The sequence below is a fragment of the Anabrus simplex genome, chromosome 1 (assembly GCF_040414725.1).
Source record: "Anabrus simplex isolate iqAnaSimp1 chromosome 1, ASM4041472v1, whole genome shotgun sequence".
Classification (NCBI taxonomy): domain Eukaryota; kingdom Metazoa; phylum Arthropoda; class Insecta; order Orthoptera; family Tettigoniidae; genus Anabrus; species Anabrus simplex.
Genome location: NC_090265.1, coordinates 983,396,380 through 983,677,120, shown reverse-complemented (window position 1 = coordinate 983,677,120; position 280,741 = coordinate 983,396,380). Strand labels below are relative to the sequence as shown.

General features: G+C 38.5%; 1 protein-coding gene, 1 non-coding gene and 1 pseudogene across 3 annotated transcripts; 1 reads left to right on the top strand and 2 right to left on the bottom strand.

The window, feature by feature from the left end:
- Window positions 1-44,313: 44,313 nt before the first annotated feature.
- Window positions 44,314-46,534, bottom strand: LOC136875384 (dolichyl-diphosphooligosaccharide--protein glycosyltransferase subunit 1 pseudogene; annotated as a pseudogene).
- A 196-nt stretch (window positions 46,535-46,730) lies between these two features.
- Window positions 46,731-266,495, top strand: EMC1 (ER membrane protein complex subunit 1). Of its 2 annotated transcripts, XM_067148925.2 has the most exons (16): window positions 46,731-46,931; window positions 48,148-48,263; window positions 49,724-49,907; window positions 65,153-65,311; window positions 87,432-87,762; window positions 117,909-118,107; window positions 128,293-128,409; window positions 131,873-131,890; window positions 157,037-157,212; window positions 178,402-178,572; window positions 187,950-188,243; window positions 212,858-213,053; window positions 219,252-219,449; window positions 219,609-219,734; window positions 234,454-234,687; window positions 265,722-266,495. In XM_067148925.2, the coding sequence occupies exons 1-16, from the start codon at window positions 46,795-46,797 to the stop codon at window positions 265,880-265,882; spliced, it is 2,817 nt and encodes a 938-aa protein (XP_067005026.2). In that variant the 5' UTR covers window positions 46,731-46,794; the 3' UTR covers window positions 265,883-266,495. The 2 variants fall into 2 exon arrangements, with proteins under 2 accessions (XP_067005026.2, XP_067005032.2); XM_067148931.2 differs by lacking the exon at window positions 131,873-131,890.
- On the bottom strand, window positions 151,094-151,167 carry TRNAL-CAA (transfer RNA leucine (anticodon CAA)). The gene has a single exon. It is a non-coding gene; the product is annotated as a tRNA-Leu (tRNA).
- Window positions 266,496-280,741: the final 14,246 nt, after the last annotated feature.

The following is a 280,741-nucleotide window of genomic DNA, read 5'->3' as shown; positions in this document are numbered from 1 at the left end:
ATCGTCGCCATAAGACCTATCTGTGTCGGTGCGACGTAAAGCAAATAGCAAACAAATTTATTTATTTATTTATTTATTTATTTATTTATTTATTTATTTATTTCAATTTACCACACATGAACTTTTCAATAAAATACCGTATGTATCATAGCAGTAGACGCAATTGTAGTGCCTGGTAAGTGTAGCTTGCTAAGTACAGTAGATATATTACGAGAATGCTATACACATTTCTACTACCTTTCAAGAACGAAATCAACATCCTGTCGAATGGAGATGTATTAACCTTTCTTTCTTTCTTCCTTTCTTTCTTTTTCTTTCTTAATCCGTTTACCCTCTATGATTGGTCTATCCCTCGGACTCAGCAAGGGATCTCACCTTTACTGCCTCATGGGCAGTGTCCTGGAGCGTGAGACTTTGGGTCGGGGTGATACAACTGGGAAGAGGACCAGTACATCACACAGGTGTCCTCATCTGCTATTGGAAGGGATAGACAAGGAAGAGGGAAGGAAGCAGCCGCAGCCTTAAGTTAGGTACCATCCTGGCATTTGCATGGAGGAGAAGTGGGAAATCACAGAAAACTACTTCGAGGATGGCTGAAGAGGGAATCGAACCCCTCTCTACTCAGTTGATCTCCCGAGGCTGAGTGGACCCCGTTCCAGCCCTCGTACCATTTTTTCAAATTTCGTAGCAGAGCCGGGAATTGAATCCGGCCCTCCGGGGGTGGTAGCTAATCACACTAACCACTACATCACAGAGGCGGACCTCTTTTTTTTTACAATTTATTTTACGTCTCACCGACACAGGTCTTATGGAAGTAAGTGGGAAGGAAGCGGCCGTGGCCCCAATTAAGGTACAACTCCAGCATTTGGCTGGTTTGAAAATGGGAAACCACGGACAACCATCTTCAGGGCTGCCGACAGTGGGGTTCGAACCCACTATCTCCCGGATGCAAGCTCACAACTGCGCAAGATAGGAACTTGAAAGGGAATAATACATAATGGGATAAATACAATGTCAGAGTCAGAAGAGGGAGCAACCAGTTTTTTCTCAGCCGCGACGAGCGCGTTTCTGCCTCCCAGTCTCATTCGGAGCGCGGGCTTCAACTGAGATCGTTGAGGCGAGAGCCTATTCTTTGGAGACGGCATTATGAGAAAAATATGAAGACTGACCTTGTCTCCTCTTTCTGTTGCTCCCTCTTCTCACTCTGACCTATTGTACGTTTTATTTTATTACACCCGGGCTGAGTGGCTCAGACGGTTGAGGAGCTGGCCTTATTACCCCAACTTGGCAGGTTCGATACTCAAGCCTCGTGTCGGTAGATTTACTGGCACGTAAAAGAACTCCTGCGGGACAAAGTTCCGGCACCTCGGCGTCTTCGAAAACCGTAAAAGCAGTTAGTGGCCCGTAAAACTATTATTATTATTATTATTATTATTATTATTATTATTGTACCGGGCGGTACACCTCTACACCGTTTATTTAAAAGTTGCGCCAGTTGAAACTCCTCTTCTGGAGGAAGGTTGAACTTTATCTATTCTATTAATTCTCTACTTTCTCAGAAGATGTCACCACGTGGAAAATTTTGAGTTTTTGAACTGTGTCACTTTTGATGTGTTTTTGTTTCGCTTGAAGTAAGAAGTGTGAACTTTCTCTTCTAGAGGACACTACTGAAGATCAACAATAGTGCGACCTAGTGCGGAGTCAAAGAACTATTTTGTTGGAGAAATTTTTATTTCAAGAGTTTGTTCTCTGTTAAATTTCCTTCTGTCATTGTTTAAGTTGGCTGTATACCCCTCTTTTTCCCCTTAGTTTGGATCTAGCCAATCCCGAATTTCTTTAATTAAATTTCCACCAATAATGTGTTTCTTTTTCCTCTATGTAGGGGTTTCTTTTCCCGAACCAATAAAGATTTTGTGGGAGGGTGTTTTCTTTCCCCTAACGCCTAGAATCTTCCGCGAGAGGATATAAACTGCTGATTTTGGGGTCTCCGGGCCACTTCTGTTCCATCTTTCAGTGTATTAAGTACATAGCAGGAGGCGGGAAGCGCCTCTTTCTTCTTCAGCCGTTCAACACCAGGTAATGGCCTATTAATAACTTCTTTTCTTGCTAGGTCGGCAGTTTAACACTCGCGGCGGGTTCGAAGCATTTCCATCATGTAACCTTTTCCTAAAATGTAATCACTCTTTTCATCTTTTTCTTGTAAAGCTACATATTGGGATAGAGAGTGCTAACCCTCTCGAGCTCCCACTCACATTTGTTTTGAGGTGAACTTATTTTCTCAAACTATTCTTCGTTTATGTAATGTAAAGTGTTCTTCTCTAAGTCACCTCTGTAGTATGGGATTAGCCCTTGCGTTAGTGGCCCAGAGCCAGATTAGGTTTTAAAAACAAGGTGTATTAGGAGTGCAAGTTCGCCTCCTCTCAAATTGTTATTTTAGAGGTCATGTAATCAACCTTCTTTTCATGTAATAGACCTCCGTAGTTTGGGTATTTTACCCCTGTAAATACGTCCTTAGAGGACAGCTTGAAGGTAGAGTTTGGTGCGGCCTTGTGATAGGCTTACAATTTTGAGAGCGGATCGCTCTTTGAAATTTGTTTCTGTATGCCTCGTGCAGGCTTTATGTGTAATGTTTGGAGCCAGTGCTCCTGGGCATGAATGGGGTTTTCTGCCCCTTGGCTAAAATTTTTTTTGGAGTAAGGCGGGGCTGATTGCCCAAGAGTTATGAAGTAAGGGCACTGAGCCCGAACCCAGTAATATTGTACCTACATTTTTGCTACTCTGTACCTGTTATGATTGTTATCTCTTGTTTTTGAAAAGAAAATATAACCTAGTTAAATTTTAAATTAATTTTACCTTGCACGTTAATTTCGTAGCTTGAAACCCATTCACACCCGCACCTTCTTTCACCTCTACCTACCACGGATATATCCGTAACAATTATTATTATTATTATTATTACATTTTCCTATATTTCTATAACTTACATTATTACGTGTTTAAAATACGATTGCACTCAGCGATGTTTGGAACTACTCCTTGTTTACGCCCTGTACTCTGCCACCCGGCTCTGTTGCCAGGTATGGAAACGCGCAAAATCTATTACTGCTCAGTTACAGTAGTCAGTGTCCGGCTCCATGGCTAAATGGTTAGCATGCTGGCCTTTGGTCACAGGGGACTCCGATTCGATTCTCGGCAGGGCGGGGAGTTTAACCATCATGGTTAATTTCGCTGGCACGGGGGCTGGATGTGTTAATATGTGTTGTCTTCACCATCGTGTCATCCTCATCACGACGTGCAGGTCGCCTATGGATGTCAAATCGAAAGACCTGCACCCAGCGAGCCGAACCTGTCCTCGGACACTCCTGGCACTAAAAGCCGTACGCCATTTCATTTTACTGTAGTCAGTCGGTCAATCCTGGATGACACAGTGGTTCTTTTCATTCTGACTGAACGTTCAACTCATATCCCACCTTGAATTCGCTCTATTCGTTTTGCATCTGTAATACTCCTAAACTCTTGTATAAAATCCATCTTGTCCTGTCTGTAATACGAGCCTTATATAGTACATTTGATCTACCAACGCGCTCGCTACTCGCCCCAGTGTTTTATCCACTGCAAAACACTAGCACCACCTCACCCAAGTGCAATTCATTGTATTTTGAATAATGCTGTTATTTAAGTTTACTGCGTTCTTCTCTCGATTCAGTAGACATGAGAGGGAATCCTGCAGCCAACCTTTGATTCTTGTGTACAAATTAATTGCCTTTGGTTGTGGTACCATACACAACCATTAACCCGACTCAAGGGAGATAGGGCCACCTTCCCTATTCTCCACTTGAGTAACTCCTGCCTGGCGCATCAACGTTGCGGGGGTGGGCAACTTCTACTCCAGTAGGCCGGTGTAAAAGGATGGCTAAGTTCAGGTGGCGACCCAGTCCCACAGGGTATAACGTGGAACCCATGCCCAGAGTTGCGGGTGAAGACCTTAACGGCGGATCCAGCAGAGAAGGAGACCTTCGGAATGGTGGAAAAGGCGGATGAGGCAACCCATCCTCATTGGGGTTAATTAGTCGAGGACGTAAGAAGGGCTAGACGGGACTCCTTAGTCGTGGTGAAGACAACCTGTCTAGGAATAGGATACTCCAAAATCAATATCCCCAGCCAGTGGATAGGGTTGAGCGTGGGGTTAACGGCCTTACCTTGTAAAAAAAGCATTGTTCAAAAGACTTCTACGAGAAACCGGACGGAAATCAAAGACGACAAAAGCTTAGGAAATGGACACGAGTAAGGAAAGCGGATATAAACATGGCGACATGAAATGAAAGAACAATATTGAGACCAGGAAAATGTAAGAAATTGTAAATAAAACAAAAAGATTTGGATACGACTTAGTAGCGGTTCAGGAAATAAGATGGAAAGGGCAAGGATGTATTGAAAAGAAAGATTATAACCTGTATTACATTGGGCAGAAAGAAAGAACAGGACAGTTCTGTACGGGATTTATAGTACATGGGAAATTGAAGAGGAGTGTAATAGGATTTGAACCGAACTCAGATAGAATATGTAAGCTTCGGATTAAGGGGAAGTTTAGGAATATACCGGTAACTGTTATATCAGCACATGCACCAATTGAAGATGCGGATGAGGAAAGGAAGGCACAATTTTATGATGAGTTAGTACAAACCGTTGAAGACGGACCAAGATATGACATGATTATTATTTTAGGAGATTTTAATGCCAAAGTGGAAAAGGAAGAGTGTATGAGACCAATAGCCGGGAAATATGCACTACATGAAGAATCAAATGAGAATGGTTTTCACTTGGGACAGTTTGCAACAACGAGTGGGCTTATAATTAAAAGCACCTGCTTTGATCATAAGAAAATACATAAAGGAACGTGGAAGATGCCAAGAAGCACAGTGGTAAATCAAATAGATCGTGTACTAGTGACGACGAGGCATGCAGCATCCATTATTGACGTAAGGACATGCAGAGGGCCAAACTGTGATTCTGATCATTATTTAGTAAAAGCAATAGTGAGACAAAAATTGGCAACAGGACAGAGGAAACAGCCTACGGAAAGAAGGAATGGAATTTGGAAAAACTACAATAACCAGGAGGAAAACAAGAATTCCAGTCAAAAATGAATAATACTTTACATACGATTGGACAAGTATCTGGAATAGAGGAAAGGTGGGCAAAAGTTCAAAGGTGCATACAAAATGCGGCACAAGAAACAGTGGGAACAGCTAAAGAGAAAAGAAATATTTGGTTTGATATGGAGTGTGAGGAGGCGATTGGAAAGAAGAATGCAGCAAGAGCAAAAATGTTACAGAGAGATACAAGGTCAAATAGGGAGAATTATGAGAAATGCAGACGTGAAGCTAATACCTTCTGTAAGAAGAAAAGAGAGATGATTAAGAAGAAACTAGAAAGTATAGAGACACAAAGGTTACAGAAGAGAACAAAGGAATTCTATAATGAAAATTATTTCAGGAAGGGGTATAAGCCAATATTGAATGGCTGTAAGAATAAAGAAGATAAGTTATTACAGAATGAAGAGGAAATAAGTGAAAGACGGACCTAATACTTCCGAGAGCACCTTAACAAGGAAAGAGAAGATGGGGAATAAAGTGAAAGGCATATGGAGCAGAGTGGGCCAGAACAATGGATAAATGCCCCCACACTGAAAGATGTAGAAAATGCTATTGCAAAATTAAATAACCATAAAGCAGGAGGAGAAGACGGAATAGCAAATGAACTGATTAAAAATAGTAGCAAAGAAATGCTACGAGAGATATGTGAACTGATTATATTAATATTTGGGAGGAAGAACGGATACCTGATGAGTGGAATACAGGGATAATTTTCCCAATATATAAGAAGGGAAATAAATACGAATGCACTAATTATAAGAGAACTACATTACTGAATATCATCTATAAAGTATTTTCAAATATCCTATTACAATATTTGACTTCATATGCTGAAGAAAGATTGGATAAAGTATAGTGTGGCTTCAGACGAAGTAGGAGCACAGTAGATCAAATATTCGTGGTACGTCAAACAATGGAAAAATGCTATGAACATAATATAAATCTACATATTGTACCATTATATCTGACTGCGAGAATGGATATTTAACGCCGTAAAAATTTTGCAGTAGGACGCCGCTTGTGAGGGCGTGATGCTATATAGAGAGCGGGAAGCGAGAAGGTGATTTCCCGAGGCAAGGCGTGGTCATGTGTGACGAAGAAAGAATATGTGAGGAAGAGAGAAAGAGAGATGGGATTTTGTCTGGGGGAGAGACCTACCATCTTAACAGAGATTTTTAGCGGGAGCAGACAGGCCCACCACATTACGGAAATTGGGTCGTAATTCCCGTAATTGAAGGTTTCTCAGGTAAATAAAAAGATGGAAATGATTGCTAGAATTTTACGAAGCTGTAGATACCTCTAGGTTTATTAACATATGATTAGATCAATAAATATGTACCAAGCAGAACCACCGTGGGAAGCTCTGTAGTGGCCACATTCCAGACTCAAGTTGTTTCTCGGGACTTTCCCTGGCGTCCTTTGGTGTGTTGCCTCATATAAAACCTGAGTGATATGGGGGGAGATCATCCAGTTGACTATCATATTGCTGCCGGCACGCGTCGCACGTCTGCCTAGATTGCGCCAGAAACCCTTTGTTCAGAACAAAGACAGTGTGTCAGTGTGTAATTATTACAGTGCGATAACTTTGATCCAGTGGATAGGAGACTTACGGAGTTACAGGTGGTGGATTTGTAAGTGGCGCGATGTTCAGATACCTATCAATGAGATCGCGTGTGCTTAATGGTATCAGTAACAATAGAAAGCCGTACTTGTAGACTCGGATAAATAGCGGTAGGGGCGAAGCTCCCGAGGTGCCGAGGAAGTGTGGACAATAGGCTAAGGAGGTCTATATTTATCCTCTGATAGACTGTTGAATCCAAGTTAAGCGGGCATAAAAACACAATAACCGAGTGGATAGTCTATAGAGCAGAAAATAGTTTATGGCACAGTGCACAAGTTAGCGAGTATGCAGTTATACGAGAATGGAGGACGAGGAGTGTGTATTGCAAAGTGTTAGCGCTGTGTGCTAGTTCAACCTAAATAAATGTCCAGAATGTGGCGTTGTGTTTAAAGTGAATATTTCATTGTAGTAAGAAGTCGAGATATTCCGAGGGGAGTGAGGTACAAGGACTTCAGAACGTGGCTTCGAAGACGCTACCTTGAACGAGGCATCCCTCAAGAAGAAGACAGCACCATGGGCCAGCGGGGCAGGAAGACCGGACTCCAAGAAACGACCCTGGCTGAGACCTCTACCATGATGGGCTAAATCATGCTAGCCTACCCGGAGGGAGAGAGGAGAGATCAAATGAGATAAGTGGACCATGAATTATTAGACATATGGTAGAGTTAAGGTGTCACGCAGAGATAGTAGAATTAAACGTGTAAATGTTAATATAGGATTTGATTGTGGCCCATCAGGTTGCGTATTAAGATTGTTTTGATATAACTAAGGGTAAGAGTAGTTAGATTTGTTTTGTTTTTTGTATCTTTGTGTAAAGCAGACAACGAGGTAATATTTGTTATCGCGGCGAGAGGTAGTGTGCCTAGTGGTACATATTTGTTTGAGTACGATAGACCGGATATTTTCCTTTGGGTCGGTCGTGAAATACATTTTACTTGTAGGATCAGGATCACTATGTGTAATTCCCATTATATTCCAGGGGAAGGGCAGACATACCTGCGTAATGTAAGGTATGCATGCTGATGGTATTTATTTAGTTAAGTGGCTCTATTTACGTGCCTTAGACGGGCGTAAACTATAGCGGAGGCGCAGGTTTTAACGCTATTCGACTCTGTGCTACTCTGTCAAACGTTGGGTTTGAACCTCTGGCCCCCAGGTTACTGTTGACACGCCGCATATTGACGGTGATGGTTTGAGGTGATAATATGGTAGAACATGTTATGTGATTTAACTGCGACCCGTGTGGGTGATTAAATGAAGTCTGGTGCGTATGTGAGATGTGTTTTTCCTCACTTATTTTGTGGCCATTTGCTGCTATGTGTAGAAGCTTGAAAGTCCCTTTGTGAAAGAATGTAGGGTAAGACGTCTAGCGGCAGTTTGTTTACAAGTTTTGTTTTGATGTGGGAGAGGGCTCCAGACCCGACTGCAGGTCAATGTTCGCCTGCTCCGTATTGGGGTGAGCTCGGCCATTTTTAAATCGCTCTGGAGGTCGGTCATTCTCCTTTGGCAGGGAGTCTTTTGCAAACACAGTGCGTCATTTATTTTTATCCATTTTACCTCGTATTCCTTTCTTGTTTGATTCGCATTCTTAGGGTTGTGTATTCTACTAATGTGATCTTGGCACTATGCTACTGTTATGATTGCCCTGTTGACACAAGGTTCTGCCTGGTGGACGTGGGTTCACGTCCGTGTAAATAGGAAATTGAGGGCGCTAGAATAGATATCTGAGTTTATTTTATGACTTATTGTGCTGCTAATTTTTGTGTATATAAATATCCCGGTATGGAAGGAAACTTTCATAATAGCGATAATCTCTGCGGGTATCCTTGATTCTACCATTATATCATTTTATGTCGGAGGCATAGGGATGTGGTCTCCATGTGGGGACACATCCGTTCTTTCCTGGTTCACAGATCGACAAACTTCAGCATTACGTCATCATCCAGATTGTATTTTCTTTGTTTTCCTTTTAATTTGTAGATGTGAGCCTTTGGCGCACTTATTTTGGCACTACAGGTGCAATCCTTGTAATTAACTTGTGTTGTGAATACAAACTTATGCTCAAAATTCTGATCCCAGAGAAAGTGTTCCTCATTTCGTAGTTTAATGTAGTATATGAGTTCCCCATGATCCTCTCGTCATAAGAACCCAATTATCGACCATTTCTGCCGACTGCAGCTGAGCTGGTGCCCGTATGCAAGAACAGAAGAGCAGGTAGGTATCATCCTGCAGTATTAATGTGCCCCGTAGGGTACAATATGTTGTTTGTAGATTTTAGACAAGCATTTGACAGTATATACAAGGATAAGCTATATGAATATATGGAGACAATAGGAATACCACAGAAACTGATTAGGATGTTCAGAATCACTTTAAGAGAAGTAAGGGCAAAGGTGATGGTGGATGGAAGAATTGGAAATGAGTTTGCTCTTAATACAGGAGTCAGACAAGGTGATGCACTCTCAGCTACTTTGTTTAATCTGGCAATTAACCAAGTCCTTGAAAAAATAATGGATGCCGGAAATATTGTATATGAATCTAAACAAATTTGTGCGTTTGCAGATGATGTAGTCTTAATGGCCAGGAATGATAGATATTTGAAGGAAATGTTTCTTGAAATGGAAGAAGCAGGAAAACGGATGGGATTGGAGGTGAATGACAGTAAATCCAAGTATATGCATGTGACCCTTATAGAGGGCAGAAGAAGTCAAGATAATCTGACAATAAATGGGCATAATTTTGAAAATGTACGAAGTTTTGAGTATTTGGGAACCATGTTGACAAACAATAATAGAATTAAGTGAGGAGATACATCGTGGAATAATAGCTGGAAACAGGGTCTATTATGCAAATATTACATTATTTAACTCTTGTCTATTGTCTAAACCTACAAAATTCAAAATATATAAGACCCTTATTAGACCTGTAGTGACATATGGCTCAGAAGCCTGGAACCTTTTAGTTGATGACGCAAATAAATTAAGAATATTCGAAAGAAAGATTATTGGACGAATATATGGCCCAATTAAAGACCAGAATGGTTGGAGGATAAGTACGAATGCTGAAATACAGAACATATTAGACCAGGAGGATATAGGTACATTTATTAAGGCACAGAGACTGCGATGGCTTGGCCATGTGGAAAGAATGGAGGAAGATCGAATGCCAAGAAAAGTAGTTAAATCCCGAGTAGATAAAGGACGGCGACAAGGAAGGCTCCGTAATAGATGGAGCGATGAAGTTGAAGCCGACTTGAGAGGGTAATGAACATCCGCCCATGGAGACCAGCCGCTCAGGATCGAAGTAGATGGCGGACTATCACAGAAGAGGCCAAGGCTCACACAAGGCTGTAGCGCCGGATGAATAAGTAAGTAAGTAAGTACAAATTGATTTTTTTGGAACAACTGAAATAAACAAATGAGAGAAAGTAGGATACAAAGTGTCTATTGGGATAGTTTTGTTAATTCTTAATAGATTTTATTCTATTAATCATATGACGTTATCCACAATGACAAAGCTTTCAATTTTAGAAGAACAATAAGTATTATAGAGCATGTATAACTAAATTTAAACTTAGAACAATTTAGATGAGACGGCGATACAGAAATTACATTTAAAACTGCAACAAATCCATTAAATTTCACTTGTAAACTCTAATACATCTGGATTTTCCATTAGCTATCCAAATGGTTCCTAAGGATAGGTAGGCTGCTTACAAATCCTTCCGCAACGTACAAACACACCTGATGTCTCAGACCGAACATCCTATATAAATTGCCGGGCTGAGTGGCTCAGACGGTTAAGGCGCTGGCCTTCTAACCCCAACTTGGCAGGTTCGATCCTGGCTCAGTCCGGTGGTATTTGAAGGTGCTCAAATACGACAGCCTCGTGTCGATAGATTTACTGGCACGTAAAAGAACTCCTGCGGGACTAAATTCCGGCACCTCGGCGTCTCCGAAGACCGTAAAAGTAGTCAGCGGGACGTAAAGCAAATAACATTAACATTATCCTATATAAATTGATAAATCTAAAGGTGACTGTGCCTGTAGCACTAATCATTAAACGCACCTCTTTAACAGATGTTAAGTTATACTTTTCTCGGTGTAAATTTAAACTCAAAGGGTCCCTCTCAAGTAATCCCAACTAAACTAAATTATCTCTAGGTGTATATTGAAACGCCAGCTACTTGGTTTAGAGGTAGCGTGCCTACCTCTCATGCGGAGGCCGTTTTCCTATTTCCGGCCAGTCCAGAGAGGACTGAGGGCTAGAACTGGGTTCACTCATTCTGTTGAGACCAACCGAGGAGCTGTATCATATGAAAGGCAGCGGACCTGGTCAAAATGCAAAGCGTTACAGCTGAAGATATCGTCATCCTGACCATTTGGAACTTCCGTATCTGAGGCCTTCTAGTTGAGCAGCAGTCATCTTGGCAGGCCCAGACGATTATGAGCTGCTGTGCCACTGCATAATGTTTGTTTTCAATATACAAACCAGTAACACGAACAGGCAAAACCAAACCAAGAGGCCTTCACCAGTAACGCCAGTATTTTATAATCTGATTACTGATTACGTTCATTTCTTTTTTCTCAACAAGCTGAAGAAAGCCTAGTGTTAAAATATAGAATGACACGCCTAAATAGCTGTTACTCGCAATAATCAGGTTTGCTGATGCCACAATTATACAGGGTGGTCGGAAACAATGTGAACCTGGTATACGAGCGTTCGAGAGTTTGCCCCCACTGATAAATAATTTGAAAAAAATATTCGATATCTCGCGCCGTTGTCACTTTTCCAGCTGCTGAATTTATCCAATCCGATCACTTTACGGGCGAATTCAAGTGGGCTTTGCGAGGCGGTGTTACTAAATCTGCACATGGCGCAAGACCGACTTGTAATGGAAATGTATTAGTTGTAATATGGTACAGTTACCAACTCCAGTTATATAAGCTCACCGGACAAAAAATTAGTCACTAGTGTGTACGCACAGATGGATCGCTAAGCCTGTACAGACGACGCAAACCGCACGCACACTGCCTCTACGTGAGCACAAGGCAATAGCGATGTTGAGAAAAGTGCTTATAATGTAACGTTAACACAATTTAACACAAATGCTCCAATTTATTTACATAAAACAAGTTTACAATTCACTGCACTGACCAAGAGATACATTGTACGCCATGATCTACACCACAACCAAAGATTACACAAACAAGATAAACAGTGTTGTGTCACTTGTAATGTTCATAGATATGCCAGTAAGATATGACACGGCAGTCCATGGAATAAATGTGGTTCCGTAACATCCTCCCACCTTGCAATTATTATTTTCAATTGCAAAATACTCCGTACCACAACTGAAACAAAAACACATAACACAATAAATAAATGAACACAAAAGCAAGGTCACATCAAGAGTATTCACAAATCAAGTCTTGATGGCACTTTAATTCTCCGCCCCCCTTTTGACAATTTGAATTCTTCATGTGGAGGCTTTGTCTCAGGCGAAGTGATAGTCACAGTTTCAGGCTGCTTCCACTCCTCTGGAGTTGTGTGCACCTCCAATGGGTAGAGACGCTGGAGTGGTCTGATCAGCTCTCCCTCAGATGTCTTCAGTTTGGCTACTCTTGCTACTTCATCCTTCCCTGGATACACTTCCACGACGACCGCGAGGGGCCAGTTGATACGTTTTGTGGAATCTGCTCCTATCAATACCACATCTCCCACCTTGATGCTGTTGGTCTTCCTCTGGCCGTGGTGAACTAGGAGCGCCAAGTGTTCATTCCTGAATCTTTGTCGTAGGTCCTCACGTAGTTTCTGGAGGTACCTACATCGTTTAACATAGTCAACCTTGTCAACTGCATCCAAATCTGGAGTCTCATTTGTAGCAATACCCTGCAGAAATGTTGCTGGTGTCAAAGGCTTTAGTTCAGACGAATGGTCCGCAATGTATGTAAGTGGTCTAGAGTTGATCGTCGCCTCGCAATCACACAACACAGTATATAACTCTTCATAGTACACAGAGGCTCGTCCCAAGATTCGACGCAGTAGTTCTTTCACAGTTCTGATTAGTCTCTCCCACCATCCTCCCCACCAGGCTGCTGTAGGTGGGATAAATTTCCAAGTAATCTTTCTCACAGCCGAGTGGGTGACAATTTCATCCCAATCCAACGCTTTCAGGGCATTATTAAGTCCTATGAAATTGGTCCCGTTGTCTGAGTACAGCACAGAAATTCTTCCACGCCGGGCAATGAATCTTCTTAACGCCAGAATGAAAGCATCAGTTGTCAAAGACTGCACCAGCTCCAGATGTATCGCACGATACACCGCACAAGTAAATAATACAACCCACGCCTTTTCTCCAGACTTTAGGTACAGCGGTCCAGCATAATCCACTCCCGAGACCTCGAAAGCTGCTGTTGAGCCCACTCTATCCTTGGGCAAAGGAGCAAAAGCTGGTGCTGTAGGACTAGCCTTGTACCTTTTACATTTGACACATCTTGCAATAACTCTTTTTGCCACTTTCCTAACTCCAAGAATCCAGAATCTTTCCCTGAGTCTAGCTAACAGCGTCAGTAGCCCTGCATGCTGTGACCGATGATGTTCGTCCCAAACCAATCTGGTCACGATGGCATGGTTTGACGGCAACAAGACGGGTTTCGTGAATGCTTCACTTTCTTCCCCAAAGGTAAGTTTTGTTTCAACCCTCAGAACTCCCATTTCGTCCTTGAATACCCTGACTTTCTTCTCAAGTTCCTGCTCGTGATCTCGAAAGCATTCCTGCTGCACAACTCTCAACAAGGTGTTCTCGGCTTGTTGCATTTCTTCACCAGTGAGTTCACCTCTTCTTGCTTGTTTTGCCTTAGTAAGGTTGCGGAAGAATCTGATGATCCAACCAATCATTCTGACTATCTTGACATAACTTGAGAAATACAAGAGACGCGAGCAAAAGTCAGGTGAACTACACGCCACACTCGATATAACTGTCTTCCGTTTCTCAATATTGACTTCGTCTTCAGGTGCGGCAATTTCATAAAAAGGCCACTGCTCTGGATTATCCTTTAGCCACCGTGGTCCTTCCCACCATTTGCTCTCAAAGAGTGCCTTTGGACTGCATCCCCTTGATGGAAGATCTGCTGCGTTCAGAGTCCCCGGTAGGTGGCGCCAATCCTCAGTATTGGTGTACTGTCGTATTTCATGACAACGGTTACCCACGAATGTACTCCAGTTGTCCGCCCGCTTTATCCAAGTCAAGGCTACTGACGAGTCGCTCCAAAAGAATGTTCTGCACCGTTGTAGTCCCAATGCCTCTTTCACTTGGGTAGAAATTCTGGTACCAATGACTGCTGCCAACAGTTCCAAACGTGGTATAGTGACATGTTTGACAGGAGCAATCCTCGCCTTAGCCTGGACCAACTGGACCGATACCTCTGCGCCTCTCCTTGCCCTTAAGAATACACAAGCTGCATAAGCAAGTTTGCTCGCATCACAAAATACATGAAGACTGATATCTTCCGCTCCCCAGTCCACTTGTACCATTCTCCTTGGAAGGCGACATCTAGCTAACCATTGCATCTGCTCCACCCAGTTCTTGAATTTACTTGTAATGCTATCCGGAAGCTCTTCATCCCATCGAAATTTGTGTTTCCATGTTTCTTGCAGCATCAGCTTTGGTAGTAAGGTAGACGGACATGTGAAGCCAATTGGGTCGAAAACACGCTGAGCCACAGACAACAGATTCCTCTTGGTAACTCGACAAGTGGTCATCGCAATGGTTTTGACATCACAGAGAAGCTCATCTGTAGTGACATCCCATAAGAGACCCAGGACTGGAACAACTCCATCTTGCATAGCAGCTCTGTCTTCTTGATGAACGGGGCTGCTGATCCATCCGCGAAGATCAAATTGTGCTGTAGACATCAGTGCAGTAGCTTCCCTCACAAATTTCTGCAACTGTTCTTCATTGGCTACACTGGTAACACAGTTGTCCACGTAGAAAGAGTCTCTGAATCGCTCTGCAGTACTATTCAGTTCCTCAGGCGCATGTCTCAAGTGATGTGATATAGTCGCACCCAGTAGAAATGGACTAGACGACACTCCAAAGACAACTCTGCAGTGCCTGAGGATTGCCACCTCTTTGTTACGACAGTCCTTCCACCAAAGAAATCTTAAAAAATCCTTGTCACCTTGGGCTAGCTTGATTTGTAAAAATGCCTTTCTGATATCAGCTGTCACTCCAATAGCATGTTTTCTGAATTGTATCAACAGCTTGGGTATTAATTCCACCAAATTGGGCCCTTTTTCCAGACAGCTGTTAAGTGAGTTGCCTCTTTTATCTTGGGCTGAGGCATCGAACACAGGCCTAATTTTGGTGGTCATACTAGATTCCTTTATTACTGGCTGGTGAGGGAGGTAGTGACCATCATTCTTGCTGGCAGAGGGTATCATTTCCACTATGCCCTCCCGCAGCCATTCACGAAAGATTTCATCATACTCTTCCAACTTGCCAATGGTTTCTAGTCTTTTGCTTACACTCAACAATCTCTTCTCCGCTAGATCGTAGTTGTCCCTCAGCTGCGGGTGCCCCTCTTTCCAGGGAAGGCAAACCTCGTATCTTCCTTCTTGGTCAACTTTCACTGTCTTCTCGAAGAATTCAAGTGTCTCTGCTTCTAGAACTTCTTTGGTTTTGACATCTGCCGGGTCACTAATGCCTATGGCTTCCAGACGCCACAAATCAGCTACATTAAAACCTGCCATACTAAAGAGGTCAGTTACTGTATTGCAGTTGCTGAATATTCTACGCTGCCCCATCACCGTCCAGCCCAGCTTAGTTTCGAGAGCAACCATCGTGTCATCTAAAACTAATCTGCAGCCTGTTAGCAGTTGCCCCATTACGTCTGCCCCAAGTAATATCTTTACCTCAGGAACATTATAGCCTACATCTGATAAGATTATGTTGTGGTTTCGAAGCACTGGGTAATACCGCTGTGTCTCAAGCCGGGGTACAAAATCACAAATTTTCTGTTGGTCCAACATAGGAATGGTGCACTCAAATTTGTCATCTAAACTTCTAAGAGTAACTTCATAAATACCATGCACTTCTCGCCCTGTCTCTACTCCACCAAACAGATTATGTATTAACGTCTCTTCCCCTATCTTCTTCAGCCCAAGCTTGTGAACACTGTCCTTCGTGATGTATGATCTTTGAGATCCCGAGTCTAGTAACACTCTTGCCAACTTAACAACCTTGTCCACCGACACTTTAACTACCAAAGTTTGCAACAATGTCTGACCCTTTTGATGAGACAGTAAGTTCTCTGTTCTACCTGGTTCGTTTCCTTTCTCAACTGAACTTTTCTTGCTGCTATCGACTGGAATTATATCCTTTAAACCCTTGCACATAATAGTGTGATGCCCCTTGCAACAAATCAAGCACTTGAGCACAACTTTGCACTTTTTTGCACTATGGCCCACCTTGAGGCAATGGAAACATGCTCCTTTCTTTTTCAAAACTTCTTGTTTTTTCTCTGTAGTGAGACCTCTAGCTTTAAAACAGTCCTGAGACATGTGGTTCCCTTTATCGCACCAAATACATGCCCTATCACCCCTTTTCTCTTCACTCGAGAAAATTACTGCTGCTGTCGGTAGCTTTTCTTTGTTGTTTTGCGATGCACTCCCACAGCCACCTAGGAAATTAGAACGAGCCAGAAGGAGACGTTCTTCACTTTCTACCTCTTGTCTCAAAAATCTCAAAAGTGTCTCGAGATAATTAGATTGGTCACCCTTCTTACATGCCTGCGACATACGAGACCGCTCCCATGCTTTCAAAATGTCATCTGGTAGTGCTGATTCTACAAGCGGGCAGAGCATTGCCGCATATTTATCGCTAGTAACCCCTAGTGACTCTAGTGCCCTTAACTGGGTCTCCAGTTTATCAAAAAGACTCCGTAGACTTATATCGTTTAGCATGCTACTCTTTTGAAGTACTAATTGCAAGAGTTCACGAACGTAAATCTCAATCAGAAGTTCATCTCTTGCAAACCTCGATTTTAATTGCTCTATAGCTTTCTGATAATTTGAAGCTGAGGGTGGGAAACTTTCCACGAGTTCTCTAGCTGACGTCCCGGGTACAGTAGCCTGGCAAAGGTATTGGAATTTATCCTCTTCCTCGATTTCATCATCCTCATGTATCTTTCTGAACTGCCCCCAGAAGGCTATCCAGTTGCGCACATCTCCATCGAACTGTTTAAGTTCTAATTTCGGCAATCTTAAATTTCTTTTACTCCTGGATTTACTAGAACTAGTACTAGCAATACTATTTGCCCCATTGTCACTGAGTGTGTCATCATGCAAAAAATTCTCATACCTGGTCTTTAAGGTTAACCACCTTTCGCGGTATCCCTCCATGATTTCGTATTCGGCAGCGATCTCTTCTTCTTCTTCGTGCTCTCCGGCGTACCAAACATCACGAATTTTTTCATCGAGCACGAATAATCGTTCAGCTTTGTCCTCGAAGATCTTGAATCCTGCGGAGACCTCTTCTCTTGTGGGTTGTTCTGCATTTAACTTCTGTTCAAAGTCATTGCCAGCACGTGTAAACAATCGGCGCAATTGTGTTCGTTCACTTTTCAATTTCGTGATTTCTGCCATATTTACGCGGAAACTAGTCCTGTCACGGTCGCCAGATGTTGAGAAAAGTGCTTATAATGTAACGTTAACACAATTTAACACAAATGCTCCAATTTATTTACATAAAACAAGTTTACAATTCACTGCACTGACCAAGAGATACATTGTACGCCATGATCTACACCACAACCAAAGATTACACAAACAAGATAAACAGTGTTGTGTCACTTGTAATGTTCATAGATATGCCAGTAAGATATGACACGGCAGTCCATGGAATAAATGTGGTTCCGTAACAAGCGATCAATGAGACATTGGTGTTTCAAGCGGACAGTGTACGTCAACATGGGTGAATGTAAGGATGCGACAGAGTGGCAAAAAGGAGCAATCGTGTTTGGCCGTGCCCATGTCCAAACGGTGTGTGAAGTTGCTGGATTTGTTGGTGTTTCGCAGCGGATTGTTCAACGTGTCTACAAGCAGAGGTGTACAACACGTGGCCACGAAACACGACGTCAGAATTGTGGTCGGAAAAAGATCCTGACTGAGAGGAACCGGAGACGCTTTTGACGGTTTGTGAATCAAAATCGCTTCCAAACCCGACAGAAATGGCTGCAGTCAGTGAATGAAGCTCCATCCTAACCTGTTAGCGAGAGAACATTGCGACGGGAACTGAATGCAATGAACATTTGGAGTCGGTCATCTCGCAAGAGGCCATTGCTGACACTGGCACATAAAGCTGCGCGTCTTTAATGGGTTAGAAATCATCGAACGTGGGCAGTAGTTGACTGGCGGGACGTAATGTAGTTGACGAATCACGCATGTCGCTGAATGCACCAAAGGACAAATGAAGCATTTCAGGACAGGTTCAAACCGGAGGTGAGTGTTATGTTTGGTGGGGGGGTGTTTTTCGTATCGTGGATTGGACCCGCTCACTGAGGTGACCACTAACATGAACCAGTGTGTTTATTTAAATATTCTCGATCATTTGATGAAAACACACACAGGCCTAAAACCAACACAGGCTTAATCCTTTGAAACAGTAGATAGGATACATTTAACTTCTTACCAAATTAATAATAATAATTGTACCGGGCGGTACACCTCTACACCGTTTATTTAAAAGTTGCGCCAGTTGAAACTCCTCTTCTGGAGGAAGGTTGAACTTTATCTACTCTATTAATTCTCTACTTTCTCAGAAGATGTCACCACGTGGAAAATTTTGAGTTTTTGAACTGTGTCACTTTTGATGTGTTTTTGTTTAGCTTGAAGTAAGAAGTGTGAACTTTCTCTTCTAGAGGACACTACTGAAGATCAACAATAGTGCAACCTAGTGCGGAGTCAAAGAACTATTTTGTTGAAGAAATGTTTATTTCAAATGTTTGTTCTTTGCTAAATTTCTTTCTGTTATTGTTTAAGTTGGCTGTATACCCCTCTCTTTCCTCTTGTTTTGCACGTAGCCAATCCCGAATTTCTTAAATTAATTTCTATCCAATCAGATGTATCTTCCCCCAACTTGAATCGATTGCGGGGTCCTAGCCAATTAAATAATTGTGGGCGGGTGTTTTCATTCCCCTAACGCCTAGAACCTTCCACGAGAGGTTATAAACTGCTGATTTTTGGGTCTCCGTGCCACTTCTGTTCCATCTTTCAGTGCATTAAGTACATCGCAGGAGGCGGGTAGCGCCTCTTTCTTCTGCAGCGGTCAACAATAAGGTAATGGCCGATTAATAAATTCTTTCTTTTCTTGCTCAGCAGTTTAACTCTCGGGGCGGGTGCGAAGCGTTTTACCATGTAACCTTTTCCTAAAATGTAACTACTCTTTTCTTCGATTCTCTTGTAAAGCTACATTCTGGGATAGAGAGTGCTAACCCTCTCGAGCTCCCACTCATATTGTTTTGAGGTGAACTTATTTTTCTCAACCTATTCTTCGATAATGTAAAACAAATTGTTCTTTTCTAAGTCACCTCTATAGTATGGGATTAGCCCTTGCATCAGTGGCCTAAGAGCCAAAGTTGGTCTTAAAATCAAAGCGTATTAGGAGTGCAAGTTCGCCTCCTCTCAAATTGTTTTAGAGGTCATTTAATTAACCTGCTTTTCATTTAATAGACCTCAGTAGATTGGGTATTTTACCCCTGTGTTTATGTCCGTTGACGGACAACTTGAAGGTGGAGTTTGGTGTGGCCTGGGAAAGGCTTAAATGAAAGAGCGAGCGGCTCTTTTGGAAACGGAGTGTTGTGTGCCTCGAGGAGGCTTTGCTGTGTAATTTGGAGCAAGTGCTCCAGGGTTTGATTGGGGTCTTCTGCCCCTTTGTTAAAATTTGTATATCGGAAAGTTGGGCTAGTTGCTCAAAAATTGTGAACTCAGGGCTCGAAGCCCAAACTCTGTAACCCCTGCAATTGTACATTTCAAATTGTGTTTCGGCTACTAAGTACCTGTTCTTTGTTATTACTTAATATTGAAAAGAAAATATAACCTTGTTAAATTTTACGTTAACTTTGATTCCGTAGTTTGAGACCCGTTCACGCCCGCACCTTCTTACACCTCTACCTACCATCAAAACGCGGTAACAATAATAATAATAATAATAATAATAATAATAATAATAATAATAATAATAATAATAATAATAATAATAATAATAATAATAATAATAATAATAATAATAATTGATACGGGAATTTCGTGGAACACGGAGGAGTAAGAAGGTGCCAGAGTGAATGGGTGGACAAGGAAATTTTGAAATTTCATTTCTTTCATTCCCTTTGTTTTTAACTTTAAAATTTGATATATAAAAGATTTGGAACAAAGAACAGTTAAATAGGATAACAATGAGCTCATCAGCTCTGAAAACAACAGCGGACTATAAGTCTAAAAATCAGGTACAGAAACTAGAGAGAATTAACCACACGATAATATACAGGGACTGAGCATTATAGTTCTGAACAGGTACACTATTTTACAAGAGCATTTTATAAGAGTTGGAGTGAGAGTTTCCATTGACTTTTCCTCCTCCTTTTCCCTGCGCGAGATCTCAATCTCCTCCTGTTTTTTGCGATGCAGGTCCATCAGTTCGTTGGTGGACAGTTCCTGGCAATGTTCTTCCACCAGCTTTCGAATGTCCACGTCATTCATCTCCAGCCCCATAGTCTTCCATAAGGACACAATTTCTTCGACAATCGGCGGCTCATTTTCACCAACAATCCCCTCAAAGTCACCTCCAAGAACACATTCAAGCCATAGCTTTCCACAAGCGGAAGTAAGAGTTCTCTTGGCGACTCCATCCCAGGCTTTATCGATGATCTTTAAACAGTTCACGATGGAGAAATGTTTCTCCCAGACTCTCAGATGGTCTCTGCTCTCCTTCGGTCTCTTTCCACAAGCGGAAGTAAGAGTTCTCTTGGCGACTCCATCCCAGGCTTTATCGATGATCTTTAAGCAGTTCACGATGGAGAAATGTTTCTCCCAGACTCTCAGATGGTCTCTGCTCTCCTTCGGTCTCTTTAAAGCATCGCTGAAGCAGGTACTTGAAGTTCGAAATGACTTGCTGATCCACAGGCTGGAGTAGTGTTGGAAGGAACTTCATCTTAACGAACTTGAATTCCTTAAGTCGTCCTCAAGGCCTGAGCAGGAGCATTGTCTATAACCAGCAAGACTTTCAGCGGCAGATTATTTTCTGAAAGGTATTTCTCCACTAAAGGACCAAAGACCTCGTGCATCCATTCAACAAATGCAGAGGGGAGGGGAAAACCTAGGCACACGTGATGCTCGTATTGTGGATAGAGCTCTGCATTTGGAAGAAAACAACCGCTCGAGCATTGCACAGTTCCTGCCGCTGCTCGACGGCTGGGAAAAGCCCACGCTGCGATAAGGCTGTGGCCGTCTAATGGACCATGTGGCCGGCCGTCCTTCACCTCTCGGTGATCAGTGGAACGGTCGAGCACTGCCGGGCGCTCGAGCGTAATCATAATACCGGTCGGTGACAGTAAAACCGCCGCGCGCTCAACAGTGCGGATTCGCATTAGAAATCGTGTGTAAAACCAGTTGGTGACTGGGCTTGAGCAGTGCAGACAGCGTTATAGATCAACCAGGTACAAGTCGTAAACGCTGCATTCAAGAAACGAAGAGAAGTATTCTGGAGAGAATTAGGAGCGGCTCGTTAGTCCTGAAGAAGAAAGATATGTCGGAAGAGGAGGCGAAGGGTGAAGCTTGGAAATCGTTTGCACTTATAGTGGATCCTGTCACGCAGGCTTCTTCTGGGTTCGTGCAGTGTGCCACATGTGATACTGTACTTTCTTACCAGCCAAGCACAACAGGTATAATTTGGCGCTGCAAAAGTGACTGAGGATCAGAATTCCACCGAACACGTGCAGTACCAAGCAGCATAAAGAAAGTTGGTATTGATAAGTTGGTCGATATGAGTGGAATAGATTTGCTACCGTTAAATACTTGTAGTAAGATTGGCTTCAAGAATTATTCGCAGGAGCTCATCAATGTTGGCGCTACTTATGGCAAAGTCAATAATAGAAGATATTCTTCCGCACCCTACCACTGTATCACAGCATATTAAAGAAAAGGCCGAAAAAATACGAGCGACAATGGTGCCCAAATATTTGGGATGGGTTTCGCAGCTTAAATATTCCGCAATGCGTTTTGATGTAATGTTTGCGATATATATAGGAATTCACTGGAAATATGGCTTTTTAGTAATCAGTAATCCTAAGTTTTATACATATTTAAAGGTGACAGGAATGTATTACGGATGTTTTGTTCATTTTTAGAACCCATTCAAGCAAACAGTGAGCAAGTTCTTCCCATGAAAAAGTCCAAGGTGGACTGGAGTTCGGATGAGGACTACGAAGATGGACACACAAATACTACTAATGATCTCGACAGGTACCTTTCGCTCTCCAAATTCGACTGTAGCTGTGCCGAATGACACATTTTGAAGTGGTGGAAAACGCATGCGGAGTTATTTCCAAGGCTGTCGGTAGTAGCCAGAAGAGTTCTCTGCATTTCTGCCACTAGTGCTGCCAGCGAGAGAAATTTTAGCCAGGCCGGTCACCTGCTGTCCAGCAAAAGATCGTGCTTGGAATCAGACAAGGTAGATGATCTCTTATTGATCTATCACAATTTCGTAAGTATTCTGAACATACCACGTAATCACAAGAAAGGAAACATTCCTCAAACGCTATGAATGTATGATTCTACTTTCATTTACTTCTCAGGAATAAGTGCAAACCGCCAGCTGGAGTAGTAGCTCCAGGAACACAAATGAATCCTGTGCATCAGGCAGCACCAATGACGAAAAACGAATTGTATAGTTATGATTCACATATAAATTTATGTACAGGTCATAATTTGTTTATAAATTAACGCTTGTAAAAAGAAAATTGATGCGTATTTGTTTAAAAACAATCGTGCATTTCTTCTTGATCTTGCATTTGATATTAGTACAGTGTATATGTGGCCAAGTCTGGAGATAGGCTACACATAGCCCACTATTAGTGTGTCCCCGTTTATCTAGCGAACGGAACAAAATACTATATGAAGATATTACAGTTCATAACGTTACAATTACTGGAATACATGATCACCTCAAAGACGAAAATCCAATAGTCCGCAACATATTAACACACTTCAGATGTAACATATGCAATTGTAATATTTAGGTTATAGAACTGATAGTAAAAAACGAAAGACATTTTTAAAAGAAATAGGTGAGGATTGATGTAAAGTAGTGGCCTATGATCTCGAGTCCGGCGAAGCGCAGCTCGCTGGCTGGCTAGCACTGAGTCCGCCGGTTACTGGCGACCGACCGAGCGTTTGGCGCGCTCGGCCAGTCGCTGATGATCGGTAGCCCGCAACCGGCTGCACAGGACGCTCGGCCGCATACTCCCGAGAGCCAGAGAGGCGAGCGGTACTCGCCGGTAAAAATCAGAGATAATGCAGACCTCTAATTGTGGAACCTCACTCGCTTATCAAGTTACAATTTATTTAAAATGTTTGCTCGTCTTGCAAAACACTCGTAGACCAAGTTACTCGAATTCCGAGGTTTCACTGTACAATTACAATTTAAACACAGGCAATGAGTGCCCATTCTAAATGGCCTTACTGAATAAAAAAAAAAAAAAGGAAAGGTTTAACATGACCGGCCATGATCGAAAGGCTAGGAGGTGAAACACTTACACTCTTTTTAGAAAATCTCTTAAAACCCTAATTACGCTTATGGCCTGAAGTTGCAGAGGCTAAGCTTATTCAACTAAGGGGATGACTAATCATGAAATATTAAATGCCAAAAATGTTTTAAGAATTTAGAGGTTTAGAAAATTTTAGTCCCCCTATACAAAGTTGAATGGGAACCAATAGAGGGTGATCACTTTTTGTTCCCTTAGTTTACATATTTCCCAACAGGAATTTGAACAGAGTCCTCAGACTTGCCAAAAATCTAAATTTAAACAATTGAATTAGAACTTTACATAATATGAAAGGTTTGAAACCTTCCCCTCAAGTTATCTGCCAGAGCTATCACATGTTAAGAAGTTTCTGCCATTAACTTGATTTGTCCTTCTGAATGTCAACCTGGGGCCCCTGCCTCCAAATAACAGGCCCCACTCACTAAACCGGAGCAATGAAGATGGCAGTACAGCCTTAAAGCACCCAGCTTTTATAGCATTTTGAGGGGAAGTTTCCAGAACTCTTTACAGATAGGCTGGATGCGTGTACAAACCCTCAATTTTAATTGGCTAGAGAATATATTCCAAAAATTCCTGATGGGTTAGTAATTAAGGAATAAGGAAGCAGTAGGAGTGTTGATAACTTTAATACATGAACAAAACAATCTTCAAAAATTAAGGTTAATTAACTTTGAAAATTGGAATTCCCTTAGGCCGATGGTAAAGACTTCTAACAGTTGCAACCCCAAGTAACTTGCATCATATTAGTTCAAGTTCAATTATGTAGATGGCCTTATATAAGGTGCATAGTTTAACATGACGGAGAAGGTGTAGTCCCATTACAACAACAACAACAACAACAACAATAACAACAATAATAATAATAATAATAATAACATACATCTTCATTATAGACTGTTACGTCTTCTTTCAACATTCAGCCTGCAAGCCTCTTTGAATTAACTAAATGCCTCCACATTCCTTTATTTGTAAGTCTGTCTATGCCATCATTTACTTCGATACGGTACCTATTATCTTTAAATCATTAGAAACCGAGTCTAACCATTGTTACCTTGGTCTCCCTCTTCTTCACTCACCCTCCATAGCTGATTTCATAACTCTCCCAGGTAATCTATTCTCTGTTCGCTTCAAAGTAATAATAATAATAATAATAATAATAATAATAATAATAATAATAATAATAATAATAATAATAATAATAATAATAATAATGTTTTACATATTCTTGCAAAGTTAGAGATGTACTCCCTTTCTTACACTTAACCAGTTTTAACCTAGAACACTGTTAATAAAAGCTATTGATGACAATAAAATGAAAACAATATTAACTATAATAACAATAATAGAAGTACCAGTAATAAAAAAATTACATACATCATCAAATCATATCATCTATATGATACACGTCATACATACAGTACATTAAAAATATATAAATATTGACTGCTATATATATACTACTTAAGGGAAAGTTTAAAAAATACATACATTTCTACAATATACCAAGATATCACCTGCAATTGAGAGGTGATGAGAAAGATTAGTAATAAGACAAAGAAGAAGATCTGTGAAAGAAGAGGGAAATAATGATGAAGAGGGGGGTAGGAGGTGTTTTCAGGTCAAAACTTGATGATTCATGCATGTTTACCTAGTATTTCAACACAAGCATGTTTAAAAACTGAGCTACTGGACATGCTTCTGATGTCAACTGGAAAAGAGATTCCACTGTCGGGCTATGGTAAGGGTGAATGATTTTGTGTAGATTGTTGTTCTGTGTACAGGAAGGGATAAACACATGGTGCTGCAGGATCAGGTATTTTTGTTATGGTCTGTGGAGAGGAGTTTGATGCGATCACAGAGATAGGCTGGTTGAGAGGTTTTAAGAATTTTATGCAAAAAGCAGAGAGTATGAAGTGTGCATCATTCTTGCAGGTGAAGCCACCCAAGCCGTATGTACGATGGTGAGACATGGTCAGCGTAACTAAGTACACAGATAATCTTACACAAGCATTCTGAGCACACTGTAATTTCCTTCCCCATTCTACTCCTAGGTTGTTGTAAACTACATCAAAATAATCAAAATGAGGTGATGCGAGTGATTCAACAAGAATTTTTCTTAGTTTCAAAAAGGAAAGTAAACTTGAATTTACAGAGACAGTATACGTTCTATATATTTTTCTACACACAGATATAGTATGGGCAGGAAAGGATAGATGTTCATCAAGTATTATACCAAGATTTCTTATGTTTTGGCTGTAACTTATGGACAACTGTGGTAACTCTGTTCGATTGAGTTTGCAAAGCAATTTTGGGTAATCAATAATTATTGCCTGGGATTTTGATGAGTTTAATTTTAATCCATGAATTTTGGCCCATATATCTCTAATCATCAACTCTTCATTCAGGTGAAGTGTTCCAGAGTGTAGGTTTTCGGGCTTACTGTGTGTGTATCTGTAAGTCATCTGGATATAAGTGGTATTTACAGTGTTTTAACCTGAAAGCTACACCATTTATATCGAAAGAGAAAAATAGGGGGCCCAGGACAAATCCTTGTTGTATTCGCACATCAACTGTATGCCAATTTGAATATTCATTGTTGTTATTAAGTATACACTGCTGGCGGCCAGTAAGATAGGAACTGATCCATTGGAGTGCACTTCGTGGAGAAATTTATACTTTAATTTGGATATAAGAGTGTCTCTGTCAAGTGTCGAAAGCTTTACTAAAGTCCAATAATGCTAGAACTGTCACTTATTTGTTGTCCATAGCTTGCCTTATGTCATCAGTCACATGTGTTAATTCACTTCAAGTGCTGTGTCTTAGTCTAAAGCCGGACTGGTGGATGTCGAGGAGATTGTGTTGAGTAAGATAGTTGGTAATCTGTTTGTGAACTATGAATTCTAAAACTTTTGACAACGTACATAAGATGCTCATCGGCCAATAGTCACTGACATCCTTTGCTAGTCTTATTTTCAGATGCGGGTGAACTATGACCGTTTTCCATCTGGATAAGTCCCCTGTTGCAGTGAATAATTAAAGATTTCACCAATGGATAAATGATGTGATGGAAAATTTTCATGAGCATTTTGTGGCCTATGTTATCTACGCCTCTAGCCTTGGTCTTGATGTATTTTATTGAGCCAATCACTTCTTGCAGTGTGACATGACTGACGTAAAATTTATCCTTGTCCAGAAATGACGTATTATTTCATGTATTAATTATTTTCTCTTTCACAACCAGATTAATTCCCGTTGGCAAGATGAAATGGTCATTTATTTCATCTGGGCTTACATTTAGTTCTTTGTTAGATTTCTGGTTATTGATGGCAAAATATTTCAAAGATTTCCACATCGTCGCAGGGCATCCATCAGGTCTAATCAAGTTAAGGGCGTAATGTAGTCTAGCGCTTCAAATTTTAGAGGTTGTTTTATTACGTAGTGTTCTATAAGTCTGGTGGTTCACTTCCGTTGGGTAGTGTTTGTATCGCCTATGAACAGTGTCTCACTTAGCCATTAGATGGTGAATTTTGTCATCTATCCATGCTTTAGAAGCCCTGGAACCCTTTCCCGTATGCACTGGGGCTTGCCGAACGTAGAGTTGCGTTACTACGTCATTAAATGTTGAAACCATTTCCTGTACATTATTGGCACGATTTATCTCCATCTACAGCTCGGAAAGAGCATCTTCTCTAATTTGTCTGAGGTCTCTGGATGATCAAATTTTTGTCATTTGTTTCAGGCTTTATAATTGGTAAGGATAGGTAGATTATGTCATGTCCAGATAGTCCCGGGGCTGATGTTTGTCCATGTTGCAGACCTTTTGCTGAATTGTTTGTTATTATTATATCAAGGAAAGTGTGACTGCAATTAGTGTGGTGGGTTGGTCCGAGGGGTAAAATTGTCATGTTGTACGCTTCAAAAGTATTACAAAACTGTCGAGTAGAAGCTGCAGTACTGTCTAACAAATTTGTGGTCGGTAGATGCAGAGTGAGTTGTTGTCCCATATGCTCTGTACTCTGACCGGCCAACCGAGCAGAGGAAAGTTGGCAACGGCTCTACTGTGGCTCTACACCTCTGGGGGCACAGTGCCGGACTTCACGCCTGGTCCCACCTGTCGGCTGTTCTGAGAATGATTTTCCATGGGTTTTCCATTCTCCTGCACTAAGGCAAATGACGGGACAGTTCGTAATATAGACCACGGCCACCTACCCCTTCACCTTCTTCGCACATCTCCTTCACCGTAACAAATCTCCCGGCCTGAGAGACGGCATCACCGTCTAAGAGGCCCGCCTCCCCCTTCAGGGGAGGAATGAAAACGTTTAGTAATTAGTAGTAGTAGTAGTAACAAATTTGTGTCGAGGTCTCCCATTATAATGTGTTCATAGTCTGGCGGAAGGTTTAGTATTTCATTCTGAACGTTGGTCAAATACCCTACTTTGGAGGCTTGTATACTACTCCTAGCAAGCATTTCACATCATTATCTCCACAAATAAAAACTATGGATTATGTTCATTCTATGAAGGTGAATGGCTAATTACTTGAGGGTTGAGGTCTCTGGTAACATAAGCAGCTCCTGATGATGATGCTTGTTGTTTAAAGGGGCCTAATATCTAAGGTCATCGGCTACCCCACCCACTGCCTTTATCCTCGCGGTCATTTTGTAGAAGGACGTATGATGTTGCAGAAGCTGAGCTGGAATATTTGCTGATCAACCACGTTTCTGGTGTGAACTGGTGCGAAGAAAACAGGTCATGCATTTCATCCATGCACGTTTGGGACAGTAAAGACTACACATTACAGTGACAAACATTAAGTGCTCTTGGAAATTATTTCACAGTTTCCTTCAAGATAGTAGTGGCTGAAAGAGGATCTGGGTTTGCTCTAGCAGCTATGTGTGTGAAGGAAGCGGTTAACAGAATAATGGGGTAAGGGGATGGATGTAAAGGAATCTTATTGCTTCTTTTATCAAGGTGTTTTTAAAACTTGTCCACTCTCCACTTATGTAGGCAGTTGTCCTCTTTCCAATCTGTTGTAGTTCCCACACCTTAATCTTAAGTAATTTCCTGGTTATCTTTGGTACATTAATGTCTTTCAGATCTGCTACTAATAAGTGGTGATCACTGTTGAGGTTCTCACTTGGATTCACCTCGACATCAGTCACAAGTCTACTTCTTTATCTCTAACTTGCTATTACCCATGACTTTGCTTGCCAGGGTTTCGTAAGTTGATAAAAATGAATTGTTCCTCGGTACTGCACTAAGACATTATCTGAAAATCCGTAAAGTATAAAAACTCTCCAAAAAATTGCATTTCATTTACGCCAGAACCTCTTTGTAAACCACGTTTGTGGCATTGCCTTTTGAGGCTAAGGTGACCAAGCTACTGGCAGAGCTAAATCTGGAACATGCAACATGGACCTCTACATGTGACAAACAGTCAAAAAAAGGGATTTCTTTATTTCTAAAGGAGATTACAAATATCAATTTTCATGCCTGTAACATGTTAATTTTATGAGATATACTGTAGATATACTAATTTTAAAAACTGCCCCACTCCTTGGCTGAGAGTTAATCATTGAGGCCTTCAGTTCACAGAGTTCCGGTTTCAATTCCGGGCTGGGTCAGATATTTTAATCGCGTGTGATTAATTCTTCTGGCTCGAGGACAGGTTGTTTGTGTTTGTCCCAACACTCTCCTCTTCATATTTACTCAACACACCACATTACCAACCACAACAGGAATACGCAATAGTAATTACATCCCTACACAAGAGCATCCAGTCGTAGAACAGCATCCAATCCACATGTGCGACACAGTTCGCACCCGTGACCCCACAGGTGTGGGAAAACTGGTAGAAGAGAAGAAGATAATCATTTTAAAATATCACCTGCTTTTTAAAATGTTTTCACCCCCTTAAGTGTATTTTCCAGAAAAAGTGCATTCATTTATTTTTAGAAGAGATTCCAAGTACGGCCTACCAATTTTAACGTCTGTAACATCTTCCATTTCTGAAATATATATATCCTCATATAGAGAATTCAACTCTTTCCTCACATCTTTTCAACCCTCACCCCTTAAGTGGATTTTCTGAAAAGAAAAAAAAAATTGTGTTCTTTTATTTTAAAGGAGATTCCGAGTACCAAATTTTATGCCTGTAACATGTTAGATTTTTGTGATATATTGTACATAATCTCCCTGCTGTAAGCATACTGGAACTGATGTTGCCATGGTTATGGCAGTTCATTTCTTTATCCGATTCTTATTGGAGGGGTAGTGTGGTGCCAATATCTCAATAACGGTTGGTTTTAGAGCCCATAGGGCTTACCGAGTTTTGTTCTTTGCGTCAAGGGGCTTAAAATGAGCTGTCTCTCGTCCTTGTACGACAAATTCGATATTTCGCCTGTATTAGCCTAGTCCTCCCCACGTCATGCCCCCGCCCCCCTCGAATTGTTTTGAAAATAAAATATAGCCTATAGCACTCAGGAATAATGTATCTTTCTATTAGTGGAAGAATTTTTAGAATCAGTCCAGTAGTTCCTGAGATTAGCTATTACATACAAACAAACTTTACCTCTTTATATATTAATGTAGATGACAATGACTGTTTTGCTCTGTCCATCCTAGCTATATCTGGTAATCTTGTGACTGTCTCTTTTGTTGAACCAACTGTTTTTACTACCAAAATATTTCTTATGCAGAAGTCTAGGAAATGTTCCCCTTCTAAATTCCTTCTCCCATGGCCGTGTGGTCCCATCACCTTCTCATAGTCATTCCTGTCTGTCCCAAGCTGTGCGTTGAGGTTCCCAATGATGACTACTCTCTCTTCACTGATGGTCTCTTCTAGGTCTTCCAGAAACTTGATTTTTTTTTTTTTTTTTTCCATCTTGACTGCAACCCATCTGAGGGGCATACACTTCCCTAGGTGAACTGTTGCCTTTTTAATACTCTCATTGATGTACTGGATCTCTGTAATACCATCTAACTCTTTTGCCAGTATCTATCCTACTCCATTTCTCTACTCTCTGTTGCTATGATTCCAGTAGAGCATGCAGTTCTTCCTCAACTCTTTCTTCCCTTTACCTTTCAATTTAGTTTCACTCAGTCCTAGGATTGATGATACCCTCTCTCCATGGTGTCCACTAACTCTTCACATTTTCCAGTCAAACTCAGAACATTGATTGTTCCTGTTTGAGTGTGTTTCCTCCAGGGATGTTGCACAATTTCTAGGCCTGGCCTATCATCAGGCTGTAAGCCATCATACCTGACATCGGCCTGTGGGTGCTGTTATCTGCTCCAAGTACTTTGTTTGCAGCTAAGGCTTGTATAAGTGTTGAAAGCAATTATTGCAATTAGGTACTCTTTAACTGACTTGCTAGACCTAATGTTAGAAAATATTTTCTGTCAGAGTTATCTCCCTTAGCCTTTAGCAGTCCCCTGCCACATCTGCAAGACATTTCCTACACAAGTACAATCAAATATGCATTTAAAGATTGTTCATACTGATGTGATGGGATGGATATGAGTATTTTGTAACATTTACTAATGATTTTACCCATTTTGTTGTAGTTTATCTTTTAAAACACAAAATAATATGAAGCTCATTAAAAAGTTTACAATTGTTACATGTCACTTCTCCAGTCAATTGTTAAAATTAGAGCTGAATATGGAGGGAAATATATTAGTAACAATATGAGGAACTTTTGCTATAGCAAGGAAATATAACACACTGTTCTTTTCAATCCTCAAATGAATCCAGTAGCGGCAATTGGGAATTAGAAGTAGGGGGGCACAAAAATTTATAAATAATAAAAAGTACCTGAGTCTGAGGGAGACAGCAGCAGTGGAGGGGTTACAACATCAAAATTTAATAAAAATAGGTTACAAAATTGTAAGTTTTTGATTCTCTCTGAGTGAATTTTTATAGAGACATAAAGGTTGACAGTGTACCAAGTGCAGTAATAATAGCTTTTTGACATACTGATTCAATACTATACAATAAAACTTTCACCAAAGGAACAATAATTACATGTGTCACAATTAAATAGAAGTATGGCATGATTAAACAATTAAAAATTCATTTAGTATTTGACTACACAATAACAAAGTAACAGATACTAGATAGAACTGCACAGACACATTGACTGAATGGGATGTCAGATTGACGAAAGCGCGCGGCAAGCGAGTGAATCATACCTGTATCCATGATCTTGGCAAAACCATACCCCTGCTACCCTTTGTTACAGCACATGCTACACATTGTTGTGTGTGTCTCCACTACTTGCTGTGAAGCTGTACAAATCGGTTAGCCACGACAAACGACAATTTGTACGTATTTCTGCTAAGTATTTTTCTTAATAATTAAAGAAATTAAAGGAAAGAATTAACTGAAAAGACAACAGGGTTTGTACTAATTGCTTTTTTAAAATTAATTCCTAGTTTCAGGCAGCTAAAATGAATCCTATACCAGAAAGATTGAACAGAACATTTTTTAATCTGACCTGCCTAAAGAAATGTGGAGAGAGGCAATTTATTGTTCAACCTATTTAACAAATAGAAGCCCAACTGCATTCTGTAACAAAACCCCTAGTGAACACTGGGGAGGTAGCAAGGTCAATTTTTCTTAGAAGTTTTGGTAGTATTGCTTTGAAGCACGTACCTAAATAATTAAGAAAGGAATTAGATCCATAAATTGAAAAGCTTATTATGGTAGGCTATACTCCAGGTGGAAGTTGGCGATAATGGGATGCTAAAAATAGGGAAGTAGTTTTAAGCCGCAATGTGAACTTTGGTGAAAAAACACTTATGTTCATTAAAAACAGAACACCTTTAAAGATTAGAGAGAGGAAGTTCATATTCACAGGACATGTTCATTAGTATGTTCTGCAGAAACGATTAGCATTTCAGTCACCTAGCTTCAGCATGTGTCCTGTTGCCTAACAGGCACTGGGTCCTCCATAGGCGCTGATAACTTGTTCAATACGCGAATGGTGTCCTGGGGTATAGCCATCCACGCTGCATTAGCCTGGTTCCAAAGTTCATCTTTGGTGGTTGGCATTGTGTCACAGGGAAACAGTCGGACATCCTGTAACAACAAGAAGGCACGTGTTTGTGCAGCAAGATGTGGTCACGCATTGTTCTGCTGAAATGTGGCGTCTGGAGTGTTGTGCAGAAAGGGTATGGCTACGGGTCGCAGGATGTCATTCACGTAGGTCAAACTGGTCACAGTGCCTTGGACACGCACCAACTGTGATTTGTGGTTGTACCCAATAGCACCCCACACCATAAGGCCTTGAGATGACGCTGTAAATCTTGTGCGAATGCAGTCGATGTGATGCCTCTCACCCCGTCTGCGGCGAATCAAAATGCGGCCACCATTTTCAAACAAACAGAACCTAGATTCATCCGAAAACACTACCTGCTGTCATTCCTGTCCCCAGTGACGTTGTTCCATACACCATTGCAGTCTAGTAAGATTATGCACATTAGTCAAAGTTAGCCGGAGAAATGGACAAAGCACTGGTAACCCAGACCGTAATAAACGGCAACAGACTGTCACTCCTGATAGTGTATGATGTGTTATATTGTTCCACTGTTGCGCCAGAGCCGAGGACGACACAGATCTGTCCTGCAATAAAATTTGGATTAACGCAAGTGTAATAGACTAATATAACTTGAAAACAATATTCTTTAACCCATGGGTAAATAATGCAAGTATCGAGCTCAAATCATTATTATTTTTATGATTATTATTATGACTTGTGATGTATGGCTATGAAGTGTTTACATCCATTTATTAGAATTAATATTATTTACAGACAATTGTATTATTTGTGAGGTTATGTCATGAAACATGTGCTGTATATATATTAATATGAATTTATTTAATGTAAAAACACATCATTAATAGTACATAATTTATTATTACCTGTATATATGATGTAGAATCCACACCAATATTGTGCAACACACTGTAATACCTACAATAATGTATCTTCGACACTAGATACATGTAGAAAGTTCCTTACATTATAACTAGGCTATTAGGCACTCTAAAATTTATGAGAAAATATGTGGTGTAATATCCTTCTAGAAGCCTGGCGAGGCAATATACATAAAGAGACAGTCTCGATGGTGGAGGGGAGTTATTGTTTAACAGGAGTTGTTTTGATGAGATTTATGTAGAAGTCGTGCTAGCGAGTGTTTGAAGTATGTGAATTGGTTTTGTTGAGTTGGTAGTTGACATGCATTTGCTGCAGTCTCTCCTTATTCTTTCGTAGTAGTGTTTTGTTTCATGATGGCAGTTCATTAGTGCATGTGTGTAGAGGATGTAAATAGAATTTGTGTAATAATTTGTAAATAAACTAGTGTACGCAACTGACAGTATTTTGTGTGCGTCCTTGCGGTCTGGGTGGTGCAATCAGACCATCTCATCATGTTTTACGGCCTTCTGCGAACCTTTCTGTACACGCCCATTGCACTGCGGACAAACTTCGTCCCACATGAGCAGCAATTTCCCGGATGGATGCATCACGTTCTCTCATACCAATAATGAGTGCTCTTTCAAACTCACTCATTTGACAATACGGTTCTCCCATATATTTGCTCAAGTCACACTGATCCATTACCTTCGCTTTATAGTGACAAGAGTCTCAGGCACATTTTAACAGTTGGTGGTGGTGCGCCGAGATATCGATGTGGACCTTGAACCTGAGGGCCAACATGGTTCAAATGCTAATCATTTCTTCAAAACATTCTAATGCATATATCCTGTGAATATGAACTTCCTATCTCTAGTCTTTTAAGATGTTCTGGTTTTTATGAACATGAGTGTAAATTAGGGATTAAGAGTATAGTGCATGTATCGGTCCAATCAAAAGATGATATTATATCCCAAGAAGTTGCAGGTGAATCAATTGAAAGAAAAAGGGCCTCAAGAGATACTATGCAAGGCAGAGATGAAAATGAAGAAAATACAAAAGCTAGGAGAGAGCTAGGTAACCAAGCAAGTAGTCTGGATCAAACTAAAGAAAAGTTAGACGATTATATTACAGATAAAAGTTAAGAAGAGGAAGAAGAGATGTTATTTGTATTACTAGGTCAATCCAAAACAGATATTCCTTCAAGTTATAACAACGTTAAATTTTGCAGAGAGTGTCTCACATACTGCCTAAATACACACTACACTACCAGCCACCACAAAAGCACTGTTCATCCCTCCACACAGGGTTGGCATCAGGAAGTACATGCAGCCATAAAATAGAGCCAAACCCACATGTGCATCCCAAAATTGTGCCCATTTTATATCAACTGAATTTTAGGCTGAATTTGTTGTGTTGACAACAAACATAAGTAATTTCTCGTTTCTATATCAGCAATGAGCTCATGTGCTGCTGCCACGTTATGAGTAAGCAGAGTATATTTAAGCAATAAACATCCTGGTTTAGTCATCCAAAATAGGTATTAGAAAGGATAAATTAAACACCAAATATAAGCACTGTCAAAATTTGTATAAAATCCTATTAATTACTTCTTCTTCTGTTTTTTCTACACCATGATGGGGTCATGGATGTTATGCTAAGTTGAAAGTTCCTGCTTGCTGGAAGCCAAACATAAAACTCAACAAGGAAGTTTTTATGTTTTGTGATATTCATGAATGGATTCAGCAGACAGAAATTGGTTTTCCCTCTTACTACCAGCACTATGAGAGGGGAAGAGTGATAAAGTTCTCAGACAATGGGTGCCATTTCAATGTCGTGATGATTGCCATGAAATGCAATCTTCATAACTATGACGGGAAGAAAAGAAGAGAGACCAATATTTGTATATTAGTAAAATGGCGAATAAGAGAGATGAAGAGATTAGCAACACATCATACGGAGTTGCTAAAATAATCAAAGCTGAAACCCAGATGCTTTAATGGCATAATGGGTAAACAAAGAAGATGAAATTTATCCACCTGGGAAGACAATATCTTCAATATTTACTTACCTGGGAAGGCAATGTCTTCAGTTGCCTTAACAATGAATATTTCAATATACTTGACACATCAGAGTCTGCCTAATGGCCACGATCGTTAAGGTGCCAAGTGTATAAGGTGTGACATTGTAATAGATCAGTTTGAGTCCTGTTGGTAGAAGAAAGTGTTATGTGCCAGTCTCGTGGTAGTCCCTTTCGGTACTTCCAGGAAGGGGCTAGTGACCCACAAGAACCTGGGATCTCCCAGCCAGCTTGTAGGGTGGGGCCGGCCTTTCCATGTATTGTTCTCGTCGGCTGGCCTACCTGCGAGTTTCATGGAGATTCAATGGGAATGTTCTGCCTCTAGTCACCTCGCAAAAATTCTGACTGAAATCACCCAAGCTATAAAAAAAGAGGCTAGCTGCAGGGGTGGACGGGCTGGACTGCCTGCTATGCCATAAGGAAGAGCAATTTGTAAACAGACAGTAATTAGTAAGTGTGGCCATTCGTAGCTGATTAGAACTGTGTGTGTGCATTTATTGGGTCATCCGGAAAGAAATTACAGTAATGAAACAACAGATTTTTATCTGTAACAAAGTGTTAGAATACACCCCATTTATGATACATCATTGTAATCAGTGTGAATCAGCAGACCAGGTACTGCAGGTTTCGACCACCATCGGGAACATTCTAGAACATTGGTATATAGTGAATGCACACTCATATAAATCATCTTTTCATCTTGTGTTAGTTACAGCATGCCAATTGAGACCAGGGGCCACACGAAAATGGAAGCTCAGTTACATGTGCTCTTCGATATGATGATAAAGAAGATGGAAGAAAATCAAAAGAAGATGGAAAAGATGGAAGATTATCAAGGGAGATGAAAGACGGGCAAAAGACGACAGAAGGATGCCAGAAAATAACGATGGAGAAATTGGAAGAAGGCTATGAGAAGATGGAAGAAAGCCAGGAGAAGATAGTTGAAAGTCAGAACAGGATGACAAAGGAAATAAAGGATGGTCAGAAGGAGTTGGAAGACGATGACCAAGAGAAAACAGAAGATGGTCAGAAGGAAATGGAAGATGTCCATAAGATGATGAAAGACGACCGAAAGAAAACTGAAGATGACCAGACTAAGAAGGAGGATGGCCAGAAGTCTGAAGACCACCAGGAGAAGATGGAAGATGGCCAGAAAAGGACAGAAGACAGCCAGGACATGGTGGAAGATGGACAGAAGATGCTGGAAGGCGGCCGAAAGAAGACTGAAGATAACCATAATAAGATGGAAAATGGCCAAAAGACATTGAAAGACCAACAGGAGATGACAGAAGATGGCCAGGAGAAGATCGATGATAACCGGAAGGTGACAGAGGACGGCCAGAAAAGGATGAGTGACAGACAGAGAAAGGTTGTCTGCATGAGACAAAGCATGTTCTGCACGTTGACGCACTGTTCCGAAGACCTTTTCCAGAAGACTGCAAGTTCTGCTCCAGGAGGGAGGCCAAGCACGAAGTTCTCTGCCAAGAAGGAAACTGGAGCCGTGACGCCTGGATGGAAACGCAGAAGGATGGGGATCGTCACCTTCCCCAGGTTTACCAGTTTGTAGTGCACGAGGCCACAGGATCTACTCCAGCAAGGACACCATCTGAAAGAGAATGAATGAATGAATACTGATCTGCATTTAGGGCAGTCGCCCAGGTGGCAGATTCCCTATCTGTTGCTTTCCTAGCCTTTTCCTAAACGATTTCAAAGAAATTGGAAATTTATTAAACGTCTCCCTTGGTAAGTTATTCCAATCCCTAACTCCCCTTCCTATAAATGAATATTTGCCCCAGTTTGTCCTCTTGAATTCCTACTTTATCTTCATATTGTGATCTTTCCTACTTTTACAAACGCCACTCAAACTTACTCGTCTACTAATGTCCTTCCACGCTCTCTCTCCGCTGACAGCTCGGAACATACCACTTATTACAAGTGATGAAAATCATTTTTCGTCTGTATTGAAAGTTTCATAAACTGTATATAGGATAATATTTTTGTTTATTTATGTATTGAATAGGTGGAAATAAACAAAAATATTATCCTATATACAGTTTACATACCACTTAGTCGAGCAGCTCTTCTTCTTTCTCTCAGTTCTTCCCAACCCAAACTTTGCAACATTTTTGTAACGCTACTCTTTTGTCGGAAATCACCCAGAACAAATCGAGCTGCTTTTCTTTGGATTTTTTCCAGTTCTTCAATCAGGTAATCCTGGTGAGGGTCCCATACACTGGAACCATACTCTAGTTGGGGGTCTTACCAGAGATTTATATGCCCTCTCCTTTACATCCTTACTACAACCCCTGAACACCCTCATAACCATGTGCAGAGATCTGTACCCTTTATTTACAATCCCATTTATATGATTACCCCAGTGAAGATCTTTCCTTATATTAACACCCAGATACCTACAATGATCCCCAAAAGGAACTTTCACCCTATCAACGCAGTAATTAAAAGTGAGAGGACTTTTCCTATTTTTGAAACTCACAACCTGACTTTTAACCCCATTTATCAACATACCATTGCCTGCTGTCCATCTCACAACATTTTCGTGGTCACGTTGCAGTTGCTCACAATCTTGTAACTTATTTCTCACTCTATAGAGAATAACATCATCCGCAAAAAGCCTTACCTTCGATTCCACTTCTTTACATATATCATTTATATATATAAGAAAACATAAAGGTCCGATAATACTGCCTTGAGGAATTCCCCTCTTAATTATTACAGGGTCAGATAAAGCTTCACCTACTCTCATTCTCTGAGATCTATGTATTCTCTAGAAATATAGCAACCCATTCGGTCACTCTTTTGTCTAGTCCAATTGCACTCATTTTTGCCAGTAGTCTCCCATGATCCACCCTATCAAATGCTTTAGACAGGTCAGTCGCGATACAGTCCATTTGACCTCCAGAATCCAAGATATCTGCTATATCTTGCTGGAATCCTACAAGTTGAGCTTCAGTGGAATAACCTTTCCTAAAACCGAACTGTCTTCTATCGAACCAGTTATTAATTTCACAAACATGCCTAATATAATCAGAAAGGATGCCTTCCCAAAGTTTACATACAATTCATGTCAAACTTACTGGCCTGTAATTTTCAGCTTTATGTCTATCACCCTTTCCTTTATACACAGGGGCTACTATAGCAACTCTCCATTCATCTGGTATAGCTCCTCCAACCAAACAATAACCAAATAAGTACTTCAGATATGGTACTATATCCAAACCCATTGTCTTTAGTATATCCCCAGAAATCTAATCAATTCCAGCCGCTTTTCTAGTATTCAACTTTTGTATCTTACTGTAAATGTCATTGTTATCATATGTAAATTTTATTACTTCTTTGGCCTTAGTCTCCTCCTCGTCTCGACATTATCCTTGTAACCAACAATCTTTACATACTGCTGACTGAATACTTCGGCCTTTTGAAGATCCTCACATACACACTCCCCCTGTTCATTAATTATTCCTGGAATTTCCTTCTTGGAACCTGTTTCTGCCTTAAAATACCTACACATACCCTTCCATTTTTCACTAAAATTTGTATGACTGCCAATTATGCTTGCCATCATTTTATCCTTAGCTGCCTTCTTTGCTAGATTCAATTTCCTAGTAAGTTCCTTCAATTTCTCCTTACTTCCACAGCCATTTCTAACTCTATTTCTTTCCAGTCTGCACCTCCTTCTCAGTCTCTTTATTTCACTATTATAATAAGGTGGGTCTTTACCATTCCTTACCACCCTTAAAGGTACAAACCTGCTTTCGTATTCCTCAACAATTTCTTTAAACCCATCCCAGAGTCTGTTTACATTTTTATTTACAGTTTTCCACCAATCATAGTTACTTTTTAGGACTGCCTCATGCCTGCTTTATCAGCCATATGGTACTGCCTAATAGTCCTACTTTTAAGACCTTCCTTTCTATTGCATTTATTTTTAACTTCCACAAAAACAGCTTCATGATCACTAATACCATCTATTACTTCAGTTTCCCTATAGAGCTCATCTGGTTGTATCAGCACCACATCCAGGATATTTTTCTCTCTGGTTGGTTCCATCACTTGCTGAATGAGCTGTCCTTCCCATATTAACTTATTTGCCATTTGTTGGTCATGCTTCCTGTCATTCGCATTTCCTTCCCAATTGACACCTGGCAAATTCAGATCTCCCGCTACAATCACATTTCTTTCCATGTCGTTTCCCACATAGCTGACTATCCTATGAAATAATTCCGAATCCGCGTCAGTGCTACCCTTTCCCGAACTGTACACTCCAAATATATCAAGTTGCCTATTATCTTTAGAAATGAGCCTTACACCTAGAATTTCATGTGTCTCATCTTTAACTTTTTCGTAGCTTACAAATTCTTCTTTCACCAGAATGAACACTCCCCCTCCCACCTTTCCTATCCTATCTCTATGATACACACTCCAGTGCCGTGAGAAAATTTCTGCATCCATTATATAATTTCTCAGCCATGATTCAACTCCTATTACAATATCTGGTAAATATATATCTATTAAATTACTTAATTCTATTCCTTTCTTTACAATACTTCTACAGTTCAACACTAACAATTTTATGTCATCCCTACTTGATTTCCAGTTCCCTGTTCCCTTATCACCGCTCCCTAGGCCATCCCATTTCCCTGAATGTACCTCCCTATTACCCTTCCAAACAAATTTCCTAACTTATATGTACCACTGCGGTTTAAATGAAGGCCATCTGAGCGCAGATCCCTATCTCCTACCCACCCATTAGTATCTAGAAATTTCACTCCCAGTTTCCCACATACCCACTCCATAGTCTCATTTAAATCCCCAATCACCCTTCAGTAGTATCCCTCCTACACAGTATTCCACTAATAACAATCTCCACTTTCTTAAACTTCACCCGTGCTGCATTTACTAGATCCCATACATCTCCAACTATGTTGGTACTTATATCAGCTTGCCTTACGTTGTTGGTACCAACGTAAAACACTACCACTTTCTCCTTCCCCTCCTCCCTCTCTTCTACTTTCCTCAATATCTGCCTCAACCTAATTCCTGGATAACATTCTACCCTGGTTCCCTTTCCGCCATACACTTTCCCCACGTGTCTAATGATGGAATCCCCCATGACCAGAGCCTCAAACCTACCCACCTCATTTGATCCCCTCCCCTCCTGGTCAGCCCTGTCTTTCCTGATAGCTGCAGAAGCTACTTCCTCCTCCTTCCCATGACCCTGTTCCACCTGTCTTTTCCTATCCTCTACTGTACATTTCCCTTTCCTACCTTTTCCCTTCCTCCTACTTCCACACATCTCACCAACTGTACCCTGTCCCTCATCTTCCCTCTGTTGTTCTACCTGGAGTGACTCGTACCGATTTCGCACAGACACCTGACCTGAATTCTGATCCTGAATAGAGCCCTTAGCCTGCAATCTCCTTCCCCTTAGAACATTAGACCACCTGTCTTCTACAACTCCCCCCTTTCCTTCCCCTCCCTCTTGTACACCTACTGTAACCTGTACATTGTTTGAGGTAGTCCTATCTTCCTTGTCATCTGTGGAGTCGAACCAACGAACAGTCATCGTGTGTCGAGTGGCCCTTAGCCCTGTGTTCAGAGCTGCAACTTCCGGTGGATTTAGGGTTCGGTCAGCCTGAGGACCATCCTGCGCTGACCGATAGGTACTACCTCGATCTGACAAGGAGACCGGAGGATGTGGGCACCACTATCAAGAAGAGTTTGAACATAGAGAGTGACCGGGTGAAGGTGCGCCATGACCAACGAGCGGACACCATGAGAAATCACAAGGGCCACCCAGGATGGCTATATAATTCCGTAAGGAATAAATGCTAGTCTTTCAAGCTCCAGAGGATGTGGAAAAGTCTTTAGCACATTCTGAGAGGAATAAATGATGTCAGCTACTGAGTACGACGGAGGCCAAGGTGCAGGATGAAGGTGGTACATCTAGACCGAGAGGCGCCATACCGAAGAACAGCTGAGAAGATAACTGATCGGAACGATCAGCTCTCGAAGGGAAGCAATGTTACATGCCAGCCCCTTTCAGTACTTCCGGGAAGGGGCTAGTGACTCACACGACCTGGGATCTTCCATCCGGATTGTAGGGTGGGGCCATATGGAACAGCAATTTGTAAACAGACAGTAAATACTAAGTGCAGCCATACGTAGCTGATTAGAATTGTGTGTGTGCGCATTTATTGGGTCATCCTGAAATAAATTAGTTTAATGTAACAAAAGTTTCACCATCCGAATGTTGGCTAGCAGGGTAGGAAAGGTGGTAGAATGCAATTTCAAATCACTAGATTGTGTGCCAAAAGCCTGGACTCAATTTCAAACCTTTCCTCAGTGCTCATATTGAGTGAGGGCAGATGACGCTGTTGATGGTGATTCGTCCATTGGACAGGGATTTTCAACTTTGAGCAGGTCCCATTGCGTTATTCAACAGGAGTAGGTTATGTGCAGACACCAGGATTCACCCTCCCCCTACATCATCATCATTGTCATCTTACACCCAAATGTGCAGGTCGCCCATGGGTGTTGAGTAGAAGAATCTGCATCAGGTGAGCTGAATATGTCCTTGACACTCCCGGCACTAAAAACCATTTGCTAAATAAATAAATGAGAAACATCAGCAACCTATACATAAAACAACAGTGTCCAACCTGGATAAAGAGCATATATGAAAGACTCTGTAATTTAATTACAAAATTTATTCACTCACTCAATCAATTAATCATTAGTGATCTGCATTTAGGGCTATCACCCAGGTGGCAGATTACCTACCAATTGCTTACCTAGCTTTTTCTTAAATATTTTCAAAGAACTTGGAAATTTACTGAACATTTTCCTTGATAATTTATTCCAATCCCTTACTACTTGTCCTATAAATGAATATTTGCCCCAATTCGTCCTCTTGAATTCCAACTTTATCTTTATACTATGATCTTTCCTACTTTTAAAACCTCCAATCAAGCTTATTCGTCTACTTATGTCATTTCATGCCAACTCTCTACTGACAGCTCAAAACATGCCACATAGTCGAACATCTCTTCACCTTAGTCCCAAGTCTTCCCAGCCCAAAGTTTGCAACATTCTCATAACACTACCCCTTTGTTGGAAATCACTCTGAATAAACCGTGCTGCTTTCCTTTAAATTTCTTCCAGTTCTCGTACCAAATAGTTATCATGAGAATCCCATACAATGGAGCCATATTCTAACTACAGTCTTACCAGAGACCTAAAAGCCCTCTCTTTTACATCCTTACAACAACCCCTAAACACTCTCATAACCATGTAAAGAAATCTGCAACCTTTCTTAACAATCTCATTAATGATTTCCTCAATGAAGGTTATTCCTTATATTTAACACCTAGGTACTTACAGTGTTTCCCATGAGGTACCATCACTCCATCAACACAATAATTAAAAATGAGAGGACTTTTCCTCTTGGTGAAACTTACAACTTAATGTTTTTTAAATCCCATTTACATTCATACCATTGTCTGTTGTCCATCTCACAACATTGTTTAAGTCTCCCTGCAGTCGCTTACAACTCTGCAACTTATTTACTATTCTATACAGTATAACATCATTTGCAAATAGCCTTTTCTCTGATTTCAGTTCTTAACTCATGTCATTATATATATATATATATATATATAAGAAAACATCAAGGTTCAATAATACTGCCCTTCGCGATCCCACTCTTAACCACTACGGGATTAGATAACGCTTCACCTACTCTAATTCTCTGAGTTCTATTTTCTATCAATCAATCAATAGTGATCTGCATTTAGGACAGTCACCCAGGTGGCAGATTCTAGAAATGTAGTCACCCATTAAACTACTCTCTTGCCTAGTCCAATAGCCATAACTTTTGTCAGTAATCTTGCTTGATCTACCCTACCAAAAGCCTTGGACAGGACAATAGCAATATTGTTCATTTGACTTCCTGAATCTAAAATCTGCTATAATTTGCTGGGATCCTACAAAGTGAGCTTCACTGGAATAACCATTCCTAAATCTGAACTGCCTTCTATGAAACCAGTTAGTAATTTTGCAAATGTGTCTAAATCAGAAAAAATGCTTTCCCAGAGTTTACAAACAACACATGTCAAGCTGACTGGCCAATAATCATCGGATTTATGTTTGTCACCTTTTCCATTGTACACTGAGGCTGCTATTGCAACTCTCTATTCATTGGTATCTCACTATTTAATTCCTCATTAACAGACATGATGACTACCGGTATATTTTTTCAGATCATCCTACTTTAATATATGCCTACAAAAGGATTTTTATTCTTTTCTGAGAAGTCTCATATACTACAATAGGAGACACAGGTCTTCGCTTACATTTAAGGATGATTGGTTGAATGGCTTTCGAGATCAAGACAGGCAGGGTCAATCTTGGCTCATTCTGGTGGTGTTTGAAGCTACTCAAATATTCCAGGTTCATTTCAGTAGATTACAGGGATGTAAAAGAATTCCTATGGGATGAAATTTCCAGTATCTCAGAAAAATTATAATATTTAAGAAGTTAGTATCTGTTCCAGTAATATGATAATGAATATGAGGAAGTTAGAGGATTTTCAGACAGGTTTTTGTATCACAATTGAAAACTGCACTACACATTATTACAATGAAATATTTGTTCTTTCTAACCTATCTATGAATAACAAGTTACATTGTTTATGTGATCATTATTAATTTCAATCATATAGGCTTATAAATATCCTGATAAACATATAGGAAGATCATAAATCAGCCAATATTAGTAATAAAACCTAATAATAAAACAGAGAAGGCCTTTATTTACAGAATACTGCCATCATAAATAGTTCACAATAATGTATGTGTTCAAGAAGCCTTATTCTCTGACATTTTCTCCTCATACAACTGCTGTCTGTTGCCCTAGCTACTCTAACTTCATTCTACTGAAAAGACTTCATGATGATGTTCATTTTCTCAGAGTATTCTTCTTTCTTCCTGTTGATTTGATTCTCATACTCCACAAACTGCTGGCGCACAACTTTTCCAGATACTAGTCTGTCAATACACAGATTGTGATGCTGAGCATAAAGTTCTCTCAGTTGCTTATCAGCTTTTTGTAATTCATGGATTTTTTCTGCAATTTCAGGAGATTCACTTTTTATTTTGCTTATCAAATCACCAATATGTGCAGTTATTGCTCTATATTCTTGGTTTTTACTTTTAATGGCAATCTGGAATTGAGAGATGTTTCTTTCAAGCTTTAATTTTGTTAGAAGTTCATCATAGCTTTGATAGAACAGTGCTCGTTTGTTTTGATGGTGCAGTAACTTTTCACAATAACCAGCAATTCTTGTACGACTCTCTCCAGCCTCATCCCTGGTAATGGAGAAATCAAGTCGTACATAGACAATGACTGCTAAAAGGATAAGAAACAAAGTAATTATAAGAAGCAATGGCTCCTGCAACATAAGAAGTTGGGAAAAACAGTACTGCAATTTAAAATCTTGTATATGGTTCTCAACAAGATTATGTTTTCCCAATACAATGGTAGGTCTTCCTTTTACGTCCAAGTATGTATAATGTAATGAATTTGGTAAACGCTCCACATGATAGGGAGGTATAAATTTGATGCTGTGAACACCTTCTGGCAATATTATTTTAGTAGTCATTTTGTCAATGACCATGTCATCAAAGACATGATCAAGGAGACGCATCTTCAGAAGGTAACTGTCCCCTGCATTAAATAAGAATTCATAACTTGGTAAATTATATCCAATCACATAGCAAATTTTCCAACCTCCAAATAATGGAAATCGAGGGCGGAGCTCAAGTTCTACAGAATCTCTGCGTATCTTCAAATTGGATGTGGAAATATTGCCGATTTCATCACGGTAATATGCATCTGTAGCACTAGCTGGGAGAATTGTTTTGAAAGACTTAATGCTGGATACACCAGTATAAGCTTCTCTTTGATACTCGTACCGGGAGAATGGGCCCTTTAGAACAGCACCAGTATGTTGGACATGTACAGTTTCCTCAACTGCAACATTTCCCCAATGTGACACTTCAATTACACGCTCCAGGTTGGTAACTGTAAGGAACGGAGAATTATTTTGATAATGAATTACCATTTTGTTAGTAGAATATGGAGATATGTTTTCATAAGGGCCATATGTAATAGTTCTGCCATTCAGAAAAACAGGCTTCAGTTTTGTGTAGCTTTCAATGTCCTTTGAGCCCAGATTTACAGTTGTAGTTTGACTCATTGCATGGTATGGGCTGTAAAAATAATGATTTCCTTTGTACATCATCAATTGCCCCTCCTCCTGTGTAATGACGGCTGGATGTGGGAAAAGTATATGAGTGAAAATACATTCCACAACCACAACTGTAAGTTTTCGAGGATGAAGAGGTTCTTTCAACTCGATGAGCATTGCTGAGTGTTCCTTAAATTCACGGACTGAAAACTTCAACGTAGTCTTGGATGCATCACCCGACCGGCTATGAAAATATGCAAGATTACTTTTGCCATGATCCAATGCATAAATAAAATAGGGTACAGCAGAATTCCCTGTGTTTTTCACCGTAATAACACACGAAATTTTGACTAACTGGGAGGAAACATCAATGGTTCGATCAATGTTTTTAATTATAAATGCCTTCGTGCTAAATGTAAAAAGAACAAGAACATAGAATAACGAACTTCTTAGTCTTATATCCATGTTCGTAAAAAAATTCGACTGGCTAATTAATTACCAACAAAAAATACAAACGATGAACACTGCACTGCACTGTCTCACACAACGCTTTTCTTACACGTCAGCAGAGAAAATGCGTATATTAATAATACAACTTGACGCAATACAGAATCAGCATCACAGCATCTCAAACAGATATTAACATGCAAAGAGAATGTTAACATGGATTTAAGTTGTTCATTGATCCATCCAAGTGTTATTCTAGTTGAAAGTTCCTGTTCATTGGTAGCCAAACATAAAACACATCAAAGAAGTTTTTGTTTTGGGATATCCTTGGGATGTTCACACTCGTAAGGAATGTTTGTTCTATGGCGAATCGTATTCAATATAATACAGCTTCTTTGAATCATAGAGTATGCATAACTCATATTGTCTTGTGTAGTGTATGCATATGTCTCGTGCTCAATCATTTTGAAAAGAAAAAAAAGTGATCATGTGTTTTATTCAGTTAAAACGTAGTAATGACAGTATATTCTCGTATACGTATTTTATACCATTTATATGCGTATTTTTAGTATTTTTTCAATTTTCTCTGTGTTTATATGAAGATCAGATAGGGAAATTTGATTGGTAATTGACAGTCCTAACCTAGAATATGTGGTTGATGTAATGTGCAAGATATATCTGTCAGCCGGCAGATGTAAATCATGATTAAGAATTTTAATTACATTTGTCTTGTGTGGGCAGAGATAGTGACTATATACCTGTAATGTGTTTGTGTATTAGTCTACTAAGGTTAAGTTTGCTAGAGTTACTTTTATTATTCCTTAAAAAGAGGTTTGTGCTCGTTAGAAAATCATTTGAAATAGGAGATTTGCACTAGACACACTGTAATATTTAAATTTTGTTGTGTCCTCCCTGTTTATTAGATATATTCACTTAACTGCCATGATCTGGCAAATTTATTTTTGAAAAAAATGTTATACTGTTGAATCTTTTCATACATCAAAACTTCAACTATATTATGAGATATACTGAGTGTAAACCTTTCCCACTGAGGTAATATTCAAAGTCCAAAAGTTCTTACTTCAAGGAACTTGTTATTGAATGAATTTGTTGGAGGAAGAACATGAATATCGAAGCCATTTCTGGACATAATTGACATCCTCCTTGCCTAATTGAAATGAAATGAAATTTATTTCTCTGAAATCTTACTATTAACATTAAAAAAGACTGTATTTTTTGGAACATCCTAACTTTTCATTGCTAATACTAATCTTCCTACCCGTCATGCTAAGTTGCATATCCTACCATGAAATGATACAGCAGATAGAAGTTTGTTTTCCCTCTTACTACTAGCACTATGAGAGGGGAAGGTTGATGAAGCTCTCAGACAATGAGTACCGGTTGAGTGTTGTGATGTTTGCTGAGTAATGCAATCATCAAAAGTATTGACGGTGGCTTCTTGTGAAATAAATAGTTGGCTTCCTTTTAGTGCAAGGCCTGAGGGGTGTGGCTTCATTTAGATTTTTACCACCATTGAACTGTTTGTAGTATATATGCTGAGTGAAGGAAGGTATAAACGGGGTAGACTTCATTCACGTGTGTGCGTATGTGTGTCTTAAATGTCACTGTTGGTTGAGATGGGTAGCTTCTGCTGAATGGCAGTGGCGCCCAGTGTTTGAGAGTTTTACGTGCCTTATTTTCATTGCAGAGCAGTTTATATACTTCTTGTGTCTTGTAATAACTGTTAAACTATTAAATGAAGCGTGTAAATACAGGGCATCAGAACGATATTGGAATGTTTAGTAATCTGCCAATATATTTTGTAATTATTTTCTTCTAGGAGACAAACTTATGTTGGTAAAGTGAAGTTTGCAGAATTTGATGCCATTTCACCGATCAAGAAAGTATTTGTTGCTACAGAAGAAAATGTAATTGCAGCTTTGAATTTAAAAAGTGGTATGTAATATGTACTAGGCCTACCTAATTATTTTAAGCTATTTTCTGTCTTTGTATAAGTGTGCACCTATAAATTAAAATTTATAATCTTGGAATGCATTTGATGGTTCTAACTTATCAGTTGTAATCACATCAGTGTCATTGTGATTGATACTTATCTGCAGAATATGACAGAAAAACTATGATAATATAAGTGATAAATCCAGGAAGAATGTTCAGGTAGTGTGAACACTGAAGTTGTAAGAAATAAAATGTTCCAATTATGCTATGCTAATGAGTAAATTTGAGGATGTCAAATAGAGGGCTGCTAATGTAGCCATACGTTATGTAGGGAATGGAGACTACTTGATAGGAGTGTGGAAGCATGCTAGACTTAAGTCAACAATTGAGTTCACACCATTTCAGGAACTTCTTGACATTCGCTGTGATGTGCTTGTTCCATTTGCATATTGAATAGTATAGGCCTACATTGAATTAAAGTGGAACATTTTATAGTTATTTGTACCTACCCATGAAGTGACAGTTATACGATGTATAAAGAAAATTATTTGCTGAACTGAACCTCATCTTTCCAGCTTTGCCAGCAAATATACTTTAGATTATAGAGATTTCAACAGATTTGGTATTTAAAATCTGATGGATATAAACGTTACTCTTTGGTTATCTCTTTTTCCCTCTCCTGATCTTATCCAGCTTCCTCTTTATCCAATACTTCCCATATCAAGACAGAAGAGAGAGAGAGAGAGAGAGAGAGAGGAAGAGCTCGTCAGAACAAAGATGATGGACAAGAAATAGAGCAAGTGTTGGAAGAAACTGAATTTGTCTTCTTCCTTGCCCTTCTTTTCTCTTACTCGTGTTAATCCTCTGTGTTTTCCTGTCCTCCCTATTTTCCTTACTTTAGGTGTATATTATAGCACTTTTCTTTTGCTATATATCATTCACCAATAATTTTCATGTAACCTAATTAAAAAGCCAGAGCAAAATGTAGCTTTCACCAAAATCTGTTCATTTATGGCTTTATGGAAGCTGCTTAGATATGGTTAGTGCTGAATTATGACATTCAGAGCCTGACTAGCGTGTTTGGATGTTGTGAAAGCTGCTACTTTAGGGCCAGTCATGCTGCAGTAGTACTTTATGACCCACTAAGGAAGGCAGTGGCAAACTGCCTCATTCCTCATCATGCTGTATACACCTCATTACAGTATTGCTGTTGGATTTTGTGGTTTCCCTATTTCTGCATGATCTTTGATGGTGCTATTTGAGGATTCACTCAGCAGCATCTGGACTGAAGACATAACAGACTAATTAACCTCTGTTATTTGTTCCTAATGTTTTATTATCCTGCATCAGGAAACCAGGAATATGTTAATATTATAAAATTAATGAATTTAGGAGTTTAGTTTCTTGATTTACTTGATATTCCTGCATGTAAATATATTTTGTGAACTCACCTGTTACAGGTCACATTCTCTGGAGGCAAGTTCTTGAGAAAGACAAACAAGGTGTGGTACATTACATGACTATAAACTCGGATGTGTTGATTACTGTGTCAGGAGAGAATCCCACTGTTGTACGGCATTGGGATTTGAGTGGCGGGTTTTTGACAGACGAGTGGACACTTCCAATACAGCCTAGTGCTGTGAGGTAAGATGTGTGAAATTATTTCAAATACATTGTAGACTCAGTTTTGGACTTTACTAAATTTGTTACAGGCAGTGTCGACCAGTGACAATTTAACTGGTGGTGCTGACAACACTAATAATAATAATCATGGAACTAAATTTTACCAATTGGCTCACGTACCTGTCAACTTACATTCAGGAGATAGTGGATTTGAACCCCACCGTTGGCAGCCCTGAGGATGGTTTTCTGTGGTTTCCCATTTTTGCACCAGGAAAATACTGGGTCTGTACTGTAATTAAGGGCACAATCACTTCCTTCCCACTCCTGGCCCTTTCCTATCCCATCATCACCATAATACCTATCTGTATCAGTGCAATATAAAGAAATGAAAATGAAAACCTACAACCTGTTTTCCATTGAATGACCGGGTCAGGGATAGAATGAATGAAGCGCCCATCTTGCAGCGAGGATAGCAATTGTGCCGGCTGCTGAAGCCTGTCACACTCCTCTGGGGCAATGATTAATGACTGACAGGTGAAATGAAATTATAGTGGAGAGTGTTGCTGGAATGAAAGATGACAGGGAGTACCCAGAGAAAAACCTGTCCTTCCTCTGCTTTGTCCAGCACAAATCCCACATGGAGTGACCGGGATTTGAACCATGAAACCCAGTGGTGAGAGACCGATGCACTGCCGTCTGAGCCACAGAGGCTACTTGCAACATAAAGCAAATTGTAAAAAACAGTAATTGGTAGAACAGGACCTAGGTTACTGTTTGTCTGTTTTCTTGTTTAGCATTTATTGCTTCATTTTGTGAAGCTGAGTGTGATTTCAGTATGGGTTTCACCCTAACACTATTTTAAGTATAACAGTCAATTTCCATAAGGCCAGCTAAAATTGAAATGTTAAATCACGTTAAATAGATATGTAACGAGTCGTAACACATAGTACACTCCACAGCTATTTGAATTAAAACAGAATTGTCAATACAACAATATTGACTTAATCCAAACATGTGTCAGAGAATGATTTTCCAGGCGAGAAGCTGATCCCTCATCACACACTATGCACCCCTATCGTAGCACAACCCCAGTACCCCATATTGGGGTAGTTTCGTGATGTAGTTCACCATTACATCTCCTCAATTTTGTCTTAAGAAAATCAATGTGAAAATTACAAATAGTGCATTTTGACTGATATTCTGCTACTCAAGCGCACTATAACTTTGTGTTAAAGAATCAGCCTGTTCCATGTAATTTTCATTCTTTTGTTCCCAGAAACCTGTTTAGCTTTCTGTATACTTCCAAAGTTCTACTTTCACCAAGAGTCATTGCTGCAAGTTTTTTAGATTGTAGAATCACTCAAATCTGAAGCCCTGACAAAATTCCACATCACAGTTTTGCTTCAGATAACTTGCAAAATATTGTGTGGTCAGTTGTAGAGTCTCATTGTCCAGATATTTTGTAAACTTTGTAATGATAAATGAACTTTTGTTATGGAGTGGGGTTACAAACTTTTCTCTGTGGATGTGAGGAGTGCTGGCCACCCTTTCATAGTGTAAGGCTGTCTTCCCTGCTATCCCATAGATAGGGGAAGCAGGAATATTATGTGGAGCCACTTTGAAGCCCTAGGAGTAAATTGTACATCTTAACATAGCCACATGTCTCGCTTTGTAGCATTCATAGTTAAAATTTTTCGAGAGCAACTTGACATTTTCATCTCTAAGATGACCAGAATGAGCTGCTGGGATGTTCCCATTGTGCACACAAGGAGACTTGCAGCTGAGCTATCTAGCTGAGCTATTTGGCGGAGAGAAGAAACCTTCACTCTGTTTCGCTTGTTCACAACATTCTCCGTACAGACACACCAAGTTATCTGAGAATGGATCTTAAATACTTGTCATCTTCAAACAGTATACCTACAAGGTCAGAAACCTCTTCCCTGCTGAGCTTCCCAATTTACCGCACGACCGGGTACGGCAACTCATTCATACCTGCAACCATACGCTCTTGGAATTCCCTTCCGGCTGTAATTAGAGACATACATAGTAGAAATGTATTTAAAAAAACATGTTATAAATGGTACATAGACTTAAGAAATTAGTATTTAATATTTTTTTTTAAAGTGACTCTCAGAAATTTTCCTTTTGTTTATAACTATTATTTAAGTTTAATTTTATAATTAATTATATGTAACTAGAAATCCTAATACTCTGTAGTTTGTACAATGTAGTACATATGAGATGGTTTGGCATAACAGCAGGCTTCATAGCCTGAGCCACGCGACAAGTCAATAAATAAATAAATAAATAAAAGGTTACTGCTAGGCTGGCTCATGAAGAATGTCTGTGGCATCAAAGTGATTAGCAACATTACCTGTTAGGGACCCAAATCTGTCGGAATTGGATATAACCTATTCATTTCAACAAAGCCTTCTTACAACCTTAACATGATCCTCATAAAAGGTGTGACCAGCATGACAGAAAATAATCAACCTTTAAGTGCAGTATAAAAGTTTGTAGGTAATGTAAAAACCTCTCACCTTTTGATGATGAGCTAAAAATAAAAAAAAATTAACTTGAATTAATAACCACCAAAATATTTAGCAAATTTTACAAAGCAGGGGGAGGGGGATTTGTACTTGTCTTCCACTCCTGGTGATGGTACTACTTACCACAGGAGAGGATATTTCTGCACTGGACTGACTCTGTTGTTTTGGAAACACATTGGGCCGATTGCAGAAATGGCATTTAGACGATGTCTACGGTTAAACAATGCCTAAGTATGGCTGCCGCATTGCAGAGACGTTATTTATCACTTAGACACTGTCTAAAACCGATGTTCAACCGGTCATGTTTAAACACTGCCGAGAGCACTGTTTGACCTCAAATGACAGGAGTAAATCACAATCAGAGGTTATGTACCGTGAAATACATAATTTGTATTATCATGTTGAGACGATTCCGGGAAGAAAGGTTAGTCCGACGGCCTCTCTGTGGGTCGCCCGCTGCTAAATCGCAGCAATTCGTTTGACATGCACGGGGAGATAATCATAAAATAAGGTTTCGCTTTACGAGAGACTTGTTTCTTGAGACTGACAAAGTGACAGTCCGGTAACTGTCAACTTGAATAAATTCTTGGCAATCGATATATTTTATTATATACATGGGGTAATTTCCATGGAATTATAGGTCACTTTGACTACATACATATCACAATTACTTGTCCCGATCGTCTGAGGGCTGTCACATACATCAACCAGGAGAGATTCACTTATATTTACTGCCAAGGAAACATACATAATAGTGAAAACTAAAAAGTAGGTTGTATGGGATTTTTATATATATATAATCGCATAGGTTTTCAGCAACTATCAGATGGGAAAAGGCAAGTGGTGGTGATAATCGTTTAAAGAGGACTGGGGAAGAAGAGCCGTGGCCATAATAACAGCCCTAGTATTTGCCTGGTGTAAAAATAGGGAAACTATGGAAAACAATCTTCACGGCTGCCGATGATGCGTTTCGAATCTACGATCTCCAGAATGCAAGCTACATCTTTATGGCCCGTACAACACACTCGGTTACACAGTACTATTGCTTCACCTTCTCTTCGTCAAAGCTACTGTATTTATGAGTAAATTACACTCACTGTAATAATGAAAGCGTAAGCTACACTTCCCCGTACGGTGGCGTGTCGCTTTAGTGTCGATAATATTATAAGATTTAATTTGCATCCAAAGCGATACTCTTATCTGTAGGCAAGCCAATCTCGGCTATATTTGAGTAATGTGTAGGAAGACGAACAGCTGACTGGCGTTCGGCGTGCGCACTGACGAATTTCATTGGTTGCGACAAGCAAAGAGTTGCATGAAAGATACTTCTGTCTCCATTTTCAAACCAAAATTGAAACTTTAAGGGATGTCGAGTTAAATATCGACAGAAAATTGTTTATGCAATGGAAGATCGTGAATGATTTAGACGTTGTTTAGGTAGACGATGTCTAAGGCTTAAAACTAGTCATCGTTTCTGCAATCGGCCCATTCTTTTCTCCCGCCAGCTCTATTGGATGTACATGTTGGACGGGTTTAGGGAACTAAACAAAGGATGTCTTCGCTTGGACAACCCTGATTACTCCATCTTTTCCAGGATGGAATGCAGTCACTCTTGTTAGAGGCCGGTCAAACCTCCAGTTATCATCACTGCTAACAATGACATTGCCTACCTTGAGATCACTATATGGTGAATTTTTGCCTTTGGGGTGCTGTAGAAGTTGCCCTGGATACTCCACTCGGAGAATCTTCTCAGTTCATCTCACAGTTGTTTCTGGTATTGGAATCTTCTAGATAATTTAACTCTGTGTGATCCAAGTCGGTATCCTAGCCGCTGGATTATCCTGCAAAAGCATGGATGGGGTCAGAAGTAGAAAGTCTTCATAATCTCCAGATGCATATATGTTATTGGTCTGGAATTGGTAATGGACTCAGAGTTGGCTAATGCAGTAATCTTCATACATCAATACAGCTCTCCCTAACATCTTAGGAGTTTCTGAATCATCTCCACTAACCTCTCCCAAAACCCACCCCACCGTGCAGTAACTAAATTTCCATGCAGTTTGCATAGAAGAGACCTCAGCTTGCAGTTCCCCCTGCTGTATCAGCCCTCTGAATAGTATTATCTCTGGCAGATTTATACTATAATCAGAGACCCAAATGTTCTTATCTTTAATTTCACCCATCCACGGGCCATATTTTAACCTTGGGAATTTCTCCACAGATCATGTTTTGACCCAGAACTTCTACAGTCTGTGTATATGAACTGTGGCATCTCTGGAGTGAAATCTCTCTGGTGATTCATTCCCAGACAACCCATGCACCATCCTTTCTGTTTTGAGAGCGATATACCCCATTTCTAGCGCTTTCCCCTGCAACAAATAAGACATCTGTGAACCATTACCAGATCATGTACTGTTCTTTCCGTCCCTTTATGTCTCGACTTCATGCTAATGGCCTGCAGCAGGACTTTGAAACTAGCTGTTTGTGCATAGAGTGATATAACCCACTTTGCTTTCATTATGCTTAGTTTCATCCTTATTTCTTTTGTTCACTTTTAATCTAGGACACACAATTATTTCATGTTTACCACTACACACTGGACATCACAGTTTTGTGGTACATTTATTTGCTCTGTGGTCCACCTATAAATATGCAAAACACTTATCAGCCAAATTCTTGATCTTGTCCTCTAAATTCAGTTCTTGGGCAAGGTGCCACTCTTTGCTTTCATGGTGTCTCTTACAAAAAAATACAACCTAAAATCTTTCCTTCACACTTGCTTGAGTACAGAACACTAGCGGTGGCTAACTGATCTTTTTTGGATTCTTGGAAACGGTTTGTTCATGCTTCTTGCTGGTCGAAAATCAGCTTGAGTAAAAGTTATTCTCTCTTAACTTTCAACCTCCCTTCAGGAAAACAAGCAGTGTGTCTAATTTATCACCATGCTTACTTACTTGGTCATTTGCTGCATTTGATGAGTTCCTCCTCCACTCCCACAGAACTTCCTCTGGCAGGCATGATTCAACAAGTGGAAATGGACTCCATTACTTTCATTTTTGCTTCTAAGGAACTGGAAAAGACACTAGAGTTTAATAGAGAGGCTATCACGGATCTCACTAACAAAATTAAGGATAAAGGTGATCCACCAGCTGAAAGTAAACATGTAGAGTAAATTTAACCATCTTGAACAATGCAACAAGAGGAACAGTATTAGAATTTTCAGCGTCTCAGAGTGTGACAATGAAAATTTTATGAATTATTACTACATGTGTGTAAAATAGTGGGCTCAGCTGTTAGCCTCAGGGACAGTAACAGATGTCACCAAGTCGGGCTGCGATCTGCTGGCAAATAACTGCTGATAATCATTGAGTTTACCACCTTGTGGTAGGCAGCAGGTATTTAGGAGTAAACTCAAACTGAAAGGATTTTAGACCATGATAAGGGAAAATCTCACAAGTGCGAGTTTGGCCATCCTGAAGACCAGCTGCCCAATGTGTGGATGGAATCAGGAGACATTATTATAAAAATGACTGATGGAATGAAGATCTGGGTTGATTAAGGTTACGGCAGCTTCCTTCCCATTCCTAGGCCTTTCCTATCCCATCGTCGCCATAAGACCTCTGTGTTGGTACGACTTAAAAAAATCTTGGTTAAAATCTCTGTGATCTTATAATAAACTCTTCAGGAATTAGTTTAAATAGTAATCAAGAAATACATTCCCAATATTATCTGAAAGTAGAAAGTAGTTGCATGTCGTACCTCTTGTGTGGGTGATAAATTTTCTTTCTAGCAAATTGTCAGTGCATATGATAGACTGCAATCCTTCTGACCATTACCTTTCATTTCCTGTCCCCAGTCTGAACCTTCAGTTTCTCCTTCTCTTGCCCATCAACAAGTCAACACTGTAGCTCCTCAGGTCATAAACAAACACAACAGTGGCCTTCATGTATGTCACTTAAATGCTCAGAGTTTGATATTGCAAACTTGAATAGATGAATTTAACGTGATACCGTATTCACCTCTCTTGTCATTCAGTCTGATCCTTGTGAATGAAAGCTGGTTTAAAACTAAACACAAGGCAAATAACCTCAGCTGGCTACTGCCTTCTTAGAAATGACAGGGTTAGTAAGGGGGTAAGAGAGGTCTGTGATTTGGTTTCTACTCACCTAAAACAGGAAGTTATCTGCTGTTCATCTCAAGAGTACAAACGTAAGCCAGAATACATGCTCCTTGAGATATGTCTTTCCTCTGAAGTGCCTAGTAGGAGTAGTGTAGATACCACCAAAAGCAGGGTGACTGACGGACCTTATGCGACTTATTCTGATCTAGAAAGACATTAATAATGGGTGAATTCAGCACAAAGTTATTAGATGACAGCTCGTCCGAAACCACTCATCTGTTAAATACATTTCAGACATACAACATGACAATCCTTCCTCTATCTCCCACCCACCATACAAAAAGTTCCCACACACTCATGGACTTAACAGTCAAATAAATTACCCAGACAGAGTACTACAGCACGGACAAACCTCAGCCCCAGGACTGTCAGGCCATGATATTATATTCATGACTTTCACCAGTAAGACCCCCAAGCAAAAATCAAAACTCCTGACATACAGGGACTACAGCCACATTGACAGTAAAACACTCCTTGAAGATGCCTTCTCAGTGTCCAATGCCATGAATGCCATGATATGAAATAACAAGAAAATCTAACACCTGAGAAACTTCATTATTAAGTATCCACATTAACGCTATCTAAATTTGAGAACTTTCCACATTTCAGTTCACATAATTTATTATGTTGTCATGGCAGCACAAATACCAATAGTTTGACTTGGTTGTAAGTGGAGATAGCAGTATCTAAATTGAAAAACAAGTGAACTGGATCACATTAATTTGTTGAGATGATCAAAGCACTCGGAGAGGTTGGACAACAGTGGATGTACAGAGTACTGAACAAAATTTCAAAAGAGAATGTAATACGCAATGACTGGAAGCAAGGAGTCTTCATACCATTGCTGAAAAGAGGTGATAGCAAGAAATGTACCAACTACTCTGTCACATGGCCTCGAAATCTATGAATCCATCTCTGAGAGCAGGGTTAGAAAATTTGTTGAACCTACACTTGAGGAGGAACAACATGGATTTAGACTGCATTTTTGCCACCAGAATGTTCTATGAGAAGTATTGGGAGAAAGGTAAAGCACATATAACTGTTTTTCACGACAGTGAGAAGCATATGACCACGTACTGCGCAGGCATATATGGAAATGTTAGAAACTTAAGAAAGTGTCCGATGACATCATAGCACAAATACAACGATTATATGATGAAACAAAGAGTTGTGTCCAGGTCCGGGATGGACGGTCAGGTTGGTTTCGAAACGAAGAGTGGATTCCGGTAAGGAAGTTGTCTTTCACCACTCTTCTTCATAATCATAAATGGATGAAATTTTAAAAGCAGTTAAAAGAAAGAATCCAGCAACTAATGCCCTGGTTTTTGCTGTTGATGTAATAATAATAATAATAATAAATTTTATTGCAGCCAGTGGCCATACAGATGCAAGATCATGTTACAAGAGGTAATTATTACATACTATCCACTTTATTCCGTATTGATATTGTAATTAACTAGTGAAAAAGGTTCCACCTGATTGATACATTCCTTCTTTATTATTTAGCCTTCGGCTAAATTTTTGTCATTAAAACTTACAGTACATGTTTCAGTTGCTTAGCAATCATCAGCTGTTTCACATAATGCTTAGGTAAAAAATAGCATAAAACAATTCCATAATTAAGATTAAAAATTATGTTAGTAAGGAACAATTAGGTGGTGGTGGTGGGGGGGCAGTTGTTAGTTAAAGATTAAAAAATTATACAAATTAAAAAACTATTTTTTGAATTAAAAAGTCTTTGGTTTCATTCTATGTCACTGCACTGGTTATTTATTAAATTTGACGTTTTTAGCATGATGCCCTTGCAAACTTGTCTTGGTTGTATAATGTTCCTTCTTTTGCTAGACCTTTCTTGTTTGTATCTCGTTACTGTCCGGTGGAGAAGATTATGTTTATTGTTGGTCGAATTATTCAGGTGTCTTTAAGTTGGATAGTTTGAAGTACGACCCCTATCCAATTGTTCGGTTATACAAATTCTATTCGGAAATCGTTAAGTTGGGATATTTGGTGTGTGACCTGTAATCCTGTCCAATTTGTTCTTGTTCCGATGTTTACGAGTTTGAATCTATCTCTGCCGCCCTCGACCTTGTGTAGTAGCGCTAGTAGTGTAAGTGAAGAGATTTTTTTGTTTAGGTTCTTCCATATCACCTCTAATCGTAGGTCATAATTGGTGCGATCTTCAGGCGGAATATGGTCATCGCTGTTTCCAAAGATAGTTTTCTCAGATTTTTTAATACTATTTGCTACCATCCTGGCTGTTGAGGCGTGTTCTCTGATGTGTAGGTCGTATGTGTCCCCTCGGCTTTGCAGCGTGATTGCTAGGTATTTGAAGTTTGATACGTTAAACATTGGATTTCCTGTATACAGGATGTAGTCGTTCGCTGTCAGTCTTCCATCCCTTCTAAATGTCATTTTCCCTGTTTTCTTCTCATTTAGATTCAAGTCTCTTTTTTTGGCCCACGCTACGAGTTTGTTGAAGGCTTCTTGGGCATTTTGAAGTTCTTGGGATACAATAACCATGTCATCTGCGTAGGTGTACATGTTGACATTTTCTGTTGCTATTTCTTCTGGTACCGCTGCAATGGCTATTAAGAAGAGCAGTGGGCTCAAAGGGTCACCTTGAAGGACACCGTTCATTTGTTCTATCATCTCTGTTCTTGAGACTCTGTCGTCTATTTCTATTTGGTTTTTGGATAGAATGCTTTGTATGAGTTTGGTTTCTTAATTTCTTCTGCTCTTATTATCATTTGCGTGTTTAGAAGGTTGAATGACTTAGTGTAATCTATGAAGATGGCATGCAGTTTTCCTGTTGGGTGTTCTAGAGCTGTTTCGATGTCATCTTGGTATGCATTTCACTGCCTGAATCGTCAATTTCCCTTTTACAAAGCCAAACTGTTGTTCCGGTATAGTGTGTTCCATCATGTCTTAATCTCTCGGTAAGTAGGCTTGTAGATATTTTTAGAGCTGTGCACTCCAAGGCTATCTCCCTGTAGGAGTTCGGGTCCCTCGTGTCTCTTTTGCCCTTATAAAGCACCTTGACTGTTACTAATCTCCATTTGTTTGGTATGTTGCCTTGCCTCGGGCATTTGTTGAAGAGCTCTGCCGAGGTGTCTGCGAGAGCATGCGCGGTTTCCTTTAGATGCTCGAAAACGGTACCGTCTAGGCTGCATGCTTTGTTGTTCTTTGAGTTTGCGATTTGCCTCTATACTTCTCCAGAGAAAGGACGGGATTCCTCTACTTCTTCCTCCCCGCTTGGGATTTCTGGGTGTGTTTCTTTGGCCTGGAGTACTTCTTTAAGTTGTTCCTCCCACGTGTTAATTGGGAGGTATCTTGGGAAATAAGGCTGCTTTGGTGAGGCCACTTTGTACCATTTCTCCTCTGCTTGTCCAGTAAGTTTTTTCTCATCTTCCGCCGTATATATCTCTTTGTGTTTTTCCAATGTATGTTCGTATGCTCTCCTGGTGTTGTTGTACTCCCTAAGGTCTTTGTGCGTTTTTGTTTGTCTTGCCTTGTGGCGGACTGTGATTTCGGTTCTCCTTGCTGTGCAGCACTCCTTTTTGAACCATGGCTTGGCTTTTCTGTTTCTATTCTTTCTTGACTATTGCCTGTTTTATATGTCCTTCGATCGTGTCTAGTGCTTCGTTTATTTTCCCTTTTCCTTCAATGTTCTTCTTGTGTTTAGTTTGTCCTTGTCGATTTCCCTTCATGGTTTGTTTGTTTTCTAGAGGTGTTACTTTCTTGTGGCTCTTTTACATACAGTACATGACGGTGCATATCAGTATATGTTTCCTCTCTGAGATGTCTCTTCTCATCTCCTGGTGGGTCTTGTTGCTGTTTGTGAACATGAGGTCGACTGTACTAGCCCCATTTGTTCTGAGATATGTGTATTCTTCCCCTTTGTTTACCAGAGTTAGTCCTTTTTCTGTGTAGCCGCTGATTACAGTTCTTGCTTTCTGTGTGGGAGTGTCCATTCTGCAGTTTAGGTCTCCCATTATTATCTGTCTTGTTCGTCTTGATTAAAGCCTGGTTGAATCCCCTCTTGGATTTCTTCTACCTTGTATTCTGACTGGAAGAAGGTATTTAGTACTGTGCATGTGTTTGTTTTTACTAGTAGTATGTTTTTAGTGTTTTGCAATATCTCGAACAGTGCTAACCTTGATTTTATTAGCATTGTTATTCCAGGCCTGCCAACCGCAAAATCTCTCTCTAAGATACATAAAACCGGGCGAGTTGGCCGTGCGCGTAGAGGCTGTGAGCTTGCATCCAGAAGATAGTGGGTTCGAATCCCACTGTCGCCAGCCCTGAAGATGAATTTCCGTGGTTTCCCATTTTCACACCAGGCAAATGCTGGGGCTGTACCTTAATTAAGGCCACGGCCGCTTCCTTCCAACTCCCAGGTCTTTCCTATCCCATCGTCACCATAAGACCTATCTGTGTCGGTGCGACGTAAAGCCCCTAGCAAAAAAATAATAATTATAAGACTAATGTCCCCATTCAACCAATTATTAATTACAGACCCAGCCCATTTCACAAATTAGCACAATTCATTCAGAAATTTCTAAAGAATAATTACAAATTTTTATCGAATAAGTCTGTAAAATACACCATAGAACTAATTGAGAAATTAAATAACTTTAAAAAAATTCAACCACACCATTCTCTACACTCTTTTGATATTGTCAAATTGTACACCACCAAGCGGAGCCGAGCGGAACAACAAAGAAGGTGACCGAGAGACAAAAGAACCTAGTACTGTACCTACCACTGCCTATCGAAGAAGAGTGGAACAACGGAGGCGACCCAGAGAAATTCAGTAACAGAGCAGCACGAAACCGCCCATCACACACAAATGATGTCACAAAAGAGAGCATTATAGGGAAGGTAAATGAACAGATATAAAATTTACTTGAAGACGTAAAAAAAAAAAAAAAATGATAAAAGAGGAGCTCAAAATAATGGGGCAAACCTCACTACAGCGAATGGAACACACAACAGATGAGACAAGCGATAGCAACAAGGGCAAAACATGTCCCAATTTAAGTGTCATGCTTAAGTTATAAACATTCACACGAATATATTGTATTGAATAGGTTGACCACTTCAATAAACTTCCAATTCCTAGGCCTTTCCTCTTGTCGCCATAAGACATATCTGTGTCGGTGCGACGTAAAGCAAAAAAAAAAAATCAAGACTTCAGCTTTACAATGTGCTAAGCGGGAAAACGTCTTGAGGTTTCACTGTATATACTTCTTCATGATCTCTCAGCATTCCTCTTTTGGTTAATAAATTGTATGCCAGTTTCCATTATCTCACTACATGCATTCGTTCTAATACAGTAAAAGATCCACCAATTCAATACACTATTCATTCAGATGAAAGTTATTACCTGCAAGCATAAACTAGTACATGTTTCGTCCACTTTGTGGACATCTTTATCCAAATACCATCAGTACTAAACCATTTATACTGAATTATTAAAAGAGAACAATGGAATTTAAATCCATGGGGAAACTAGTACATGACTCATTAAAATCTAAAATGAAATACCAAATTAAAATATGAATAGAAAGTGCATTTTTCAAGTCATAAGAAATCACACATTTTACTGGCAAGCTGATCACTGATGTCGCATTTTAACAAGGCTGCTGACCAGCCTGAGAACTTCCAACAGAGCCAGCAGAGATCCTCACACATTCTATGTGTTACATGCGGTTGTCATTAGCAAGATCTGAATATTTAAAAGGTTCATTGGTTCCCCGTTCAGTATTCTCACCAGAAATTTTCATCAGCCGGGTGGCAGGAATGAGTAGCCGGATGGGGAATACTACTTATAAAATATGATAAAATTTCAATGTATTCCCTTCAAGGTATGAACAGTAATATTGGGCAGGTAAATATTAACTGCAAGACTGAACTACAGTATTTTACTGTTATAATGACAAATGAGACTTAACAGAGTATTTTGAACTTCTAGTGTTCTATTGCTATTTCATAATCATGTAATTCCAGGGCTTACCACTCGGTTGCTGTGGAGGGTGGTGGTCGTGGTGGTGATTATTGTTTTAAAAGGATGCACAACGAGGCAACGATCCTCTATTAACATTAATCAGAGTGAAAAAATGGAAGAGGTTCGACACTTCGAAAAATGAAGGTTATGGCCACAGAAAGACCTGCGTGCATTGACCTGCGTGATGTATGGCTTATAGGCAGCCGCTCGACCATGAAATCCAAGTTTTCTCACCTCCCGCCAAACTGTCATAGTGCTTGGAGTGGATTCTGATGCAGTTTGGAATTCCTGTGTGATGGTCTGGATAGATGCCTGCCTATTACACTTGACGACCCTCGTCAAGTGTCGGCGGTCTCTGTCAGTCAACAGACGAGGTCGTCCTATACGCTTTCGTGCTGTACGTGTCCCTTCACATTTCCACTTCACTATCACATCAGAAACAGTAGACCTAGGGATGTTTAGGAGTGTGGAAATCTCGCGTATAAACTTCTGACACAAGTGACACCCAATCACCCGACCACGTTCGAAGTCCATGAGTTCCGCGGTGCACCCCATTCTGCTCTCTCCCTATGTCGAATGACTACTGAGGTCGCTGCTATAGAGTACCTGGCAGTAGATGGCAGGACAATGCACCTAAGATGAAAAACGTATGTTTTGGGAGTGTCCGGATACTTTTGATCACATAGTGTGTGTGTGATGTTTTAAGACTTGATAGATGCACTTTTTATTGATATTTTAATTTGGTGTTTCATTCTAGATTTTAATGAGTCATGTACTAGTTTCCCCATGATTTTAATTTCATTGTTCTCTTTCAATAATTTGGTGTGAATGGTTTAGTGCTGATGGTAATTAGATGTACTAGTATTTGTTGTCAGGTAATAACTTATATCTGAATAAGTAGTGTATTGAATTGATAGATCTTTTACATTTGTATATGTTAAGTGACGTTAATACAGAGCCAACATGAGACTTTGAATATGTAACTAATACGGTCGGTAAAACATTGTTCCTTGGTGTTATTCAATAGGTTTGCCATGGTTCATTAATCACTCTGAAATTTAAAAACTGTCTTAATAACAAGAAGAAATGTCACATTGCATGTACAGCTGTAGGCATTTTCCTCAGACCACTGAAAAATGGTTATGTGGCAACCAGTACAGAGTGTGCACAAAGTCTGTATACCCCTATTCATTATTCATTTATTTCCATTGTCAGATATCCATTGTTATCGACTTCAATTGTTGGCAGCAGTTGATGCCAAAATATTAGAAGAATGACTGATGCAAGTGATTATACGATTGAGGAACATTTGCTGGCCGCTGTGTGGATTCACGAGTGTAAAATTAGTGGCAAATGAATTTAAAATGTGAGGGGTGATTTCGTTGCACGGTTTGTGATAGCAGCACCGAGAAAGAAGACGTTGTTAGCATGGGAAAAGAAAGCCTTTTTTAGTGGGCAGTGTTTGTGATGCGCCCAGAAATGGAAGACCATCCACCAGACTTGAACTTTGTGCTGACATGGAAAAATCTATTGAACAATCTCCGGTCAAATCCATATGGAAACATGCGTCAGAGTTGGGGGTACCGGAATCAACTGTGGAGATTCAGCTGTGCAGAGATTATGGAGGGACACATACAGATATTTTAGATTCCTAAGATGTAAGGTGTAAGTAGAATTAAGTAATGAGTATATGTACTTATTTATTTCATGTCAGAGTGTTGAAAAAACTTAAAATATAAATAAGGTATTACATACAAACGAAACAAAGTACATCTTAAGTATATGTACTTTTATATCATGTCAGTTTGAGTTTAGTTTAATTTAATTTAATATAGGGGTATACGGACTTAGTGCGCACCTTGTATAATTACATCTAGATGATTCATAGCTAACAAGGTTTATGTTAGCTGTGAGCCTGCTTTCGAGAGATAGTGGGTTAGAATCTCACCATTGGCAACAATGAAGATGATTTTCTGTGGTTTCATATTTTCACCAGGCAAATGCTTGCTTGTACCTTAATTAAAGCCACGACCGCTACCTGCCCGATCCTAGCCTTTCCCCATCTTTGCGTCGCCTGAAACCTTTGATGTGTTGGGTGACTCTAAACCACTGACAAAGGTTTATGTGCTTTGTTTGACCAGGAGACAAAATAATAGGCTGGCTTGCTTTATTTTCTGACAGAAGTTGAATAAAGAATTCTGTAAGTGATTTAATACAGTCTTTCAAGTACTGGTATAGTGAGAATTTGGAAGCTTTCTAGTTGGTCATGAAGCATATTTTATTTCATTTCTTATGTAATTCCTTGCTTATGTTCTAAATTATAAATTACTTAACCGGTGAGATTCTTTTAGTACCAAGACATAATGTTTTTTAAAAAATTAAAAAACTCATTGTCTCTGGATTAGAAATCTATGTGACTGCTAAATTTGGAGAATATTTAGTATTGCATCTTGGTAACATTATTAAGGATAGCATGTATTAATAGTTTGTACTAACTAGCTGCAACTGTACTATTAATTTTCTGTTCCAGATCAAATAATGCCAAATGGTTTATATCAGATCAGAAGCAGTTGGTGCAGGTTTTGTATGATACTCCTCCTTACATTACTGTAACTTCATTCAATATAACATCTGGCTCCAAACTGTCAGTGAAGAAGATCACCTCACCAGTGAGTGCCACTGAATCACAGTAAGTTTCCAGCATTGTTAATTTAGATTTCTTTGTAATACCATATAAGTGAACAGCCAAGTCAATATGATGTACAGAATATACTTCATAATCATACATTCTTTAATGTCCTTTTCTTTTTTCAGATTAACCCTTTCCTACCCACATTTTCACTCTGCTTATCCCCAAGTTTCAACCTGTTATTTAGGAAAAATTGAAACAGAGCACATTGTTTCAGAAAAGGTTAGATATAATAAAAACTATTGATCACAATGTATTCACATTTTCAGTAATATTAGAAAACTTACCATCACATCCATTTCTCTATTCGTAGAGTCATGAGGTTGTTGGTTCAAACCTCCACCCCCTACTGGTGATACCTCGACACAGAGGTAGGCTGTATTCGTCACATTCTCATGTTGTCTGAATTCCTCTAAACCAATAATTACGTGATTCTGGAAGTGGAATGATGCCCATGTATTTCAGCTTTTATTTCCTCTGAGCAAGTGTCTTCCCATTCTGTATCTACTTTACCGGAATGTGCCAGTTTGAGTGCTGCATTAATATGTGTGCAATTGACTATGTCACTGAATAGTTGGTCTCCTCCGAACATATGTAAAAAGTAATCCATTTCTCGTAATACTCTTTCAAAATTATGGACAGGTTTAACATCATCCATATAATAATTTGGAGTAACGAAACAAAATGTTAGTGGTACCTGAAATGCTGCGGCATTGCTATCAGGTCCGATTTCTCGATATCCATTTTCAATTACCATATAATCCCGAATACCACCTACACTTTTCCCCCCAAAAATATTGGTTCTAAATCTTGGTTGCGGGTTGTATTCAAGCCGTTCATTCTCATAGATATTTACTACGTTTACATGGAGTATTGAAATAGATTTGAATACGGTTACCGTACTCAATATACCACATGTAAATGGGCATTCAGGTCTTATTGTGTTTTAGTTGCATTCTAGAAAACAACAAAACAACTGTTACGGTGGCATGTAAACGCTAAATGTAAGGTAATGAAATATGGTAAATCAAAGAATATGGGTAAATATGTGGTAAGTATGAAAGCCGCTGTTGCGGATGCTCGATCGTCATTTGTGTCACAAGTGTTGTTGGCATGCTGGGTGCGCGAATAGCTGATCTCGCGGGATATCGTACTTTGCGAGAGTCAAGACTGTTGGTTACAGAAGTCTACCTCGCTCACATTCGAGTTCCATATCTGTCCCGTGAAAGTGCTGTCTCGAAAGTAAGCGATGGATTCAAAACGGCGTCTGTTGTTATTTACTGTGCGTGACAAACTTAAAGTTGTGAGCGAAGCTGAAATATATGGAAATTGTGCCGTTGGCAGAAAGTACGATATTGATGAATCGTGTATTCATGATTGGCGGAAGAAGAAGGAAAAACTTTTGAAAAGTAACAGCAATCGCAGAGCGTTCCGCGAGCGGAGTGCAGTGTTTCCGGAAATTGAAGAGCAACTCCACAAATTTGTGATAGAAAAACGTGAGTTAGGATATGGTGTTTCTAGTGAAATGTGTCAATTGAAAGCACTAGAGATCTCGAAAGAACTCAAAACACAGGGTTTTACCGCAAGCCGCGGATGGATCAAAAACTTTTATCAGAGAAAGGGACTGTGCATCGGAGACGTACATCTATTTCATGTCTCCCTGCGGCGTATAAAGAAAAATTAACGGCCTTTCAGTGTCACATTATTCATTTCAAAATTCTTATTTGCTGTCACAAGTTGGGAATGCTGACCAGACTCCTGTCTATTTTGAAATGCCGTTGGAAAATAGTGGATACGAAGGATTCTAAAAGTGTAACCATCAGAACAGGTGGTAACGAAAAGCAACGATGCATGGTAATGTTGTGCATATTAGTGGATGGAACCAAACTCCCTACATATGTGGTTCTGAAAAGGAAAACACTTTCGAGAGGAAACTTGCCGTCCCACTGGATGGACAGAGCGTTAGTTGAGGACTGGGTGAAGTGAGTTTGGCAACGTCGCCCGGGAGCTTTGTTACAAAAACGAAACATGCTTGTATTGGACAGTTACAGAGGACATACAACTGACGCCGTAAAATATATGAGGAAAGGAAAAACCGATCTTGCGATAATTCCCGGAGGACTCACTTCTATTCTACAGCCGTTGGATGTGTGCGTGAACCGGCCTTTCAAAACTGCGATGAAACAGTTGTACACCAAATGGATGTCTGATGGTGATCACGCGTTAACACCAACCAGACGAGTGAAGAGGCCTGAAGTGGGACTAATATGCAGCTGGATCAAGACCGCATGGGTGCGAATTCCCAACGATCTAGTGTCCAAAAGCTTTAAGAAATGTGGAATTTCAAATTCAGTGGACAGTAGTGAGGACGACTATTTGTGGAAAGATGTCAGCGACAAAAGTTCCTATGATACAGATGTTGATTCCCATAGGGAACTTAAAATATTTGTCCTGAATGAGTAAATTTATAATACCAATTTTTAATTTTTTTTCCATATTTTGCCGTCCCAAATTAGGGTGCGGGTGGTATTCGGGATTATACGGTATATCACTGTTATCACTAAAATTATCTTCATTAATATATTATTCATGCACTAAAAATTCACCTCCACCCCTCCACAATGATTCTGTGTCTCTTTCTTCGCCTATATTCAGCTCAGTTTCGATATCCACAGTATTCAATACCGCCATGTTTACGAACGAAACAGCTGGTCCACGCTCACAAAGTTCAAGACCGTTGCCTAGGCAACATCAAGACAGATTATTGCTCTTCTTTTATTTCCTAAGCATTGTAGATTGTACTGTGTGTTCATAAATGTGTTATAAACACTCGACTGCCGAAAAAGAATTCAAAACTATCTCATAGATTGCAGACGTGTACAGATAATGCAGCCAGGCGCTTTCAGGTGCTAAGGAACAGAAGACAAAGCGAGCAGTCTGGCACTAAGGGCGGGAAAGAGTTAACTGAAATAGTCCCACTAGGGCTACCAGAATCATGAGAAATAATTTATTTACAGTGACACTCTCGCTACACTGAAAAAAGAGGAGATAATATGATCTGCTTTATCAATATTATACATAAAAAACAGTGTGATTGTCATAGTTAGTAGCCAATTTAGACCGCTATAGACCATTAATATGATCAAGTTCTAATAACTTAATTTAGTTCTAATCATTTACGTACTCTGTCTCAGCTTTGGTATTGGAGTTAGGCCAACCTAAGAAGTGTTCGTAGAGTTGAGCTTTTGTGCATTTCGGTGATCTTTCCTGTGTATGTAATGTTACTCACCAAATCACAGGCTTAAATGTCACATCTTCAAGTACTCAATGCCTTCTAAATTGTGTATCTACCCTGACATGCTGACCTCTCTCATTGATACTTCATTTCCATTGCACCTTGGGAATAAGACCAGAAAATCAACTTTAAGCCTATCTCCTTTTAACATGTATATATCGATCAGGAAAGGAAATATGCTGTATAATGTATGAGCTGTGGATAATTTTCCGTGATGTCATAATTCATTCTCATCCTGTTCCATGATTTTTGTGGGAGCATAAAAAGAAAGATTTGTGTGAGATTAATAAGCTGGTAGTGAACATAAATAAAGCAAATATTGTTGTGCACCACATTAATTTACATGTACATAACAAGTAAATGAATTCAAGAATCTTTTCTCTTCACCGAGCAAGTGGCTGTGTGGTTAGGTCACGTAGCTATCGGCTTGCATTCAGGAGATAGTGGGTTCGAACCCCACTGTCCGCAACCGTGAAGATGGTTTTTCATGGTATCCCATTTTCACACCAGGCAAATGCTGGGGCTGTACCATAATTAAGGCCACAGGCATTTCCTTGCCACTCCTAGCCCTTTCCTATCCCATCTTCGCCATAAGAGCTATCTGTAATGGTGCGACGTAAAGCAGATTACAAGATATTAGAATCATTCCGTATTGACGGTTTTCACTTTACAAAGGTGAAAAAATGAGTGTATCCTTCTAATGCAATACATCATATATTCCATCATTAGACAGAGTAATCAAATTCAAACCTGTTTTGGCTCGTTTGAGCCATCTTCAGTGAAAGGGGGGGGGGGGGGGGGGGGGGTTGAAATAATTTACATAATACAAGCTAAAAAATGCCAAAAAAAAACATAATGAAGGAACAAATGAAAAACAAGAGAGCCTAGATGGAAACAAAATTAACACAATATACAATATTTAATCATCATGTGGAGCGAAAAACAATTCACTGCGACAAAATTCAGTGAAGCAGGGATTAATACAAAACATAATTGAAAATAAAAACTGTGTTAACCTAAGGAGAAAAGAAATGAAAACAAATGATACAGATGGAAATGAACAGTAAGTGCACATAGTGAGGTTGCGGACCTCTTAGTTTACAAAATATTGGTTTTGTAACAATTCAAAACAGGATGAAATCACTGTCGAAAATTCCGGCAGAAAATCTATCTTTGTAGAAACCCATTGCATCGAATTGGCTAGGAGGGGAGCGGGAGCGAAAAAGTTTGAGAAACCAAGCCTGACATAACGTGCACCTAGTTTATTTCTCAAACACAGAACACCATCTAAGCCTACCAAACTCCTGTTCAGCAGTGCCTGCTACTATGAACTAATTCCATCTTTCTTTTGATGAGAAGTTCTTCTGTACAAACAGAAGAAGTGTATGTTCAGATGTAAAGTCTTAAGGCGACACTCCAGGGATAAAAATATATTTTTACGTAATGCATGGGTTTTCACAAAACTTTGTAGGAATGTCACCTGCATAAAAGTAGAGATATCACAAACATTTCTTTCATATACAATTAATGGTTTTTCCAAAATAATTTGTTTTCGAAATTAATTCCATTTTTCCCCCAAATTTAATTAACATGTTAATGAACATTCGTAATTAAGTAGATAATACTTCTTTTAAGAGCACTACATGTAGATTTTTCTGTACATAATTTATAAAAGGAGATACATCGTACTATAGTTCGTGTAATTTTTACGTTTTAAAATTTTGGACTTAAAAATTCCTACTACTTGAAAAAATTCTGCAATCAGAAATAACATACGCAGGTTTCTTGATATAGCTATGATACATATACCATACAAATTTTGTTACATTTGGCAGAACGAATTCAAGAATTTCTCTTGATACTCTTTCGAAATTACGGACAGGTTCAGTATCGTCCATATAATAATTCGGAGTAACGAAACAAAATGGGAAATTTTTAATTCCATTTTTTAATGAAATTTAATTAACATGTTAATGTACATTCGTAATTAAGTAGATAATACTTCTTTAAAAGCACTACGTATCATAGTACAAAATTTTAGAATGGTAGAAAAATGGAATTTAAATGTAAAATTACAATTGGCAAACAAAGCATTATTACAGTGATAAATTGTGAATTCAGTGGAATAACTCCGTGACAAGAAAAAAGAAACTCAATCCTTTCAATTTCAGTTACAAAAAAAGTCACCAAAATGACCAGAATATCGATTTTTTATCTCCTTTCTCCAGATGTGAGAATGCTACTAGGAATTGTAGTATTGTCAGCATTGCTAATTACTTGACTGAAAATTTCATCTTCCATTCATTTGTTATGTGTTTCATAAAGAATTTGTTGTTTATGTAAATTTTAATTTCTTTTAAGGCATGATTTTATACTTGTCATAGTTTTGTCATAGTTTTTAGATTTTATTCTTGCTATTTAGAAAATGGTAGAATAACTCACAAAGATGAACTGTTAGAATTTATTAGAAACTTCTACATATCACTATACAGTAAAACTGTAGAAAATCTTGCAATGCCTAACCTTGATACAACTTCACGTGTCCCAGATGTGCTACCTTTTGAAGTCGAAAAGGGTATTGATAATATGAGAAAGGAAAGAGGTGCTGGAAGCGATGGACTATGGACTATTCTGAAATTTGCGCGTGAAGTAACTATAACCTACTTCGCTTCTTTTCTACAATAAGAATTCAGTCCCTAAATCTTTGAACAAAGCAAAGATCATCCTGTTACAGAAGAAAGGAAATTATCCACGATCATAAGAATTACCATCCTATCAGCCTATTGGCTGTCCTATATGAAAAAAGTGTTTACCAGGGTCCTGACAAATAGAATCAGCCCAGCGCTCGACTCAGCCCATCCTATTGAACAAGCGGGAATTCCACTGCAGTTTTGGCACCATTGACCACATACTTGCTCTTCAAGAAGTAATTTGTTGAACGAATGAATACCAGGTTCCCCTCTGTTTAGCATTTATTGACTTTGAAAAGGCATTTGCTTCAGTCAGTCATATATCCATCCTACAGGCATTAGCTGAAGATGAAGTAGAATCAGCCTCTATCAATGTACAAAACATCTTCAGCCTTTTTTTTCAGCAAAACAACCAAAATTTTCTCATTGAGCGAGTTGTAAAACAAGGTGATCCCATCTCACCAAAGCTCTTCTCTGCAGTTTTAGAAATGGCAATGTCAGTGTCAAAAATTCAATGGAAAGATTGACAAATCAGAATTGAAAATGGCTGAACCGCTTGAGGTTTGTGGATGACATTGTGTTGTTGGCTAATGATAAAGAACGCCAATCACAAGTAAGAGATCTTGTCCTAGTCTGTCAATGACTAGGCCTAAAAATGACCTTGTCCAAGACACAAACCATGCAATAAATGGATTGCTACAGGAGACACTATTGTAGAAGGTAACATTCTTGAAAATGTCAGTGAATACATTTATTTTGGTCAGTTAATATGATAGGAGATGTAAGACCCAAAATCTTCCTAAGAATTAAATTAGGATGGCAGGCATTTGAGAGATATTCTGACATACCAGTAAATCTGTAGAAACAAATTCATGACTAGTGTATTCTTCCTGTTTTGACCTATGGCTATGAGGCGTGGACAGTGAATGAATTTATCAAATGGAAATTAAGGACAGCCGCGAGAGGCACGGAAAGGTTCATGTTGGGATTTACAAGAAAGGATAGAAAGAGAGATAGATATATAGATAAAAGCCTTTATTTTCTGTGGCGAAGTTAGGGCTTTTGGCCTTTTCTTACACTTAACCACACACATATAATTATTTGTTAATACAATGACACTGATTAACTTAAAATACTAAGAACTACAAATAACACTGATTTTTAAGACAAAAATATGAAAATATACACACAAAGATGAAAGAAGGAAAAAGGAACTGCCTACATAATACAGATTTGAAAAAAATACTTGTTTCATTACACAACAAAAGAAATACGAACGTAAAAATACTAGTAAGCTTAATAAAAATTTTAAATGAAATTCAACTAATTGTATCCTTTCAATACTACATCTAAGTTAAATACAGTTACTACTAGCTATGTTTAGGCTACTTCTACTTTGTAAATATAGTACAGATGTTTTTAATTTAATTTAAATTATCATACTAACCCAATATTTTATTTTAATATACAATAATCTCATATCATTTTTACACACAATCACTCGTTCCACTCATACAGGTACCTTGCTGGAAGCACTTAACGAGGAACTGCTGGTAAGAGTTTTAAATATACTTTTTGATGCAGCATCCTTGATGTCTTTGGGAAGAGCATTCCACCATATAAGAGCAGTCATACATAACACTATCCTCCACCACAATAACACGCAGTTACCTACACATGGCAGATATCGCCCACCCTCATCAGAGGGTCTGCCTTCCAAGGGCTGCATCCGGCTAGAAATAGCCACACGAAATTAAGAGCAGTCATAGAGGTTAGTGACTCATCAACAGTGTGCTCACCTTGAAATGACAGTAGGCAGGGGATGTAGCCCAAAGAAAGTACAATAGATAAACCAAGATTGTTCTTGAATGGAGCTCAAGAGACAGAGACCAAAACGAAGGCCACCAGATGGTTGGGATATGGACATCCAAAAGATCGCCGGATAAACTGGCAAAACAATGCTCGAGATTGCTGTGTATGGAAAAGACTACTAAACACTTATCTGAGTTGCAGACTTCAAGAGGAGACATCATTCACTGATAGAACTGGCTGATTGTGATGGTGATTTAGTATTACAGTAATACTGTTATAACGGGTGGTGGTGATTATTGTTTTAAGAGAAAGTAAAAGAACACAATAACCACCACCACACCCATAGTTTTATCATGCAGTAGAGATTATTCTGTCACATTACCTTGTAGATGAAAATCTTATTTTAAAAATAGGATGCACCGTTTATTCCTTAAAAGATTTATTTTGTTGTTTAGCCATAAATATCTTCTAAAGTCCTACATCATTTAATTTTTGTATGAATTTCGGAAGATTGGTAAGTCTTTCATACCTCAATTGTCAATGTCGGTAGTCAGTCAATGGACAACTAAATATTTTAGTAACTTTGGGGCTAAAAACATTAAAGAATGGTTAAAGTTCGAACTTCTTTCATTATTCATTAACTCGATTAATTCAGATTATTTTATGGCATATTTTGAAACCCTTGTCTGTAATGATTTAGTAGTGAAAGGGTCATCTTCATCCTCATCATCATCATCATCCTCCAACCCCAGTTTCCTGGTTGTAGTTTCCAAGCACATGCCACTTCTTCCTATCTTCGTCCATTTTGTTGTTTTTTGGACATCTTCCTACGTCAATCTCTTTTCCTCCACCTCTGATTTCACGTAATTGTCCAATGTTTCTGTGGTCTTTTTCTCTCCTCTTTGAGGTCGAAATATTTCCTGGCAGTTCTTTCATTGTCCATTTTCATTACGTGTCCAAACCACCAAAGTCTATGTTTCGTAATAACACTGGCAATAGGAACCTTGGTTACTCTTGGAGAAAGTATTAAATTGCATTCAGTAAAACTTACATCATCCAATGAACAAATCTACTTCATTTCTGAGCTTGTCTCTTCTAGTCTTGATTCATAGTTCTGATAAATCTCATTTCTGTTGCTTGAATTCTGCTGAAGTCTTTGTGTAGTAAAGTACATGTCTCCAAACCAGAGATGAGAACTGGTACAAAATTGGTGTGATATATAGTTATTTTGGCTTTCTGGAGTATTTTGATGTCCCAGAGTAGGTTCTTGACATAATTGTAAAAGTTAGATGCTCTTGGGTCCTGTTAAGTATTTTCTGCTTGACTGTGTTGTCTTTTGAGATTATACTTCCGAGGTACTTGAAGTGGGAAGCTGTTTCAAATTTGATTCTCTCTGTATAGGTTTAAATTTGTTTCTCTTTTGTTTTTGGTCATTTTTATAGGCTTTGTTTCGCTCAGTTTCAATTTAAATTCTTTAAACTTGTTTCAAATAGTCATTTTCTCCTGAACTTCTGTTTCTCCCCATATCAACAAATCAGCAGCATATGCCTACATGTTTGGTTTCTGTCCATTTCCTTGATAAACCATCAAGGCATTCCCAGATCTTATACCGAGGAACACTGTTATAGACCTTTTTAGTGTTCAAAAATACCATCACAAGGTTCTTTCCATGTTCTCAGTGTCTTTCTGTTGGTATTCTTTCTGCAAAAGTGAGATCCATCTTTCCTGAAGCCATGTCATTCTTCTGATAAAAATTCTGCTATCTTCCCAAGTATCATTTCCATTATCTCCTTTAACTTAACAACTTCAGATTGAGTAATAGCAGAGTGATGCCCTTAGAGTTTCTGCGTTTCCGTTTGTTTCCCTCTTTAAACAATGGGATGATGGCTTCTTTTGTCTAATTGTCTAGGATCTTTTCCTCATTCTGAGAGCATTCTGCATATCCAGTTTAGGCCTGGTGTTCCAGCTGCTTTCATCATGTAGTTTAGCTCCTCATTACCTGGAGACTTCCCATTTCACAAGCTCTTCAGTGGTGTCTACACTTCCAGCCATGTTTAAGGGTGTTGAACTTTGTGGTCTGCATCTATGCTGCAGTTGGTGGTACTGCTGTTAACCTCTCCATATAATAACATGTTGAAATATTTCTGCATTTCTCCTCATGATTCATTCTCATCATTATCGTCATCATCATCATTTCCTATTATCCAGCTGTAGCCGGGTAGGGAAAAATATGGTTCCTTTCTACTTTCTTTTGTCTTTCCACTACTCCTCCTACAACACTATGTCCCAGTCCAGGTTTCTTTCTCTAATACTGTGTTGAATTGTGTCCTTCCATTTCAGTCGTGGTCATCCGCGACCTCTCCTTCCTTGCATTTGCATTTCCATCACTTTTTTTGGCATTCTTTCATCACTCATTCGCTTTATGTGCCCAAACCATCTGAGTTGGCTCGTCTATTCTATCATTCATTTTTTCCACTCCAATTTCTTCCCAGATTTTATCATTCCTTATTTTGTTTCTTCTACTTTTCTGTATCATACTCCTCAAGAAATTCCTTCTTCTGTTCTTAGTAAATTACCTTCTGTTTCCAGTGCATGAATGTTTCCATTGATGCAAGTGTAATGGACTAGAATAACTTGGAAACAATTCTCTAACCCATGGGTAAATATGAAAATATTGAGCTGGATTATTATTATTATTATTATTATTATTATTATTATTATTATTATTATTATTATTATTATTATTATTATTATTATTATTATTATTATTATTATGTACGTAGTTATGTACGGACTTTATTTGGTATAAATCGTGGTTGTAACAAACGTGAGGTTATGTCATGACACGTCTGCTGTATGTATATTGATGTGGGTTTATTTAATGTAAGAAAATGTAATTAATAGTATATAATTTATTATTTCCTGTAAATATGATGTGTAAATCCAGTGTAATGTTGTGCAACACATTGTAATAGTCCAGAACAACGCATCTTGTCACTAGAGTTGTATAGAAAATTCCATTCGTTGTAAATAGGTTATTGGAGACTAGAAATTACTAGAAAACATGTTGTACCATACTTTTCTAGAAGCCTGACCAGGCAATGTATATAAAGAGGCAGCCATGGGAGTTAGAATATAGTTGTTAGCAAGACTTGTAGTGGAAGTTGTTGTTTTACAGACATGTTTTCCAGTATCACTTGCATTCTGTTCTGATTTCCACTTACACTCTTATCCACTACCGAAAACACTAGTTAACAAATTTAAACTTTTTTTTTTTTTTTTTTTTGGCATCTGGTTTGTAAATGGGTGGATTTACCTAATTTTGGGGTGCTGAATACACTGGTAAAATCAGTTTTTCTCTATGACGTCATATTTCCTAGATATACAGCAGAATAAAAAACAGTAATAGCAAAAATTGACACAATTAAGTCAAACAAAAATACACATTCAGAACGTTTGAAATCAATACTGTTTTGTATGTATATATGGGCATGATGCCAATAAAAGGTCCAAATTATTTCAGAAGATATTTTCACCTTTAATCGTCTTTGGTTTTTGAAAAATGCGACGACGGAGCTCTTCTTTTGTTTGCCGTTTCATCACTCTCCCTAACAAGACCCCAGCAGTAGTCACCCATCATCGAAGGGTTCCAATGGCCTTGGTAACGGTGTTCCGTGCTAAGAATGTCTTGGTGAAAGCGTTCACCATGCTCATCACTTATGGCTCCCAAATTTTCCGGGAAGATATCAAGGTGAGAATGTAAAAAGTGAATTTTAAGTGACATTCTACACCCCATGTTCTTATAGTTGTCCAACAGATCATTCACAATGGTAACATAGTTTTTGTCTTTCCTGTTACCCAAAAAGCCCTTCACAATTGCTTTAAAAGAAGACCAAGCAGCTAATTGGATATCTGTGAGTTTGGTATCAAAGGTTGGGTCTTTCAGCAATTTTCTTATTTGTGGTCCAACAAATATACCCTCTTTCAGCTTTGCCTCACTTAATTTGGGAAACTTTTCTTTTAAGTGATTGAATGCCTCACCTTCTTTATCCAGAGCTTTTACAAAGTTCTTGATAAGGCCCAACTTGATATGAAGGGGAGGCAAAATTATTTTATCGGGCTCAACCAATGGGGTATTGTTCACTTTTACGTTTCCAGGAACATATGACTTCTTTATAGGCCATTCTTTGACTGTATAGTGGTTCTTGGTGTCACGGCTGTCCCAAAGGCACAAAAAGCAGCAGTATTTCGTGAATCCAGCCTGTAAACCTGTAAGGAGTGCAACAACTTTTAAATCACGGCAAAGCTGCCATTCATGATCCTTATATTTGATTGCCTCTAGCAGCAAAACCATGGCTTCATAAGTTTCTTTCATGTCTACTGCGTAAGCCTAAGGTACGGATGGAAATGCATTGCCATTATACAGTAGTACTGCTTTCAAGCTGGTTTTACTGGAGTCAATAAATAGTTGCCACTCCTGTGGATTATGTTGTACACCTAGCTGCATCATCAGACCAATGACATCTCTACATACACACATTGAATTCTGCATATCGAAATATTGAGTGAAGGAAGCACCTCTTGATCTGAAACAGGAAATTTTTGTCCCTGGAGCTAGAAGGTTCCGTTGCTGCAGTCTCGACCCCAAGAGTTCAGCTTGCTGTTTCGAAAGTTTTAGATCGCGAACCAGATCGTTCAATTCCTCTTGATTAAAGAGCTGAGGTGAAGTGTCATGATATTGAGGGCAGTACTGTTCTATATGTTCAGTAGTTTCTGATTCACTTGACATGGTGTCTGGTTCCATGGCTTTCAAGTTACAGACAGGAACAGGCAACCCCTCATCATGGGGCACAGGCAAATGCACTGAAGATACCTTTGGATACTTTATTTTATGTCTAGTTTTGCGTGAATGTCCCGAATTATTTGTATGACAGAAGTAACAGTCTGAATAATGGTCTTTAGGCTCACACCACACCATCGGAACAGCGAATGGCATGGCTCGGCGTTTTCCTTTCAACCACTCGGTTAAGGTTGTAGTACAGGTTATGCAGGCAATATGAGGTGCTAAATTTTTATCTTGATCACCAACAGGACAATCAAAATACAATTTATATGCCTTCTGAACCAAATCAGTGATTGGTTTTCTTAGGGCTTTTGGAGTGAATTTCCCACACACATAACAAAAGTTGTCGGGGTGGTTTAGACAGCAACGAGATATACTAGTTGCCATTTTTCTTAGTGTAAGTTTTAAACACAAAAAGTTTGCACTATCTTTCACAGGAAACACTCACTGAGGATCTCTTTCACACCAACCATTTACAGTAAAACCTCGTTAATTCGAAGTCGTTGGGACTCAAAAATCCGACTTCGAATTACATGATTTCGAATTAACCGCCAATTCGCAATTCAGAAGTACCAACCCTTGCCGTGTTACGAAATATTCTAAGGCCCATTACTGCCTGCATTTAACCTTGATTCACAGTTTATACCTTTGAAATGCCATGAAAAAAGAACTATTTCCAAAATGTATCAAAAAAAGTGCATTTACAGTATTCAAATAGCGCACTTGCATATCTCACTGGCAAATATAACCTCACGCAACAAAAGAAAAAAAAAAAAGCACGATTCAAAGACTAGAAGTCTATGCTGGCTCCCATGTGCAAGTGCTTTATTCATTGGAGTACTATACTGTATGCATTTTAGATGCCTTGTATTTACACAGAAAGTACCCGATGCCCTTAAAATCAAACTTTCCTATGACTCTATCCTTGTACGATTTCCCGCCATGGCACTTCTCCCGTACTTCAGAAATGTAAACACTTGCCTCGTCACAAAGTATTCTAAGACCCATTAATACATGCAATCACCTCGATTCACAGTTTAAACCTTTCCAATGCCATGAAAAAACTATTTCCGAAATGTATCCAACAAGGTGCATTTACAATGTTCAAATAATGCACTTGGGTAAATCACTGACGAACATAACCTCACGCAACGAAAGAAAAAAAAATCACACAATTCAAAGAAGAGGATAAATTATGCTGGTTCCCCTGGCAAATGCATTATTTTTTGGATATCTGTACTGTTTGCATTTTTAGATGCTTTGTACTGGGATGGAAAGTGCCCGACGCCCTAAAAACATTGTAGCTTATCGTACTTTTCTATGGCGAGGGGATAAAGCTTCTCGCTTCCATATGCATTGCAATTGCAACGCACTACAATGACCCCATCCCCGACCCTTGTATGATTCCCCGGCTGGCACTTTCTCCTTTAAAACCATAAGACCGTTAGGGCTCGCATTAAAATAAAGCAATGCAGTTTCATCGGCAATGACAGTATTGTTCGGTGCCTACGAATTTATTATATGAGCCGCGCTTTTTCGTCAACTGTCGGCATCGCCAGTGTTCGCGCATTCTGTTTTCCCACACACTGCCTGTTGCGTGATATTACGGCGTTCCTTAAAGGGTTGAATACGAAAGAATTCCGATTTCATTCTACTTGGCAATCATGAAGCGCACTGTAGACCCACCGAAGTGAGTGTAAGTGCGGAAAGCTTCCCCTCCATGTTCCGGAACACACGTTCTATCATGACGCGGATAAATTTCGAGTTGAAATTACTCTGTAACATACTATTGTTTTAAAATGTAAAAGCAGTTTCAAATTAAAAGTCTGAATTTCGGCAATTTCGAACATTGTACTTCGAATTACGAATTATCCGTATTTCGAATTTAACAATTTAAATAACATGCAAAACTGTATCTCATGTTTCTGGGAACGAGAGCTTCTGCGATTTACGTGGGATTTTGAATTAACCGATTTCGAATTATCGAGGTTCTACTGTACTGACGATTTGTAGATCTAGCTCTCCTCTGCAAAGAAGAAACAATTAGACATCAAAACAGAAGAACAGCAAAAAGCGAAATACTGAATACAAAAATTAAGAAAACCTCAAAAATGGTACGTGCTAGAACATTTTGAAAGGTATATTCGGATTCTACACACCAAAATACATACTAGTTGATGTATCACATTCCAGATGCAAAATGGCTGTTGACTAGTAAAATTATTTTCAAGTCCTATCCACGGTCACCACTGTTGTAACCACAAAGACGCACACAGGAGATGCTGTCAGTTGTGTTCACTGTTTTATTTACAAATTATATACATATTATACACACACAAACTAATAAACTGCCATCTTGAACATGTTGTATCATACTTTTCTAGAAGCCTGGCCAGGCAATGTATATAAAGAGGCAGCCATGGGAGTTAGAATATAGTTGTTAGCGAGACTTGTAGTGGAAGTTGTTAGCCGAGTGTTGAACCCATGTTGTGATTCTATCGTGTTGGTAATCGGTTGACATGCTAACGGAGCAGTCTTCTTCTACAACTACTTCTGCTTCGTAGCATTGTTTTGTTCAAGATGGCAGTTTATTAGTTTGTGTGTGTATAATATGTATATAATTTATAAATAAAACAGTGAACACAATTGACAGCATCTCCTGTGTGCGTCTTTGTGGTTACAACAGTGGTGACCGTGGATAGGGCTTGAGAATAATTTTCGGTAGTGGATAAGAGTGTAAGTGGAAATCAGAACAGAATGCAAGTGATACTGGAAAATATGTCTGTAAAACAACTTAGAATAACTCTCAAAGAGAGATCTTCCGATGAACGGCAGTAAGAAATCATTGAAGACACGGCTACGGGAAGTCCTCATTGAAAATGGCGAAGATCCTGAAAAGTTTTTTATTGAGGTGGACAAAACACCGGACTCATCGTCGGAAGAGGAGGTAAATATAGCAAAAATGTGTTCCAGCTTAATGAGCATGATACAGGCAGTCAATGACGAGATCTCATTCGTTAATTCCCAAGTTAATTCCACCTTACCAAATTTTGAAACCAAATGACAAAATCTCAGATGTTGATTCACGAGTTAATTCTACCTTAACAGAAAAGATTTCCGAACAGATTTCGAAGGTAGATGACAAGATTTCTGAAGCTAATGGAGTTCTGACCAGACAAATATCTCAAGTGTACATGCAGGTGTACAAAGTAGAACAGTGCCTAGAATCGAAAGTTTCAACCGTAGATGAAAAAATTTTGCAGATCAATTCCCAAATCAGTGACGTCACTAATCAAGTAACACAGCAGATATCGGACATCAGGTCAAAACTGGGACAGGTTGAGCAGATCGATAGTAGGGTAAACCAGCTGGAAGGGGATATCTTGAACCTCAAGAAGGAGGTAGAAATCCAGGTTTCCGGCATAAAACCACAGTTTGAGGGGTGAATTTCTACTGTCGAGGGATATTTTGGAAGCTGTACCTCTGCAATTGAGGGAAATTTTGGGAACCATACTTCTGCCATTGAAGGAAGGTTAGAAAATCGGATTTCAACCATCAAGGGAGATGTGCAGAATAAGAGAGAGAGAGCATCCTTCACACGGTAGAAGAAAGATTAACTCGAACAGGTCCTATCACCACACCTTCAACCCCCCTCAAACCTAACTGGCAATACAGGACACCCAGACCCGAAGGTGATTATAGAGAGCTTTCCGGAATTCCACGGGCGACTGGAAGAGAATTCGACTAGCTTCATCGAGGGATCGGCCAGTCTACTAGGAAGGACTAATCTACCGGAGGACATCTTTGTTCAACTCTTCACACCACAGTTAAAGGCGCAAGTCGCAACTTGAAGGGCTTAAACTTAAGCTGGACTGATTTCAAGAAGGAATTCCTTGCAAGGTTTAATTCCAAAGGGGTGAAAAGCTCTGTGAAAAGGAAGGTACTGACTGGTGCACAACCTAACGGCATGAGAGCTAGCGCGTTCATCCAGCAGAAGTACCGGCTCTTCAAGCGGCTGCATCCTGAAGGAAGCAAGAATGAGATCTTACCAGACATCGTAGAGCTAATCCATGATAAGATTAGACCCCTAGTGAAGGTATGGCAACCAAGATCCTTTGATGATCTGCATAGAGTCAACGTCCAGCTGGAAGAACACAAGAGTAAAGCTACGGAAGGGACCAGCTTGGTTAGGAAATGCTACCAGTGTGGAAGAACAGGACACCTGAAGAGCAAATGCCCTACTTTGGCATCGGAAAAACTAGGTCCGTCCCATTCTGGATCGGGGGGGGGGACCGAGAACAGGAATGCGCTTCAAGACCCGACAGACAAGCAGCCCTGAACAAGTAGGAAAAGGATTGGTCAGATTGTGAGCAGAACAGGCCAGCCTCACCCAGCTGTCATCTTGAGGATAGGTAACAAGAATTTTTCAGCCATGCTTGACAGCCAAGCAAACCACTCATTGTAAATGGGACTCCTGCCAAATTACTACTGCCTATGAAGTCTCACCATCTCGGAAGGGTAGTGGGAGCAGCGGACAGGGTAACCTACTCCATCCATCCCCCTTTGGGTGGGGGCGGTAGAATAACACCCACAGTATCCCCTGCCTGTCGTAAGAGGCAACTAAAAGGGGCCCCAGGGGCTCTGAAGTATGGAGCGTGGGTTGGCGACCACGGGGCCCTTAGCCGAGTCCTGGCATTGCTTCCACTTACTTGTGCCAGGCTCCTCACTTTCATCTATCCTATCCGACCTCCCTTGGTCAACTCTTCTTCTTTTCAGACCCCGACAGTATTTTGTACGGAGGCCTAGGGAGTCTTTCATTTTCATGCCCTTCATGGCTCTTGTCTTCCTTTGGTGGATATCTTCATTTTTCGAAGTGTCGAACCCCTTCCATGTCTTCTCTTCGATTAGTGTTATATAGAGGATGGTTGCCCAGTTGTACTTCCCCTTAAAACAATAATCACCACGACCTATTCCATCCAAGGACAGACTAACCTAACCGCTAAATGCATGCACCTGCCTATTGTAATTAACGTTGCAGTGATTCAGAACCTGACATATTAGGTCATGACTTTCTGGTAGAATACAAGGTGGTCCTAGACTGTGAAGCTCATGAAGTTTTTTGAAAAAGACAGACGTCTGAGGGTCACCTGGAACGATGGAAATCTCCGGACTCGCAAAGATGTGGAAGTCGACGTAGACCTGGGAGATATCCAGTTAACGCATCTTCAACCCCGCCGAGACACACCTTAAAAGGACTTTTCAGAAGTCATTACCAATAAAATAGGCTGGGCTACCACTGTAACACACACATTGAATGCAGCATTTCCTCACCCATCAAGTAATGTCCATATCCAATCAACCCAGATAAGTGCAACTTCGTCATTCAGAAGATTCAAGAGATTGAAGGGCAAGGTCTAATCGAATCCTCTACATCCTCTTGGGCTTCACTTATCGTCCACCGAAAAAGAAGAATGAGGAGTATCGACTGTGTGTGTACTTCCGCAAGTTGAACGAGAAGACCATTAGTGATGTCTACCCTATGCCTGACCTGAAAGACTCACTGAAACAAGTAAGTGGATCTAGGATTTTCAGACACTGGATCTCAACTCCAGATACTGGCAAGTGGAGGTCGAGGAAATTTCTAGGTCACTGACCGCCTTCATGACACCGAGAGGGTTGTACCAGTTTTTATAGTAATGCCTTTTGGACTGAAGAATGCTCCTGCAACCTTCATGCGACTGATGGATAAGGTATTGTCAGGATATGTTGGAGATTTCTGCCAAGTGTATCTCGACGACATCTTAATCCACAGCAAGAATTTTCAAGAACACCATGTGCGTCTGAAGAAAGTGCTGGAACGACTGACAATTCATGGACTGACCTGCCAACTGGACAAGTGCTACTTCACCCAGCCACACGTAGAATATCTTGACACATGTCCTAACATCTGAAGGTTTAGAAACGCAACCGGAGAAGAATCGAGCTATTGAAGAAGCTTAATGCCCACAAAGCATGGGTCAAATACGTCAGTTCCTTGGCTTGTGTGGATTGTATAGCGTGCCACTCTTTGAAGAGAAAGCAATAACACTCACTGATCTACTCCATAACAACCATCTGTTCCGATGGAGTAGCAAGGAAGAGGCAGCATTCCAAGGCATTCAGGCTGTGATATGCAACGCTCCCGGGCTGGCCCATCCTGACCCTCAATGGAAGATTTGCCTGCAGACGGACACCAGCGACTACGGCCTGGGAGCAGTGTTATTCCAGGAGAGGAGTGACGGCGGAAGGGACATAATCAAGTATGCCAGCAGAAAGCTATCTCCCACCGAACAACGCTACTGCACTGCCAAGAAGGAACCCTTAGCCGTGGTTTGGGGCGTGGGCAAATTCAGAGGCTACTTGGAGGGAAGGAAGTTCCAGCTGTACACCGATAACACAGTTGTAAAATGGTTGAAATCAGTCTCTGGCTCAAAATATAAACTGATGCGATGGCCTCTGTTAGTCGCAGAATTTGATTTTGATGTGTGTCACGTCCCAGGGCCGACAAACATAGGAGCAGACAGTTCATCTAGGCACCCGGTGATGGAACCTGAGGTTAGGAGCACCATTGTCGAGAGGGAGTTTCCACAAAAACACCAGAGCGAACCCAATGAACCTGTTCTTATGACCATCAAGAAGGAACTTGATCTGGGAGTAATCAAGCAATGGCAAGAACAAGACAAGCCCTGTAGGACCATGACGCAGTGGATTAGGAAACAGAACACCGATAGTCGACTCGTCCCGAGGTAATTCAAGATGTGCTTCAAGAACTTCCGGGTTGATGGAGGATTCTTAATGTACAGATCGCACCTCTGTGACACACTTGCAGTAGTGGTGATCCCTAGACAGCACCCAACAGTCATTCTCGAGAAGTTTCACGACAGCACTGAAGCCGGACATCCAGGAGGCAAAGAGACATATCAGTCTATCCGATGAAGATTCTTCTGGGTCAACATGCGGAAAGACATCCTGGGCTATGTGGAGGGTGGCTACATCTGCGCCTGCACCAAGGCCAGCAATAAGAAGGCAGATTGCAGTCAACGAGGAAGACTGCCGCAACGCCATTGGAAGGTCATTGCCCTGGACTTGATGGGTCCTTACCCTAGAACACCAAAGGGTAAAACAGGACTCCAACTAATCACCGACCTCTTCGCAAGAGAGTTTGAAACCTTTCCGATACCAGAACCTACGACGGGACTCATCACCAGTCTTCTGCAGGATGAGGTATTCATCCGCTACGGTTATCCACGGTGCATTCTGTCAGATAACGGGAGTCAGTTCACGTCAAGGGAGTGACAGCAAATGATGACTGAATGGGATGTGGAGCACTGGATCACCCCTATCTACAACCCAAGGGGCAGTCCAACGGAACGACAGAACCATGAGATAAAAGGCATGCTACGGGTCCACCTAATAGACAAGGAACATCAACTGTGGGACTGTCAGATATCGCAATCACTCTTTGCCCTGCGACTGCGCATCAACCGTGTCACTGGCTATTCCCCAGTGGAGCTGTTCCTTGGTTGACAGCTATTCGGTACCGAGGATTGGGAGATTCATCCACTACCCACTTCTGGTTAAGATGATGCAGCAGTTTCCCTAGCAGAGTGGCAGCATAAGCAGCAGCAGCAGGACATCAAGGAAAAGCAAGCTTTGGCCGAGAAGAGATCCCTTACTCAGGTCAAGGCTCAAGACGTCAAAGAGACCCCGATCTTCCTACCAGGCCAACAAGTTCTGCGAAGTAACCACCCAGTCTGTAATAAGATTAGAGGGTTTCACGCAGGTCTCGCACCTAAGTGGGTTGGTCCCATCGAGGTTGATAAGCAGCTGGGCCATGGTGTCTACTTACTAAAAACCAACCCTCCTGTCAAGGTCCACGCATGGAAATTGCAGCAAGCCACCCAACCGCTGCGCATACAGAGTAAGCCTGGTACTGCCATGGGTCCACCTGGATGGGAGGCTACTAATGACACTACAATCTGGTCATGAGGAGGAGAAAGCATCGACTACCGCCGACGAAGAGGCTAGTAGCGAGGCAACACTGAGCCCCAACATGGCACAATTTGGTCAAGAGTAGGAGAGCGCATTCAGCGACGTTGTGGAAGAGAGAAGATATAATCTACGACCAAGGCAATTCAACAAGTGTGATAGACTGTTGAAATTGTTTGAAGTTGGAGGGGGGATATTGATACAAGTGTAATGGACTAGTGTAACTTGGAAACAATTCTCTAACCCAAGGGTACTAATGAAAATATCAAGCTTGATTATTATTATTATTATTATTATTATTATTATTATTATTATTATTATTTACATAGTTATGTACGGACTTTATTTAGTATAAATCACTGTTGTAACAAAACGTGAGGTTATGTCACGACACGTCTGCTGTGCGTATATTAATATGAGTTTATTTAATGTAAGAACGCATAATTACCGAGCTCGATAGCTGCAGTCGCTTAAGTGCGGCCAGTATTCAGTATTCGGGAGATAGTAGGTTCGAACCCCACTGTCGGCAGCCCTGAAAATGGTTTTCCGTGGTTTCCCATTTTCACACCAGGCAAATGCTGGGGCTGTACCTTAATTAAGGCCACGGCCGCTTCCTTCCCACTCCTAGCCCTTTCCTGTCCCATCGTCGCCATAAGACCTACCCGTGTCTGTGCAACGTAAAGCAAAAAAAAAAAAAAGAACGCATAATTAATCATATATAATTTATTTTTACCTGTAAATATGATGTATAAATCCAATGTAATGTTGTGCAACTTACTGTAATAGTCCAGAACAACGTATCTTGTCACTAGAGTTGTATAGAAAATTCCATTCATTGTAAATAGGTTATTGTAGAGACTAGAAATTACGAGAAAACATGTTGTATCTTACTTCTCTAGAAGTCTGGCCAGGCAATTTATATAAAGTGGCAGCCTTGGGAGTTAGAATAGAGTTGTTAGTGACACTTGTAGTGGAAGTCATTAGCTGAGTGTGTGAACCCATGTTGTGATTCTGTCGTGTTGGTTATCGGTTGACATGCTAACAGAGCAGTCTTCTTCTACAACTACTTCTGCTTCGTAGCAGTGTTTTGTTCAAGATGGCAGTTTATTAGTTTGTGTGTAATATGTATATAATTTGTAAATAAAACAGTGTACACAATTGACAGCATCTCCTCTGTGCATCTTTGTGGTTACAACACCATATTCACTCGTTTTATTCCTTATTACTTTCCTTTAGTTTTTTCTTTCCTTGACAGTCTTCCTGTGTCATTGTAGTAAACTCATACCATCACTATACCATGAAAATAACAGATTTTGGGGTCAGAAGTGTTATTTTTCTTATCCAAATCTATATCCTCAGTAACAGTATTGTATTGTTAATCAGTTATATCTTTCGCTTATTGTGAATTTCCTTTTCGTTACAATTGAGACTGTTTTAATCTTGATTTTCCAGGTGTGTTTTGAGCGCTCCGTTCTTTGCTTGCTTGGCTACTCTTGGAGAAAGTATTACATTACATTCAGTAAAACTTGCATCATCCAATGAACAGTTCCAGAGCAAGTCATTAACTGCTCTTCTAGGAGGAGGCAGAGCATACCTTGAATCAATCGATGGTTCACAGCCACTGGTGGCTGTGCGAGTTACTGGAGCAAGTGGCAAGCACATTTTCCTTTTACATGAGTCTGGTCCAGAACCACTGCCATATCAGGTTCCAGCTGATGCAAAGCTGTTACAGAGTACTTACGAGAAGACTGATATTCTGCTTCAGATAGAGCATAAAGATGAGGTAGTAACCCATGCTATACTTAATTTTAAATCTTACCATTGACTTTCATATGGAATTTGATATTTAGTTACCTGTTCCATGTCTTAAAAGGCACAGTAAAATTTAATTATGTAGGCTCAGGTATGAAAGTTAACAGAAGCAAAATATATAATAGATTAGAAAACAGATGTAGAGAGGCAACTTAATGCATAAACATAGAGTTCACATAGAAGTAACACATGTACTCTATCCTCATATGCTTACATGGTAAGTTGCTGTTTTACATTTCATTCATATACATACTGTATATACGCAAATAATCTGTGCATATTTTTTTCTGGAATTTAGCTTGGAAGAGCTTTGATGCACATATTAATTGAAGTAAGGCTGGTACTGCTGCACCTCAATGGATTCCACAATAGCGTTGTCCGGCCTTGTTCTGTGTGGTGTCAGTAGTATGTTAGGAGTGAAGTGTGAACCCTGTATTACGTTTGGTTACAAATTCTTGTAATTACTCATTCACAGCTAAAGAAAAGCTTAGGGTTATTGAAGATGCAAAGAACATTTGAAATTGCACAGCAGGAATAAAGTACGGTGTCAGAGAAAGTTGTACTCGCGAAAAAACAAAACGTTACTTCAAAAGGCGAATCATAATTGCCGGGTATTTCAAACAATACATTTCTATACAGCTAATTCCAGACAAGCACACACATTACAACACATAGGCGAAACTAGCTAATTACAAATATCATAAGATAAGCAAACTGCATGACAATTCTGATTGAAGAGGTTGGCAACCCAACAGCAATTGAAGATTGTCATGTATTTCCTAAAAGAAATTTATATTTTGTTCAGTTCTTGAGTACATCATTATATATGAACAGGGTTTGTGGTTTATAGCATTTAAAAATCTGAGATTAAGCGTTTTGATTTTTAAATTTAGCATTCTGTGTCATCTATACTTCTCAAATTTAACATTTTGTACCAAATTGGTTAAAAATAAGCATAATTTGCAAAATTGCACACACAACAGTTGAGAGTGAAATCTTCCTGTTTAACCACATGTTGCTCATCATGCAGTTTTGAAAACACTATGGAAAATAAGACAAACATCAGCACAAGACTGCAAGAAGTATTAATGCACACATGAATATGCATATTTACAAACACAATTTCAAAGTGAATAATACTATTCTGAATGTATTCATTTATCAAAGTACAACAGACCTACAAGGAAGAGGAATTTCAATGATTGAAGTACAACATGTCAATTGTTTGAATGGTGTAGTCTTTCATTCAAGACTGCCTATCAGTTACAATCATGTTGTACTTGCTAAAAGCTCTCTACATTGACACTGTTTGTATGGCCCCAAATGCACTGCAGTGTTGCTGAGACAAAGGTAGGAATCTTTAACCTAAGTGTCATTAACATTTTTTGAAGAGTGTCAGTGGGTTTTTTTTTTTTTTCTTTTCTTTTCCATTTTAATGTTCTGCAGCATCAGTTGGTGATACGCCTCGCAGTCCTCGACAAAGTGATCAACAGTGATACTTCTAAAAAATGGCAGCTTATGCTACAAAGACACAAATGATTTTTGTTCCAGAGCACTGTTTAGCCCTGTGACTGCAGGATTAAATAAATTGCATACTTCGTTGAAAAACATGTTAGTATCCCTGACACTTATGTGCTTAGAGAGCTTAGTTATGTATTTAAGTATACCCTGCTTAAATTCTACCTTTCCTCTTTCTTTGTATTGTTTCTGCGATTCTCCAGCAGGCCACTTTTTTCAAAGGAAACCGTCTGTCAGCACAACTTTTCAATTCTCCATAGATAGTGGAAATATCATCCCACAACTTGTGAGCATATAGGTAGGATGATCCCTCCAGTACTGTGAATGCTGCATTAATTTTCACAGATATCTGTGAAATCAATTTTATCTTCAACTTCCTGTAATGGAGAAAAGCCATCTTAAGTTTTGAAACCAAATTGTTCAACTGTGACAGTTCCTTGAGAATACCCCCACAAGATGCAACTTACGTGTAAAGCACTGTAAGTGAAGAAGATGGTCTCCAATTATCATCTGTAATGCCTGGGAACATGTACCCTTGTATCTGGCAGAGTCTGACACTAAACCTAGCACATTTTCATTATCATTATTATAGTCTTTGAGAGCATCTACAATTGCTCGGTGGGCCGAACCTTGGATGTTAAGCCCCTTTAAACAACAAGCATCATCATGATGGCGCGGCTGCATGTTGTCCCGTTGGCATCATCCAAAAAGGAACAGCTTGCCAAATAAACTTGTTGTTCTGCAGTTGACGTGATCGTCCTAAATAGAACAGCAAAGACACATCTGCCTCGGTTGTCAAATGTCTCGTCTGCGATTACTGCAATGGGCTTCCTGTCCAATGCAGCATTCACCTCTGCCCTTGCTGAATCTCTGCAACGTGGAACATAATCTCTGCTAAGGGACCTTGGAGCAGATCTCCTGATCTTGGGACGTACCTGTCGGGCCAATAAAATGTCGTTAAACATGCTGATAATAATAATTATTAAGTTTACAGGTAAGCACAAATACTTAAACATTTGGTGTACTGCTGGCCTAGCGAATCCCTGAATGAGTTTTGAAGCTTTTCCCTATAAACTTCCACTTATGTACATGAAAACAAGCAGTTATTTTACTCCTTAATGGTCTACTAAATTGTAACATTTTAAAATAACGTCCATCCACATTTGTTTGTTTATTGGTCAAATATTTTAATAATCTAACCTACAGTTCCACGTGAAGTTGTCATATTAGGAAACGTGCATCCGCGTGGGTTTTGGTCGAAAGTTTCAGAGATCTAACCTAAAATTCAACAAGGCCGTATAGCAATTATAATACTTCAAAACAACCATCATCATGGGTTATTTGGGGTGGGGGTAGGGGAAGGGGGTATATAGGCTACTTTCTGAATGTTTTACAGTAAGTTAGGCTATACTACTGAAGATGCTGTAAATGTATTTTAAACACAAATAACGCCCAAAAGTATATCTGAAATCGGCACTTACTTTTCAATGTAGTCTTGGAAAGCAGAATGGTCCAGCTTGTGGATGGGAATATTAGTCTGCAGGCATGTCTTCACAGTATCCTCAACGAATGTCTGTTTCTCGGTTTTTGCTCATTTTGCCTTTCTGTCCATTTCTGCTATTGTGGCTTGCTGCTGGACGCCACGCTCTTCACTTGCTGGTTGGGAAAAAAATTGCTCCCTTAGTAGCACGTGGTTTCTGCTCTTGCAGTGTTTATCCAAAACATCTTTCTTCTTCCATTCAAGTCTTTGGTTGCAAAGTCGGCGCTTCTACAGTATATATCTGTGTCGCTTACATCAAATATTCCGATTTGTAACTCTCGGCATGTTGTTTGTCACTTCGCTTCTACCCATGGCTACCAGACAATAAATCACTACCTACTTGAAAACAAAACTGCTGCTCAATACCTATGTCAAGAATAACTGACTATGATCAGGGGTGAGCACAAAGTGAATGAACACGTATGCTTGAAAGGGTATTAAGCTGTTTGATTGGTTGTTCTTTGCACTGCTGTTTGGTCATTGAAAGATATTCCTCACATTAAAAGATCTAAGGCGCCGTAATAATCTTTTCCTCTGAAATAGATAACATACCATATTTACTCGTGTATTAGACCTCTCACATTTTAGACCCCCCTGGCTTTTTGGTACAAAGAAAATGAAAAAAAATAAATCTCACATACAAGACCCCCTAATGTAATTCATCAGAGAACAACAACAATTCCGCTTCGAAGCGGGTACAAGCCTTGCTGCAGCTCTGATGACATCACACAAATTTGTGAATAGTTTCGTATGTACGACCTGCGCAATGAAATCGCACATCAAAGTTATGCGGTACATCTGTGTTTCGTAGTTACGAAATGTCGCCTCCTCAGCATAGGCCTACTGCAGCTGTCATGACGTCGTACAAATAGGTGAATATTTTCGTGTCCAACCTGCTTATTTAACGTACGCATCAATCATGCTATGGGTCTGTTTTTTTAGTTAAGAATGTCTGCCAGTGTGCTGTTTAGCACAATTAACTGCCGTTCTTGGGGGCCTGAGTTCGATTCCCGGTACCATACTGCCAGAGATTTAAGAATGGCAGGAAGGTTGATAAGCGGTAAAAATGGTACATGCAGCTCCCCTCCATTGGGGGCTGCACTACCTCAGGATGAGGAAACGAGTTTACTTTAGTTAAGAAATATTTATAGTTGTTGCTATTAATATAGCAGGCGAGATCATTAACAAAGTGATCGTTTAATATCTTGTAACGCGTGCCAATATAGCTAACATAATTTTTGGAGAGAAGTAGGTTTAAAACACAATAAACCAATCATAACGATTGTTTTACTTGCCAACGTACCTAACTAGTAATAATATTGATATTACGTCTACACTGACTACTTTTACAGTTTTCGGTGACGCCAAACAGAACATACTATCCATTAATAAAAAATATATTGAGACAATAATCGTGCGAAATTAAACATTATGATAATAAAACGCATTACCACCACTCCTGTAGATATCCATAAATGCAACAAGCTTTCCTGTTATTTATTTTTATTTTTTCCGTCATGGAACATCAACACTATCCGGTCACATAGTAACATACCTAACCTAAAAAATGCGCTCTCATCTCAAATACAGTTGTTTAGGTAAATCGTGATGTGATAAATGTAGAGAACTAGCATGAAATGTACTTAGAAATAAAGGTCTGGCTTTCAATAGCTGCAGTTATCCAAAAAATGCTTCCAGTCACTATGTATTACATTCGAAAGTACAACTCATAACATACGCTAGTTATCAGCGGGTGGGTTAGCATGCTCTTTACAGCCTGGCTTTATTCAGAAGGGGTGGCTTCTGCTACACATACACCAACTGGGAATAACTGCGACCATCTCCAGAAACTATTTGCGAATAGATTCTTGCTCTATAGTTGGGAACGAAACTTTAAAGTTTCAAAAAGACTGGATCTTGAATACTCTCGATTGCCGTGAAGATGACGTCATTTGGAATAACAACATGCCGGTAGCAGGGAAGTTGGCGGCACAAGATGATACAGTACTTAAAATTAAATCACTGAACAGGTTTACTGTGTGGTAGGCCTGTTGCTTCACTGACAGACAGAAATGACCGCGATTACGTTCTTTTCTCTACGGAGTCAAGTTGAAGTTAGACGAATCTATGTAGCAAGTTTTTACGACTGGATGCCCTTCCTGGCGTCAACCTCATCATAGAAGTTAATGAGATGAAATGAATGTTATAAGAGTAACCAAATCTCGCTATATTTATTTTATATGTAAGCCTAAAAGTCATGTGTTCACCATTTATTTTAGTTCCGTTTGGGTCTGCTATGGACCATGTGGTTCTTATCTCTAGCACTTTCTTCTTAGACAAGTACTCCTTCATTCTTGCACTGTGAACGTCTTTCCGCTCCTGAGTCCATTTCACATCACCTCCCGAACGGACTGTTTTTTCTGTTAGTGACTGGAGAGAGTTTGATGTTCTGATCAATGTTCTGTACCTATTCCTGTCATAGATTTCAGTGGGAGCAATGTCCAATTGTTGAAGGTCTTTTCTGACAAGTCTTGCCCAGTTGACATTAGTCATTTTCCCTTTAGAAATGGTGTGATGATGCTTGTTGTTTAAAGGGGCCTATTGTCTAAGGTCATCGGCCCAGAGATGGTGTGGAAGATTCTGGAGGTTAGCCTCTGATTGTCCATTCTCATGAGGTGACTGTAGTTCAATCTCCTCTTCCTCATAGATGTTGTTATGCTCTCTAATTGTTGGCACAGTTCATTGTTGTGCCTGATTCTGTACTTGTCTTCTTCTTTAATAGGGCCCATGATTTTTCTCAGGATCTTCCTTTTATTCAGTTCCAGTTTTCCGAGTTCTTACCGTGTTTAGCCATTCCGAGTCATATAGCACTGACAGTCTCACTACAGTACTGTAATGCCTGATTTTGAGGTTAAGGGAGAGGGTTTTGGATTTGTATTTAAAGTTAAAATCTTCATCACTGATCCATATTGAAATAATAATTACAATGCTAAAAAGAGAAAGATGTTCCACCTATTCAATACAATAATATTGTTGCACAAATTAATGTAGCAACATGTTTAATATGTTATGGGACCGGTTTCGACATATATCCATGTCATCATCAGGCGATACAAAAATGGCAAGAAGTCAACACACAAAAAACATAAAAGGTAATTGTAACACTTATGACACTTTTTTGAATTATTAATAGAAGTTCATGTAGCACTTTTAAGTGAAGATAGAAGTAGTTTAGTGGAAAGCGGTGCAGGTACTGGTTGAACTGTGTATCCTCCCCTCTCTTGAGCACTCTTGCTACGATGCAGTAGAGAGAGACAGAGTCACTCTTCCAGAGTGTTGAACTGGGACTAGATAAGAAAACCTAGAATCTTGTGAAAGCAACTCTTACCAACATTACTGCCAGAATCAAATTCAGAGGGGAACTGTCTCAGAGCTTTGAGATTAGAACAGGTGTTAGATAAGGGGTGGCCTAGCAAGAGTGCTCAAGAGAGTGTCATAAGTGTTACGATTACCCTTTGTGTTTTTTGTGTGTTGACTTCTTGCCATTTTTGTATGGGCTGATGATGACATGAATATATGTTGAAACTGGTCGCATAACATATTAAACATGTTGCTACATTAATTTGTGCAATAATATTATTGTATTGAATTCTCTTTTTAGCATTGTAATTTTGGATTTGTACATACTGTACTCTTACATAAGTGGTAGGCGCTTTCCACTGGATGCCAGGAGTGTTAAGTAATCTGCAAATTCTAAACAGTTGACTGTTATAGTTGAGGACAAAACATGACGACCTCAGTTCCTAGAAGCGAGCTGCAAGCCAGCTGTAAATCCCACCCTGCACCCTGCTGAGTTAATGAGCTCTAAGTGATCCTTGTTTGTTTTGGAGAGGCTGCCAAACCACTTTCTTCCTCACTCTCTGTAGCATTTACCCTTTCTTCGTGTAGAGTGCAGTAGCCGATTTGGCATCTATGGCTACAGCAGAGGTAGTAAATCCTATTAGTCGCTAATAGACACCGAGCTGCCGCTGGAAAGTAGTGGTGTGAGGCGAGGTCGTTATGATTTGCCCCCAACTATAACTTGTCTTTCTTGTAGCCTATTCTCAATCTAGAGCCATCCTGTAGCATTTTTGTCCACTCACGTTTGACTTTTTCGAGTAGACAGTTGAAGAGTTTTGGAGATAGGCCACACCTCGTCTAACACCTGTTCTGATCTCAAAGCTCTGGGACAGTCCCCTCTGAATTTGATTCTGGCAGTAATGTTGGTAAGAGTTGCTTTCACAAGATTCTAGGTTTTCTTATCTAGTCCCAGTTGTGGAGGGGGGAAAGAGAGTCCGACTTAGTAACATTCTGAGGTTCAAAATACAGTTTCTCCGTGGGTTCCTTTGAATTTAGAAGGTCGTTGAAATACTCTGCTAGAACTGTGGTGCACTCTTCATCATTCAATTTCAGCTTTCCATCAGCTCCCCGATGGTGAAGTGTAGGGGCTGAGTAGGGTTTTATTTAAGATTTAAAAGTTTGTGAGGAGTCTCTAGTGTTGGTTCTTTGGAAATCCCTCTCTGCTTGGTCAAAGATATCTTTATTGTACTGCCTCTTGGTGTTTCTGATAATTTTAGTAGCAGTTTTCCTAGCTTCTAAGAAGTTTTTATTGTTATCCAGACTTTTGTTGTGGTTCCATTTTAGCCATGCTTGCTTTCTCTCTTCTGTTGCTTTGTCATAAGTAGGTGTCCACCATGGTTGGTTGTTCTTTCTGACCGCCGGGATGGTGGTTGTCGTTGCATCTATTAGTGCCTTCTGTAGTTGGGGCCAATCATTTTTGTCTTCGTTTTTAGCCAGGGTCTCGGTGAAGTTATTGTTATCATTCAGCTTGGCTTCCTTCCTGTTCCTTCTACTGTTGGCTACATGGTCCAGTTGGAATTCCCTGAGCATTGGGTTAGGGCATCTCCAAGTCATGGCATTCCTAGAAAGGCGTTTGAAAGCTGTAGATTTGAGGATTAAGTTGTAATTTCTGCACAGGTCAATCAGCCTTTCTCCATTCCTGTTGGTCCTCTTGTGGGCTGGGTATTCTCCAATTATGTTCTTGAATTTTCTGTCTATGCCAGTGTGGGCGTTAAAGTTTGCCATTAAAATAGTTATGTGGTGCTTTGGGATCCAGTCCATTGTCTCTCTCTAAAAGGATTCCACATTTTCAATATCTTTCCTGTTGGTGTCATTAGTAGGTGCATGGAAGTTAATAACAGTGCATGCTTTGGTGAGAGTTTTTAAAGTTATAGTGGACGTTCTTCCATTTGGAGATGAAAAGGAGATGATGGAGTTGATCATTTTGTTGCTGGCTATGAAGCCTGTCCCCAAATGAGGCACATTCTTCATCACTATTTCACCTAGTTGCCTTTTATAGATCTGATAGCCTTGTGATTCTATCACTTCTTGATTGAGGAATCTGGTCTCTTGTACAGCTGTTACCAGGATGTTGTGTTCAGTTGAAACATCTAGTGTATGTTTTAGTTTTCCTATCTCTAGGGGGGGAGTTGATGTTGATGGTCGCCAAGAATTTAAAACTTTTCTTTGTCTTACATGAAGATGCAAACTCCCCAGAATCCAAAGGCTTGCTTGCCCCATCAAAACTGGGGGTGGATTTTATACCACCTGGATAGTTTTTCTGTTGGTTGTTTTCTTCATGTTGCAAGAGTTAAGAAAAAAGTTTAGGGTGGTTACCTGCAGGTAACAAATTAACTGTCAAGGTTGTAAGCCTTGAAGTCCCCAGCACTGATCGGTTCACCGACCCAGCTTCCCGCTGGGATTGGTACCCAACCTTCCACTGAATCCAATATTTTCATGTTGCAGGTGACTGGCAACAACGCATTTCACTCCCATTTGCCAGAGTCATAATGACTCCTCCCAGGTTGATTTCCAGGACCTGTGTTCACCGTTTATTCTTTTTAAATTTAGAAATACTGCCTTCCAACAAAAATAGACAGTAAAATTCAGAATACATTCATAACTTTGTTAAAGAATATTGTTGAATGTTTACGTGTACAATTAATAGCTCTTTATTGCCTAGAAGTCATGTGTTCACTGCACAAAATTTGAAGTTATCGCATATTGAACCCCCTTACATTTTTTTGGCTGTAAATGTGGAAAAAAGGGGTCTAATATGTGAGTAAATACGGTATATTTTATTTTTAAGAAAATTGCATTGTTTTTAAAAAGATACATGTTTATTCAGCATAAAACAGAGAATTTTGCATCTGATTCGCATAAATTGTATAATTTTGCATTTTGAACCAATTTTGCATTTTAATGCTAATTCAGAATTAAAAACCACTCATAGGGGTCATATAAGGTAAGGAATGTGCACTGACAAAGTTTCAACATAGTTTGGATTTATTGCAAATGCTAAAAAACACAAACTCTACATATGATCAATTTCAAATAAAAATCAAATTATAGCCATTTTTCATTTTTTAAAAATTCTCTCCTAAAATTAGGGTGCACGGATTATTCGTGTATATACAGTATTTAAAGTAAATTACACCACCATGCTGAGCTTATATTTTGTAACTTAACAGTGCCTCAAAATTTCCTTCAAAAATCTCTGCTGCTAGGTCACGGAATTCCCTCCCATCCAACATTAGGGATGAGACTTCCCTTAATAAATTTAAGGTGGATGCCAAGTGTACTTGCTTGATTCATCAAACTGACTTGTGGAATGGCCAGTGTGTGAATGTGTGAGTGAATGGTCAATTATTGTACTTAGATTATAAGCATGTATTATAATTTGTTTCAGAGCTATTAATAATGATCACATATTATTGTATTTAGATTATAATTACTTATCAGGGTTAGTTTTAGAGTTATTGTAAATTGTCAGATTTCATTTTACTTATACAGTACAGTAGAAGTCCGCTGTAGCGATTACGGCATATGAGAACCCCGTTATAACGTTGGTTTTTGTCTGTCCCTTCAAAATTTTTATATTAAACTTTGCTATCCTTCAGTTACAGTGAGAGGCCTGTCATTGGCGCACTCCTTATTACGAGTGATTAAGCGAGCACGATTTTTTCTGTTACCGATATTTATGCACCCAACCATTCAGGATAAATATATGCCTTTCTCATTTTTGGATTTTTGTTCAGCTGAAACCAGGCAGTGAGTTGTGTACTTTTTAATAAACTGCGCCCATTATAATGCTTGTGAAACATTGTCGGAATGAAGAAATACATTTTGTTGATCTGGTAAATGGACAGGTAACCTGGCAACAATGTGGGACTGTTCGTGCATGTTGTAATCAAAATTTCTGTATGGAGCCTCACGTGGACCAACATATCTAGCATTCAAGTATGTAGAAACTTCGTCATAGTGTAGTATTGCATCATTTGGCGTGATTTTCAAGTTTGTGCAATCTTGCCCCTTATAAACATATTTATGTATCTATTTGATGTAGTGTACGCTTCCTCAAATTTCTGCATTAATATGGGCCTGAAATTACATCAATAGAAATAGATTGTATGGAACAGTGAAGCAATTGTCGATTTCAATATTGGTGCTTTGTACACGTTTGGTGTTGTTCTTGCATTCTGTCACTTGCAGTAAAGTGGATAGCTGTTTAGTTTCTGGACATAATCTTTTGGAAAATCCTTCTTACATCTTTCATGCAAATTGAACTGGGATTCAGGTGGCCGCAGGGTTCATGTACCATCCATGTCTTTATTAAGTTGTACAATGTGGTATTGTGAGGATCTGGTATATCTGCAGAAACTGTCTTACCAATATCAGAGATTTTTCTTAATTTACAACTATCTCGAATTCAAATCAGTAAGTGTATATGAGGTAAACCTCACTTCTGGAACTCAACTGTATATAAGAAAGTTTGAACTTCAGCAAAAATTTGCTTTTGATTAATTAAATGTAAGAGTTCCTTATTTTAGCTTGAAAAATGCAAACATTGGTCTATTGTTTGCATTTTCATAAGGGTGAATGCTAGTAGTAATTTCTGGCCATGTTGGGTTGAAGGTAAAAGTAATGAGGAGGTCTGGTTTACCAAATTTTCTCACAATTGCCGTTGCATCCTGATAATTTTGCAACATATTTTGTGGACTGCCAATGAAGGTAGAGTGCAAAATAACAATATGACCAGCTCTTAATCTTTCATTCTCAGTTCCAACATGTAAAGCATCAGCAAGACCGACTTAAGTATCATCTCCTTCTATTCGACAATAATAGTAAACTCTCAGTTGTTGAGTAAGTTCACCAGCATTTAGTAAAGAGGTGAAATTTCCTGCAGAAGGACAACCTTGAATCGACAGTCTGTACAGAATATATTCACACAGTGTCATATTTTGTTTAACGTTCATCTTGCGATTCCTTCTTGTTGGTAGTGAAATATGCCACCCTGTTTCTCCGCAAGGCCAGATTAAAACGTAGTTAAGGGATCACAGTGCATATTGTCAACATCAATTTCTTTTAAAATTCCCTGATTAGAAAATACCGCTTTATGGCAGTGTGAAGCCGAACCAATTTCATTTGTTTCAAAAATGCCATATTTACTCGCATATTAGATCCCTTTTCCCCCCACTTTTACAGCCAAGAAAGTAAAGGGGCTGGGGTCCAACATGCGGTAACTTCAAAATTTGTGCAGTGAACACATGACTTCTAGGCTATAAAGTGCTATAAATTATACATGTAAACATTCTACCCTGTTCTTTAACAAATCTATGAATGCATTTGAGTTATACTGGCTATTTTCGTTGAAAGGCAGTATTTCTAAATGTAAAATGTCAATAAATGGTGAACACAAATTTTAGACCTATATATAAAGTAAATATAATCCGTTTCAGTTACTCATATCACATCATTCGTTTAATCTCATTAATTCCTCTGATGCGGTCAACATCAGGAAGGGCATATGGTCATAAAAACTCGCTACGAAATTTCATCTTGCTTCATACTCTACCCCATAGAGAAAAGGGTTAAGGTTATCGTATTATATTATGCAATATTGATACAAAATAACTCAATGGCCAGTCATTTATCTCTTGTCAGTTTAGCAGCAGGCCTACCGCTCAGTAAACCTGATCACTGCTTTCATTTTAATTGTCTTACGCTGCTAACTTCCCTGCTACCGGCGTGTCGTAATTCCACATGACGTTTTCTTCACTGCCATCTTGTCAGCCATGCACTGCAATCGAGACCGAGAGCATTCGAGGTCCTGTCTGTTTGAACCTTTTTAAAGTAGTTTAATTTCCGACTATAGAGTCCAAACTGTGTGAAGCTATTCCAAAATAGTTTCTGGAGATGGTCTCTGATATTCCCAGCTGGTGTATATGTAGCAGAAGCCACTCCTCCTGAATAAAGCCATGTTGTTGAAAGCGTGCCAAACCAAGAGCTGATAACTAACGTATGTTACGAGTTGTATTTTCGAACGTAATACATAGTGACTGGAGGCATTCTTTTGATAACTGCAGCTGTTGAAATCCAGATCCTTATTTTTAAGTATATTTCATGCTTGTTCTCTACATTTATCAGATCAGGATTTACCTAGACAGCTGTAAATGAGATAAAAGAGACCGCGTTGTTTAGGTTAGGTATGGTATCACCCAGATAGTGCCAAAAGTTCTACAATGGAAAGAAAAATAAATAACAGGAAAGTTTGCTACATTTATGAATATCTACATGTGTGGCGGTAATGGGTTTTATTATCATAATGTTTAATTTCGTACGTTCGTTATCTCCTGTTTTTTCATAATATTTAATTTCGTACATTCGTTATCTCCTGTTTTTTTTTTTTTTTTTGCTAACGCATACCCTAGTGCGTTTTGTTTGGCGTCTCTGAAAATCGTTGAAAGTAAGTGGGGGCATAAATAATCAGTAACATTTGGTAGGTACGTTGGCGAGTAAAACAATTGTGATTGGATGGTTTTTATCATGTTTTAAACCTACTTCTCTCCCAAAAACCCTATATTGGCCTGAGTTACGAGATATTAAATGATCACTTTGTTAATGATCTCACCTGCCTATCTTAATAGGCCTACCAACAACCGTGAATATTTCTTAACTAAAGTAAACTCATTTCCTCATCCTGTGGTGGTGCAGCTCTTTTTTAGACAGGCCCCCCCAGTGGAAGGGAGTTGCATGTACCATTTTTACCCCAAATCAGCCTTCCTGCCGTTCGTAAATCTCTGGCAATACGGTACTGGAAATCGAACTCAGGTTCCCGAGAATGGCAGCTACAGTAATTGTGCTAACCATTACGTTGGAGGAGATTCTTAACTACAAAACACGGGCATATATACATGACTGATGTGTGCTTGCAATGCGCGGGTCGGACACGAAACTATTCACCTATTTGTGTGATGTCATCAGAGCTGCAGTAGGGCTACGCTACTGAGGCAGACATTTCTTAACTACGAAACCCAGAGGTACTGCATGACTTTGACGCGTGTTTTCATTGCGTGGAATGTATGGACAAAACTATTCACAAATTTGTGTGATGTTATCAGAGCTGCATAAGGCTTCTAGCCACTTTGAAGCGTAATCGTTCTTCTCTGACAAATTGTGTTGGGGGTCTCGTATACAAGATTAATTTTTTTTCCCTTTCTTTCGTCTCGAAAAGCCAAGGGGTGTCTATTACGCGAGGGGGTCTAATACACAAGTAAATACGGTAGCTGTAATCTTTGAGCAGGGTGGAATTTTTGTAACGTCTAGGATCTTCTTGGGGTTCATGTAAAATCTTATAAAAAATCTTAATGGTTGACGTATTTCTCTTAAAGCCAATTCATTTTCTACATATATTTTGGAATGCACTGTCTTATATAATTGATAATTGAATGTAGGGGTTATGTGTTGCAAAATACTTCATTTAAAATATGAAGTGTGCCCTTCCTGATGCAAGAATTTGCTGGATTTGATTAGCTTCTGAAAGTCTGATATGTACAACTGACCGTAACAAATGCTGTTTATAGTTTTGGAATATAAGAAAGCAATCTGATGATGAACATTTCCAGAAATTTGAGAACAGTAGCGCAGTAACATGGGCACCGAATGAAACGAAGGATGTAGAATTGTTGTATTGCCAAATATTTTTTCTAAAATTCATTTAGATATCATCTCCAGTGAATGATTGTTTCAGCTGGTCAAGTATTTTATATTCCGGCAGATCAATTTTACCATTACAACAGCAAAGGCCAAAATAACCAAGTGTAGTTTTCTCACCAGAGAAATACAATGCTGAACAATGTTTACATTAATTTGTCTATGACCCAACACTGTATGGCATAATATCTGAAATTGTTTCTGAAATGGCAGATCTATATTGTATTTTAAAAGTGTCTTAATCTTTTCTACGATTCCTCATCATTTTGCATCTATTTTGCGTCCGTATGGCCGTTCACTGTTCTTTTTCATCGAACTGGTTTTATTTACGGTAGCACTGCTCTCCAAATTAATTTTGTATTTAACACTATAGTGTCCTGCATTAAGGGTGCTGCTAAACAATAAATGGCAAATAATATTTCCATTTCCATAATCAACAGCATGGTTAGTCTCATCATGTACTCTAAACAAATAATCAATTAACAATTGGTTTATACAATGAAGTTCAACATGACCTGTGTATTCACCGTCCAGAGATATGAGACTTTCATTCTCGCATTGGTTTTTTGAGGGGAGGACGATGAGACTGATCGCCAGTAATAAAATCCTTATTATCCCAGTCGGAAACAATTTTTGCAACAGTGTGCAAACGCAGCTTACGATGATCTTCGTTTTGATATAAACTACTTAACTGCTCTAAATAAGCTCTTTCCATCACCTAGTATAGGTACATTCCTTTGGGTTTCCATTACAGTAAATTAGGTGGACAGTGTTTGTGTCAGAGAAATGAGAGGGAAGAGACCAGTAGAAAGTCCGATGTCAAATGAGAAGATGTAGAGGAACAGAAACTCTACTCTGACAGAAAGAAATGGCGAGCGCTTGTACACCACACCCTGTAAACTGGAGCTGGAATATGATCCATCACCTAGTATAGGTACAGTCCTTCAGGTTTCCATGACAGTAAATTAGGTGGACAGTGTTTGTGACAGAGAAGTGAGAGTGAAGAGACCAGTAGGAAGTCCATTGTCAAAATGAATTTTTGTGTAGTCAACGTGAAATACTCTCCACAAACCACGAGTCCACGACTGACAACTCATTTATATAGGCCTCAGCAAGAAGACGTCATACTAGGCGACGCATGCGTGTGTCCTTTAGAATTCATGTCATGTGGGTGACGGTGCACCAGCAGGTGGGCAAGCGGATTATCAAATCAGAATGCTACAATTTTCTTTAATAATATAAAAATATCCGGCAGTAAATCTTTATGCTTCTAAGGACACTCTGTAAATCTACAGGCCAAGAGCTTTCGGCAGGATGCTTTACGATGGCAATCGGTTCAGCCGTTCTCTCAAAATCGATGTAACAGAAATCAGCCTAGTGTTTTGATTCATGACTGAGAAATGATACAGTGAATGCAGAAATTTTCCCAGGGAACTGGAATGTTTATCATAGGGACAGGATAGGAGTGGTAGGAAGGGGAGCATTCGTTCTGGTGAAAGAAGAATTTGTAAGCTACGAAAAAGATATCAAACATGAAATTCTAGGCATAAAGTTCATCTCTAATGATAATAGGCAACTTGATGTTTTTGGAGTGTACAGACCTGAAAAGAGTGACGCAGATGCTGATTTGGAATTATTTGACGAGATAATCAGCTATTTGGGAAACGATATGAAAAGGAATGTGATTGTAGTGGGTGATCTCAATTTACCAAATGTCAATTGGGAACATAATGCGAACAACAGGAAGCATGACCAGCAGATAGCAAATAGGTTAATCTGGGAAGGACAGCTGATTCAGAAAGTGATGGAACCACCTATAGGGAAGAATATTCTGGATATGGTGTTGGTAAAACCAGATGAGCTCTATAGATAAATTTAAGTAATACCTAGATGGTATTAGTGATCACAAAGCTGTTTTTGTGATAGTTAAAAATAAATATGATAGAAAGGAAGGTCATAGAAGTAGGACTATTAGCAGTACCATATGGCTGATAAGACAGGCATGAGGGAGTTCTTTAAAAGTAATTATAATCTGTGGAAAACAGTAAATTAAAATGTAAACAGACTGTGGAATGGGTTTAAAGCAATTGTTCAAGAATGTGAAAAGAGGTATGTACCTTTAAAGGTGGTATAGAATGGTAAAGAACTGCTGTATTATAACAGAGAAGTAACGAGACTTAAAAGGAGGTGCAGGTTGGGAAAGAAATAGAAACAGGTGTAGAAGTAAGGAGAAATTGAAGGGACTCACTGCGAAATCGAATCTAGCGAAGAAATCGGCTAAGGATAACACGATGACAAGCATAATTGGAAGTCATACAAATTTTCATGAAAAATGAAGTGTGTGTATAGATGCTTTAAGGCAGAAACCGGTCCCAAGAAGGACAGTCCAGGAATAATTAATGAACAAGGGGAGTGTGTGTGCAATGATCTACAGAAGGCCACAGCATTCAATCAGCAGTATTTAATGATTGTTGGTTACAAGGATAATATTCAGATAGAGAAGGTGACTATTACTAATGAAGTATTGAAATGTACCTACAATAACATTTACAATAAGATACAAAAGTTGATAACTAGAAAAGCAGCTGGAATTAATAAGATTTCTGGGGATATACTACAACAGGTTTGGATATAATACCCTATCTGAAGTACTTATTTGATTACTGTTTGCATACAGGCACTATACTAAATTAATGAAGAGTTGCTATAGTAGCCCTGCGTATGAAGGAAAGAGTGATAAACATAAAGTTAAAAATTACAGGCCATTCAGTTTGACATGTGTTACATGTAAGCTTTGGGAAAGTATTATATCTGATGATATTAGATATGTTTGCAAACCTAATAAACTGGTTCGATAGAAGGCAGTTAGGGTTTAGGAAGGGTTATTCCACCGAAGCTTAACTTAGATGATTCCAGCAAGATATAGCAGATATTTTAAATTTGGGAGGTCAAATGGACTGTATCGCAATTGACCTATCTAAGGCACTTGATAGGGTAGATCATAGGAGGTTACTGCCAAAAAGAAGTACAATTGGTTTAGACAAAAGACTGACTGAATGGGTGGCTACGTTTCTGAAAAATTTAACTTGGAGAATTAGAGTAGGTGAAGCATTCTGATCCTGTAATCATTAAGAGGGGAATTCTTCAAGGCAGTATTACTGGTGCTTTATGTTTTGTGATACATATAAATTATATGAGTAAAGAACTGGAATCAGAAATAAGGCTTTTGTTTTGCATATGATATGCTGTATAGAGTATAGAGTGCTGTGGCCTCATTTAGTTTTTTACTTCTTATCTTTAAATCATTAGAAACTGAGTCCAACCATCGTCGTCTTGGCCTACCTCTACTTCTCTTACCCTCCATAACAGTGTTGTGAGATGGACAGCATGCGATGGTATGATGATTAACGAGGTTAAAAGGCAGGTTGTGAGTTTCACTAATAGAAAAAATCCTCTCAGTTTTAATTACTGTGTTGATGTGGTGAAAGTTCCTTATAAGGATCACTGTAAGTACCTAGATGTTGCTATTGTATAACAAAATATCTTCATTGGGGTAATCACATACACAGGATTGTAAATAAAGGGTACATATCTCTGCACAAGGTTATGGAGGTATTTAGGGATTTTAGTAAGGATGTAAAGGAAAGGGCATATAGGTAAGTTCCTGTTAAGATCCAAAGTAGAGTGTCATTCCAGTGTATAGGCCCCTCACCAGGTTTACTTGATTCGAGAACTGGTAAAAATCCAAAGGAAAGCAGCTCGATTTGTTCTGGGCGATTTCGGACACAGTACATTTAAAAAAATATTATTCTTGTATAACTGTTTGGCTCTTCAGTTTGCCGAAACTGTCTTAGACTAAATATATTCATAAACAAATTGAAAGGCAGATCATACGGTAACAGTATTACACCGGCAAAATAAATAGCTTAATTAAAATAGAATGGCATGTTTCATTCTTGAAAGAACATCATCAGATTTAGAAATAAAAATTTGTTTATACAGATACATACATACATTATCGTTATAGACTGTTATGCCTTTCAGCGTTCAGTCTGCAAGCCTCTGTGAATTTACTAAATGTTGCCACAATTCTCTATTTGTAACTAGTGCTGTGGCCTCATTTAGTTTTATACCTCTTATCTTTAAATCATTAGAAACTGAGTCCAACCATCGTCGTCTTGGCCTACCTCTACTTCTCTTACCCTCCATAACAGAGTCCATTATTCTCCTAGGTAACCTATCCTCCGCCATTCGTCTCACATGACCCCACCACCGAAGCCGGTTTATGCGTACAGCTTCATCCATCGAGTTCATTCCTAAATTAGCCTTTAGCTCCTTATTCCGAGTACCCTGCTGCCATTTATCCCACCTGTATGTACCAGCAATCATTCTTGCTACTTTCATGTCTGTTACTTCTAATTTATGAATAAGATATCCTGAGTCCACCCAGCTTTCGCTCCCTTAAAGCAAAGTTGATCTGAAAACAGAATGTTGTAAAGATAGTTTCGTCTGGGAGCTGACTTCCTTCTTACAGAATACTGTTGATCACAGCTGCGAGCTCACTTCATTAGCTTTACTACACCTTGATTCAATCTCGCTATATTACCATCCTGGGAGAACACACAACCTAAATACTTGAAATTATCGACCTGTTCTAGCTCTGTATTGCCAATCTGACATTCAGTTCTGTTGAATTTCTTACCTACTGACATCAGTTTAGTCTTCAAAAGGCTAATTTTCATACCATACTCATTAAACCTATTTTCAAGTTCCAAGATATTAGACTGCTGGCTTTCGGCACAATGTGCCATTAAGACCAAGTCGTCAGCATAGGCCAGACTGCTCATTACATTTCCACCTAACTGAATCCCTACCTGCCATTTTATACCTTTCAGCAGATGATCCATGTAAACTACGAACAGCAAAGGTGAAAGATTACAGCCTTGTCTAATCCCTGAACCAAGAACTCATTCTACCATCAGTAATCACTGAAGCCCAATTATAAACATAAATCCCCAATATGGCGAACATCTTTTCCCTCGGTACCCTGTCATATGCTTTCTCTAGATCTACGAAACATGAACACAGCTGCCTATTCCTCTCGTAGCATTTTTCAGTTACCTGGCGCATACTGAAAATCTGATCCTGACAGCCTCTCTGTGGTCAAAAACCACACCAGTTTTCATCAAACTTTCTGTCAACCACTGATCGCACCCTTCCTTCCAAGATGCCAGTGAATACTTTGCCTGGTATACTAATCAATGAGATACCTCGGTAGTTCTTGCATCATTCCTGTTCCCTTGCTTATAGATAGGTGCAATTACTGCTTTTGTCCAATCTCAAGGTACCTTACCAACACTCCATGCTAATCTTACTACTCTATGAAGCCATTTCATCCTTGCCTTCCCACTATACTTCACCATTTCAGGTCTAATTTCATCTATTCGTGCTGCTTTATGACAATGGAGTTTATTTACCATCCTTTCCACTTCTTCAAGCGTAATTTCATCAACGTCATTTTCCTCCTCCCCATGAGCTTGGCTGTTCGCAACACCACCAGGAAGATTTCCTTTTATGTTGAGAAGATGATCAAAATATTCCCTCCACCTCTCCAGTGATTCCCTGGGAATGAGTTCATCTGAATTACATGTAATAAATATCATTTTTGGTCCGTATTGATGATATTGATATTGATGATATTTGATTGAAATAACTTACTGTTATTATTTCAATCATCTGAATTACTCAAAACACTGTTCATTTCCTTTTTTCCTCCCTTCCTAAGGATTCTTTATTACTCTCCAGAAAGGTTTCCCCTCTGCTTGACCTAGCCTTTCCCGGTTATTACCAAAATCTTCCCACGACTTATTTATGGATTCAACAACCATTTGTTTTGCTCTGTTTCTTTCATCTACGCACAAATCTCTGTATGCCTCGGCCCTTGTTTGGAGCCATTTGTGATAAGCCTTCTTGTTACGTTTACAAGCTGCTCTCACTTCATCATTCCACCAAGATGTTCACCTTTTCCCATCTTTACACACAGTTGTTCCTAGGCATTCCGTTGCTGTTTCTACTACAGCATCCCTGTATTCCACCCTTTCAGTATCTGTATCCTGAACCTGCTTACTATCTACTGGTCCAAACTTCTCAATAATCATATCTATGTACTTCTGTCTAATTTACTCGTCCTGGAGATTTTCTACCCTTATTCGTTTGTAGATAGATTTTACTTTCTCTACCCTAGGGCTAGAGATACTTAGTTCACTATAGATTAGATAGTGGTCTGTATCATCGAAAAATCCTTGGAAAACTCGTACATTCCTAAAAGATTTCCTGAATTTGAAGTCGGGGAAGATATAGTCGATTATGGATCTGGTACCCCTAGCTCCCATAGCCTTATGCTTGAAGAATGTATTTGTAACTGCTAAACTCATACTAGCACAGAAGTCCAGCAAACGCTTCCCATTCCCATTAGCTTCCATATCTTCCCCACATTTACAAATCACCCTTTCGTATCCTTCAGTTCTGTTTCCAACTCTCGCATTGAAATCGCCCATTAGCACTATTCCATCCTTACTGTTGACCCTGACCACTATGTCACTCAATGCTTCATAAAACTTGTCAACTTCATCCTCATCTGCACCCTCACATGGTGAATACACTGAGACAATTCTCCTCCTAATTCCTCCAACCAACAAATCTACCCACATCATTCGCTCATTTACGTGCGTAACAGAAACTATGTTGCGTGCAATGGTATTCCTGATAAACAGCCCTACCCCATACTCTGCCCTTCCCTTTCTAACACCCATCAAGTACACTTCATAATTTCCTGTCTCCTCCTCGTTATCTCCCCTTACCTGAATATCACTTACTCCTAGCACATCCAGATGCATCCTCTTTGCTGATTCAGCCAGTTCTACTTTCTTTCTTCCATAAGCCCCATTAATATTGATAGCTCCCCATCGAATTCCATTTCATTCACCAAGTTGTTTCCAAGGAATCCCTCGCCTGTCAAATGGGAGTGGGACTCCGTTACTCCCATAGGTCCAAGGCTTGCTTCAAATGTTCTGAGCTCGGTAAATTCATAAAGCAGGATGCTACCCTATTTGTACATAGTCCAAGTGAGGATCTCTCCTCTAACGGGTTATGGACCAGCGGTAGATTGTATAGTCCTGGCTGCCTGAGCACAAGAAGGGCCATGACTCAGAATATGTCCGAGATGCCCACTCCCATTCCATAACAACTGGTATACCGCCATTCCATAACAACTGGTATACCGACTCACAGGACCACTTACTAGGCCACTCAGCCGTTGTCCAGAGTTCACAAACTAGGACATGGCTACAGTAACCCACATGAACCAAGGCTCTTTGTTTATTTCTGTTTAAATACTTAGGAACTTGAAATCTGGAGCTGATCATTCCTAAGAATGTTGGCATTATGTACTCCAGAATTATCATGCATGATTACTGCCTTTTCTCTAAGTTGCCTCGTGAGGAATCACACATGGTACCATCAAGTGGTTACGGATCCTTTGGTAATGATGAGATCATTTTTCTTGTCAAGACTTTTGCCTCTCCACGCTATAACAGATACAGCTTCATAAGCAGCGATAGATTGTACAGTTGTTGAATGAAATCACTCCCTTCGTCTTCTTCAGACGTCCATCTAAACAATATCATGCGAAACTGAATTCATCCCGAGAACAGCACAGGACACCAGTGCAGATGATCTGCCCAGAAGCTGCTATAGGGCCACCTGTAGTGCTCCTGTTGTAACTTGGCAGTTTTTAGATCTTGTAGACACACAAAACAATCCTTCCCTTTGGGTTGTTTTCCTCTGGCAGCCTGTGCAGGGTACCTGCCAATACTTCCAGTCTCTTGGAAATGCTCCCACACAGACCAGATCATATTCTGAGTAACCCCCAGCATTCTGGCAATGTATCACTGCTGCTGGTTCATCACCAAGCCTTGGTGCTCGATGTTGGGCGATGATGAAACAGACCAATGGATCTCAGTCAGTGCTTTAATCTGGAGCTCAGTTTATCGCTGCGCTGCTCGCTGCTATCCTCGCCACATTGATGGTCTCAAACATGTTTGTTTTTTGAGCCAGGCACATCGCCAGATCTCCTATAACTTGGACTGTGATTGGTTCTTTCAAGGTCATCTGCTCTCCCACTCTTCCTCTCTTCGCACTCAATACAGATATTTTGTGATCAGTTGTTATCTGAACCTGTCTTTGAATTAAATGCTATTTGGAACCAGCGGCATGTGGATCATCATAAGAGGTTCAAATCGGATAAATGGAGTGGCGAGATGATGGGCGGCCAATAGACCTCGTTCTCCATTCTATGGTGTTTAAAAGTGAATGTTTCTATTTGTTTTTATTTTATTGTTAACTACTCTTTTATTCTGTTGAAACTATACCACAGCATCGACAAATGACCCACATTGGACTACAGCCATATGGGACCAAACACCATGTTGGTGGAAGGTATGGGACCTTTTTGGTCAAGATTCAAATGCCACCTCATCTGGGAAAAAAAGAAAGAGAATCCAAACTGGTGGGTGAACAAATGCCCTTCGGACCGGATGAGGATCGACCGCACATCCCTCCATTCCTGTAACACAACATCCAGCCTCCCAGGGCCGCAGTGCATTTGTGGCATAAATAAATAAGTTCCGAGACTAACTGATAGGCATAACAGAATGGAGGAAACTAGGATGCATTTAACAACGGCAAATGATAATAGCAGCAGAAATTTTTTGTTTAACAAATACAATTCCTCTTGTTAAAACACACACATCAAATATAACCTTGAATAATACAAATGCTGTTCATGTCGTACGAATTAAACAAACAAAATTGGAGGTATAACTCGGTTCCATTTAAAATTCCACATTCGATTGATCGTTCTTTTGTTTCTGGACCCTGTGATAAGAACACCGATTCTTTGACCACTAATTTGAAATATACCCTAATACATGTATTTGTTTGTAAATGCGATGATTTATCATTAACGTATTTCTTCTATATTGGAAGAAAACAAATTACACTCCTGACTTCTGGAGACAACACTGAGTGGTCGCCTAATGGACTAATAAAATCTTAAAATAACGCCAAATAGTACAACACACATGGTCACGAGAACCAGATGTTGGGTCCGGCATCGAACCCACATCGCACTGAACCAAAAGAAACCAAGCCACGGGGCAGAACCCGCTCTCGAAGTCTGACATACACGCACACGAATAAAATAACTATCAAAGAACACCGTACAATGAAATATAGGCACACAATACACAAATCCTCTGAAAAACATTAAATAAACAAAAGAAGATGAATGGCTGTGTTTCATGGGAGATTTGTGTGTGATGAAAATCCTGGGTTTGTAGCGTTCCAGTAAAACATAATCCCCTACCTAATTGAATATAATGTAGTTGGGAAAATACAAATGCAAATTTATTTTGTGAACAGCAGGGTATCGTTACTTTTTATAACAAGGTTTGACATATTTATTCTGCTCTGCAGAGCAGTCCTTGGTCAAGGAGCGATCCCTCCTTCAAACATAAATCACTTGACATTGGGTCCCGCCTCATCTCAAAAGACCAGCAACCCCTCTCTTTAAATAACACAAATCTACTTTAAAAGCAAAGCATTCTGCAGCCTCGGAAAAATATTGTGGTAAATCACAATTTCAGTCACAATTAAATACATTCATATATATGTACTCTGCACATATGCCTATCTTGTATCAAGTCAAACCTCTATTTATCCTTATATTTCCTCAGAATTTAATCATGAATGACCTGGGTTGACAACTTACTGAACACACAGAACTTACACGCAACACATCAAATAGATTATTAACGTGGCCGTTATTTTCAGTCTATAGAAATATTATCCTCTTCAGAAAAGGAAAATCCCTATCTAAGTTGGGAGGAGATGTAGTCGAGCCCCAGTCATGTCAAACATCACACAGAATAATCCAGCCAATTCTCTATACTATGATCATGCAAATTTTCTTTGAAACCAAAGTGTATTGCTATCCCATCGATTAACACATCAGCAAAGGCATATAGATGGCTCTGTCGTGATGCATTATGGTTATTAAGTAATGTCCCAAATATAAAGAAAAGAGAAAAGAAAAAATATATATAACCCGTTGGAAATCGTGAGACCAAATAACACTTTATCCTTATTTCTAAAACACACTAAATCTTTAGGTTATCTTAATCTTTAATCCATGCTCATGCTCATGCATTACTCTCACTTTGAATTATATATACTTTATCCTACTCCAAAGTTTCCTTCCCCATCTAAATTATCTTTACTCAAGAAATACATTGACCGACTCAAAGTTGCTCCCTAGTTTCAAAACAAACTCATTTTTATTTTTACAAGCCTATCCTTCGTTATTTACATATTTACAAGAAAATTAAACCCCACATTTACAATACTACATAATATTTCAAATCATTGTACTAATCGCCATGTTGGGATGTCCATGGTTCGAGCCTCAAAGAGGCCCCTGGTGGATGTTTACACCTGCATGATATTGGCACAGATTACTGGTTCGAAGTATCCTCTTACGATCACCGTCTGCACCTCCATGGTCTCGAGTTTGAATCCATTGGAACTGGCTAGTACAAACGACGTTCCATTAACCACGTCTTCCTTCGACGCTGTTTATAAAAATCACCTTTACAGTGAAATCTATTTATATTTTCTCCGACACTGTTTATAAAAATTAACTTTCTCTCTCAGCACTGTTTATTGAGAGCTAGCTACCTCGCGTCTTAATATCGCAATACTCAGTCTCCACTGTATTATGTCGTAACAATCGTCCTATAACCGCTTGAATTTTCGCATCATTTCCACATCACTGGGATTTTTACACTTGTACGTAACCAGCATGCGTACCACTTATATATTTAGCACAAAATTGTTTCTTCTACTGTGTTACAACACAATTCTATTTTCACTCCCGCACAAAGGAAATTTTAGGCATAGATATCAAGGATAATTTAATAAAAAACCACCTATTCAGTGCTTTCCACGTTTAATGTGGTTATTATCTACATGATTTTATGTAGACTTATTTGGTCAGGTACATGTTTCACCCATTATTTTGGGCATCTTCAGCCTGTAAACAACCTTTAGGTCCCAAACCTTGACCTAAAGGTTGTTTGCGACGCAGTTTGACTAACTCTGAATCTTTATAACCCTTTATAATTTTGTCAGAGGTCTAAAATGCTCAAGTATGATTTACCGATCGTTCACTTAGTAAGTAATGCAATTATCTCGAAATATCCAGTCTCAAACCAAGTTAACAAGTTGGCACTCGTATTTCGGCCATTTTTAGTGGGCGGGGTTATTAGAATTTGTCTTCCTTCCTCATTCTTTTCTTAGCTAGCATTCTCTCTCCAGGGATTTTTGAAGCTACGAAGTGCTTGAGTCGGCGCCACCAAGTCGAGGCTCTTGCACAATCTGACGCAACCTAACTTCCATACGGACAAAGAAAGCTAGAAAATGCCTCAATTCCCTCAGTCAGTTACCGATACAATTACATATATTACTGATACGGGTATACTATTGACTGTGTTTATCTATCTTTGTGTATTTTAAAATTTGAATTAAATATATGATTTTACTATGTCAGTGCCTCATTCAGTTTTATTACATTTTACTCTTTTTAATTTTAGAGGAAAATAAGGCATTGCGAATTAGATCTGCTGATTATTTTAAATTCATAATAGTTTTCCTCACCATTATAATTTTTCTAATCCTATCAATCAATACTGATCTGCATTTACATAGTTGCCCAGGTGGCAGATTCCCTATCTGTTGTTTTCCTAGCCTTTCCTTAAATTATTTCAAAGAAATAGGAAATTTATTGAACATCTTCCTTGGTAAGTTATTCCAATCCATTTTGTTTCATCTCGTATCATCGGGGGCCGATGACCTAGATGTTAGCCGATCATCAAACTATGGAATGAAGTGGCGAAAGAATGCGGAACGATTGTCAACTTTTTAAAATTTTTATTCTCGCTATTTAGAAAACCTCTTATCATTACAAGCATGAGATTTATATGAAGTACCTCGTGTTTCGTGAAAAGTTCGACAGTTATTTTTGTAAACTGTAAATACATTCTGTTCAGGAGGCCTAACTAAAGTCAAAATGAGGTACTCCATAACACCTTGTTTTACATTATTCAAAAGTACACTATTAAATTACAAAATAAAACATTTGCAACTTCATTCTTCAATCTATTGCCACAGTAGAAAAGCTCTGAAAACTCCAGGTCAGGCATTTTACACTTTTTATTACACATTCAGTACACCAAATTATTGTATGATACACGCGCCAACAAAACTGTGACTCATTAAAAAAATCCCTGAATTTATTCCACACCCCAAAAGCTTCACCTGGAGCTGCATTGTTCCTCTTTGACGGGGTAGCTCCTGGAAGTACGTCTTCATAGTCTTAAATGTTTAGCCCCTCTATATCTATAATCACATTATGCAAAATACAAACAGCCTTAACTATCAGATCTGCTGTTTTGAATTTTTTACTACAATTGAGAGCATCCAGCAGCGTGATCGCAGGACTGCTGGAGGGTGAAAGCTCCATGGTGAGCAGCCTGGTTATTGCCAGCAGCGAGGTGCAAGAGTGAGCATCCATGTGCCAGCAGCGAAGCTGCAGCATAAACGTACCCTAATGCACAAGTGACTTTAATAGCAACTGCTTCCCCCATTACCTACTTCAGTCCACACGATCAGACCAACCTTCGCACACAAATTTTGAATTGAGGCACTCATACCTTCAACTGACATGAACTTATCCCAAATTTCAGTATGGTAGGGGAGCCCTCTTTTCATGTAAACAGGACATGTTCTTGCCATAATAGTCCAACCCCAATCCCACTATGTATTCTTTCAATGTAGTTAAGAATATCTAAAGATGTGACCAGGTTTCTTTTGAGCAGTGTACAGTACTTTCAGCTGATCATGTTGGAGAGTGTGTGTGTTGTTTTTTTTTCCTCTCTCTTAAATGTCTAGGCTCTTGGATACAAGTCCATTGGCCATGATGATGATTATTTTTTGATCATTTTTTTGTGTGCACCTATTTTGGTCAAGGAGTTAGTTACTCCTTGTCTCAGAAGGAAAGTCATTTTGTGTGTGTGGCAGGGGGCTGGGGGTGGTAGTGATCGCATGTTATATAGTGTGTCATGATGAGAATGCAGTAGAGAGAGGGTGAAGCCCAGTGCCAGCGCATAACCTACTCCTGTTAAATAACACCAAGGGATCAGCTCAAGGCTTCACATCCCGATCCAACGGATGAATTACCATCAAGAACGTCATAAGCCCTAACTCTGTATGAGCACTGTAGAGAGCATTGGAATTGGACCTAGGCTTTTGGTACATATTCTAGTGATTATGAATTGCATACCATCACCTCTCCCACGTTGCCAGCCAACATTCTGATAGCGAAATTATTTCCACCAACGGGACTCGAACCCGTTTCACCACAGTTGCAGATCATAAAGACTTGACACCTTAATGATCGTGGCCTCTAGGCAGGTTAATCATATTGATCAATTTTTGCCCCTGTTTTAGCAGATAATTTTTCCTCCTTTCTTTCTTTGTTGATGAAAGCTAGATGCTTTTATTTTTGTCCTCATTCCATTCATTTTCAAGGGAGAACAGGGAAGAGAGCCTTCCAAGTGTACTGTAGTGGTATTACGTATTCTTATAATCTATTAACTTTATTTTCTATATTGGTGATTCGAATGATCACAAATATAAAGATAGGAACTTTCCACTTAATCAATACTATTGTTTATTATAAGGTACTTAAAATAAGCCTCCGTGGCTCAGACGGCTGCATGTCGGCCTCTCACCTATGGGTTCGCTGGTTCAAATCCTGGTCACTCCATGTGAGATTTGTGCTGGACAAAGTGGAGGTGGGACAGGCTTTTCTCCAGGTACTCTGGTTTTTCCTGTCATTTTTCATTCCAGCAACACACTCCATTATCATTTCATCTGTCAGTCATTAATCATTGCCCCAGAGAAGTGCGACAGGCCTCGGCAGCTGGCACAATTCCTATCCTCGCCGCAAGATAGGGGCTTCGTTCATTCCATTCCTGACCTGGTCAATGACTGGGAAACAGGTTGTAGGTTTTCATTCATTCATTTTTACATTGCAGTACCAGTTTCAACCCTACGTGTGGCTAATCTTCAGTTTGCTGAAGAACTTTAATCTTATTAAAAACAACATATAATATTAAAACACTACTTATACTAATTATAAATGACTAATGCTAAATTACAATGATGTGTTGTGGTATTAAAATATGCTTGAAAGAGTAGTTTGAAAGTCTAAAATGTTCACCAGTTCATTGTAATGTCACTGATCTTTATGTTTATTCATATACTCATTCATTTGATTGCAGTGTTACATTGTTGATACCCTTATTTTAAATTCTAAAACGTCTTAATGCTAAGTTAAAAGGTACTGTGTTTTGTAAAACCTGCGTCAGTGGAAAGTTTGGTAATGAACTGTCATACGTTTTGATAAGCTTGTACAATGAGACATGCGCGAGTCACGTGTTTTGAACAATAAATTTAAAATCATCTTATGGGTTGCTCAGGGTCAAGTTGTTTGGGTTTGATGTCCCATTAACTAAAGTGCGAATGTTCCCCTCTTCATAACTGCGATCTGTTGGACTGTGTCAGATTATCTAGGTAGAAGAAGGGAAAGGGTTTTACTGTTAGAGAATGTCTGTGGAGCATGTTATAAAATGTTGAATGTGCGTGTTACTTACTTGCTGTCTTGGCCTAACATTTGTGTGCTTGTCAGGAGCACGCCGAACACTGCTTCAAGTACGATAGACTGTTGCAGACTTGGAGGGGAGAGGTGGTGGGGCAAGGGAGAGGGCTTGGGGAAGGGTCGGAGTAGGAGGGGGCGTGTTCTGCGGAGACTCGGTTGTATGTTCTTGTTTCCGTTTATTGACTCTCTTTAAGTAAATGTTTTTTAAGTGAGGGATGGTGGCATTGAAAAGGATGTTTGTTTTTTTCTATTATTTCGTTAAGATTAAAATTTGGATCGGCATACTGATCCATATTGATATAGAATTTTTCCAATTCCTCCAATTCCTGTCCCATCATTGCCATAAGACCTATCTTTGTTGGTACGACATAACGCAAATAGCAAAAAAAAAAAAAATTAAAGTTCATAAATCCTGATGTAATTATTGTATTACACAATGTAAACTTCTTACTACTCATGAGTATTCTGTCGTATTATATCACACTCATTAAATTACATGAAATTTTGCTATTCATATTTGCTTTTGGTACATAGTCCTATTTAATAGTATTCTTCTGTGATATGAAAATCAAATAAAATGAACCTAAACCAGCCTACATTAAATGAAAACTGCCCTGAAGACGTTCGCACGCATAAAAGGTTAAACACATAATAATGTGCACACATATCTCCGAGGATCTACCTTATCGACGAATTAATGAATGATATGATGAATGAATGACATGAAATAACAAGGACACAAGATCATACTCAAGAAATAAAATAAATGAATCTCATAACATCTAACCTACAAAGCAAACTATAACTTACTTCAATAATTACTATGATTAGGTTATAATCAAATAAAAGGTAAATATCCTGTATTCTTCCTGTTTTGTTAGGTCATAATTCTTGTAGGGGAAGGCTTTGATGACTGTGTTTCCCTGAATCCACCTACTCAGGCCTAAAGATTTACTGTTTGATTATTACAGTTAAATATATGGAAAAAAATATTATATATGAGATTTGAATGTTGTAATACCTGAGTATATTTTTGCTATAATTTTGAAATGTTTAATGTAGAATTTTAGAATCACAATTCTCTTTTCTCCTGTTTCCAGTGGAATATGTAATTATATGTATTGTTTCATAGACCTTGGAAGTAGTCACATTAGAGGCTGGGGAGCAGTCAACTGATGTCATCGGAAAAGTAAAGTATCCTCTAACAGCATCATCTCTGGCCAGTGTAGATATAGCAAAAGCTGTCTGCTCTCCTAGGAAAGATAAAGGAATTGGCTGTAGAATTTTGCTGTCAAGTGAAGACCATGCTGTAGCCGTGTTGCATTTTCCAGGTATAACTTCCTCACTTGTAATTTTTTAGTGTTGTACATTATTAGATACCATAGTAAATAAAAACTTTAAAATCAAGCACTCTTTGTTTGAAGAAGCTAATTCCAGACCTCTTATATCTATACTGGAAATTTAAAATTGATTTTTTTCTTTTGGTAGTGACAAAATCTGTATAATGAAACTTTCATAACAGTGCTAGTGGTATTTATGCTACAGATATAAAATTGAAGTCTAAACACAGAATCAGTGAAGTGGCAGTGAGAAAACAATCCTCCTACACTGTCAGCATCATACCCGGCTGGCCTAGTCAGTACAGTAGTTTGTGCGAAAGGAATATAGTGGGATAAGGAAACACGTCGACACTACACATTTGGCTGTTGGTCTTTAGGCGGGGAACATGTCAAAATGTGAAAATAAAACATGTTTCATTCATAAAATAAAAAGCTGCATACTGGTTTTTATAACAATGGTGTGAGTGAAGTCTGGTGCTTCACACCATAGTTTTGAAATGTGTTGTGCAGTTCCGTGTTAAGCACGAGATTATGTGGGACCCTCAGAGCTATCTTAACTCGCCTGCTTTCTTCTTGAGGCTAGCTGAGACTAGGCTCAACCCATTCCTAGGCGACGTTATGCACAACCATTTTTCACAGATTTCATGTACATGACTTTCCATGCTATAGTTATTCATATATTATTCTTTCTTTCTTTCTTTCTTTGTTGTGCCCAATTAAAGAGCGTGTTTGAACTTGTTAGCTGGCCTGATGGTTTCCCCTTCTTTTTTCTTCTTCTCATCTTCCTCCTCTCAAAATCTCTTCATGAATTTGCTCTGGTTTTTCCATTCTTCTGTCTACTGCTTTCCAGTAGTGTTTTTAACTTTTTCTATAAATGTGTGATTTACAACCAGAATTCCAAAGACTTTCCATTTTTTTATGCCATTGTCTGTAGTGTTCGTTTCTTGTAAATAGTGCTCAATTTCTTCTAACCAATCGATTTTGACATCTTCAAAATGATTATAGTTAAGTCTTTTAGTAAATCTATTAGAGGTCCCATGCTGCTCCACAGCATTCGTAATAAATAGGTCAGGCAGCTCATCATATGCCTGTCGTCATATTTTTTCTTCCTGCCCATTTCATTTATTTCAGTTATTTTCAATGGTTTTATGAACATTTAATAATTTATCCATTCACACCCTCATGTTGTCTGTTTGGTAAAAATCTATTTATATATTTGCTTTTTTATCCTGCAGTTCTTGATGTAAAGCTTGGTATTGTGTCGTATAAGGCAATGGTATTTTCAATCGCAGTTCTTCTATATAGAATGGTTGTCTTGTAAGCTTATAGGTTAGTCTCAAAGGAGCATTTTTTTTTTTTTGCCAGACAGAGAACTTGTTTAAGATACTTGGCCTTCACTATTTCTAATGCAGCATCAAAGAAGTTAAGCACCCAGAAGGAGTGGTCCAATATTATCCCATTTTGTTACACATTCATACCATTGATGTGTGTGTAAATGATTAGATGTACAAGGATCTGTGATGTGTAGAATGCCCACCAGAGTGCATTTGTTATAGCACTGTCCTCTTGTTACCAGTCAACCACTGTGAGTAAGACAGTTAAGCAATACGTGCAGAGAGGACTACGTTCTACTCGTGATGCCTCGCAGATGCGTTGCACCCGTACAGTCGGTGTCATGGAGCTCTGCAGTCAAGGTCTTGCTCAGGTTCTTCTTACTACAAGAATTTATTGGGCTAATTGTATGCCTCAGCTAGCTAGGGTGTCTGAATGCCAGTTAAATGCCATTACGTATATCATCGTATCAGTTGACATCTGAAAATTATGATAAAATCAAATTGCTTCAAGAAACCTATGGGGCAACAGCTTACCAGATTGTGAATTTGATTTATCAAGTCATACCATCGAGTTTCATACTATGATGAATTTTATGCTTGACGTTATACTATTTGATATACCATATGGCCGCGTGTAATTATAATTGTCGTTTCTAGATTGTTTAGGCTTGAAATATTAATGTCATCTTATATACTGTATATGTTGATTGACACAATATCATTATATACTATCATGGATGATTCAGCTTATCTAAATTACGTTGAACCACAACTGAGTTATTCTGGATAGTAGTGTATTTATTCAAATAAAATCCCTAAATTATGCCTAGACGAAACCAAAGAGTTAAAATTAAGACAAAATATCTGCACATGAAACAATATAATTGAACTCAATTACTAATTTGAACCTATCACAATGTAATGCAGTGACTATCAGTTTTAATGACTTATCGAATTTTGATTGTTCTATTTATACGACACTGGTTCACAATTGATCATTATATAATTCGTTTCTTTCAATTACCATTAATGCAATGTGCCATCTTAATTAATGTTCACCAAGCTCAATAGCTGCAGTCGCTTAAGTGCGGCCAGTATCCAGTGTTCAGGAGATATTGGGTTCAAACCCCAATGTCGGCAGCCCTGAAGATGGTTTTCTGTGATTTCCCATTTTCACACCAGGCAAATGCGGGGGCTGTACCTTAATTAAGGCCATGGCCACTTCCTTCTCACTCCTTGCCCTTTCCTGTCCCATCGTCGCCATAAGACCTATCTGTGTTGGTGCGACATAACGCAAATAGCAAAAAAAAATTAATGTTCATAAATCCTGATGTAATTATTGTATTACACAATGTAAACTTCTTAATACTCATGAGTATTCTGTCGTATTATATCGCACTCATTAAATTACATGAAATTTTGCTATTCAGATTTGCTTTTGGTACATAGTCCTATTTAATAATGTTCTTCTGTGATATGAAAATCAAATAAAATGAACCTAAACCAGCCTACATTAAATGAAAACTGCCCTGAAGACGTTCGCATGCATAAAATGTTAAACACATAATTATGTGCACACATATCTCCGTGGATCTAGCTTATTGACGAATTAATGAATGATATGATGAATGAATGACATGTAATAACAACAAGGACACAAGATCACACTCAAGAAATAAAATAAATGAATCTCATAACATCTAACCTATGAAGCAAACTATAACTTACTTCAATAATTACTACAATTAGGTTATAATCAAATAAAAGATAAATATCCTCACAGGTAAGTGTGGTAACTACATAACTAATAATGAGATTACTCGCATTTTGTCTCAATATCAATCTTTTACATGTAAAATGTGTAGTGGTGATGTTCACTCACATAAAGATCTAACTTAGGAGGTAAATAACCCAACATTAAAATATCTGTAGCTTACAAGTTGAAATCACATCATCAGTTTGATGGATATAAGGTACTCTCAAACATGGATAGTAATTGAAAGTACACACGCTTATTACTTCTGTTTTGCACAAGATGAATACACCGTACAGGTTCGAGCGACACTCTTAATTATCCAAGATCAACATAATTCTGATATAAATTCGAATGACTTCATCTGAAGTCTATACCTTAATTATTAACACACACTAGCCTTTACACACCTCGAAGAACAATTCAGTATCAATACAAACTTATCTGTCATTTGTTTCACTATCATACCACATCAATAAAGATCAACCAACATAAATTCACATGCAGAATATCAATTATAAGCTCAACATTACATTCGTAACCTTCCTGTTTCGACCAGTCAAAGAGAAGCCACGTCTTGAAACACCGGGCGTATATGAAATTCCATGTGGTTGTGGTGGTTCATATGTTGGCATGACAAAAAGGCTTGTTAGCACCAGGGTGAAAGAACACATCAGATCGGTAAAGAATGTCGTTCTTTCATCCTCCACGGAGAACGCTATAAGCCAGTCTGCCATAGCAGAACATTTCTACAGTACAGACCATGAAATCCTCTTTGACCAGGCGAAGGTCATCGCACTTGTAAAAGACTTCTATGCTCGTCTTGTCAGGGAAGCCATAGAGATAGAGCTGCGCCCAAATAACATCAACAGGGAAGACGGCTTCAAGTTATCAAATACATGGTGACCTGTACTGCAGAAATACATGCATAACACCACCATGGCATAGCGGGACGCACTCAAACTGTCGACAGATGGCAGTGCATCAGTAACTTCCCTCCCAACCACTACAGCACAGCGCCACGATCCTTGAGTCCAGTTAGTGGGGTAGGCCGTGGATAGTACGGGCATGACTTCCACGTTCCTTCAGATAATTTCTTTGCTCACTGTCGGAGGCAAAACTTCACATGCCCTGATGAAGGCCAATGCAATTTGCCTGAAAGCTTGGCTTTATTATTAATAAATATATATAGTGGCTTTAATCCAGTTCATTTATTTATTTATATTAACATAATGAGCCATGAAAACTTACGTTCATTAATTTCTCAGATAAGTTTATTGCAAGTGGTTTGGTTGCTATTTCTATTAACAAGGAAACATCGGCAATTGTTAAATCGTCGATCGCGATGAAACTTGGAAAACACATTGAGGTACACGTAAAAACGATGTCGGCATCAATTTTGGGTGCCAACATTCATTAGGGCGTTAGCTACGGCGCCTAAAAGTTGCGACATTTCAAATTCCACGCGATCAGCGATGAATACCTGCTGGCCAATGCTAAGCCTGCACACTGCGTGCTTGGAGACACGCCTCTGCACCTCCTTCCCTCCATGCTCCAATTGGTTCGCCACCGCACGTTTCCCTTCCCCCTCGCCAGCCCGTTTTCTTAGCTGTCGAAGAGAACCGGTGCTACACTTTGGGTAATCTATCAGCCTTCCTCATATCTCTCCTTTGTAATTTCCACATTGTATTAGTCAGTTTACGTTTTCTGAAATGTTTATGAAAACGTTTGCACCTGGCGAGTTGGCCGTGTGGTTAGAGGCGCACGACTGTGAGATTGCATCCGGGAGATTGTGGGTTCGAATCCCACTGTCGGCAGCCCTGAAGATGGTTTTGCGTGGTTTCCCATTTTCATACCGCTTCCTTCCGACTCGTAGGCCATTCCTATCCCATTGCCGCCATAAAACCTATCTGTGTCGGTGCGACGTAAAGACATTAGGAAAAAAAAATGGCGCCTGTTGTTTAATTGTTTTGTTTCGGTTTTCTTTTCACTATTTTTTAATGTTTCGAATAGACCAAAGATTGTTTTTGTTTACTATCAGTTACTGGCGGGGAGTTTGGACGATGTAACGTAGGCCTATACGGAGTAATTTATTGTGTTGCCTTGTAATTGTTTGTTGTTGTACCAGTTCGTACAATAGCCATTTAACTTTTTGCGTATATAACTGCCATTATACCCAGAAGACTGTAGTGTGATACTTTAATATCGGTACTTGTTGAATACATATACCTTCGTCAGCTATAACGCAAAAGTACCGGTACAGTAAGACTACAGACCTGCCTGTGATTACTGTATATCTACAGCATATATAAATGCACATCTTTTTTATTTTTCAAGGCTTTTCTTATTACGTCAAACTTTACTACATTCCATGTCATACTCATATGAAAGTTGCCTATGCATTAAATGTATTTATTTTCGACAACCATTGAAATTGAAATAAATCGATCAGTACAAGCACAAATAAAATCATTCTACCTATAGGCCTATTCCTTATACCAGAGTATGGAAAATATAATTGTTGTCGTCCACGATGTCGTTTCGTTATGACACAACTGATAACGTACACAGAATGGGTGGGTGGGGGGTTGGAAGGGGACATAAAATGAAGATCTGGACCTATAACCAGGTTTTGATATCCCGAGGTACCGAATCTCATTACATTCAATGAGATCCTCTACTCGGGCATGTAATTTCTTTACATAAAAAGGTATTTAATGTTGTTTAAAGGCGGGAGATTTATTTAGTGATGGACGATTTAATTTAATTAATTCTATATGTATGTCAAATCTAAAGGACACTACTGACAGCTTTAAGGCGTTTTAGAAGTAAATAATAATTTAAGCGTAGGTAGGACGCAGTTCCCCATCCCACGTTTGACCACGCCCGGTGGTACTTAACTCGGAGTTGTACCCACGAATGTGACAACTCACCGGAATTAGCAGGAATGAAAATGTGACATTTGAATAAAATATGGGTATATTAGTGTAGGTTATTTATTATCATTATGTGTGAAACGGAACGTTATTTAAAGGATTTCAATAATTATAGTACGAAAAGAAGCAAAGTATAGAGCTCGTCCCGTTGAACAGCTAAGCAGCCGGCAAGCGCGGGGAAAAGGGAAACGTGCGGTGGCGAACCAATTGGAGCTTGGAGGGGAGGAGGTGCAGAGGCATGTCTGCAAGCACGCAGTGTGCAGGCTTAGCATTGGCCAGCAGGTATTCATCGCTGATCGCGCGGAATTTGAAATGTTGCAACTTTTAGGCCCCATAGTTAACGCCCTAATGAATGTTGGCACCCAAAATTGATGCCGACATTGTTTTTACTTGTACCTCAATGTGTTTTCCAAGTTTCTTTGCGATCGGCGACTTGGCCATTGTCGATGTTCCCTTGTAAGAATTGTATGCCGTAATACTCAAAAGTGTTGATGCTAGGAAATTGTCATACAGAAGAAATTATCAGGATATGTATTTCTTTCATAAAGTAATAAATAATAAAATTGATGATAACATCAGAAAAATAATTAACACATATATATTCCTAATGTAACTCCGTGTAGATTCTGGAATTTATTCTTCATACCAAAAACTAACACACTCACATATGAACTCCCTTTTATACAGAATTATGTCTCAGCATAATCAAGTGCACCATCTTGATATAGACATTTTCAGCATGTCAGAAAACCAGTTTGCTACATCCTGTGGTAGTGTGTTACAATCTTTGTAAGATAAATGATGTCTTGATATAATTGAATGTATCCAGTATAATATTATTTCCCCTTCCTCTATCTCTTTCTTTTAGAATAAAGTTCTGTTATTAGTCCAAACCATTGATTTACTATGTTACTTGTTGTTGGTATTCAAATAGTAGTGAGCAGTGTAATTGGGTAAACCTGTATTGTTCACAACAATGCTTTAATAAATAAATAAATAAATAAATAAATAAATAAATAAATAAATAAATAAATCTGTGAAATTAATTAATTAGGAGTCAGGAAAAGTATGGTGAATGTACAGTAATAGTACTATAATTGATGGATGGGCCTGTTATTTTGCTATTCCCAATTTTTTTTTTTTTTAAATCAGATTCACCCCAGTTTACAGTACAAAAATGTAATTGAATGGGCTATTCACTTCACGTTTGAATTATATTTTGGCCCTATCATTCTCTCCTGATTAAACTGTATGTCATCATCATCATCATCACTGGTGCAACAGCCCTTTGTAGGCCTTGGCCTTCTGAAGTAGTTATCCTCATTCTTTCCTGTTAAGTGCAGAGCTCCTCCAATTCTTGATTCCAATCTTTACATCCTTTCTAACCCCTTCTTCCCACCTTAACTTTGGTCTGCCAACTTTCCTGATTCCTTCTGGCACTGCATTAAATATATCATTCTGTCATTAGCATGCAGTACATGTCCTGCCCACTTCAACCTTTTGATCTTTATGCAGTTAACAATGTTTGGTTCATTATATAAACTATATAATTCATGATTATATCTTCTTCTCCAGACACCATTTTCTTCCACTGGCCCAAAAATTTGCCTCAAAATCCTTCTTTCAAATATACCGAGCTGTCTTTTATCAGATTTTGAGTGTGTCCAGGTCTCAGCACCATATGTTAATACAGGACTTCAGTTATACTAAACAGCAGCTTAGACTTCAGATGTTTTCTGAGGCCATGATAGCACTTGTTAGCAGACAGTATACGTTTTTGGATTTCAGAACTAACATTATTCTTGGAATTAAGTTCTGATCCAAGGTAGGTAAAGCTATGCACATCATCAAAATGAGCCAATTTCTATGAACATAGACCCACAGTAGTAGGTATCGGTACTTCTATGTCTGATTTTTTGTATTTACAGGAGGTAAGGTTTCTTGGTCATCACCTGGACTCTCATTCCACAGTTCATCAAAATATTGGGCCCATCTTTCTAGTATTGCTTCCTCATTGCCCAGTATTATGCCATTTTTATCGCTACACAAACTTGTTCTAGGCTGGAAATCCTTACGACTTTTATTTAACTTCTGATAGACAGCTCTCACATCATTCATCCCTTTCAACCATTCCATTTCTTCTAATTCTTTCCTCTCATACTGTCTCTTTTTCTTCTTGTGCAATCTCTGTTCTTCTCTTCTGGAAGTTCTGTACTCTTCCACTGCTTTTCGGGTTTGGTTCCTCTGTTGCATTCTCTTGTTTGCTTCATTTTTTAAGGTGGTTGCTCATGCACACTCATCAAACCAATTGTTGTGCCAGACTTTCTCTTCCCTTCCTAAAACTTCATTTGCAATTTTTAATAGTGTGTCTTTTTCTTCCAGGTTTCATCAATACTCTCATTATTAGGCAAATCAGTCAGGGCCTTATTAAGCAAGTTAGTATATCTGAAAGCAGTTTCGGGCTCCTTCAGCCGAGCACTGCATAACTTTCTTGCATTGGATCCATGTACCTTTCTTGCATTAGATATTCGGCTTCTAATAGTTGCTACCACAAGGTAGTGCTTAGAGTCAATTTTGGCCCCCCTATAACTTCTAACATTCATCAAGTTAGAGAAGTGTCTTGCATCTATTAGGAGGGGGTCAGTTTGGTTAAAACAATTTCCATCTGGAGACTTCCATGTCATTTTATGTATGTCCTTGTGATTAAAAGTTGTACTTCGCACTACCATATTTCTTGAGGATGCAAAATGTATAAGCCTGGTTCCATTATCATTAGAAATATCATGCAAGCTGTATTTTCCAATACAAGGTCTGTATTCGTCTTCCTTTCCAATCCCCGAAGATTATTTTACAGTCTGCTCTTGGGCACTCATTGTAAATTTCATCCAGTTCATCGTAAAATGAATCTTTATCTTCATCGCTCTTCTCTTCAGTTGGAGCATGTGCACAGATAAGACTGTAATTGAAGAACTTCCCTCTAATTCTAAGTCTGCACAATCTACGCGATTTTGCCCAAAAATCCATGATATGATGTTTTATCTGCTTATTGAGAATAAAACCAATACCAAGCATGAGTAGTAATATCTTGTCGATACTCATCCAGCTGATCAAGCAACTTTCTTTACCAAGCTGAAGAGTTAAAAATTCCACGAACCAATTCTCAAGTCCTTTACATGTTTACGAGGTCTTTGTAAAAAAAAGTCAGGTTGGCTATTTCTTCTTCAGATTTCGTAACAAGAGGTTTTTACAGACTGGGTTGTCAGCCCACTGCCAACCCCCAGCAATCCTGGAGGGCCGATGTTTTCATTCGGGATTGTCTCCCTTAGTTGGTGGGTCCCCATTTTGGAGCGTCAGGAACTTGCTTTTTCGCCCTTACATAACTTAGCCATGTACACGCAGTGTATCTGTTGCCCAGGGGCCATGGTGTGGACGTGCCAGTATCACTTGGTAGGAATAAATGGCATTTCCTGTGCTTTATTAGTACACTTCCACAAGCAAGAAGTGAACCCACAGGATCACATACTACCCCTTCGACCCCCGATTAAACTGTATGCTGTCTGTATAAAACAAGAAGGAAACAAAGTAGTGTGCTGCGAAAGTATCAAGCCTCTCCTTCGCGAAATAGTTTCAGAACTGCACCGTGGGCTGGGAGAGCAATTTCAGCTGTTTGCTTAGGAAAGGAGTCCAATAAATTCCTCCAGCAAAATACTGCTGTTATCAGTGCAGTCTACTGTCAGACACAGCAGTGACTGTGTGTGGCCACAGAGAGCAAATGGCTAAGGATTTTGACCTCTGGTAATATGTTGTTATCCACTGAAGGCTACCCTTCAGTCCAAATGTGGGACCTTTTGATTTCCTATTGTTTAGCGCCCTGAAGCAACACTTTAATTGTCAACATTTCAGTTTGAATGACCAAATTACTGACCTGTGTAACAGATTGAGTCCTCTTGGCCAGAGACTTCCTCCAGAAAAGCATAGAGAAGATACCACAACAGTGGGAACTCTGCTTCCAGGCTTAGTACAACTCTAGTAGGTACATACATAATGGCCATCATTGACTCTTGTTACCTTTTTATATGAAAACCTTAAATTTTGACCTATGTGCTTTTTATGATTCCCTACATTTATGGTTGGAATTCTATTTCTGTTTCAGGCAAACTGATGTGGATAAGAGAGGAAGCCTTGGCATCAATAATAGCTTTAGAGATGCTAGATCTTCCCGTATCTGACACAGATGCTGCTATTGAGAAGGAGTTTGATCATAATGAAAGTGAGTAATATTACTTTCTGTAGTTGCAATCATGTTTTTTTTTTTTTTTTGGTCATATGTAACATTTTAGTTTCAAGATGTATATTGCGGGTACCCACTCTCTTCAAAGACCTTGAATAATTAGTGTTGTTCAGTTGGGTCTGGAAGCCCGTAGATTCTAAGAGAGACCAAAGAATGTGAATTTGTGTTTATCTGATTATAATTATCTATTTGAATTAGTTTCACAGCTATTGTAAACAATCAAATATGATTGCATTTTGATTTTAATTGTATATTAGGATTAGTTTTAGAGTTAATTGTAAATGATCAGATCTTTTTGTAAATATATTATAATGCTGTATTAGGGTCAGTTTCAGAATTACTGTTTTTCTGACCATTATCACTTTATTATTATTCTTTCTGAGTTTGGCTTTCTGTGGACCACAGGAAACAACTGGTTTGCTGGTTATTCTTATCCCCCTGGGAATTTCTGAATTCTTTCTTGGAAATCTTCCTCTTTCCTCCATCTAGATGGTCTTGGCCTTTTGACATTGTTTTTCCTGGAAACCCTTGAAAATTGTCAATTGTATTTCAGAACACACATTCATTCCAGAGCTCTTTCAGATTGATCCCAACTTCCTCCATGTTCTTGTTTCCTCCAACCATTTTCAGGTTGCATTTATCTTCGTGATGTAGTGAAGATCCTCTTTGTCAGTCTGTTCATGCTCGTTCTGGTGAGGTGCCCATAAAACTTAATTATCTTGTGCAGTTGTGTCCATAATATTTTGTCTGTCTGTCTGTCTGTCTGTCTGTCTGTCTGTCTGTCTGTCTGTCTGTCTGTCTGTCTGTCTGTCTGTGTAGATCTTCATTTTTTCTCCTTCCTCCACATACCTTTCTTTTTTTCTGGTATCTTCCTTAAAGATTTTTCTTTCTTCTGCAGTTCTTCCGTTTCCCATATCCTGTTAAATATCAGACATTCTGAACTGTAAGATTTTTCAGGCTTGATAACTGTAGTGTAATATCTTTGCTTAATATGATACTGCTCACTTGTTATATTTATTCTGTGCCAATCTGTACCAAAATAGGTGCAATGTGTAAGGTATGACAATTAGCCTTTCGAAGACTAAATTGATATCAGTAGGTAAGAAATCCAACAGAATTGAATGTTGAATGTCAGATTGGTAATACAAAGCTGGAACAGGTAGATAATTTCAAGTATTCAGAATGTGTGTTCCCCAGGATGGTAATATAGTAAGTGAGATTAAATCAAGGTGCAGTAAAGCTAATGCAGTGACCATGCAGTTGCAATCAACAGTATTCTGTAAGAAGGAAGTCAGCTCCCGGAAGAAACTATCTATACATCGGTCTGTTTCCAGACAAACTTTGCTTTACGGGAGCTAAAGCTGGGTGGACTCAGGATATTGATTGCTGGTACATACAGGTGGGAACAATGGCAAGAGGGTACTCTAAATGAGGAGATAAAGGCTAAGTTAGGAATGAACTGGATGGATGAAGTTGTATGCATAAATCGGCTTCAGTGGTGGGGTCATCTGAGGTGAATGGAGGAGAATAGGTTACCGAGGAGAATAATGACCCCTGTTATGGCGGGTAAGAGAAGTAGAGGGAGACCAAGACGACGATGGTTAGACTCACTTTTTAACGATTTAAAGATAAGAGGTATAGAACTAAATGAGGCCACAGCACTAGTTGCAAATAGAGGATTGTGGCGACATTTAGTAAATTCACAGAGGCTTGCAGACAGAATGCTTCAAGGCATAGCGATTTATAATGTATGTATGTATGTATGTATGTACCAATCTATATTCTATGTTTCTGTCTTCCTGATTCTTTCCTTATTTGCTTCTTTATCAAGTCCATTTGGCTGGATCCATTCACCAAGATATACAAATTTGACTGTTCATTTGATTTTTCCAAACTTTATTTCGATGTGTATTGTTCTTTCATGTTGGTATCCCATGTACTCTGTGTTATAGGATATCATGAGTCCTACTTTTTCTGCAATTTCCTGAAATTTTTCAAATATCATTTGGGCTGCTGCTTTATCTTTTGCTGGCAGTGCCAGATCATCAGTGAAAGCTACGCATTCCATCTTCAAACCATGCCTCTTCAGACCTAAAGGGATTCCATCTTCTTTTATTGCTTTCTTCCATGTTCTCATCAATTTTTTTTTTTTTCCCCCCCGCAGGTCAGTGTTCGGCAAAATTGTTGACAGTCCACCTCCCTGTCTGAGCCCTGTCTTAATCTCAGACACCTGTGAAATTTCTCCAAACAATTTACAGTAACTTGTGAGACAGTTTCTGCTAGCATTCATTTTATAAGTTCCTTAATTTTTCTGTCTACCCCAAATTTTTCCAGAATAGTGAAGAGAGTGCCAGTCAGTCAAGTCATACACCTTTCTGAAATCGATAAATACAACTACCCTATTTCTACCTATTATAGCCTGTAGTCTCAAGATGCTCCTGGGACTAAATATCTGTTCCGCATGTGATCTTCCTTTTCTGAAGCCTCCTTGATGTTCACCTGTTTCATTATGTAACTGTTTTAGTACACTGCTGTACAAAACTTAAGGACTAGATAGATAAAGCAACAAAACATATAAACATGGGGAGGTCACGATGTCTGCATCACCGATTGTGCTCAAACTTTGTAGGTTGGTAGTACTACATCACCAAAACACACTGGCAAAGTAGTAGCGCGCAACTCTAAAAAATTTCCAAAAAAAGCTATTTTGAAAATGTCGAGAAAAGTTACGAGAGCTTTAGCATGCCAGGCACCATCATGCGAGAGACTGTGGCACGGTGGTCAAGTGGTTAGGGTTCTCCACTGCCGTTGTGAAGATGGCAAGTTCGAGTCATGCTCGTCTCAACTTCTTTTCTGACATTTACTGATCGCCCTTTTCCTCGTGTTGCAAATGTTTTTTTTTGCTAGTTGCTTTACGTCGCACCGACACAGGTAGGTCTTGTGGCGACGATGGAACAGGAAATGCCTAGGAGTGGGAAGGAATCGGCCGTGGCCTTAATTAAGGTACAGCCCCAGCATTTGCCTGGAGTGAAAATGGGAAACCACGGAAAACCAGGAAGCAAAACAAGCTAGACTATAATTATTGATTTATCTCATTGAATAGTAGCTGTTTGCAGTCTATTCTTATGCAACAATCCTTGATTTTTATGTTCCATATGGTAATACCAAAAAGCAAATGGTAGTTGTGCAGAAATTTTGAAATACCGAATTTTGGTATTGTAAGAATATATAAGTTACCAAATTCCACCGACAGTCACTATTATTAATTGTATATTTCCTCATGTTTGTGGTTAATAGTAAACAATAGTAACTTGATATAGCAGTGCTTTGAGAAATTTGCTTTTTAGTAGATCTTTATTCTTCTTCTTTCATTGCTTTGCTTGGGATGACATGCTAAATAATTTTAACACCTCTTTCTTTTCATTCTTTGCCTCATCGCCAGTGGATTTAGGGGTTTCATGTAAGTACTGACATCACTAAACCATGATCTTTAGTATGCAGCTTTTTCAGTTAATGTCTGTGTGTATGTGTGCAACTTTTTTGAACATTCTTTGGTTATGGAATTATTTCTAATACTGATTGCTGATGATCTTTTTAATAATTTCCCCTGTATGCTTTTTTTCTTGTTGATGGCATGACTTTTATAGTGTTTTGCTGTAGAAATGTTATCTTAGTTATTTTTGGCAAGAATATCATTGTGGGTACTGGTAGAAAGTTCTCAGCAATAGTCGTTCTGACCAAGACAGTTTTACTGGTAGTTGAATTTAAACAAAGACAAGTTTAACTGTCCATCCCAAGTTCCTCATCTTGAACTCTTCCCCTTTCCTCTTAGCAAATGTTTAACAATTCCTTATTTCAAGGCTGAAAGTACCTTTCCATATCGTGGCCATGTTTAAAATCGATAACCCTCTCCAATACAGACATAATAGTAATCCAGATTATCAGCCATTCACATCTAGAAATTTCATATAACCGATAATCTTGAAGAACTTATTTGTACATTTACAGCAACTTTTTGAGATGCCTAACGACAGTAGAATATAGTTTTAACACATTGCGGACCGTGTGCACTTCACCCCATGCACAGCCCTGTTCCTGGCCACTTTCTAACTACCTCTAAGCTGGAGTGCATGCATTCAAATAAACTGTCAGAACTTCACTAGCTTTTGAAGGACTACTGCGTATTTTTCTAGCGGCCTTCCTGAATAGATGTTGAAATGCAGGGTATTTCTTGAAATCTATTTCGGCTCATAGTTTTCGGAAATATGGGTTTTTTTATTAGGGGATCGGTTGGCCAGTAATCTTCCAGACGTGATTTCTTCACCTGCCCTATCAATATACACAGAGCAGTATCTTTTTAATTTCCCTGCTAGTGACATTAGTCCACTTTAGTGTTTTAGGGGATACGTTATAAGAATGTGAATTCTGCTCATAGTATAAGTTTGTCTTTTCAGCTACATACTGAAAATATTCCTCACCAATCATAAGTCCTGCTACTTGTCCTATGTTTCCAGATTCATTAGACCATACCTTTATACCAGCAGCACCTTCAAAATCCTATAGCCTAGGTTCACTGTTGCCCATAACCCAGTTGTCAGAAAACACTACATTCTTTACAATATTTAGAATATTTACACCCGGAACACAATTATCAGACTCATTCTGCGCTACGAGTGTTTCACACCTTGAAGATAAGACGATATCATCGTCATCACTTGAAACATTTCCGTTAGAAGATATTTCATCATCGAACTCTAAATATTCAGCATCACTTAGATATTCGGAGCCTGTATCAGCACATAATTCGCGAATAATTTCATCTTTGTGTAAACACGTGCGATCCCTGGGCGCTGCCATCTTGCATGGCTCTTCGAACTTTGTAAACATGTTGTCAGGAAATGCAAAGAAAATCTATGATATGAAGAATACTCGAAAAGAAATGCGACTATCGATTGTGTAGAACCATACATAACAGAGTTCTATCACCCCTGACCTCCAAATAGTTCCCGTATATCTCAAAAGATAGCACTAAAGTTCAGTCTGCTGCTAACACGAGATAACTCGGGACCGGTCCGCAACGCTCGGCTAGGCAAACACGAGTTTTCTCGGGACCGGTCCGCAATGTGTTAACTTGGCCTGTTCATCTCTTACCACACTACATCTCGTAACGTTGAAGAACTTAACCTAACTTTCTAAACAAGCAGGTTTTCACAGTATAGTCTTAAAACTTTCTCGAGGCAGGCTCAGAAGTACCATATCGTATATAGGCTGTTATTACGGGATCGCCACTCTCACAGGCGTTTTAAACCTACTGCCAGGTGTAACTTGAGGCCGCTCCTCAGGAGAACAGACACCTTTTGCAACCACTTCACTGAAGTACAGACGTTGCTGATGAAAAACTTTTTCTGTTTTATGTGCTGTTAGGACTGGTGTCCTCTTCTGCTGCTTAAACTGTTGACCCTGTTGTTTTTTCCAGTGAATTTGTGTCATTTCCTACACAAAGGCTTCATCTGGCCTCCTGGAATTGATAAATTGCTGGAGGAACTAGAAAAGGAGAGAACTGATGTGGAGGTGATTATAATAGGAGACTTAAATGCGCAGGTAGGAAACGAAAGACAAGTAAAAGAGGAAGTAATCAAACCTTATGGATATGGGAAAAGGAATGAAGGAGAGAAACTAATTGAGTTCTGTGAGAGGAATGGGATGATTGTGGGCGGAACATGGTTTTGGAAGAAAACAGCAGGAAAATGGCAAGATATGGCTGGGGTGACAGAAGAATAAAATCAGTAATTAATTACCTTCTGGTAGAAAGGTGTAATTGCAGACAGTTGACGGATGTAACAGCTTCACCAGGAGAAGCATTCGATGGAGATCATAGAGCTGTGACAGCAAATATGAGTGTGGGGAAAATGGAAAAATTAAAGGAGATAAGAGATAGTAAAATAAAGGTGATGAAATTAAGAGACAAGAATGCACAAGAAAAATTTCTGGAGAAACTGAAACAACAAATTTCACATACTGAAGTAGGAAATGTGAAAGATGAATGGTCCAACTTCAAAAGGGCATTTGTAAGTGGGGCAGAAAGTGCCTGTGGTAGAATGTCGACAAGAGTGAAAGAAAAGAAGAAAACATGGCAAAAACTGAATAGAGATTTAAAAAAAGAAAAGCTAAAGGAAGTACAGTAGAAGTCCGCTATAGCGAGTACGGCATATATTGAGAACCCCACTATAATAGCAGTTTTTGTCTGTCCTGTCAAAATTCCTATATTAAACTGTGTGTTATCCTTTGGTTACGAGAGCCCTATCACTGACACATCTATTATTATGGGCGATTAAGAGTGCGTGATTTTTTCCGTCGCCGAATTTTATGCACTCCAGCGATTATGTTGCATGCAGTCGAACATCTTTGGTATCATTTCCTCGCTATGTCCACTAGCGAGCTCTCTCGCGGACATTTGAAGGCGATGTCGGAGTCGATTAGTAATACCCGTCGACTGTTGTTCCGTATAGCAAAATTGAAATGAAAGAGAACAACATGTTTTCCTAATAAATGCATAAATAACATGACAGATAGCAGGTGTTAACTCATTAGAAATAAAGGCTGAAGTAAACGATCGCTCAATAGGGATGTACTGAAACACTACCGATAGATGTCTAATGTGTAGTACCCGGTATGCGCTTGTCGATCGTCATTTGTTTGTATGTCTTTTTAATGGAAGTTACCTAGTTAAATGCTGAAGTTAAAGATTTAATATATCGTTACGACAGCAAAGACGACAAGAAAATTGTGATGCCTGACTATTGCTGTGTCCCAGTGTCCCAAAATCAAGGTCGACCATATTCATACAATCAATTTCCTAAGCAAGATTCTTTCCGTAAAAAGTGGTTGCATGCGATTCGTAGGCAAGACCTACGAAATAAAAATATGACTCCTAATATCAAAGTTGCTCGAAACATTTTACAGTTGAAGATTGTCATTACTGAAACTGGTTAGCTAATTAGTACTAATTAAGAAATAATTTTATAATAAGGTAGTACATTCTTAAAAGTTAATATGACCTATTTCAGTAATTTTAGGCAAATGACGAAGACTTAAGGAGAACGCCTTACCTTCAATATTTTCATGGTGTAGCACCGGTACCTTGGAAATAACTCCGAGAGCAAGAAGATATAGAAGCAGGAAAACACCCATAACACCGTGTGCGGTACGGTACCCTGAATCACACACTGACCTATAATTTGACACTGGAGCACCATCAATTTGACTTCCTGAACAGGAAATAACTCATTACTTCCAAATTTGAAATTTTTATACCGGTATTTGTCTTATGGTCCGAAACAAGATCCTGAAACTCGTGTGCTACACGGAAATGAAGTTCAGTCGTACGGTACTGGATGTAGCCCCAGGCACTGCTGTCACACCAATGTCGTGCCTTATGAACGCCTCTAACCGGCAAAGAAAAGGAAAAATACCGTATTAGGAATGTTTTCAAAATGCTATTTGTACTTTAAGAATTCTACCTTAACAAAAACGCTAAAAGGAGTTGCTGCATTTATTCCTTACTGGTACCTTTCAATCAACTCTTGCATTTTCCGGATACTTTTTCGCCCCTTTTCTTTAATTCTGCTTCCAAATCCGCAATCGTCATTGCACCTGTACCATTTCCCGTCTTGTTGTAAACATTAGCAGAATATGGTAACTCCATTTTAATTAATTTAAAGCCAAAGTTTCATTTCAATGATCGCAAATGTAGGAATACTCCATATAAGTCTCATGTTAAACAATCGAGCAGCGGAAAGCGCATACTGGGTATCACCATTACGCTGCCTAGCGGACAAGTTTTGCATGATACATCCCTATTTTAATGTTATATACTGAAATTAAGTAAGAATGTGATACACCTCAAGATATGGCAGAGTACATCACTGATCTCAGAGGATAGTTTATATTTTCTCGCGTCTAGTTAAATTTTGGAAATACTATTCCTGTGTAAATTTTTAGCGAGGAGGATATCATTTCACTGTTTGCGCTTGAAATATGTTTTCATGATTGATATATGGTTAGGTTAGGTGATGCCATTTGAAGAAGAAAAACTGAAACACTTGCCACAGAAGTCTCTGAATGAAATTAAACACACACTTTTCACGTACTATTGGATTTTGAAAAATAACAAACAAGTGAACCGTAGTGTGGATATCATCCGCAAAAACACAAGTTTTGATCAAAATTTTTGCTGTTCCATGCCAATTTTAATGTGTATGAGTTTTTCCTGACCTCAACGCATTGGAACCTGACTAATAGTCTAACCTACAGGGACAGAAAACTCTATTTATTTTCGAGAATTATGCTTTAATTTTGTTTATTTAGAATTGGTCAAAAGTGGCATTTTTACAAAGCCATATACATTACAGATCAATGCCTAACTGTCCGACTCGTTGGCTGAATGGTCAGCGTACTGGCCTTTGGTTCAGAGGGTCCCGGGTTCGATTCCCGGCCGGGTCGGGGATTTTAACCTTAATTGGGGGCTCGGTGTGTGTGGCGTATTCAACATTAGAAATCATCCTAAGTAGGGCCCTCATCTTCATCTTCGCAGACATGCAGGTTGCCTAACAGGCCGTCTACTAGAGAAAGACCTGCACCAGGCCTCTCCGGAGGCCATACGCCATTATTTATTATTAATGTCTAACTGTTCGTTAACTGCTTTTCGGTCTTCAATAGTGAATCATCATGTGATATTTTTTGAAGCAGCTCTCCAGATGGAGTGGAACACCACATTTTTCACATAGCCACCTCACTTTGGACCTTATTTTATTAGCCTTTTACACTTTGCAGTGCCTAGAAGGATGTTTCTTCCTTTCTGTTGGAGGAATAGGCACTCATCAACCGTGCAAGGATACCATTTACTGTCACATTTCAGATTTTTTCTCATCAAATTATTTGCTTGGAAAGCAGCATAGTCATTGGTTTCTGTCGCAATCATTTCCTGGAACTCATCCCCAAGAAATTTGGAACACACATCTAATAAGAAAAATTTGTGCCCAGTCTTCTCGAAACAATGGTACTGAGACCAGAAACACCAGTGAATGGAATTGTTTTCGGTGTATTGCGGCATCCATTTTAGCATGGTATCGTTCTGACCAATAGCAATCCAGTGGGGGTCAATTCCTTAAATGTATACCTTAATTCATCAAACTTACAATCAATTAACATGGGGATGGTATCTAAAAAATTCCCTTATTTGAAGTTCGGTGGTTAGAATATTTTAATTATAGGCTAATTAATTTAGAATATAACTAGAGTTCAAGTTTTACTAAGTCGTGCTGGTAAACCTGTGACGGCTATAGAAATTTTGTCATTGGTCAAAACTGGAGCGGGTATTTTGAATGTTTCTCCTCGCCAACTTGACGACAAATATGCCCGGGGGCTCGGGAAAGTTTTTTGCGACGCTTCTTAGTATCTGTAACGTAGTGCGAACTGCCTTGTTTCAGAAATATACTGTCCCTCACTTCCTTGTAGTAATTAGCTCCTTTGTGTCGAATTTCTACCTTTCTAATTCCGCAACTAATGGAGCGGCTATCTATTGTACTTGTTGTTCGAATAAGCCTCTTAACTTTCGACATAGGAATAACCCAGCTATGGTACCTGCATAATCCTGCTGGCTCCTACTTGTCGCGAATAGACTTGCAAATGTTGAAATCTTTCGTCAACCCAAGTGACTTCCACGGTGTGTTTCATTGTTTCAGTATTTATCAGTTTACTTTACTATATCAGATCATGATAAATATGGCCCATTCCACACGGGTACAAAACCTACGGCCGACCCTTTGAGATATGTCGGTCTTCCGCAGCTTGTGAAAGCCTACAGATAGGCCTATAGAAATCTCTCCACCTGCAAGACTCATATTTTCTACCAGTCGAGGCCTCTAGTGACGTAACGGTCAGTGATGGCCACTTTAGCCATGTCTGACCAATGGGCGCTGGTCTCCCCCGCAAGTTGGCTGAGCAGCGGGAAGCGCGGCCCTAGAGCGTCGATGCTACACATGGGGTGGGGCCACAACTGATCACCCTCCCCCCGCTTCAGCCCCATTCCACAAAACAACAAACATACCACAATATTGCACCCGCTCATGTAGCGGTCAGTGCCAAGTTATCCCGGTGGCTCTTGATTTCTTCTCAGGGTATTCCTATTTCCAATTTGCCCACATCTTCCGTGCTGTTGTCCACTGTACTGGCAATAACATTTCCTTGGTTCTTTGTCTTGGGCTCTGATACAATTTTCTGCCCTAATCTCATCACCCTTATCTAGTCCGTGGTTGGTGATTTCGGGACTAATTGTATTAATTGCCTCTATTTGTCTAAGATTTCTGGGGTTCCTCTCTATTAAGCACGATGACGTTAGGTCAATCTGTCTTAATCGTCTCTCCATGTCAATAGCAGTTTGTATGTCAGAGGCCGCTAGTAATCTCTGTATTTCAAGTGGTAATTGCCTCTGAATAGTTTTAATCGCCTCCAGTTCGCTAGGTGGAGAATCTAAGTCCTGAAAACGATGAAACTGGAATGAGAAGAAATCGCTATATCGAGTTTGACCTGCAGTCGAGAATTTTCTTGAGTACAGCTCTAATCTTAGCTGTTGCTGGATCTCAGGATCCCAGAACTTCCTCAGGAATGCTACCTTAAACTCATCATAGTTGTGAAATGTGTACTTGAAAGCCTGGAACCAAATGTTTGGGTTCCCGTCCAGATGTTTTTCAATAATTCGCAATTTCTTTTCCTCCTGAATCTTTCCTTCTTTAAAATATTCCTCGATGTCCCTAAGGAATTGCTTCGGTGAGGTCTTAGCCGAACCGTCGAAATGTTTCGGGCGGTCGTCGTAATTTTTAATGATATTAATTATCGTGCTTCCCTCACTCTGGTTACTACCATTTACCATTTCTATATCTCTTCTAGTTGGGTCGCTTATTCCTGAAGGTGTGTTCTCTCTCTCATTAATTTGTACTTCTATTGCTCTTTGCCTATCGCTAGAGCTTGAGGCCATTGATTTCGCCGTGTGTGATTCCACCTTCATCTCCTGTATTTCCCTTCTAATCTGTTTCATCTCCTCTTCTGTCTTCTCGATTTTTCGTTCCGATTCCACCTTGTTATCTTCTATCTTCTGTTTCAATTCGTCTATTTTCTGTGCTACTTTGCTTGCAGCTTGATCATATTTCTCATCTAGGTCTTGTTGTCTTAGATTTAATCCTTGCATGCCAGTTGTTATATCATTTATTTTCTCTTCTTCCAATTTTCGGATAGTTTCCTGGCTCTCTGTTACCTTTTCATTTATTTTATTTATCTCCTCGTGCATCTCTCTGTTTCTATTTTCCATGGTTTCGGTTAACCCCGTCTGCATGTTTTGAATTTTGTTCTTAACTTCATATACTTCCGACCGTGTTTTCGCTGTTTCTTCAGTCGCTTCTTCTTGTTTCTTGCGTAACTCATCAATCATCCCTTTGTGTTCATCTTCTATTTTTCTAACGAATTCTTCTAAAGTTTCTTTCTGTTTTAGCTGATCCTCTCTTCTTTCCTCTCTCATTTCAGTGATGCATCTCTGGAATCTTGATTCCCGTTCCTGTTCTTTCTCTTCTTGTTTCTGTTGCCATTCTTCTAGTTTCTTCTCTTGTTCCTTTTGAAATTCCCTGAACCATTCTTGCTGTTTTCGCTCCTTTTCCGTCCGTCTTCTTTCCTTCTCTTCTTCCAGCTTCTTCTCTTTTTCTTCCTGCTTTTTCTCTTTCTCTTCACGTTCCTGTCTCTCCTTCTGTCTTTCTTCTTCCAGCTTCCTCTCTTTTTCTTCACGTTCCTGTCTCTCCTTTTGTCTTTCTTCTTCCTGTCTTTTCAAAAATTCCTGGAACCATAATGGAGCTCCTTCTTGTTTCTCTTGTGCTCTTCTCATTTCCTCTTCCTGTTCCCTTCTTGTCTGTACTCTACCCTGTGTTGCCATTTTATGTTGAGTTCAATATATTCGTTACAATCTCTCAAAATTTCTAATAAGTTCTCTATTTTGTTAAAAATTTCTCAAATTTGCCTAACAGTTCTCTAAGTTCATAGAATATCACATATGATGTCACACAAACAACAACAACTTAGTCTACTATGTTCAAAACAGTTCAAAGTTTGCACTTTATGCACTAGTGTCAAGTTTTCTATTCACTGAATGATAATATAGATGGACCTTCCTGGAGATCGGCACCATCCCACCAGATAGACCATCAACAACCAGACCATGAGTTCAGATTTATGATTTCGATCACATTTCGGAACATGTTACGAAAGAAAGAAATTAAAATTCCGCTATGCGGCATCCAATATTTATATTTATGGCTTCCAGCCTTTACCATAGTTAAAATCAACTAAGTTTCAATTCCTATAAACTTAAAATCACCTTATCCTTCATTACTGTTGTTAAAAGAAAGCAATCATCTAATAAATAACAATAATTCCTTATCAATATTCTTCACAGGTCCTACAATGTGGTAATAATTAAATAAAATACTCAATACATTGGTGACTCTTTTTCTATGTCTGATACCTACATTTCGAGCTTCAACACTGGACTGCCGATTAAGTAGTGTGAGTTATCGGACAATTTCTTACTCTCCCGCGATGTCTTTCTCTTCAGTCGCCACCCATTAATGCGACATTTAACTTGCTTCACTTTGGAGACCATTTCCAATACCTTTCTCATTTTACTTGACGTTCCCGCAGTGACTTTCTCTTTAATCGTCTAACGTTGGTGCGACATTTTTAACTTCCGCGGTGTCTTTCTCATTAATTGCCCCACGATTGGGCAGCCATTTTTAACTTGCACCCGCCCATGCAGCGGTCAGTGCCAAGTTATCCCGGTAGCTCTTGATTTCTTCTCAGGGTATTCCATTTTCCGCTCATAAAATCTGTGATTTTATATATAATTATTTTACGTGGTTTCGGATGAGAATCAGTCCGCTGGGATACGCGTCGCGGGAGTACCTACACGCACAAGTACGAACTTGTGACCGATAACTTCAAAGGAATCTCTTTCCGCTTGTAGAACTAATCAATTGCTTATATCTACAAAACTTATTAACTAACTTACAAACTAGCTGATACCCAAACAGAAATTAAGACACAGTCACTTACTAAAAGAAAAATATAAGATTATTTATTGAATAAATAATGTTCGATGTAAGATAAAGTGAAATCCGGGTAGTATTATTTGAGTAGTATTTAAACATGAAGGATTAGAGTCAGCGCTGGCTCAAATAAAATAAAATAATTAAGGCTTAAAATATTTACATTCTTTCTTAATTAATGTTCAAATTCATATTAATATATATCTCAATATTCGTAGCCATGTTCCGAAAAGTATTTCATTTCTCCAATTATATTCAAGAGATCACTGAGCAATCACGGAATCAATAAAAAATACACATTGTGAATACTGTCACGTTAATTATTTAAATTATTCTCACAACATTTAAGTCATCTCGCTGAGATAAAATGAATGGTTTGTTAACTTGAAACGAAATAAAATTACATGGGAAAAAGTTTGATTGTAAACGGAAATCTGCTCATATTTTCACATAATTATTTCCCAAACAAACTCTTGTGTGAGTATTAAATTGTAAAAGTGTTCTCCAACTTTCCATTCATAAATTATAATCATTCATAGATCTGCACTCTGATTATTTGGTCACATATTTCGGGTACGCACAAGTAACAACTTACGGGCTAAGACAATACCTCCCTAAAGCCTACGACATATGGCTCCTAACTACCCATTATCATATTCTTCATATTTAAAATACTTCAATTGAAATCATTATTGCATGAAAAGAAATAAACATCTATCTAACTATTCAAGTAGTTTCCAATCCACTCACTCCTCTATCAACGGCTCAATGTGCTATAGCAATCTGCTCTTTCTCAATATCTCATGTATACGAGCTACACAACTCGTATGAATGGTATAGAATGAAATTATTACGTATTATACTGTAACGTCACCGTACCAAAGATATTAGATGTATACTCAGTCATGAGTCTATTGAACCGTATATTAAAGCACTCTCTTATACTCAGTACCTGTTATTTACCAATGTCAGACATAAATATAACTGTCACGATACATAATTCTACCATAATACATGTCAATCGTACCTTAAAATGGTCATCTGCGCGATGTTCACACTTTGACATATTCTCTCCAATATGGCACAGAAACTCACCTTGTAATTCTAACACACGCTTCCTCATCGAATGGCAATTCTTACTCTTTCCATAGAACATATACAAACCTCTATGCTTCACTATTCTTCAATATACTCCAATAAATAATCACATTTCAACGCGATTCCAACATACATTAACATAACACCGGCATACCTATTGCCGTATGCATATAGCCATTACACCCAAAACTATATGCTAAACATTCTAGAATTGCCTTGTAAAATACGCATTTAATAACCTTTATCTTAAAACAGTAGTACGAGTTCAATGCCCTCTTTCTATGAAGAAAGGAATACTTAACTTGACAATATTCATCGTATCGCGCAGGTAATTCGTGACGTAATCTATGTACAGGTAAGCGAGATTAATCGAAATTTCACTACTTAAATAGATTCATTGCTACTAGGTCTTCACAAGTAACACTTCTTTCTTTTATCCAAACTAGTTTCCACTGTATGTATGCAAGTGCGGTAGCCTGTATATGTCATAATAGCATTCTAATTCTACACTTCCATCTTATCTTATAGCCTTAAATATCTCACACTTCACTTTATATTACACACGCGTTCTTAATTAATTCATAAATATCACCAAATATTCAGCACATGCCGAGTTAGATTGAGGGTGCAGATTACAAGAAACTACTCTACTAAAGAAATGTATGGACTTAGCTCGTCAGTTGCTACGTTTGGTCTGGTTGTTGCTCCATCCCTCGGTTGCAGTTAGACCCTCCGATCGGATCTGGATCTCTGGTTGGATTGCATGTTCATGGTCTTCAGCTGGTCACATGGCTCGCCGGTCCACTCCTTATCGTCCGGTCTTTTGGCTGGCCGGTGCTCATCCACGTCATCATGTCCACTGGTTGGCCGGTCCAATCATCATCAGCTGGTCCTCTGACTCGATGGTGCATATCCCCAGTTCAGTCCATCATGTTGATTTAGCAGACAGTCATCATTTCGAATCTGTAGGCAACGAAGAAAATTCCTTTTGCGGAGTAATTAGTCATGATATATTCCATATTTCTATTATTTATAGTAATCGTCGAAGTTTTCTTTGATTGGAAAAATTTCTCCGTAAATAGTTATTAACTTTACTGCCACAGTAGTAACCATCTTCTCGTATGAAATAATCAATATTGTAAAATGGTGAGTTCCTTTTCCTTCAATCGTAGAGTGGCTGCTCACGAATCCAAGTCCGACGTATCTCACCACAAATTATTTATTTATATAATTTTTCGCCTCTTATCTTAGCATACACCGGTGAATAATTTAATCTTATGCTATCGCCGATTGCAAATAGTTGATATTCTCCTCAGTAGTTAAGAATATTCTTCAAATGTGTAGCTTCGCTCGTATCTGCGTCTTGCTTCTGCGAATGTAAATTTTTGAGTATCTTCTTAAACAATCCTTCCGTTGCTATATTTTTTAAAAACAATTCAAAATGAGCCTCTACTGTTCTGCAGTGTCTTCCAAATCAAGTCCGTTCCGTGACATACATAGCCTCCTATACGCTGTATCAATAAGAAGTTCATTGCCTTAGTAGATCGCATGGGCCATACCTTCCTACGCCGCCATTTTGTAACTGGTCTACAAGATGCGAACGGGCACAATATTATTTTATTAACGTACAGTGGAATGGGAATACTAAGGGGACCAAAACAGGAAAGGGTCAATTCCATCAATAATATTACCTGTATCAACAGATTTGACAATTTTTTGTTCCTAGATTATCTGTAGACTATAACAGTTATAAACATTCTCAAAACATGTACATTTAATGTAGACAGCTAATTTGTTTGTCATTTATGTATTAAGTACTAGCTATTACCTGCAACTTCGCTCGCGTGGATTTCGTAATTTCGTAAAAGTAATTGTTCCTGGATACTGCACTAGAACATTATCTGAAAATCCCTAAAGTATAAAAACTCACCGAAAAATTGAGTTTCATTTACCCTAGAACATCTCTGTAAACCACCTTTGTGGTATTGCGTTTTGGGGCTAAGATGACTAGGCTATTGGCAGAGCTCACTCTGGAACATGCGACGTGGACCTCTACATGTGAGAAACAGTCATCCCTCAAGTTGAAAAAAAAAAAAAAAATTAAAAATATGCATGTTTATTTTTAAAGGAGATTCCAAATACTTATTTCCACGTCTCTAACATCTTCAGTTTTTGAGATATAAGTATCCTCATAAAAAAAATTCAAATCCTTCTTCACTTATTTTCATCCCCAATAAGTGGCTTTTCTGAAAACAAAAACATGTTCCTTTATTTTTTGTTCTTGGAAAATCCACTTAAGGGGGTTGAAAATAATTGAAGAAAAAAGCGGGTTAATATTTCCCTTGCCAAGGAAAGTATACTGGATATAGTGGTGGTAAAAAATGTACAAGTCACGAAGTGACACATTGTACTGTTTGCTCACACAAATGCCATGTAGTTTACTTCATGTGGATGTCTCAGAGAAAAGATCTGGTATATTCAAAACTAGTTGATAATAGAAAAAAGAAAAATAGTGCTTTTAAAAATATATTTTTAAGTTTGTACTCCTTGGCTATGTTTTGGATATTGTAAACTTGATTTGAAAAGAACACTATTCCCTATTGAAAAGTAGACCATGTCATTTTTACTAGTATCTGCCAGTGCCCACAAAAATCTATCTACAGAATTTGCTTTGCTATGAAGATACTGAATTGCTTGTAGCGGTTACGTTATTTTTGAATGAGGATGTATTTTGGTACACCAGTGCTGCTGCAATTTCTGCAATTGCATGATTATCGTTTAGTGAACGAGCAGCATGCTATGCCTGATACTTCATACTAATGTACAAAATTAATATCTGATATTGTTGTGTAAATCACTTTTTTAACTGAATTTTCAGCCATTGTGTTTTTTAAGTAATATATCATTTCTCATGTAATGTGTATAATCCTGTTTTTCTTTTTTTTTTAAATGGTATTTCTTTCTTATTTGTCTTATTTGTATTCTGATGATCAATATTACTTATTCTGGCACACACATTTCATCAATGCCTCATACTGGGAATATTCCCAAATATGTGGAAGTATGGTATCGTCATTCCCAATCCTAAGAAGAATTTACCTAGTTTACCATTAGCATATTGCCTTATATCCATTCTCCCACCCCTTTCCAAAGTACTAGAACGCTTGGAAGGCAAACGGGTCCTTGCTTACTTGACTAACTACTTGCTGCTTGATCCTTATCCATCTGGTTTCTAGAAAGGATGCAGCACGCCAACTGCCTTAGTGAAAATAACTGATGACATCCAACACGCAATGGAAACTCGACAAGTGACTGTACTGATTCTACTTGATTTTTCTAATGCTGTTGATACTGTTTGATACTGCTACTTTCAAAATTGGACTTGCTAAATTTCAGCTGGATAGCAATGAACTTTCTCAGTTTATACCTCAGAAATTACCATCAGTGGGTCTCAGTAAATCAAAACAGATCTGAGTTGCTTGACAAACCCCTGAGCATCCCCCAAGGGTCTGTACTTGGAACACTTCTATTTGCAATTTACATACATGAAGTTGCCAAATTGATTACACTCTGCAAGCATCATCTTTATGCTGATGACCTGCAGATCTCTACTACCACACAAGATAAAATTCAAAGTTCTATACAACAAGATTTATCATATTTTTCGGACCATAAGACACTGCAAACCATAGGATGTGCTCTAATATTTTGATGAAAAATTTAAAGAAAACTATCATTTCACTGTATTTTACAGAAATAATTTAATATTTTTCAGCATGCCCCCAAAAGAATGCACTTCCTCCCATAATGCACAGAGATTGTTCGGCACATCTCTCTCAACGTCATCCTAGATGGTGCACAATAGGGTTGAGGTTGGGTAACCGTATAAACCATGCCTGTGGAGTGTTCATCGAACCAATCGGCCACAGTTTGGGAGCAACTGAATGGTGCATTGTTTTGCTGTATATACAGGTTTCCTGCAGTGTGCTGGAGATGAACAAATGGATGGACATGATCTGACTGTAGATTCTTGTATCATGCATTGGTGAGGGACATTGTCAGATGTATCAGGGCTCCCATTGCATGCCAAATAAACAGTCCCCATATGATGATACAACGTCCTCCGGCCTGAACTGTACCCTGCTAAGACTAATCCATTGCCTCGAGTACTTGGAGATGCACTCGTACCCTGCTATGGTGTGTAAAAACTGGTATCATGATTCATTTGTCCAGGTGATCTTTCTCTTTGCTTTGAGAGTTCAGTGGTGGTGTCCCTGTGCCAGTGTCATTCTTTGTGAGCAGTGGTACCCAAGTGTGACGGTGGCTTCTCTACATCATTGCGAGGAGGTGGTCCTTGATGGCGTGGCTGTTCACACTTTCATTGTTATCCAGCACTTAATTCTCGAGTTATCTTTTGCACTATGACCCGTCTATTGCTCTTGCCAACCAAGTCATTCAACAGTGACCCCTGTTATCAGCATTTTGTACTCCGCGACAGTTGACCCCGGTGATGGTGGTTTTGTCTAAATCTACATAGTCTTGGTTCTCTCTCTGGACTTGGTAGCCCATGGAAAGCCCATTGCCAGCATTACTTTGGAGATGGAATAGCCCACACATATGGTACCTACAATCTGGCCACAATCAAATGCACCAAGAATCCGTCTTACCCCTCCTGTGCTCACCTGTTACTCACATGGCTAGTACTAGGTGTAACGACATCACAGTCATGTACCACACCCAACTATTACATTCATCAGGCTGATCAGAGTTCCATTTTGCCACAGCAGCAGGTATCTCTAATTGAATTGCTCATTCATTGTATCAACAAAAACCTGGAAGTACAATGTGAAATCAGAGTCATTCTTTACAACTTTGTTTTCATATTCATGGTTACAGTTCCTATCTCTTTTGTCTTACCTCCTGTAATGAGGTTGAAGTCATTTCCTAAGGCTCCATTTGAAAACTTTGGAAAGCAACATGAATTTCACCACAACACTTATTTTTCCTGTGTGGTTCCTCTCTCATGTTCGGGTATGTGCAATAATGGACTGTATTGGCAAGGTAAGATAAGTTGGGAGCTCAGTTTGGAAGACTTGGGAGAAAAATGGTGGCCACACAACATAAAACCGTACAATACTATTCCATTTGACCACACTTTGCAATGAAGATGAGGGCCTCTAGCTCTTGGTTGACTTTTCTCTGAGATACAAATGGCAAAACAATGTAAAGGAGTGAGAAGGAATTTAGTGAATGGTGAATTAGGATAACGGAATGTAGTCTTGCAGTTCCTGCTGGAGAATGCCATTATGAATATTGTGGTCATCATTTATGTGTTACTTCAAGAATTCCTTCAGCATTACTAATAGATCATTTTTATCTTGTAACATTGGCAGATTCCTTGAGATTAGTGAAATGTACAATCCTTCTTGTACACAAAATTTGGATGAGAAACCATCAGATATTTATTCTGGTGATACTTTTAAAATTCTGTGGGTGAGAACTAATATCATGAAATTGTTCATAAATAACATGGAAAAAATAAAACAAAGTTCTATCCTACTTGGTCACAGAATACTATATAAACTGGAGTTTCAAAATTGATTCATATGTTATTTTCAGTTTTGCAGCTCATATAAACAAAATTTTGATCATAAAGAATGCGCCACTTCATTTCCTGTAAAGGGCATGTCATTGTAGTTTATAGCTTTGTCATCTTCCAACAACCTAAAAAAACCTGTGGGGGGGGGGGGGGGGCGCAGACAAATAATACACCCACGGTATCCCCTGCCTGTCATAAGAGACGACTAAAAGGGGTGACCAAGGGATGATTGAATTAGAACCATGAAACAACTTGTGATTAGTACCATCGCGAGGAGAACACCATAGGTCACCTTTACTTGCGAGTAGTACCACAATGTTAGGTACACAGTAGGTTTGTGATTAGTAGCAGCAGAAAGCGGTTCACTGTGGGTTTCCAGTATCTGTGATTAGTACCACTATATGGGGAACATCATGGGCTTATGTTGCCTGTGATTTTTACCATTATGTGAGAAACACCACGGGTCTGGGCATTGCCTGTGGTTAGTACCACTATAGGAGCGAAACCATTGTGCTGTGTTGCCTGTGATTTTTACGCTCTATGTGATGAACACCACGGGATATTTCGAGTCTCTGTGATTAGTACACATATGTGAGGAACAGTATGGGTTTGCATTGCCTACAAATGGCACCATTATGTGAGAAACACCATAGGTCTGCGTTACCTGTGCGATGTACAATACTTGTGAGTAGTACCATAAGGTTTGGAACACTGTGATTTTACGCTACTTTTGATTACTACCGCAACTTGAGAAATATCATGGTTCTGCTTTATTAGCGATAATTACCATTATGAGGGGCCATTGATCTGGATTTTGAACCCCTTTAGACAACAAGCAGCATCGATTCAGGATTGTGCTTTCGAAGCAGTCCCTTGGTCAATAATACTGTAGTTTTAATATAGTTTCTGGAAAGGTGAGGCATTGCAGGTCGGATCCACCAATTGTTTTAAATTCATATTCATCCATTAGTTCTTTATCATCACGTTTTGAATTCTGGTCAGTGGATGAATTTTGGACTTTTAAATTGTCATTGCATTTCATCTCATTTCGTACCATTAGGGGCCCATGACCTAGATGTTAGGCCCCTTTAAACAAACATCATCATCATCATCATCATCATCATCCTAAAATACAGTCTTGTGTACATCTCTTAAGCTGAGACTGTTTGAAGCTTTTAAAGTGACTTGACCTAGAATATGAATTATGTACTGTTTGTGACTCAAAAAATTGTCCTGAATTAAAAAGTGTAATTTTTTTGTACACTGACAGCAGATGGATTTTTGACAGTGCCGTTGTGAGGAAAAGGTGTAACCGGGAAGGTGATGGGCATGGCCTTAATTAATGTATAACACCAGCATTTAGGGGCTGCCTGATTGAAGTGATAAGGCGTCCTCTGTTCACTTTGAAGGACATGGATTTGATTTCCTGTCAGGAGGTCAAAAAATTTAAGAAATGAGATTTTCACTTATGGAAAAGCTTATGGTCCTGAGATTCAGTCAGCCTACACCAAAAATGAGTACTAGGTTAATTCTATGGTCAAAGAAGGGTGGGTGTAAAGCTAATCACTCTACCCCACTTAATGCCGAGCTTACAGATTGTGGAAAGGGGAAGCTTTTACCTTCCATTCCTGCCAGGGCCTTCATAACCTTTACGGAGATGGCTTTGCTTTGCCAGCATTTGGTTTAGTTGTAAAATTCTAGTGTCAAGTCGAAAATTGTTCAGTAAATCTGTTATTACGGTAAGTCACATTTTTCTGTTGTCAGTTGTGATAAAATCAAATTGTACCAATAATTCCATTGTGCATCATTTTCCTTGAGGTTACGACAGCAGAGTGAAGTTAGTTTCTGCACTATTTTTGGTGTACAAAGTGTGTTTTGATACTCCTTGTCTTGAAATGTTAATATATGAGACATTTAATATTGCATGCAAGTATGGCTTAGAAATCTTGAAGACATGCCCTTATTCGGTGTAATGCAAGTAACTCAGCATCTGTTCTTGATTTTAAATAAAGTATTATCTATGCATGTTTTAAAGCTAGTGTAAAATCAGATTGAGCTTAAAATGTTCTCATTTAAGTTATTTCTACCCTTCCAGGCCAGCTTTGGCTAATGAACTTTATGGATTGATCAATTGTGGGTTGAGATTTTTATCTCAAAAATCACGTATCAGGAAGGACAGTAGTAATCCCCTAACGAAGACCAGTGAGTCTCTGACTCGTGCGAGCCTAGAAATAACATGGATGAGCTGAAGAAAGTTAATGTTTATTCAAAATTTTCAGTTCAGTCTATTTGGAATATTTGTCATTAAACTCAATTTCCAAAAGTTATCTTGTTTCTACTATGTTTGAAATTACAAATCGTATGATTATGTATTCAGCACAGGACACCCAGAATGAGAATATGACTAGTCACAAATTTCAATCTACTATGCCCAGTTTCAAAAATGTACCATATACAAAGAAGATTAAGAACTGAATAAATGAGGCCGTCTGCAGTGTTATCAAGGAAAATGTTCTTGGTTTTCTTTTTTCTTGTGTTGTATGCCATATTTGTGCACTAGTGTCATCACTTACCAGTAGAATTTCCATACCTGGAGATTGTCAGTTATTAAAAAAGTCAGCATGCTATCCAACTTGCTCCATTGGCTGATTCATATCTAAAATGTTCCCTTTAACAAGACTTTTGTAAAGAGCTTATAAGTAGCAGACATCAAGCTAACTGGGCAATAGTTATCGAAACCGACTTTCAACCTATTAGGTCGTGTTACGTACATTTAGTACGTGTTGAAGAGATGTTAAGTACAGAACAAAAATGGCCAACCAGACACCAGTGGGATCCGAACCCACAACCTCCCGATTTTGCGTCGGTTGCTCTACCAATTGAGCTATGGTGGCCTAGGTCATCTTTGTTCTGTTAGAAAGGATCTAAGCTACAGGTCTGGTACTACTATCTCACTGTAGAGTGCGTTTAAGTTGCCCGTTGAGGGCCAAGTCAATGAATATTGAATTTTCACGACCGCATTGTAATCGAAACCGACTTTCAACCTATTAGGTCGTGTTACGTACATTTAGTATGTGTTGAAGAGATGTTAAGTACAGAAATTAGGAGGTTGTGGGTTCGGATCCCACTGGTGTCTGGTTGGCCATTTTTGTTCTGTACTTAACATCTCTTCAACACGTACTAAATGTACGTAACACGACCTAATAGGTTGAAAGTCGGTTTCGATTACAACGCGGTCGTGAAAATTCAATATTCATGGGCAATAGTTGTTTATAAGATAATCTAGAATCTTTGTTAAACATGTCAATTGAAGAAGCATTTTTAAAATGTATATTCTAATTTCAGTTACACTGAAAGAAAGTGGAAAAGGCACAAACATTTGTTTATGTTTCTTCTTGCATCATCAGAAATGGAAACCTTCCCATTCAGATCTTTCTAACAGTATGTAACAATCTAAAAGATTGCATTACCAAGTCATCACAACTAGAGCAGGCCGTATTGGTGCACGAGTACACAAAACCTTTCGGACTCAGTATCTTTCTGTTCTTGTTTTAAATAAAAGGAAATAAAAAATTCAACAAAAATATTCTTACACATTTGTTGATATCTTCTACCCTTTACAATTTAAAGTGCAAAATATCTTTTTATATTAATTAAAAGGTTATACTGAAAAAAATAAAATTATTTACAATTGATTTAACAACTTTTTAAATTTATTACATACATTCCTAGTACATATTTACTTTTTATTGTTTTAAACAGTAAACACATTTTTGCAGTCATCAGCAATGCATACACATAATGGTATTCAGTTCATTTGCTTCTTTTTAGAGCTGCAACTAATTTTCATGTAGCGAGACCTGTAATTGCACGATGGTGCTATATAATCGGGCACTATCTTTTTGTAACATACCGGTATTTTGGTAGAACTTCATTGCTATGTTTTGCATAACCAAATCCTGTGAAGACTAGTGGCTTGAAAGCATTCTTCCATGTGTACGTTTGGGTTAATGCACGTAAAGCATCTGAAGTGCATCGATTCTGTCTAATGACAAACCAAGTCCCACTGTTCTAGATATGGATATATAATGTGCTTCGTCTGCTGTTAGTCCTGGCTTATTTATTAGTTTTAAATATAGTTGTTCCAGAGCTGTCAAGTGTGGGTGAGAGGTAGACCATTTTCCAGTGGGTTAAGGATGTCTTGTGTGTAGGATTGTTTAATTTCTTAATAGGCCTTTTTCTTTGAAGATATTTTGCTAGTTGTGTCACAGTCAGTAAAAGCGTGTAGTGCCAGTAAAAGTGTGTAGTGCTGCTAAGACATTAGTAACTTTTTCTCCCAAAGATGTAACTTAGGTCCATAGACCTGAGCAGTTACAATTTTTCACTTTTGGCCAGAAATGAATGGCCAGAATATATGTCAGTAGCCTTTGCTGGCAAGATGTAGTGTTTACAGTGCACTATGTCTTCTGGTATGGGCTATATCAAATTTGTTACTTTCATTGACCTGTCTCAGTCTCATCCTTGGCTTTGACAATGTGAAAGTGACTGAGGTATGAGTGATGCTAGTAATACCATTCCTTATGCAGCCAATCCTTGTTATGAATGGTGTGAAACTATCGCTCATAGGGTCAGTTGGTGCATGCATTTCAGTGGGCTTGGCAGACTGATATGTAACAGCAACTGCTGGCTCGGTGAGGAAAGCAACGGGAAACTACCTCACTCCTCATTTCCCTAGTATGCCTCTTCAGTGACGCCTAGGCTATTTATGACAGCTGTTGGCGGAGCAGCAGAGGATCAAACCAGCCTTCGGGCTGAATACCCAGCATACAGCAGCATCTTAACTATGAATCATTAGATCTGATCCATGTTGGACAGCATGAAAAGAATGCATGTTATTCTGGTATCATTTTCAGTATGATTTGATCTTAGTTCGAAAACCTCTGATGACACGGTTCCGTGGATTTTGAAACATTTAGTTTCATTATCAAATCCTCCAGGTATCGCCATCTCTTGATTTTCACTGTTTTGTATGGGAATCTCACAAGCTTCTACTGGAGCCTTAGCACCTTTTCACTTCCATATTCTTCATAGAAACGTCATCATATGTATCAGAAATGATGTCAATTCTTTGAATTAATTATTTTAACCGTAATGGTGAATTATCTTAGGTCCGTATTGACTCAGAATTCATCACACATTCATTTTTTTAACCACTTTTAAATATGTGGTTCCACCTTGTCAATACTATTAACAGTCTTTATTATGTTACTAGTGGCCGTACATGTTTCAAGAACTTAGAATGTTCTCTTCTTCAGCGGCATGACAATCGCCAAACATTCTCTTGGACTTGTTACATTATCACAATTCTTAATTTATGCTTGGCACATTAAAATAATTATAAACATTTATAATAACTGTTTTTTAAATCATTTAACCAAGAACAGTTCAACAGTTATTATAAATGCAGTCTGGACGTCAAGAGATTCTTTTAATTTGTGGAGCTCCTTGTTTAAGCCTTCTTGGCAGTTTGTGCCTTTCTGCTTAGGAATGTAGTTAAAATTCCAAAATCTTGCCCTTTTCATATGGTCGAAGACACATTTTTCTTTTTTCTATAACATATGTCATGAAGATTTTCACCATGTTCTTCAAGCATCATTAGTATTACGATTGGCGACTTTGATGTATACAGATGGTTGTGCAAGTATCAGTTTTTCACCAAAGGTATCAGTTAAAAGATTCTTGGTAGTTCTGTTTTCAATAACAATCACCTCAATGCCACTAATTTCAACTATTCTATTAGTTAAACAAGTTAGTTCAAAAGCTTTATTTTCAAGGACTAATTGATGTAGAAGGGCCACCATCTTCGTTATGCTGTTCAGAAGTGTCAATCTGCATCTGCTTCTCCAGTGCTTCCTCCCTTCTTCTAATTTTCTCTTCACTAACAGAAGTTGCAAGGCACACTTTGTGCCGCAAAAATGTTTTATATTCTTCATCTGGATGAAACAAACATTTTTACATTTTTTTTTTTTAACTTCATCTTTACGCTGCTCAGCTGCACTTTGAACTGTTAAAACCTTAGGTTTAAGTATTAAGATATTTGGTTCATTGCATAACAAACACACACACACACACACACACACACACATTTTCAGTGTATTTTCATTTCACTGGCATCACTACTATAGACATAATGTACACTGTCACAACAACATTCATAAGCACTCACAGCTGAATAACACACCGGTAGTGAACAAAATAAACACACAAATGATGACCGAGCTCGATAGTTGCAGTCTCTTAAGTGCGGCCAGTATTCGGGAGATAGTGGGTTCGAACCCCACTGTCGGCAGCCCTAAAGATGGTTTTCCATGGTTTCCCATTTTCACACCAGGCAAATGCTGGGGCTGTACCTTAATTAAGGCCACGGCTGCTTCCTTCCCACTCCTAGCCCTTTCCTGACACATCGTCGACATAAGACCTATCTGTGTCGGTGCAACGTAAAGCCCAATATCAAAAAGAAAAAGAAAAAAAAGCATAAATGGTGGCAACGACTTGCATGCACCATGGTGATGTTAGGCATAGTTGGACATAGTACCAGTGCAGTAGCCATGTTGCAAAATTTTCAGGTTAATTACTTCTGTCCCTTAGAAGAAGGTTTGGATTAACTTCTTAGTAAAAAATTGCAAACATATTAAGTGTTATGAAAACACATAAATGTAAAAAATATTAGTTTTCATTTGCATACTTTGCACTTTTAATTGAAAAGGGTGCAAGATATCAAGAAAAGTGCAATAAACTTTTTCAGTATTTTTAATTGCCTATCATTTTAAAAAAATCAGAAGATTGGACCAGGGATCACAAGATAATGGTGTCAGCAAGATGTGGTTTATCCACCATCTTTAATGGCAGCTCAAAATAACCCCGACCACAAAATTTGACCTGTGTTTCTACATACTCTAAAGTGTTATAATTAAGAATTAAAAATGAAATTGCATCCAAAAGGTTTTGCGTACTCGTGCGCCAATATGGCCTCTCCTAAGTTAAATCCTGTTTTGTCTGATAAATGTGTGTCACTCCGGAAATCCTGAAATGGACGTAGGGACAGACACATTCCGTGCTACTAATGAATGTACTCTAGGCCCGTTATTTATGCATAAAATTAGGCGAAGAAAGAAGGCTTGTACTTGCATACTGTACCTACCTCTTTATTCTTCCAACTTATGTGTAATACTAATCAGCATTACATAGCTGTGAAGACAGTGTGGCCACACATGAACACATGTTTAATACCTTAGGAACCTTCAAAGTAATTACTCATACAGTCCATGATTCACTGTGCTGTACTCTGCATTCACCATTTGCCTGTGTGGTACAAAATGTCAAAAATTCATAGGATTTATTTGTTTTATTTAGTGCATGGCAAATGAAAAAAAGAAGCGCATCACCAGTTAAACCTATACTATTAAGGAACAATATATAAATGTATAGTTAAACTATTTATATAGTCCACAGCTGATGCTGTTGGCTGCAAAAGTCTCTCTCTTTAGGAAATAGATTTTAAAGTACCTTGTACCTGCACAACATTTATTGACAGTGCTTCTCAGCAAACTGGTGTTTTAATTCAGGTTAATATACCTTGGGTGAAATTCTTCACTGGCAGTGGCCTTATTCAACATGTTGTCTCCTTTGTGTTCATTCCAGGTTTACACAACACATTTTATAACAAGTCCTGTGTTGTACTTCAGTCAGTGCACTTTGCAGCAATCTTGCACATACACAGATCTTTGCATAAAATCTTGTGCACAGTTGCCTGGTCAATACTTATGTGGGGCTGATGACCTAGATGTTAGGCCCCTTTAAACAACAAGCATCATCATCAATACTTATGTGTGTCTGTAACTCTGTTGTCCTAAAAACACTGGATGATCATAGTACAAGCAACAGTGATGAGAACAGTTGTACATCCTTGGCAAGGTATTAATGCTCTTGCCACTCTTTCACATGGGAATACTGATTTCCAACTTGTAACCATTCTGTTTGGGACAACAATATCCCAAAACATTCCCACAACCTCGGCATGACATTTTTGTGTTTTTACCATTGAGCACTGCTAGTTTTTACAAACAGATGTAAATTATAGCCAACTAACCTCCATATTTGACAAAAGTTGCAAATGTACAAACTGTATGCTTCCTACCTGATGATGTCCTTTAATGCTGTTGCCATCTAGTGGCATCAAGAAGTACCAGACATTGCACTGCCTCACCGACATGTCTGTTTTTCAATAGAATCTTGAGATTTGCCTGAACACAGGCTGAAATGATCCTCATTTTATATAGATATTTTATCAGCAACGTTTTTCCTTGTCTTTCCCCTCATTTGTTCAAAGTTTCCTAAATCCTACGTTTTGATATGCCTTGTAATTTGAAAACAAAATTACTTGATTTGTCACTTGTTTGTTCCTTTCCATTACTTGCAAAATTGTTTGTGTTAACAATAATAATAATAATAATAATATTTGTTGTGTAAATGCCATTTCAGGCACTTGCAAATTTAAGGGAAATTTTAATTCATAGATTGAGCCGTTCCTGAGATCTAGGACTGCAACAGACTGATTTACAAGAAACTTTCATGTTCTTTCATCCAGACTGTATACTCTTCTAGAGAAACATAGCAAAAACAATGTGATTTCTCAGGTGCCCAGATATGTCATTTCTAATTACTGTTCTGGTGAGTGTGATTAATCTAAACTTGTCTTGTCCAGCTGGATTTATGGGGATGTTTGCCCACCGCCTGATGAGCCAGTTCCTACAGTTGCGGTTGATATTCATGGCTTTGCTGGGGCTTGGAGAGCAACCATCTCCTGGACAGAGTGCCGGTCTTGTTAGAGATGAGTTTGGACTTCACAAAATAATAGTTGCAGCAACATCAGTGGGAAAGGTATCAGTTTCATTCTTTTGTATAGTGTTACGCATTTAACTAGGATGAAAATGAAAGCTATTTAGTTTCTTTGCAAACTTTTATTCTTCTTTCTCTTTTATTGTAATTGTACTGTTCTATTTACTTTCAGCTTTGGTATCCATTATCATAGTGAACATCACCAAAAGCTTCCTCAGGCATTGCTATAATATTAATAAAAACTTTTCCATCGTCGTTGTTGTCGCCATCATCATCATCATCATCTGGAGCAGTTTCCAACCACGGGCTGGGTCTGCTTGGAACAAAAGCCTCTCCATTTTCTGTCCATCCACCACTTCTATTCTGTCACTATCGTCCAGTTCCCTCCTCTTGCCACAATGCTCTCCTTTATACCTGTCAGCCATCTGTCCCTCGATCTTCCTCTAGGTCTCCTTCCCTTCAGCTCTATTTCTAATATATTTCTTGGTATCCTCTCTTCTCTCATTCTTTTAACATCTCCATACCACTGCAACCTTGATTTTTCTGTCTTTTCCTGTAGGGGTACCTCACTTACCATTTTCCGAACTCTCTCATTTATTGTCCTTCCTTGTTAAACCTGCTCAACACCTTTGAAACTTCATTTCCACTGCTTGTATTCTACTTCTGTTCCCTTTTCCATTAATATGTGTTTTAAAAAAATGTTCATTCACGTATCTTCTGACTTACTCTTTCTGAGCTATTCCCATCAATTAGCACCTGCCCTCCTTCATTCATTTTGCCTGATGTGTAGAGTTCGAAGATCTCTTCCCTTGTCTCATCTATGTCCTTCTATTTATGCATTCATATTTCCCATTATCTTTACTTTCTTATGATCTATACATTTCTCTACTTCTTCCAGGAGATATTGTAAGTCATCTTCTTTATAGGTATCCAGTTTGTGAGACTTCCTTATGAAAAGTATCCGGTATCCTTCTATGCATGTAAACTTGAGACTAGATGTCACGACCACTGCTGCTGCTAAAAGTTGCCTGAGGGCTCGATATTGTTCATTGCTACAAGATACCTGCTCAGTGGATGGAGCAAGGACGCTTAGTGACTTTGAACATAAAATGGTTATTGATAATCTTATCAGTAAGCTGTTAGTCAGGGTCATTTCTTCTCTTCTCAACATTGCCAAAGTCATCTGTTGGGGACATGATTTTGAAGTAGAAATGGAAGACACAACCACAACAAAACCAAAGCTGGTTTGGCCATGTTTGTTGACCAACAAGGATTGTTGAGCATTGAAGATAGTGGTACAGGAAATCCACGTGACATCTTGTGATTTCATCCCGCATGAAGTTCACTGTATTACTAATTGTGCAGCTAACACCATGACAGTGCACCGAAAAATACAGGAACTGGAGTTCAGTGCCCAAGTGCCCATCCATAAGCTGCAGAATTCACCAGTGAACACTAAGTGCCTCATTCAGTGGTATAGAGAGTGCCACCACTGGTCCATGGACGACTAGGGGCAAGTGATTTGGAGTGTTGATGATATGCTGTACCAAATGGCAGTCAGATGGAAGGATTTATATGTACTGAGCGAGTTGGCCATGTGGTTATGGGCATGCAGCTGTGAGCTTGCATTAGGGAGATAGTGGGTTCGAACTCCACTGTTGGCAGCCATGGTTCTCCATTTCCACACTAGGCAAATGCTGGGGCTGTACCTTAATTAGGCCACGGCCACATCCTTCCCATTCCTAGTCCTTTCCTGTCCCATCATCACCATAAGACTTATCTGTGTCGATGTGATGTAAAGCCAATTGCAAAAAATAAACAAAAAAATAAAAATAAAATATATGTGGCAAATGCCAGGCGAACAATACATGCCAGCCTGTACATTGCTCACGGTGAAATCTAGCAGAGGTAGAATGACACTGTGGCAAAGTTTTTCATGGAATGTACTTGGTCCTCTTGTAATACTTATGAATGGAACACATTAAAGACTGAAGGATATAAGGACATTTTGACAGACTGTATGTTGTCTAGGGGTAGAAGACTAGGTCAGAGAAGATCACTGTATGTTTCAGCATGATAATGCTCCCTGCCGTAAAGAGAGATCTGTTCATGAGTGGTTTATAGATAATCAGATTATGGAAATGGACTGGCTAGCCCAGAGCCCTAACCTCAGTCCTATTGAACATCTCTAGAATGAACTTGAACGGCTTCATTCCAGACCTCAATCAATCTATATCACTAACTGTGCTTAACCTACTACAGTGCTGGAGGAATAAGATCTGTTATTTTCCCAGAGATGTTCAGACACCTGGTAGACGGTCTCCCTCACATTGTTCAAGCTGTAATAAAGGCTCCTACTGGGCATTAGCAGTGGAATCTTTGATTGCGAGCATAATTCGTTCCGGCAATATGCTTGTAATCCAAAGCGCTCATATATCAAAGCAAGTTTTCCCGAAAGAAACAATTGAAACTGGGATGATTCGTCCACAACACAAAAATATTTATTAGCATACTATTTCTAAAACGAAATATAACGTAAAACAAATTAATGTGCACTTTTCCTTCCAATAGAATCATTGTTGGTGTGAGGGAGACGGGAGATGACATGAGAAGTTACTGTGTAGCAAGAATTTCACTAACGGAATCGCTGCTCTCTGTTGGCTAACTGGATATTTTTTTTTTTTTCTCGTGCAACTTTAACGAGGAACCTGTCCAATGACTGTTGCTTTTGCCTCTTTTTGAGGATTTCATGAAAATGTGACATTGCATTGTCATTGAACTGATTCATTGCTTGCACTGCTACAGCCTTATCTGGGTGGTGTTTTTCTACAAAATTTTGCACCGTTTTCCACATTTTGCACTTCTCTCGAATCTCAGTTGAAGTGAGAGATTAGATTGACTTTTCCTCCTCCTCTTCCCCGGACAAGATCTCCATAACCTCCTCCTGATGTTCGCGATGCAGGTCCATCAGTTCGTTGGTGATCTGTTACCAGCTATGTTCTTCCACCATCTCTTGAATTGATTGCAAGTAATCAGCTTCATTTTCCGTATCAAATGTATCTCTTGAATGTCCACGTCATTCACCTCCAACCCCATAGTCTTCCCCAAGGACACAATTTCATCCACAAACGGCGACTCATTGTCACCAACAATCCCCTCAAAGTCACATCCAAGAACACAGTCAGGCCACAGCTTTCCCCAAACGGAAGTTAGAGTTCTCTTGGTGACTCCATCCCAGTCTTTATTGATGATCTTTAGGCATTTCACGATGGGGAAATGATTTCTCCCAAACTCTCGGAGGGTAAGGTTTGTTCCTTCGGTCACTTCGAAGCATTGCTGAAATAGTGCTTTGGTGTATAGCTTCTTGAAGTTCGAAATGAATTGCTGATCCATAGGCTGGAGTAGTGGAGTGTTGTTAGGAGGAAGGAACTTAACCTTAACAAACTTGAATTCTTCCAGTAAGTCATCCTCAAGGCCTGGAGGATGAGCAGAAGCATTGTCCTGCTGGTTATTTCTTCATTACAGGACCAAAGACCTTGTTCATCCATTCAACAAACGAACAGGGGAGGCGAAAACGTAGGCACACGTGACGCTCGTATTGCGGAACCTCACTCGTTTATCAAGTTACGATTTATTTAAAATGTTTGCTTGTCTTGCAAAACACTCGTAGACCAAGTTACTCGCATTCCAAGGTTTCACTGTACCTGAGGAAAGCTTAAGAGGACAGTTTCAAGTAGGTGTCTGAATATTTTTGATCGGATGGTGTATGATTTGATACATATTCCTTGTATCTTTTCTGCATTGAATTATCAGTGTATTGATTTACATTGTCTAACACGTTTATATATTCCTATACATCCTTCCTCAAGGTGAGATATTATTTCATTATATTTTAATTTTTGTATAATCTCAGCCTAATGGTTAGTATGTCATTGTGTTTCATGAAGTAGACCCATTCTTCGGTGTTATTGTCAATTACAAGTAATTACTTTTCCAAGTTCAACAGTTTCCCTGCGAGTGAGATATCATATACTGGTCATCCACTTTTCACAGTACCCAAAGTGTTGTGCATCACTTGCAGGGACATTCTTCAAGGCAGTATATTTTTAATTATTTTCACTATAGACTATTTACAATAATGGGTTCACCACTCTCATTGGTCATGTGGTTGGGGCCAGTAGAATACATCCATGGTATCTGCTACCTGTTGTGAAAGGTAACTAATAGATTAACTTCTACATGTTCTGAACTTAGGAGCATGGATTGCTGATCAAGGTTTCCCTAGCTGAGGGTGGCACTGTTTCCACTTCCTTTCCTGTCTAATGTCCCTTGGTCAGTGCTTGTTCTCTTCTGACCCAGACAGTATTAGGTTTACGAGGCTTAACTGATTGGAGATGAAAAGACAGGCACTGCCCGTCCTCGGCTCCATGCCGTAATGATGAAAGACGGGCGGTGCCGTCTGCCATTTAGATCTTGAATTTCTTAATCATATAGATAATTTTAGCTTGTATTGAAGTGTTTGAAGTTCTTTGACCACTGTCGATTATTTCACATAAGTATTTTACCTTCGGTGGAAATCTTTTTGAGTACGCGTGCGATTTGTTTACATTGTGATCATTGCAGCACCAAGGCCTAAACATAATAAAGTCTCTGTCAAATCTGCGTGAATGAAGTTCTAGATGAAAGTGACTGTGAAATAAATAACGAATTCAGTGTAGGTAATTTTGGTGACTACAGTGAAATCTCCATAGATTGATTATCGATACAACGATCATTCCCTCTATAATGATAAAATATTGTGGTCCCGGCATAAAACCCATTGATACAATGTTATTTTTTTCTCGATGCAACGATACTCTCTATAACGAAAAATATCTCTACTTCGATCCATTTTTCATTTCCCTCCGGCAAACATCCCCCCTGTACTATGATGATTTAAGCACAAAATTTACCAGGACCATATGTAACTGCGTAATGGAGAACGAACTTTTCAATTGCATAAGCAAAGGAAGCAAGTGATTACTGTATACTGTACTGTAGCTGCTTATCTGAAGGTAGGTTTATTGTGCAACTCTAGGAATTCACCAGGTATAGAATTCCAAGAAGGTCTAGAAGGAATGCATACCTTTAGGATTTAAACAATAATACAGTAGCTGTGGAATAGCTGTTTGAAACCGTAGCGCTTTCATTAGTGTACTGTACTGTACATTGTTTTGACACATTGTCGTACATTCCAGCAACTGTTTTCATTGCCACAGTCATATTTCATCCTGGAGAGGTGGCGCAGGTGTTTTGAGGTGCTCTTTTCTGTATTGTACGTACATTACTATATTCTTTACAGCATGGCTTCACGTTCCCAGAAACAAATAAGTCTACAGCAGAAATTAACGATAATTAACGAAATAGATGGGGAAATGAAACAAACAGACGTAGCAAGAAAAGACGGGGTTTTGGAAGAAAAGAAAAGAGATTGAGGAAACATTAAAATCAAATGCTGTAAGTCCTGGAAGAAAGCGCTTAAAAACTGTGACATACAGCGACGTTGATGCTGCAACGTTGAGGTGATTCAATGAGTAAAGAGGCCTCAGTATTCCAATTAACGGGCTACTACTTTATGCCCAAGCTAGAAAGTTTGCAACCGAGCTGATAGCTGCAGTCGCTTAATTGCGGCCAGTATCCAGTATTCGGGAGATAGTGGGTTCGAACCCCACTGTCGGCAGCACTGAAGATGGTTTTCCGTGGTTTCCTATTTTCACACCAGGCAAATGCTGGGGCTGTACCTTAATTAAGGCCGCTTCCTTCCCACTCCTAGCCCTTTCCTGTCCCATCATCGCCATAAGACCTATCTTTGTCAGTGCGACGTAAAGCTAATAGCAAAAAAAAAAAAAAAGTTTGCTAACCTGCTGGGTGTAGACTACTTTAGAGCCAGCAATGGATGACTTATTAGGTTTAGAGTTCGTCATGGTATAACTTTTAAATCAATTCAAGGAGAAGAGAAGTCTTCTGCGACAGGTAATGCTGATCATTGGCAAAGTATTTCAATGAAAGAAATAACACAGAAATACACACCGGAAGATACCTATAATGCTGACGAAACTGGGATTTTTTATGAACTCCCTGAGAAAACCTTGTCTTTGAAAGGAGAGAAATGCAGTGGAGGCAAAAATTCCAAGCAATGTTTAACTGCTCTCCTGTGTGTGAACCAGACAGGAATGCACAAGCTCTGGCCATTCGTAATAGGGAGAAGTCTTCAGCCTAGATGCTTCAAAAATATTGAAAGTTTGCGAGGTAAGTCATTTTAAAATCACTCTTTGCAAAATTACATCTGTTAAATTTTCTGATTCTTTTTTTTAATGTGTACTGTACTGTATACTGTGCCTCAATATGAGTTTTCTCATTTCAAATTTTAGTTGACTACAACGCAAACAAGAGGGCATGGATGACCGCTACTGTGTATTCAGAGTGGCTTCAGAAACTGGATGCTGAAATGAAGAAGAAGAAAAGGAACATCGCACTCATCGTGGATAATTGCGCAGCTCACAAGCAACTATTGGTCCTGCAACATGTGGAGGTCTTCTACTTCCTGGCAGATTATACTTCGATCCTGCAACCTTTAGATATGTAAATAATAAAGTGTCTTAAAGGCTACTACAGAACCAACTTGGTCGAGAGGATTATCACAAACTTAGAAAGAAATCTGTCAAATGCGCCACAGGTTAATATAAAACAAACATGTGACATTATGCCGGCCCCGTGGTGTAGGGGTAGCATGTCTGCCTCTCACCCAGAGGCCCCGGGTTCGATTCCTGGCCAGGTCAGGGATTTTTCTCTCGACCTGAGGGCTGGTTTGAGGTCCACTTAGCCTACATGATTAGAATAGGGAAAATGCATAATTTTCAAAAAATTTTTTTTTGAAAAGTACACCAATGAAATAGTACGGAAACGTATTACATTGTGGTAAGTTGCCTTGTTTTCTACCATTTAAAAAATATTTAAAAGTGCCTTTCCGCACTGCGAGTGAAACGGCCTCTGACGTAAGCGGTGCGCTGTGACGTCACGATCCAGTACCGCATGCTGCTCTACCAGCCATTGTGCATCAGCCGTTACTAAAAGCCGATTGTTTATTATTCGTGATCGCGAGTAACTTCAAAATGACAGAAGAAGGGTTCAAAACAGCACAGTCAGACAATCTACCATGTGTAGATGTCGTCATTCTTGAAAAATAGCATTAATTAAGCATTTAATTAAAGCATCATACATTAAAATTTAAAGTTTTACCACTAGAACAGCTGACATGGAAAAGTGATTGAAAATTCAAACAAATTCAACTTACGTTAAAATGATCTTCAAAAAAATAAACTGTGGACTTTTCCAATATATTAAAATGATCTTCAAAAAAATAAACTGTGGACTTTTCAGATATATCACCAGCATTTCTCCGGCTTGCCAAAATCCATTTCTCCCTAGTTTTAGCTTCTTTGGAACATTTATAAACAATTTGTTTGGGATGGTATGCGATGTGCTATTGCACATCGGAACTGTACACCATTTATATGTTTTCTGCTCACTGTCTGCCCAGTTCATTTTAAGTCTAAAATATACCACTCAGATTATTATCCAATGTATAGACCTCGAATTTAACTACACCAGACACTTAACATAAAGTAGAAATACGCGAAGTGTATCCTGCCTCTCACAGCACACTGTGTTATTTCGTCTGATAATTCAGTCAACCTGTACGATGTCAGACCAATGAGATCGCATACTTGCGTCACGTGACATTTTCGTACTTTAATTTAGATTTTTGTCATGTTTGGAGTTATTATTTGTACATTCTGATCACATTTTTAAATTTTGCATGAAATTTTGAATCAGATTAGCATATTTTTAATTAAAACCCCGGATCATGCATGTTCCCTATTGAGGAGCTGTCTGACGGTGAGATGGCGGCCCCGGTCTCGAAAGCCAACGACCGAGAGGATGCATCGTGCTGACCACACGGCCCCTCGTAATCTGCAGACCTTAGGGCTGAGCAGCGGTCGCTGGGCAGGCCATAGCCCTCTCAAGGGTGTTATGTGCCGTGAGGTTATGTGACATGATAGCTGCAAGCTGGCAACGAGTGAAACCGGAAACCGTGAGGAATTGTTAGTGACAGGCAGGATTTTCACCTGAAGAAGACGTTGACTGCGACAATTTTGAGTATCACAATTAAATTGAAATAACAAATAATGTAGTTCAACCTATTCAATACAAGTAAATAAGAAATGTAGCATTACATTCTTATTTAATTATAAGCGGAAGCAGTACCGGTTTCGGCCCCAATCTGGGTCATCATCAGCCGAATAAAAATGCAAAAACAATGCATAGGTAAATAAGAAATTAAAGGATGAGTCTTTCAAAAAAACAGTTGAAGAAGCAATATAAGATAATGGGGATTAGCACTGCGCAATTTTAAATCGTAAAATCTAGAAGAAGTAGATGGTCAGTCACTTATATGAAGTAAGGCGTAATCTTCTGAATAGTAGCACAACACATGCAAAGTTCAGCACTGTGTCTCAAAATGTTTACGAGAAGAGGTGAACAGTTAAGTGAGCCAGCCTGCATATACTATCAGGTGTGAAGTCACAACACAATTTAATAAATATGAAGTCCCAAAATTGTGTAGAGGTCGAAGACGAGTCGCTTCATTGAAGCAAAATGCTAGCTCCTGAAGATCAGCGCAACATACTCGATGTCCGGCACTGTGCTTTCAAATGCCGACGGAACTCAGTGATTAACTTAATGATCCAGCCTGTAATTGTTTTGGTTGCAAAAATGTGTATATGTGTATATAATATAATTGAAGTATATAACTAGGATCTTGTAGATTCTTTAGAACAGTTGACGTAAAAAACAATTGTGAAGAGAAAAGTGGTAAAAAGCGCAATACTGGAAACAAATGAAAAATGCATATGCACAGCGCGCTACTTCTTGAAGATAAGAATTCCGGTTGTAATTGAGATAGTCCAAGGCAGCGCAAGGCATGAGTTTAAATTTGAATGTTGCAAAGACCCAAAATGCAGGTGGCACTATAGTATACTAGTATACAGTTCAATTCGGAAAGTAGGGTGTTGTTTTTTTTTTTTTACGAGAGGAGAGGTGAAAAGAAAAGATAGGATAAGTTAATAAAGGAGGAGGATTAGTATATAGGAGAAGATTAAAAGGATTGGAAGTTAAGAGGATGGACCGGGCGAGTTGGCCGTGCTGTTAGGAGCGTACAGCTATGAGCTCGCATCCGGGAGATAGTGGGTTCGAACCCCACTGTCGGCAGCCCTGAAGATGGTTTTCCGTGATTTTCCATTTTCACACCAGGCAAATGCTGGGGCTGTACCTTAAATAAGGCCATGGCCACTTCCTTCCCATTCCTAGGCCTTTCCTGTCCCATCGTCGCCATAAGACCTGTCTGTGTCAGTGCAACGTAAAGCAACTTGTAAAAAAAAAAAAAAAAAAAAAAAAAAAAGGAGGATGGGAAAGGATAGGATAGGGAAATAAAGGAGGGCTAGTTTAGGGTGGGTTATTGGAGGTAGAAAACGTGGGTAGAAACTGTGTAAGGCATGAAAAATTGAATTCGGGTTTAGAAATTTAGAATTTTTGAGAAGAACAATTAGGAAGTCAAATGGGATATTGGGTTTTTCAGAAATGTTGTTTAAATTGAAATTAGGGTTGATGTATTGGTCAAGGTGAATAAAACAATTTTCAGTAGGGTTTGGAAGGGGGCCTTTGTTAATGATTTTAAGTATCTTTGTCTTTTTCAATATTGGTGAAATTATGCTTGGAGTCTTGTGTGTGTTGTCCTATAGCAGAGAATCTGTTGTATTTAATGGCGTTGATATGTTTGGAGTATCTGATGTTAAAGTTGCAGCCAGTTTGTCCATTGTACGAGGAGCTGCAGTTGTTACATTTGAATCTGTATACTCCAGATTTAGAAAAAGCATTAGATTTATTTAGTGATTTAGAGTTGTGTAATATATCAAGATTTCTGTTATTGGTTTTAAAAGAAATTTTCATGTTATGTTTTTTAAGAACATTAGTTATTTTATAAGCATCTTGAGTGAAAGTAAAAGTGGAAAATGCAGTGGGTTTGGTTTTGTCTTTTAATAACTTAGTTTTAGGACGGTGTTTGAATTTGTTGATGATACGGTTTATGAAAGAGTTGTTCAAAGCCATTAAATTTAGCGATAGTAGGGATGGTGTTCAATTCATCATTTAAATCCTTTTTAGACATAGGGGTGTTGAAGGCACGAAAAATTAGGCTGTTTTAAGTGCCATGTTTATGTGCTTGAGGGTGTGAAGAATCTTGCCGTATTGTGGTTGCTGTTTGGGTTGGTTTTCTGAAAATTTTGTAAGTTAAAGAAGAAGGATGTCTAGTTATAGTTAAGTCTAGAAAATTGAGAGTTTTGTTGTGTTCTGATTCAAGGGTGAACTTAATGTTAGTCAATGTTGTTAAGAAGAAGTAGTGTAGAGGCTCCGTTGGTTGATTCTTCATTTAAGATCACTAATGTATCATCAACATATCTGGCGCTGGCCAGCTGCAGTCGCTTAAGTGCGGCCAGTATCCAGTAATCGGGAGACAGTGGGTTCGAGCCCCGCTGTCGGCAGAACTGAAGATGGTTTTCCGTGGTTTCCCATTTTCACACCGGGCAAATGCTGGGGCTGTACCTTAATTAAGGCCTCGGCCACTTCCTTCCACTTCCTAGGCCTTTCCTATCCCATCATCGTCATAAGGCATATCTGTGTTGGTGCGATGTAAAGCAAATAGCATGTAGCAAAAAAAACTTATCTAGCCCAAAAGAGGATATTAGAGAAATTATTATTAATGATTTTTGTGTTTTCTAAGAAATCAAGGTATATTTTGGCTAGAATGCCTGAAGCTGGTGAGCTCATAGCTAAACCATCTTGTTGGTAAATGGTGTTATCAAAGGTGAAATATTATTGTTGAGAACCAATTTTAAGATTGACATGAATTCTTGAATTTCTAGTTTACTCAGATTACTGAATTTGTTTAAGTTGGTTTTTGTTATGGGGAATAATTTGGAAATTGTAATACTGGGATACATGTTTACGATGTCAAAAGAATGGAGAGAAAAATTTGGTTGGATGTCAAGGTTCTTTAATTCGTCGATTAATTCAGAAGTGTTTTTGATAGATTTGTTGGATAAAAATCTATAATTTTTTAGTAAAAAATGTTTGGATGAATTTAGAAGTATTATATAAGGGACTGGGTCTGTAATTGATTATTGGGCAGATAGGAATATTAGTTTTATGAATTTTGGGAAGGGCTTTGGCAGTGGGTAGGCCTGGGTTCATGTTTATTAATTTAGTTTTTTCTCGATCTGTGAGGAGAACTACGTTATTTGTTATTTCAATTTAATTGTGATACAGTTCACAGTTCAATGCGGAACATCATGACATTTTTATCTTTAAATAGATTTCGAGTATGACGCGAGTGTGAAAGTACTGGGTAGTGTTTTTTCTAACTACGGCGAACAGCTTGGTGAGAATGAGAATATTCCAGCAGCGGAAGAATACCTTTCGGTTGATGATGAAATACTTGTGTTCTCTGAACTCACGGATGAAATAATTGTGGAAGGAATTCAGGGAATTCAGGCAGTAGATGAAGAAGAAGGAGGAGGAGAGGATGAAGAAGGAGAAGAACGATGTAACGAACCAGTGCTTACTCTTCCACAAGCTATTGCATCTTGTGAAGCGCTGCAGAATTTTCTATTGAGTGTTCCATGTGTCAGTTTAAGATATTACCAAAATTTATTAGGATCAACCTATTCAATACAATTGAATTTCCAAAGTTAGGACTTACATCCTATTGCACTAAAATTTGAAGGGACATGATTCACCCTTTATAAGGGCATCATCAGCCTTTTTACACTCATACTTCAAAGATAAAAATCAGTTCCACACAGATACAACACACGACATTCAAATCTTACTCGTTCCGAGACAATACAAACAACCAGTTCATTCCACAAAAGGGGCCGATGACCTTCGATGTTAGGCCCCTTAAAACAACAAGCATCATCATCATCATTCCACAAAAATCGAGAACGTAAGTAATTGAATACATATCATTTCGCCTAATTCAACCGCTTTTTCCTCTAAACTTCATATATTTTTATTCTCTTTTCATTACAGATTCTTCACCATATATCCTTCAATAGTTAATCTATATTTAAATCTACAGTCAACAACAAGTAAGAATGTACCCATTTATCTATCAGTCTAAGAGTTAATAACCACCCGAGTTAGCAAAGATCTATACGGCAACATTCAGTTATGAACTTTTTATCACTCCTTCAACAAAATTATGGAGACCACAAACCCACTTCGTAAATAATGAGATTAATGGATCCAACTTTATCATCTACACAGCGCCATACTACAGTTTAATATCACAAGTTTTCAACAAGAAAGTTTCAGTGTCATCTTAAGTGGCTACTAAAGTCCATTAACCTTCTCTTCAACATGTAAATCAAGTTGCTTTCAGCCGAATTTCACTCGAACTTTGATACGGCAACTTTAGCCATAGACCTTCTTGTTATTATGTGGATAAGGCCTAGTTTGTCTATTTTATAAAATGTTTTGAAATGACTAGTGTAATATCATACCAACTTCAATTTTTTCTTCGCAAACATTTTAAATAAACTTTCAATTGTAAATTGTTATTTAAGAAATAACAATTTCTCACATTGTATAATACTCATTTCCAATCTTATATTCTCATTTTTATATTTTTTACCATGACAATCAGGATCCTGATTTTTTATCTTTGAAGTATGAGTGTAAAAAGGCTGATGATGCCCTTATGAAGGGCGAAACATGTCCCTTCAAATTTTAGTGTAATAGGATGTAAGTCCTAACTTTGGAAATTCAGTTGTATTGAATAGGTTGATCCTAATAAATTTTAGTAATATCTTAAACTGATGTACATTTCAATACAGACCAAACATGAAATTTGTAACATGTAATGTTCCATGTGTTCTGGAAAATCACTTCGTGAACCTCGACGCGATCGGGTCTTTGTGTGTTTCACTTTCTGTAAAGAAAACTGTCGAACAGACTACCATTACAGATTTCTTTAAATGAACTAGTTTACAATAGTGAAGTGCTGCATAGTGTGAATAACAGGTGCAACTGTACAAAAATGTAATTACTGGACATTGCTAACATGACTGTACTCTGCTGAACGTAAGTAAGATACACTATTGTAATTTCATATTTCTTTCTGTGTTTCTGTTCTCGCAAATCATATACATTGTATTTGTAATAATGAAATTAAATTAAATTGTACCATGTGGTAGGTAATTAATGTAATTCAATTTCCGGGTTTTAATCTGTTCACCAGGGGACACGAGATGGTGTTATTCCAAATTTTTTTTTTTTTTTGTCCGCAAGGTATCGTTGTAGAGATTTCCCTGTATTTGAGTGAAAGTAGTGAGGCTGGTGAGGACTGAGTAAACTGAAGCAATGTGTGCACGAGTGATTTCGCCTGGACTCACGAGCCTAATAATCCAGTAAAATTCTATTTCAACGGTAAATACAGAATCAGTCCATTGATTTCTTGACAGTAGCTTGAATCAGGAACAGAGTTAGACATATTTAGTTAATTCGTGGGCGATGATTTCTGGATAGAGATGTATCCGTACATGAAATGAAGGCTTAATCACCATCATAATGATGTCACAGAATACAAAACCTAACCTAAATGATTACTGGAGCACAATGAAAGATTTATACTCCCCTATCTTTGGTGAAACAATGTCTAGGGACAGATTCAAAAACATTTCTGTACATGTACATTTTTTGTCAGTGGAAGGAAGTGACAAATTGAAGATTAGATCTATAATCAACATGATTCTACAAGCCTTCGAAAAAGTTTTCTCCGGGAAAGGAAGTATGCATTGATGGAGGTTTAATGGCATTTAGTGGCAGACTTTCCTATATACAGTTCAATGCTTGCAAAAGAGCTTGTTTTGGAACAAAAATTTGCAAGGTTTGTGACTGCCGTACTGGGGGTATCTCAATTTCAAGATATACAGTGGCAAAGAAGAATCCATTCTGGTGGAATTATCCATATTTCTTATTAGTGAATGATTTGTGTTAGAGATGTGTGTTCTGATTTCTTTGGTGAAGGGAGGGAAATTTACATGGACAATTAGTACAGCTTTCCTCACCTCTTCCAGAAATTATTGAAAAGAAAGTGTTATGCTGTAGGAACTGTATGACAAAACAGGAAAGACATGCCAAAGCAACTAAAGGCAGAAATACTTGAAAGACGATTACTTTCTTTCTGCTCAAGCAGTGGAGTGTTGTGCGTGAAATGGAAGGACAGGAAGGATGTATGCTATCAACATTGCATGTTAATCCAGAATATGAAGAAGTTATGACACAGAGAGGTGCAGAATTCCATTCCTAAGAATGTCCTACCCAAACTAGTTATGAAATAAAACAAATGCATCCACGAACCTACTACTCTGATGTAGCTGGGGCAGAGGTGATATTCCCACGTGGCGCGTCCCAGGTGGCGGATAGGGGGGCCGTAACCGGTTTACCGGCGGACTTGAGGGAAATAAAATACCTCTCGCGGACCAAACACACGACCCCCTGTGAGTAGGGGATGCAGACGAAGAATACACCAATATAAAATCAGCTTCATGGTCCGTATTGCACATAAACAGATTCACAACTAAGTATTTTTTATTTCCCACCTTGTCGACACACTAAATTGCTTAAGGCACCATGGTTCTGGCTTGCCTATGGTTGTACTCACTATATGAGGAACACCACGGGATAGTGCGAGTCCCTGTGGTTAGTACGCATATGGGATGAACACCATAGGTTTGCGTTGCCTGTAAATGGCGCCGCAATGTGCGAAGCACTATAGGTCTGTATTACATGTGCGAATTTCATTACCTGTGAGTAGTACTATAATGTGTGGAATACCGCGAGTACACTACTTTTGATTAGTACCGCAACATGACAAATACCATGGTTCTACTTTCCTAGCGATAAGTACCATTATGAGGGGCCGATGACTTTTGGGATCCTTTAGACTACAAGCATCATCGATTCTGTATTATGCTATAAAAGCAGTCCCTTGGTCAGTAATACTATTGTTTTACGTCAGTTTCTGTGAATGTGAGGCATTGCAAGTCGGATCCTCCCATTTTAAAGTCATATCCATCCATTCATTCTTTGTCCTCATGTTTTGAATTCTGGTCGGTGGAGGATTTTGGACTTTTAATTTGTCATTACATTTTGTCACATTTTGTACCATTAGGGGCCGATACCTAGATGTTAGGCCCCTTTAAAAACAAACATCATCATCAGCATCAAACAAATGCATGGGTGGAGTGGATAAACAAGGCCAGACGTCATGCTGCTTCCCTGTCATAAGGAGGTACGAGAAGGGATTAAGGAAAATATTCTTCTGTCTTTTTGATGTGGTCTTGTACAACAGCAATGTGATTCAAAGACTCAGTACACAGTTGCTGAACAGTTGTTACAATCTATTCAGCTCCCAGAAAGCTCTCCTGTTGGAAAGCCATCAGCAGCCACAAGCTGTCCATTGTGTCTTGTTGTCAGTTTGGCCATATTAAACTTATTTTTAAGTTAAGAAATAAATAAAAACAAAAAGCAAATATTCCAGTGTTCTAATCTTCCAGGACAATCATCTCTTACACTAGAACTAAGCTCTACCGGGCAAGTTGGCCGTGCGCGTAGAGGCGCGTGGCTGTGAGCTTGCATCCGGGAGATAGTAGGTTCGAATCCCACTATCGGCAGCCCTGAAGATGGTTTTCCGTGGTTTCCCATTTTCACACCAGGCAAATGCTGGGGCTGTACCTTAATTAAGGCCACGGCTGCTTCCTTCCAACTCCTAGGTCTTTCCTATCCCATCATCGCCATGAGACCTGTCTGTGTCAGTGCGACGTAAAGCCCCTAGCAAAAAAAAAGAACTAAGCTAAGAAAGATTGTCACAGGGGTCAAACAAATTCAAAATAAATTCGGACTTCTATCAGTTAAAGAATCTCATTTGATGCCATTCATGACCTTTTCTTTCCTTTCCTTTCGCTGATAGCCCCCTTCTTTGACAGTCACACCTTGTCCATTCCGTCATATGATTAGTGTTAAGAGAGGACGTTTGCTCAGTTGTACTTCCTCTTAAAACAATAATCACCACCCACTCCCACTGTTATATTGTACACTCATGATCAGAAGAATTTCTGGTGGAAAGGGTATCAGGTAATGATTGGTGGTAGATTTTAGCCAACCCTGAACATGGAATAGAAACAAGATGTGTTTATCATCCAGGAGGTGTAGCTTGTGACATCACGTACTCTCAGTTTGCTCCTCATCGACAGGCATTTTCTCGGGAACTGATTAAGATATTTCTATGATTAAACATTCTGGCTATCCTGCCTTTTCCTAATCAAGGAAAGCAATTAACTGTAGTTTCATTGCGAAGAAATGTACACGATGTAGTACTGCCCCAATACATATGGCCTAACTCCATAGGATAAGTTTTCCGAACACAGTTGCGTCTCTGATTGTCATAAATATTTAATGCCAGGTTATTTTTACTTTGGTTGTTGACAATAAATAATGATATTAATACCAATAATAATACGTCATTTGGAAAATAACCTCAACAGTTATTGAAAATTCAACGGCATTATAATGGTTGAAAAAATTGTGATAATAAGAAGCAATATTTTATATCACATGGCATTTTGTGTAAAGAAAAGACTGATCTACTTAAAACATTTTCACCTGTGAAGAACTTCTGAACCCTCTAATGTATTTGTGGAAATATATCAGTAGCGCACAGCACCAAACCCTCGACCTAATCAAATACTAATTGTACTGGGAGGTACACCCCAACGCCGCGCATTTAAATCTAGCGCCTAAAAGAACTCCTGTACTGGTGAAACAGTGAAATTGAAACTATACCTACGTAGAACTTTACTCAGAAGATGTCACCACTAAAATCTGATGTAATTTTGTTATTGTGAAGTTTCCTGAACTGACTGTATTTCTACTTGTTTTGTTTGCCATTCATCAAGAAGTTTGGACGTTCTTCCACAGATGTCACTACTAAAAACTATGATCATGCACCCTGGTGCGAAGTGAAAGAACATTTGATTTAAAGAAGTTTTGTATTCATAATTTTTTTTTACTAATTGATGTTCATTTATTTTGGGTTGGCAATATTTATCTTTTCTTTCCGCCAGTTTTGAATCCTACCAATCAATAATTTCTGTAATTATTTTTCTACCAATCCCAGTCTTCTTCTTCTTCTTCTTCTTCTTCTTCTTCTTCTTCTTCTTCTTCTTCTTCTTCTTCTTCGATTTTGAGGGTAACTTTTAAATTAACCAGTAAAAATGAGAGGGTGTGGCTAGTTTAGTCTTGAATGGTATCGAACTTTCCCCGAGGGTTTTTAAACTGCGGATTTTCACGTCTCTTGGCCAGTTGATCATCATCTTACTAAGTGTGTGGGTCAAAGCAGGAGGCGGGAGGCTGGGGTCAATTCTTGTAATATGGCCAGTCATAAAACGGCTAGGAAGTATATTTCAAATCTGCCAGCCCCTCTAGTTGATGATTGAAATGGTAAAGGGCTGTAAAATCATCACTGTATTTATTTTGCATGTGTTGTGTGTTATCTATCTCCGCCTGTTGTGGGTATTTGTATAAGGGAACATATCACAGCCCATGTTGAGTAAGTCTGAGGACATGTTCCTCTTTTACAGCATGGGGAACATAATTCATTACATTACTATCATACTTATATTACAAAAGACAGATAGCTTTAGTAAAAGCAAGGCCTTTAAGGGTGGTAAATGTTTTTCATTTGTTAGATCGGTGCTACCATCAATGAACTAGCTTATCAACTATTTGGAAGCGTGTCATCTTTTAATACGGTCAGCAGCATGGTTGTTTTACAAGACTCATTCAAATTTGCATTGACCTGTAAATATGGCTATATTTTACATGCATTTTAAAATTTACTTGTAAAATAGTATAAAATTAAATGTTTTAAATATTCCTCTATTCTTATATAGGCTTATCCAAACATATTTTCTAACCAGATTGAAATGCACAGTAAAATTCTAAAATTTTACAAATATGTTTTGAAATAAGTCATTTAAGTTGTAGGCATCTAAAATGAGAGTCAGAACAATGCAGTGTCAGAGCTGGCATATAGAAAGAAGTTGGGAAGCAGTAGATACTGTAAGATCCGGTCAACTAAATCCTTCAGAAGTATCGAAGCCTTGAAAAGAGGAGGTATACAGCTTATGCAAACAAACAAGAACACTCACATGCACGGAAGGGGAATAACAAGATGAGAAAGAGCAATGGGTTGGAAGGGGGCAAGCATTGTGGTCAGGAGCATTATTTATAATGAGAACAGTACAATGTACTGGTCAGGAGCATTAATTATAATGAGAACAGTACAATGTAGAAAATTAGGTATTAATCTCTCCCAGAGCCTCTTTTCATAATTTATGAAGCTCATGTCATTGTCATCAATCCCCTGTTTTCTAGCCATACTTCCGTAAACGAATAACGTGGCGATGAAAGTCTGTCATCTTTTCTTCGTAGGCAACAGGGACACTTTGTGAAATAGATGTACGTCTTCGCATACACAATCTGTTTCTTCGATAAAAGTTCCTTATCCACCCACACTTGCAGCCCTCCTTTTTAAGTTCCTTTGCTATCTCTAGTGATTTTAGTCGACACATTTCAGTCAATACACCATAACATGGTTCACATCTTTCAGTCATATATACATAAAGCCGTTCTTCAATTTCAGAAAACTGTGCACTCTGCCCCCGGAAAGCTGTACGATCACTGTTACTTTGTAATAATATTTCCTTCTTCTTTGTCCAATTGCAAATACATGATTCATTAATATAATATTTTCTGCCGGCGGCACGATATCCGATAGTTACAGCTTCCATTACAACTTTCAGTTTCTCATTCTCAGTAAATGACTGCAAATGCTTTTTTTTAACACATCACTTGTTACCACTGATGCTTCTTCACTCAGAACACAAAAGTATTAATCAACTGCCAAACCATGTAGTTCGGGTAATGCGTAAGTGAGCAACGGAGTGAGATTTCAGCCGTTGCCAAGTTGTGCGACTTGAAACCGCTGTTGCTGCGCTGATGCATCTTCGGAACAATATATTATGAGACTGCGATATGAAAGGCTCAAGCATGACTCGCACCTGAATTAAAGGAGAAATATTTCTGTAAAAGAAAAAAAAAAAGAAGTGCGGGTGGTATTCAGGATTGTACGGTAATAGTGGCGCTCACGATTCCTGCTGGTTTTTAGTCTGTAATCACACATCTCGTTATATTACCATAGTTGAGGGAGAGGGACCGATGTAGAATTGTAGTAAACACAGCGGTATGCAAAAAACTCAATCGCATGGGGCTGGTGAACCACCTGGTATAAACAATTTCCAGCGAACGACATTTCGCGCGCCACCCTCTAATTATGACATTACCAATAACAATAATAATGATTTAGGTTTAAGTAGAAATGAGCTCATTAGGGGGTAAGAAAGATGAGAATGTTGACTGAAATGGATTGGGAGAGAACCTATCTATGAAAATGGCACTGTCTACATTTTGCCCTCATCCCTTTGTTTTTTGTTTATATTTATCCTTATATCTTTTCTAATGCTCCCTGTTACTGTTGCCAATCTTTGTTGATGTTCCTATCTTCCTTCCTTGCTTCTTACCTTCATCAGGAACACTGTGTTGTTTGAATTTCAATCATGTCCTTAGTGACTCATCCATTCTACTATTCTCTTATAATTATGACAACAATTATGGTGATAATTTTGATGATGATATACCTATCTACTGCCATCGGTTTTACGAGATGTCGGAGGGTAAGAATTCTTTTTTTTTAAACTACTTACTTTACGTCGCACCGACACAGGCAGGTCTTATGGCGACAATGGGATAGGAAAGGCCTAAGAGTGGGAAGGTAGCGGCCGTGGCCTTAATTAAGGTACAGCCCCAGCATTTAACTGGTGAGAAAATGGGAAACCACGGAAAACCATCTCCAGGGCTGCCAACAGCAGGATTCAAACCCACTATCTCCCGGATGCAAGCTCACAGATGCGTGCCCCTAACTGCATGGCCAACTTGCCCGGTAAGAATTTTGCTCTGGCAGGGTTCTTTATTAAATCAGTAAAACTGCCCACAATGGTTTATACACATTTAACTATTTTGTTGCGCCAGACAACTTTTGTAGACTCGTTTAGATGTAGTATTCACTGCGGCAGTTAAATTAACTTGACGTTTTCCCACAACTGCCGATAAAAGTTTTGTTACAGCATGTTAAATATGTTTATGCATCTCTTGAGCATAAACTGAGAATACTGCTGAAGTCAAAGCTGCGACTATTAAGCCCATATTGCAATCACCCACCTACCACCATTCTTCTCTGCTCTCTGGCCGGGGTACTGCACTAGTTAAGCAATCATGAGTGTATGAAATAATATTAGTAATGACGAACAGTCACAGGGTCGGGTTCGGTATAACCATGCCAGAACTGTCTGCAAATCTGGGTAATGAAAGCAGTGATAATAGTATGATGTGCCAAGTGATAGCTCAGTATAAAACAGCACCAGTGACAATCATGTAGTTGTACCAGAGTGGCGGGATATTAGTAACGATGAATGAACCACGGACCACAGGTTGGACCACAAGGACAATACATGGATGGATTTTGTATGTTTTATGTTGTATGCTATGACCTACAATATATCAAGGCTTTCAGGACACATTTCCCCACAGCTGCAGAGATATACAGTGATTTGATGTCTTGTGATAAAGGACTCAATCCTGTGTAATTTTAAACTTTGTATTGTTAACTATAATAAACTAAATCCATTTTTCTCCTAAATTAAAGAATGCAGCAGATCTATATGATAAAAATACTGTAATTATAGTCCTAGAAAGACTATAAGATGTAACAAAACATTACTGTTGACACCCTCCACAGCTGCCTCTTGGACAATAGATATTGCATGGCAGCATTCAGCTATCATTTCCTCCATTGAGGGGTTCATCCCCGAAGCTTTTGGGATTTTTAATGAGGAAGAGTTGTAGTTGTTTTTGTTATTAACAATTTGTATTATGTATAAATTTCTTGTTTGGCAGCTGTTTGGTATTGACAACCTGAGTGGAGAGATTCTCTGGCAGCACTATTTGAAGGATGTTGCAAGTTATTCTAGTCAAGATTCCAACAAGAAACATATGATACTGTATGTTCAGAGAACAACACGTCACTTCCCGTATCAAGCACAGTGTGCTCTTCTGGCCCGTAGTAAGGTATGACTTGCCATATTTATCTGCATGAGGTAGTATTTATTTTACTAACAGAAGTTGGTCTTCTTATCTAATTCTGTTGTTAATTTTTATTAATGGCCTCTCTGACCCTAATCATCACCATCTGCTATGTTTATAACGCCTCACCACTTCAGCCGGAACTGCGTACACTCAGTAGTGCTACAATCCTCCGCTACGCAGCTGAGAGGGCTGGAAGGATATCCCTTGCAGTCTTCATGTCTGTTGCGGCCAGCTTAACATCTTCCAAAATAAAGGTTTTCCTATTAGCTACTTAACATCTTCAAATTGTTCTGTTGTTTTGCAAGTAATTTTGTGAAGAAAAATTGAAATTGCTATTGTAAAAGTCAGTCTGCTTAACTGCTCATTATGATTGCTAACAGAAGATGGGGTGCACATTAGTAAAGGAGATTTTTTTTTCAGTACAAGCAGAAACAATTCAATGTTAACATTGATGCTTTCACGGCCCATACTTATAAACATGATATGAGCTTTTGAGCTTATGACGTATCAAGAGAACAAGGTGAAACTCTTACGTTTCGCAAAGAACTTGGTTGTGCGTCTTCAGTAGAAAATCTCTACTGTTCATGAGGAAGTCTTCTACAGTAAGAGTTTCACTTCGTTTTCTTAGCTGCCTCTGTGGATCAGTAGTAGTGTGTTGGCCTCCGGATCCCAAGATAGCGGGTTCAAACCCGGCAGAGGTAGTCGGATTTTTGTAGGGCAGAAGAAAGTCCATTCGACACTCCATGTCATACTATGCCGGCATATAAAAGATCTGCGATGGACTCATTTGGTGTCTACCTGACAAAATTCATTAAATCTCAGCCACAGACGCCCAAGAGAGTTTCACTCTACTCTGTCTGCCATCTAGTAGGCCTAGAGTAAAACAGAACGTCGAAATTGATGATCAGACAGCCAGATGGCATCAAATAAAATGTCCGCACATGGTAGCTGAGGCCATAGTATTATTATTATTATGATTATTATTATTATTATTATTATTATTATTATTATTATTGTTATTGTTACGGGAATACCGTGGATAGCAGAGGTGTAAAAAGGTGCGGTCATGAATGGGTGGACAGAGAAAAGATGAGAACATAATTTAAAACACCAAAATTTGAAATTTTATTTCTTTCCTTCCTTTTTTTTCTTCTTTTTCCCCCCTGATTTTAAACTTCAATGAGCAACAACAAATAACAGTTAAATAGACAAGTGGTGAGCTCATTAGTTCTTATCACAACATTGTCTAAAAGTCAAAATTTAGTTACAATAATTTACAAAATGAGCTTGTGGTTCCAAAGTTACACTATTTCCAAAGAGCACCTATGTTCCACTCAATTTACACTCTAGGAGACTGAGCACCAAAACTTACTACAATCTAGCCTCTCCAAGATACAATTTTCTTATCCAAACATTTGATAAACCTTGAAAACAGAGGTCACTGTCATTTCAGCTCGACAGTCTATTACACACTTATCCATAATTAATGACACTTTAAACAGAGGCAATAAGTGCCCATTCTAAATGGCGTTTGTGATCAAAAGAAAAGTTTCAAGATATCGACTGTAAACAAAGTGCTAGAAGGCGAAACACATGACCTCCTTTTGAAATACACTTGAAAACACTTAAAATCCTATGTGGGCTTATGGCCCTAAGTTACAGAGGCTCATTTTCACAACATTCTTCTGTAACACAGAGTGTGACTAGATGGCGAAAAATATTAATTTTCAAAAATGTTTCGAAGAAATTGAGAGTTTTAGAAAATCCTAGTTACTCCCATACCAAGTTGAATGGGAATTAAAAGAGGGTGCACACTCCTTATTCCTTAAGTTACACCTTGCCCAGCAGCGATTTGAATAGTCCTTAGACTTGCTTGAAAATGCCATTTGAGTGGTGATGTTGAACTTTAGTGATTTACATTAAGAATTAATTTTGAAACCTTCCCCTAAAGTCAGCTTTCTGGAGCTATCAAATATTTAAAATGTCTGCCATTACCTTGAGCTGGTGGGCCTTCGAACGGTGGGCAAGGCTTTTCTTGCCTCCACTAATGTGTGCACTCTAGACTGGAGCGAAGAAGAAGAAGACAACATGGCCCAAAAGTTCCCAGCTTTTATAGCAGGGGGAAGGTTCCAGAACTCTCTAGACCGATGGCTTGTACACACCCCCAATTTTGATTGGTTACAAAATTTATATCTACCAAAATTTCTTATTGGCTAAAAATTTCTCTAGGCTGATGGCTTGTACACACCCCAATTTTGATTGGGTACAAAATATATATCTACCAAAATTTCTTATTGACTAAAAATTTCAGGAAGAAGGAAGTGATAGGAGTGCTGGTAACCTTGTTGTTTGAGTCATCAGTCCATAGACTGGTTTGATGCAGCTCTCCATGCCACCCTATCCTGTGCTAACCTTTTCATTTCTACGTAACTGTTGCATCCTACATCTGCTCTAATCTGCTCGTCATTTTACAATGACCTTGGTCTACCCCTACCGTTCTTACCGCCTACACTTCCTTCAAAAACCAACTGAACAAGTCCTGGGTGTCTTAAGATGTGTCCTATCATTCTATCTCTTCTTCTCGTCAAATTTAGCCAAATCGTTTTCCTCTCACCTATTCGATTCAGTATCTTCTCATTCGTGATTTGATCTATCCATCTCACGTTCAGCATTCTTCTGTAACACCACATTTGAAAAGCTTCTATTCTCTATCTTTCTGAGCTAGTTACCATCCATGTTTCACTTCCATACAATGCCACGCTCCAGATGAAAGTCTTCAGAAACATCTTTCTAATTCCTATGTGAATGTTTGAAGTGAGCAAATTTCTTCTCTTAGCACACAAAAAACAATCTACAAACACTTTAGTTTTACAAACTTAGGAAATACAAAATCCTTTGAAAATGAATTGTCCGTCCTCCCAACAGAGGAGGCACGTAAGTTGACAGTAGAGACATCTGAAGATTAAAGTTCCAAACTTCTAATACACAGTTCAGGGTTTACATCACAGGTACAGCCCCAGCATTTGCTGGTGTGAAAATGCGAAACCACAGAAAACCATCTTCAGGGCTACCGACAGTGGGATTCGAACCCACTATCTCCCGGATGCAAGCTCACAGGCGCGCACCTCTAACTGCACGGCCAACTCACCCGGTAGATGGCCTTCTAAAGGGCGCTTAGTTCAAATCCATGGGAATTATTATTATTATTATTATTATTATTATTATTATTATTATTATTATTATTATTCACTTCCATACAGTGCCATGCTCCAGATGAAAATCTTCAAAAACATCTTTCTAATTCCTATATCAGTGGTTGAAGTGAGCAAATACTCAACTTACACCGAATTTCCTGTCACACTTGATGTACTATAAAACCTCCAATGTACACCATTGATACTTGTTCCACAGTAATGAATCCAGGACCTGAAATTTAGATAAATGGCGAGTGCATACCAAATATAATAAACATAATGGGATATGGAAATTTTAGCTAGATACTTTGAGAACTTACTTAACAGTGAGGAACCTTCAGAATATCTGCAATATGACACACATCCAAAAAATAGGATACCTTTAGAAAAGGTTACACCGCCCGTTTATAATGAAGTACGAGCAGCAATTGATTCCCTTAAAAATTATAAAGCACTGGGAGAGAACCAAATCGTCGCAGAGGTGTGGAAGAATGCTAATGACCAAACCGTTCAGATCTACATAAACATCTTATAGATATTTGGAATACTGCTACAATGCCTGAAGAGTGGAATATGGCAATAATTCAACCATTGCATAAAAAGGGCGATAGATCTGATCCAAATAATTATCGGGGAGTATCATTATTGGATATTACATATAAGATTTTATCTAAGATTATCTATAACAGAATACAGGGACATCTTGACTGTGAACTAGGGGAATATCAAGGTGGATTTCGTCCAGGAAGAAGCTGCCCTGACCAAATCACCAGTTTAAAATGGATTATGAAACATCATAGATCTAGAAACAAAAATGTAGTTATTACGTTTGTTGATTTTCAAAAGGCGTATGATAGCATACATAGTGAATCACTGTTGAATGTCCTTCAGGAATTTGGTCTACATTCCAAACTTATTAGCCTGATTGGTATGACTCTTAAGAATACTCAATCTAAAGTTAGATTCAGAAATGAGTTATCTAAATCATTTGCAATTACAACAGGCCTCCGCCAGGGAGATGAACTTTCGCCATTATTGTTCAATTGTGTATTGGAAAAGGTCATGCGAGAGTGGACTAAGGTATGTCCTCCAAAAGTCAAAATTGGAAAAAATATCAAACTAAATTGCTTGGCATTCGCGGATGATCTTGCGATACTGGCAAATGGTTTCAAAGAGGCTAAAGTTCAATTGGAAGAACTTGCAAATGTAGCGAAAAAAGTTGGATTGCAAATTTCGTATGATAAAACAAAAATAATGCCTACTTTCAGAACTTTAAATTCAGAGCTATTATTAAATAATAATAAACGAATTGAAATTGTAAGTACATTTAAATATTTGGGTGAAAAATCTCACTTGGAATTGCAATGAAAAACCATCAATAGAGAGCAGAATATATAAACTGAAGCAGGCACAACGGATAACTTGGCCTACATACAAAAAGAAATGTCTTTCGATTAATGCTAAATTTAGGCATTATAACTCTGTTATTAAACCAGAAGCAACTTATGCTCGTGAAACATTATTTAAACTCAATACTAGATCAACAACAGAACGCTTACAACGAGTTGATCGAAGGATACTCGGGACGATCATAAACAAGAAACATCAGGTGGATGGACAGTGGAGATTGTTGCCGAATGAGGTTATCTATCGGGAAAGTGAGTCCATCACAGACACGATGAGAAAAAGAAGAATTGCCTTTTTTTGTCATATATTTCGACTAAGTGATAACAGAGTTTTAAAACAATTATTTAATTACTTTTGGAATAGTAAATCAAAAAACAATTGGTTTAAAGAAGTCCAAAGAGATTTTGGAGGAGTTGAATATTACCATGCAAACCATAGAAAACAGAGGCGAGAAAAGTATTTTGAAGAATAAATACATCAGGCTTCCTCTGACCACTGTACAGAGGAAACAATATGTTATAACGGATGCGGAGAGAGCAGCTAGGTCAACCAGACTCAAAACGTTTTGGGAGAAGAAAAGGAAGACAAATTTTTTGTAGTCTGATTTAAGTGCTCCAATGTGGGCGTAAACTCTGTAAGTAAATAAAGTAAATAAATAAATAAATAAATTGATGTTGTTGTTGTTATTATTATTATTATTATTATTATTATTATTATTATTATTTTTTGCTAGGGGCTTTACGTCGCACCAACACAGATAGGTCTTATGGCGACGATGGGATAGGAAAGGCCTAGGAGTTGGAAGGAAGCGGCCGTGGCCTTAATTAAGGTACAGCCCCAGCATTTGCCTGGTGTGAAAATGGGAAACCATTTTCAGGGCTGCCGATAGTGGGATTCAAACCTACTATCTCCCGGATGCAAGCTCACAGCCGCGCGCCTCTACGCGCACGGCCAACTCGCCCAGTATTATTATTATTATTATTATTATTATTATTATTATTATTATTACCTTGTTTTCTTGACACCCCATATCATGTCTAGGAACAATTCAGTCACTCTTCCATGCGCACTCTGGTAGACCCAAATTTTGCAACTTCACACACGAATTAGGAAATTATGATCACTACCAACACTTCATACGTGAATCAGGAAATGATGATCGTTAGGTCATTACCCACAGTAATTCATCAGCTGGATTATGCAACTTATCTGGTGCAAATTAAATCGTCAGTGAGGAACTAATATTTTACTCTTGCCAGTCACCCGATAGCTCAACTTACACCGAATTTCCTTTCACACTTGATGTTCTATAAAACCTCCAATGTACACCGTTGATGCTTGTTCCACAGTATTGAAACCAGGACCTGAAATTTAGATAAATGGCGAGTGCATATAAAATGTAATAAACATAATGGAATATTAATAAAAACGTGACATTCGTTAAAGTTATATAAGATATTTGGCCCAGAGTTTGACTTGCATTAGCGCTCTTTACGTCCTGAACATCAAAACCTTTCCTTACGAATTTCATTGAAGCAGTGGTTGCACCGTAATTCTGTAAAGCTGGTGCTTTCAAACGGGAAGGGTTTGGTAGCTATTTAATAAGCCATTTATAAGGCAACACAATAAATTATTTGAAAGTGTTATCCTATTTTCTCTTGCATATTGAAGAATAGGTAATTCATCAGATTTATTTCCACATCTAGGAGCTTTTGTATGTGCTGAATTGTCCTGGGATCAAAAAATGCATCTGACATCTTATCGTTCTGCACTTACTGTTTTACAGACATCTCATCAATAATTAGAGCACACATTATTTTTACTTCATTCGGCCTTTCTCTTTGTAGATGAAGCCTTGCTTCAGATTCACGTGACGTATACTGTCCACCTTGATGAAAATTTTTAAAAAATATCTTTAGCATACTTCTGTGTTTAGGGGAAATAATTTCCCAGATTACACATTGTTTTAAAAAAAATTCTGGCCATTTATGTGAATTTTTACTGAAGTGTACAATATGATCTGAAATTAATGAACATTTTATAGTGGTAATATTACATTCGTTAATTTCTAGCACAAATTAAAAAATGTGCAGGGCTGGTTGTTATACTGATGCAACTGCCTTTCTAGTATTCTAGCCCCATTTCTATTTTTTTAACTTTATTATTTTCACGCCACAGTTTTATTCTTGGTGACGATAAAGGTTTTTGCATCTCTTAAATAATTATTGTATTATTTTTAATCTGAACTTCAAGGGACTTCCTATTATGATCGATCAAATTGGTACAGTGCACATTGTGTCTGTCTTTGTAACATCTTCCTGTTTCTGCCATAGTAGTAACGTCATTATTGCCTTGACCATTTACTGTTTGAGTCATGGTCTAACTTCCTCTTTTTCCATGGTTCACATGGTTTACAATTCTTCTTTCTTGGGTTATTTTAGGTGTCTTACATGCATGATGATCTTCGGACACAGTGAGGGAAACATTATTCTTCAATATTCTCAGCCCAGGGCAAAAATTAGATTGAAGCAAATGCCGCCTACATACTTGGCTCAAATTTTGTGCAAATGCTTATCTTGAAATAGCACTGAGCCATTTCTATCTGAGCTCTGAATGGCATGGAAATTCATGAAATGAAATCTCCTTTACTTTCCTGCTTTTATGCACAGAATAATTACATTAATGAAATACAGTTAATTCATTTGAACTTTGGAGACACATGCAATTAGACATTCAGACCTAGGTTCCTAAACCATGATACTTATTCAGTTGTAGCTGCTAAATAAAAAAAACTGATTCGCCTTCACAAGCATTTCATTCAACACCAAAACATGTAATAACAAGGCTGTCAAGAGGGACATCTTACTTGTGCTCCTGTGAGAGATACTTCAACTAGCCTACGAGCTGTTCGCTGCTTAGCATGGAAATGGAGACAAATGGTAAGGCATTATAAGCATAACAGATGGTAATGCCGTAATGCTAACTTTTCCTGGTAAATGCGTATGTATTAATTTCTTTTTATGCTTGTTTTTTTTTCATGGGTAATTATTTTATATGTCATTTCCTATTGAATAGCTCCACGTGTCAGAATTGTGAATGTCAATGTTCGTCTAACATAAATTTTTACCTAGTAACATCAGATCTTTGTTGAATGACGACAAATCATTTTTCTATATAGTTAGTTTCATGTTTTAACTCATAAGAAATAATAATATTTGTTATGTTTAATAACATGCCTTAATTAACTTATGTTTACTTATTTGTACATTATACTAATTTTAGAGGTGAAGCTTCCACAGTGTGTAGAATGTTACGTACGCCTTTAAATGATCGCGTGTTGGCTGACTTGCCGATAATAATAATCTGTAACATCTGAAAGAACTATTGCTTCGCGTGATTGCTTGATACAAATGGGAGTATAATGGTGCCAGTAAAGTCCTTTGCAAGAGACCTGCTTCCGCAATGTTCCTCGATCTTTTCGTGGAAGGTTTTATAATCAAATTGTGTAAAACGATCACAGTAATATACAAATATTTACTGTACTTTAGTTAGTGGAATATTGAGAGTTAGGCAGGGGAAAAAAATCAATAGTTTCTTGCTAGCTTTTTATGCTGAAATGTAGAAATACCGATAACGGAAAATAAAACACGTTAAAATCTCTTGTAATAACAGATGCCTCAGTGAAAGGGTTCTCGTTGTAACCGAAGACTACTGTACAGTTTAATATAGGAATTTTGAAGGGACCTAAAACCTATTGTTAAAACGGGGTTCTTGTTGTATCCTGTACTCGCTATAACAAATGGATTTTAATGGGATGCATTCACCAGTTTATTATCCTGGGCTGGTGTTGAAATATGCCACAATCCACTGCTGATGTGTCTACTGGAATTTCTGATTTTGCGTTACTTTTGAATCCATCTTCTGACTATCCTGACAGAAACCCCATAGCATTGGCTTGCCCTAAATGCCATCATTTGACCCTTTTCTACAAGTACTGTAACTTGCTTGTGGACGAACTGTTGATGGTGAGGCATGTTGTTAGAATGATTTCAATGTCTGTTTCAGTACTGGATTAGTATCCTTTTATAAATGCTCGTGAATATTTGTGTTAGTTTGTGTAAGTAACAAGTTACACTATGCAACAGCAATGTAGCGTCACTAAGCGTCAGGTGTGGTCTCGTAGATAAGATTCTCGATTGCTCTTCTGATCATCTGAACATCCTTGTTCTAATTCCAATCCAAATCTTTAAAAATAATTAAATTGAAGCTTTTCTATTTCTTAATAATGACACTATCATGGTTTCTTATCTATACGTGACATAAATAAAATATTTGATAAGATTATATTAGGTTAAATGCCACTTTTGAATCTTTAATATGCAGTATTATATTAAAATACACAGTGAAAATAATCTGTTTCAGCAGTTATACAGCCTGTAATATCACAGATCCCAGTTACAGTTGTTTATCATTCACTTTTAATAATACTCATTTTCTAGGTCACTAGTGTAGCTACAGCTATCTCCTTTGTTTTCATTCAGTTTAGGAGTAGAAACATGACTCTTGTTTCGGCATAATACTTTCATGATGAACGATTTATGATATTTACATTTAAACAGGTAATTGCCATTGATGATTTGCACAAAGCCCTAACACTAAATGTCAATCTATACATGGAAACGACATTTGTAGGAGTAGTAGCTGTTTGCATGCAGTGTTACCTTTGCTTCTATTTTAATTGTATGTTTCATACCATAGACTACTGGTGAAGGAATGCTGTATGCCTTCAATCCATTCAGTGGACAAGGTGTGGATGGAAATGATAAGTCTGTTAGATTGGGATACAAAGTGAAACAGTCGTCACTGTTACACCAGCCAAATGAGCAGTTCCTGCGTGGCATTCTCTTGTTGGATGATCAGGACAAGATTCATGTGTATCCTGAGAGCACCTATTCTGTAGCTGCCAGTGTTGCAAGCACTACATTCATTTTCACTGCAGACCCTGGAACTGGAGTTCTAGCAGGCTATGCTTTAGCCAATACCAAACCACAGGTAATTGTAAATTTGAATGTATTAATGTACTTGCATGTCTTAATTTTGATATAGTAAGTGAAGTAGATTTTCTTCAAATTCACTCAGATTAGAAGTATGATTTTTGCTATCCATTTAATTAAAGCATTAATTGTCATTCTGTACCAGAAAATTTCTCTAAAAATTGCCTATATACCTCCCTACATAAGCGTTTTACTCTTTAAGTTCCATACAGAAAAGTTCTCTATGCAGGTGCTAATATTTCAGTATGTTGCTCTTACAAATGCATCACTAAAACACTATAATTAATAATATCAATTGATGTTATAGCAATACAGTTTTAAGTAATAAATATCGACCCTGACTTTTCATATAGTGTTGGAGAGAGAAATGGATTTATTTCTGCTTCCCCCATTTGGAGCCTGCCAAAAAGACTAAGTTTACATGAAAAGCCAAATTGGACCGAACCTTGTAATACCAATCATTGATTTGGAACCACGAAAAGCATACTATTTTGTTTTCTCTAAATGCAAGGTTGCAGAACATGATCATACAAATCATCCTTCAGCTGGTAATATTTATTTATTTATTAAAGCATTGTTGTGAACATTACACGTTTCCCCAGTTACAGTGTTCACTGCTATTTGAATATTAACAGCAATACAGTAAATCATTGGTCTGATCTAATAACGGAAGAAAGAGATTCAGGAACGAGAAATAGTATTAGTGCATGGATAGTACATTCAGCTATATCAAAACAGCATTTATCTTACAAAGTCCACCACCTGGTTTCAACCTCCCTCTTAGACAATGGTCCACACTGAACAGGATTCGAACCAAGCACGAGAACTGTGCACCCTTCCACTACAAGTGGAACAGAATTTCAATGTCTGAGTGTGACTGCGGTGCTACACAACAGACAATCCAGCACATCATCACAGACTGTAAGACAAGAAGGTATAATGGCAGTGCTAGTGGCTTTGCTCTCGTGACGTCAGAAATTATAGACTACATCCAAAATTTAGATATATATTTGTGAGTACTCAGACCAGAAGCTGGTTCGGATCTCAACAGCTCCGCAATCAGCCATCATAGGTGGCCCAGGCGTCACTGAAGAGGCGTACTAGGGAAATGAGGAGTAAGGGAGTTTTCTGTTGCTTTCCTTGCCGAGCCAGGTTTGCTATTACATATCAGTCTGCCAAGCCCACTGAAATGCATGCACCATCTGACCCTATGAGTGACATTTTCACATCATTCATAACAGGGACTGGCTGCATAAGGAATGGCATTACTATAGTCCGTTTTGGTTGAAAGCGTCCTGCGCGAGAAATGGTTGCGCATGCAGTGGTGGGAGCTATCGTCCCCCCACTCCTACAGCAGGTCCAGTCGCCAGGCTAGCGCTGAAGTGAAAACGTCTCTCAAGCGGCGCGTGTTGTTACGTGCGGGCTAAGTTGAAATTACTGAAGTGACTAGCATGGCTTCTAGGTCCTCTTCTAAATCTGGGAGACCACTGCGAGGCTAGGCACGTGAAAGTGTTTATACCATGAGTGAACATATGAAACATATCATCCAGATCTCAACCACACTGAGTCGGTTTGGGGAGATATCAAAGGAGAGGTCCGTGATAAGAATATATCTCACCGGGCGAGTTGGCCGTGCGCGTAGAGGCACGCGGCTGTGAGCTTCCATCCGGGAGATAGTAGGTTCGAATCCCACTATCAGCAGCCCTGAAGATGGTTTTCCGTGGTTTCCCATTTTCACACCAGGCAAATGCTGGGGCTGTACCTTAATTAAGGCCACGGCCGCTTCCTTCCAACTCCTAGGCCTTTCCTATCCCATCGTCGCCATAAGACCTATCTGTGTCGGTGCGACGTAAAGCCCCTAGCAAAAAAAATAATATATCTCAATTAATAGTAATACAGCATAATTAGTTTTTTAGCATAAAAATGTGTGCCATAGCATCTCTAATGCCTTCACTGTTCATAAATGAGGCGCTCCTATTCCCAATATAAATAAAAATGCTTATTCTGTACGAAATATTTCTCTGTCTTATAGATCACTCGTGACTGGACAGCAGACACACTCGACAAAAAGGAAGCTCTTTGCGGATATTGCTTGCACAGTATTCGCAAGACAAACGGAAAAAATGTTGCGACCACGTAAAAGACACTGAGCAGGAATACTAGGAGCGTGACAACACCATGCATAAGGAATTAGAATTAGACCAGTCCGACATCAACCTCGGTGAAACTTCAGATGACACTGATTCAGACGAGAGTGAAGATTATTCTGAATAATTTGTAAATAAGATCCCCGAACTCCGAATATTAAACAAAAGTGATCATAGAACACGTAAGAAGTCCGATAATATTTTTGCTCTGATTTTATGAGACAGATTTATATTGTCTATTGTTCCAGAGCATTTTATTGCTGTTTTCGTTGTTTTTGTTGCTGCTGTTGCTGTAGGAGACCAGTTCTCTGTCATAACAATAGCAGGTTATTCAAGAGTATTATATATTATTATATTTCTTCTGATGGACAAGAAAAGTAGACATTGTTAATGTTATTATGAAAGTAGCTGAAGTATTTCTACTAATGCTTCTTCTCTGCATTTTCCCGACAAATTTGCATTAATTAATCTCTTTTATACGTATTTCACTAGAAATCACGTTAAGTAGATTATATCTCCAGGCTGTCAGTGGAAACAACTTCCTCCTATTCGTTAGGCGATTGATGAACTGATAGCGCGTACCGATGCGCCTTTCCTTGGTATACAGTACAGTACAGTTTCAAACGAACTTCCTTTATTCGCAGTATTACCAGTTGCAAGTTACTGTCTTATGTTCAATTGATTTTCTACCAAATGCTTCAAACCTTTCAATTTTATATAACAGATTTCATATTCGTAAGAATGTATAATAAGAATGTATAAGAATAAATTAAAGGCTACAGAGTGCCAAAATATTGACCTCCACTTTTACTATACACTGAGATTTATTTCACGTTGTGTCGAAAGCATCATCCGATATGAATTCTTTTAGGCAAGACCCTCTGATTTCTTGACGTCACCAACATTTACGACGAAAGTTACGAAGTATTTCCGTACTGGAATAGAACTGAAATTTTAGAATGTTATGCTCAAAGGCCTGTGTAGTTAATTGACAAGGTTTTAAGGCAGACAATCGAAATATAAGACTCGATTTGTACAATGTACGGTACTATTTTATTTTCACTAGTTTATCATATTAAGTAATTCCTACACCTTTGAGTTAGTGTGATGTATGTACACCAATGAGCCATTGCATAATGACCACCCCGACCCGGGAACGTATCGCACCTAAGCTTTCCACACTATTTCAGTCAGTTCCCAGGGCTACGTCCGCTGCCTGAACTCGACTGTGTCAGCTGGAGGAAAGGTTCAAGTTCTTCCCCCACCACCAGCGCGAACGCTCCCATAGTTCCTCGCACACGAGGCCAGGCCACACCTCCGGTCGTCCAGAAAGACGCTTACTACGAAGATAGACTATAGCATCGCTCATACCTCAGTCCCTTTCATTTTGTCAAAGCCGAGGACGAGACCGAGACATATTAGTTAGATATACATACAGTATATAGAAGTGTAGATCCTATCTAAGACAGACACTATCTCTAGCCATACGCTAAATAAATAAATAAATAAATAAATAAATAAATAAATAAATAAATAAATCAGTAAATAAATAAATAATACTTTATCACAGGATGTAGCAAACTGGTTTTCCAACATGCTAAAAATATTGGTATCAAGATGATGCACTTGATTATACTGAGTGTTAATGTGTGAATCTATGTTAGTTTTTGGTATGAAGAATATATTCCAGAATCTGTGAGAGTTACTTTGGTATACAGTGTCTGTTTAATGTTGCATGTCTCTTGCAGACTAATGGTGATAAATTCTACATACCTCTAAACAAAGCCCAATCCTTTATATCTCAAGTCATCTGGCATTATGTATAACTGTGAAGTTTTTAGTCTGGCAGAACTAATGGAGTTTGAATAAAATTAGAAAATACCTGAAAAAGGCATCATTTAATTAAAAACAGAATGACCTGTTTCGATTTCATATAAACAGTTTGATAGAATCAGGCCAGAGATACAGAAGTAACACATATGTATTTACACTTCAAGCAAATTTTGAGGAAGCTCATGAAGTTAATTCACCTTTGTTTTGGTTTTCTTCATTACACACTTCACTTCATGAACTTTTTCTCATCTTCAGAAGTATGTATTACTTCCTCTTGCACCAATCGCAGCATCCAACCTTTCAGGCATGCTCCTGATTACATTGCACTGTCCTGTTGTGGTAGTTTTCGAGTTCAGATTATACTGTACCAGTTGTTCATTAATAGTGTATCTTGACCAGGAGAGAAATACGTCCCGTTGCCTTTTTGTTGTTACTCGCGTAGCGCCACCCAGGGTTCAAGAGTAGGATAGTCTAAGGTTAAACCTACAGACGTGAGCAACAATATGCCTGCCACACCTTCAAGAAAATTTGGTTATGCCGATGATTGGGCGATTGCTACCAGAGATACAACATTCGAGAAATCCAAGATGGCTCTAACGGGTGATCTGAAAGAGTTGATACAGTACTTTGAAGTTGTGGAGTCTTACACCTAATGCCAACAAAACAGAAGTATGTTGTTTCCATCCAAACAGTAAGATGACTAATAAAGAATTGCAGGTGTACAGTGGAAATCAATTATTGAAACATATTAGGTTCTCTAAATATCTAGGAGTCACCTTAGATAGAACACTTTCCTTTAGACAACACCTTCATAACATCCAATCCTAAGTAAGAACTCGCAACAATGTAATACAAAAATTATGTGGTACAACTTGGGGTTCAACGGCAACTTTACTTCGATACACAGCTTTGGTGGGACTTGCGTTTTCGACTGCTAAATACTGTGTTCCTGTTTGGTCAAATAGCCCTCACACCATCCTCATCATATGCAGCTCAGTACCACTATACTTCTCATCACCGGCACTTGACTACCTGTTCTTAGCCATATCTCCCCACCAGATCTTCGACGTAAAAACAGTCTCCTCAGGAAGTTCAAGAAAGTAATTCTCCTTCTTCATAGTACCATATCAGGTCCCCCTGACGTTGGCGATCACTGCGGCGAATGCAGTACGATCTCTTGCTACGTGGAAAAGTCTTTCAACACTGTGAATTCCGGTCCATTCTTTGATGTTTCCAAGCCATTATGTTCGCCTCCTCCCGACACCTCTTCGACCCTGTATTTTGCCTTGTACAATCCGCTGCAAGATCAGGTATTGATGGGAGCTAAGGAGAAGAGTTCCGCTAGGAATGTGGCCGGGATTGCGTTAGGCCTCGCTTCTCCCCTCGTCCCTGGCTTCACGTCACCAAGCTGGTGTATGTACTTGCGTTTCTGAAAACGTTCGTCCTCGCAGTCGCAGTGTCCTTTGCTGGTCTCTTCCTGCGAGGCACTCGATGTATTTTTATATATCGCAGGTGGGTAACATTATTCATCTGTTAATAGACTACATCTGACCAGCGAAATAGTAAGACAAGGCAGTTTCCAACTAATAGTAATCTAGGTTAATTTCCACTGACACTGGGAATTTATGCCAACATTCGATTTTATCAGGAGCGGAGTCCATCCTCAAGGTGCAAATCGAAAGAGCTTCTGTTATTATTTTTTATTTTAATATATATACTGCATTAATTATTATAATACTTTTTACACATTTTTACAAAATGTCCCATGACGATTAGATCACTAAAAAGAGGACGATATTTATTTCCTATATTTCAAATGTAGTAAGTTTCAAGAAGTGAGCTACAGGCAGGTCAATTTCGTTCGTCAGTGTGCCGAGTTACGAATGCATTCTCTCTCACACACACATGTACCGGCGTGTTCGTTACGTGAAGAAAATAATAATAATAATAATAACAATAATAATAATAATAATGAACCAGATTGAATATATGCGCGTATAACAATTTTTATGATTACGATCCAATCATGCAACTCATCCAGACATGCAGTCATTCCCTCATTCAGTTAATATATAATGTCTATTGTAAGCTAAGGAGAAATCTGTTCGGACTTATAAACAATTTTACACTAATTAATAATAGGAGTACGGGCAAGATACGTGTTGTTCTAGACAATATAACACTGTTAATGTCTAGGACAAAAAGAATTATAAGGAAACAAAATTAAAAACTGCAATTTAAGATTGGGTGTAAATAATGATTAGGAGTAATTATAATGTTTAATGTGGTAATAGATACAAGAAGGGCATTCATATCAAAAATAGCAATAAATGATTACTCTTTCCAGCCGATCCGGAACTCGGGGAAGGGGTATTCTATTCTACTATTCTGTATAACAATGTTCCCGCTTGTGCGTCACGAATTCTGTGCCGCAAGGGTTACTTTATGTGTCGTTAAAGCTATCGACACGACGCTGACGTAGTTCAGCACCTTCAAATACCATTGCACTTAGCCGAGATTGAACCCACAAACTTATTGTAAGCTCAGAAACCCAGTGCTGTACCGTCTGAAATGGGTGAGAGGGGAAATAACTTATTCATTATTCGACCAGTTAGTTTACTGAAGAACATAATTTTATAGAATATTATTAATCGCAAAATATTTAAAACAATAGACTGTAGGCCTAAATTAGCTTCAGCAAGCCTTGTGTCCCTATGTCACATTTTTATACCCAATACTATGAAATAAATTAACATTTGAAACAATAGACTGTAGGCCTAAATTAGGTTCAGTAAGCCTTGTGTCCCTATGTCACATTTTTTATACACAATACTATTAAATAAATTAACATTTAAAACAATAGACTGTAGGCCTAAATTAGCTTCAGCAAGCCTTGTGTCCCTATGTCACTTTTTTGACACACACAACCATCAAATAAATTAACATTTACAACAATAGACTGTAGGCCTAAATTAGCTTCAGCAAGCCTTGTGTCCCTATGTCACATTTTTATACCCAATACTATGAAATAAATTAACATTTGAAACAATAGACTGTAGGCCTAAATTAGGTTCAGTAAGCCTTGTGTCCCTATGTCACAATTTTTATACACAATACTATTAAATAAATTAACATTTAAAACAATAGACTGTAGGCCTAAATTAGCTTCAGCAAGCCTTGTGTCCCTATGTCACTTTTTTGACACACACAACCATCAAATAAATTAACATTTACAACAATAGACTGTAGACCTAAATTAGCTTCAGCAAGCCTTGTGTCCCTATGTCACATTTTGACACATACAACCATCAAATAAATTAACATTTAAAACAATAGACTATAGGCCTACATTAGCTTCAGCAAGCCTTGTGTCCCTATGTCATTTTCCTTGATACACACAACCATCAAATAAATTAACATTTAAAACAATAGACTGTAGGCCTAAATTAGTTTCAGCAAGCCTTGTGTCCCTATGTCACATTTGTTATACACAATACTATTAAATAAATTAACATTTAAAACAATAGACTGAAGGCCTAAATTAGCTTCAGCAAGCCTTGTGTCCCTATGTCACATTTTGACACACACAACCATCAAATAAATTAACATTTAAAACAATAGACTATAGGCCTACATTAGCTTCAGCAAGCCTTGTGTCCCTATGTCATTTTCCTTGATACACACAACCATCAAATAAATTAACATTTAAAACAATAGACTGTAGGCCTAAATTAGTTTCAGCAAGCCTTGTGTCCCTATGTCACATTTGTTATACACAATACTATTAAATAAATTAACATTTAAAACAATAGACTGTAGGCCTAAATTAGCTTCAGCAAGCCTTGTGTCCCTATGTCACTTTTTTGACACACACAACCATCAAATAAATTAACATTTAAAACAATAGACTGTAGGCCTAAATTAGCTTCAGCAAGCCTTGTGTCCCTATGTCACTTTTTGACACACACAACCATCAAATAAATTAACATTTAAAACAATAGACTATAGGCCTACATTAGCTTCAGCAAGCCTTGTGTCCCTATGTCATTTTCCTTGATACACACAACCATCAAATAAATTAACATTTAAAACAATAGACTGTAGGCCTAAATTAGTTTCAGCAAGCCTTGTGTCCCTATGTCACATTTGTTATACACAATACTATTAAATAAATTAACATTTAAAACAATAGACTGTAGGCCTAAATTAGCTTCAGCAAGCCTTGTGTCCCTATGTCACTTTTTTGACACACACAACCATCAAATAAATTAACATTTAAAACAATAGACTGTAGGCCTAAATTAGCTTCAGCAAGCCTTGTGTCCCTATGTCACTTTTTGACACACACAACCATCAAATAAATTAACATTTAAAACAATAGACTATAGGCCTACATTAGCTTCAGCAAGCCTTGTGTCCCTATGTCATTTTCCTTGATACACACAACCATCAAATAAATTAACATTAAAAACAATAGACTGTAGGCCTAAATTAGCTTCAGCAAGCCTTGTGTCCCTATGTCACATTTTTATACACAATACTATGAAATAAATTAACATTTGAAACAATAGACTGAAGGCCTAAATTAGCTTGAGCAAGCCTTGTGACCCTATGTCACTTTTTTGACACACACAACCATCAAATAAATTAACATTTGAAACAATAGACTGTAGGCCTAAATTAGCTTCAGCAAGCCTTGTGTCCCTATGTCACATTTTTATACACAATACTATGAAATAAATTAACATTTAAAACAATAGACTGTAGGCCTAAATTAGCTTCAGCAAGCCTTGTGGCCCTATGTCACTTTCTTGACATACACAACCATCAAATAAATTAACATTTGAAACAATAGACTGTAGGCCTAAATTAGGTTCAGTAAGCCTTGTGTCCCTATGTCACATTTTTTATACACAATACTATTAAATAAATTAACATTTAAAACAATAGACTGTAGGCCTAAATTAGCTTCAGCAAGCCTTGTGGCCCTATGTCACTTTCTTGACACACACAACCATCAAATAAATTAACATTTGAAACAATAGACTGTAGGCCTAAATTAGGTTCAGTAAGCCTTGTGTCCCTATGTCACATTTTTTATACACAATACTATTAAATAAATTAACATTTAAAACAATAGACTGTAGGCCTAAATTAGCTTCAGCAAGCCTTGTGGCCCTATGTCACTTTCTTGACACACACAACCATCAAATAAATTAACATTTAAAACAATAGACTGTAGGCCTAAATTAGGTTCAGCAAGCCTTGTGTCCCTATGTCACACTTCTTGATGATACACGAAATAACGAAGTAAAATATCATTAAAAACAATATTTCCTAAAGTGAACACTTACTTAAAGTTACACGAACGAATTAACAGAAACCCTACGAAGAAGTATTTGAAGAGCATCTTCGATGGGTTACTCACTGTCTGTTAGGGGATGAGCAAGTTTGGATTCGGACGAGGAAAACTGGTCATCGCTTGATTCATTAGAGTCACTATCCAGAGATATGATGAATTCTTCGAGCGCGTCTTCCATCAGTCCATCGTTCTTCCAGTACTCTTCCTCACTGTTACGAACGTGGGAACAATATCCTTCCCAGTCTGCTTTGGTAATAGAAGAAATTGCAGTTCTCGTTACGGCTTCAAGCTTTGTCATGGAAATGTCCCCGGTAACATTGCTTTCGCGTACAATCCTCTTTGCCTTTGACCAAGCCAGTTCAATGGCATTAAACTCGCACATGTAAGGCGGCAAACGAATTACGTCATGCCCATGCGACCTTAACATCTCATCAATCCGGAAGATTTTCTCGGGACCTTTATTAATTTCAATCAAATGAAAGAGCTCCGATTTTCTCATATCCTCACCGTATGGCACATAGTTCCTTTCTAGCCAGCTTTTCATTTCCTTCTTAACAGCATACTTCGTAGGGGGTTTGTTCTGTTGCACACAATGATACGAAGCATTATCTAACACTATAACACTGTTCTTAGGGAGGTTAGGCAACAGCTTCTCACGAATCCACTTCTCAAAATTCTCTGCGTTCATCTGGCCATGATAATCTCCTGATGATTTCCCGGCCTTAAAAATAACCAACGCTCCTTCCAGGAACCCATCTTCACATCCCGCGTGTACAATAATTAAGCGATTCGATGAGCTTCTGTTGGTCATAACACCAGGTTGATTGTCACTTTGCCAACACTTATTAAATGTTAAATTATTATCTACCCATGTTTCATCTATATAAACAATAGAACGATTATCACTTCTATAACGCCGCATAGCTCTTAAATACCTACAGCGCCAACTGACAATGTTTGGGCGCTCCACCAAAATTTTTCTGAAATTCTGACACTTCTTCCACTTAAATCCCATGTCTCTTAAAATTCGCCTCAAGGAATGAACGCCCCACGGAAATTCGATTTTCTCCTTGATGGCACTCAAAAGCTTGGGGCAAGTAGGCACTTTCTTCTGGACTACATAAAAGTCTTGAATTACTTCTCTTATTACATCTCTATTAAACCCATCACATTGCACTTTTCTTTCTTCGGGCTGTGGGCGATGCTTCCCTGGTGTTGATAGTGACGTATCGCCAGCTGCTGTACTTTCCTTGCGAATTCTACTCACTGTGCTGACTGAAATGCCCATGTAATTAGATACACGCAAATTAGTTTGCCTCAGTAAGTGTTTCAGTTGCCCTTCTCGTGCCTCTTCATCACATTCTTGGATAACATGCCTGATAACCTCCCTAGCTTCGCTGTGGATAGTCTTTCCTTTCTTCCGGCAGGGTTCCATAATTGTAATACAAAGTAGCACTATAATAACATAAATGTTTTATAACACAGTTATGTAAGCCTCAGTATTTAAATCGCTGTTCAACACTTCCGACACGTGGACAAGATGAACGCTACCGAACTGTTCGACTGGCCACTTGCATCATCAAAGGCAGACTGGCTGCTGGCTGGCTGACGATAGTTTTAGGAAGAGCCATAGCCGAGACGACAGAGAGAGAAAGCTGCTCCCCCGTGTCCCACCTCACGCCCCGCTAGTCTTCTCTTCAGCTCGCATCAATAACGGTCATTTCTAAGGATGTGGCCAAGGTAAAAGATCTTTCGGTGTTTTAATGTTTGAACGAGTTTTGTACTTGCTCTTGCCCTTCTGAGTACTTCTTGGTTCGTTAGTCATGCAATCCACGAAATCCTGAGCATCCTACGGGGGATCCACATTTCAAAGGCTTCCAAGCGTTTCACTGATATGTTCTTGAGAGTCCATGTTTCCACACCATATAGCAAGGCTGACCATATACAGCACTTGACCATCCTCTGTTCAAGTTTTAAATTTAAGTAGTCATTGCAAAAGATAGATTTCATTTTTGTAAATATTCTTTGTTGGTTCCGCTTTGTTGATGACACTTTTGTAATATGGGGACATGGAGAGGAGGCACTTGACGGTTTTCTTACACATCTGAACAGTATTCATCCTCGTATACAATTCACTGTGGAGAAGGAAAAGGATGGAGAATTAGCTTTCCTGGACGTGCTGGTGAAGAGGAAGAATGATGGATCCCTAGGGCATCAAGTATACCGAAAACCAACACACACAGACCGATATTTAAACAAAAATTCGAATCACCATCCTGGGCAGAAGCGCGCCATGATGAAGACTTTGGTGGATCGCGCCCTTCGTGTCTGTGAACCAGAGTACATCGAGAAGGAACTACGGCATCTTGATCTAGCCTTACAAACCAATGGCTACACGGTACAAGAGGTCAGGAGAGCACTCCACCCCAGAAGACAGCCAGCGAATAGTAAGCGAGAAGAACCCAGGAAGAAAGGTATCGCTTATTTGCCGTATATACGGGACGTCACGGATCGTATTGGAAGGCTCCTTGAACGTCACAAAGTTAAAACCATTTTTCAGCCGACCCAACAGCTACGGAACATGTTACGTTCTGCCAAAGATCCACGTGACCCTTTAACATCTACTGGGGTCTATAGGATACCTTGCAGCTGTGGAGCTGTTTATATTGGCACGACTGGCAGAAGTGTCAATACTCGCCTGACGGAGCACAAAAGGAATTGTCGCTTGGGACAATACGACAAATCAGCAGTAGCGGAGCATGCACTGCTTGACGGAAATCATGAGATCCGTTACGAGGATACTGACATACTGGCCACAACATCCCACTTTCACGCCCGTCTCTACAGGGAAGCAATCGAAATACATAAACATCCAGATAACTTTAATAGAAAGGAGGAAGGACTGAAACTCAGCAAGGCCTGGTACACCCCTTTATATAACGTACGGCCGAAGTTTACTAAGATCAGGGACATTACAGTCAACCAACCAGAGGATCCATTGCTCGGCACGACCCAATCGGAGGTCGTGCACTCCGAGATCCAATCAGATGACAGACTTCTCGGAGCGACCCAGTCAGAATCCATGCCCGGCGCGAACCAATCAGAGGTCGTGTGTTCAGATAGCCAACCAAACGTCAAGCTTCTCGGCGCGACCCAATCGGAGGTCGTGCTTTCAGATAGTCAATCAGATGTCGGTTTGCACAGCCGAACCAATTGGAGGCCACACACTTACATATAAATACAGCTGCTTCCCAAACAACTTTTGCAGTCGCCAGCGGGATACAGGAGAGCGTATCTACACGACGCCACAGAAGATGACTACCGCAGCAGTAGTCGAAACGTCTGGGAGAAGCGAGAGGAGTGGACCACGGCATAACAGCCCGGAAGAATTTTATTATATTGACACCGGCCGTGAAAGCCTTCATACTTTAATTCTTTGTGATGTTGCTATCCTCTGTTTCACTTCTTTCTCAGGATCAAGTTGTTCAGTGACAGTGGCACCCAGATATTTAAAAGTGGTTACTCTCTCAATCTGTCAGTTGTTTAGTTGTAAGATTGCCTCAGCATTGGCACGGCTGCTGAAGATTATGAACTTGGTCTTGTTTACTTTTATTTTTAGTCCCATGTTCTCACTTACTGCACTGATATTATTGAGCAAGAGTTGGAGACCTTCAGAATTGTCACACAAGATGACTGTATCATCCATATATCTTATGTTATTAATTATGCCACCATTTACTTTTATTCCATATTGGTGATTTTCTAAAGCTGTTTTGAAAATTTTATCCGAGTAAAGGTTGAATAACAATGGAGGTAAAACACAATCTTGTCTAACTCCTCTTTGGATGGCTATCTCATTTGTATAGTTTGATTTCCGATTCGGACAACGGCCTTTTCACTCAAGTGAAGATTTTCAATAATGCGGATATCTTTGCTGTCAACTCCTATATCCTTTAGGACTTCTACAAGTTTTGAATGTTGTACTCTGTCAAATGCCTTTTCAAAATCAATGAAACAAGCAAACGCTTCTTGCTGTTGATCTAGATTGTTCTGAATTAGGATATTTAGCGCAAACAATGCTTCCCTTATAATCACAGCAATACAACCAGCTTTTGGGTGGTTAGGCCGTGTGCATTATGCAGAGTTTCGTCCAGACGTGCCATTTGGACTCATCAGCTGGAATGGCACGCCCCTCCAGGACTCTGCTTAGCAGTGGCAGACCAAACTGTGTGGCCCCGCCGTGTTAGCAAATCAAGTTTGCTAACCTGCTAAAGGAGAAATGTTTTCTCCGTTTAAAAATGCTCCCCCATTGGAGACACAATATCAAAAAAAAAAAAGGCTTTCACGGCCGCAGATCTTATAATCACAGCAATAGAACCAGCTTTTGGATGGTTAGGCCGTGTGCTTTTTTTTTTTTTTATGCTTCCCTTGTACCAAAAGAATTTCTGAACCCAAACTGTGTTTCGTAGAGGTCTTGTTCACACTTAGTCTTGATTCTGTTATGTATTACATGAAGGAATACTTTAAGTGTGTGGCTCATGAGGCTTATTAGCCTATATTCATTACACTTACATGCCTTTTGCTTCTTTGGCAACGTGATGAATGTAGATAACAGCCAGTCAGATGGGATGTCTTCAGTATTATATAGTATTGAACAACTTTACCAAGAATTGGATATTGTCTTTGTCAATCATTTTAAGAAGTTCTATGGGGATGTTATCTGAAAACTTGACCAAGAATTGGATATTGTCTTTGTCAATCATTTTAAGAAGTTCTACAGGGATGTTATCTGGACCTGGTGATTTCTTGCTTTTTGAAACTTTCGCAGCATATAGCACTTCTGATTTAAGAATGTCAGGGCCTTCACAATTAGCTCGTTGGTTAGTTTCCTCACCTGTCTGATCACAGAAAAGTTCCATCAGATAATTTTCCCAAGTATCTAAAACTTCTTCTTCATTAATAATAGGCCTGTCTGTGGCATCAACTAGTACAGAAAGGTTACGTCTTCTTTACATGCCAGCTATTTCCTTTAATATTCGATGTATATTGAACAGATCATGTTTAGACTGAAAGATTTTCATTTCCACACATTGTTCTTTCATCCAGTTCTCTTTTGCAACACGTATTTCTTTCCTTATGTGCCATTGTAATTTTTTGTATTCCCCTGCATCATTTTTTACTAATCTTCGTTATTCCATTAGCTCAAGAATATCATCTGTCATCCATTTATTTTTCTTCATTGGATGTATCTTTTGATCTTTGTTTTGAAGAAGTACCTCTACCCAACTTTTAAACTGATTCCACAAATCATTTGCTGTTTCACAGTTATTGGTATTGATTTCTTTTAAATGCCTATTAAATTCTGAGCAATTTCCTGCTGAATTTCACAATTTTTTAGATTAGCAGTATTTAGTTCCTTTCTTCTAGGCTTGTGCCTCATGATTTTCAGACAAACTTTTACATTAGCTATCAATGGATTATGATCCGAGGAAATATCTGCACCTGGATATGCCGCGACTCTTTTGATGGTGAAACGCTTATTATCAGTATGTAATCAGTTTGGTTCCTTGTTGAGTCAGGATTCAGAGGATCATCTTTAGGAGCTTTCCATGTGTATAAACGACGTTTTGGAAGTTTGAACCATGTATTGGTGAGATCCATTTGATGTTCTCCACAAAATTCGTATAGCTTTTCTCCCCGGTCACTGCATTTACCAAGCCCAAATTCGCCCACTAAGTCGGAACGCCGCCCTTGACCAATTTTTGCGTTGAAATCACCCATTGTGACAGTTTTTTTATCCTTCTTCAGATCTTTAAGAACAGTTCCAAGTTGTTCATAGAATGTTTCTACTTCATCATCATACTTTTTATCTGCTGTTGGTGCATATATCTGCCAGATGTTTGCGTTAAAAGGTGAGCATGAAAGTTGTAATAACATGATTCGATCAGAAATTGGTACAGAGTTGCTGATACTTCGTAAGTTCAGAATTTATAAAGATTCCAACTCCATTTCTATGATCTTTATCATTATCTTCACTACTACCAGAGTAATAGAATGTACCATCATCATGATGACATTTACCTGCACCAGGCCACCGAACTTCACTAATTCCCATTAATGGTGTTCTTAATCTAACCATTTCCTTGATAAGATTGTCAAGCTTGCCAGCTGCATCAAGACTTCTGACGTTACAAGTCCCCATTCTTATTGCGGAATTCACTAATTTTAGCCGGGAGATTCTTAGCACCCTTCGCCCATTTAAGGGCTGCCTGGGACTAGAAGCTGTTTCCTTCTGATTTCTCGCCGTAGTGATTTCCTGGGAATTTATACCAGTTTAGTTTCCCCTTGCCTTCACTGGTGTAGACTCAGCCGCCCCTAACATGGAGAACAGATGCTGTTGGTAGCCGCTCCTAACATGAAGTACAGACGCTACCTGATGGATTCTAGTGGCATTTCCTCCACTGAAGGGACCATCACCCTCCTAAGAGAGCTGCTCCACCATAAGCCGTTGGCTCCTTTAGGGTGTCAGGTTATTTCCCGCCACCCAACTCTTGGCATTGAGTTGTTGGCTGTACAGTCTACTCCAATATGTGGCGATATCTCTGATGTCCATCTGAATTGCCTAAGGTCTCAAAATCTGCCAATAAGAACTGCAATGGAATTGAAGAATATCAACTTCTGTATCTAAAGAATGGCAGGGAAGACAAAATACTAGGCCTTAGTCAACTCTGCCACAAATTGGTTCATCATTGGCTCCAGAATTTGAGCTTCCTCGTAAAACCTGGTCTACACTTAGGATACGGTCAGGCCATGGTAACTGTGCAGATTTCCCGTACAAATGGAAAATAATTTCTACACCTAATTGCAATTGTGGTGCCTCTAAGCAGACCATCCTACATATCACCAAGTGTCCAAAAGGAAAGTACAGTTGTAACATCATTGATTTTGCTCATATGTTCCCTGAGACAATGAATTAGTTACACAAACAACCTGGACAAAAGATAGAGTTAGCTTTCCAAATCGTGTATGTATTGTATTGTATTGTATTGTATTGTATTGTATTGTATTGTATTGTACTGTACTGTATCTGTAAAGCCATACACTAAATAAAACTGCACCAGTTGTTTCAGAAGTCTCGAATCCTGCATTCCCATTATGTGTTCACATAATCCCAGTCTCATCTTACGCATAGTATCAGTAAAGGGTTCCAACTCTTTGTACACAACTTTGTTGGATACTATCCACCACTGTTCGTTCTCTTGAGGACTCGTCTCCAGTTCTTCCAGGAAGGCTTTCCGTAGATCCTGTAGGATGTCTGGATAATCCTGACAGACCCTTCACCCCAGCTGGTCCCACAGATGCTCAGTAGGATCAAATCGGGGCTTCAAGCAACCCAAACTTCTTGCAATAAAATAAATGGAGCAAAAGGCACAACGTGCTTCAGAAGGATTTCCTCCACATACTGATGATGTGCTGTAAGGCTCCAATGCTGCATGAAGACCAAATCTATCCTTGCAGTCATATTGATTCCTACCTCTACCATCTAAGAACCACCCTGAAAAGGTGTAGCAGGTGAGAATGTGCCAGAGAAGTACCTTTCCCCAGGCCTTCTCCAGATCCTCTGTCAGGTGATTGCAGGCCAAATCACAACTTGTCAGTGAACGATACTTGCTTCCATTGTTGTACTGTCCAGCCAAAATATTCCCTTGCAAAATGCAGTCTAGCGGCATGCTACTATTTTGTGTTCTGGGCCTTCTGGATTGAAGATTGGCTTCTTCCAGTTTTCTTCAGACAGTTCTCTTGTTAATATTGACCCTCGAACTTGGAGCTAATTTTGTGCTGTAACGAAAGTGGTGTGATGATTGTGGAAATCTTGAAGCCGTAAGAAGCAATCATCTCTTGCCAATGTTGCTCTTCTTGGGCCTTATCCTGGTCTTCTTCAATAGTCTTTAGTTTCCTTGTACCTTCTTACAGTTCTGGAAATCATGGAAGGTGTAGTTCTCAACAATGTAATGTAATGTAATGTATGCTGCAACCATTTGCAGCATCTTCAGGACTGAATGGCATGTTTACTCCAGAAAACTGATTCTTCTTCATTGTCGTCTTTTTTCACTTTTATGACTCAATAGGTACACTTTAATAAGTTCATTATCCAAGTCTCTTTCAAGGGACTGTTCAGGTTTTGAGGGCCTCTAAGTACTTCCTCATGTGTATTGATCTTCGTGCCGTTTCTGCTATTGAAATTTATGTTGTGAGTTTCTTTTCTTGTGAGTGTGTGAAGCTAATGTTTCTATCCTGGATTTTTTGTTTAATTTTATCTTACTTGTGATGTCTTCTGCTGTCAGGCAAATTTCCTTCAGATCCTCTCTTATTTGTCTGATCCATCTGCAGCCTGTTGTGGTTTTTTTTTTTTTAGTCAAGATCATATTGTACCATTATGAAGGATTTCAATAATTTCAATAATTATCAATAATTGAAGAGAGGAAATATCAAACGTTCTAAGTGCCATTTTCTAAATTTTACAGGAGAAGGAAAAAACTGTATATCTCTGCATTTAATTTGTTACGTCAAAAATATGTATGTAGGGAGGTTCCTACTACAGAATTCTTTTGTATTAGAAAACTTTGCCAAAAATACAATGGTTTAGGAGAAACAAAGCAATTACAACAAGAATGTTCTATGTGCCATATGATCGAGTCAGTTACAAGTGCCATTCAACCTGTTGTTACACTTTATTTAAGGTTTTAGAAGGATATAATAATAGCAATAACATAAATGATTAGCAGGAACATATATACTTGTATTATACACAAAATACTGCATCTTATTAAGGAGAAAAGTACAAAAATGTATTTTATTTAAGAAAAAATGCCTACCAATCTTCACATTTTCTCCTGACACCTGACAGTGATCTGCATTAAACGTAACAAGTACGTTCCTTGTTCGCTTTCACTCTTTAATCCATGGTAATCATTGAAAAGTTTCAGCTTCCATTGAAAGGGTACATCTGCACACTTATAACTGCACCTACAGGACACGTAAAACAATATGCACATAAAATTCCTTCATTGTAGAAGTAACATTGAAAAGTACGCTAGGGCGGATAATACATAAGCTATTGATCAGAGAATTCAAAGTTTATTCTTGATATCCATTTCAATTGAAATAACACAACATTTTCATTATTGACCTGTATAGTTGATAAGGATTACTAACCTCATTCGTGGGCAGTTGTTTATTTGGAACAACAGCCTTTGTATTTCTCTTATAACATTTTCCCGATATTCGTTTCTTCATTTGTTCTCTTCTTCAGTTATGTTTTACCTTTCCCAATCTCAACTTTTCTCCTTCCATTATAAACAGTGTTTTATTCCATTTATTAAGGTACTTTCTAACCACATACAATTTCCCGCTCTCAACACACAGAACAAAACATTTGTAAAAAGAAGCATGGCACTTGGAACAAAAAGATGGCAGCACAGCATGGCTCTTAGAGCAGCGCTATCTGTTACAGATTCTTTGAACTACTTACTCCGTGTATTGGCTGTTGAAACCCAGCTAGGTATATACCCCTGGGCACATAGAAAGTACTTGTGAAATAAAACTAATTTCTTTTAAACAGCACTTAGAACGTTTGATATTTCCAATCTTCAATTACTGATCTGCATTTAGGGCAGTTGCCCAGGTTTCAGATTCCCTTCAAGGTTTCCTCCACATACCGTGGTGCTGTAAGGCTCCAATGCATCCATCTGCAGCCTGTCTCAAATCCTGCATTCCCATTATGTGTTCAATGAATCCCAGCCTTCTCTTTAGTATCAGTAATAGGTTCCAACTCTTGGTACAAGACTTTGTTGGATACTATCTGGCACCGTTTATTTTTCTGGTATATTTTGTTGATGCAGGTTCTTCCAGTTCTTCTTCTGATCTTCGGAGTCTGTCAGTCTTTGACTGTTCGTTCAAGTGAAAGTGTATCTCTGCTGCATATGTTGCTTCTGGTTTTATAACTATGTTGTAGTGTTTTAGTTTTGTATGTATTGCTGGGCATTATTTTATTTTTTACATTTTTTGTCCCAGGTTAATTTCTGTGCTTTAGCTAGCTTGTTTGTTCTTATTTGGATCGAGGCTTTTTTGTTTTGGTTGTTTGCTATTACTTCTCCTAGGTATTTGAATTGGGTGACAATTTTTTTACTTTACAACCGTTTATGCTTATTTCTTTTAATGAAGTTTGTTTCTGGAACATAATTTGTCTTTTCGAATGATATTTTAAGGCCACTTTTAGTTGCAATGTTTTGAAATTCTAATATGTATGTTTTAGCGTCATCTAAGTCACTTGCTACTAATGCAAAGTCGTCAGCCAAACCTAGACAGTTTGTTTTGATTTTTTGGCCTATTTTTATTTTTGAGGGGACTTTTGTAAACAATTCCCTCATTACCATTTCTAGAGCACAGTTGAAACAATGGTGGTGATAGTCCATCACCTTGGCGTAGTCCTGTTTTGATCTTGAATGGTTCCGATAATTCGCCCCTGAACTTCACTTTTGACTTGATATTGATGGGGTCAGTTTTGTTACATTTACTCATTTGGGGTGTAGTCCAAGGTGTCTTAGAATTTCCAGTAGAGATTCCCTGTGAATGCAACCATATGCTTTTTTTAACTCTCTGAATGTTATCATCATACCTCTGTTTCTTCTGCTGTTGTAATCTGTTATTAGCTTGAGACTCATGATCTGGTCAGGACAGCTCCTCTAGGGCATGAAACCCCCTGGTATTCTCCTAGTTCCTTGTTGAGTCGTGACCTGATTCTACCAGGAATAATTCTTGAAAGGCTTTTGTATGTTATGTCTAGGAGTGAGATTCCCCTGTAGTCGTTAGGGTCTGTTCTGTCAGTTTTTTTGTGTTGTAGATGGATGATGGCCATCGTCCAGTGTTTGGTAGTATCTCTTTAGTCCATATGTTGACAAGCTGTTGATGAAGGGTGATGTTTGCTGATCTTTGTCCATATTTCTAGATCTCTACGAAGGTCTGATCTTCTCCTCGCGCTTGTAATTTTTCATCTCATTCCATGCTTGGTAAACTTCTTTTATTGAGGAGGGTTGATGTTTTCAGATGATGGTGTTTTATTGGAGTGTTGGCGTCCAAGTCAAGAAGTTCTGTCGGTTCCTTGCAATTAAGGAGTTTAGTGAAATATTTAGCCAGGATTTCTGCATTGTCTTCATTGTTATGGGCCAGCTTATTATTTTCATCTTTCATCATTAGTAAGGTTGGGGATTCGTAATTTTGGAGTTGCTTTTTGAAGTTTTTTGTAGTAATCTGTCAATTGTGTTTTGTTAAATCCTTCAGTTAATTTTAATGCATCCGTATGGTGTTGTCTCTCAACTCTCCTTAAGGTTCGGGTGGTTTCCTTTTTTTGCTGTACTAGATTACTAGATTTTAGAAGGATATTCCTGATTTTTGGAATTGTTGTAATAAACATGCTTGATGTCTTTTCTCCACTGTTTCGTCACATTCGTTATTCCACCATTGATGCTTTTCACAGGATTTTATTAGGGCTAATAATTTTCTGCAATTTGTTTAAGGTTGACGACTAGTTCTTCAAGATATCAGATTTTCACTTTTTCAGTTGCTTTTTAATCATTTTCATTCGTGAGTAGCTGAGAAGGACCCATTTTTCTTTTAGGATTAGGGGTTTGGTTTTGTAGTTTCTTTTGGGGATTTAATTTAATTTTTACTTTGACCACGAAGTGTTTAGAATCTGTGTCTGTCTGTTGGAGGATTTTGATGTTGTCAGTCTCTTTGTGGTATTGTTTGTCCATGAAGACATGATCTAATTGCCATTCTTCTGTGAGGTTTTCTCTCGAAATATGTGGATTTCAAGAGTAAGCTATGGTTTCTGCAGAGAATGATGATGAGTCTTTTTCCATTGTTGTTGTGGAATGCATTTAGAACAACAATAGATAATTGTGCTAGAGAGTTATGTGGTAAAATGCAAGGTAAAGTCAAGAAGAAAGAAACAAGTTGGTGGAATGATAGAGTAAAGCATACAATTAAAGAAAGAAACATGGCAAAGAAAAACAAAGATGTTGAAAAACATAATCAGGCTCAGGGAATTGTATCAAAGAACCTTGAAAAAATAGGAAGACTGGAACATGAATACAGGAATAAGAATCCCCAGCCAAAAGAGAGTAGTGAAAGAAGAAAAGGAGAAGAGCTGGAAACTGTTCACCCAAAGAATTGAGGAAGATAGTAAAGGAAAACAGAAAATGTTATATGGGCTGATGAAAAGTAAAAAGTCACATAGGGAAGAAATTAAAGCTATTGAAACAGAGGACGGGATCATTATCAGAGACATGGTAGTAATCAGAGAAGAGATGAGTTATTTTGAAAAATTATTGAATGGGGAATGTGAATAAGAATAGGTTACCAAAATTACTAATTAATTACAGAAGGAACAACCTCCAATTACTGTTAAAGAGACAGAAAATGCCCTGAAGAAAATGGAAAGTGGAAAGTCAGCTGAAGCAGATGAACTGACAGCAGACATGATTAAGGCAGCTGGAATACAGTGGCTACATCGAACAGTGGGAGTAATTAGTTTTACAAACTATCTATCCACTTCATGTCCGTATCGATATGACAATATAACAATCAAAAGAATATTTAGCCACCTAATCGATACCTTTATTTGCCAGTGTTTTTTCAAATATGCTTCCGAACAGAAGCTAAAAAAGAGACTTAAAAGACATTTTTACCTTATTGGAAGAAGATACTTTTTTAAACAATATTTTAGTTAAGGATAACTTATTAATTACTTTTTAAGCATTCTTCTCCACCCCTCCAACTTGCCCCCCCCCCCCCCCTCTCACTCTCACTACCGCCATCCTCCATCCAATATACAAACATTTTTAAGCTTCCCCTGTATGTGGAGGCTGTAGAATAACACACACGGTATCCCCTGCCTGTCGTAAGAGGCAACTAGAAGAGGCCCCAGGGGCTCTGAACTTTGGAGCGTGGTTTGGTGACCACGGGGCTCTTAGCTGAGTCCTGGCATTGCTTCCACTTACTTGTGTCAGGCTCCTCACTTTCATCTATCCTATCTGACCTCCCTTGGTCAACTCTTGTTCTTTTCCGACCCTTACGGTATTACGTATGGAGGCCTAGGGAGTCTTTCATTTTCATGCCCTTTGTGGCCCTTGTCTTCCTTTGGCCAATACCTTCATTTTTTGAAGTGTCTGGCCCCTTCCGTTTTTTCTCTCTGATTAGTGTTATATAGGGGGTGGTTGCCCAGTTGTACTTCCTCTTAAAACAATAATCACCACCACCACCACCACCACCACCACCACCACCACCACCACCACCACCACCACTCCCATGATAAGTTATCAAGGCTAATACAAGAACATATATTGTGCATACTTTTACCTTATTTACACCTGAGCTTACGTGAATGTAGCTGATGATGACTGCAAAGCAGTCGAAACGTACTATTAATGGTTTTATAAAATTGCCAAAGACAATTAGCTCCCAGCATCACTGTAACCCTTTCTTTACTTGTTAACCCTTCCTCGCAAAACCACAAATGCCGTATTACTCCGTTAATGTCGCACAAAATTCGAGTTGCAGGGTATTTTTTGCTTCAAGGGAGGAAATGTTTGCTTCCAGAAATCGAGAAATTTTTGTAGCTAATTTCAAGTAATAGAAAAATAAATACATGTGAAAAATAGGACAAATGGCCAGGAAATTTAAGTTACTTCGAGATACTGAAAATTTGAGTAATGGAAGTTCGAGATATCAAAGTTGACTGTATTTTTCAGTTCCTTTTTTCATTGAAGCTATGAAAACAATGGAAATTTTAGACTTGCATGAGGTGTTTTTTAACTATATGTTACTTATTTTTTGTGTTAATGTATAGTGTGCAAATATACTGATTTTGGGCAATGTGACCAAGCAAGTTGGCCATGCAGTTAGGGTCACGCAGCTGTGATCTTGCATTCAGGAGATTTTGGGTTCGAACTGCACTTAAAGCAGCCCTAAATATGGTTTTCCATGGTTTCCAATTTTCACACCAGGCAAATGCTCAGACTGTACCTTAAGGCCATGGCCATTTCTTTACCACTTTTAGCCGTTTCCTGTCCCATTGTCACCATAAGACCTATCTGTATCGATGCACCGTAAAGCAAATTGTAAGAAGAAATTTTGGTTCCTGTGTTGATTCAATAAAATCAGTCTGGGAACTGCATTGAGTTACTGATGTGGCCTTGGGTCTCATGCAGGCTAGGCTCAGCAGTGAAGAAAGGCCCTGTATAACAGAGCTGAAATACTTCGTTAACATGACGGTATCTAATTTTCTTCAGAGTAATGAAGGAACAGATTAATTAAACTTGCTAATTGTTTCCTTGTGGAACAAAACTACATTTGTCTTACATTTTAAAAATTTGTTAGCTTCAAATTTTTTCTCTGGAGAAAGTTAACATAACTTTCTATTTTGTAGGTTCAAACCCCACTGTCGGCAGCCCTGAAGATGGTTTTCCGTGGTTTCCCATTATCACACCAGGCAAATGCTGGGGCTGTACCACGGCCGCTTCCTTCCCACTCCTAGACCTTTCCTGTCCCATCGTCGCCATAAGACCTATCTGTGTCAATGCAACGTAAAGCAAATTTGGAAAGAAAAAACTATTTTATAAGTCAGTAATTAATACAGGCTCTCTCAAGTTTGAAAATTGTTGGGGATATTAGCATGGGTCTTTGAATGGTCCAGTTTTTAATTACATGCTCGCTTACATTCATCACTTTGTTAATGTCTGATAATAAGTTTAATTTCATAATTCATCCATAACTGTGCTACCAAAATTATACTTTTGTTCCATATATTCAGTTTTATCCCTGTCTGCTGATGAAAACAACATAGATCTGTTGAATATTCTAGACATTTTTAAGAGATAGGGAAGAGTGTATGTGAATCAGCAAGTTCCAGTTAGTTTTATGCTAACTTATGCCTCTGACTTTCTTCATTATTTGAAATTATGCCATCTCCAAATATTTTTGATACACTTTAATATTATTAGTATTATCTTTAAAACAACAACAGATTATGATTAGACACAACTGAGATTTCTAAATGAATAATTTAAGAAAACATGACTTCAAGGAGGGGTCAGTTTTGGGTTTTGGTAGACTGGTTTGGATTTTTCTGTGATCACAATATGGTTGCTGCTTTTTGAAGTTGAGGTTCCACTATGTGCTGCTGTATTTGATTGTGTGTTTGTTTTACAGGGATTGGTGGCAAGTCGTGTTTGGGAGGTGAAACTGAGTCAGAGCTCTCAGAGAATTACAGCTGTAGTTGGAAAGAGTCCTGTTGAGAGAGTTCACTCTCAAGGAAGAGTGCTCGGTGATCGGAGTGTTCTGTACAAGTATATCAACCCAAATTTGGTGGCTGTGGTTACCCAAGGCTTTGATCCAGTACATAAACGTAAGTTCTGTCATAGTTCTTTGATATAAATGTTTACGATTTTTCTGCTTAATTCTTCTTTGTTGCTTATTTCCCTCCCTGTGGCAAAAATTTCCTTCTCAGTTATTTTTGTAGTAACCTCCCACCTCTTCCTCTCACTTTTTCCATCCTACTTCGAACATTCTTTTGAAAATCAAATATTCTTGCAGCTAACTAGCCATTATTCTGTGGTCAGACTCTAAGAAGAAATAAACTGTGTACATAGCATAGTTGGTTGTGAGCTGACTTATTGTTAAGGAAACAGGATCAAATCATGGTACAGATATTTCCCTTCAAGACTCTTTTGCTGCTACATTTCCTATAACACAAGAACCATTGACTGCATGATTAACCCATATGCACCCACCTGCCCTGTGCACTGACATTGCTAGGAATCTGCCAGTATTTTAGTATGCAACCTTGGTGTTGCAAGCTTTCGGTCAAAACAGTATAGTGGATGATCGCCTGCAGTGTTATCCTGGGACCTGTTTTATATTATTGAGAAATTCCACATTAATACTCATGACAACAAAAGGACCTGTTTTATATTATTGAGAAATTCTACGATATTACTCATGACACAAAAACAGAACAATACAGAAATATACCACACAAAAAAATCCCTTTGAAAACTTAAATTATTCATTAACATATCTTACCTCAGAAGTTATTTAGTGTGTGGTATGGCTGGAAATGGTCCATACAATGGGGAACTTTACACTGATCACACTGCCAGATGGTCTCTTTCCTCTGTTTGTGTTTCAGGCATGCAACACACCATTTTGTTGTTGTGGAACCCTTTGCAGCCGAGGGCTCCACTTTGATTGGGAAGTAGAAGTATCAGCTACCTCATTGTTAGCCAGATGTAAATATTTGCTCAGTTTGAGAAATCTGCCGCGAGGCATGACAGTTCTAAAATAGGGTGTATCAACACATACATCTTTGCACCAGTAACTATGAATTGTTGGTTTTTGTACCAGTTCCATTAGAATACCAAGAGCAATATACAGTATGTACCTATTATATTCGTACAGGCTGTTTGCGTTAGTACCTCTATGCACTGCCAGAAAATAATAAACTGAAAAGGATTTTATTCACTGAACATATATTTAACAAAGCCTTCAGAACACATATATCTACTATATCTGTTTACAGCCATGTTTACAAAACATACAGCTTCTAATAAAGAAAAGCGCACTCATAAGCTTGTATCTTTCCTATTAGTACAAGCAAATTGAACACTTGAAGTAAATAAAAAGTAAAGGGTTCCTGGAACACGTTAGTATCTAGTGGAATGTCCCCTAGCCCTTAGAACTGCCTGACATCGTCACCACATAGGATACACTAATTTCTTGCACATGTCCGAACTGATTTTCTGCCATTCCTGAAGAATCACACTTTTAAGTTCCTCCTTCATATGCATACGTTGTCTACGAATATTCTTCTACGTAGCCCAAAGATGTTCCATGGGATTTAAATCCGGAGACTGGGGAGGTGTTCTAAGCTGCTTAGGAATGTTCCAGATCAACCATGTCTTATTAATGTTAGCAGTGTGTTTTGGGTCATTATCATGCTGGAACATATAAACACGTGACATCCCCATTTTTTTCGGCACTCTGCTTCATGTTTGCCCTCAGGATTGCATTATAGCCCTCTCTACCACCCCCTACCCTGCTACTATAACACATCAACACAATACATGACATATAAACGCCGATACTTACCTCACTTACCTCTCTTCAAAAATTGTTGTAGACAAAAGGGGAACGAAAGAACAGAAAGGCAAGAACCTGTAAACCCCATGAATAAAAGAATGGGTCAAAAGAAAATGAGGTTTATTACAAACGCACACAATATTAAAATGAAAGCAAAAATGAGAAGCTGCATTAAAAGTACTTACATAACTGCAGAAAAATAGAACATCAAGTAGTATCCCGTTCAATGACATAGTAAGTTTTGTGTTACACAGCGACAGAACACACGATCGCAATATTCACTTCCGTATGACCACGTAAAAATACAACTCGTTTCAGAAAAATAATGTGACGTGGAACACGTTATCGAAGGAATCAGAAAATGGAACCACCATAGGGATAATACTATAGTACAAATGCGGACCACGCACATATCAACAGTGAGCATCCGTGCTCCAAACGAGCGTCCACTCAATGCTAGCGTGTCAGAACAACAATGCCAAAGCACAGCCTTCCAAAGGAGCAGAAGCAAAAGAACAAGATGATGTTGCCACAGTTACAAAAACAAAAACTAATCACCGACAATGGAGCAGATAGCGGCCTAGAAATATAAAATAGTACACCACACATGGCCCGAACCGCCCAACTAAAACGAAAAAGAAAGAAAAATTAAAATTACGAGATACGGAGAGTAATATAAACTGTACACAGGCAGACAGCACAGGCATGCACACACACACACACGTGTGAACAAGAAGACAGACCCAACATAAAATCGACCCAGATCAGACCGGTGTGTCACGGTGCAATGTATACTTTCACACAGGATAGCGACGGATATCATGGACTCACGAGCATGGTTCGAACACCACAGATACAATGCTGGACCGCCGCAAGAATAGGCAAGGCTGATCCAAATATAATCGTAGCAATCACATCATTTGTCGACCCGCTACCCGGGACATCCAAATTGCCTCACGTGGGCAAACATGGATTAAACCCCGTAGTGTCAAATCACACAATATACTAATGCCATACCTGCCAAGTATTCCAGTTTTTCTGTAAAATGTATGGATTTTGAGTGTGTTTTACAGTTGTACGGATGAGCAACGTTATTGTACGGATTTTGAATATCCGCGCTTGGTTTCGCTTTTTGCGGTCAAATCGGATTTGACTTTCGATAGTAGCTGGTATTAAGAGATGCAGTGTTTGAAATTCGGCCGGTAAATGTATCGTTAATCACACTATCGATTATCACCGCGCTTTTGTCACCTATTCGACTTCAACTGCTACTTTATTCATTGATATGTTCCCAAACAAGTAGCAGGCTGTGATTTTGAAAGAAAGAAATCCGTGAAAAGTAGCAGACTGTGAATTTATATATAATAACTTTCGTAACTGCTTTGTGCTTCGTAGCAGCTGTGAAAGGCTTTGTTTGTGTGTGGGTGTGAGTAACATTGGCGGTAGTTCTGCAACTCGTGGAATTGTGTAATGAATTTATTGACGATTTAGTATTTTTCGTGGTGTTCGTAATGAATTCAACTAAGAAACGATATTATCAGCCTTTTAGGGAGGCATATTCTGCTTAATTTCGTTGTTTTATATGATCACGGAAAGTGTTCCCTGTGTTCAGTGGAAACAGATGAGCACTCGTCAAGATGTAACTTTGTGTAAGTGTTTAATTTCAGGGGTGATCATAACATATATTTGACTTGTATTAGTATGGTTTATAATCTACCCCCTTGCCATCCTTTTTCATTATGTCTCAAGAATTGGCGACTCATGCGTGTGGTGTTAAAAAATTTCCGCTTTAGGATCTTCCGGATTTTTCTTTTTTAAAGTTGGCAGGTATGCAGTGCTCAGCCATGATTCCAAACGATGAGGAAACAGAAGTGCATGGTCTCATAACCCACAAACACACAGGCCCAAACAAACAAATAGGTAAATACCACTCTCCGTTCTCGCGCATGTGCACACAAACAAAGAAAGAAAAATTTAAAACACACACAAAATTAATTAAGAGCCTGCAAAGACAGGTGATAAAAGACTACCGAAATACAATAACATAGAACGGTTCTTGTAACTATGGCACGTAAAATGAAACGAAATGAATGAAGACCTGGGAGCAGCAATCGGGAATCTCGAAATATTTATGTCAGTCAAAATAATGACTCCCAGCAGAGAGCTGAGCCTTGAAACAAGTAAATCTACGATAATCAAAATTTGTAGATCAAGAAGCACATTTTAAATCCCAGTTTGTTCATAATTTTTGATCCCCCCATTGTTGGTATGACGAGCAGACCAACTTTACACTCGGAGAGCGAGAGACAGACTGTGTATCAACACAGATGGCTAGAGCACCATCTTCAATGAGAAACTATAAGTTTCACGTCACATTCGGGTAATGTTACCGCTAATGGTGACGACAGTCAAGGAGAAGTAGGAATAAAAGAAGTGCATCACCAAGGCAGGCTTAGTTCGGCACACCTCCTTGTTCATTATGCCATCAATGAAATGTTTGTTACGCACACCTCTGGCTGACATACAGCCCAAAGGCATTACAGACCCACAATCGTATTTTACAGTTGGGGGTGTATTTACCACATTATTGTCTGTTCCAACTTTTCTCCATATTCTGTGGATGCCATCTGACTCGAAAAGGTTTATTTTTGTCTCATCAGACCAGATACCATCCTTCCGGAATTCGTTCTTATGTATATGCTCCTTAGCGAATGTCAGTCTAAGCTGTTTGTTCTTTCTACCAATGTATGGTCTTTTCCGAGGGTTTTTCCATGGTACCCATGGCGATAAATGATCTGACAGATGGTGGAGTTGTTTATCTTCTTTCCAGTTTGTTCCCCGTGAGTTGCCTCAATACTGGTCATTTAATTTGAAATTTGACTTTATCAGCCGAACAACAAACTGTTCTTCCCTTTCAGTTAAACACTTTCTCTTGGATTTCCTTGGAGTATTCTTATTAGTGCCTTTGTATTTACATTTATCAACCACATATTGCACCGTAGAATGTGTTCTATTGACCAGCTGCCCAGTCTTTCATAATGAAAATCTGGTAAGTTCCAGTGTAAGTATAGTGTTCTTAAGCTCCGTACTTAACTCTACATTCCTGCCCATGCCCGCCACAGATACTGTACACTAGGAAGAAGACTACTCCATTTGACCAATCGTATGTCGTCACTGAGACTTTTCCGAGCTTCGCAAACAAACGGTGCCCATCATCCTGTCCATGTGTACGAATACAACTGGTACACCTGTTTGTCAATGCCGGCACTTTCATATCAAATCTTCCTGCCTGCATGTAAATAAGTATGGTTTTGACTAACGAATTATCATTGACAAACCATATTTTTACCCGCAATGTACGTTTTATTTCAGTTTTTCAATCGTTAATGTGAATATATGTGACTTGATAAGAAATTGAAGCCTGTACGAATAACAGAGCCACATACTGTATACACGTATTTCATTCGAGTTCATCTCAGAAAAGTTGGGATCAGCACTGGCATACCTATCAGGTTCGTCTGCTATGAACTGTACAATGTTGTCGTCAAAGTCCCTACAGAAAATGAAATCTCTACTTACATTTCTACATATACCACTACCAGGATTCACTCCACTTGCTCCAGAAAAGTTGTGAATAATTGGATAATTCTGTCCAGGCACCCAATTCTATTGAACAGGTTGCTCATCATTTTCACTAAAATCACTTTCACTCTCGCTTGGATCATTCAATATAACATGCACAGGATCACTCACTAATAACTTCTTCCTCACTATCACTGCTGAAATGAGAGCCTAAAACATCAAGTAAGCTCTGAATTTCGCTATTACTGAGCATATCGCGTGAGCAAGCAACTTCCTTCTCAGCCATCTTGTCAACAGCAGAGTACCGACTTCTCGTTCAATATTTGAATCAATTCTCTTTGCCAAAGAAGCATACCAGAGCACTCTGGTGACACTTTGAGACACCAAGAACAGATTTCAAGTAGAAATGTTTCCAGAAAAAGCCAACAGATGTCACACACGTCTCTAATATGCGACCTTGCACCCCGACGTATCAGGCCGCTTGTGGAGTCCTGGCTCAGCTGTTCAAGCGTATATCAGTCCGCTTACAGGTGCATAGGAGTTAAATGAAGAAAGAGTGGTGGTTTATATATTGTATAACAGTATAACAGTAACAGTAACAGATGTATATGATAAAACTATTGCAATTATAGTCCTAGAAAGACTATAAGATGTAACAAAACATTACTGTTATGCCATGTAAATATTTTAAAAGTTGCATTAAAATCGCAATATCTCAAAACTGTAAGTTATTTTACCTAGTGGCTTCTGCGAGAATGATGATGTAGTGTGGTTAGGAATATCTATAAAAAGTAATTGTATCGAGCTTAAGTAAATATAGATGCAGTTGATTAAATTGTGATTTATTCAAATATTTATTTTGTGTAACTCTGTGTTGTTCCAGATTTTCTGAATGTGTACTTGGTGGATGTGGTATCTGGTGCAGTTGTTTTCTCCATCTCTCATAAAAGGGCCCGAGAACCTGTACATTTAGTGCATTCAGAAAATTGGGTGCTATATAGCTACTTTAGTGACAAATCTCGCCGTACTGAAATTGTTACCCTTGAATTATACGAAGGGAAAGTGCAGAGTAATACAACAGGTAAAATCAATTCAGTTTTCCTTATTGTTCAGATCTGTTTATTCTTTGCTTGAACTTACTACCTCACATATCATATTCATTCAGATGAACTTACTTTGTTGATATATTGTATGCAATAATCTGATCATGGTAATAGCATGAATAACTTTCAATTTTCAGCATTTTCATCTGTAGCCTCACCAGTTCAACCTATCGTTGACCAACAAGCATATATTTTACCAGCCAGTATTGCTACTATGAAGGAAACTATTACTGAGAAAGGTATCACCAGTAAGCACATTCTAGGTTGGTATTCCTTCCCAAAGAAGTTATTACGTTAAGTGTAGAGCATAATTCAAATCAAATCAAATCAAAATCTCTTTATTTGCAAATGAGGTGTCTACCTCGGTGGCAAATGGTACACTAAAATACATTATTGTCAAGCACTCAATTTTAAATTAACAAGAGAAGAATAAAATTTTCCTAGAATACAACATTATACAATTTACACCAACAATTCTTTCTATTAAACACACAGCTCATCCTTAATAAATTTATATTGTTTACAAAATTCTACTTATAATATCTCCTGTACTTACAAACATAGTCAACTCATATGGAGTATGTGAAATTACTTCTAATAATAATATACAACTGGTATAAGATTAAACTTAACATTGAATTTATTTACATATTTATATTTTACCCATTTTGGACCTAAGTAGCATAACGACCTGCTGCGTCTTAACCAGAGCCCCTTTTGCCACCACTTTTCAGAGTTCCTGAAGGGCCTTCACAGCTACCGTAGCGGTCCCAGGGCCCTCGAAGTCCCCACTGTACTTCACCCCTACAGGCAGTCCCCTACTTGGGCTGTCCAAACTCCTTAGACCAGGGGATGAAATTAATTTAATCACACACATTTTTTATTTACAATATCCTGCACTGGTCGAATGCCCTCTAACATTTCATTTATTTTCTCTGTTGTTGTTTATTCTCTTCTTGAATATCTGTACAGATTTTGGAAAAAGGATCAAACACTACCCCTGGTAAACTGTTCCACTCCTTCACGCCCTTCCCAATGAATGAAAATTTACCCCAATCGCTTCTGCTAAAATTCCTTCTAATTTTGTACTTGTGGTCAGTTCTACCAATATAATTATTTTCCAACTGAAGCCTTTCACGGATCTCTCTCCATGCTTCTTCTCCTGTATAGGCTCTATATAATCCTGTAAGTCTAGTTTTCTCCCTTCTCTTACTTAAAGGTTCCCAACCAAGTTCCTTTAACATTTCTGATACATTACTCTTTCTCCTGAAATCCCCTGTTACAAACCTTGCTGCTTTCCTCTGCACACCATCTAGTTCTTTTATTAGGTATTCTTGGTGAGGATCCCAAACACTGTTTGCATATTCCAATAATGGACGAACCATACTTCAGTAACTTTTTTCTTTTAATTCTTTGTTGCATCCTTTAAGTAGCCTCATTACGACATGTAACGATCTGTATGCTTTCCCAACAATGTCATCAACATGACCCTTCCAGTGCAAATTACTTTCAAATCTCACACCTAAGTATTTGCACTTGCCATCTTTAGGGATAACTACCTCATCCAAGGTATATTCAAATTCAGTTTTAAAGCTCCTGTTTGTAAAAGTTGTAACAGTTGATTTGCCTCCATTAATCTTCATATTATTTTCTTCAACCCATTGTTGGATACTCTCAAGGTTCCTTTGTAATTCTGAACAATCCTCAGTGTTATTTATTTCCGTATAAACAATTATGTCATCTGCATACAATCTTATGTTTGATGTTATATTGCTCCCTAAATCATTTGCGTATATTAAGAAAAGTAACGGACCGATTATAGTACCCTGTGCAATTCCCTTCCAAACTTTATCTTCCTGTGATATATTATTTCCTACTTTGACTTTCTGAACCCTTGAATTTAGAAATGTTTTTATCCAACGTATAACCCTTATGTCCAATCCTATTCCCTCCAATTTCTTTAATAATATTCCATGTTCCACTCTATCAAAGGCTTTGGAAAGATCTATGGCTGTGCAATCTAACTGGCCTCCTGAATCCAACTGATCTGATATGCCCTGCTGAAATCCCACCAGTTGTGCCTCACAAGAAAATTTCTTTCTAAATCCATACTGGCTCCTCATGAACCAATTTTTATCATCACATATCCCTCTCATGTACTTTGCTATTAAACTCTCCAGTATTTTACAAACTATACTGGTCAGGCTGATTGGTCTGTAGTTCTCTGGTTTCCTTTTATCAACCTTTCCTTTATAAATTGGTATTATTATAGATTCCTTCCATTCCTTTGGTATTACACTATTATTTATGACATAGTCAAAGAGAAATTTTAAATAAGGCACCATGTACCACCCCATTGTCTTTAATAACTCCCCAGTAATTTGATCACTTCCTGCTGCTGTTGGATTCCTCTGAAAATATCTTCATTTGTGAATGAGAAGCTTCTTGTTTCCCTACGTGTCTCTCCCTCTATTTTCTGTTACGGTTTCCAACTCCTGACAACCTTCTATTGAATCTCTGAATTCCCTACCAAATAGATTTGCTTTCTCAGTATCTGTTAAATAGTGTTCACCCCCTTCTTCCACCATTGTAGGAATTTGGATTCCTTTTCCTTTTTGATTCCTAATATATGAATACAGCTTTTTCCATTTCCCTTTGTGGTCATTACCCCCTTGAAGTATGTCATTTATATAATTCTCTTTTGTTTCCTTTTTCACTATATTCAGTTCCCTCATTAGCTGTTTTCTAGTTTCTCTATTCTCCCTACCCTCTTTGATTTTCCTGTTTACTATTCTACATTTTCTTTTTAATTTTCTTATTTCCCTTGTATAATCTCTTTTCTCCTTCCCAAATGATTCCTTTAAATTTAGCCCAAAGTGTATCCACATTATTCCCTTCACTTATCCAACAACTGAATTGTGATTTAAGGTAAGTCCCAAATTCACCAACTTTAGTTTTTTTGTATAATTTCTTGTCTTGTGTGACCCTCTTATTAAGCATTTTTGGTATGAGTCCTACATCCATTATTACAGCCTTGTTGTTGTGTTGTTTGAGTCATCAGTCCAAAGACTGGTTTGATGCAGCCCTCCATGTTGCCCTATCCTGTGCTAACCTTTTCATTTCTACGTAACTATTGCATCCTACATCTGCTCTAATCTGCTTGTCATATTCATACCTTGGTCTACCCCTACCGTTCTTACCACCTACACTTCCTTCAAAAACCAACTGATCAAGTCCTGGGTGTCCTAAGATGTGTTCTATCATTCTATCTCTTCTTCTCGTCAGATTTAGCCAAATCGATCTCCTCTCACCAATTCGAATTAGTATCTCTTCATTTGTGATTCGATCTATCCATCTCATTTTCAGCATTCTTCTGTAACACCACATTTCAAAAGCTTCTATTCTCTTTCTTTCTGAGCTGGTTATCGTCCATGTTTCACTTCCATACAATGCCACGCTCCACACGAAAGTCTTCAAAAACATCTTTCTAATTCCGATATCAATGTTTGTAGTGAGCAAATTTCTTTTCTTAAGAAAGGTCTTCCTTGCTTGTGCTAGTCTATCTCTTCTTCTCGTCAGATTTAGCCAAATCGATCTCCTCTCACCAATTCGAATCAGTATCTCTTCATTCGTGATTCGATCTATCCATCTCACCTTCAGCATTCTTCTGTAACACCACATTTCAAAAGCTTCTATTTTCCTTCTTTCTGAGCTGGTTATCGTCCATGTTTCACTTCCATACAATGCCACGCTCCACACGAAAGTCTTCAAAAACATCTTTCTAATTCCGATATCAATGTTTGAAGTGAGCAAATTTCTTTTCTTAAGAAAGGTCTTCCTTGCTTGTGCTAGTCTGCATTTTATGTCCTCTTTACTTCTGCCATCGTTAGTTATTTTACTACCCAAGTAACAATATTCATCTACTTCCTTTAAGACTTCATTTCCTAATCTAATATTTCCTACATCACCTGCCTTCGTTCGACTGCACTCCATTACTTTTGTTTTGGACTTATTTATTTTCGTCTTGTACTCCTTACCCAAGACTTCGTCCATACCATTCAGCAACTTCTCGAGATCTTCTGCAGTCTCGGATAAAATAACAATATCATCGGCAAATCTCAAGGTTTTGATTTCCTCTCCTTGGACTGTGATTCCCTTTCCAAATTTCTCTTTGATTTCCTTTACTGCCTGTTCTATGTAAACATTGAAAAGGAGTGGGGGACAAACTGCAGCCTTTCCTCACTCCTTTCTGGATTGCTGCTTCTTTTTCAAAGCCCTCGATTCTTATCACTGCAGACTGATTTTTATACTGATTGTAGATAATTCTTCGTTCCCGGTATCTGATCCCTATCATCTTCAGAATCTTAAATAGCTTGGTCCAATCAACATTATCAAATGCCTTTACTAGATCTACGAATGCCATGTACGTGGGCTTGTCCTTCTTGATTCGATCCACTAAGATCATGTTAAAAATTAAATAATTGAAAACGAGGTTCAACCTATTCAATACTTAAAAGAAAGAAATGCAGTAATCACATTCCTATTTAAATGGGACCGGTTTCGACCTTAGTCCAGGTCATCATCAGCCGTAAAAACATGTACAATGTTTATGAATATTGGAGGTCAGTTTCACACTCTGATAGGCACAAAGACACGACACCACATTCTGTCATGCACAAAGTCACAACACTATCAACTAATATACGAAGATCAAAAATAACTTGAAGTCGCAGACGAATAGATTTGTAGTAGAAAGCCGCCAGCTCCTGGTGATCAGCGCGGCACATTCAAGGTCATGCGCTGCGGTCGAACGCCAAAGTAGAGTGGAGAATGTTTTTGAAGGTCCAGAATTTGTCACGGTTGCGGGAAGTTAAGTACGTATATAAAAATATACGACGCAAATCAGTATAATTGAATGAGTACTTGTACTCCTGCTAAGTTCTTGGAAAACAGTTGACTTGAAAAAACAATTGTAGAGAGAAGAAAAAAAATGTAGTAAAAAGCGCAATATCGGAAAACAAATGAAAACGTATATGCACAGTGCGCTATTTTTTAAATGAAAAATTTTTAGGTTATGATTGAAGTAGTCGAAGTTGGCGCAAGACAAGAGTTAAAATTTGAAAGAGGAGAACCGAAATGAAGGTTGTGGTTTTTTTGTTTTTAAATAGAGAAGGAAGAATAAATTAAACGAGGAAGAGTGATAGTGAAATAAGAGAAAGAATAAAAGAAATTGAAGTTAGATGGTAATGAGGAAGGATAAGATAGGGAAATGAAGGAGGGGTAGTTTAGGGTGGGTTAGGAGGGTGGGTTATTGGAGGTAGAAAATGTGGGTGGGAACTATGTAAGGCATGGAAAATAGAATTGGAGTTTTTGGAATTTGGAATTTTTGAGAAGAAGAATTAGGAAGTCAAAAAGGATATTGGGTTTTTCAGAAATGTCGTTTAAATTGAAATTAGGGTTGAAGTACTGGTCAAGGTGAATAAAGCAATTTTCAGTAATGTTTCAGTGGGGGCCTTTGTTAATGATTTTAAGTATATTTATGTCATTGTCAATACTGGTGAAACTATGCTTGGAGTCTTGTATGTGCTGTCCTATGGCAGAGAATCTGTTGTATTTAATGGCGTTGACATGTTCAGAGTACCTGATATTGAAGTTGCGGCCAGTTTGTCCGACGTAGGAGGAATTGCAGTTGTTGCATTTAAATCTGTATACACCAGATTTAGAAAAAGCATTAGACTTATTTAGAGATTTAGAGTTGTGTAAGATATCAAAACTTCTTTTGTTAGTTCTAAAAGAAATTTTCATATTATGTTTTTTAAAAATATTAGTTATTTTATAAGCATCCTGAGTGAAAGTGAAGGTGGAAAAAGCAGTTGGTTTAATTGTGTCTTTAGATAAAGTAGTTTTTGGACGGTGTTTGAATTTGTTGATGATGCGGTTAATGAAGGAGTTGTTAAAGCCATTAAATTTAGCAATGTTGCGGATGGTGTTTAATTCATTATTTAAATCTTTTTTGGACATAGGGGTGTTGAAAGCACGAAAAATTAAGCTGTTATAAGTAGCACGTTTATGAGCTTGGGGGTGCGAAGAATCTTGTCTTATTGTAGTTGCTGTTTGGGTTGGTTTTCTGAAAATTTTGTAAGATAAAGAAGAAGGATGTCTAGTAATAGTTAGGTCTAGAAAATTAAGAGTTTGGTTGTGTTCTGATTCGAGGGTGAATTTAATGTTAGAGTATAAGTTGTTGAGATGAAGAAGTGTAGAGGCTGCGTTGGTTGATTCCTCATTTAATGTTTCAGCAAGAATGCCAGAAGCAGGTGAGCCCATAGCCAAGCCATCTTGTTGATAAATGGTGTTGTCAAAGGTAAAATAATTATTGTTGAGAACTAATTTTAAAATAGACATGAAGTCTTGAATTTCAAGTTTACTTAGGTTACTGAATTTGTTTAGGTTGTTGTTTATAATGGGGAATAATTTTGGAATTGGAATACTAGGGTACATGTTGACAATGTCAAAAGAATGGAGAGAAAAATTATTCCCCATTATAAACAACAACCTAAACAAATTCAGTAACCTAAGTAAACTTGAAATTCAAGACTTCATGTGTATTTTAAAATTAGTTCTCAACAATAATTATTTTACCTTTGACAACACCATTTATCAACAAGATGGCTTGGCTATGGGCTCACCTGCTTCTGGCATTCTTGCTGAAATTTACCTCGACTTCTTAGAAAACACAAGAATTATTAATAATAATAATTTCTCCAACATCCTCTTTTGGGCGAGATATGTCGATGACACATTAGTAACATTAAATGAGGAATCAACCAACGCAGCCTCTACACTTCTTCATCTCAACAACTTAGACTCTAACATTAAATTCACCCTCGAATCAGAACACAACCAAACTCTTAATTTTCTAGACCTAACTATTACTAGACATCCTTCTTCTTTATCTTACAAAATTTTCAGAAAACCAACCCAAACAGCAACTACAATAAGACAAGATTCTTCGCACCCCCAAGCTCATAAACGTGCTACTTATAACAGCTTAATTTTTCGTGCTTTCAACACCCCTATGTCCAAAAAAGATTTAAATAATGAATTAAACACCATCCGCAACATTGCTAAATTTAATAGCTTTAACAACTCCTTCATTAACCGCATCATCAACAAATTCAAACACCGTCCAAAAACCACTTTATCTAAAGACACAATTAAACCAACTGCTTTTTCCACCTTCACTTTCACTCAGGATGCTTATAAAATAACTAATATTTTTAAAAAACATAATATGAAAATTTCTTTTAGAACTAACAATAGAAGTTTTGATATCTTACACAACTCTAAATCTCTAAATAAGTCTAATGCTTTTTCTAAATCTGGTGTATACAGATTTAAATGCAACAACTGCAATTCCTCCTACGTCGGACAAACTGGCCGCAACTTCAATATCAGGTACTCTGAACATGTCAACGCCATTAAATACAACAGATTCTCTGCCATAGGACAGCACATACAAGACTCCAAGCATAGTTTCACCAGTATTGACAATGACATAAATATACTTAAAATCATTAACAAAGGCCCCCTCTGAAACATTACTGAAAATTGCTTTATCCACCTTGACCAGTACTTCAACCCTAATTTCAATTTAAACGACATTTCTGAAAAACCCAATATCCTTTTTGACTTCCTAATTCTTCTTCTCAAAAATTCCAAATTCCAAAAACTCCAATTCTATTTTCCATGCCTTACATAGTTCCCACCCACATTTTCTACCTCCAATAACCCACCCTCCTAACCCACCCTAAACTACCCCTCCTTCATTTCCCTATCTTATCCTTCCTCATTACCATCTAACTTCAATTTCTTTTATTCTTTCTCTTATTTCACTATCACTCTTCCTCGTTTAATTTATTCTTCCTTCTCTATTTAAAAACAAAAAAACCACAACCTTCATTTCGGTTCTCCTCTTTCAAATTTTAACTCTTGTCTTGCGCCAACTTCGACTACTTCAATCATAACCTAAAAATTTTTCATTTAAAAAATAGCGCACTGTGCATATACGTTTTCATTTGTTTTCCGATATTGCGCTTTTTACTACATTTTTTTTCTTCTCTCTACAATTGTTTTTTCAAGTCAACTGTTTTCCAAGAACTTAGCAGGAGTACAAGTACTCATTCAATTATACTGATTTGCGTCGTATATTTTTATATACGTACTTAACTTCCCGCAACCATGACAAATTCTGGACCTTCAAAAACATTCTCCTCTCTACTTTGGCGTTCGACCGCAGCGCATGACCTTGAATGTGCCGCGCTGATCACCAGGAGCTGGCGGCTTTCTACTACAAATCTATTCGTCTGCGACTTCAAGTTATTTTTGATCTTCGTATATTAGTTGATAGTGTTGTGACTTTGTGCATGACAGAATGTGGTGTCGTGTCTTTGTGCCTATCAGAGTGTGAAACTGACCTCCAATATTCATAAACATTGTACATGTTTTTACGGCTGATGATGACCTGGACTAAGGTCGAAACCAGTCCCATTTAAATAGGAATGTGATTACTGCATTTCTTTCTTTTAAGTATTGAATAGGTTGAACCTCCTTTTCAATTATTTAATTTTTAACATCAATAATTTCAATACGGAACAATGAAATTTTTATCTTTAAATCCACTAAGATCAGGCGTAAAATCAGGATTGCTTCACGTGTTCCTACATTTCTTCTGAAGCCAAATTGATCTTCTCCCAACTCAGCTTCAACTTGTTTTTCCATTCTTCTGTAAATAATACGTGTTAAAATTTTGTAGGAATGAGATACTAAACTAATGGTGCGGTAGTTTTCACACCTGTCAGCACCGGCTTTCTTGGGAATATGTATAACAACATTCTGCCGAAAATCGGATGCGACTTCTCCTGTCTCATACATCTTGCACACTAAATGGAATAACCTTGCCATGCTGGTTTCTCCTAAGGCGTCAGTAATTCAGAGGGAATGTCATCAATTCCAGGTGCCTTGTTCCTATTTAGGTCACTCACAGCTCTGTCAAACTCTGACCTCAAAATTGTGTCTCCCACTTCATCAGCATCAACAGCCTCTTCATGTTCCAGAACCAAATTATCTACATCTTTACCTTGATAAAACTGTTGGATATGCTTCTGCCATCTTTCTGCTTTGTCTTCTTTCCCTAGAAGTGGCTTTCCATCTGAGCTCTTAATATTCATACACCTAGATTTCCTTTCTCCAAAGGTTTCCTTGATTTTCCTGTATGCAGCATCTACCTTTCCCAGGACCATACAGCCTTCGACATCCTTGCACTTCTCCTTCAACCATTCTTCCTTAGCTACCTTGCACTTTCTATCCACTTGATTCTTTAATCGCCTGTATTCTTTTCTGCCCTCTTCATTTCTAGCATTCTTGTATTTATGTCGTTCATCAATCAGGTCTAGTATCTCCTGAGTTATCCACTGATTCTTAGTTGATCTTTTCTTCCTTCCTAACATTTCTTCAGCAGCCCTACTGACTTCATTTTTCATGACTATCCACTCTTCCTTTATAGTGTTTCCTTCAGCCTTTAGTCCTTGTGCAACATGTTCCTTGAAACAATCCCTCATATTATTTTCTTTCAACTTGTCTAGATCCCATCTTTTTGCATTCTTTCCTTTCTTCAATTTTTTCAACTTCAGGTGGCATTTCACGACCAACAAGTTGTGTTCAGAGTCCATGTCTGCTCCTGGGAAAGTTTTGCAATCCAACACCTGGTTTCTGAATCTCTGCCTAATCGTAATGAAGTCTATTTGATACCTTCCAGTGTGTCGAGGTCTCGTCCACGTATACAGTCGTCGTTTGTGGTGTTTGAACCAAGTATTGGCAAGGACTAAATTATGATCAATGCAGAATTCAACCAGCCGACTTCCTCTTTCATTCCTTTGCGCCAATCCAAATTCTCCTACCGTATTACCTTCTCTTCCTTTGCCTACCACTGCATTCCAGTCTTCCATCACAATTAGATTCTCGTCACCTTTGACATATTGTATTAAATCTTCTATCTCCTGATATATTCTTTCGATTTCCTCATCATCTGCTGAACTAGTAGGCACCTTCACTTTCACTCAGGATGCTTATAAAATAACTAATATTTTTAAAAAACATAATATGAAAATTTCTTTTAGAACTAACAATAGAAGTCTTGATATCTTACACAACTCTAAATCTCTAAATAAGTCTAATGCTTTTTCTAAATCTGGTGTATACAGATTTAAATGCAACAACTGCAATTCCTCCTACGTCGGACAAACTGGCCGCAACTTCAATATCAGGTACTCGGAACATGTCAACGCCATTAAATACAACAGATTCTCTGCCATAGGACAGCACATACAAGACTCCAAGCATAGTTTCACCAGTATTGACAATGACTTAAATATACTTAAAATCATTAACAAAGGCCCCCTCTTAAACATTACTGAAAATTGCTTTATCCACCTTGACCAGTACTTCAACCCTAATTTCAATTTAAACGACATTTCTGAAAAACCCAATATCCTTTTTGACTTCCTAATTCTTCTTCTCAAAAATTCCAAATTCCAAAACCCCAATTCTATTTTCCATGCCTTACATAGTTCCCACCCACATTTTCTACCTCCAATAACCCACCCTCCTAACCCACCCTAAACTACCCCTCCTTCATTTTCCCTATCTTATCCTTCCTCATTACCATCTAACTTCAATTTCTTTTATTCTTTCTCTTATTTCACTATCACTCTTCCTCGTTTAATTTATTCTTCCTTCTCTATAAAAAAATAATAAAAAAAAAATTTTAAAAAATACCCACGACCTTCATTTCGGTTCTCCTCTTTCAAATTTTAACTCTTGTCTTGCACCAACTTCGACTACTTCAATCATAACCTAAAAATTTTTCATATAAGTTTTCATTTGTTTTCCGATATTGCGCTTTTTACTACATTTTTTCTTCTCTCTACAATTGTTTTTTCAAGTCAACTGTTTTCCAAGAACTTAGCAGGAGTACAAGTACTCACTCAGTTATTCTGATTTGCGTCGTATATTTTTATATACGTACTTAACTTCCCGCAACTGTGACATATTCTAGACCTTCAAAACATTCTCCACTCTACTTTGGCGTTCGACCGCAGCGCATGACCTTGAATGTGCCGCGCTGATCACCAGGAGCTGGCGGCTTTCTACTACAAATCTATTCGTCTGCGACTTCTAGTTATTTTTGATCTTCGTATATTAGTTGATAGTGTTGTGACTTTGTGCATACAGAATGTGGTGTCGTGTCTTTGTGCCTATCAAAGTGTGAAACTGACCTCCAATATTCATAAACATTGTACATGTTTTTACGGCTGATGATGACCTGGACTAAGGTCGAAACCGGTCCCATTTAAATAGGAATGTGATTACTGCATTTCCTTCTTTTAAGTATTGAATAGGTTGAACCTCCTTTTCAATTATTTAATTTTTAACATAGTAGGCATATAGACCTGCACTATTGTGGTGGGCATTGGTTTGGTGTCTATCTTGACGACAATAATTCTTTCACTATGCTGGTCGTAGTTGTTTACCCGCTGCCCTATTTTCTTATTCATTATTAAACCAACTCCTGCATTTCCCCCGTTTGATTTTGTGTTGATAATTCAGTAGTCGCCTGACCAAAAATCCTGTTCTTCCTGCCAACGTACTTCACTTATACCAACTACATCTAACTTTAGCCTATCCATCTCCCTTTTCAGATTCTCTAACCTACCACAATGATTCAAACTTCTAACATTCCATGCTCCGACTCGCAGAATGTCAGTATCCATCTTCCTGATGATCGCCCCCTCTCGTGTAGTCCCCACCCGGAGATCCGAATGGGGGACTAGTTTACCTCCAGAATATTTTACCCGGGAGGAATCCATCATCAGTACATCATTCATACAGAGAGAGCTGCATGTCCTCCGGAGGCAGTTACGGCTGTAGTTTCCCGTTGCTTTCAGCCGTGTCGCAGTATCAACACAGCTAAGCCATGTTGAGTATTATTACAAGGCCGTATCAGTCAATCAACTAGACTGCCGCCCTTGCAACTACCGAAAGGCTGCTACCCCCCTTTCGATGAACCATTCGTTAGTCTAGTCTCTCAACAGATACCCATCCAATATGGTTGCACCTGCGGCTCGGCTATTCCTTCAATTACCTCAGTTTTTATCAACAATTTCCCATGGTTTAACCAAGAATACATCTAGCAAGTTATTGAGCCGAGTCGGTTCTTGTACTACTTGTGTAAATCCTCCTTCCCAAATTAACTTATTTGCCAGTTTCTGTTCATGGGCTTCACTTACAACTCCATTCCATTCAACTTCAGGCAAGTTTAGATCTCCCCTGATTATTACCATATCATTATTATTGTTTTTATGAGTCTAAGCTATTATTTTCTCAAATAGTTCCATGTCTCTTTCCTCTCTTCCAGGCCTATATGTTCCTATAATTCCCACCTCCTTCATATTATCACAAACTAATTTTACCCCTAATATTTCATTCCTTTCATTGGTAAACCATTCATGTGAACAATAAGTTTCCTTCACCAGAATAAACACTCCCCCTCCCATTTTATCTCCTCGGTCTCTACGATAGACTGTATACCCTTCTGGAAATACTTCTCTATTACCCACCCCTTCTCTCAACCACGATTCCACTCCTATCACCACATCAGTCTCATAAGATTCCATCAATGTACTGAATTGTAATTGTTTATTTACTACACTCTGACAGTTTACCAAGAGCAATCTCAGAACCCCTTCCTCCCTAAAACTTGACTGTTGCAATTGGGTAACATTTGACTCATGAGTTGAGAACTTTCCTGGAACCCAGATCCTTGTACATAGATCTTGATTTAAGGATCTGGGTTTTCTGGCAAGTTTCCCTGTAAGTGCCAGTGTAGTGGTATGGGTTTTCTGAAGTGCAGATTAGTTTGCAAATCTCTGTTGATAATTGTAGCAATTTGTCTACAGAAAGTTGCTTTTCCATTACCATTCAGATGTAACCCATGCCTAGTGAACATTTGCCCACCAAGACCTAAAGTATCTACTACATAGACATTTCTAAAACCCTTACATAATCTCTTCATTTTTATATTTACATCATGTACAGCTTTGTTCACACATGTGTCCTCTAAAAGGTCATACCTGGGTGACACGTTAACCACAATTACTTTTGAATCAGGTAGTTTAGAAATCTTGCCTCTGAGGGCCGTAATTAGTTCCTCACCTTCATTTGCAGCGATGTCATTTGTACCACTCGTAATCACCACATAATTGTCCTTCTCTAACACAGGATCACAACTTGAAAGGACGTCTTCAGTTTTGGTACCTGGTTTTATTAGTCCTAAAACCTCAGTTTCTGGATTCTGCAGCTCATCCTTGATGCCTTCTGCCATACCCCACCTTTGACATTCTGCGTAGAGATGAATTTTTTGCGATCTTGACTTTCGGTTGGTTTTCTTCTTCTGTAGGTTACCTCTACTGGATTTAAAATCATTCAGAAAACTTGATGTGTCTTCTGGAACTTGTTGCAATGACTGAAATATATTTTGGCACTGCAAAGAGTTTTTTTTCCCTAAGTTGCACATAGTTTCTCCCATATGTTTAACATTAGGCCAAAAATGGCTATGCTTCTCTTCCGTCCACGGCGATCTTTCTTCTCCAATGTCTTCTTTATCTTCCAGTTTCTTTATTCTGTCCTTTAAGCTTTCATTTTCAAGTTTCAGAACACATAAGTCTTCTTGTAGCACTCCTAAAATCTTAAGTATGATTTCGTAAGTCTCTCTTTCTTGTTGAACACAGATAGGTCTTATGTCGACGATGGGACAGGAATAGGCTAGGAGTGGGAAGGAAGTGACGATGACCTTAATTAAGGTAACAGCTCCAGAATTTGTCTGGTATGAAAATGGGAAACCACAGAAAACGATCTTAGGGGCTGCCAACAGTGGGGTTCGAACCCACTATCTCCTGAATACTGTATTCTGGCTGCACTTGAGCGACTGCAGCTATCGAGCTTGGTGTGACAAATTTAGAGCTATTGTCAGTATACATTGAGAATTCAAGCAGTGAAGGTGTGTGCAATGTGTGAATATATAATTTTTTAATAGTACAAAATTTATATAATTTTGTTTAGTAGGTATGTCAGCGTTTATAATTGTATTCAAATTTCCCTGCCTAAGAATTTTTCCTGTTTAATCAAGAATTTTATCTTTTTAGTGAAGGATTTTCACTTTCATTACTCAAACTGTTAGGGATATTTTACTTTACAAAGGAAATGGAATATGTCCTCCTATGCAATACATACATATCTCCATCATTAAATGGAGTAATAATAGTCATACATGTTTCAACTCCTTTGAGCCATCTTCAGTGAAGAAAGGTTAAACTTTGTTTTCAGTCTTTTCTGCATTATGTTTTAACACATCTTTTAGCATCAATTATATAAAAAAACTTTGGCCTGTTTTTACTGAAGATGGCTCACACGAGTTGATTATTACTCCTTCTAATGATGGAGATTTTGTATTATTTTAATTTCCGTCATATCTCGTTTGTTTTCATTCGTTTCTTCATTATGTTTTAACACATTTTCGTAGCATCAAGTATGTAAATAACTTTAACCTTTCTTCACTGAAGATGGCTCAAATGAGGTGAAACATATATATATAAACATATATCCACACAGCCCCCAGTGGTCTTGAGTCTACGTGCCTCGTCCTAGTGTATGGTCTATTATTACTCCATTTAATGAATATGTATGTACTGAATAGGAAGACATATTAAATTTCCTTTGTAAAGTGAAAACCGTCAATACAGAATTATTCTAATATATTATAAGGGATATTCTAAAAAAAAAAAAAAAAAAAAAAAAACTTGAATGTGTAGTTATTCTAGTAGGTAGGTATAAAATGTGTATGAATGCTTTATGTTTATTAATTTGCAGTTGCTTTAACGAATGGCGGTATTTTGGAATTACCATGGATGTTTGTTGATCCCCGTCGACCAATCACCGTAACTCCAGAAATGAGGGAAGAAGGAGTTATTCCATACATGCCAGAGCTTCCAGTATCCTCCGAATCCATCATCAACTATAATCAAACCGTTCAGAGGGTTCGGGGCATCCACACAGCCCCCAGTGGTCTTGAGTCTACGTGCCTCGTCTTAGTGTATGGTCTAGGTAAGAAAGTGCAGGTTTTATTATACCTCAAAATTCCATTACTCTTAGGGCCTACATAAAATAAAATAGTTTTTCTCCTTTATGATAAAAATTTTGGAAATAATATTGAAACTTAGAAGTTTGATTTCATTAACTGAAAACTTAATGTGCAGATAAATAACATTACTGGAGAATGTGTATGTCCTCTCAGGTACACCTGAGTACATATTCCATGAGCAGTTGGTTGCAAGCTTCAGTTGTTCAATCCCAGACCTTTCCAATTTGTGGCAACTCTCCTGAATGTATATCTATATCTTTCAGGCTTATAGACCATGGTCCAAGAACATATCGTTGGTGTGCCTCAAAATACTGTTACGTGATAATGTTGAGGGGAGAAATACTTACCCTCAGCACATGCATCGCTTAGAATGAAAATTCATTGATATAATTAATGCAGTACTGAACCTTGGATGATAGAAACCTTTCTGGTCAGAGTTCTAAGCTAAAATATTACCACACAGTGCTTTTTCTAGGCGCAATAACTGTATGACAGTCCCAACGTTTCTCCAAAAACTGCATTCAGCATTTTCAGGATTCTGCTTCTACAGAGTTAATCTATCAGCGATGAAGCTCTCAATGGAATGGAGTAATATAATTCCACCTCAGTATATACTGTATGTACACGAATAATCCCCGCACCTTAATTTTAGGAAGGGAAATTTAGAAAAAAGTTTTTTTTTTTATAAGTGCTTTACATATAGCTTTGTTAAATATTAATACAGTAGAAGTCTGTTATAGCAAGAATTCATAACGATGAAAAATTTATTCGCTATAACAGATTGTCATTATATCCAATTTTTCATAAAAGATTGAAGCCATTAAAATCTGTATGAAATGATAATCAGTTATAGACATGATGATAAGTAGGGCTCGAAAGTTGAGGAAAAATCCTTTTTTTTTTTTTTTTCCTCGAGTGTCCGAAGACGAGGTGCAATGTAATATATGTTCATTCTGGGTCATTGTAGGCCAGAAAATGGTAGGTTTTATTTGTCCTTTATTGCCTTTTTTTTTTTGGCTTATTGGTCCTTTTATAGCCTTTTTGTTAGGTCTCAACGGCTTTATTTGCAACTTCACCTTCTTTTGACTCTGTTTTACTGGTCATTCTTAATTCAAATCTTCATTAGTTCATCCATCACCTCTTAAACTTATTTTCTCTAGTAAATACATATATTTGAACCATATCTGAGTGTGTTTTTGACAAAGAAGATCTCACTTGCTATAAGTATGAGCCCTTAACATCCGTTGATGTAGAGAGAAGTCTATCGTTGTTTCGCAACATGCTGTCTGAAAATTGACAATCCGTTACACTTAAGAACCTGGAGATGACTACAGTAAAACCTGTCTTAATGGACACCTCTCACCAGCGGACACCCCTCATTGACGGACGATTGTCTAGGTCCGTAATTAAATGCCATGTTGTGTATGAGTAATTTACCCCTCTTATACGGACACCCTTTATTACGGATACGGACACACCATAGCTACGAGAAACTCCAATTAAACCTCTCCTAACGGACACTTTCTTTTTCAAAAAAATTCTGTATTTGTGTCCTGTACAGTATGTATTTGCTTACTTTTTGCACAGCCGGTACTTCCAAGAATCACAGACACCGTAACTTTTGATTCTGGCTGTACACATTCTTGGAAGGCAACACTAAGCTACGCTATCACTTCCGGAAGTTGTGTGATCGGACATGCTTGACAGCGCTGGAATTCGTACCTTCACTGTCAGGTTACTTTTCATTGACTCGTGGGCTTTTGATGTGTTCAATTTTACGTTAGTAAGTGTGTGTAAACATGGCTCCGAGTAAGTTTTTAACTTTAAAAGAAAAGGTAGGCATAAACGTGAGAAGTGTGGTGTGCGTAAACTGTCCGAAGTGTTTAAGATTGGAAAGACACAGGCAGCTGAAATTGTGAAAAAGCAAGAGGAACTAGTGAAAGAATGGCATTTAAATGGCAACGAACAGCGCATTAAATTGTTTCAAAGTGGTAGTGGAGCTCTCATTGACAAGGCAACGCTAGAGTGGTTCGCTAAAATAAGAAGTCAGAATGTCCCTGTGTCAGGACCAATGATACAAGCAAAAGTGTTAGAATTCGCGACAGAATTAGGCATTGGAGGTTTCAAAGCCTCGAATGGCTGGCTAGAAAGATTCAGAAAGCGACATGGTATCAACTTCAGAGTGATTTGTGGAGAATCATCCAGTGTTAATATGGAGATTGTTGACAACTGGCAAGAAAAATACCTTCAATTATAGACGGGTATGCTCCGGAAAATATTTTGAATGCCGATGAAACTGGATTATTTTTCTGTGCTTTACCCGACAAAACTTTGTGTTTCAAAGGAAATCGTTGTACTGGTGGAAAAGTTGCGAAAGAACGTCATACAGTCTTGTTATGTGCAAGTATGAGTGGAGAACGGGAGGAGCCCCTTGTGATAGGAAAAGCTGCAAAACCAAGGTGTTTTAAAAATATGGACGTTACGATGTTTGGCATTGAATGGAAAGCGAATAGGAAAGCATGGATGACCAGAGAAATAATGACAGAGTTGCTAGGACAATTGGACAGAAAAATGATACGCCAGGAGCGAAAAGTGTTATTAATTATTCCTCGATAATGCAGCATCGCATCCGGATACAATTAAGTTGCAAAATGTGAAGATCGTCTTTCTCCCACCAAATGTAACATCAGTTTCTCAGCCGCTTGACCAAGGAGTGATCCAGAACTTAAAGGTTATGTACAGACAGTTAGTGATGAAGCACATAGTATCAGAACTTAACGGGAATGAAGAAACCCTTCAAACACTAACAAAGGGGCTGAATGTTCTCGAAGCAATTTCATGGATAACCAATGCATGGAAAAACGTCACGGCCTCAACAATTCGTAACTGTTTTCTGAAAGCTGGGTTTCCCGCTAGTGGTGGACATCCTGAAATAGAATCGGATACCCTTCCTGACAGCATGGAAACAACACAAGAGTTGATTAATGCAGCAGATTACAGTGTACAAGTGAACACCTATATCGAAATTGATAACAGAGTGTGAGAGTGGAGACACGAAGGAAAAAAATGAAGATTCTGATGAAAGCGGGAGTGAAGGTGATGCTAATGACGACTTTGAAGAAAATACGGAAACGAATGTGCTGCCAATACCCTCGTACAGTGAGACTCTCGGCATTGTTAAGCGACTGAAAGAATTTTATTATAAACAAAACGATGAAAAAAGGTGTAAATTTGACCCAGGATTTAATTGCACATAGTGAAAACATCATTGCTAAAGCAAAATGGACAAAACAAACGAACATTAAGGATTTTTTCAAGTGCTAATATTTTACTGTACTGTGCTAGAGATTGCTACATCTACATACTGATTTGAAGTTTCAAAAACTCATACGTTCTTCTTAATTTTAACATGGTGAATGGTAATAGTGTACAGTGTGCTCAATAGAGGTTTCCATAGAAGTGTTCTTGTCTCTTTAATACAAAGCATCGCAGCTGCAGCAGCCCGTCTACAACTTTCTCATGTGAGTACAGTGCAGTATATTGTACAATACTGTATACAATTAAAGGTACATTTGCGAGAATTGTTAACACATACAATACATGGGTTATTGTGTTCCAACTTATGTTTAATGGTACCGGTTTCATAACCTCTCGCAGGCGGACACCCCTTCATAACGGACATTTTTTCGGTCCCGAAGGTGTCCGTTATAGGGAGGTTTTACTGTATTGTGATATACTGCAAAGCCAACTGAGGTAAGGTTTCCAAATTCCAATTTCTGTAACCCTAGTGTGGTCAAGCCAAATATGATTCCAGTTTTACTAATTTCAATTTCTTTCTTCAGGATGTCCATTGCTGGTTCGCTGAATTCATTCTAGGTGGAAAAAATATTTCATTCAATTCTGCAAGTACTTTTTTTAAACAAACACAGAATTCCTTTTTTAAATTATGTTAAACTAAAAATATATATTGCCTGAAGGGAGTTTCACTCATTTTTTTTGCTAGGGGCTTTACATCGCACTGACACAGATAGGTCTTATGGCGGCGATGGGATAGGAAAAGGCCAGGAGTTGGAAGGAAGCGGCCGTGGCCTTAATTAAAGTACAACCCCGGCATTTGCCTGGTATGAAAATGGGAAACCACGGAAAACCATCTTCAGAGCTGCCAGCAGTGGGATATTTTTGCTCTAAGTTTCATTCTACCAGATTTTTTGCATTTTTAAACACTATATTCCGTCATTAAATATGTAATTAAAATTGAAATTAAGAATGAATTTTGATTGCATTTGTACGTCTTTTTTGTCAGATTTTTTTGTCTTTTTTGTGGATATTTTTAGGTCTTTTTATAGGTCCTTTTTAGGCAGTTTATTGGTCTTCAACTTCTGAGCCCTAATGAGAAGCTTTGGGCTTTTGCTGTGTCAGAAAACAAGGTGGAATTCTTTGTTTTGCAGAGAACTTTTCTGACATGACAAAAGCCCAATAGCTTATTATCATGTTACAATTTCGGGCCGTGAAAGCATCAATCTAGATAATCAGTTAGTTTGAAACTTAAGTTTTCACGGATGAATTCCATACTACGCCTTAGTTGTTAGTCAGTTTCTAATTCCAATACTATGCGAAGGAACATGTTCGATTTCATTCTTAAAATAGTACCACTCCTCTGAAATTTCTGTGGCAAACATTTCATTTTTATTATTAAACAGCATCATTTAATCTAAATTCGGCATGCATTTATCATGAAAACATACTTCAGGCCCCAGTAGAGTAATGATCACCTATTCGATAAAAATTTACATGGGAACTGGCTTTCTGAAATTTAAACAGACTCTAGAAATTTGTGGTGCACACTGCTGTATCTTGAGAAATATCACATTCCTACCTCATTTCAGTACCTAGTATTAAAATTAAGCGATTATTTACTTCTGCCTGTATTTTAAATGAATTAACAACTGCTATTGGCCACGATATCATTTTAGATCTGTATTGAAGATACTATATGTAGGATGCTAATTAGTTTATCACCTATTCAATTACATTGAATGTATTGAATTGAATGTATTGAATAGGTGATAATATAAACTAATTAGCATCCTACGGCTAATGATCGGCCTTATTCGGTATAAATGCTCTGGTGTATAAATTTTGATGACAGAATTGGATGTCTTAAAATAGTAAGCATCAAGCACCCCTTCTTAGATTCATATTGAAAAGGGCAAGTCAGAACATTAAATGAGGAATGACACTATTTACAAGTATTTCTGATGGCAGTGACTTTTAGAAAGCAGTTTTTGAGTGATGAAATCTTGTTGGCTTTTCCAACTCATTGAATCAAAAATGTTAGTTTTGTTGGAGATTCCAACCCTAGTCTCTTGGATTCTAGATGGGTGTGCTTAATATCCGCACGAGGGAGACATGCTAGCATAGCGTCAAAAACTCTTTGACTAGCCATTGTGTATTACTAGAAACAGGATTTCATCTTGACTATTTTATATCCGTATATTAAAAAGAGAATACTAAAAACAGATATTTCCAGATCATTCAGCTACTGGACTAATTTCCTTCTTTTTTAAATTCTCTCTGGAATTACCTACAGATGAATCATCAGGCATTAATAGGTCTCTTAGTTCAAGTCAACTTTTAAGTATTCCTAAAATCAGATCACTGAATGTCCATTCCAGTACAGTGGAACCTCGATTATCCGTTCCCGGAAAATACGTTTTCCCGGAATATGCGTTCAAATTACGTGGTCCCGCGAGCATCGTAATTAAATCACGTTGTAAAAGTCCCGCATTATCCGTTCCTCGAAGAAACGCTTTCCCGGATCAACCGTCCAGAAATTCCAGTCCCATCAATGCTAAATCCTCGATCAATCGTTTTTTAATAAACTGTATCTCACGAAAGGACGGCTATGGCATATTTATGGATCTTGGCGTTAACGCCCCGTCACTGCGATAATTAAAGCAAGTACTGTACCGGTACTAGAAAAGCGATCGGCGGGGAACTTGCATAAGAGACCATCTTAGCATCGCATTCGGGTGGTATTGTTTAGAGAATCTTGGAAAATCATAAAGCAGAGGGTGCCCACAACAATTGCAAGGAGACACGGCGCATTTCGACAGCTCTGCTTGAAGACGGAACGAGTTTCGTCATGTTCGCACTTATAAAGCGTTCATATTATGTCCAGGGTTAGATGTTTATATTTTTACATTTTTTCGATCATACTGCCGAAGAGGTTTTCGGCACTTTGCTCAGGGCACTGCAGAGTAACTGGGGTTTCAGGCAGGAATCGAAACTGCTCCTTCTTAACACAAATTCAGTACCTTTTGATATTATCGTACATGATATGTTAGCGAGACCAAAACAGATGTTGCACCCTACATTTAAAAAAAGAAAAGAAAGCCATGGGAGGTCTTGGGATTGCCTATTACTGTTTAGGTCCTGATGTAAGACTGGGAATGTTATGTTTTCGTGTTAAAATACCAAAAACTGCAGTCGTTTTATTTGCGCACGTTACATGTTAAATGGTTGGTATCATTTCAAACTCGTACTGACATGTGCAGCGAGCGCGCTTTCCAGATGACTTCAAGGTCACGAATAACCGTAATTTCTGAAGTGTTTACATTTCTTTTATCTTTCCAATTTGATTGGATTTGTGACACGCAGAATTGAATATAATGCATTCGAGAACTTTTAAGAATCGATACTTACATTCGAAAACATGTTTTCGAGTTCAACATAACCTTTAAAAGTCGATGTAGGCCTAATTTGCGCGGTACGAGATTTCCAGAAACTGACTACGAACAATATACCGGAGACCAAATTACAATGAAAGATTAAGAAATGAACGGATTTCGCCATCATTTTGGGTGCTTTTGTATCCAATGTGTTTTATTTTATTAGATGAGAGAATTAAAAACTACTTGTGGTCGATTGTCGTTTGGCTTGGCGTTATTATATTTTTCGAAGTTTGGCTAGCCTAATCAAAGTTGCTGAACTGAAAGAAGTTTTCACGGGAAACTGACGAAGATTCCCCTGTAAAATTGAATATAAAGTACCGGGTACCAAGATTTTGAACTCGCGTACCGGTAATTAATGCGGTTTCGCGGTCGAACATACCCGCCTCTCATCCAGAGGGCCCGGGTTTGATTGCGACCAGGTCAGGCAATTTTACCTGGATATAAGTCTGGTTCCAGGTCCACTCAGCCTACGTGAATACCTTTAATTGTGGAACTATCTAATGGTGAGATGGCGACCCCAATCTACAGAGCCAGGAATATTTGCCGAGAGGATTCGTCGCATTGACCATGTGCACCTCGTAATCTGCAGGCCTTCGGGCTGAGCAGCGGTCGCTTGGCAGGCAAAGTCCCACTGGGGCTGTAGTTTGGTTTGGTTTAGGAGTTTTTGTAAGATTATAATTATACATATTTAATTTTTGTGATGTTTAGCCAAATTGTTGATGGTTTTCATTCATTCCCGGATTTTCCGTTTTCCCGTGTTGTACGTTTTATTTTCATGGTCCCTCGAAAAACGGAGAATCGAGGTTTCACTGTAATTGCAGGTGAAGGCTTAATCCTAGCCCGTAATACATGCTGTTCTTAGCAGGTTGCACACAGTTAACCCTCCAGTACTAACATCCGATCTCCGAGACGACCGCCCAGTTATTCTCCTATAACTTTAGTGTGCATGCTTCGCTTACACTTTGCTAATTGGTACCTTCAAATTGGTCAGTTTACTTATTGTTATGTGAATGTTAAGTGCCTGGCTCAAGTTCTTAGTAAGAATTCCTTTATTTTGGTCTCTCAGACCAAAATTAGTACTCTTGCTACTTTCTGCTGGAAATGAAGCAAAATTAATTACAAACGTAAACAAGAGTACGTGCTGAAATTACAACTGCAATCTAAAGAGAATGACGTGGCTGCAGAAGATTTTGAAGATTCTGTGCAAGAAGATCACCTTGAATATCGTGAAGAAGATTTGGAGTCAGAACAGAACTTGGAGGAGATACAGGATGAGTGAGATATTGATAATGGGACTTCTACACAAGAACGACAACGTAATGTTCCGCACTTCATTGGAAAAGACGGTGTAACGAAATGGAAAATGCATATACCTCCTCAAAATTTGAGAACTCACTCAGTGAATCTCGTAACTCGATTGTATGGGGTGAAAGGACTGGCGGGAAAATTGACTTCTGTTGTAGATATATGGAACTGCTTTCTTGATGCTAGAATTCTAAACATTCTGATCTTTCTATAACCCGTGAACCTTATGACCAAGAATATCGAACTGCAAGACCTACTGACTTAGCGGAAATGAAGGCTTTGTTGGGTCTCTTGTACCTTTCTGGTGTACCATAAGACAAACCATTTGAACACAACAGACTTATGGAAAACTAATGGTACATCAGTTGAGATGTTTTGGCTCACTATCTCACTGGAGAGGTTTAGGTTTCTGCTGAGGCATATTAGATTTGACAACAAAGAAGCAAGATTGCACTGACAAGAAACAGATAAATTGGCTGCAATTCGAGATGTATTTGACATTTTTGTGGCAAATTTTCAAGCTAACTACACCCCATCTGAATATACAACTGTTCACGAAAAACTTGAAGCTTTCATGGGAATATGTGGCTTCCGCCAGTACATCCAAAGCAAACCCAATATGGGATTAAAATCTATGTGTTAGTATGTTCTAAAACGTTTTATATGTCAAACCTTGAGGTATAATTTGGTAAACAGCCTGATGGCTCATATTGTGTTGATATCAGTGTGAAAGCAGTAATTGAAAGATTAGTGAAACCTATTTCCAATACAGGTAGGAATGTGACCATGGACAATTGGTTCACCAGCATAGAATTATCTAAAAGTTTGTTGAAAAATCATAAATTGACTTTACTTGGTACTATAAGAAAAAACAAAGGGCAGTTACTCCGTGAATTTCGGAAAGGCAAAAATAGACCTCCGCGGTGTAGGGGTAACGTGCTTGCCTCTTACCCGGAGGCCCCAGGTTCGATTCCCAGTCAGGTCAGGGATTTTTACCTGGACCTGAGGGCTGGTTCAAGGTCCACTCAGCCTACGTGATTAGAATTGAGGAGCTATCTGACGGTGAGATTGCGGCCCCGATCTCGAAAACCAAGAATAACGGCCGAGAGGATTCATCGTGCTGACCACACCACACCTCATAATCTGCAGGCCTTTGGGCTGAGCAGCGGTCACTTGGTAGGTCAAGGCCCTTTAAGGGTTGTAGTGCCATGGGGTTTGGTTTGGTTTTTAAAAATAGACCCATCAACAATGCATCACGACGACAAACTTGACCCGAACACTGATAAACCTAAAATGATCATGTTGTATAATGACAAGAAAGAGGGTGTTGATGTGGTTGATAAGCTTAGTGCAGGGTATAACTGTGCCAGGCAAACTTGTGAGTGGCCTATGGTAGCCTTTTACAATTTGATGAACATTGCTGCTATAAATGCTTTTGTGATAATGAACAGCAACAGCTTTTGTGATAATGAACAGCAACAATCCTAAAGCTAATACAATGTGATCGTCGCCATAAGACCTATCTGTGTCGGTGCGACGTAAAGCCCCTAGCAAAAAAAAAAAAAATACAATGCGAAGAATTTTCTTAGAAACACTGGCATCGATTTAATTGGAGATCATCTAAAAAAAAAAAAAGATCCACAGTCAAGCAGGTTCCAAGGCTGACTCACAAGGGGACATCAGCAATGGTCAAGTCGCCGATCGCGATGAAACTTGGAAAACACATTGAGGTACACGTAAAAACGATGTCGGCATCAATTTTGGGTGCCAACATTCATTAGGGCGTTAACTACGGGGCCTAAAAGTTGAGACATTTCAAACTCCGCGCGATCAGCGATGAATACCTGATGGCCAATGCTAAGCCTGCACACTGTGTGCTTGGAGACACGCCGCTGCACCTCCTCCCCTCCTAGCTCCAATTGGTTCGCCACCGCATGTTTCCCTTTGGTCCGCGCTTGCTGGCTTCTTAGCTGTTCAACGGGACCGGCTCTATACTTTGCTTCTTTTCGTACTATAATTGTTGAAATCCTTTAAATAACGTTCCGTTTCACACATAATGGTAATAAATAACCTACACTAATATACCCGTATTTTATTCAAATGTCATATTTTCATTTCTGCTAATTCCGGTGAGTTGTAACATTCGTGGGTACAACTCCGAGTTAAGTACCACCGGGCGTGGTCAAACGTGGGATGGGGTACTGCGTCCTGTTTACGCTTAAATTATTATTTACTTCTAAAACACCTTAAAGCTGTCGGTAGTGTCCTTTAGATTTGACATACATATGGAATTAATTAAATTAAATTAAATCGCCCACCACTAAATATATCTCCCACCTTTAAACAACGTTAAATACCTTTTTATGTAAAGAAATTACGTGCCCGGGTAGATGATCTCATTGAATGTAATGAGATTCGGTAACTAGGGATATCAAAACCTGGTTATAGGTCCAGATCATCTTTTTAAGTCCCCTTCCCCCCCCACACTTTTTTTTCTACGCTATCAGTTGTGTCATAATGAAACGACATCGCGGACTACAACAACAACAATTATGAACTCCGAGTTTAACTACTGGTATTTTCCGTATTGCGTACTCTTGGTATAAGGAATAGGCCTATAGGTAGAATGTTTTTATTTGTGTTTATACTGAACGATTGAAATGTGTTGTGCAGCAATGGTTGTCGAATATAAATAAATTTAATGCATAGGCAACTTTGATATGAGTATGACATGGAATGTAGTAAAGTTTGACGTAATAAGAAAAGCCTTAATAAATAAAAAAGATGTGCATTTATATATGCAGTAGATATACAGTAATCACAGGCAGGCCTGTCGTCATACTGTACCGGTACTTTTGCGTTATAGCTGACGAAAGTCTATGTATTCAACAAGTACCGATATTAAAGTATCACACTACAGTCTTCTGGGTATAATGGCAGTTACATACGCAAAAATTTAAATGGCTATTGTACGAACTGGTACAACAACAAACAATTACAAGGCAACACAATAAATTACTCCGTATAGGCCTACGTTACATCGGGCAAACTCCCCGCCAGTAACTGATAGTAATCAAAAACAATCTTTGGTCTATTCGAAACATTAAAAAATAGTGAAAAGAAAACCGAAACAAAACACAATTAACAACAGGCACCATACTTTTTTTTTTTTTTTTTTTTGCTTTACGTCGCACCGACACAGATAGGTTTTATGGCGACGATGGGATAGGAATGGCCTAGGAGTCGGAAGGAAGCAGCCGTGGCCTTAATTAAGGTACAACCCCAGCATTTGCCTGGTGTGAAAATGGAAAACCATGCAAAACCATCTTCCGGGCTGCCGACAGTGGGATTCGAACCCACAATCTCCCGGATGCAAGCTCACAGTCGTACGCCTCTAACCGCACGGCCAACTTGCCAGGTGCAAGAATTTTCATAAACATTTCAGAAAACGTAAACTGGCTAGTACAATGTGGAAATTACAAAGGAGAGATATGAGGAAGGCTGATAGAGTACCCAAACTGTAGCACCGGTTCTCTTCGACAGCTAAGAAAACGGGCTAGTGAGGGAAACGTGCGGTGACGAACCAATTGGAGCATGGAGGGGAGGAGGTGCAAAGGCGTGTCTCCAAGCACGCAGTGTGCAGGCTTAGCATTGGCCAGCAGGTATTCATCGCTGATCGCACTGAATTTGAAATTTTGCAACTTTTAGGCCCCGTAGTTAACGCCCTAATGAATGTTACATAAAATAAACTTCATTATAAAGCCCGTATTGTCGTAAGTATACGTTGAAGATTGAGTCAAATGTTCCACCTTTACAATACCAAGATTCTTTATTAACTAATTATTTACATAAATTTTTAAAATATATCGGGACATATTTCGTCTAACTTGTAGACATCATCAGCCATAAAAACCTTTGAGAAAAAGCTACAATGACAAGGACAAAGTAACACATTAAAATAATTCGGATGACCGAATATGTCATTTAAAATGGTGAAGAATTCAGAACTTTTCTGAGTACAGCACTTGAGAATACCGTTGACATTAAAATTAATATTGTCCACATGGGATGATTCAGTAAAAACTTTGCGTTAAAATTCTTCCTTTTTTTGTGCTGTGTTAACATATAATATTCTGTTATGTCGTGAAGGCTTGATGATGAATTGCAGAATGTTCATTCCAGTAGGACAACAACAATGTGTAAGAAATCCAGCGAGCGGATGTTAAAGCCGTCTTATTGGTATGTTGACATTTCTTGTTGAGAAGTTAGGTGGAATATTTGAACGTGATAACGTAATGTGGAATGTACAGTAGAGGGCTCTAGAACAAAAATAATGGCTGTTGTTAGTATTGAAATAGGCAAGTTTTTGTGTCTTGAGATGTAAAGTAATGAAAGAATGAAAATAAGAAGTGCAGCACATCTGATTACTTACGTTCTTGCCTGTCCGACAGCGACTAGTTCAGTGTGGATGACTGTGGCTAAGAGTGAGCTATGGAGGTCGTGTGTGAAGGGAGCCGGTACAAGGGGAAATTAGGGGAAGGTTGGGATTAGTAGGCGGGGAGCTGTCACGTGGATGCTTGTTAGTGGGTTTGTCAAAGTAAGAACTATTGAGCAATGCCTCGAAAATTACGTTCGCTGTTTCTGAAATTTCATTCAAATTGTGAATGGGATTGCATTTATGATCTATATTAATATAGACTTTTTCTAAAACATTGAGTAAAATGCTTTTATTATGAAAATAAAGAATTTTTAAGTCCTGTTCTATGGAAGTGAAGGAATGATTGGACTCTGTCATATGAGTGCTCATGGCGGAGTACCTTCTGTGTTTAGCGGCATTGATATGTTCCTTATATCTGACTGAAAAGCCTCTTCCGGTTTGCCCAATGTAGCTCGCGGAGCATTGGTTGCACTTCAACTTATATACGCCTGACCTATTATATTTGTTCATAGTGTTGTTAATTTTATATTGGTTGTAAAAGTGATTAGTATTATTGTTGACTGTTTTAAAATCAATATTGATCTTATGCTTCTTGAGGGTATTGGTGATATCATAGATCTTACTATTTGTATAAGTGAAGGTGGTGTATTTGTCTGTTTTTCTTTTTGTTTCTCTAAGCAAAGTTGAACTGGATTTGTTAGTAACTTTATTGATTATCCTGTCAATGAAATGCCTGCTAAATCCATTTTTACTCGCTATTAAGCAGATAAAGTCAAGTTTTTTTTACGATTAACTTTAGATAAAGGGACGTGAAAAGCTCTGTGGATTAAACTATAAAATGTTGCTCGTTTTTGAGATTCCGTATGCATTGAGTCTTGCCGAATAGTATTAATAGTTTGGGTGGGCTTCTTGAATATGGTATAAGAGAATTTGTTAGAGCTGTTGTTAATAGTAACATCTAAGAAGTTTAATGAATTATTGACTTCCGCTTCGGAAGTAAACTTGATCCATGGATCGACTGCATTCAACTGTTCAAGAACGATATCGCCGTTGGAGACGTTATGATCTATTAAAGTAAATGTATCATCAACAAAGCATGTCCAGAATACGATACGTTTAATTTTGTTGAGAATTTTGGAATTTTCCAAGTGGTCTAAATAAATTTCTGCCATTATTCCTGAAGCCGGGGAACCCATAGGAAGACTATCCTGCTTATAAATTTTTCCATTAAAAGTGAAATAGTTGTTGGAAGTTACAAATTCTAAAATATTTAAAAATTCTTCTATTTCTTGTATGCTTAGTTTTCTGTGTTTTAAAAAATTGTCCTTGATGATCTTTAAAGTTTTCTTGACCGGTATATTGGAATACATGTTTTTTATGTCAAATGAGTACATTTTTTGTTGTGGCTGTAATTCTAGGTTTTTAGTCAAATTACAAAATTCTATAGAATTCTTGATGGAGTTGGGATTTTCAAATTTGTAGTATTTCTTCAAGAAGTTATGAATAAATTTGGAAGTTTTGTAAGTCGGGCTGTTCCTGTAGTTAACTATGGGTCTTAAGGGAATATCTATTTTGTGGACTTTAGGTAATGCTTTAGCTGTGGGGATACTGGGATTCATATTAATGTCCCGATATATTTTAAAAATTTATGTAAATAATTAGTTAATAAAGAATCTTGGTATTGTAAAGGTGGAACATTTGACTCAACCTTCAACGTACCTAATGAATGTTGGCACCCAAAATTGATGCCGACATCGTTTTTACGTGTACCTCAATGTGTTTTCCAAGTTTCATCGCGATCGACGATTTAACCATTGCCGAAGTTTCCTTGTCAGATGAGAATTCGAGAGATCTGTAACATTCCAGCTAAGAACATGCAGGTACCTGCACAGGAAGAAAAAGCGCATGGTCGATCTGCATACTGTGACTCAAAGAAAAATTGTAAAACAAAATACAAGTGCTATTTTGTGTGGGAAGTTCATGTACTTTGGGGCACATTGTGGTTGTTTGTCCAACTTGTTCTGAAAAGAAGGAATGAACATGGTGATCAACTGTGACTGTGGATTATTCATTGCATTGCAGTGAGTTGTTTTTTGCTCCGCATATTGATGTAAATATTGTATATTTGTGCTTATTTTGTTTCCGTCTAGGCTCTCTTTTGTTTGTTTTTTCATTTGCTCCTTCATTATGTTTTTTAGCATTTTTTCAACTTATATTATGTAAATTATTTCAAATCCCCCTCATTTTTCACTTGAAGATGGCTCAAACGAGCCGAAACATGTTTGAATTTGTTTACGTCTAATGACGGAATATTTATTGTATTGAATTAGGAGGATACTCTCATTTTTCACCTTTGTAAAGTGAAAACCATCAATACGGAATGATTCTAATATCTTGTAATGCAAGGCTTAGTAATCAATTTTTGTAGTGTGGTTTCTCTTTAATAAATGATTTACTTGCTTTAAAACATAAGGAATATGCATATTTATAACTTCGGACTCACAGACCAATGTTAGCACTCGCGCTAGGATTTGTCATGTTAGTCCTGGAAGGTTAAAGAGCAATATCTTTACGTAAGAACATCAGCGAAGCTAAACAATTAAAAATGACAGAAGACCCTAGGCAAACCTACAATTTCAACTGAACTTGGTACACAAACGACTTAATATGTAGGAAGAAAAATACTGTGTGGGTAAGACACCTCAAACACCCCTAGTGGTGGGGAGGGAGTGACATGTAATAATAATTTTTTTAAACTACTTGTATTAGTGTTGAATCCACAGAGTTTGGGATCGCTAAGAGGAATAGTGACACTCTGGATGCCATTTAATTCCAAGTTCATGTATCATGAGTTTGGGAGGCATGTTCCGGCATAGCTCTCTACCATACTTAGTACACATATGACTTACTACAGTATCTGGAAAAAATATTCTAACGGTGTAGGACACCCCTAGCATCCCTACGATTGGGGGTTGGGAGTGACATGTAAAAATAATCAAAAACCACCAATCGTCGTTGGCCACTACTCGTTTCCGAGAATATGCTTTTCTCCTGCAGTTCCTCTCAAAGTCTCATGGCTCTGTGGATGTAAATACTGTAAATACAACTTAGTATTGAATGGGTGGAAAACTCTATCGTGCATTATTTATATGTTACCTCAGTTCAATATGGACCAACAGTATGAAGTTCATAACCCTCAAATCTGTGGAGATGTCGCTGATGACTGATCAAGCCAATCATTGCATGAAACATGCGGCCACACGAGTTACATCTAAAGGAGGGTGGAGGACGTGGTTGGATCTGACGTAGTTTCCGCTTTTTATGCGTTTCAATTTTTTGTCTGTGACTTGCCTGCTCAAACATAGACACTTTCTGCAGTAGCTTTGCACCAGAGAACATGGTTTTGTGCAGTTGTTGCCCAGGTATTGGTATTTATGTTGGTGCTATTCATAGTCGTCTTAAGCTGGTCCGTATAATGTTTCAAAGCACCTTGAGGCCTTTTGCCATGACCGATCTCACCGTAGAGAAGTTGTTTAGGCAGTCTGCTATCATTCATGCGCTGGATGTGACTAACCCATCTAAGCCGATGAGTGATGATGAATGCTTCTATGCTGTTCATATGTGCCTTGTCAAGAACTGCTGCATTGCTATGTAATCATCCCATTTGATGTTCATGATGGATCTAAGTTTCTGCTGATTGAAGCGTTCCAGTTTCTTTATGTTGCGACAATAAAGTGTCCAGGTTTCACATCCATATAGTAATGTTGTTATGACTACAGCTTGGTACACCATTAGTTTGGTATATAATTTGAGATCCTTATTGAAGAAAACTCCGTGGGAGAGGCGACCGTAAGCTGCAAGGGTAGAGCGTGTTCTATTTTTCACATTCTTTTCTGAGTTGTATTGTGTAGTTAGAATACTACCAAGGTAGGTGAATTGGTCTACTTGTTCAAGAGGTATTCCTGCTATGGTGACATTTAGTTCAGGGACAGTACGACCTGGTGTCGGCTGCGCAAATACTTGAGTTTTATGGGTGTTGATGGTCAGTCCAAATCGTTCATAAGCTTCCTTAACCCGTCAGCGCCAACCTCTATACGTGGTACAGACCCTCTTTTCTTCCGTAGCCGCCGACCTCTATACGTGGTATAGACCCATACATGGTTTCGCATTTATGGCTATAGTGCGAAGACTTTTTGAGTTATGGATATGCAAATTGTTTTGTTTCCAAAAAGACATTTTCGGGTTTATCAGTGCTGTAAATAAGAATTGAAAATCGTTAAAATGAAGTCGTTTTTGCAAGGATAAGTATTTGTCAAGTAAGTCTGAGCACTAATCTCTGCTTTTTAAAAAGTCTGTTTGCTTCATTTTTTCCCAAAGAATAAAGTAAAGAAATGATATTCTGAGAAGTTTGTCTTTTCGCGTGATGTTCTTTGCTCTAATTTTACATTAAGAGTGCGGTTTATTTATTATATTTGTCTTTATTTCTCAGCTTGTAAAATGTTCGTAACTCTCCACGAGCGCACTGTGTAGGCATAAGTTAGTGCTGCTTTCTGTCGTACGATACGAGAACCAGTTGTTCATGGTATATATCTTGTTTGAAAGACGATGTCTCGACCTTTTATCTGAAATATGTATCGAGATGGTTTTTTCGTCATAAATGATATTCCCCTCATTCAGTTTCATCCTCCTCTTTTCGGTCTCGCTGCAGCTTCATCAGCCCGTGTGATGCGCCACGCTCAATGGCTAGCTCCAGCCGTGGTTTGCCTGACAGTAACGTGCTTGAAATACTGTATTGTATAATTCAGGGTTAAAGTTTAGTCGGAAGTAGTGGCAGTATGAGTAGCAGTGATAATGAAACATATGATGTGGCTGTAGCGGATGCAGTGGTAAATGATGAGAGTGACGATGGGGAGGAACCAGTACTTGGAAATTTCATGTGGGAGATTATGGATAATTATATAGCTCAAAGGGAAGTTTTCAACAGTGGATTCCGATTCCTGAATTCTCTAATAATATTCAGACAAGTCACAGGGACAAACAGTGAGCAGTTATCTTATCGGGTTCAGCTGATGGAAGGTTTGTTTACAAAATACGCTCGCTCGGGCAGGGAACGAAATATTCAAGGCCAGCGCGCATCAGATAATACAGTTCCAAGGTTGCAGGAAAGACATTTTGTCAGGAAATTAGCACCCAAGAGTGAGAAATCCAAACCTCAGAGACATATTGTATGTTCAAAACACGGCAAAAAGAAGACGTCGGTGTACTGCTGCCAGGAGTGTGACTTGGGTCTCTGTCTCGAAGAGTGCTTCAAACTCTTATCACATCAAACTAAATTACTAAGAAAATGTGAAACAATTATGTAATTATCTGCATGTACATAGTTCTATCATAAGGAATTCCAAATTTCATGAATATCGGGCTACTCTTACACTTGTAGTAACGCTTGAAGTGACTCAATGTATTTCAGTCGCGTGTAGTTAAAATCTCATCCAGCTGCAGGGTAGGAAGCTCTTTAAACGGCTGCGATGCTGAGGGATTAAAACAGTTGATGGATGTTTGAAGCTCCTCGGGTGTATGGGCAGATGTTGCATTGTCATCAGCATATTGAAGCTCCATTATCCGAGTATTATGAGTCAATCTCTGAGAACGGAGCCTGGTTTTGGTTGAACAGTCTGCCATCATACCGAAACTTAATTTCCACACCTACATGGTCGATAGTAAAAGTCTCATAAAGCATGGCTGCCAAGTACAGGGCGAAAAGGGTGGGGGCAAGCACGCAGCCTTGCTTAAGCTCATTTGTGATAGGAAATTCTTCTGATATATAATTCTGGTGAAGAACTCGTCCAACTATTCTATCATGAAGAACCTGGATTAAGCCTACAAAACGGTCAGGACAGCCAGAGCGCCGTAATACCATCCACATAGCTTCTCTAGGAACAGAATCCAAGGCCTTTTTCAGATTGTACAATACTAAAAGAAGCAGGAATTGTTCTTCTCTGCATTTCTGTTGGATTTGTCTAGCACAAAAAATCATGTTAATGGTACCTCTTGAGGCCCGAAACCCAGATTGAGACTCAAGGAGTACCATTTCAGAGACGGTATGAAGACGATTCAACAAAATCCTTACCAGAACTTTTCCTGCTACGGATAGTAGGGAAATGCCACGATAATTGCCACAGATACCTTGATCCCCTTTCTTGAAAATGTTTACCATGGTGGCTTTTTTATGTCGGCAGGCACCTTCTATGTTTCCCAAATTACTAGAATTAGGGAGAAAATCCTGGTCTTCAAAGATAGTCCTCCACTTCGAATAAGTTCTAGAGGGATGTTATCTGGTCCAGGAGATTTTCTTGGTTTCATACTTTTGAGGGCTTTGGTGAATTCATGGAAGGTTGGTTGGACTGCCATCCACAGTTGCAGAGGATGTTGTGGCACATGTTGGAGGAAGTCTTCGGCAGCAGTTGAGCTTCGATTTAAAAGTAGGCTGAAGTGTTCCTTCCAGCGTCTTTATATGTTTTGACTGTCTGTAAGGATGGTGTTATTGTCAATGGCTTTCAGCGCACCTGTTGAACAGTGAGAGGGCCAAAAAGTTTCCTTTAGTTTTTCGTAGAAATTCCAAAGGTCTCTGGTATTGGACAAAGTCTGGAGTTCCATGGCTTTCCGCTGCCACCATTCATTTTTCATCTGTCTTTTATCAGCCTGACATTTCATCTTAAGCTCTTGGAAACTTGCTTTCTTCACTACAGAGAAAGGGTCCTGTGTAAGGGATAGGTAGGCTTCCCTTTTCTTACTTATTAGTTTCAGAAAGTTTTCATTATTATCAAACCAGCCATTTCTCTTCCTTTTCTCGTAGCCAGTTGTTTTTTCTGCTGAATCTTTGATGATAGTTTCAAATGTGGCCCATTGTAGCTCCACATCCTTGGTATTGATTGGATTGGAAGTCAGCTGCTCTGTTATGGCATTTTGGAATTCTTTAGCAACAGTTTCATTTTGAATTTTGGAGGTATTAAATTTCTTCCTTGAAGGGTTTGTGAAACGAGTATGTGGTTTCTGGCACACCAAAATTCTGAGTCGGCTGATAAGAAGAATTCATGCTCAGCACAGAGGCTAAGAAGAAGTAATCCATTTGCATTACAGTTTCTTATGCCTTGATTGTCCATGACATTACCACATAGCCGATTATCTCTACCCACCCTAGCATTGAAGTCACCAAGTAATAATAATTTATCCATGGTGGGCACGTTGGAGAGTATTGATTTCAGTTGATGGTAGAATTGATTCTTAGAATTCTTAGAACGACCAGTATTAACCCGCGAATGGTCACTATATGAGATTTTCTCTCACATTATTTTGTATTGTGAGTTTACTTCTCAGTGATGTAAGGGAGGCGACTGTTCCCTCTTCTAGCTGAGTTATAACCGTCATGAGTAAGGCAATTCACATTTGAAGGGTAGGCATCCTCTCCTCTAGTCGGAACAAGAATTCGTGCGAGTTTGTGCGCCCTGTGTGACAGGTTCTCTGATCGTGTGACCAGTGGCGTTGGGATTATGTTGAAGTCAGAAGAGAAATTTTAGGTGTTAGTATTTAACTTAATTTGTGCATGAAACGTTCTCCATTTTCAGTTACTGATAAATGAGTCTGCAGATGTTAGAGAGAGGACCTATTGTACTTTATTCTTGCATTTGTATTGAGACTGTCAGAAAGTTCTATATTAATAACAATACTATTGGTTTTACGTTCCAATAGCTACTTTTTAGGATGCCGAGATGCCAGAATTTTGTCCCACAGGAGTTTTTACATGGCTGATGTATCTGAGCACCTTAAAATACCACCGGACTGAGTCAGGATCAAACCTGCCAACTTGGGCTCAGAGAGCCAGCGCCTTAACCGTCTAAGCCATTCAGCCCGGCACTCCTGTCAATGTTACATACTGACATGTGACGGAACTAATGACTAATTTCCATCAAGTAGTAATTTGTTTCTGTAATATACGGCTAATCATTTCATGTTTTTTATCTAAAATATATATTGCAGAATTTACATCTCATTCCAGTAATTCATTTCACTCTTATGTCCCACAAAATTGTGGAAGATATATTTATTTTAAATGAAGTTTAATGTGAGAGAAAGTCTCACGTGCGACCACTCGTGTTACAATTCGGCTAGCGACCACTCGCGGGTTAATGTAGAATCCATACTTTTCGGGGTTGCTTAAATGAATTGTGACATTCTGAATGCTGATTAAGTTCAAGTCCAGCCTCCATCGGCATGGGGCTCAGAAGAATGACCAAGATTAGTGTTGAATCCACAGTTTTCAGGTTCACTATGTCCCAATGACAGTTGGAATAGTGTACACAGTATCTATTACATGACACATCAGTACATACAGTTACTGCGTATTTTTATTATTTATTTGATGTTACTGTGAATGTTTATTTGAAAGTATCAGCTACTTCCCAGATAATCAAGGCTGCAACAAGGAGAAAGTTCCACGTGAAACAAAATAATCTAAAACTAAAACTTGAAATTAAACACACAACAATTACTCTAAAACTGCACAATAGTTCATGCAATATCAATCAATGTCACAATAAAGAAATCTACAGAAAATCACTTCATACATAATTAACAGGTAATATAAATCCTAAAAGTAATCATTCAAGAAAGTATCCGGGCAGCTCATGGTGCAATTCCATATCAGAACACATTAATAGGACCTAACTATAATAATTGCCTTTGCTGGCAGGACCTAGTGTTTACAGTGCACTATGTCTTCTGGTATAGGCTAGAGCAATTTTGTTACTTTCAGAGATCTGTGTCTATCTTATCCTTGGCTTTGACAATATGAAAGTGACTGAGGTATGAGCGATGCTAGTAACGCCAATCCTTATGCAGCCAGTCCCTGCTATGAATGGTATGAAAATGTTGCTCATAGAGTCGGTTGGTGTATGCATTTCAGTGGGCTTGGCAGACTGATATGTAATAGCAACTCTGGCTTGGTGAGGAAAGCAACAGTAAACTACCTCATTCCTCATTTCCCTAGTACGCCTCTTCAGTGTTGCCTAGGCCACCTATGACAGCTGATGGCAGAGCTGTTGAGGATCCCACTAGCAGCATCGCTGACGGACTGAACATACATACATACAGCTATAGTTATTTTTTAAATAATTATTAATCTGCCTGAAATTACAGATGACCACAAGGATTCAGAACACTATAGTAAATTATTTGGTATCCACCCTCTATGTACTTGGTAGTCATTGTCCTGACAGGATTAATTGTAAAAATGTTTCTGTAATTCACACCCTTTTTCTGTCTTTCTGTAAGAATATATACAAAGCTTTTTTTTTAAGAGTAGGTTCCGTTTTTAAATATGGGCCCTGCAGTGCTTCAGTCATCGTTCGGCGCATGCATGCTCAATAAGTACCTCTGTAGGCTAGCCAAAAACACAATTACAAAAGCATTCATCCATATTTACATTTGTTTGAGTGCATTGAAAATGCCTCTGACAATAAACAGTCCCGCTGAGTGTCACTGTCATTTTCTAAATGCAAAAAACTTGAAAGCTGTTGAAATTGATTGGCAGATTAGTGAATTGTATGGAGAACAAACTATGAGCAAAGGATTGGTAAGAAAATGGGTTAGAGCATTTAAAGAAGGCTGTACTGGTGTCAGCAACAAGAAGTGTAGTAGTGGACTGTCTGTTATTACTGAAGACGTGGTGCAGAAATTTGATGCAAAGGTTCGGGAAAATAGATGCTTTATGATTTTGTGGTGGGACGCTTAAATTATCAGAAGTTGTGCTAACGCTGAGTTCCGAGGATGCTGATGGAGGTGCACAAAACCAGTGTTTTGACTTTCCTTGAGCAGTACAGCAATGGTGGTAATGCATTTCTAAGCCAAATTATCACTGGTTCCGAAACCTAAGTGCCTTATGTACGAAGGGCACGGGAAGTTTTGCATTACGCAAAAACGGTTGACTGGACATCCCTGTTATGGTAAGGTATGAAAAGAGGGGTGAAAACCGGTCTAGAAGACAGCAAGGCGCGACCTTCACACCAGTTGTTACCAAGCAGTGGGATTGAAAGCAAGTTAAGATGTCAATGTGGTCTAAGGTCACGACCTTCACACCAGTTGTTACCAAGCAGTGGGATTGAAAGCAAGTTGAGATGTCAGTGTGATCTAAGGTGAATATCGCGCAATTATCCCCTACAATTTTGCTCGTGGATTAACTGTTGACCAGTGCCTGGAGGAAATGACTCCTGTGCTGGGGAAAGACTGCCCACGTCGGACAACAATTTTCTGCTGGTACAAAGAGTTCCAGAGGGAAAATTTTGGGGTTGAAGACGATCCTCATTCTGTGCGACCGTCTGAATCAGTGACTGAGGAAAACATTGAAGTTGTGAGGAAAATGTTGCAGCAAGAGTGACGGTTGACATATCGGCAGGTAGAAGAAACCCTCCACATCCCTGCATAAGCTACTCATTCAGTTCTACATGACCAACTCCATGTTAGAAAGGTTTGTTCCCTTTGGGTGCCCCATTCACTTTCAGAGGAACAAAGGGCACATCGAGTAAAATGGTGCAGAGAAATGCTAAAACAGTTTGAAAATGGGACTTCGCGTAACGTCAATAGCATCATTACAGGTGACGAAACTTAGCTTTATTATTACGATATCCCAACAAAATCCCAGAACAAGGTGTGGCTATTTGAAGATGAGGGTACTCCTGTGACTGTGTGAAAGTCAAGGTCATTGAAGAAAAGGATGATTGCAGTATTCTTCACTAACCTGGGCATCCTGACTCGGGTTGTGCTAGAAACACAAAGGACAGTTACTGCAAAGTGGTACAGTGAGACTTGTCTGCCTCAGGTCATCCAGGCTCTAAAGCAGCTCCATCCAAGGTCATGGCTCAACACTTGCTCTTTGCATCACGACAATGCTCCAGCATATTGTGCTAATATAACAATGGATTTTCTTGCCAGATCAGGGTTGACTGTGCTTGATCACCCTCCATACAGTCCTGATCTTGCCCCATGTGACTTCGCACTCTTCCCAGAAGTGAAGATAAAGCTGAAAGGGCGGCGTTTTTCATCCGATGAGGAGTTTCTGGCAGCATGGGATCAAGAGTGTGAAAATGTAACCGAAGAAAAGTGGCAGAGCTGGTTCAGTGACTGGTTTTGACGTATGGAGAAGTGTATTGAGTGTGGTAGAAATTATTTTGAAAAAGTCTAAAGCGTTCACTCACATTGCAAAACTTTCCTAGTGCCCTTTGTATAGACAATAATTTTCATGTTAAGACCCATATTGATGGATATGACTTTATTACAAAAATATAAGTTCAGATCCATCTAACCATACATTATATTTGAGATAATTAAAATTAACTCAAGCAGAATTTTTGTCTTAGTACTACGTAGTTTCGATCAGTGTAATGATGATCTTCAACTTATTAAGCAATTGACAGGATAAAAGCACAACCAAGAAATGAGTACATAGATATCTAAAACGTGAAGGTGAATTGTCCATTTAAAAAAAGTCAATAGTGAATGTGAAAATCCTATAATAAAAAAACACATTGAGGAAGAGAATAGTATGTACAATCAATGGAGTTAATGATTCTAAAAGTTAAGTATATAGTCCATAATATTATTAGCAATATATTGACTTAAAATCTTAATGCCTAAAATTAAAATAAAGTGATGACCACTTCAACTTGAAACACCATACTGAACATATAGGCTGTTATTTCTGTATGAACGTATAAACTTAGAAAATGCGGTTATGCACATAAGATTTGTGTGTCTGATTGACACTATTTGATTATGGAGGTTCTTTGTGTAGCTGTAGTCTTATATTTTTATCCAAGGTTGTGGTGACGTCCAATTTATTGCTGAGCGGAAAATTCTTAAAGGGGATATCCTAGTTGTTACGTGAAAAGATACAGTCATATCGATCAGTGCCCGGAATGATACATGTGATAGGATATCTAGAAAGAGACAAAATAAATGGGACTTAGCTTAGGAAAGCTGAGAGAAAGATGGAAATAAAGAAAATTAGAGAGTGTAATTGGCTTACCCCTTGGTGTTCCAATAGGAGTTTTTGCAGCGGGTTAACAGCTGGTAATGTTTTAAGAGGTTGATTGAGTTTCTGACTCAAGATGAGAGGAAGTGGTAGGAAGGGGAAGTGGAGTGAGAGAGGGGGGTGGGGGGGATTTGCAAGATGCATGTGGACAATTATTGATGTGATGGTTGTTGAATTTCTTATCATAATAGTTGGTAATTATTGGAATTATAGACTCAAAATGAATATTATTGTTTGTTTTTTCCTTTTCTTTTTTTTTCCAGATATTGATATTAAAGGTAGGATTAGTAAGCTTGTCAAGAGATATGAAGCACTCTTAAGTAATGTTAAGAAGGGGGCCTTTCTTATTGAAGCTAATTGTATGCAAATCCTGATGAATATTGGTGAAATGATGATCAAAACCTTTGACATGTTAACCCATAGCAGAAAATTTACTATGTTTTATTGCAATGACATGTTCGAGGTAACATACATTAAAATTTATCCCAGTCTGACCTCCATAGGTGGTTTTGCAGTCAGAGCATTTTAGTCTATATATGCCTGAATTTCCAAAATGCTGGTGATATTTATAGAATTGGAATTATGGAAAAAAACACAGAAATAATTGTTAATGGTTCTAAATGGTACATGAATGTTAAACAACTTAAAACGATTAGTAATATGATGAGTGCTAGTATTATTGAAAGAGAAAGTAGCAAACTTTTGTTGTGGCTTTGATTCTCTGAGATTGGATTTAAATTTGTGTTTGGTTTTGTTAATTGAGGCTGTTGTAGTGGAGACTGAAACTATTACTTAGAGCTGTAGTGCAGATTATGTTTAATTCTGTATAAGATCAGATTGAGCCATGGGAATGTTGAAAGCTCTATTAATCATACTGTGGTAAGTTACTTTCTTACGTGAGCTGGGATGTGTGGAGTTTACCCCTGTGCTGGTGGAAGTCTGTGTAGGTTTTTTAAATACAGAAGTAGTCCGTTATAGCGAGAATTCACAACGACGAGAAATGTACTCGCTATAGTGGATTGTCGTTATATCCGGTTTTGTATAAAAGTCGGGGGAAATCCATACACATTAAAATTTGGTATGTAACGGCAATCGGTTTGTTCAAAACTTGCGTTTCCGCAGATGATACACACTACGGCTTACTTTTTATTTTTCGAAATCCAATACTATGTGAAAGTGTATGTTTAATTTCATTCTGAAAAATATATAGTATCGTATTTCTACGAATCCAACACGAACCCCACTTTTTCCTTCAAAAAATTTAAATCAGGCTCAAAAGTATTTTGTAAAATCATATGAATGCCTTTGTTGTACAGTAGGCCTACGCATTTCAGACTATTTTTAGACGCCGAACATTGGCTTTCGTCATGCCGTATTTTTTTGCGGCTGCACAAATTATTCTTTATTTCCGCGGGTTTAACGACCACTAACTTATAATTGGTATAATAATACCGAAGAGGACCCGTTAAAAATTTGCCGGCAATACGTATTCCATGCGGCTCTACAATACGACGATCCATCAGGAAATTATTCTTGCTGTCTATAAAACTGTTACTTTTACTCAGCGTCAGATATAACCGGCTACCGCTGCGCGCACGTCTCACTTGCCGCCTAGCGATGTACTGTATAGGCCTAATCGCGGACGTTGAAAGTCAACGAACGAGTTTAATGCGTCACGGTATGGCCATTCCGCCCTTGCGATTTTCGTGCACATACCTCACAATTTCATCTTAGACTTCTTTAAAGCGTTCTTGTTGCGCACCACTGAATGCATTTTTTGTACAGTACGCATTTTTTTTAGCTCTTTGTCTTCACGCTAACGCCAAATATTGGCTTTAGTTAGGCCTATGCCGTATTTTCTTGCGGCTGCACAATTACTTTACATTTCCGAGTGTTTAATAACCATTAACTTAAAAGTGGTATCATAACATCGACGAGAACCGTTTGAAAATTTGCCGGCAATACCTTTTCCACGGATCTTTACAATACGACTATCCATCACGAAAATATTCCTGCTGTCTATAAAACTTAATTTTACTAAGCGTCAAGTACAATAGACGCGTTATAAGTCTGCCACTGAGCAGCCGGCCTGTCTAAGAATTCGAAGGCTCCCATGTTTTGATGCCATTCTGCAGATTTGAGAAACGTTTTGGTAGAGGCTAATAGAACGTCATTCTCTCTTCACTATTTCCCGAGATCCAGTGACGTTACACACAGGCACTGTACAACCGGTTGTCGCGGCTAGCTATGCATGATAAAGAGGCGGTCGTTTATTGTCAACGAGTTTTGTGTGTGGGTGCGCGTGCGGTGGTGAAAAGAAGCAGCGTAGTTACCGCGGTAGTTGCCAGTGGTATCCATTAACTTACTGATTCTGAGAGGGAAAAAAAACGTCGTCTTGGATTCGGAGAAATACGGTATCACTTCAGAGGTTTCTGTGGCAAACGCTTCAGTTTTCTTCTTCAAACGGCGTCACCTAACCTGACCGTATATGTAACATGAAAACATATTTGAAACACATGTAGAAAAATGATAACCTCCTCGCTAAAAATTTACATGTAAATAGCCTTTCCGAAATTTAACTAGGCGCGAGAAGATATGAACTATCCTGTGAAATCAGTGATGTACTCTGCCATATCTTGAGGTGTGTCACATTCTTACTTACGGTAATTTCCGTATGTAACTTTAAAAGTAAAGGATCGTTTACCACAGCCTTTATTTTTAACGAGTTAACAACTGCTATCGGCCACGTTATTTACGCATTTATTACGAAAATGTGTTATCCTCTTTCAATGTACATAGTGAGAAAACTATACCGTACCGAAGATGATCGATCGCATTTTGTAGCCAATGTTTCAGTTTTCTTATTCAAACAGCGTCACGTATCCTAACTTATCCGTATTATACGTAAGATGAAAGCACACTTCAAGCGCCAGTAGAGAAATGATAACCTTCTCGCTATAAATGTTCATAATAGCTTTTCCGTAATTTATCCAGACGCGATAAAATAGAAACTAACCTCTGAAATCAATTATGCACTCTACCATATCTCGAGGTGTATCCCATTCTTACTAAATTGCAGTATTTAGCCTTAAAATTAAGCGGCCATTTAGTCAGCCCTTACTTTTAACGAGTTAACAACCGTTACCGGACACGTTATTTACGCATTTATTGCGAAATTGTCCCCTTTCATTTCGAATTTTCTTTACGGAACAGCAGTCGACGGGTACTACTAATCAACTCCGACATCGCCTTCGAATGTTGACGAGAAAACTCGCTAGTGGACATAGGGAGGAAACGATACCGAAGGTAATCGATCGCATGCAATATAATCGCTGGGGTGCATAAATATCGGGAACGGAAAAATCGCGCGCACTTAATCGCTCGTAATAACGGATGCGTCAGTGATAGGTCTCTCGCTGTAACCGAAGGACGACACATAGTTTAATATAGGAATTTTGAAGGGACAGAGATATATTGTCGCTATAACGGCGTTATCGTTATATGCCGTATTCGCTATTGCGGACTTCTACTGTATATTGATGAAATAAAAGTTGTCTAGATATTGTAAGGGTCCAAAACATTTAGCGACATCAATGTCATTTTGCTGTTAGTGGATCGTTCATCCAGTACCACAAGGATATCATTGACAAACCTCAGCCAACATACAATGTTTTTTATGTTGTTAATACTCACATATTCGAGGTGATCAATATAAATCTCAGCCAAGATCCCTGAGGCCGAATGGGGGGACCATGTTGTTCATAAATAGTGTTGTTAAATGTGCAATAATTATTATTCAAAATAAATTCTAATATATTTATGAACTCTTCTATTACAAGTGTGCCTAAATTATTGTGCTGTCTTATATTGTTGTTGATAATAGCTCTTTTATAGCAGTACTTGGATACATGTTAGTTATGTCAAAGGAAGCAAGGGTATGGTATGAAGCAATTTCAAGATTTTTCATGATCTTACAAAGCTGAATAGAATTTTTGATTGACTTACTAAGCAAGAATGTTTTATGGTTACTTAAAAAATTTTAACAAATTTTGTGAGTGTGTAAATTTGACTGGGTCTACAATTAATTATAGGTCTCATAGGAATGTGGGCCTTGTGGATTTTGGGGAGAGCTCTAGCTTTTGAAGTTTTGGGTTCATAAGAATTAATTTCTATGTTTCAGAAACTGTCTGTGACTGTCTTTTGCTTGCTCATAGTTGTATTATCTAAACTTGCTGCTCTAACGTTCCAATTCCTCTGTACCTCCATTCTCCCCCCCAGATGGCAACATTATCAGCAAAAACAAATGCATGCAAATCTCTAGGATCTTCCTTCATAATTATATCCATGAGCATGATGAAGAGTAGTGGGGACAATAAACTGCCCTGTTGTACTCTTAATTAGAGACCATTCCAATCTGTCATTTCCCACTTGCATACTGTTCTCACAACCTTCATACAACATTTGAATCTTCTGAAATAGAGATTTTGCACCCTTGAGTTTGTGTAAGCCCTGGGGCCATGATTAGTTCAGTGGCTTAGTTGCTGGCTTCCCACCCAGAGGCTAAAATTCAAATCCCGGTCAATCATGGGTTGAGATTTTCATCTCAAAAATCACATGGCATCAGGAAGAGCATTCAACTTAAACCCTGGCTAAAACCAAAATGAGCATGGGTGGCTCCAGCAAACCCAGAAATAACTGTGATAAACTGAAGAAAGTTAGTCTGGGCTCTCACAGATTTTACTTCTCGTCACTGTGTCATAAGCTTTATCCGAGTCCAAGAGCACAACAGTTAGATCTCTGCTCATTTTCCTGTACATTTCTATTATCTGTCTGATGGCAGTAATGAGATCTATTGTCCCTCTGTTGCATCTGAAATCATATTGCTCTTCAAACTAGTGTTCTATAATTGCTCTTAGTCTCTTCTCTAAGATCTTTTCCGTTATCTTAAGGCATTGTGACAGCAGGGTAATCTCTCTATAGTTGCACATCCTCCTACTTACTTTCTTAAAAAATGGTGTAATCAGCCCTTTCTTCCAGTCATATGGTATTTTATTATCTTTCCATAGCACTCTTAGTGTTCACTGTAGCCGCTGCATACCATGTATTCCTGCTGCTTTTATTATGTCTGCTGACAGTCTATCTACTTCTGGTGACTTTCTTTCTTTCATCAGTTTTAGGACACTTTCTGTTTCTGCTCATGTAATAGGACTCTCTTTTCCTCAGGTTCAATAAAGTCACGGACCTAATTTTGTTCTTTCCCCTCATTCAGTAGCTTGTCAGAATAAATAAGTCTTCATCTCTTTTTTATGTTCCTAAGATTGGTCCCATCTTCTGTTTCTATTGCTTTAATTATCCTCTCTCTCTGATCTACTTTTCAATAATCCATATAACATTTACTGGTTTCCATAAAAGTACTCTTCTAGTTGTGTTGTAAATGTCTTGCTCACAATTCATTTTACCAGTACCTAGTTTCCAGTGTGTATTTTTGTTCAAGGTTTTTTTTTTTTTTTTACATGTGGATTGATCCCTTGACTTTGTTTTTGTTTTTCAGCACCCTTGTTCTTCTTTGCTATATTTCTCCTTAATAGCCTTTTTCATTCCAACAACTACCGAGCTCGATAGCTGCAGTCGCTTAAGTGCGGCCAGTATCCAGTATGTGATACAAATTCTTATAATTTTGTTAATATATATGTAAGTTTGTACTACGTTTTTATTGTATTGAATAGGTGGTAATTAACAAAATTATAAGAATTTGTATCACAAGTAGATCTTCAATATGGACAAAGAAAATGAAATTTATAACCTGCACAGTATCCAGTATTTGGGAGATAGTAGGTTCGAACCCCACTGTCGGCAGCCCTGAAAATGGTTTTCCGTGGTTTCCCATTTTTACACCAGGCAAATGCTGGGGCTGTACCTTAATTAAGGCCACGGCCGCTTCCTTCCCACTCCTAGCCCTTTCCTGTCCCATCGTCGCCATAAGACCTATCTGTGTCGGTGCGATGTAAAGCAACTAGCAAGAAGCATTCCACCAACTAGTTTTCTTCTCCTTTACTCTTCCTCCAGTTTTACCACAAATTTCTACCGTTCAGTTAACTAAAATGGTAAGATGGTTTTAAACAAGTTCCGTTTCTCATTTGCACTTTGTATTTCGTTTCTTTATAACTGTTATGTTACCAGGTTTTGAAAGGCTTAAATTATTTTTTTTTTAACTTTATGTACGTGCAACCTTATAATTTAGGTTGGTCTCTAGGAGCCTGTGACTGTCTGAATACTCCCCTGGGATAACTTCTCTCTCTCTCTCTCTTTCACTTCTCCTCCAATTAGTTTATTCATTATCACATAACATGTATATATGTTTATATACTGTGTATTGTGTGGTTTTTATTTAGCTTTGACTATGCCTGTGAAAAATATAATCTTTGTCATTCATTTCAGATTTGTTTTATACCCGTGTTACACCATCAAAGACTTTTGATGTTTTGAAGGAAGACTTTGATCACTTCTTGATAACAGCTGTTCTTTTGGGACTCACTGCTGCTTCTTACATTACAAGAAAGTTAGCATCAAGGAAAGCATTAAAACAAGCATGGAAATGATTGTACAGTATTATGTAATATATTTTCTATTAAAATTGTACTACAGTCAAAAAAAGTACTATCTAAATTCTTTTTTAAACTTTTGCACACTGAAAAATTTCTGAAATTTATATTATAATAGGTGTTCCATATCAACCGTGCTTTCATGTAGCAAAAAAATATTTACTATAAAAACTATAATTTTTAAAAGGAAGACATTCTTCAGTGATATATTGTTGTTGGTTTTTTTATATATATGTACTGAAGCTATGACATGAATGAAATAATAGAGGAATTTAAACAAAGTTTAAAAGAATACTACCTGACCTCAGTCTGGAATTGAGTGAAATTAGTTGACCTCTCACCTTAGTATTAGAATATTTATGTGATGTTTCACAATGTGTATTGTTTTATTGTTTAATTGTCGAAACCTCCCAAATATTTTTTTGAAATATCTGTTATCATTTATAGATATGCATCTTGAAAATTTACAAGGATGATGATGCATCACAGCTATTTTGTTGTATTTTTTGAGTTTCTTTATGTATGGATTCCATTGTATGTACATTACACATATTTGTTATCTCATTGAGAAATTTAAGGAAAGTTGAAGAGATAAGTACCATATTCTTTCTGTTACTGCATTTTAATTTGATTGTAGTGTAAATACATTTCATCTAGACATTATAGAAAACAGGAAAGATCTTTCCTCATGAAATTCATTTTAAATTTGTGTTCTTTATGCTCACGTACTTGTAATATATACTATTTTCTTAAGATGATTTAGACTTTCTGGGGCAAAATTTATGGTATTCAGGCTCTTAGATTGAGGGAGCTATTTTATTCACCAGTTTGTATATTCACTTATAATTTGTTCTTTGTTAATGATCAGTAGACATTTGCTGAGCCTTCAAGTTAAGAAAAGTTCCAATTAAAGTTCCAGCATAACAAAACTGAACTGAAGTTTGTATTACAGAATTATTTTTTACTTTCAAAAATTAAAACTTAATTAGCAGATAATCACATTGATATTGTATCTTTGTTTAGAAAAAGCTGCTTCTGTAATTTCACCCCTTCTGTCATTTATTTAATTCGGATTTCATTAGTTTTCCTGTTTATTTTTTATTTTATTTTTTTTATTTTTTTTTCTTGTGGCGTTATATCAGTGGCATTTGGTCACATTATCATCACATCTGTTTGTAGCTACCTCACAATATTTAACTTCACTTTTTTTTACGCTTTCTTTTATCGCTCCTTACTTGGTACAGACTGACTAAATACATGCTGTCATACTACAAGAAAAGAAAATATATTAAAAGCAGCACTTCACTGGGTATAAGAAATAAAAACGTCATGTTATCCAAAATATTCTGATCAGTATTCAGTGGACGAAGAAAGAATTTGAGAACAGATGATGGCAGTGGGGATTGTTGTTTAAAGAGGAAGTATAACTAGACAATAATAAAGGGAAAAAAGGGAAACATGTCCAACCCGTAGAAGAATAAAGGTATCGGCAAAATAAAGAAGGGCCATGAATGGCACAATAATGAAAGACACCCTAGGCAAACCTAATACTGTTGGGGTTGGAAGGGAACAAGAGTTGAGCAGGGGTGATTGGATGGGAAATGTGGAAGTAAGGAGCCTGGTACAAGTAAGTGAACGCATTGTCAGACTCGGCTAGGGGCCTTGTGATCGCCAACCCACCCACCCTCCCAGGTTGAGAGCCTGTGAGGTCCCCCTTTTAGTAGTCTCTTTCGACAGGCAGAGGATATGGGGGGTTTATTCTACCACCCCCATCTACAGTGGTTGAACAGATGATCGTCCTTATGTTTGTGTGCTATCAACTACATTCTTTCCTAGTAAGTCACTGTATTTCATCTCTTTCCCTTGCTTATATTCTGCTAGTGCTGTTTTTTTTTTTCTGTTAACTTTCTTACCTGTCTTGCTGGCTTTCTTTCTTAATGAATTGATTTATTTATTTATTTATTTATTTATTTATTTATTTATTTATTTATTTATTTATTTATTTATTTATTTATTTATTTATTTATTTATTTATTTATTTATTTATTTATTTATTTATTTATTTATTTATTTATTTATTTAATTTCTGTTGGTTATTTACTGGATGAACCATTCCATCTAATTGTTAATGCGGAAATATAAAAACTTTCAGCAAAGTCAAGTTTCATCTTTTAACCACATCAGAATTCATTTATGTCAGTACTGACATTGAGAAAAAAAACAAAAACATTTTCCCCTTCTCTTGCCCTAGGTTCAGGTACAACTAAACCAGTATTTTCAATTAAACTTATAATGTTTTCTTGACATTTTAAAATTTGTCAGTTGTAAATAAAAATATATTATTCAAACTTTTACCCTATTTAAGATTAATTTTGAACTCCAGGAAGTAGAGGATAATCAGAATGCTGCACAGTTTAACATTCCATAGTAATCTTGATAATTAAGTTTTCTTGGTTATATTTGCTAAAGCATCCTTTAAGTTTGTTCCCAAGCAAATAGTGCAATAGAAAGATAGGTTGGCAACTCTTAAATATTTATAATTTTTCTGTAAAATGTAGTATAACTGGCAAAACTTTGAAAATAGCAGAACTGTTTGATTATTTCTAAAATAAACCTGTTAACTTTCTCTCTTAAATGGGACAGACAAGTAGTTTGAGAGGCATTTACCTCACAGTTGGCTTAGGATTGTGATGTGTCACAGTATATGCATTCCACTATACACACTCAGTTTTTAAACAAATACATTTTGTTTCATAAAAGAACCTCAGAAGTTGCTAGTTGTAATACAAGTGATGCTGATTTGTTCAGAACAGCCATAATATTACAGTGCATTCGTAAATGAGAATTGCTAGTAGCTGTCGGTACCAAATTCACTATTATGTATTTTTATAAATTTAAAAAATGCTACATTTCTAAAGCTGAATATCTAAATTTATCATAAAGCATACACTTTCTTTGAAGAGGGAAGAATTCCTGCAAAATTAATGAAGTGGATATTCACCAGTAGAACATTTTATAATAGTTTTATTGCAAACAGTTTATTACTTTATAAGAGAGGCATTGGCTTAATTACATGAAACACTGGGCAGTTAGCATTCTCGGTGAAGAATAACAAAGAATCAGATGTTATTTTCACTCTGTCATCTTTCAGCACGTTAATAGAGTATTTTCTGCTATCATGTAATACTTATGTTCTTGGTCAGATGGTGTTTCTAGAAATAGAATTACACCGGGAATAGCATACACCTTGCTACACACCTTGTTTTTCAGCAAACTTTGCTATCATTATTTTGATATATCACTTATTCATCAGATCTATCTGTTTCTGTGGTGGTTCTGTTGAATCAAGATATGTATGGTATAGCATGCTTGTATTTAATTCAGTTGGTTTGATTCCCTTGAGATTTTAATAAGAATCAAGCCAGTGATTTTTTTTTTTTTTTTAATGAAAATGCATTCACAGATATAAAATATTGTTGTTGTTCAACATTAGTTTTGGACCACTTCAGAAGTTTTCTCTGTCTTCCTGTTATGAGCAGGGAAATCATACAAGCAAGAAATTAAAGCTGACTAAATTCCTGAACTAATTTTATCACAATATTTTTATTAACTAAATGAGTTTTTAAGTGTGATTTTTAAGTATACAGAGTGTCCTTGAAATAGAAGAGGCAGCATGCAGCAAACAAATGGAAAAAACATCCTATGAACAGTGGTCGCAAACCCAATACCTTCGGAGTTATGGTCCGCCACCCCTACAATCAATGATCACGATGTTCCAATAATTTATGGAGGGTCGTATGCAACAAAAGATGGAAATACATTCCTACCTAAACATTGTTCGTAAACCTACTAGCGTGTTGTGTTATGGTCTTAAGATGGGGCACAGGCCCGATTTCATCATAGGGTTAGGTGACACCTAACACGGGTCTTCCATGAGCGATGGATTGGTCGCGGAGGGCCAGTACCTTGGCCTGTCCTTTTAGATTTAGATTTTTGGCTTGGGGACATGTAAGGACATTGATGTAATGCGGGGGAAGGATGTGGATACACTAGGGGAATGCATGTTCAATGCCTTTCATGCAATCCGGCAACAGCCAGGGGTGTTCCAACAAATGCATGATTCCATGTGATGTAGGGTGGAAGGCTGTATTGAAATGGATGGCGGTCACATTGAGCACATGTTGTGAAGAGTAGATCAAATACATGGTGATCATTGATGGCAGTGGTAATGGACCATAACTCTGAAGATATTGGGTTTGTGACCAGTGTTCATAGGAAATGTTTTCTTTAGTTTGTTGCGTGCTGCCTCCTCTGTAAATATTAGAACCTTTTTCAGGGACATCTTGTATTTCATGGATATTTTGTTATCAAGGACAAAATGACATGTTTTGGCATTCTCAGTTAATGCCAGAATTTGAATTATCACTACAAATTGTCCATTAGCAGTGGCATTTTCAGATAATGAAGATAAAACCTTTCAAAATTTCTATGTATCATGTGTCGTTTATATTTTTTGATTTAATGGAACTTCAGTATTTATGGACAGAATACTTTGAGGAGGACAGTTTACACCATTTTGTTCAGAAGATGAATTTTGGTTTGAGAACTTTCAAAAGATGTCTTACTCATTTGTGTGTGTTGCCATTCTCACAGAAGTTATTAAAAGTTTGCGTCAAATGTGTAGACATGACTTTCTTGGTTCCTGTCGGTTCACAAATTGTTACTAATCATTTCTCTTGATCCCTTGACTGGGTTTGACACTTAAAGGCATCAACAGCAGTTACACTATTGGGTTTACAATACACCTTTGGGCATTTTTAAAATTCAAGATAAAGTTTGATTAGCCACATAGGAGTTTGACTATTTTTGATTACTTCTGCCATCTATTGATGCATTTCTGAAACTTTCCTGTATAAAGGTTGAAGTATTGCCAGTCTGATCTTAGATTGTCTGACTCTGCGTCAGATGAATAGTGCACGTCAGTACTGCAGCCATGTGGTCTCTATGATGCATACTCACAGAGTTCAAACCAGTTGTTCATATAGCCTCATGCATGCTGGCAATGTTCGTTTTTTAATAGCATTTTATGCTGTAATTTCACTTTGCGTGGTTTCAGACTGATTTGTGAACAACAAAATTTTACTTCACTTTTAGCTAAGAGACACATAGTCCTGCTAGCAAAGCCTAAAGATGCGTGAATAAATACTATAAATGAAATATTTTATTCTTATAATGGACAGAATACTTATAATATCCCTTTTGTGTGAACTTAATTCCACTAAATTTTATAATGATAATAGTAAAATACATATTATTTGTATTATTATCACATTGTCACTTATAATTAATTCATTCATTTTAATTCATTAAACTTATTATAATTACATCTTCTGTCAGTTTGTTACATCTGCCACAAGCTAGTGTGCATGATAACAAAACTGCCAGTTGTGCTGAATAATTAGCCATTGGCTGTTCGGTGCTAGGAATCTATTTGCCCAGTCAAAGGGTTAATTATGTTAGAGTGATGGGCTGAGTGGCTGGCAGGTTCAATCCTGGCTCAGTCTGGTGGTATTTGAAGGTGCTCAAATACATCAGCCTCATGTCAGTAGATTTACTGGCACGTAAAAGAACTCCTGCGGGACTAAACGTTGTCACCTCAGTGTCTCTGAAAACCTTAAAAGTAGTTTGTGGGACATAAAGCAAATAACATTATTACTATTATTATTATTATTATTATTATTATTATTATTATTATTATTATTATTATTATTATTATGTTAGATGTGCAAATGAAATCTTTCATTGTCAAACAGAATTTTATAATTGCCAACAACTTCAGTTTCCTGGTAAAAGTGATAACCATTCACAATGAACTTTTGTAATACTCTATAATAACCTTTTCATAATACCTTTATCTAAAAATAGTAAAGAGTCTAAAATCAAATAAGATAAATGATGGTGTATTACATAATATCAGATATCAGCATCTCCTTCGTGCATGACAAGGCTTGGTGACCCTTCCGTGTCCTGATCAGTTGTCGTTCTCAGGTCTTCTCAGTCTTCTGCTATTCGCAACAACTGCTCTAACATCAAGCTAGTTGAATATAATGTCGAAAATATGTTTGAAAACCCAGTAAATTTTCCAGCTCTTAAATAATATATAGTGACACTGTAAAAGAGAAAATGAGGTTGGTTGGAATAGATGCAGATGGAATAAAATGCTAATTTTTTCTTTAACGTTATACTAACTTGTCTAGATCTTTTTCTGGGGCAAGAAAGGGCTAGGACTGGGAAGGGAATGACCGTGGCTTGAATTAACCCTTTGACCCAATGTTTAAATGCCACGCCCAGTCTAGAGGTGATAAATTCATCATTACTCAGTCTTTTATCACACAATACTTCTAATAACTCAAGAACTGAAAGACATAATTTAATACAATTTTCAGCAAATCTTAAAAAGACTTCTGGCTATGCTACGATGTAGTATACTAGAAGTTTTGATGCCGGGCTGAATGGCTCAGACGGTTAAGGCGCTGGCCTTCTGACCCCAACTTTGTAGGTTCGATCCTGGCTCAGTCCGGTGGTATTTGAAGGTGCTCAGATATGTCAGCCTCGTGTCGGTAGATTTACTGGCACGTAAAAGAACTCCTGCGGGACTAAATTCCGGCACCTCGGCGTCTCCGAAAACCGTAAAAGAGTAGTTAGTGGGACGTAAAACAAATAACATTATTATTAGAAGTTTTGATGACTCATTTTCTGTGGCAGTGGCGTAAATAAAAATATTTGGGTACACTTTTCACTTGTGCATGAAGTTTCTATGAATATATCACTGTCTATAACAGAATTTCTTCCTAGTCTGCACATCACTGGTCCAACTTGTGAAAATCCTTAAAATAGGATTCCATGCAGTGTCTTTTTATCAGTTTTTCTTTGCAGCCAAGGTATTTCGTCCTTGTAGACTTAAAGCAGGACCAAAGAGTAAAGATATTGTTTCACCTCCCAGTTATACAATGGACAGCCACAAATAACCAGAAGACAATAATTTTAGCCAACAAGTCCCAGAAACACATAAATTTCCTCCCTTGTCACCTTGTAATGCATGACGTTGGCTTTAGTACAAAACCTCAATTACTGTGTTTTCCAGCTCCCTCTTTGGATTAGTGGTAGTGTGTTAGCCTCCAGATCCCAAGATAGCGGGTTCAAACTCGGCAGAGGTAGTCGGATTTTTGAAGGGCGGAAAAAAGTCCATTTGACACTCCATGTCATACAATATTGGCATGAAAAAGATTTCTTGTAACACATTTGGTGTTTACCTGACAAAATTCATTAAAACAGCCATAGACACCCAAGAGAAATTCGGTTAACTCTGCCATCTAGTAGACGTAGAGTAAAACAGAATGTTGAAATTAACAAGCAAGCATCTAGATGGCGTCAAATTAAAATGCATGTAGACCATAACTGAAGCCATGCAATGATGATGATGATGATTATTATTACTGTATTTTCCTTCACATACCTATTTGTCTCGGCTACAATAAGGTCAATAACCTTGTTGCTAAAAGATAATAGAAAGGCATCTAACACATCATCAGAGTGTACTGTGGCCCTGCTTAACTGGTAAAAGTTGTTTTGTGCGTCGTGTTCAGACTGATTACATAACACCACACTCACTGTAAGCTTGATATAACAGTTCTGTCTCGGGATCTACAAGCACTAAATTATTGTCATGTTGTTTTTAGACATAATCACCATTACACTCTTCTTCTAATTACTCTTGGAACTGTTACTTTCATTAATTTTATGTAAAAGATCAGAAACTTCAGCTGGCTCATAAGAGCATGGATTGGTCCAGCACCAGTCATTGTCAGTTTCCAGGATTTTCCTCTGCAGGTGGTGAAAAATTGTTCTAGACAAGAAGATTGTCTTAGTTTGTGCTTCCTGCATTAGGTAGAGTAACTGACTATGATTTTCATATTTGGAGTAGTTCATTGGATACACAAGAGGGTGCACTCTGAGCACACCCTCAGTTCACCCTCAGTCAGTTTCAGTGTTTGATATGGATCAGATTTCCAGCATTTCCGGTGATGGCGCATAGTTTGCAGGAAAGAGAGATGTTTTAAAATTGAAGCAACACAAACAATGAAGGTTCAAGAATTGTTGTGCCAGACGTACAGTGTACATCGAACCACCCATTTAATGAGCTAGAGCTGGACTACAGTGTACATGGAAAACCATCTTTAAGGCTGCTGACATTGGGCAGAAAGGTGTATCTCCCGAATGCAAGCTTACAAATACAAAACCCACACCATGCATCCAACTTGCTTGGTGAATATATTGATATACTGAGATATGAATGTGCAGAAATTTCATACTAGAAGACATCAGAGAGATCGTAAGAGTATAGTGAGAGAAGAAATAGGAAGAATTGATTACTGAAATAAACTCAACAGCCTCCTGGAACAAGAAGACATAAAGTTAATGGGGAGAGTAGAAAAGTAATTATAATTTAATCTGGAGAGGGGATTCTGCTCTTGTGTTGTAGTTTTATGTTTTAATTACTAAATGTTAATCCAGAGAAGTTTGCTCATGTGCTCAGAAATAGAAAGGAATTGTGACTTACCTAGGTGAGGTCACAATAAACACAAAAATTTTAAAGTAGGATGCTATAAAATCACAATTATTTCAATGGTACTTGAGGAAGAACAGTTCTATGAGATATGCTGAAGACTGGCAAGAGCTCTAGGGGGCATGTATAATAATTGCCAAATCTGTACCTTAATTAAGGCCACAGACACTACCATCCCAATCCTATCACTTCTCCATCCTTGCGTCGCTGAAAATCCTCGATGTGTTAGTGTGACGTTACAAAACCAGCAAAAAAATCATGAAACATTAAAATACAAAAAATCCCCTACCATATTTTTTACTTTTAATCTAAGAAATTGAAAAGATTTTGCTGTACTTTATAAAGAGAGTGACTCTAGAGTATAGACACTCACAGCAAAGTTGATGTTCTTAATTTTCCATTTCAAGCTGTGTAAGGGATTCACTTTGTTATAAGCAGTGTCCAAGAATTGCCTTGGAATACCACAACTCCCTTGGTGGCATTCCTGGCCTCCTGTCAAGCTAGTGATCTACATAATCATTTGACAAAGTGGTTGATGACATACTGTGTGTTAAGAAAATTTGTGAACTGATCCATTGAAGTATGGTTTCATTAGATTTTGAAGGTGATGAGATTTCTTTTGAACTAAATAATAATAATTGTATAGCCTCAACTGCCAAGTTGCAGACCTACTGAAGTTCTATAATGTAGGTGGACTGCCAATTGTCCTGCTGTGTAACAGCAAAAGCAGAACTCTATTGGGTGATTTCAGAGGTTCCAATGACTGACATGAAGTGTCTTTTGCCCACTCTTCAAAAATCGACTACCTCTGCCTGGATCAAATCTGCAAATTTGGGATCAGGTGTCAAATGTTCTACCACTGATTCTCCACGCTGAATGTTTGAAAGCTGCACTTTTATTTCAGCGGAAGTGACACGTTAAAACATGACATAAAATACAAGACTTGACAATTTCAGAACAGGCAGGGGACACACTGAACATCAAGGAAAGTTGTTCAAACTAATTGCAGACAAAGTTATAATATACAGAACAGAATATATTACAGATATTAGATTTGAAAAACAAACAAAAAAAGAAACTGAAAGATAGAACACAAATGCGTAGCAGTTTTTGCTGATGATGTGTTCAGAAAGCAGACTGTACTTTTATTTTTCTGTTGTTTAAGTAGGGCCTACTCATCATATTACCATTTCCTGTCATGAAACTTATCTAAACCATAAGCAAAGGAATTAAAATGTGTCATGAAGCCCATAACATCCTGATATACCGAGCTCGATAGCTGCAGTCGCTTAAGTGCGGCCAGTATCCAGTATTCGGGAGATCGTGGGTTCGAACCCCACTGTCGGCAGCCCTGAAGATGGCTTGCCGTGGTTTCCCATTTTCACACCAGGCAAATGATGGGGCTGTACCTTAATTAAGGCCATGGCCGCTTCCTTCCCACTCCCAGCCCTTTCCTGGCCGATCATCGCCATAAGATGTATCTGTGTCGGTGCGACGTAAAGCCAATAGCAAAAAAAAAAAAAAAAAAAAAATCCTGATATGTTGCCATAACTGAAACTGCATATATAAAATTTATGGAAAGAAATGGTGTTCGAGGTATTGGCAATAGGCATTTCAGTACAGATTACACATACTTAAATGATGTTTCAAGTTCACATGAAGTGCTCCTTTGTAACTAGTTAATCAACTTCCTCCATAGGTTTAAGAAAGAGCATCATTCAGGGATCCTTAGTTTGAATCCCAACAATGAGTGTAGGGTCTTCCCCCTACCCTCACTTGCTGTAGAAAGATGCTTGAATAGTACTTATTTCCCTTAGTTTTACACCTTAGAAACAAATCACCCATTAATTTGGTTACTAGTACACAGGGCTTATGGTGAAACTGTGTCAATCCCCTAGTATGAATTAACAGCATTTTCTTGCCAAGCTACAAAGATAGAAATGAAAAAGAAGAATGGCCTACCAAAAGACTGTAATTTATTCATTCTCATATTACCCATAAAGAATACTGTGATTTATATATAGTGATAGGTTGTAATATGACAACACTACCAAAAGCTTGCTTTTTTCTTACACTGATTTTATGCTAATGAATCTGGTCACATTTCTTATGAGGCAAAAGCACATTTCCAGTGTGAACTCCCTCATTCTTTCAAACTAAAACTACCATTAGTGGACACTTGGAGATAAGTTATATCCTTGTGAACTTTAAGTAGCTGAACAAAATTTATCTAATTTAACTTCTGGAATTTTATGATATATCTCTAAGATACCAATATTTATATGCAGCCTGCAGGTTGCTGCAATTTCACATATTAATACCCCAGCTCTACAAAAATAATTCTAATGTGAATTGAAGGAGCGTTTAATCTGTTGGAGCCAGGCTGAGTAGCTCAGATGATAAAGTGCTGGCCTTTGAACTCAAGTTGGCAGGTTTGATCCTGGCTTAGTCCGGTGGTGTGTGAAGATGCTAAAATACGTCGGCCTTGTGTCGGTTGTTTTACTGGCTCATGAAATAAATCTTGTGGGACAAAATTCTGGCACCAGCATCTGTTGTTGTTGTTGTTGTTGTTATTATTACTATTGTTATTATTATTGTTATTATTATTATTATTATTATTATTATTATTATTATTATTATTATTATTATTATTATTATTATTATTAGCCTGTTGGCAGTGACTAGAGATAGATTATCATAATTCTTTCACTGTCACACTTCGAGGCACTTACCTCTTGTACTCAAGATTGCATTGTCAGATCTCGGCACTAGTAGTCATCATTTAAAAGAGCTTAAATTGATAGGTCCATACAAAGCATATCTTTCAACCGTTAAAAGTATTATTGTTATATATTTCTCTAAGGAAATAAGCCAAATGAAGTTTCTTGAACATACATACCTTGCTTATCATGAAAACCTGTTAAATGTATGTTTATCGTCGTATTAACATCAATACAAAATATGCCAATAACCTGTGAATTACTCATGCCATTCTAGAAACATTACATCTACCAATCCTCAGCAAATCGCTATATTTTAGCTCTATGCATCTTTCAGTCTAAACAGAATTGTTTACCAATTTACTTCTATTTCTATCTGATGTTAATGTAATTAAATTTATGACTGTGAAAATGTCCTTTCAGTCTTTCAGTATCAAGTCCATGTAATGTGTAAGTGCCCCTCTGCTCACAGATGTAGCCTACCAGGACTTCTTCTTCTTCTCCTCCTCCTCTTCCTCCTCCTGAAATCGTTAAGTACAGAATCAAACTGTCTCTTATACAACAAAATTCATTAAATTGCTACAGTGTGTAATCTCTCCTCAGCCAATCACTTCTCATAGTGCTTGCTACCTCAGTGCTTAGTTGATTTCTTGCCTGGTTATAAACACGATATCGTCACATAAAACTAGAAGCTTTATTGATTTCTTGTCATAATAATGTTGGATTTGAACTACACTTAGTTTATTAACTTAACCATTGTGGTTTGATTTTGTATTGGTCGGTATTGACTACAATCTCTATCCAATAAATTCACTGTTATATTTGAAATCAGCCTTGTCAATACTAAGTATTAGGTAGTTATCGCCTCAAATCTAGTTTCAGTAAATCACTTCTTTTAGTGAAATGAGAAAAATGGTATGTGACAAACAACACTGAAATGTTATTTAACTGCATTGGAATAGTATTTGTTCAAAATGTGTACCATCACGTGCCGCACGTTGTTCATAACGTTGCTGAAGATTGTAGAACACGTTGATGAACAAAAGTTGCTTATAAGGACACAAATCTTCTTACATAATTCGGGAATATTTGTAGGCGTCTTGAAAGCTGATTCTGTCAACATGCCCCATATGTAGGCATCTGAGGGTGTGAGATCTGGGGTACAGCAATGCATTTCACGAGAAATTAGACTATCTTCAAAGTGTTGTTTCAGAGGGATAAGAGACTCCCCCATGGTGTGCACTGTAGCTCCATCTTGCTCCATCCATTGTCATTAGAGGGGTAAGTTTCTGGTTTGACAAAAGTAGTGCAAATCCCACACGAATGGGGTAATTATGAGGTGTCTGTTCACTAGCTGGTCCACTGCTTTTAGATTATGTGTAGTATCCTTGACAAAGTAAGTGCCCAATATTTCACGACTGGATACACAACACCTGTTGGAGAAGTCATCCACAGTTCTAGTTTGTAGTGACGGTTCTTGGGCACCCTATTTGCCTTTTGTTGACATAAAACTGATCCTGTATAATGGAACTTGTCAATGGTAGCTAACAATGTTCTCTTATTTGGTGCCTCCATATTCAACCGCTCCTCATACGACGTCGTGAAGCAAACTCGGCCCATTCTATGCCCCACTCCATGTGATCAGAAATATTCTGTGATAAACACCTTCTCCCCTGCTGTGAAAATTTTTTTTAGAAATCAGTAAAACACTGGTATGTCAAAACTATTTCTTTTTATTCTTATTCTTATTCTTCTAGTGCTGTATCCATCATCAGACATTCACAATCATTATGGCTATTGCATACAATAAATGAATATTTAATTGCTAGGAAATGTGGACAGCAGATAAGCAGTAATTTCAGTATCATTTGTTTTGCGCATACCATATTTCTCATTTCAGAACTACTTCTAAAGAAATGTGTGTTGGACATGAAAAGAAGGGATGTGCAGTTGTTTTTATTCCGTTGGAAAGAATGGATCATTAGGCACATTTTCTTGTTTTTTAATAGTTAAATTGCCTTTTTCCATTTCTGGCAGATAAAGTTTAGCTGTATACTATTTCAATTTAATTTTAGAATAGGAAATAGTCTGAATATACAATGTACAGAAAACTGTATCCTTTTATTTCGTAGTAAATGTATTGTTCTACTTATCAAATGAAATTTTAGGAACAGTTATTATAGCGTATTAATTTTTCCTCAAAATATTAGTACAGAATGAAAAGAAAGAACATTTCATATATTTGGCAAAGCTATTTTCTAAGAATGAATTACCTCAAGTACTAGAAAATAAAAGTCTTTTTAATAATCCTTTGCCGTAAAAGTTTCTGATTTGTGGTGTAAGTATAAAGATGCTGTCTTATTCAAGTGGGTATTAGTTGTTTTTTCCAAGCAGATGTACGTGGCAAATGTTAAATAAAATTGACTAATACTGAGATAAAATTTGGGAATAATGTTTACTAGATCTGAATATATTTGATCTCCTCTGTTAACATTTTTGCTGCTAAAATGGTATATACTGAAGTGCTTCACTCAGAAAGACCCATTGCAATGTTGTTTTTAACCATACTGCTTTATAACCATGAGATCAAATAGTGTTATGGATGATTGTTTCCGTCGAGGTTTCTATAATATAGGATGGTTGTCTACTGTCATATGAAGTTAAGCATTAATATATCTGAAAAATTAAAGGTTTGCTAGACCTATTAATCAGTGAAAGGGGATATCTGTTGCATTTCACTGAGGATAAGATTTGTACTGCATAAAAATATTTACATTGCCGACAATTGATACTGTTGGTTACTCGTGTTGATTATGTAGTATGCCCTCAGCATTTCCAAGTACTACAAGGACTATTTTATCATCTATGCTAGGTTTAGATAAAATGTAAATAGGTGGTAAGTTTCTGTTTGTTGACCTGATATGTCTCGGATGTAGTGGAAAATTGTAAAAAAGAAAAAAAAAATGTGTTTTATAATTTGTTGTTATATTGAAAATATATCCTTGTTATATAAACATATCTTCTGTTAATCAGTTTTTAAATTATATTTTGAATTTACCTCTGAATATGCCCCCTGGTGATGCAGTTACATTAATTTTCTAGGCAATGTCTTTCCGAAAGAAAATAAAAAAAGTATTCGTCATTGGTGCCTTTAAGGGGAAAAGAATGATAAATTATCAGTGCCATGAATGTCGAGCATTACGAAGGTTAGATGTAAGTTAATATGGTTATGCAGAACTTAAAAAGAAGAGTGGCGCCAAAAAGTGTGATATGGAGACCTGCATTAAACCAGTTAGCAGAGTTTTAGCCCAAACATTACCCTGTGGAAACCTTGAGTTGACTACAGATCTGCTTACAAAACTTCCATATTTCTATTGCTTTCTTTTAAATGAGCCTTGCAATCAGAAGGAGATGTTGGTAGGCTGTTGGACGCATAAGCAGGCGTTGGCTGCTGATGATTCTTTATGCCACGTTAAATGTTGCCGGTACAAACTCCTTTGTTTTCTATCA

Coding starts and splice junctions, on each gene's coding strand:
- EMC1 (XM_067148925.2), top strand. CDS start 46,795: ATGTGTTTTATTCAGTTAAAACGTAGTAATGACAGTATATTCTCGTAT. Junction 219,450..219,608: donor AGTGCAGAGTAATACAACAG/GTAAAATCAATT, acceptor TTCAATTTTCAG/CATTTTCATCTGTAGCCTCA. Junction 219,735..234,453: donor CACCAGTAAGCACATTCTAG/GTTGGTATTCCT, acceptor ATTAATTTGCAG/TTGCTTTAACGAATGGCGGT.